The following is a 272,500-nucleotide window of genomic DNA, read 5'->3' on the forward strand; positions in this document are numbered from 1 at the left end:
ATACATATTAAGTAGTATTGGTGAATCTCTGCTTGGCCAGATATGTGGCTGCGTGGATGACCTGAAGTTTGATCCCTCATGATAGTAAAGATATGAGGAAATTCACAAATCTATTTGTGCTATGGCCTATAAGGTCATATAGGGGGGTAGATATTTCTCATGATGTTAAAGTTCAGATATGGTATGTATGATCAGTACGACTGAAATGCACTTCCAGGGAAACTGAACTGACTTAATGACATCTTTGATAGTGCCATATTTCATAGCGCTATACCGCTCCCTTGCATCACATTCAAACATGTATTTGCTCATTCAGGAAACGCCATAACAATTTTTAAAATAATCTTTGGTGAGACAAGTCGCCTATAAAGCATTCAGCTAATTTTCCGAGCTGATGGACAATGCCCATCACTCCCTGATACCATCAATAGCGCATAGAATGCCAGAATTCCTCATTCATTCTCAATCTCCCACTCTGTCAAGGCATGTCTCGCCCTAGGATTTCCACGCTAGGATCCCCGGCCTTATAGAAGCTGATTGGGATGCAGGTCTTGGATGTCCCTGTCTGTATGGTTCAAGTAGAGATGGAGGAGAGGAGAGTTCTCTCAGCTTACACGGACAAGATTAGACGCTCTCATTGCTGATGAGATGAGGCAATTCACAACACCATAGTACATGTTACCACCTGAACACTTGTGTATCGGTTTGACTCTCTGTCAGTTTCGCCATCTTGTGTTCCACTTAAACACATCAGCCCTGCTCGGAAAAAGCCGGGCTGGCATAAGTCTCTTCCCTCCTTCATTCAATTTTACTTATTAGGACCTCTTATTCAGAGCATAGTGGTATTTTGAAGCTTGCGAGCTGAAGAAGCAACGCACAGAAGTTCTTCTTTCACAGAGATTTTCACGTTTTCAGTAAGCCTCCATGCTCGAACTTCTGGAGCTGGAAAGCCAACTGTGAAACTAATTGTTGCTCTGACGTAAATTGCATGACTAAGACCAACTGATTTCAGATGTACGATGAAGGTGCAACGCTATCATGCCACCACAGAAGGAATCTCTGTGGCTGTACAGACGTGTAATCAATACAGCTATGTTACGTACCTACCAATTAAACATACAAAAAAAGGAGTTGGCAGTGGCGCACTCTTGTAGGGGGATTTCTCAGAGAATCAAAGAGGACTGGGTAATCGTGCATTCTGTGTCCAGTGGCGGGGAAGACAATGAGAGAGAAAAGCTGTTATTTGTTCACGCCTGAGTTCCCTCTGTATAAATCAGCATTGCTAACGTATTTTTTTACCCAGTGTTCTGTAGAAATGTCCTGCCATGCAGAGCCTAATGTACCATATCTGACAGTCGCAGTCGCACCCCCATATTGCTGCTCGGGAATGGCAAATTGCATTGCATTACAGCGTGTTTTTGAAGAGGAGCTTTTGAAAGAAATGCAGTTCTGTGTCTGCTGTAGGTACTTCCTGCTTAAAATCTGATTGGATGGAAACATAAGGGAATCGAAATTGTACTAATTGGACACATCCAACTCAATATTGTTTATACAGTATATACTACCTGATCTGAAATCCCTTGTCAAGTGAAATCAATTTGGTGGAAGTCTACATGTATAGGCTGGGTGGTGTTGCCCCCATATTGCCTGTCCTTCAACATTTTGTTTTTGAGTTGGAGGAAACCAGTAATTTGATTTTACCCCAGTTCACTCTATCAGTCTGCTCTTGGTGACACTTAACTCAGTTGTTGCACCTCAGGCATTATCAACCAAACACTGCTTTAGCTCAATGGGTAGGATTTGAAAAGCCATCTGCAGAAGTAATTAATATGTTTAATTATTCCTTCTTATGCTTTGTTTACATAATCTCCCCCTAGCACTATTGGTTCTGGGAACAAACTTTGGCACAGCCCAAAGTCTCACAATATGTGTGGGGCCTTCGCCATTTCTTGTCAAGCACGTTGTTGAGGACTTCCAATGAGATTGAGAAATAATAATCATTTTCTTCGGGGCTTTAGATAAACGGCAGTTATTTTAGGCTGAAAGTAAATTAACATAAATTTGACTAGAGGAACTGGGTTGAAATGTCAACACAAAGTGGTTTGTTTGTAAAATTGGAATACGAGCGAACGGCGGCTCCTCAATATCTGCTCTCAGAACTGAGGCCATTGTTCCACTAGAGTTATCAAAGCCAAAAGATAGGGACATTAGCATAGTCGCTAATAAAAGGCACAGAATTTCAGTGAGTCATGCTGATGGACTATTGATTTAGATTAATGCTCAGGCATTTGGGAATGAGCCATAAAACAATAACCTATTACATGGGGTAATTGATCATTTAAAAAATCTATTACATTTCTTTCCCTAGGCCAGAATTAATTACTCTGTAATATTTATCAGGACTCTCTGGACAATTATTTATTCACTGGTAAAGTAGTTGAAGTTCTTCCAGGGCGAAAAGGAAAGTTAGGAGGATGTGGAGAAAAATTGCGATTGGAAGAAGTTTGGAACCACCAAGACTCATCCTAGAGCTGGCCGCTCTGCCAAACTGAGCAATCGGGGAGAAGGGCCTTAGTCAGGGAGGTGACCAAGAACCCAATGGACAATGCCCCTAAGCACACAGCCAAGACAATGCAGGAGTGGCTTCAGGACAAGTCTCTGAATGTCCTTGAGTGGCCCAGCCAGAGCCCGGACTTGAACCTGATCGAACATCTCTGGAGAGACCTGAAAATAGTTTTGCAGCGATGCTCCCCATCCAACCTGACAGAGCTTGAGAGGGACTGCAGAGAAGAATGAGAGAAACTCCCCAAATACAGGTGTGCCAAGCTTGTAGCGTCATACTCAAGAAGACTCTGGGCTGTAATTGCTGCCAAAGGTGCTTCAACAAAGTGCTGAGTAAAGGGTCTGAATACTTATGCAAATGTGATGTTGTTTTTTGCTAATTTATTAAAAATAAACTAAACCTGTTTTTGCTTTGTGATTATGGGGTATTGTGTGTAGATTGATGAGGGAAAAAACTATTTAATCCATTTTAGAATAAGGCTGTAACGTAACAAAATGTGGAAAAGTGAAGGGGTCTGAATACTTTCCCAAATGCACTGTACATGCATATTAAACCATCTGCAGTCCTCTCCCAGCGAAGAAACTCACAGAATCCTTACATTCTAACCTGGCATCATTTAGTGCACAAGATCTGCCCGCTCGTGCCTGTCATGTAGTGAATATGCTCTGAAGCAAGAGGAATTCCCTGGCTGCATGCGTAGCCAAAATATATGGAATACATCGATCAAATCCATGCATCTTGTGTTAGCAAGCATCCAAAATTAATAGTTAGATCTATTAGACTTCGGTAGTAGTTTCATTTCTCTCAAGCAGAAAATGACGTGCACTAAAGATGGCATTGTAGCCAGACATATACAGGTAACTGCCAAAATAAAGGAAACACCTACATAAAGTGTCTTAATAGGGCGTTAGGCCACCACGAGCCAGAACAGCTTCAATGCACCTTGGCACAGATTCTACATGTACGTATCTGGAACTCTATTGGAGCGATACGACACCATTCTTCCGTGAGAAATTCCATAATTTGGTGTTTTGTTGATGGTGGTATAAAACACTGTCTCAGGCACCGCTCCAGAATCTCCCATAAGTGTTCAATTGGGTTGAGATCTGGTGACTGAGACTGCCATGGCATATGGTTTACATAGTTTTCATGCTCATCAAACCATTCAGTTACCACTCGTGCCCTGTGGATGGGACATTGTCATCATATGGGGGCAGAGCAATGGTAGCCAAAATAAAGGCCTGCCCTGCATTTTTATACATGACCCTAAGCATGATGGGACGTTCATTCATTAATTAACTCAAGAACCACACCTGTGTGGAAGCACCTGTTTTCAATATACTTTGTATCCCTCATTTACTCAAGTTTTTGCATTATTTTGGCAGTTACCTGTATATTAGAAGATAATTGTCAACTTGATGAGAAACTCTAGGCTCACAACCTGTATCTCCTAAATGGTGTTACTGGTGTATTTTGTTTGAATTTCAGATTAATTTGCGCAATAGGTTGAAAGGTTTTTACCAGGTGCGGATCCATCTTTTTATCCCATTCGTGAATCGTGATACAATAAACATTACCTTGATGCGCTTGAGAAATTTATACTGCAAACTATCACCCATATTTTGGATAAGAACATATCGGCCTATCTTTCTGTTGTGTCATCCATCCGTCCAAATCAAATAATTCCATGTGTCCTACTTTTGTCTTTATAAACTTTCACACACATATTCCATGATTGGGGTAATCCACTGGGCAACACTGCAGCTGTTGCTTGCCAGCGATCATCATTCATAACATAGGCATATGCTATTATATAATCAATACACTACTTTCAATGAGTAGAACATTTGATGCAAACATGTAAGTATAGCTTTTCAATTGTATAAAATAACATCACATTTGCTTGCTCGTTTGCCATATCACATGCATACCACAGAGGTTTTTTTTCTTTCTTTGTGCACACGCTAAATGGGCTCGAGAACAATGACATAATGACGTTGTTCACAATGGTACGCACAAAGCTCATCACTAAGCTAAGGACCCTGGGACTAAACACCTCCCTCTGCAACTGGATCCTGGACTTCCTGACGGACCGCCCCCAGGTGGTAAGGGTAGGCAACAACACATCTGCCACGCTGATCCTCAACACAGGGGCCCTTCAGGGGTGTGTGCTTAGTCCCCTCCTGCACTCCCTGTTCACCCACGACTGCGTGGCTAAGCACGACTCCAACACCATCATTAAGTTTGCTGACGACACAACAGTGGTAGGCCTGATCACCGACAACGATGAGAAAGCCTACAGTGAGGGAAAAAAGTATTTGATCCCCTGCTGATTTTGTACGTTTGCCCACTGACAAAGAAATGATCAGTCTATGATTTTAATGGTTTATTTGAACAGTGAGAGACAGAATAACAACAAAATAATCCAGAAAAACGCATGTCAAACATTTTATAAATTGATTTGCATTTTAATGAGGGAAATAAGTATTTGACCCCTCTGCAAAACATGACTTAGTACTTGGTGGCAAAACCCTTGTTGGCAATCACAGAGGTCAGACGTTTCTTGTAGTTGGCCACCAGGTTTGCACACATCTCAGGAGGGATTTTGTCCCACTCCTCTTTGCAGATCTTCTCCAAGTCATTAAGGTTTCGAGGCTGACGTTTGGCAACTCGAACCTTCATCTCCCTCCACAGATTTTCTATGGGATTAAGGTCTGGAGACTGGCTAGGCCACTTCAGGACCGTAATGTGCTTCTTCTTGAGCCACTCCTTTGCTGCCTTGGCCGTGTGTTTTGGGTCATTGTCATGCTGGAATACCCATCCACGACCCATTTTCAATGCCCTGGCTGAGGGAAGGAGGTTCTCACCCAAGATTTGACGGTACTTGGCCCCGTCCATCGTCCCTTTGATGCGGTGAAGTTGTCCTGTCCCCTTAGCAGAAAAACACCCCCAAAGCATAATGTTTCCACCTCCATGTTTGATGGTGGGGATGGTGTTCTTGGGGTCATAGGCAGCATTCCTCCTCCTCCAAACACGGCGTGTTGAGTTGATGCCAAAGAGCTCCATTTTGGTCTCATCTGACCACAACACTTTCAACCAGTTCTCCTCTAAATCATTCAGATGTTCATTGGCAAACTTCAGATGGGCATGTATATGTGCTTTCTTGAGCAGCAGGACCTTGCGGGCGCTGCAGGATTTCAGTCCTTCACGGCGTAGTGTGTTACCAATTGTTTTCTTGGTGACTATGGTCCCAGCTGCCTTGAGATCATTGACAAGATCCTCCCGTGTAGTTCTGGGCTGATTCCTCACCGTTCTCATGATCATTGCAACTCCACGAGGTGAGATCTTGCATGGAGCCCCAGGCCGAGGGAGATTGACAGTTATTTTGTGTTTCTTCCATTTGCGAATAATCACACCAACTGTTGTCACCTTCTCACCAAGCTGCTTGGCGATGGTCTTGTAGCCCATTACAGCCTTGTGTAGGTCTACAATCTTGTCCCTGACATCCTTGGAGAGCTCTTTGGTCTTGGCCATGGTGGAGAGTTTGGAATCTGATTGATTGATTGCTTCTGTGGACAGGTGTCTTTTATACAGGTAACAAGCTGAGATTAGGAGCACTCCCTTTAAGAGTGTGCTCCTAATCTCAGTTTGTTACCTGTATAAAAGACACCTGGGAGTCAGAAATCTTTCTGATTGAGAGGGGGTCAAATACTCATTTCCCTCATTAAAATGCAAATCAATTTATAACATTTTGGACATGCGTTTTTCTGGATTTTGTTGATGTTATTCTGTCTCTCACTGTTCAAATAAACCTACCATTAAAATTATAGACTGATCATTTCTTTGTCAGTGGGCAAACGTACAAAACCAGCAGGGGATCAAATACTTTTTTCCCTCACTGTATAGGGAGGAGGTCAGAGACCTGGAAGTGTGGTGCCAGGACAACAACCTCTTCCTCAACGTGAGCAAGACAAAGGAGCTGATCGTGGACTACAGGAAAAGGAGGGCTGAATACGCCCCCATTCACATCGACAGGGCTGTAGTGGAGTGGGTCGAGAGTTTCAAGTTCCTTGATGTCCACATCACCAACAAACTATCATGGTCCAAACACACCAAGACAGTCGTGAAGAGGGCACGACAACACCTTTTCCCCCTCAGGTGACTGAAAGATTTGGCATGGGTCCCCAGATCCTCAAAAAGTTATACAGCTGCACCATCGAGAGCATCCTGACTGGTTGCATCACTGCCTGGTATGGCAACTGCTCGGCATCTGACCGTAAGGCGCTACAGATGGTAATGCGTACGGCCCAGTACATCACTGGGGACAAGCTTCTTGCCATCCAGGACTTATATACTAGGCAGTGTCAGAGGAAGGCCCAAGAAATTGTCAAAGACTCCAGTCACCCAAGTCATAGACTGTTCTCTCTGCTACCGCACGGTAAGCGGTAGCAGAGCTCCAAGTCTAGGTCCAAAAGACTCCTTAACAGCTTCTACCCCCAAGCCATAAGACTGCTGAACAGTCTTCTTCTTCTTCTTTGTTTTTATACTGCTGCTACTCGCTGTTTATTATCTATGCATAGTCACTTTACCCCTACCTACATGTACATATTACCTCAACTAACCTGTACCCCCGCACATTGACTCGGTACCGGTACCCCCTGTATACAGCCTCGTTATTGTTATTTTATTGTGTTACTTTTTATAAAAAAATTGACTTTAGTTTATTTAGTAAATATTTTCTTTACTCTATTTCTTGAACTGCATTGTTGGTTAAAGGCTTGTAAGTAAGCATTTCACGGTAAGGTCTACACCTGTTTTATTTGGCGCATGTGACAAATAAAATGTTATTTCATTTGATTGTCAGGGACCCATTTAGGCTCTTGAGCGCTACTTTCAGAACTACTGGCTTAAAAGTATACAAAACTTATGTTCAATCTCTTTGAGGTTAGGGTACATTTTAGAAAACAAAAACATGCCCCCCCCCCAAAAAAAGATCTATAATGCAGCCGGGCTTTAAGTTCTGCATGATTTCCCACCTCTCACATTTAAAATCCCCACGACTATTTCATAGACATGAAGGACTGTTTACATTTACGCATCCTACAGATTACACTTTTAAGTTTCCTTTTTGGCCCATTTCCCTATTCGTTCAACTGTGTGCAGGTTTTCTATCATTTACCTTTAAGTGGCCCACACAGGTGCAACAATTCATGTGTCAGTTTAACAAATTACGTGACCTGGCAAGGTCAGGCCTCTGATGCAACATGAACATAATCTTGGGTCACTGTGGGCATGATTTACATGATGCACTGCCCTTAGCTGAACATAATTTCCTCACAATAATATTACAAATAATAGATTGGATAGTGCTTTCCCAGGTGCTCAAAGCACTTTATATTTTCACATATGGGGAAAAACTCACTTCATCCACTACGAATGTGAATCCTCCATCTCCGATCTTTCATACAGGTTATGTTGATGCTGGCGATATTATGACATGTCTGTTTGAAGGCCTGCACGTAGGGAGTTCAATATTCATTATGCATAAGTGGAGGGGAGAAATTCCATTCATTTGCATTGCATTTACAGCTTAGTCAGTAATTCATTTAGTTGGGCAGATAAACAGTATAATTGGACTGGGGAGTCTTAACCAGGGTAATATGTAGACTATCCAGGGGTGAATATTACTTAATTAGGGGTAAACAGAGCTAACGCTTAATTATTCCATGTGAATAGATTAATGGAATGTTGTGTGACCGATCAGGGATTGAGCCCAGGTCAATAGCACAACTCAAGACCACGTTAGCTATCTGAGCTAAAGCCTAAGATTTGGCTCTGGAAGCGAATGTATCTTTAGGTCGAAGGCAAGGTGACTTATGTAAGGCTGGCTCTGTGAACTACCTCTGCTACACTGGCCTTGGTTCAGTTATGTTCTACATGATCTTTGTTTATTGAACAAAGTGTAAAAGGAGCCTTAATTTACTGTTAAATAAATCACAGCTTTAAAATCCTCTCTGCCGATCATAATGCACTGCTGGAATTATCAGTTGAAAGTGACATTGATGATGAATAATGCATGGTTGAGATGTTGAGATGTATTATACTGAATAAAGTCCTAAATCCCTCTTAAAGGCCCAGTGCAGTCAAAAACGTGAATTTCCTGTGTTTTAGATCACCTACTACCATACCTCGTTCAAAGGCACTTAAATATTTTGTCTTGCCCATTCACCCTCTGAACGGTACACATACACAATCTATGTCTCAATTGTCTCAAGGATAAAAAATCCTTCTTTAATCTATCTCCTCCCCTTCAACTACACTGATTGAAGTGGATTTAACAAGTGACATCAATAAGGGATCATAGCTTTCACCTGGATTCACCTGGTCAGTCCATGACATGGAAAGAGCAGCTGTTCATAATGTTTGCACACTGAGTGTATATTTCCACACTATGAGGTTGAAATAATACTGTGAAATTGTGAAAATTATGATAATCAAATTTTAGTGTAAGAGCTGTTTGAAAAGACCACCTGCAATTTCAGCCTGTTTTGGAGGGAGGGAGTTTTGGCCTTCCATGGTGGCCATACCATGAGGTAAATTAGTTAATGGACCAATAACAAAGAGAGTTCCAAACGTTTCTGCCAATAACAGCTAGTTTTCCCCTCCCCACTGAAACCGCTCCCAGACAGTCCTAGCAAAATTCTTGCTTGAGAAAATACTCTTTGCTAAGTGATATAATGTATTTTTATACAATATTTGTTAATGTCTTTGATCTCATATAGAGAGGATAAGGACACGCCATGTGTTATTTATGTCACTGGTGGGTGACAGAAGGTCTGCGTGCCAAGATAGATTGGGGGCAACTTGTGCTAATTTTAGGAGGACGTGATGGAATAGCCTGGCTAGGGTGCCACACGATACCATGTAGGGGGATCCTATTGTAGGAGATGAGTGACACTCAATAATGGTTGGCAACTGTTGGATGTAATTAGCTCGGAAAGCATTATATAAACGGAGGTTTTTCTATGTAAGTCATTCGGAAAACAATAGGCTACGCCCGTACCGCTTGTCATACGAATCCAGTACTGTAACTATTAAATAACTATGAATCAACTCTCCATCTAAGTGATTAACTATTCTCTTACATCCTGAAGTACGAGATACCTGAGAAACCCGTCATAACAGATTGGCATCTAAACGAACAGGATGCAGTTTACAGCCGAACTAACAGGTAAGCAGACTTTCATTTTTTGATTAGGTAAAATTCTGCTTATCTGTGGTAAAGCTGAGCTGTAACGAACATTTACAATTCAATATTTTTTTGAGGGGAACAGATGAGTGGTATTCAAGTACGTAAATAGATGTAAGGAGAAATATCAAATTAGACAATGACATGGTGCTATGATTCTAAACGGGGTTTGTTCAGAGTAATGACTAAAAACAACAGAGGAGAAGGAGAGTGGGTTTAACAAGATCGATGGAGGGTCTTTTAATGGATACGACATTATAAAGATAGGTTTGAGTCCTCAATATGACGAGATTGATAAAATAGGTTTGAGTCCTAAAACGGTGGAGGTACTGTCTGGACTTTCCACCGTTGTTGCACCAACGGAAACACAGAGACACCTACCCTGACAATCTTGCGACATCCCCGTGAGAACCCTCTGTGGCCATGAGAATGTGGGGTTGTGGAGGGCTAACCAAGAGATACCTAGTACCACAGGGAAAACAGGAGACTCAATAATAAAAAACGTGACTTGCTCGCAATGAGTCTCGTGGGTAACCATGGTGATTGGTGCGGTAACTTCCCTAACAAACCCGGACCCTAATGGTCGACTGTCAAGTGCTCTGATGGGGAGTGGAATGGATAGGGGAACCAATGAAATGCCTAGACTGTGTGAGAATGCCCTGCCCATAAAGTTCCCAGCTGCGCCTGAATCAACTAGCGCCTTACACTGGGGAACTACAATGTGATCAGGAAAGTGGATGGGTAGGGTACAGTGCTCAGCAGAGGGCTCTGAACAAGTGTGGGTGTTCGATACCTGGGGTGATGCGAGAGTGCCCTGCCTGCCGCCTCCAGACCCAAAAGAACGCTGACAACATTGTGCAGTGTAATGTCGCTTCGTGCCACCAGAGTGACACTGGCGCTGTCATCCTCCGCTCTCTCGGATCGCGGCTCCACCCAGCTCCATCAGCTCGTGATCCGAGTCGGCCGGGTTTGGAACGGGCAGACGCCCTCCAGGACGTCCTCTGGCTGCCAGCAGGTTGTCCAAACAGATGGCCATGTCCACCAGTTGCATGAAGGACAACATGGTGTCCCGGCAGGCTAGCTCCCTTCGGACGTCCTCCCGCAGATGGCACCGGAAGTGGTCGATAAGGGCCCGCTCGTTCCACCCGGACCCAGCTGCTAGAGTCCGAAACTCTAAGGCGAAGTCCTGCACAGTCCTCGTCCCCTGCCTCAGGTGGACCAGCCACTCGCCTGCCTCTCGACCTTCGGGTGGGTGATCGAAGACAGCCCGAAAGAGGCGAGCGAAATCCCCGTAGTTATCCAACGTGGCTCCTCCTTCGTTCCAGACCGCGTTGGCCCACTCCAGGGCTTTCCCCGAGAGGCAGGAGACAAGGGCGGACACCTTCTCCCGCTCCGATGGGGCCGTGCTGATGCTGGAGAAGTAGAGCTCCAGTTGGAGGAGGAATCCCTGGCAGAGAGCAGCTGTCCCGTCAAATTCCCGTGGTCGGGATATACGGATCCCTCTGGGTGCTGGGATGTGGGTGGCTGGATCCGGTTGCCCAGCTGGTCTCGACAGATCGGGTCCTCTCCTCTCCAGGCATTGGACGACTTGGAGAACCCGATCCATCGCTTCTCCCAAGCTGGCTAGCATTGTTGAATGCTCCTGGACCCGTGCCACGACTCCAGGCATGCGCTCCTCTCCCGCTGACTCCATAGCAGGTGGGTGATTCTGTGATGCGTGATTTGAAGGAGTCAGGCGCAGGAGGGTAAATCACAGTATACAGAGTTTATTCCGTAATCCAGCGTAACCAGTCCAGTGCGCAAAACAGGCGCACTGGAACAAACATGAACACGGGGAAAATACCCCGGCAACACAAAATACTGAGCTCAACCGAACTACTAATCCTCACAATGAACAATCACCCACAAGTGCCAGAAGGACAAACTCCACAGAGCGATGTTGATAAATGGAGAAGGACTTTGCATGATCCTAGACCCTAGTGATGGAAGAAGGTTTAGAGCTAAAAGGACCATACATTGTCACCCAGTCTACACCAACGGATGTTCGGATAGAGGGGAGATCGACCTGGTATCATCTAAACCACTGCAACAGAGTACTACGAGGAAACCGACGACTTAGAGATGAGGGAGCTGAGGATGCTGGAGCTGACAAGGATCAGGTGATGGGAGACGATGGCAAGGGGTATGCTACTAATGAGCTACGTGTTCTGGCTGATTCCCTCTGCGGAGGGACAGACATCCAAGAACTTCAAGATCTTCTAGAATTTCAAGAATCACCTGACTGTCACACCATTAATTTCTCTGTCGTTGGAGGGTTTCCCTAACAGAAATTAGGGAGTATATAAGAAATTGGTATTAAGAATAATTGGTAAAACATTATAATTTGTCATATAGTCTATGCTTATATGGATTTATTGGATTACAAATGAACTCAACTAAACTGTTATGTTCTGTCTTCTATTGAGGTAAATACTGATGGTGTCTTGATGCATAGCAGGGATAATTTGGCCTAGAATGGTATGAACCTAAAAAAGAAACAACCTCTGAACTGGCTGAAGATGAACATCAGAGGCTTTGAAGACTTCCACTTCTACCTGCAATCGGTGTACAGCAGCCAATCTAAGCTATCAACTGTCTTTTATCTCATGCTTTTCTCGCAGGAGTGTGAGAGGAGTCCACGAGGAGTGAGGATGGAGAAAGATCTGTTCAAATACAACATTTCTCATGTTGTTGGTATACTGGTTGGCAAATGGACAAGACACAATGGGGTGTAGAGATGGTGGTGACTCGGATGAGACATTGAAGTTGGGACATTGTCATGGGCAAGTCATTTTGAACTATGAAGCTGTCTGAAGAAGATAATGAAGAGACGCCAGAAGATTTAAGTGCCGGGGAAGGAAGGGGTTGGTCAGCTCTGTCCATAATTAATTTGGATTTATCTACATTTGTAGTAATGGGGATTAAGAATGCATTGAGATAATGATCTGTAGATATTCTCAGAATGAGGAAGGTCATAATAGAATTATGGATATTTATACTGTATGTTAATATATGTGTACACTGACAGTTGTAAGGGGTGCTAAAGTTGAGGGTTTTAATTTTGAGTGATAGGACCAATTTGAATCACTAAGAATTGTCATTCTAAATTTGGTTGAGATAAGTAATTTGGTTTTGGTTATGATTTATAAGACGAAGGAGTGATTTAAGTAAATCATTAGTATATATTAGTAACTAAAGATGTTGAAACTATTTTCAGCATGAAGGGTATTGCTTGTACAATTGCGAGATAACTGTCTTAAATAGATATTATGGTTAAAACAGCGATACCTTATGGTAATGTCTTAGGATACACTTATATTATTTATTTCGAGCAGAAACTTTTGAATCTTACTGTTTGAAACATGGAAGTTAATGTAAGGATTATGACTGATATCATGAACATCTTGATTATTAGGTTACCGTATTCACATATTAGTCACTATATACATTTGAAGTATTTGGAGGTATTGATATGGGACTATATATTCCCAAAGTGGGGGGATTGATGTGGATTTTTAGAGTTGTACATATCTCTGTTGCTAGGCAAGAACTTAATTGGTTCCTATCATGGGGTTTGGTATTTGTGACATAGGAATGTTTATGCTATTTTCATTTGATCTGACCTTTGGTTGAATTCCTCAATCCTAACTAGTCCAAGGCTGTACTGATTTTACAGGGACTGAAACCAGAGTGTTATCCTTTATATCTCTCCTCAGGCATATTATGGGAACAGAGTCAGGGTTGAACAGAGTTGAACATGGTACCTATTAACAGTCTTGGATTATCAAGCAATTGGGTCTGAAGGGTCACTCATTGGACACTATGCAATTGATAATCGCATAGCATTGGATGCTATTACAGTAGAGGGGGAATGTATGCGATTATAGGGGGAGATGCATGTTGTACATACTGTACTTGCCATCAGAATAGAAAGGTTTTGGGAAATTAACTAAAGCTATGGGAAATATATTAGAGAAAGACAGGATTGAAAATGTGGAAACAAGACTACCTCAGTCGATATTGTAGTCTACATGTAACTTACAAATTGTCATGAATCAATGTATTTTCTGGGATGATGTCAGGAGGTTAGGAATTCATGTGTATGTTTGGTTTGTTTGGTTCAAGTAATGTGATATCTGTGGAATTTCACTTATAATAGCAAAATAATGAAAACGGGGGATTGATATAACGTCTTTTTATACAGTATTTGTTCATGTCTTTGATCTCATATAGAGAGGATAAGGACACGCCATGTGTTATTTATGTCACTGGTGGGTGACAGAAGGTTTGCGTGCCAAGATCGATTGGGGGCCACTTGTGCTAATCTTAGAAGGAGTACGTGATGGAATAGCCTGGCTAGGGTGCCACGCGATACCATGTAGGGAGATCCTATTGTAGGAGATGAGTGACACTCAATAATGGTTGGCAACTGTTAATAACAATAATAATAATAATAATATGCCATTTGGATGGAATTAGCTCAGAAAGCATTATATAAACTGAGAGGTTTTTCTATGTAAGTCATTCGGATGACAATAGGCTACGCCCGTACCGCTTGTCATACGAATCCAGTACTGTAACTATTAAATAACTATGAATCAACTATCCATCTAAGTGTTTAACTATTCTCTTACATCCTGAAGTACGAGATTCGTCATAACACTAAGAAAGTATTTGTGTTTCTCTTTAACCATTTTCTATGAAAAAAATCACAGTAAGGTACTTAATTGTTACCCAGAAATTATTTGATATTGAGATAAAAAAAATGGCTGCATTGGACCTTTAAAAGCAAATGAATTAGCATACACAGTATGACAAGCTGCAGATATGATACTTAGTTATCTGACAGCTTACAAAGAGATCTGACATTTATGATACTACTTTGACCAACCACTAGCATCTTGTTGCCAAGGTGACCACCTTTAGACACCTACACACGATTCTATTTATGAAGACAATTACTTAGGTAAACACCATTATTGCTCCGTAAACATCAAATCATACTAATCAGTTAGTATGAAGAATTCAAATGTGCACCAGTGTTATATTACAACAATCACCTATAGTTTATTGCATCCAGTCCACTTCTCCTCCCTCTCTCTCTCTCTCTGTACCTCCCTACATCCCCTTCTCTTTCATTATCTGAGTTTCTTGACTTTTTCACATTATTTCTGTCCAGACAAGGACAAGGTCATAAATACATGCATAATAGGACCTGACTGAAGATGACAAGACGAACATGTGAACATCCATCAGGTCCGGATGGCGTCAGCAGACAAATCTCTTTTGACAGATGTGCATCGGTAGCACCAGCCTGGCATGTCCTTAGTCAACAGTGGTGTGGTGGCATGGCAGCATGTGCAAAAGTTATATTTTTCCATGTGAAACACCACTCTCTGGTGGTCAGGAGGAGTAATTAATGTATTATCAAGAGCTGAGCCATACAGTATTTACCACAGTTGATGTACGGAAAGTGTGTGTGAGTGAGTCAATATTATAACAAGGAAGTAAAAGTTACTATAAGTCATTAATTGAAAGGAAATATGCTGTAAGGTGGTCTGTATCCTAACTTGAGATTGACACCCCTAACTCAAGTTTCCACCCAAATCTTCCATCAATGCATGATTTACACAAACAACAAGGTTCAGCATGCACATATCAAGTTTGAATTCCAAATCAAATCACATTTTATGTCACATGCGCCGAATACAACCTTACAGTGAAATGCTTACTTACAAGCCATTATCCAACAATGCAGTTTTAAGAAAAATAAGTGTTAAGTAAAAAATAGATAAGTAAAACATTTAAATAACAAATAATTGAAGAACAGCAGTAAAATAACAGTAGCGAGGCTATATACAGGGGGTACCGGTACAGAGTCAATGTGCGGGGGCACAAGTTAGTCGAGGTAATTGAGATAATATGTACATGTAGGTAGAGTTAAAGTGTTAAATGTGCAACCAGAGGAAAAAAAAAACTCTAGACCACCTTTACTCCACACACAGAGACGCATACAAAGCTCTCCCTCACACTCCATTTGGCAAATCTGACCATAACTCTATCCTCCTAATTCCTGCTTATAAGCAAAAACTAAAGCAGGAATCACCAGTGACTTGGTTAATAAAAAAGTGGTCAGATGACGCAGATGCTAAGATACAGGACTGTTTTGCTAGCACAGACTGGAACATGTTCCGGGATTCTTCAGATAGCATTGAGGAGTACACCACATCAGTCACTGGCTTCATCAATAAGTGCATCGATGATGTCGTCCCCACAGTGACCGTATGTACATACCCCAACCAGAAGCCATGGATTACAGGAAACATCCGCACTGAGCTAAAGGGTAGAGCTGCCGCTTTCAAGGAGCGGGACTCTAACCCGGACGCTTATAAGAAATCCCGCTATGCCCTCCGACGAACCATCAAACAGGCAAAGAGTCAATACAGGACTAAGATTGAATCGTATTAAACCGGCTCTGACACTCGTCGGATGTGGCAGGGCTTGAAAACTATTACAGACTACAAAGGGAAGCACAGCCACGAGCTGCCCAGTGACACAAGACTTCCAGACGAGCTAAACCACTTCTATGCTCGCTTCGTGGCAAGCAACACTGAAGCATGCATGAGAGCACCAGCTGTTCCGGATGACTATGTGATCACGCTCTCCGTTGCCGATGTGAGTAAGACTTTTAAGCAGGTCAACATTCACAAGGCCGCAGGGCCAGACGGATTACCAGGACATGTACTCCGAGCATGTGCTGACCAACTGGCAAGTGTCTTCACTGACATTTTCAACATGTCCCCTGACTGAGTCTGTAATACCAACATGTTTCAAGCAGACCACCATAGTTCCCGTGCCTAAGGACACTAAGATAACCTGCCTAAATGACTACCGACCCGTAGCACTGACGTCTGTAGCCATGAAGGGCAATGCAAATAGTCCGGGTAGCCATTTGATTAGCTGTTCTGGAGTCGTATGGCTTGGGGGTAGAAGCTGTTAAGAAGCCTTTTGGACCTAGACTTGGCGCTCAGGTACCGCTTGCCATATGGTAGCAGAGAGAACAGTCTATGACTAGGGTGGCTGGAGCCTTTGACCATTTTAGGGCCTTCCTCTGACACCGCCTGGTATAGAGGTCCTGGATGGCAGGAAGCTTGGCCCCAGTGATGTACTGGGCCGTACACACTACCCTCTGTAGTGCCTTCCGGTCGGAGGCCGAGCAGTTGCCATACCAGGCAGTGATGCAACCAGTCAGGATGCTCTCGATGGTGCAGCTGTATAACTTTTTGAGGATCTGAGGACCCATGTTAAATCTTTTCAGTCTCCTGAGGGGGAATAGGCTTTGTCGTGCCCTCTTCACGACTGTCTTGATGTGTTTTGACCATGATAGTTTGTTGGTGATGTGGACACCAAGGAACTTGAAGCTCTCAACCTGAATTCAGTCCCATAATGAGTGCATGCAATTCCCATCGCTCAAAACAAAAAGAGAAAGAGTTCATAATTAAATTGGATACTCAATTATTTGGCCTTATGCTGTGACTTTAGTAAACCATTATTGTACATTGGACATACTCGACTTTGACCTTAACACACATCAAAAGGACCTGCAGCAACAGTGAGAGAGGTGTAGTGTAGCCAATGTGTCGGTCTCCTTTTATCAGCTTGAAAATGTCACCCATTTGACCCTCTAAACTGTGCTATACCGAGAGCTTGCTTTAAACAGGGATTAAGTCCTGTCCCAAAACTCACATTTATATGTATGAATGTCTGGCAGATAGCAATCCCAACAATGACAACCTTTAAAATTCATTATTTCAGGCTAGAATGACTGAATATGAGCATTCCTCTCAGAGGACAGTATCAAAACTATTACAGGCACACTTTCCCAAGCCCCTATCAATGTAGAACATATTGCAAGAAAGCATTACCATTTGACTTATATATTTTTTGTTGAACCAATGTAATTTAGCTTGAAGAGGACATAGAGTATTTTGGTAGGCATAGTTCCAATTCCTGTACTAATGCACTACGCAATTGCCTTTGCTTCAGCATGAGCTATAATCACTTAAAGGGATAGTTTTCAAAAATGTTAACCCAATCTTAATAGTTTTCTTACCTTGAGAGGAGTTAATTAATTTGAATTTTATTACAAGCTCCACAGCCCTCAAACTCAACTCTGGACCTCGAAGCCAGTTCCACTGCATTTTTTCTAATCAGGAACTGATTTAGACCAGGGACACCAGGTGGGTGCAATGAATTATCAGGAACAGAAAAGCAGCAGGCTCTGGACCTGGTATGGTAAGAGCTGAATACCCCTGCTCTACAGAAAGCCCTGTGAAGTAAACAATGAATGGAGTGTTTGCAAAAACCTTTGGAATTCATCCATTTGTTTTTAGCCTGGATTTTATCTTCAGCCACTAATCCAATTCAGACCATCCCAACTCACTACTACTACTACTACTACTACTACTACTACTAATAATAATAATAATAATAATAATACATGTCATTTGTATAGCGATTTTCATTACAGAGTTATCTCAAAGCTCTATTAAGAAAAACAACATACATTTAGAATCAAGGCAGGTAAAATAGCAATAGTGGGCTAGGTGCTAAAAATTCATTTGTGAGAAATATAGTCTGAAGAAGTGGGTTTTAAGGCCTGTTTGAAAAGTTCTGAGTGAGCAGCTCTCAGATGGTCAGGGAGATATTTCCATGCGCGAGGGGCAAGTGAGCAGAAATCTTGGTGTCACGATCGTTATAAGAAGCAGACCAAGGCGCAGCGTGATATGCGTACATCTTTTAATGAGTACTTTATACAAATAACAAAACAACAAATGATACGTGAAGTCTACAGGTTCACCAACACAAACCGATACAGAACAAGATCCCACAATAAACTAGTGCCAACCGGCTGCCTAAGTATGGTTCCCAATCAGAGACAACGAGAATCAGCTGCCTCTGATTGGGAACCACCCTGGCCAACATAGAAAACAAGAACTAGAACGAAACATAGAAAATACAACATAGACACTACACACCCTGGCTCAACATTAAAGAGTCCCCAGAGCCAGGGCGTGACAGTACCCCCCCCCCCAAAGGCGCGGACTGCGACCCGCGCCAACCAAACTCAAGAGGGTAGGGGCCGGGTGGGCATTCCGCCTCGGAGGCGGATCCGGCTCCGGGCGTGACCACCACTCTCTCGCTACCCCCCCGTAGCGCCCCTGGTCTGGTCTGGCCCCGCTGGCCGGAGCTGGACTGGACATCGGTGGAGCGGATTGCTTTGGCTCCAGTGTGGAGCAGCTGACCGGTGCCGGACCAGGCACCGGTGGAACAGGCACGGACCGTGCCGGGCTGACGATGCGCACCACTGGCTTGGTGCGGAGAGCAGGAACGGGCCGGACCGGGCTGACGACGCGCACCACTGGCTTGGTGCGGGGAGCAGGAACGGGCCGGACCGGGCTGACGACGCGCACCACTGGCTTGGTGCGGGGAGCAGGAACAGGCCGGACCGGGCTGGCGACGCGCACCACTGGCTTGGTGCGGGGAGCAAGAACAGGCTGGACCGGGCTGGTGACGCGCACCACTGGCTTGGTGCGGGGAGCAGGAACAGGCCGGACCGGGCTGGCGACGCGCACCACTGGCTTGGTGCGGGGAGCAGGAACGGGTTGGGCCGTACTGGGAACACGCACCACTAACTTAGTGCTGGGAGCAGGAACGGGTTGGGCCGTACTGGGAACACGCACCACTAACTTAGTGTGGGGAGCAGGAACGGGCCGGACCGTACTGGGAACACACACCACTGGCCTTGTGCGGGAAGCAGGAATGGGTCGGGCCGTACTGGGAACACGCACCACCGGCTTAGTGCAGGGATCAGGAACGGGCCGGACCGGACTGGTGACACACACCACTTGCTTGGTGCGAGGAGCGGGACTGGGTTTCCTCATAAACCTCCGCTCCCTCTGCTGCCTACTCAGTTCCTCTCGCCGTGCCTCTACACTCTCCTTCTCCCTTATCGCCTCCAGTAGCTCCTCCCTCTGACCAATTAACTCCTGCTCCCTCATGACCAATAGCCCCCGTAACCTGGTGGCCTCCTCTCCTATTCTGCAGATACGCCCTGTCGCTGCCTCCTGCTGCCTAGCCTGAGTACGGGGAGTTGGCTCTGCTCTCCCTCTAGGCTCCGCCAACCTCCCTTCCAGCCCCCCAAACCTGGTGGCCTCCTCTCCTAATCCGCCGATACGTCCTGTAGCTGCCTCCAGCATCCCCGTCGTTCATGCCGTGTGCCCCCCCCAAAAAAATTATTGGGGTTGCCTCTCGCCTGTCCGACGACGGCACTGTTGGTGCCGTACCTCCTCTCTCGCCAGGGCCTTAACTTTTGCCCATGGCCCTCTGCCCGTGAACATGTCCTCCCAAGACCACCATTCGCCCACCTGGGACATCGCCAACTTCTCCAGTTCCTTACCCGGCGTTTGCTCCTGAACACGCTGCTTGGTCCTGTTTTGGTGGGATCTTCTGTCACGATCGTCGTAAGAAGCAGACCAAGGCGCAGCGTGATATGCGTACATCTTTTAATGAGTACTTTATACAAATAACAAAACAACAAACGATACGTGAAGTCTACAGGTTCACCAACACAAACCTATACAGAACAAGATTCCACAATAAACTAGTGCCAACCGGCTGCCTAAGTATGGTTCCCAATCAGAGACAACGAGAATCAGCTGCCTCTGATTGGGAACCACCCTGGCCAACATAGAAAACAAGAACTAGAACGAAACATAGAAAATACAACATAGACACTACACACCCTGGCTCAACATTAAAGAGTCCCCAGAGCCAGGGTGTGACACTTGGGCCTCCATAGTTCGGAGACATGTCTTGGGGACTTGAAACAGTAGAGAGTGGCTGAAGTGGAGAGTGCGAGGTGGCTCACTGATTAAAATGAGGTCGCTGATGTAGGTGGGACTTAATCCATTTAAGGCTTTAAACATGAGCAGAAGGATTTTGAAGTTGATCCTGTAGTTGACCATTAACCAGTGGAGTTGGGGTGATGTGGTCTGACTTCTTGGTCCTAGTCAGGACCCTGGCAGCACTGTTCTGGATTGGCTGGAGCCTCTGTAGTGATTTGGCTGGGAGGCCCCCAAACAGCGTTACCATAGTCGATCCGAGAGAAGATGAAGGCTTGGATCAGTTTCTCTGCATCTGGCTGGAAGAGTGCCCTGGGCAAAGTGTTTTAGATGGAAAAATAATGGGGGAAAGAATTATGTTTTACATATGTGTTTTTATGCTTCACTAGCCTATCCACAAACTGCTTCAATCTTTACCTTAGTGTTACATCTACTATAAGTCACCAGTGCCTGTTCACAGCCATTTGCCTCATTGTCATACTAAGTGTGTGCTTCAGGTGCCTGGTATGCAGGCTCGGTGGCAGCTGCCTGTTTCACACACACGCGCACACACACACAGTGCAGGGGAGTGATGTGTAAGACAAGCTCCTGTCTGTCAGTTTCCGCACTGACAGATGAAAGCGAGACAGACAAGCACACTCTAGCATTTATATCCTCCCATCACGGCTCTAACGCCTCGCTCCTAAATCAAGACATCAATCTGGTCAGGAGTCTTCAGTCTTCAGCTGCGGCACACAGGTAGGTGCTGTAATATCTGAATATCTGGCACTTTGGAGGGCTCTGTGACTTTAATAAAGTAGTAGACCCTGCCTGCTCTCTGTTTTGCTCCAGGCGAGGGATTCATTTTAGTTTATTACCTGGTGCTCTTTTTATATGCCCATTCAGATAACGTCACTGACGTGTATTAAAAAAGGATGGAGTATGAGGGGTTTGGGGGTAGGCAAAAGAGGATGCTACAGTCCAGGAGATCATGAGAAGTCTTCAAGACTTGACGGCTACAGTGTCTATGCTATTGATCAAACTATATCACTATTTGTCCATGAGTCAGTGAACTTGAATACAGCTGTTGCCTAACAAACCAACTCAGAGCATTACATGTGTAAGTGTGTTACTTTAGCCAGCCCTAATTTGACATTGTTTGTAGAGGCAGTAAGGGGCCGGATGAATGCAGGGGCTTATTGGGGCTGAAGCCCCTGGGCCCAGGCCCGTGGGGGACACAAGAGGCAGCAAAAAAAATTAAAAGAAAGTTGTTTTTATTTTTAATTAAGGAAATATATACTGTATATATATTATATATATATATATATATATATATATATATATATATATATATATATATATATATATATATATATATGTAGTATATATTTAAAATTTTTCACTGCAACCGCCAACCACAGGAAGATTCTGGAGCCCGCTCTCAATGAGTGTAGACAGCCTGCTGCTGCCTGCTGCCGCTCTGCTAATCATTAGATGGGGGGAGGACCAACTGGCAAGTGTCTTCACTGACATTTTCAACCTCTCCCTGACTGAGTCTGTAATACCTACATGTTTCAAGCAGACCACCATAGTCCCTGTGCCCAAGGAAGCGAAGGTAACCTGCCTAAATGATTACTGCCCCGTAGCACTCACATCGGTAGCCATTACATTTACATTTACATTTACATCATTTAGCAGACGCTCTTATCCAGAGCGACTTACAAATTGGTGCATTCACCTTATAGCCAGTGGGATAACCACTTTACAATATGTTTTTTTTTTTTTTTTTTTGGGGGTAAGGGGGGTAGAAGGATTACTTTATCCTATCCCAGGTATTCCTTAAAGAGGTGGGGTTTCAAGTGTCTCTGGAAGGTGGTGAGTGACTCCGCTGTCCTGGCGTCGTGAGGGAGCTTGTTCCACCATTGGGGTGCCAGAGCAGCGAACAGTTTTGACTGGGCTGAGCGGGAACTGTGCTTCCGCAGATGTAGGGGGGCCAGCAGGCCAGAGGTGGATGAACGCAATGCCCTCGTTTCGGTGTAGGGACTGATCAGAGCCTGAAGGTACGGAGGTGCCGTTCCCCTCACAGCTCCGTAGGCAAGCACCATGGTCTTGTAGCAGATGCGAGCTTCAACTGGAAGCCAGTGGAGTGTGCGGAGGAGCGGGGTGACGTGAGAGAACTTGGGAAGGTTGAACACTGCTGCGGCATTCTGGATGAGTTGTAGGGGTTTAGGGGCACCATGAAGTGCTTTGAAAGGCTGGTCATGGCTCACATCAACAGGATCATCCCGGATACCCTAGACCCACTCCAATTCGCATACCGCCCCAAAACATCCACAGATGACGCAATCTCAATCACACTCCACACTGCCCTTTCCCACCTGGACAAAAGGAACACCTATGTGATACGGGACGATTGAGCTAACGTGCGCTAATGTGATTAGCATGACTGTTATAAGTAACGGCAAACTTTCCAGGACATAGACATGTCTTATATGGGCGGAAAACTTAAATTCTTGTTAATCTAACTGCACTGTCCAATTTACAATAGCTATTACAGTGAAAAAATACCATGCTATTGTTTGAGGAGAGTGCACAACAACAAAAAACGTATCACGGCAACTGGTTTGATACATTCACCGCTGAAGGTAAATAATGTACTTACATTCAGTAATCTTGCTCTGATTTGTCATCCTTAGAGTCCCAGAGATAAAATGTAGCATAGTTTTGTTTGATAAAATCCATTTTTATATTCAAATGTAGGAACTGGGTTCTACAGTTTGAACCCCTGCTGTCTTAGTGTATAAGCTAATGATCCATCATGTATGACATTCCTGGGAGTGTGTAAACTTACATTTTGTATTACCATATAATTTTTGTATGTTCTCTATAGTTATGTACTTGAAAATGTATCAATTGACCAATTCGGCACATTTGGACAAAATAGTCCAGTTTTGCAATGCTTCACTGGATCAATCTGAAACTTTGCACACACACTGCTGCCATCTAGTGGCCAAAATCTTAATTGCGCCTAAACTGCAATATAATATTTTAACCTTTCTCTTGCATTTCAAAGATGATGGAACCAAAAATAAAATAGAAACGCATGTTTTTTTGTTTGTATTATCTTTTACAAGATCTAATGTGTTATATTCTCCTACATTAATTTCACAATTCCACAAACTTCAAAGTGTTTCCTTTCAAATGTTATCAAGAATATGCATATCCTTGCTTCAGGTCCTGAGCTACAGGCAGTTAGATTTGGGTATGTCATTTTAGGCGAAAAAAAAAAAAAAAAGGGTTCGATCCTTAAGAGGTTCAGCTTCTACCCCCAAGCCATAAGACTGCTAAACAATTAATGAAATGGCCACCCGGACTATTTACATTGACCCCCTCCATTTGTTTTTACACTGCTACTACCTGCTGTCTATTATCTATGTATAGTCACTTTACCCCTACCTACATGTACAAATTACCTCGACTAACCTGTACCCCCGCACATTGACTCGGTATCGATACCCCCTGTATATAGCCTCGTTATTGTTATTTCATTGTGTTACTTTTTATTATTTTTTACTGTAGTTTATTTGGTAAATATTTTCTTAACTCTTTCTTGAACTGCATTGTTGGTTAAGGGCTTGTAAGTAAGCATTTCACGGTGAGGTCTACACCTGTTGTATTTGGCACATGTGACAAATAAAGTTTTATTTGATTTGAGTTTGACAGGTGGTAGGGGGTCCATGTAGGTAACTGGGGGGCCCTGCCTTGATTGGGTAACTGATAAATAAAAAATCATCATAAATAAATGTGACTGGTCAATTGTGTGAGTCGGGGGCTGGGCCCAAGCCCCTAACTCACAAGAGGCAAAATAATTTATACAAAATTAAAATATATATTTTTTATTATAATTATTTAATCCAACCACAGGAGCCCGCTCTCAATATTCAAAATGTACAGAGCATAATTTAGACACAGAAGATCAATAGTTGATCAAAAATAACTGAAATTAAGTTTTATCACAAGCACATACAGGTATCTGCGAAAATTAAGGAAACACCAACATAAAGTGTCTTAAAACGGTGTTGCGCCCATGAACTGCCAGAACAGCTTCAATGCGCTTTGGCATAGATTCTACAAGTGGACCTAAAGCATGCCAAGAAAATGCACCCCACACAATAACATATACTTTGTATCCCTAGTTTACTCAAGTTTTTCCTGAATTTTGGCAGTTACCAGTATGCCTACAGTCGGGATGGCCGCAGTATGGGCAGCATGCAAGCCAAATATAGGCTAGAGCTTGTTGCATTGTGTCCATAGACATATAACCTCTTACCCTGGCAATTTAACTGTTAAACTCATGGGAACACTAGCAATAGATACCAGTCCTGACTTGAATGAGAACTGCCATCTATGGATTATATTTCTATGGTTGGTTGCGGATGTCAGTTTGCCATTTGCAGATTTCAAAATATAATCGTGGGGAAAATGTACAGTTTGGAAAGCAAATGCCTACTGCTGAAAAGCGAAGACTAATCTGTATGTAGAACCAATAGAAAAATGCTTCTGAACAACTCCCAATTTGTAGATAACAACTGCACTATCTTTCAAAGTAGCTCATCTTGAGATAGGCTATTGCTACGACGAGCGCATCAGCAATCAGCCCATGGCTTCATCTTCATCATTAGGTGAGTCAGTGTGCCGCTGTAAAAATAAATAAATGGGAGCCTGCATTAGCCTATGATATATAGTGTGTATATATACAGCACCAGTCAAACGTTTGGACACACCTACAGTGCCTTGCAAAAGTATTCATCCCCCTTGGCGTTTTTCCTATTTTGTTGCATTACAACCTGTAATTTAAATTGATTTTTATTTGGATTTCATGTAATGGACATACACAAAATAGTCCAAATTGGTGAAGTGAATTTTTTGTTTGTTTGTTTCAAAAAATTCAAAAAAATTAATAACGGAAAGGTGGTGCTTGCATATGTATCCACCCCCTTTGTTATGAAGCCCCTAAATAAGATCTGGTGCAACCAATTACCTTCAGAAGTCACATAATTAGTTAAATAAAGTCCACCTGTGTGCAATCTAAGTGTCACTCACATGATGTGTCACATGATCTCAGTATATATACACCTGATCTGAAAGGCCCCAGAGTCTGCAATACCAATAAGCAAGGAGCACCACCAAGCAAGCGGCACCATGAAGACCAAGGAGCTCTCCAAACAGGTCAGGGACAACGTTGTGGAGAAGTAAGATCAGGGTTGGGTTCTAAAAAAATATCAGAAACTTTGAACATCCCACGGAGCACCATTAAATCCATTATAAAAAAATTGAAAGAATATGGCACCACAACAAACCTGCAAAGAGAGGGCCACCCACCAAAACTCACGGACCAGGGAAGGAGGGCTTTAATCAGAGAGGCAACAAAGAGACCAAAGATAACCCTGAAGGAGATGCAAAGCTCTACAGCGGAGATTGGAGTATCTGTCCATAGGACCACTTTAAGCCGCACACTCCACAAAGCTGGGCTTTACGGAAGAGTGGCCAGAAAAAAGCCATTGCTTAAAGAAAAAAATAAGCAAACACGTTTGGTGTTCGCTAAAAGGCATGCGGGAGACTCCCCAAACATATGGAAGAAGGTACTCTGGTCAGATGAGACTAAAATTGAACTTTTTGCCCATCATTACTCCGAGAACACCATCCCCACAGTGAAGCATGGTGGTGGCAGCATCATGCTGTGGGGATGTTTTTCATTGGCAGGGACTGGGAAACTGGTCAGAATTGAAGGAATGATGGATGGCGCTAAATGCAGGGAAATTCTTGAGGGAAACCTGTTTCAGTCTGCCAGATATTTGAGACTGGGACGGAGGTTCACCTTCCAGCAGGACAATGACCCTAAGCATACTGCTAAAGCAACACTTGAGTGGTTTAAGGGGAATCATTTAAATGTCTTGGAATGGCCTAGTCAAAGCCCAGACCTCAATCCAATTGAGAATCTGTGGTATGACTTAAAGATTGCTGTACACCAGAGGAACCCATCCAACTTGAAGGAACTGGAGCAGTTTTGCCTTGAAGAATGGGCATAAATCCCAGTGGCTAGATGTGCCAAGCTTATAGAGACATACCCCAAGAGACTTGCAGCTGTAATTGCTGCAAAAGGTGGCTCTACATGATTCCATATGTATAATTTCATAGTTTCGATGTCTTTACAATTTTTCTACAATGTAGTACATATGAAAAATTAAGAAAAACCCTTGAATGAGTACAGTGGCTTGCGAAAGTATTCACCCCCCTTGGCATTTTTCCTATTTTGTTGCCTTACAACATGGAATTTCCATATGTTTTTGTTAGCTGCATGTGCGACATAACTCCACCAGTCCTACGATGATATCATTTACGAAGATTATACCTTTTTTAAACATTCTGTCAAAAAATAAAGGTTTTTTGTCAATTAGTATATTTGAATTTAACCACAATATTTGTTGCATTATTTGTTCTGTCGTTTCTGGAGGATTAAATTGAAATTGCAACCAACTTTCTATGGCTTGTTTTAGAAATAGTGATATTTGGGAGATGATTTCCTTTTGAAATAACTGCAAATGAGTTGTTGTAATCTGAATAAAGGGAAAAAGGCCTTTCTAGAACATTGGGTGAGACAATCTTACTAATTTGCTTGAGAACCAGTTCGGATTTAAGTATAACTTTTGTATGACTGAAGCTTTTAGTGATATGTCTAATGCTTTAATATTTAATCATTGCTGTCCTCCGAATTCATATTCATTATATAAATATGCCCTTTTAATTTTGTCTGGCTTGCCGTTCCAAATAAAATTGAATATTTTTTTCTCATATAATTTAAAAAACTGTTCGCTAGGCGTAGGCAAGACCATAAGCAAATAGGTAAACTGGGATAATACTAAAGAGTTAATCAGGGTGATTTTTCCACAAATTGACAGGTATTTTCCTTTCCATGGTAGTAAGATCTTATCTATTTTTGCTAACTTTCTATACAATTTTATTGAAGTGAGATCATGTATTTCCTTTGGGATATGTATTCAGAGTATATCCACATCACCATCAGACCATTTTATTGGTAAACTACATGGTCATGTAAAATTTTTATTTTTTAGTGATCCAATACGTAATATAGTACATTTGTCATAATTTGGTTGTAATCCAGAGAGGTTAGAAAATGTATCTAGATCCTCTATGAGGCTGTGGAGGGATTCTAGTTGTGGATTTAAAAGAAAACATGAATCATCAGCGTACAATGACACCTTTGTTTTTAAGCCCTGGATTTCTAATCCTCTGATATTATTATTGGATCTGATTTTAATAGCTAACATCTCGATGGCCACAATAAATAGATATGCCGATAGTGGACAACCTTGTTTCACTCCTCTTGACAGTTTAAAACCTTCTGAGAAATAGCATTATTTACTATTTTACACCTAGGGTTACTATACATGATTTTGACCCATTTTATAAGAGATTCTCCTAAATTGAAATGCTCCAGGCATTTATATATAAACCCCAGTCAAACTTTATCAAATGCCTTTTCGAAGTCTGCTATGAATAGCAGGCCTGGTTTCCCATATTTTCCATAGTGTTCTATTGTTATTGTTATTATGGGTGACTCCGTCAATTGTAACCAGTTTCATTAAGTTCTTTTTGGTAGCATTCCTATGTTGAAGATTAAAAAAGAATTTTGTGCATTTTCCCCATATTCCATCCAGTTTGCTTTATTTTATAATATATTACACTTGATCTTTCTTTAATAAGTTTCTCCATTTCTTTTAGTTTTTCCTCTAATTTATTCTGAGCCTCTATGTTAGAGTTTTTATTGCCATCTATCTGTTCTGTTAGACTTTCTATTTCCTTTCTTAGTATAAACTCTTTTGACCTAAATTGCTTTTGTTTTCGAGATGAGTACTGAATTGCATGGCCTCTAAAGGCACATTTAAAGGTGTCCCATACAATAAGTGGATTCGCTGTACCTATGTTATGTTGGAAAAAGTCAGTTATAAATTGCTTTGTTCTAATTATATATAAATTATCATCCAATAGGCTTTGATTAAATTTCCAATATCCTCGCCCACGTGGAAATTCAGTAAGAGTAATGTATATGCATATTATATGATGGTCTGACCGCATTCTGTCCCCTATCAACACTTTTTTGAGATAAAAAAGTCAAGACGGCTAGCTTGATTCAGTCTCCGCCATGTATATCTCACTAGATCAGTATATTTAAGCCTCCATATATATACTAGTTCTAATGTATCCATGACATTCACAATTTCCTTAAGAGCATGTGGGTGATTGTTTGTGGTGTGATTTCCTTTACGGTCCATTGAGCTATTTAAAACAGTATTATAATCCCCCACCATAATATTATTGTCTTGAATTGCTTGCAGGGTTGATAATTTATTATATATGTTGTCAAAGAATTGTGGATCATCATTATTTGGTCCGTAAAGGTTAATGAGCCATATCTGTTTATGGTCCAATAACATATTTAAAAGAATCCATCTACCTTACGTATCTATTTGGACAATTTGCACATTCGGATCGAAATTACTATTAATTAATATCATCACCCCTTTTTAATTTCTTTGCCCATGGGAGTAGTATATTCCCCCCATTCTTTTTTCCACGCTACTTCATCTCGAATTGTTGAATGAGTTTCCTGTATACAATAGATATTATATTCCTTCTCTTTGAGACATGTAAATATTGTTCTTCTTTTGTTATTATCAGCTAAGACATTACAATTATAACTGGCTATACTTATTTCACCATACACCATAATGAGATACAAGTTTCAAGTCTATTTATCATTATATATGTTTGTAAATTTACCAATAACAAATACCGTAATGATTGAGTGTCCATATAGCTGTACCTTGATATTTGCATTGCTACGGAGTAACCCTTCAATTGTTCTCCACTAATTCCCCCGCTAAAGCCCCTCCCCATCCCAAGTTGAGCCGTCATCCCAGTGATCAGCATCCCACCCACGTCCCTCCGGATCCCTAAGGCCCCGAGAGGCCAGTATCCATCCATCGAAAACAGCACACAGTGCCACCCACAAAACAGAAGCAGATTAACCGCCAAAAGCATTTTCAATGCTTTCACCTCTATATATATATATATATATACAGTGGGGAAAAAAAGTATTTAGTCAGCCACCAATTGTGCAAGTTCTCCCACTTCAAAAGATGAGAGAGGCCTGTAATTTTCATCATAGGTACACGTCAACTATGACAGACATAATGAGAGAAAACAATCCAGAAAATCACATTGTAGGATTTTTTATGAATTTATTTGCAAATTATGGTGGAAAATAAGTATTTGGTCACCTACAAACAAGCACGATTTCTGGCTCTCACAGACCTGTAACTTCTCCTTTAAGAGGCTCCTCTTAAAGGAGAAGAGTACGACCCTGCCTTACACAGGAAGCGGCACAGGTCCTAATCCAGGCACTTGTCATCTCCCGTCTGGACTACTGCAACTCGCTGTTGGCTGGCCTCCCTGCCTGTGCCATTAAACCCCTACAACTCATCCAGAATGCCGCAGCCCGTCTGGTGTTCAACCTTCCCAAGTTCTCTCACGTCACCCCCCTCCTCCGCACACTCCACTGGCTTCCAGTTGAAGCTCGCATCCGCTACAAGACCATGGTGCTTGCCTATGGAGCAGTGAGGGGAACGGCACCTCTGTACCTTCGGGCTCTGATCAGTCCCTACACCCAAACGAGGGCATTGCGTTCATCCACCTCTGGCCTGCTGGCTCCCTTCCTCTGCGGGAAGCATAGTTCCCGCTCAGCCCAGTCAAAACTGTTCGCTGCTCTGGCACCCCAATGGTGGAACAAGCTCCCTCACGACGCCAGGACAGCGGAGTCACTCACCACCTTCCGGAGGCATTTGAAACCCCACCTCTTTAAGGAATACCTGGGATAGGATAAAGTAATCCTTCTACCCCCCCAAAATTGTAAAGTGGTTATCCCACTGGCTATAGGGTGAACGCACCAATTGGTGAGTCGCTCTGGATAAGAGCGTCTGCTAAATGACGTAAATGTGCCCTTGAGCAAGGCACCTAACCCTAATTGCTCCTGTAAGTCGCTCTGGATAAGAGCGTCTGCTAAATGACTAAAATGTAATGTAAATGTCCTCTGTCCTCCACTCGTTACCTGTATTAATGGCACCTGTTTGAACTTGTTAGTATAAAATACACCTGTCCAAAACCTCAAACAGTCACACTCCAAACTCCACTATGGCCAAGACCAAAGAGCTGTCAAAGGACACCAGAAACAAAATTGTAGACCTGCACCAGGCTGGGAAGACTGAATCTGCAATAGGTGAGCAACTTGGTTTGAAGAAATCAACTGTGGGAGCAATTTTTTGGAAATGGAAGACATACAAGACCACTGATAATCTCCCTCGATCTGGGGCTCCACGAAAGATCTCACCCCGTGGGGTCAAAATGATTACAAGAACGGTGAGCAAAAATCCCAGAACCACACAGGGGGACCTAGTGAATGACCTGCAGAGAGCTGGAACCAAAGTAACAAAGCCTACCATCATTAACACACTACGCCGCCAGGGACTCAAATCCTGCAGTGCGAGACGTGTCCCCCTGCTTAAGCCAGTACATGTCCAGGCCCGTCTGAAGTTTGCTAGAGTGCATTTGGATGATCCAGAAGAGGATTGGGAGAATGTCATATGGTCAGATGAAACCAAAATATAACTTTCTGGTAAAAACTCAACTCGTCGTGTTTGGAGGACAAAGAATGCTGAGTTGCATCCAAAGAACACCATACCTACTGTGAAGCATGGGGGTGGAAACATCATGCTTTGGGGCTGTTTTTCTGCAAAGGGACCAGGGACGACTGATCCGTGTAAAGGAAAGAATGAATGAGGCCATGTATCGTGAGATTTTGAGTGAAAACCTCCTTCCATCAGCAAGGGCATTGAAGATGAAACATGGCTGGGTCTTTCAGCATGACAATGATCCCAAACACACCGCCCGGGCAACGAAGGAGTGGCTTCGTAAGAAGCATTTCAAGGTCCTGGAGTGGCCTAGCCAGTCTCCAGATCTCAACCCCATAGAAAATCTTTGGAGGGAGTTGAAAGTCCGTGTTGCCCAGCGACAGCCCCAAAACATCACTGCTCTAGAGGAGATCTGCATGGAGGAATGGGCCAAAATACCAGCAACAGTGTGTGAAAACCTTGTGAAGACTTACAGAAAACGTTTGACCTGTGTCATTGCCAACAAAGGGTATATAACAAAGTATTGAGAAACTTTTGTTATTGACCAAATACTTATTTTCCACCATAATTTGCAAATAGATTCATTAAAAATCCTACAATGTGATTTTCTGGATTTTTTTTTCTCATTATGTCTGTCATAGTTGACGTGTACCTATGATGAAAATTACAGGCCTCTCTCATCTTTTTAAGTGGGAGAACTTGCACAATTGGTGGCTGACTAAATACTTTTTTCCCCCACTGTATATATCTATATACAGTGGGGAAATAGTATTTAGTCAGCCACCAATTGTGAAGTTCTCCACTAAAAAGATGAGAGAGGCCTGTAATTTTCATCATAGGGACTCGTCAACTATGACAGACAAAATGAGGAAAAGAATTCAAAAATCACATTGTAGGATTTTAATGAATTTATTTGCAAATATGGTGGAAAATAAGTATTTGGTCAATAACAAAAGTTTCTCAATACTTTGTTATATACCCTTTGTTGGCAATGACACAGGTCATCTTGTTTTCTGTAAGTCTTCAGGTTTTCACACACTGTTGCTGTATTTTGGCCCATTCCTCCATGCAGATCTCCTCTAGAGCAGTGATGTTTTGGGGCTGTCGCGGGCAACACGGACTTTCAACTCCCTCAAAGATTTTCTATGGGGTTGAGATCTGGGACTGGAGGCCACTCCGGGACCTTGAAATCTTCTTTACGAAGCCACTCCTTGTTGCCGGGCGTGTGTGTTTGGGATCATTGTCATGCTGAAAGACCCAGCCACGTTTCATCTTCAATGCCCTTGCTGATGGAAGGAGGTTTTCACTCAAAATTCGCGATACATGGCCCCATTCATCTTTCCTTTACGCGGATCGGTCGTCTGGTCCCTTTGCAGAAAAACAGCCCCAAAGCATGATGTTTCCCCCCCATGCTTCACAGTAGGTATGGTGTTCTTTGGATGCAACTCAGCATTCTTTGTCCTCCAAACCGATGAGTTGAGTTTTTACCAAAAGTTATATTTTGGTTTCATCTGACCATATGACATTCTCCCCAATCCTCTTCTGGATCATCCAAATGCACTCTAGCAAACTTCAGGCGGGCCTGGACATGTACTGGCTAAGCGGGGGACACGTCTGGCACTGCAGGATTTTAGTCCCTGGCGGCGTAGTGTGTTACTGATGGTAGGCTTTGTTACTGTCCCAGCTTCTCTGCGGGTCATTCACTAGGTCCCCCGTGTGGTTCTGGGATTTTTGCTCCCGTTCTTGTGATCATTTTGACCACGGGTGAGATCTTTGCGTGGAGCCCCAGATCGAGGGAGATTATCAGTGGTCTTGTATGTCTTCCATTTCTAATAATTGCTCCACAGTTGATTTCTTCAAACCAAGCTGCTTACCTATTGCAGATTCAGTCTTCCAGCCTGGTGCAGGTCTACAATTTTGTTTCTGGTGTCGCTGCAGCTCTTTGGTCTTGGCCATAGTGGAGTTTGGAGTGTGACTGTTTGAGGTTGTGGACAGGTGTCTTTTATACTGATAACAAGTTCAAACAGGTGCCATTAATACAGGTAACTAGTGGAGACAGAAGGAGCCTCTTAAAGAAGTTACAGGTCTGTGAGAGCCAGAAATCTTGCTTGTTTGTAGGTGACCAAATACTTATTTTCCACCATAATTTGCAAATAAATTCATTAAAAATCCTACAATGTGATTTTCTGGAGAAAAAAATTCTCAATTTGTCTGTCATAGTTGACGTGTACCTATGATGAAAATTACAGGCCTCTCTCATCTTTTTAAGTGGGAGAACTTGCACAATTGGTGGCTGACTAAATATTTTTTTTCCCCACTGTAACTATTTAAAAAAAATTATGCATATCCTATTTTCCATCATTATCAATTAATATGCGTAATAATGTCGGCAGTTCATGCGTAGGATTCTAACATATAACCCGGATTGCCATTGTATTACATTTAATTCATTGACAAGCAATTATTATCCTAGGAAATAATTCCCGTGGTCCATCCCATACCCCCCCCCCTCCCTCCCAACATCCCCACCCCCCCACAACAGATGCCAGACAAGCACACACGCACATACTCACATACTCCAACACACTCAACCCCCCTCCTCCACAATCCACCATAAAATCAGATACTCAACGGCTGTTATATCCCAGAGCCCAACTCGAGTAATAACCTGATTTACGAGTGCACATACAGTTAAAGCTGATTGAGAAAGCATGCAGATTGAGCAGAAATTGATAACAATGTGAGATTTGATTAATCTACTTAATCTATGTCAAGTCCTATGTGATGGAGATCATATCCACCCTCTTCACCTGAGACACAAACACTCTGATCCCCTGTTGTATCCATTTTCCCAAGCATCTCCGTGCGGTCAGACCTTTGATTATTTTGTGACACCTGGGCCCTGAATACTTATGTAAATGTGATATATCCGTTTTTTATTTTTTATAAATTCGCTAAAAATTCTAAAAGCCTGTTTTTGCTTTGTCAGTATGGGGTATTGTGTTCAGATCGATTTAATCAATTTTAGAATAATGCTGTAACGTAACAAAATGTGGAAAAAGTCAAGGGGTCTGAACATTCCTAATGCACTGTGTATATATATATACAGTATATATATATATATATATATATATATATATATATACAGTGGGGAGAACAAGTATTTGATACACTGCCGATTTTGCAGGTTTTCCTACTTACAGAGCATGTAGAGGTCTGCAATTTTTATCATAGGTACACTTCAACTGTGAGAGACGGAATCTAAAACAAAAATCCAGAAAATCACATTGTATGATTTTTAAGTCATTAATTGGCATTTTATTGCATGACATAAGTGTTTGATACATCAGAAAAGGACAACTTAATATTTGGTACAGAAACCTTTGTTTGCAATTAAAGAGATCATATGTTTCCTGTAGGTCTTGACCAGGTTTGCACACACTGCAGTAGGGATTTTGGCCCACTCCTCCATACAGACCTTCTCCAGATTTCGGGGCTATCGCTGGGCAATACGGACTTTCAGCTCCCTCCAAAGATTTTCTATTGAGTTCAGGTCTGGAGACTGGCTAGGCCACTCCAGGACCTTGAGATGCTTCTTACGGAGCCACTCCTTAGTTGCCCTGGCTGTGTGTTTCGGGTCGTTGTCATGCTGGAAGACCCAGCCACGACCCATCTTCAATGCTCTTACTGAGGGAAGGAGATTGTTGGCCAAGATCTCGCGATACATGGCCCCATCCATCCTCCCCTCAATACGGTGCAGTCGTCCTGTCCCCTTTGCAGAAAAGCATCCCCAAAGAATGATGTTTCCACCTCCATGCTTCACGGTTGGGATGGTGTTCTTCGGGTTGTACTCATCCTTCTTCTTCCTCCAAACACGGCGAGTGGAGTTTAGACCAAAAATCTATATTTTTGTCTCATCAGACCACATGACCTTCTCCCATTCATCCTCTGGATCATCCAGATGGTCATTGGCAAACTTCAGACGGGCCTGGACATGCGCTGGCTTGAGCAGGGGGACCTTGCGTGCGCTGCAGGATTTTAATCCATGATGGCGTAGTGTGTTACTAATAGTTTTCTTTGAGACTGTGGTCCCAGCTCTCTTCAGGTCATTGACCAGGTCCTGCAGTGTAGTTCTGGGCTGATCCCTCACCTTCCTCATGATCATTGATAACCCACGAGGTGAGATCTTGCATGGAGCCCCAGACCGAGGGTGTTTGACCGTCATCTTGAATTTCTTCCATTTTCTAATAATTGCGTCAACAGTTGTTGCCTTCTCACCAAGCTGCTTGCCTATTGTCTTGTAGCCCATCCCAGCCTTGTGCAGGTCTACAATTTTATCCCTGATGTCCTTACACAGCTCTCTGGTCTTGGCCATTGTGGAGAGGTTGGAGTCTGTTTGATTGAGCGTGTGGACAGGTGTCTTTTATACAGGTAATGAGTTCAAACAGGTGCAGTTAATACAGGTAATGAGTGGAGAACAGGAGGGCTTCTTAAAGAAAAACTAACAGGCCTGTGAGAGCCGGAATTCTTACTGGTTGGTAGGTGATCAAATACTTATGTCATGCAATAAAATGCAAATTAATTACTTAAAAATCATACAATGTGATTTTCTGGATTTTTGTTTTAGATTCCGTCTCTCACAGTTGAAGTGTACCTATGATAAAAATTACAGACCTCTACATGCTTTGTAAGTAGGAAAACCTGCAAAATCGGCAGAGTATCAAATACTTGTTCTCCCCACTGTATATATATATATATAATGTGTCACTTCATTGGCCTGGGCTATTCTTTGTTTGAATTCAAGACCAGATTGAGTTTGTCAGTGTCAGAGTAGCCACTCATTTCGGTCATTTGTGTGGTATTAAAAAATATTCTGCTAATGTCTTCTGTCATGTACATTATGTAGAATTGCATGAAATGCATTTTTAAAAGGCAAATTGCTTTCGGACATAAAAAAAACAAACAAAAAACGCTTGTGCTCAACTGTAGCCTATGCCACAGGCATACGTTATTATGGTTTCATTATAAAGGGGCTTTTTCTTCAACAGTAAATTCATCACGCATCGAATTGCATCTTGGTGCACGGACAAAGCCCCAAGGCCTATGATTTCTTAATACGGCCCTGGAGGCAGCCATGTCAAGATCATCTGTCAGGTTTGTTGACATGACCTTATCCAAGTCCTTGTGCTTACATGGCAGCAGCTACATTTCCTTTGGAGCTCCCGTGTTGTTATCAATCAATGGGGGTCAGGCGAACGCCAAAACAGAGGGAAGAGGGGATAGGGAAACATTCTCACCTTTCAGAACATGCTAAACAGCTTGTGTTATCTGTGTCACGCCTGTCAATTGTTGATTGACTTCAAGGTCAGAGTATTTTCTTACACGCTAACCGCTAACTGACGTCAGCCATCTTAGCAGCTTAGGCGGTGACAGTTGTGCTTTGCCTTGACACTTGAAGGTACTTCAGCCGCCGCAAGCTAATGCTAGAGTCACAAAGCGTCTGGTGTTCTGGCAGTTGACATCAGATTGAGAGTAGCAGACGGTAACCAAATCTCACCTCAGGCTGAGTTGTAAGATTCAACATTTTGAGGGGAGTTTTTACTTTGCCACTGAACCACTGTGAGTTGTTGGCAGATGTACAGCTCTTAAAAAATCCTCCCTGATACGTTGATGGGTTAACAAACGACAGTTTTCTGTACTCACTAAGTACTGAGTTAATATTAAAAGTATTGTGTGTCGTCGGGTGTGTTTTGTGAGTACCCTGACTACTCCTTTAATTTGGGGATCTGTCTTCATTTAGCAGTTTCCTGGAAACAAGGTGAGTTGTATTGATTTGGTCAGAAGCTGGAGCTGGAGGTCCCTGCGGCTGTGGCTCCAGACTGCAGTACTTAACGTTTCACTACATCACCGACTGTTTTCACCTCTCCATGCAGGCATTTAGCAGCAGTAATAAACATTTTAGGATCTGAAGTGGACCTTGACTGTGGTTCCCCCATCCTCTTTCCCTTTCTCTCCCTCACCCCAACTGTAATAATAGTGGATTAAGGGACCATTACAGCAATCTAGCCGTAGCAACAGAAAACAGTGACAGAGTGCATTTGTCGTTGGAATCCTCACTCAACCTGAAGGCAGCATCCATCATTCCCATAGGCTCGTTATTATCCCTCTCTCACCGCCCAACCTAAAACATCAATCTTAATTGGACATTAGCGTGGCCACTTGCGACGCTCGCCCCCAGAAACCATAGATCATTGCCACACACAAAAGCAACAAACAGACGATGAGAGAAAATATATGGCCAGTGTTATCCCCTCTCAGCGTTTGTGACACGATGGATCGCTTGCTCTGCGTTGAGGGAGGAAGGGTAGGCCAGCGAGATTTGGCCTAACATTGATTGTCTAATGGCACACATTCAATCAAATGCTTTTCGAGCAAGTGTTTGGTTCAATGTGATTGTGCTGGTATACTGCAAGCTGTATTAGAGCTGGTATGGAATGATCATTTATCTTTGTGCTCAGTGGGATCTAGCTCCATGTCAAAACAATCTTATTTGTGATGCAAGTTGCAATCCTGGAGCTTTAGAAACCAACTTGCAATCATCCTCCCTATTCAACTCAACTGTGCCCCCCAGTGGTATGGTGTCAATCAAACAGCTGATGCAATAAGACATAAGTCATAGAAACAGAAATACCCACAACAACCGTACAAGCATATGTTTGTGTGAATACAAAAAGCCATATTATTATCCCAGGAAACATCAGGTAGTCTTTATCTCCTCCTCTCCTGTAGCACTCTAAGACTCCCCACCTGGTGTTTCGAAGAAGAAACTCCTAATGATCCATCTTTACATAGAAACACTTCAGCAGAATGGAGGCCATCATTTATAATTGGACTTCCACAGGTGCACTTGTCCACAGTTGATGTTGCATTAGTTATTCACCTGCTTACCTCCAAAAGAGACCCATTATGCCAAAAAGCCTCCAAGCAACCTGTCTCGCCTTTTGTCTTCCATCAAATTAATAGTGTTATTTGCTGTGCCGCCCTGATATGTGCTCGTTCATAGCTGTGTAACTGGCATCCAATGGTGTGAAAAGGCCAACACATGGCATCTGAATGAGCACTGTGGATTGTGATCCAAGGGCTTCAGAACCAGTTGGAATGTTAGATTAATTTTACGCATTTCTGTCTTTGTTCTCTCTCTTGCTCTCTCTACCTCAGCAGTGCACAACGTCAGTCCTCCAGGGTTGTAATTCTGCATGGTTTGTTTTCCTTCCTGACACTTAATTGATTAATTAGAACACTGTTTGACCAGAGAATGCCCACACCTGGTTTCCAAAGTCTATACTGTATTAGTCGCTGATTTTAAATGTCTAGAGCAAAAACCAGCGAACCCTGCGACCTTCAAGAATGTTTTTTTATCCCATAAGAGTCTATGCCCTGTCTAAGCTGGGGGTTGGGTTCTACTAAGCTATATGGAATTGTTTCAAGAAGGTCATACCAAGGATAATTTAAAAAAAACATTATTTGTAGCCTTACTGCTATTAGCCCATACAAATGCATTGAATAACAGATTCACTACATGGAATGACAGATAGTCCCAAAAAATATCTAAAGGATGTTTGTTCTGAAGTTTCTGTCCTATATCTGAGAGATATAAGAAAGATCAGGAAAAAATATATATATCATTTTTTACATGTATTTAACCCCTTATTTTTGCACTAAACAGTCTCCATATAAACTCCCTTAAACATTTTTCAACTGGTACCAGGGGACCTTCAGACGAATCTTGTGAGGCCTGTGGGCATCCTAGAGCAAACCGTTTGGACGCTAAAGACGATTTTGTGAGAAGACCGATTTTCGGGATGTCTCATGGTCTGACAAATACCACTCTAGCTCTGTCACCTTTCACCGCAGATGCGGAAGTGCGACATAGGCGGATGAAGTGGATTGAGACGCATCCAATGCAAAAAATATATCTAGCTTAAACTGACATATTTTTATGGGGATTGTTTTGTTATGCTAATTAGATTCCGTCGGGGACGCGGACATCGACCTCTTAAATTATCTTTCATTGTTTAGTTTTTTTTTTTTTATTGACACTAATTGGCATACCATATTATTTTTCTCCAGAAAACATCAGATACATGGGCTACACATACAGAGACAGAGGGGCACTGTTTCGCTTGCTCAGATGCTTTATCTGAAATTGATGCATCTTTCTGTCAGTGTGCGTCTCGGTCAAATAAATTATCAATAATTAAATATTTTATTTGGACGGGCAAGGAGGTACGGTAAAGCAGGCCAGGCCCCCTAAGGCCAGCCCATAACGCAGGCCCTGTCCAATCCATGTGTACAATCACGCAGCACAGTGTACAGCAAGATGTTTAGCAGCTACACCGGCGGGCCCCGAAAGCTTACCTTGACATGGAATAGTTGCAGTTTAGATAGCCTTAGCCAGCTAGCTAATATAAATAGCATTCCTCTCTGTTTGAATCAGGTTGTTGAGTAGGCTAAATTAGCTGCATTAGATAAGTAAGTGAAAGGTGAACTAAGAAAAAAAGTAATCAAATATATCTAGATTTTTGAAGAAATTAATTTGTTCAAAACTGTTCAATTGTCTTTCTCTCTCTTTGAGTCAACTACTCACCACACTGTATGCACTACTAGCTAGCTGTAGCTTATGCTTTCAGTACTAGATTCATTCTCTGATCCTTTGACTTACTGTGTAAGTCTATGGAAGGGGTGAGAACCATGAGCCTCCTAGGTTTTGTATTGAAGTCAATGTATCCAGAGGAGAATGGAAAATAGCTGTCCTCTGGCTACACCATAGTGCTACCCTAGAGGATGCTGTTCAGGCTACTGGAGACCTTCAGTTATTAATCAGTTATTTGGTGACGTGAATATATTTTGTATAGTTCTAAAAAGGATAACTTTTTTATGTTTCACTATTTGAATTTTGCTGAAATTCACTGAGTAGGAAGGTCCTCCCCTTCCTCCTCTGAGGAGCCTCCACTAGCAACCTTTGAATTTATTGTTAGACTGATAATGAATAATTACTACATTATTTGCTTTTCACATGTTGTCCACATTAGCTCTGTACTCAAGCCATTTATTGTAGCCAGATCAAGTAAAAGGTTAATTGTCACATGCTTTGTAAATAACAGGTGTGGACTAACAGTGAAATGCTTACTTACTGCCCGTAAGCATTTCACTTCTCAACAATGCAGACAGAAGAAAATAGAGAAATAATAGAAAAGTAAAACACGTAAAAGTAATAATATATAGATATACAATGAGTAACGATAGCTTGGTTATATACAAGGGGTACCGGTACCGAGTCGTAGTGCAGGGCTATGAGGTAATTGAGGTACAGTTGAAGTCGGAAGTTTGCAAACACCTTAGCCAAATACATTTAAACTCAGTTTTTCACAATTCCTGACATTTAATCCTAGTAAGAATTATATGTCTTAGTTCAGTTAGGATCACCACTTTATTTTAAGAATGTGAAATGTCAGAATAATAGTAGAGAGAATGATTGATTTCAGATCTATTTATTTCATCACATTCCCAGTGGGTCAGAAGTTTACATACACTCAATTAGTATTTGTAGCATTGCCTTTAAATTGTTTAACTTGGGTCAAACGTTTCGGGTAACCTTCCACATGCTTCCCACAATAAGTTGGGTGAATTTTGGCCCATTCCTCCTGACAGAGCTTGTGTAACTGAGTCAGGTTTGTAGGCCTCCTTGCTCGCACATGCTTTTTCAGTTCTGCCCACACATTTTCTATAGAATTGAGGTCAGGGCTTTGTGATGGCCACTCCAATACCTTGACTTTGTTGTCCTTAAGCCATTTTGCCACAACTTTGGAAGTATGCTTGGGGTCATTGTCCATTTGGAAGACCCATTTGCGAACAAGCTTTAACTTCCTGACTGATGTCTTGAGATGTTGCTTCAATATATCCACATAATTTTCCATCCTCATGATGCCATCTATTTTGTGAAGTGCACCAGTCCCTCCTGCAGCAAAGCACCCCCACCGCATGATGCTGCCACCCCCGTGCTTCACGGTTGGGATGGTGTTCTTCGGCTTGCAAGCTACCCCCTTTTTCCTCCAAACATAACGATGGTCATTATGGCCAAACAGTTCTATTTTTGTTTCATCAGACCAGAGGACATTGCTCCAAAAAGTACAATATTTGTCCCCATGTGCAGTTGCAAACTGTAGTCTGGCTTTTTTATGGCAGTTTTGGAGCAGTGGCTTCTTCCTTGCTGAGCGGCCTTTCAGGTTATGCCGATATAGGACTCATTTTACTGTGGATATAGATACTTTTGTACCTGTTACCTCCAGCATCTTCACAAGGTCCTTTGCTGTTGTTCTGGGATTGATTTGCACTTTTCGCACCAAAGTACGTTCATCTCTAGGAGACAGAACGTGTCTCCTTCCTGAGCGGTATGACGGCTGAGTGGTCCCATGGTGTTTATACTTGCGTACTATTGTTTGTACTGATGAACAAGGATGAACCAGACTTGTGGAGGTCAACATTTTTTTTTCTGAGGTCTTGGCTTATTTCTTTTGATTTTCCCATGATGTCAAGCAAAGAGGCACTGAGTTTGAAGGTAGGCCTTGAAATACATCCACAGGTACACCTCCAATTGACTCAAATGATGTCAATTAGCCTATCAGAAACTTCTAAAGCCATGATATCATTTTCTGGAATTTCCCAAGCTGTTTAAAAGCACAGTCAATTTAGTGTATGTAAATATCTGACCCACTGGAGTTGTGATACAGTGAATTATAAGTGAAATAATCTGTCTGTAAACAATTGTTGGAAAAATTACTTGTGTCATGCACAAAGTAGATGTCCCAACCGACTTGCCAAAACTATAGTTTATGAACAAGAAATGTGTGGAGTGGTTGAAAAACTGTGTATGTAAACTTCCGACTTCAACTGTAGATATGTACATACAGTATAATTAGAAATAAAGTGACAGATAGTAAACAGTAGCAGCAGCGTATGTGATGAGTAAAAAAAGTTAGTGCAAAAAAGGGTCAGTGCTGATAGTCCAGTAGCTATTTGATTAATTATTTAACTAACTATTTAGCAGTCTTATGGCTTGGGGGTAGAAGCTGTTCAGGGTCCTGTTTGTTCCAGACCCTGCCTATTTGTAAAGGTTTCAGAGCATAATCCATTAAAAAGGTCAGATATGTCTTGTGCTGACAGTTCATGAACTTGGGCATCAAACCCAGTGGAACCCTGGGTGGTGATGGATAGTACTGAACAGGTCTCTAACTGGCTGTGAGTGATTACTCTCAATATTTCAGAGGCAAATAAGGACAAACTGATTGTATAAGCTACAGTGACAGATATGCTTCAAGTTGAGAAGTAAACAAGTTTTAATCATGGCAAACTTTTTATGAATCCATTGAAGGTTGGTTGTTATCTTGATTTATTGATTTATTGGCTGATTGATTGATTTGTTTAATTCATTCATTTGTTTGTTCATTTGGAAATATGTAGTCATAACATTCCAAAGATCATGTCTCTTGTTTAGTTCTGTTTATATTTACAAAAAGGATTTAGGGATTTATGGACAGATAAGTTATGGAGAGTTTGTGAGGATTTTCATCAAGATGTGTGATATGAAACAATGTACTCCTGAGTGGCGCAGTGGTCTAATCGCAGTGCTAACTGTGCCACTAGAGATCCTGGTTTGAATCCAGGCTTTGTCGCAGCCGGCCGCGACCGGGAGACTCATGGGCGGCGCACAATTGGCCCAGCGTCGTCCAGGGTAGGGGAGGGAATGGCCGGCAGGGATGTAGCTCAGTTGATAGAGCATGGTGTTTGCAATGCCAGGGTTGTGGGTTCGATTCCCACGGAGGGCCAGTATAAAATGTATTCACTAACTGTAAGTCGCTCTGGATAAGAGTGTCTGCTAAATGACACAAATAAAAAAAATACAAATCTAATCCCAGCCCGAGTAGAAATAGACTAAAGTGAGCAGCTCTATTTACAGTGTCAATTCATGAGATATAATGAAGGGCTGTGTTATGGCACCTGATGTCTTTGCCAGGGCTAATATGAGGAATTATATTCAAACGCAAAAAACAGAGTGGGGTGCTTCAGGGAGAGGATTCAGAAACTGTATAACTACACAGTAGACATACTAGGTAACTATTTTGAAACAGTCTACGAATGGGCAGTTTATTTTCATTGCCTATTTCAATAATCATTACCAACAGTTGCAATATACAGTTGAGGAATTATGGTTACCAAAGTATTGCAGAGTCTCGCTCACCAGCATGTGTCTATAGCCTATACGTCTGGCATAGAAGGCTATATCTGCATGAGGGCAACATATTGTAGTGTGTTTCCACACTTTGAACTTAGATGTGGTTTTATGTGTGAGTACCAAAGGTCAGAAAGGATCTTTAAGGATGTGGCTATAGCTGCACAACTAACATTATGGCTGAGTCCCAACACCATATTCCCTACATACAGTGGGGAAAAAAAGTATTTAGTCAGCCACCAATTGTGCAAGTTCTCCCACTTAAAAAGATGAGAGAGGCCTGTAATTTTCATCATAGGTACACGTCAACTATGACAGACAAAATTAGATTTTTTTTCTCCATAAAATCACATTGTAGGATTTTTTATGAATTTATTTGCAAATTATGGTGGAAAATAAGTATTTGGTCAATAACAAAAGTTTCTCAATACTTTATATACCCTTTGTTGGCAATGACACAGGTCAAACGTTTTCTGTAAGTCTTCACAAGGTTTTCACACACTGTTGCTGGTATTTTGGCCCATTCCTCCATTCAGATCTCCTCTAGAGCAGTGAAGTTATGGGGCTGTCGCTGGGCAACACGGACTTTCAACTCCCTCCAAAGATTTTCTATGGGGTTGAGATCTGGAGACTGGCTAGGCCACTCCAGGACCTTGAAATGCTTCTTACGAAGCCACTCCTTCGTTGCCCGGGCGGTGTGTTTGGGATCATTGTCATGCTGAAAGACCCAGCCACGTTTCATCTTCAATGCCCTTGCTGATGGAAGGTTTTCACTCAAAATCTCACGATACATGGCCCCATTCATTCCTTCCTTTACACGGATCAGTCGTCCTGGTCCCTTTGCAGAAAAACAGCCCCAAAGCATGATGTTTCCACCCCCATGCTTCACAGTAGGTATGCTGTTCTTTGGATGCAACTCAGCATTCTTTGTCCTCCAAACACGACGAGTTGAGTTTTTACCAGAAAGTTCTATTTTGGTTTCATCTGACCATATGACATTCTCCCAATCCTCTTCTGGATCATCCAAATGCACTCTAGCAAACTTCAGACGGGCCTGGAAATGTACTGGCTTAAGCAGGGGGACACGTCTGGCACTGCAGGATTTGAGTCCCTGGCGGCGTAGTGTGTTACTGATGGTAGGCTTTGTTACTTTGGTCCCAGCTCTCTGCAGGTCATTCACTAGGTCCCCCCGTGTGGTTCTGGGATTTTTGCTCACCGTTCTTGTGATCATTTTGACCCCACGGGGTGAGATTTTGCGTGGAGCCCCCAGATCGAGGGAGATTATCAGTGGTCTTGTATGTCTTCCATTTCCTAATAATTGCTCCCACAGTTGATTTCTTCAAACCAAGCTGCTTACCTATTGCAGATTCAGTCTTCCCAGCCTGGTGCAGGTCTACAATTTTGTTTCTGGTGTCCTTTGACAGCTCTTTGGTCTTGGCCATAGTGGAGTTTGGAGTGTGACTGTTTGAGGTTGTGGACAGGTGTCTTTTATACTGATAACAAGTTCAAACAGGTGCCATTAATACAGGTAACGAGTGGAGGACAGAGGAGCCTCTTAAAGAAGAAGTTACAGGTCTGTGAGAGCCAGAAATCCTGCTTGTTTGTAGGTGACCAAATACTTATTTTCCACCATAATTTGCAAATAAATTCATTAAAAATCCTACAATGTGATTTTCTGGATTTCTTTTTCTCATTTTGTCTGTCATAGTTGACGTGTACCTATGATGAAAATTACAGGCCTCTCTCATCTTTTTAAGTGGGAGAACTTGCACAATTGGTGGCTGACTAAATACTTTTTAAAAGGGTTCTTCGGCTGTCCCCATAGGAGAACCCTTTGAAGAACCCTTTTTGGTTCCAAGTAGAACCCTTTTGGGTTACATTTAAGGACCCTTTCCACAGAGGGTTCTACACAGAACCCAAAAGGGTTCTACATGGAACCAAAAAGGGTTCTCCCATGGGGACAGCTGAATAACCCTTTTTTCTATGAGTGTATATAGGGAGTAGGGTGCCATTTGGGACAAGACCTATGACAGTCTTTGCAGGACATCTGACATTGCAGTCCAAAATGCCATCTAAGCACTGCTCCATCCAAACCACGTTGGGCAGCAAATATGTGAAACTTTCTTCAACCCCTACATTATCAACCCTGTTTTCCCAACCCTGGTACTTGTCATTGCTTAACCCCACTACCTATAAATGAGTGAATGTTGAAGGTGCAATTTTGGTGGCCCTTTCAGTCAGGACTGGGTGTAGGATAAGAACATTAATTTAATATAATTTTATTACAATTTACTACAAGAGCGGTACCGGTAACCTCTGCATATAGCCTCGTTATTGTTATTTGATTGTGCTACTTTTTATTTTATTTTTTACTTTAGTTTATTTTCTTAACTCTATTTCTTGAACTGCATTGTTGGTTAAGGGCTCGTAAGTAAGCATTTCACTGTCTACACCTGTTGTATTCGGCGCATGTGACAAATACAATTTGATTTGATTTGAAGAGCAGAATAAGACTATGTGTCCGAGGCAATTAATTTACAAAGTGATTCACAAGTGGTGAGGGAAATGTTGCACTTGAGCCGTTCAACACAACAGTCATAAAAATAACTTTATTCATTACATTGGTATCTGTTGACGTAGAACAAATACAAGTTTACCTGTTGACAAATTACAAAATCAAGTACAGTAAATAGCATAACCATAAAGAAAAGTAGGAAATCTGAGGTTGAAATTAAGTTGAGTCACAACGACCAAAAACCTCAGTCATACATGAAGAAACGACATCGCTCAAGTTAACCACCAAGCTTTTAATTCTAATGGAGGCTTTTTTGAACAATTTCTCTGGATACAGAACCCCTTCCCTCGCTTCTCTCCCAGGTTGAGTCTTTTTGACTACCCCACCCCCCACCCCCCACCCCCAATTGGTGTCACATTGATGGTTCAGTCAATTGGTGGTTTAGTAATGATTACATGATGCAGTCTCCTTCAACTCATGGTACCCCTGGTGGTTTGGCTCTGTAAGGAGACAGAGAGGGGAGTTAGGAGTGGGAAGGACCACAAATTGTATCTGCTCTCTTGCTGTAGTTCCTAATAAAAGCCTCTTTTAGAATGATAGGCTTTCCAGTCCTGGGAAAAACTCTTTAACACGTAATACTTATTTATATTAGGCCTACTGGTATAGTAGTACATGTATAAGAAAACAATTTGTGGACAGTTAATATTTGTGCAAAGCATTTTTGTATCACAGTTACTGAGAACATATACAGTATATTATGGTATATTCTTATGTTCGCAATTTGTTTTCTAACAGTGTGGATGGAACATTTTGAGTCAAAACTGCTATCTCAAGTGAAGTCCATTACTACTATTGTCTCCTCATCCAATATTCAGTAAGAGTATAGTTGCTATTCAAACTGCTTACACTACCATCCGGTATTCAGTACAGTCGCTCTGTATTTAATTTGAACATCATCTGCAGTCTCACAGAGAGAGCTCCTTCACTTTATAATTTTCTGAACATCCCAAACGATATAGACGAACAATCCCACTAGCAGAATACGTTTGAGAGTGTAGATAAAAGTTACGGTACCCAGACTCATTTTCTCCTCCACCAGAGGTCTGGACTCGGTGCAGTTGACCGCGTTTCCCCGGGCCGCTCCTAAAATGGTCATGATATCCACCAGGTTGAGCTTCCCTTCCTCCTGCAGCTCCTCCACCTCTTCCTCCAGCTCCTGCACCGCCTCGGCCCTCTCCTCGATCTCCTCTGCCGTCAGCATCCCCGCGCCCTTCACGCCGTTCCCCTTCCCGATCTGCGGGGGCGCCAGCGAGCATACAGCCCTCAGCCTGCCATAAGACTGCAGATGCGCCACGTTAGCTCGCAAAAACAGCAGAAGAACGTTGAGGTCGTTGAGCGGGCAGCCCAGCTTGCGACCGCTGTTAAGTCCCAATGCAGGGAGAACTTCGTAGACCGACAATAGAGTCGTATCCCAGCAGAAGAGGCGGACCAAGCTGAACAGCACGATAGGCACCAGCAGGACATAGATAGCGCCGTTAGCCACGCTAATAATCTGGAAGACCAGTTGGCCGGTCATTTTACACTGGACCAGCTCAGGGACCCAGTTCTGGTCGCGTAGCAAGCCGGTGCGGACAAAGCAGCTGAACTCATCCTGGAGAAAGGCGGATAGGTGGAAGTAGACGAGGTAGAGGCAGGCGGCAGACATGAAGGTGAGCAACAGGAAGCCGCGCAGAAAGAGCATGCTGACCAGGAAGTAGGAGCCGTGCTTGCTCTGCATGTACCTCTCCAACAGGGGATACTCGAAGTAACGCTTCCGCTTGGCCCTGAAAGAGACCATGGAAGAGATGGGGTTAAAGGACAGTTGGCTCAAACACACTTTCATGTTATTGGCTCCGTTGTTTGGTAATGGAGGTTGTATGAGGATCTAAGGCATTTATCATAGTATTCAAGATTTAAATAGTCAGTCACATAACTGTAGTTAAAGCCTAAATAGTGTCTTGTTTTCAGATACTTTTGGCTGTTATTAGCTTGCTTTTGTACTTTTGTAAGCTAATAAGTGCATGTTTTGGTTTTTGCTCTAGCACCACACAGCGGATTCAAATAATCAAAGCTTGATGAGTTGGTTATTTGAATCAGCTGTGTAGTGCTAGGGCAAAATCCAAAACATGCACCCAGGGGGGGCCCCAGGACCGAGTTTGGGGAACCCTGGTGTAAGGCACCTCCCCCTTTCAAATGTTTATAGAACAAAAACAATCAAAAAGTAGGATCCTGATTTTTAAGACTTAGAAACAAATAGGTGGAGATTTACAAAGAAAAAAATCAGGGGGTAAGAAAAAACTTTTTTAAATAGAAAAGATTCATAATCAGCATGAGTGACATATAGGCATCAGATTATTTGGATGAGTCAATGTATGGAATGTCCAGTAGATCTTTTTTCATTTTGCATTTGAAGGAGTTGAAGCTGTTGCAGTGCTTGAGGTAGTCCGGGAGACAGTAAAAATAAAAGAAAACTGCCCTACAGTATGTAAGTAATGGAGAATTTACTAATCTTGTACGGAAAAAAGGGGTGTGGAGATCTGTGGCCATTCTTGTAGAATAATGACGAACCTGAGTATTGAATTTGAAAAGAGTTTGAAAAGAAACAGGGAGTAGATTTATTTTGAACTGGAGTACAAATAAACAGACTTGAAGTTGATTGATGTCATAAATATTGAGGATTTGAAGGTGATGAAAGAGTGGAGAGGAACTGGCACGACTTGTCGGAGTGAGTTGCCATTCTCACAAAACGCTTTTGAAAAAGGAAAATGTTATTGAGGTTGCTTTTATAAGTACTAGCCCAGACTATATTGCAATATGACATGAATGGATAGGTTAAGCTGTAGTATACATTCAAAATTATTTTTCTTGGGATAAGATGTTGAATTCATCTGATGACACCAATACTTTCACAATTGTATTGGAGACATATTAAATGTGATTTTTCCAATTTACTTTTTCGTCAATGAGGACTCCTACACTCAGAAAAAAATAGTTCCTAAAGGGTTCTTCGGCTGTCCCCATAGGAGAACACTTTTTGGTCCAGGTAAAACCGTTTTGGGTTTCATGTAGGACCATTTCCACAGAGGGTTCTACATGGAACCCAAAACGGATCTTCCTGGAATCAAAACGGGTTCTTCAAAGGGTTCTCCTATGGGGGCAGCTGAATAACCCTATTAGGTTCTAGATAGCACCTTTTTTCTATGAGTGTAGAAATTTGGTGGATTGAACACGATCATTGTAAATGATTGGATATACGGAAGATTGTTTATTTTTTCTTTTTTAAAATCATTTACATTTAGGGACAACGTATTTGCTTTGAACCAGTTGTCTCATGTTTTTTTTTTTTTACCTCTCCTGAACATGCTCTCTTCATTTGCATTTTAAAGTCATCATATTTTTTGTATTTTCTTGTGTGCAAATAAATAAAAGTAGACATCAATTCTAAGCCTGCTGACTTCCCCTCTTCCCCAGTCCAAAATTCCTGCCTCAACCAATCTGTTTGGATCTATCTCTGCCACAATCTTTGCCACACCCACTCTCACCTCTCAAGCTCGGCCTGGAAGGTGAGGGGGTTCTGGGTGTTCTGGCGCATCTCCAGGATGCTCTGAGCCAAGCGCACGGAGCGATTGTAGGACTTGTCCAGCTCGTCAATGATGAAGAGCAGGTCGGAGCCCAATGACGGCATGACCAGGAAACGCCAGATGAGGGCAGGCAGGTACATCATCATGGCCATAGCCAACAGAGAGTATGGGAACATCTGAGAAGGAGGGAGGGAGGGAAGCAATAAAGAAGGAGGGAAGGTGAGGAAGAAAGGAAGAAAAGGGGAGGGGGCCGGACAGGTAGAGAGAAAGAGAAGAGAACAGAACAGAAAAAAGAAGAGTGAGAGAAAGAGTGAAAGTATAAGAGAGAAGAAGGGAAGGATAGGGAGGTAGAGAACGAGAGAGTGATTTACAGTCTACATTTTACATTTAATGAGAAAGATTAATTACTTTTAATGGATGCTCTTTATTGTAACATTAAGGAAGCAAGAGGCACTTTTCATTCGAAAGTAATGATGATTACTGTACAAACAAATTATAAAAATCCAGCGCTCCATATCTCTCTCCATATCTACACACAATATCACCTAATTTCCCACGTTGAACACCAAAAACTCAAAAAATGTGTACTGTACTACATAAGAAACACACACACACGCACACACACACAGACACACACACTTACATGCATACACACACAGACACTCCTCACAAGCTTGTGACACAGCTCCTCTGCCTCATCTGAACAGACTATCCACCAAATACATCAAAATACACAAATGGACACAGCACACGGTTAACTCCATCATTACACCCATGAGCATGAGGTTCATGTCTTACTTAGACAGCCCAGTATTTATAGAACTACTTATTACATATTTATAGAACCCATCTAAAATGACATGTCTGAGCTTTGAAATGAATTGCTGATGCCCTCAGTAACATAAATATCAAGTTGTTCATGTCTTGTCAAAGTTTAACAATGTTATGTCTGGAGAAATCTTTAAATAATATGCCATTTAGCAGATTAAATGTCCCTTTTAATAAGATATTGGGTTTCTATCTTAAGAATGTATTTTCAATTGGGAATATTCCACCAACTCTGGCAAATACCAGTATAGCCCACAAAATGCCTCCAGTATACCATTGACTCTTTATCCACTTCAGTGGCGGTCAGTGCCGTTTAAGATGAGGGAGGACGATTTTGTTTTTTCATGAGCATGGCCAAATTTCTATTACAGCATATTGGATGACTGTTATTCCTATTCCATTCACCCAGTTCAATGTAACAGCGAAAGGTTTAGGCTAGTACATTTTCCCTGTACCCATCATGCGGTTGCTACAACCTAGCCTATGAATGAATGTTTATAACGTAGGTGACACATTCAATACCCCCTTGCACACTCTTGCCTACATCTAGCTGATATACGGTGTAATCATTAGTCCAACAGTTGCAAACAAGAGTTTCTATTGGACAAATTCAGGTATGTTTATCCCCGTTTCGTTCTGTTTGCTTCCGTTTAAGAAACATTTTTCAACAGAATCGGCGGAATGAATACACCCCTGATCACATGTAAACACAGTCCACAAGTGAAACTTAAAGTGAAAAAAAATTGATAATAAGAAGATTGTGGGAGCTGTACTGTTAGTTTTCAGTGCAGTCTTTGATATTATTGACCATAACCTGTTGTTGAGAAAACATACAGTACCAGTCAAAAGTTTGGACACACCTACTCATTCAAGGGTTGTTCTTGATTTTTACTATTTTCTACATTGTAGAATAATAGTGAAGACATCAAAACATTGAAATAACACATATTGAATCATGTAGTAGCAAAAAGTGTTAAACAAATTCTAAATAAATCACAGACAGTGTCACCAGCAAAGCACCCCCACACCAAAACACCTCCTCCATGCTTTACGGTGGGAACTACACATGCGGAGATCATCCGTTCACCCACACCGCGTCTCACAAAGACACGGCGGTTGGAACCAAAAATCACCAATTTGGACTCCAGACCAAAGGACAAATTTCCACCGGTCTAATGTCCATTGCTCGTGTCTCTTCTTCTTATTGGTGTCCTTTAGTAGTGGTTTCTTTGCAGGAATTTGACCATGAAGGCCTGATTCACACAGTCCCCTCTGAACAGTTGATGTTGAGATGTGTCTGTGATTGCCCTCTGTGAAGCATATATTTGGGCTGCAATTTCTGAGGCTGGTAACTCTAATGAACTTATCCTCTGCAGCAGAGGTAACTCTGGGTCTTCCATTCCTGTGGTGGTCCTCATGAGATCCAGTTTCATCATAGCGCTTGATGGTTTTTGCGACTGCACTTGAAGAAACTTGAAATGTTCCGTATTGACTGACCTTCATGTCTTAAAGTAATGATGGACTGTCGTTTCTCTTTGCTTATTTGAGCTGTTCTTTTACCAAATAGGGCTATCTTCTGTATACCCCCCCCCCCCCACCCCCACCCCCCACCCCACCCCACCCCTACCTTGTCCCAACACAACTGATCGGCTCAAACACATTAAGAAGGAAAGAAATTCAGCAAATTAACTTTTAAGAAGGCACACCTGTTAATTGAAATGCATTGAGAGAATGCCAAGAGTGTGCAAAGCTGTCATCAAGGCAAAGGGTGGCTATTTGAAAAATCTCAAATATATTTTGATTTGTATAACACTTTTTTGGTAACTACATGACTACATTACATTCCATATGTGTTATTTCATAGTTTTGACGTCTTCACTATTATTCTACAATGAGTAGGTGTGTCCAAACGTTTGACTGGTACTGTATATATATTGCTTCTCCTTCATTTTGGAAGAAATTAATTTGTTCAAAACTGTTCAACTATTGTCTTTCTCTCTCTTTTAGTCAACTACTCACCACATGTTATGCACTGCATTGCTAGCTAGCTGTAGCTTATGCTTTCAGTATTATATTCATTCTCTGATCCTTTGATTGGGTGGGCAACATGCAGTTCATGGTGCAAGAGCTCTGATAGGTTGGAGGACGTCCTCCAGAAGTTGTCATAATTACTGTGTAAGTCTATGGAAGGGGGTGAGAACCATGAGCCTCCTAGGTTTTTTATTGAAGTCAAAGTACCCAGAGGAGTACGGAAGCTAGCTGTCCTCCGGCTACACCATGGTGTTACCCTACAGAGTGCTGTTGAGGCTACTGTAGACCTTCATTGCAAAACAGTGTCTTTTAATCAATTATTTGGTGACGTGAATATATTTAGTATAGTTTTATCTAAATTGATAACTTTTTTAATGTTTTACCATTAAATTTTTTTATGAAATTCACTTAGGAGGATGGTCCTCTCCTTCCTCCTCTGTGGAGCCTCCACTGATCAACTTACATTACACTGTTGTCATGGCAAAGACAGAAACAATCTTTCCATGGTCTTTATCACCTGACAAAGAGCAACCGTTTACAGTACTTGCGTTACCTTCTTTGTTCAGTTCCTGTGCCACAGTGGAACTGACAGCGTTTTAGCAACATGAAATCTTTAAAAAATCTGTTCATATACACCCCCAGGAAGAATATGATGCCTCTTTTTTTACCACTTAGATATGGTCATTTTCATACTTTCATAGAATGTTTGGGAATTATGTATACTAAGCCATTTGTAAAATTCCTATAGCAATATAGAGTGGGAAAGCGGCCGTGCATTTGGACAATTAATAGACACTGTAGTAAATAAAACCTAATAAAAACATGTCAGTCTTGTTCGGGAATGGACTCTACACAGACTGGTGCGCCATAGCCAATCAGAGCTACAGTAGGCCAATATGCAAATAAGCCATTTGTCAAATGGGCCTGCCATCATTCACTTTGAACTGGACTGTGTGTTTACAGGCAGTAGCAACAGCGTGACTTTAGATCATTAGAAAGCATTAGCCAAAAGCCACAAAATACACCTGAATGGATTTCTGCAAATATGTAAATACCACGGGAGTCCTCTTACATTTGGGAACTTTACAGTGCTATTGATCAAACAACTATGAACAGGTATGCTCTCTCTCCCTCAGTTGCCTTTACACATCAACAACAATAAGATCAACAACTAATGTTAGCCAGCACGAGATTAGCTTAAATCTAACAAGGGAACAGTAGATAAATCCTCTCAAACTTTTTCAGTTTGTAGTTGGCCGTCAAAATTGCACTGATAAACGATGGGGAATAGTTCGCCCTTCTGCAGGTTGCCTGCCAATGCATGGTTGTCCCAACCCACGTTTTAATAACTGAATGGGAACTTGCCTGCCTCCCCACCCATTTGATCGATGCCAAATACATTTGATTGACAACTAAGAGATATGCTAACAGTCGTTCAAGTTCAGTATAGCTAGGTAGCAAAGTGATTCACATTTCTCGCTAACTAACCAAATGTCACCTGCATGTCTAGCTGTAGAGACAGAAATACGATATGAGGGGAAAAAGTCGGCCGCTCACCCACTCGCCCAATAATATCATCCCAGAAGCTAGCTAGCTAGCTAACGTTAGGTTCTGTGTTTAAGCTAGCCTATTAGCCACATTATGACTGACTTGTGATCATTGTCCTTGCTAGGTTGATTGTGTTGTCATTCCCAGCCTTAGTTACATTCGTCCGTTTTTGTCCTAAATATTGACTCATTGAAACTGAATCCCGAATTGCTGGAGGCAGCTGTGATTTACAACCTGATAGTAATATTTGTTAGACTACCAAGAAATGTATTGGTGAATTATATTGATAATGCATTGAACTGCATACTGTACATCTATTCTGCCAACAATGCCTTACTCTCTGTCATGAAATGTTGAGTCAAATATAACCTGATTTTAAAACCTCTTATGAAGTTGGTTTTGTAGCATAAACTGGGAATTAGATTTTTCTGACTGATATTATGATTGTCTGTTTGTTTCATATCTTCAAAGTATTTAAAACGCTGTCAACTCCACTTTAAGGTGTGTGCAATTGTCTCTCGTTCTATCATGACAGAACAGAGCAGGCCTTACCTTGTGCACCCAGAGGGATCGCTCCTCAAAGTTTCCGTCTGTGTCAAACTCATGGTGCATCAGGGAGTCCCAGCAGTACGTGTCCACGTAGGCTGCCTGCTTGGCTGTGAAATTATTGGGGGGGAAACAGCTGATCTGTGGGCCTAGAGGAAAAACGTTAATATTTTGTAAAGGTATTACACTGACATAAAGATGCATGCATGTGCACACACATAACAAACATATTTGCATGCATAGGCATAAACACACACACACGAGAGAGAGAGAGAGAGAGAGAGAGAGAGAGAGAGAGAGAGAGATTCCTTAATGTGAAAGTTTCCCTTTTCCAGAAGCAGAAAAGTAAAAAAATCTAAATCATATGTTTCTAAATGGAAAACTGGGTTTTAAAACAGGGTGGTATTACTCTCCTAATGTGTGGGTGTTTTTCAGGACCGAGCCCGGCCCGCTCCACCATACAGATGGTTGAACCACAGAGCCAGGGGTCCACACCCTTCCCTTCAGCCTATCTCCCCTACAGCAGTGCTGGGAGGGCAGGGCGACGGGCGTGCCCCTTGCACTTCAGAGAAAACCCTGAGTTAAACACAGGATACACTATTTTTATAGACAGCCTCCACATCAGTGAGAGTCTCCTAAAAGAAGCTCACGCAACCATCAATTTACTGACAGGACATGCAGAATGCTTATGCTGCACTCCTACTGTTAGTATGTTATTACAGATAACTGTACATGGACAGATTACATGTAACACAATGTAGATGTGAAACTATGTGTGTGTGTGTGTCTTTGTATAAATTGAGATAGCTGGGGACATACTGTATCTGAAATTGACTATTTAAGGCCGTCAGGTTACAAGGGAACACAGACAGCAACAAAGCATGTTCTTTCAACCACAGACAGTTTGACAAAGAACCCCTATTGCCATCGCTATGTTGCTTGGTACACATTGTACAACAAGGGCTCCTTCTCACCCAGCTATTTGTAGCTGTGGTAGAAATCTTGTCTGCAGCCACAGGTGCACACAACACAGACACCAACCAGACAATAAACGAAAGATAAAGCAGAAAACAAACTAGAGAAGGAGGGCTAAGATCCATCAACTGTTTCTAGACTGTTTTCCATTTTGCAACATCTTCCAGTTAATTAACATATCCTATCGTTTGACTTCGATAGAGAGCTGCAAAAAGACCAGGTTGCCTGTAATTACCGAGCAATGCAGTGTCGGCGAACGCTGCTCTCAATCATCCCCCTGCCTATTAATATCTGTAGCGGCTGATTAAAGGCCAGCTCCGTGGGAAGACGATCGTTAGCTCAATGTCAATGAAACAAGGAAATAAGCTTGCCTGTCTGTAGCCTGTTATGGGTGCCGCTACCACACACATTGTTGTGTTAGTGTTATTGCTGCAGTTGACCAAGGTTGGGGGGGGAGAGAGAGAGAGAGAGAGAGAGAGAGAGAGAGAGAGAGAGAGAGAGAGAGAGAGAGAGAGAGAGAGAGAGAGAGAGAGAGACTGACTGACCGATGGAGATTTCGCGAGCAAAGGCCATGGACACCAGCAGCAAGGGCAGCCCCACGGAGACAAACTTGATGACCCTGTCGAGCGGCAGCTCCAGCTCCAGGTGACCGATGCGGTTGCCCCCAGCGCCGTCGCGGAGCAGGGCGTCCGACAGCATGGCCTGGGCGGCCACATTAGCGATGGACATCTTGGGGCCTAGAAAGGGACAGGTAAATGTTGGATTTACTCCAACCTGAGTCCACTGAGACTTGATAGCACTAAGCTCTATAGTGCATGAAGGGTTTTTAGCATGGGCAGGATCCAATCCCAACTGGCAACCAAGAGTTTTGGGGTTAGCTAGGGAAAATACCCTGTAGCGTGTTAGAATGTACTTTGTATTCAGTTATGTTTATAGTTTTGATATCCAATCTGAGAAATAAAAATGGTATTCTTTGTGTGAAGTAATCATAACTGTATGCAAAACTATGGCCAAGGATGAGAAGAGAAAAATGGTATCAGATATTTCTCTTCAGTTGACAATATTGTATCACCATAAAGTATATACCAAACATACATCAGTCATTTAAACCATTGATATAAATAGCACTAATTATACACACCTCTAGCTCCCTAAATGTCAACAGCCTTTAAATCATCTCCATTCCACTTCTTCTACAATGATAAAAACAGTTTCCACGTTACCTTCAATCCGCTTGCGCTTTCCAGTGACACAGTGACTGCAGGGTGGAAATCCAGAAATGAACCAAACGGACCTCTGAAGACCAGAGCTGTGTTGGCGAGGCCCTTAAGTAGTCCAGGAGGGCCCTGCTAAATGAGAGGCTGGGACTGGGCTGGGTCTGGCCCATGGGTCTATGGGTCTAATTACAAGGGACCGCTGTTGCTGTATGCTGGAGCCCAGATGGCAGTGGGGGGGGGGGGTGACTGTGTGTGTGTGTGTGTGTGTGTTTGTACTTATGTGTGCATGTGTGTGCCTATGAGACACTGCCCTGCCTATCCACTGATGTCCCAACCATGCTCTTGACTGCCATGGCAGAAGCCCACTTCAAACAAGGCCCCAGCACCAGTGGCTTTTCCTGCCTCTGTCATTTCCCCTCCTATTTATACCTCAGGTTGGCTTCAGATGCTGCTTCTAGCACACAGTATGGAGGATGGCAGTTACAGTTAGGCTCTGCCTGCTACAGCTATTTCAGTGCTGCTGCTAGGACTGGTATAGTTATGCTCCTTTCCGACTGTAACACCAGTGTTACACTAGTGTATACACCCTTATGTTATACTAGGGTAATTGTTTTTCCTTAGCTAGTGCTGACAGTGAAGAGCAGAATCAACAACCTCTGCAGTTCACAGTTAGTCATTGTTATGTAAATGCAAGCTAAAAAGTACCAGTGACAGCAGGTCCGCCGGAGCCATGGCCCAGTGAGACACGGGTGCCAGCCTGCGTAGGTAAAAACAGAAAAGTCTGAGCCTTTTGGGTAAGACACTGGGGTAAAAGTGTCTGTGTGTGTGTGTATGTGTGTGTGTGCATGTGTGTGTGTCCATACCAGTGATCAACTGCAGAATGTCTGAAATCAATGTATAATGGTGATCTACAGAAGATCTTAGTTGTTTTATATTCAGCAGATGTGAAGTGATAATCTGTACTTATATGGGTCACCCAAATGAAAAGGTGGGAAGACGTCTGTGTGGTACTCCAGCAAGGCCAAATCATAGGCTTGATTAACAACCCAGTGAGTGGGATATAAGAGACATGACAAGAACATGTAGGAGGTTGCTCTACATTGAGGTCATTTGGTCTGAGAGTCATCTATAATATGTGAACTTCGTTTATGGGAGGGTTGAGTTAAAAACACGGAGAACAGTGGTTATTCTCTAATACTTGGAAGTTTAACTAGTGGTCTTTCTTGTTTGCAAAGCAGAGGCCCAGCGTTGGGTTACTGTCAGCCTGCAACAGGTAGTGTGGCTGGGGTTAACTTTTCTGACAGGAGCAATGGAGCAAGATTTAACAATGAGCAACAGACACACATTAATGACAACATGTGGGGTTATCTTTAGTGCTTTCACAGTGTGCTGCCTCTGAGTGATGTAGATAAAACAACCACCACAACATCATAAAGGTGAAATAAAAAATAAATAAAAATAACAGTTAAGGGTAAACTGAAATATGACATCATCATTCATAGCTATTTGGATTGTAATTCCCAAACTGGTGACAGGGAGGAGGGGTGGGGCTTTTACACTGTCATGACGCTGTTATCATGTATAATGACACAAAACTTCACACATTCACTGTATCATACTCATACAGTTTCCATAATAGGCTGAGACCAAGGCTGTCCTAATATGTACACTGTATGTTCAAGATGTGCGATCAATGTCATATGCACAAAAATGGAGCTGTACACATTTTTCTGCCTCAAAAAGGATACTCAAACGAGTAGCTTTATCTCTTTAATTATAAAAAATTGTCTATTGAAACAGAATAGATTATGACAACAATGTGTACAGAAAAAAACAAAATCCCTATCGTCACTTGCACTGGAAGAACCATTTTTAAAAAAGCAATCAAGAAAATGAATAATGAAGAACATACTTCACAAAGACCAATGAAAATTCAAGAACAGGTTTTTCTTTTCTTTTCTAGACATCACATCAGAAAATGGGTGACTCCATTTTGTGGATTTAGCACAAAAAGAGAGCTGAAATTAGTTTTCACAGTTTCTTCAAATCCTTCACGTAAGAGATAGAGAATCATTGCAGGAATGTAACTATTCTCTTTAAATCTCCAGGCTTCCCCTTTAAATTGTATTTTTCTTGCAAAGGTTGTCAGTTAATATGAATTGAGGACTCCATCACCTCTCTCCATGTTGGTGTGTTTTTTATTAACTCATTGAGACACTGTTACCAGGGCAGTGTTTTGTTTGTCATGTGAATTCTGTATGTGAAATGTTTTACAGTCTGGAGATTTTGTCACCTTGACTGGCCATCAGTAACTTCACGCAATTGGAAGACCTCCAGAATGTCACAACAGTAACTTTGTGCCTTCTACAAAGAAGGTTCTGCTTGAACCACTTCCGAGAGCTCTGAGAAAAAAAGGAATAAATATGCAAGCCTTCAACAACGTAACACAAATGTCAAAAATCGAATATACATACTTTGTGCTGTTAGGTTACTGAAAACGTTTTTTGCTCATGGACGCAAATAATTATATGTTTTTTTTAACGGAGTGGCTGCGGATCCCACTTTTACTGGATCTTTCTTCCCCGGGGTTTAAGGTCCCAAAACTTATCTGCATGTGCGGGATTCTCTATTTACACACAATCTCTGCAGGCTGCTTTACTTATAGAGAACATGCTAATCTGGCGAATGGTGCTTGTTTAATAAAGTTAGATCAAAGCTGAATCAATGTCCGCAAGATCACATAATGATAGCATTGTACCGTATTGGTCCGAATATAAGACGACCCTGATTATAAGACGACCCCCCGTTTTTCAACACAAACATTTAGAAAAACAGATTTGCAGACTAGATTTGCCGAACAAAGAACTTCATTTTATTTTAAAATAACAATATTAAAAACACAGTGAATTAAACACAAAGGCAAACTATGTACAGTATGATTCAAAATTAATATCAAGCAATAATAAAGCAACATTTTTAAATAACAGAGAAAATACAGGCCACACATTTAACTAAACTTAACAAAAATTCGCCAAACTTCTCCTCCGATGTCTCTCTATCCCTCACACACGTCCTCTGCCCCGCTGTGTTCGCTCTCGCTGTCATCGCTCCCCAGCTGCTCCGCTTCCACCGGCTCCTCCCAAAGCACGTCGTCCTCGCTGCCGTCCAATGCATTTGAGATGCAACATTTTTTAAAGCCATCGATGATGCTCTGTGAGGGAATAGCATCCCATGCATGCAGGATCCATTCACACAGTAGACTTCTCTCCGAAGTCTGACGGCGGGCGTTGGGCCAAACTCGTTCTCCGTCTAAGTGACAGTCCATTACGCCGCATCATCCTACGACACCAGCCGAGGCTGGCTTTAAATCCAGTGATGTTGAGCTCTCTGGCGATTTCCAGGGCCTTAACCTGGATGACAGCTCTGGTAATGGGCATTCCCTCACTTCTTTTTTCCCTGACATATTCAAAACCCTCCGGTCAACCTCAATGAAACGACCACTTTGAGGACCACGGAAGGATTTTCGCTGACTGTTAGCATCTTTTTAGACGTTGTTTTTCTGCTCGCCATCTTCTTACATTACACTCAGTGACCCCGAATGTCTTGGCAGCTTGGCAGTTGTTAGATGACTCTGCCTTATTGACAACCATTATTTTGAAATTGGCATCATAGCTCCTCCGCTGTTGTTTATTGACCTGGCCCACTTTTTGAGCCACTTGTCTCTAAATGGTCAGCCTGTCTTTCCATCTTTAAACACCGGTAACGGGCTGGTTGTTAAGGACGCCTCTTCCCTCCGTCCGGAACGAATTTTTGGCGCCATCTGTGCCCGCGAATGTGTATTGACATTTAAAGGGAGCGCCGAAGAAGAGAAACTGCGCTCTGAATACTAGACCCCGAATATAAGACGACCCGACTTTTTTGGACCTATTTCGAGGGGAAAAAAGGCCGTCTTATATTCGGACCAATACGGTATATAACAGAATGGTTGCATTTCTCTCCCATGAACAGCGCGCGCCACTAGGCAAAATATGTGCTTTATTTGAAACAAAACACAGATATGCTACAGTTTGTTAACTCCATCTGTTCTAAAATTCGCTCATTGTACATAATCGAAACAACACTTTACATAACTAAGAAGATCTAAATGCATATTCCCATGAAACTGATTGAGATCAAATGATTGGCATGCAGATGCTGCATGGACGTTTCACCAGTAAAACTTGAAGAATTATCATTCACGACTGACGGTGAGAAATGTCAAGGGAGGATGACCACAAAAATGTGTGCGTAAAGTAGAGGTAAAGAAAAACATGCACAGAACATGATACAGATCTTTCCTGGGGATCCAGTGGGGCAGGGCGGGGGCGGTGGTGGGGCGGGGGCGGGGGTGGGGTGGGGGCGGGCGGGGGCGAGACGGAGGCGAGACGGGGGCGGTTACCTACGGATCCGCAGCCTCAGCCTTTTTTTAATCATACCTGAAAACATCCATTTTGTTGCAGCAAGGAATCGCTCATCATCAACGTTATGAAAACTTGTGTGGAAAACATTATGACAACGTCGTGCTTATGGAGTCAATGCAGTCAACCTGAGAACCAAAGAGCCATTTAAACGGACTAAGGCATGGATGATACTAAAGCATGGAACCCAACATGATGACCAGGTATAGACCTACAGTACAGTTCATGATCAACTCACATACAGCAACTCATGGTTTTCTTAATTGGAGGATTGGGGTGACCCACTAGTCCACATAGGATGGTGTCCATTTTAGGACACCTTCAGCCTCATGTAGGCTCTTCAGTCTTAAGAGTTCTGATTGGACAGATCTGTAGTTTCTAGACAGACAACCATGGTAGAAAAAACAAAAGGCCCATTCGAGGTGTGTCTATGGCCTGAATCTAGGGGCTGGTCAAGGGGTGAGTTTGAATGTAGGCATGGGTTGTGGAGGGAGTGTACACTCAAAAAAATGTGGGTTATTTGGTAACCCAGCGCTGGGTAAATATTTAACATATTTATTTTGACTCAGCCAGTTGGGTTGCGTGAATAACCCAACATGTTTGGTTGTTGGTTTTTATTTACTTTCATGCTGCGTTGACCCAGAACCTGGGTATTTTTTCAGGAGTCTGGGCTTATTAGGGGCGTGGCTTTCAGATAGTTATTTTTGGCCACCCATGAGAGTTAATGTAATTCCTGTTCATGTGATGTTTGTACATTACAAATGTCTATTTTACTTGACTATTTTTGCAAATTACATATTCTAAAAAGAAAAATAATAACATTATTATTTACATATTGTAACAAAGTGGTAACTATCTCACCATTGGAATTTGCATAGGCTCTTAAGGAACTCATACACTTGTGTAAGCCTCATTAAAGCTACAAAACTGTCTGTGTTCAACATGTGATAACAGAACAGATTAACCAGAATGACATTTACTCTCACGGGTGGCCAAAAATAACTATCTGAAAGCCATGCCCCTACTAAGTGACGCCTCCAGTCATATCTCAATAACCCAGCATCAACAACCCAATCTTGTTCTTTTCAAAGAAAACAACCAAACTATGTGACCCAATGCCTGCAACCCAGAAGTTGGGTCATCCAAACAACCCAGCATTTTATTTTGTGTATGGGCTGGGTTGTGTGCATTAGGGCAACAGAAATTGAAAATGACTGTTTCTTATTGGAGAAATCTGTCTACATTTTCTTCCATTTGGTGACTAATGAACACAACCCAGGTGTCAAAAGGTCAAAAGGTCACGTAGTCCTCTAACATCTCTCATTACTCTAGTCCCTCTCTATGCTCCATGCCCAGATCTCTCCTTCCTCCCTCGCTCTCTTCCTCCTCCTCGTCCTCCTCTTCCTCCTCCTCTTCCATCCCTTCCTCTTCTTCCTCCTCTTCCTCTTCCTCTGTGCCATCCATGGAGTCATCGGTTCCCCCCAGCATGGCTTGCTGCATGGACAGGGTGGCTGAGACAGAGGACAGGGGCTGGAGGCTGTCAAAGCCTAGGGGGTCTGTATGAGAAGGAGGAGAAGCAGGCAACGCAGGGTTAACACACTATAACTGCCTCCGATTCTCTACCCTTCTCATTGAAGTGTGCACTCATTCACTCCCCCTCATGGGTTAAAAAGAATGGACTGGTCTAATGTAGTGGAATCCATATAGCCCATGACAATATTCACTGTATTTCACTTTCTTTTTTTATTTATTTTTTATTTAACCTTTATTTAACCAGGTAAGCCAGTTGAGAACAAGTTCTCATTTACAACTGCGACCTGGCCAAGATAAAGCAAAGCAATAAAAACAACAACACAGAGTTACATATGGGGTAAAACAAAACATAAAGTCAAAAATACAACAGAAAATATATATACAGTGTGTGCAAATGTAGCAAGTTATGGAGGTCAGGCAATAAATAGGCTATAGTGCAAAATAATTACAATTAGTATTAACACTGGAATGATAGATGTGCAAGAGATGATGTGCAAATAGAGATACTGGGGTGCAAATGAGCAAAATATATAACAATATAGGGATGAGGTAGTTGGGTGGGCTAATTTCAGAATGGCTGTGTACAGGTGCAGTGATCGGTAAGGTGCTCTGACAACTGATGCTTAAAGTTAGTGAGGGAGAAAAGAGGTTCCAGCTTCAGAGATTTTTGCAATTCGTTCCAGTCATTGGCAGCAGAGAACTGGAAGGAATGGCGGCCAAAGGAGGTGTTGGCTTTGGGGGTGACCAGTGAGATATACCTGCTGGAGCGCATACTACGGGTGGGTGTTGCTATGGTGACCAATGAGCTAAGATAAGGCGGGGATTTGCCTAGCGGTGATTTATAGACGGCCTGGAGCCAGTGGGTTTGGCGATGAATATGTAGTGAGGACCAGCCAACAAGAGCGTACAGGTCACAGTGGTGGGTAGTATATGGGGCTTTGGTGACAAAACTGATGGCACTGTGATAGACTACATCCAATTTGCTGAGTAGAGTGTTGGAGGCTATTTTGTAAATGACATCGCCGAAGTCAAGGATCGGTAGGATAGTGAGTTTTACGAGGGCATGTTTGGCAGCATGAGTGAAGGAGGCTTTGTTGCGAAATAGGAAGCCGATTCTAGATTTAACTTTGGATTGGAGATTCTTAATGTGAGTCTGGAAGGAGAGTTTACTGTCTAACCAGACACCTCGGTATTTGTGGTTGTCCACATACTCTAGGTCAGACCCGTCGAGAGTAGTGATTCTAGTCGGGTGGGCGGGTGCCAGCAGCGTTCGATTGAAGAGCATGCATTTAGTTTTACTAGTGTTTAAGAGCAGTTGGAGGCTACTGAAGGAGTGTTGTATGGCATTGAAGCTCGTTTTGAGGTTTGTTAACACAGTGTCCAATGAAGGGCCAGATGTATACAAAATGGTGTCGTCTGCGTAGAGGTGGATCTGAGAGTCACCAGCAGCAAGAGCGACATCATTGATATACACGGAGAAAAGAGTCGGCCCAAGAATTGAACCCTGTGGCACCCCCATAGAGACTGCCATAGGTCCAGACAACCAGGCCCTGATCCATTGCTTAAAAAATCCATGACTATTGAGTGTGTATGTGCACACTAACTATGCACATTGATGCAAAATAATTATTTTGAAATAACGAGGGAACAATGTTGACTCAATCTAGAGTGTTGAAACAGACAAACAGACATGGACAGAACGTTTGAATGGTTTAGTGACGTACTGTCAGCATTGTTAGAGTGAGGTCCATGTGTCTGCAAGACTCCAGCCACGATGGAGTCTGGCCAGAAGCGCTGGGTTGGACGGTGTTGGGACTTCATCTTCTTAGCCTTGGGAGCTGGATCTGGGTTACTGGCATCCAACATGGGCTGGAGGATGCGCCTGCGAGCGTTGATAAACCTAGAGATTGTATGAGAGAGAGAGAGAGAGAGAGAGAGAGAGAGAGAGAGAGAGAGAGAGAGAGAGAGAGAGAGAGAGAGAGAGAGAGAGAGAGAGAGAGAGAGAGAGAGAGAGAGAGAGAGAGAAGGAAAATAGACAAATTAAAAGACAAAGAGACCAGTGTAAGACAAACATAGACAGACATTTTTTCTCTGTAAGCGGTACTCTATGATACTGAGAGCATTTTTAGACCAGTAGATGGCGCCAATATGTTGTGAATCACCATTTGGTGGTAGAGCAAATCACTGAAGTTTGAACTCATCTACATTCACTTAGAACATTCAACATTTATATTAATTTCATCCATACTTTTAGCCATTTGATTTTCATGTCATATTGCATTTGCAGTAGTAGTATTACAATCTTACCAGTTGTTGACCTGTAATAAGGTGAGATTTGTTTGTCCTGCAATCTGTCTTTTCTCGTCCTCTGTTGGGTAGGGATGCTACAAAAGGGAAATATATAAGATATTTAGTATGCCATCAGTAAAGTTTAATCAATTTCAATTAGAAGTTTTGTGAATTAATAGTTCAAACCCTCCACTCGCACCTCTCATCCCTAACCCTTGCCATCGTCACTCTGACTTCTCAGTCTTACCTGTTTACCCCTTCTCACCCCTCAACTCTCTTGTATAGATAAAAAAAAATCCTCATAGCCTATTAGAGGGGGTGGAACTACCATATTGCTTATACCTACTCAATTCATTCAGATCCCTAGTGCCATTCGGGATAGAAGCTATAGGGGCTGTTTATGGATGGGCCCTCATTCATACACAGCTATAACCCTAACATTTTCAGCTCTAAACCTTTCACCCCGCTTTTCCTCCATAGCTTGACTTTTCTCAATAGCTTCCTCCATAGCTTAACCCATGGACTACAGATTAATATTGGCTCTGTTACCAACTCCAGCACATCAGCAAAACATTTGATGGTTCTGCACTCAAAAAGATGTCACATAAAACTTACTTTACTTTTACATTTACATTTTTTAAAATAATACATCGAAAAATTAAGTAAGCTTCATGGGACATATTTTTGAGTGCGGAACCAACAAATGTTTTGCTTATCTGGATTCAATGGTTTTACGCACCAAATAAACTTTTGTGAGAGCGCGATGGCCCTCTTTTGATTAACTCCTACACATTAACATTGATGTGAACACTGAAATGTTGCTAGCTCACCATGAGGTGTTGGAAGAGCCAGGAGCGCATGATGTTGGTGGCGTGCTTGGGCAGGACCCCTCTCTTGTTTTTGTGCTTCTTGTCGTCACTGTCCAAGAGTGAAGCCAAGTCCAGGTTTACCTTGGATGGAAGAGATGGATGGAGAGAGGGATGGTGTGTTATTGTTGCCATGGTAACAACGGGAGAGTGCCAATTACTTGTCTCTTTGGCAAGTGCAGAACCGCCCTCTTCACCATTGCCATAGCAACCCAATTTTAGTAATGATACTTAAAATAAAAGGCGAGGAAGGAACGTCGATTTGCAACACCCTTGACTCAGAGAAATCTGGGAGGCCGATCTAAAAAAGAGAGCTAAGATGAGAAAACTGCCTCAGAAACCTGGCAACGTGTGGGAAAACGAGAGTACAAGTAAAACGCTTGTAATTAAAACTTTGGCTTTGGTAAGAGTTTTGTGCCAACTCAGTGGGTGGTTGAGAAAATCATGAAAAAGCACTTCTTCAATAAATCGCTGATTTCTGTTTTACAGTATAAATGGGTGGGGAGAACTCAATGGCAATTAATTGTTCCAGTGTCCTAGTTTAAACAGCAATGTGTTAGAAGCTTTCATTTGTAAGTCCCCACTGATAAAAAATTAAGCATTGTGTGTGTGTGCAAGAAAACACATCTATGCACACACACAAACACACACACACACACGCACACACACACCAAGACATCTACAGTGGCATGAGATCACTATACATGAAATCTCAAAATGTCCATCTCTGGTCCACACACAAAACGAATCATTTCTGTGTCATTGGCGCAAACAGTATCAAAGTGGAGATCCTTCATTCATATTCAACAACCCATTTGAAACAGCTAAAACACACAAAAATATGAACATTTTATCTGGACCATGAATAAATTGGCAGGACAAAACGCATAAATAAATAAACACATAAATAAATATACTCAGCTAAAAATGTATGTAATTAATTTCATGCAGACACTGGCATTGTAAAGTCATTAAAAAGAAACGGCTCCCGACTGATTCTGATATAAATATATAAAACACACAGACAACCACACAAAACAAGCCTCATTACAGTTGCAGCTGGGATGTGGAAATCCCTCCCCCATCCCCCTCGGCCCAGGGAATGCGTGTTCCGGGAAAGCGGGGTTGAATTAATTGGCGGCACCAAGCCGGGGTATCATAACCGGGAGCTTGCCGGTGGTGTAGCTACAGGGATGCACTTTATTCCCAGCCCACGTGTAGAGCGCTGCCTCGGCTGGGTCCTGGGTATTCACAGAGGCCGCCGCTGTCTGTCAAACACAGAATTACCTGCCTGGCTGATACAGCCGCAGAGCACCGCACTATACAGTCTACTCCATAGGCGAGCATACGGGTGGTCTGACAGTCTGACTCAGATATGGACCTCCTGTGTGAGGTTCTTCAGGGCATGGGGAATGCATGGGTTTAAAGGGACATCTAGAGCTTTCTTTGCAGGTGGGTTAGACTTCAAATGAAAAGAAACAAGTGCACATTTCGTCAAGGAGAGCATTTTAGCACATAGGCTAAAGGATGAAACGTTAGCATAATAAACAAGTGATACTTGCAAACACAGTGTGCTGGAATTTCTTAGGTTTCCCAATGACATGTTAGCTATTATGCTATTGCTCTAATATTCATATTTCATGCTAGTACTGTCGTAACATGTTCATAACAGATAGGCCTTCCATCTGATGACAGCTAATGGCAAGAAAAAACTAATATATTGCATGACATTGAGAGTATTTGGAGTTTGTCAGTCATTATCTGTCTCTACATCTTAAGCAGGATATATTTGATTCTTATGACAGTTTTACGATATGACAAAGACTATATCTCAAATAAAGTGTTACCAATTAACTAAATATATTTAACTGCTGTTCCTCTAACTGGGTCGAGAGCTTCAAGTTCCTCGGTGTCCACATTACTAAGGAATTAACATGGTCCACACACACACCAACACAGTCATGAAGAAGGCACCACAACGCCGCTTCCCCCCTCAGGAGGCTGAAAAGATTTGGCTTGGGCCCTCAAATCCTCAAAAAGTTCCACAGCTGCACCATTGAGAGCATCTTGACTGGCTGCATCACCGCTTGGTATGCAACTGCTTGGCATCCGACTGCAAGGTGCTACAGAGGGTAGTACGTGTGGCCCAGTACATCACTGGGGCTGAGCTCCCTGCCATCCAGGACCTCTATACCAGGCGGTGTCAGAGGAAGGCCCTAAAAATTGTCAAAGACTCCAGCCACCCAAGTCATAGACTTTTCTCTCTGCTACCGCATGGCAAGTGGTATCGATGTCTGGAACCAACAGGACCCGGAACAGCTTATTCCTCCAAACCCTTAACCCTGCTAAATACCGTGCACTCGGAAAGTATTCAGACCCCTTGACTTTTTCCACATTTTCTTACGTTACAGCCTTATTTTAAAATGGATTAAATTGTTTTCCCCCCTCATCACTCTACACACAATACCCCATAATTACAAAGCAAAATCAGAATTTAATAAAAATACAAGTATTCAGACCCTTTACTTAGTACTTTGTTGAAGGACCTTTGGCAGCGATTACAGACTCGAGTCTTCTTGGGTATGACGCTACAAGCTTGGCACACCTGTATTTGGGGAGTTTCTCCCATTCTTCTCTGTAGATCCTCTCAAGGTCTGTCAGGTTGGAAGGGGAGTGTTGCTGCACAGCTATTTTCAGGTCTCTCCAGAGATGTTCGATCGGGTTCAAGTCCGGACCCTGGCTGGGCCACTCAAGGACATTCAGAGACTTGTCCCGAAGCCACTCCTGCGTTGTCTTGGCTGTGTGCTTAGGGTTGTTGTCTTGTGAACCTTTGCCAAAGTCTGAGGTCCTGAGCACTCTGGAGCAGGTTTTCATCAAGGATTTATCTGTACTTTGCTTTGTTCATCTTTCCCTCGATCCTGACTAGTCTCCCAGTCCCTGCAGCTGAAAAACATCCCCACAGAATGATGCTGCCACCACCATGCTTCACCGTATGGATGGTGCCAGGTTTCCTCCAGATGTGATGCTTGGCATTCAGGCCAAAGCGTTAAATCTTGGTTTCATCAGACCAGAGAATCTTGTTTCTCATGGTCTGAGAGTCTTTAGGTGCCTTTTGGTAAACTCCATGTGGGCTGTCATGTGCCTTTTACTGAGGAGTGGCTTCCGTCTGGCCTCTCTACTATAAAGGCCTGTTTGGTGGAGTGCTGCAGAGATGGTTGTCCTTCTGTAAGGTTCTCCCATCTCCACAGAGGAACTCTGGAGCTCTGTCAGAGTGACCATTGGGTTCTTGGTCACCTCCCTGACCAAGGCCCTTTTCCCCCGATTGCTCAGTTTGGCCGGGCGGTCTGAGAGTCTTTAGGTGCCTTATGGCAAACTCCAAGCGGGCTGTCATGTGCCTTTTACTGAGGAGTGGCTTCTGTCAGGCCACAACCCTGGCATTGCAAGCGCCATGCTCTACCAACTGAGCTACAGGGGACTACATTGGTGGAGTGTTGCAGAGATGGTTGTCCCATCTCCACAGAGGAACTCTAGAGCTCTATCAGAGTGACTATCGGGTTCTTGGTCACCTCCCTGACCAAGGCCCTTCTCCCCCGATTGCTCAGTTTGGCCGGGCGGCCAGCTCTAGGAAGAGTCTTGGTGGTTCCAAACATCTTCCATTTAAGAATGATGGAGGCCACTATGTTCTTGGGGACCTTCAATGCTGCAGAAATTTTTTGGTACCCTTCCACAGATCTGTGACTCGACACAATCCTGTCCCGGAGCTCTACGGACATTTCCTTCGACCTTATGGCTTAATTTTTGCTCTGACATGCACTGTCAACTCTGGGACCTTATATAGACATGTGTGTGCCTTTCCAAATCATGTCCAATCAATTTAATTTACCACAGGTGGACTCCATTCAAGTTGTAGAAACATCTCAAGGATGATCAATGGAAACAGGATGCACCTGAGCTCAATTTCGAGTCTCATAGAAAAGGGTCGGAATACTTATGTAAATTAGTTATTTCTGTTTGTTTTATGTTTTAGGAATTTGCAAAATATTCTAATAACCTGTTTTTGCTTTGTCATTATGGGGTATTGTGTGTAGATTGATGAGGGAAATAAACAATTTAATCAATTTTAGAATAAGGCTGTAACTTAACAAAATGTGGAAAAAGTCAAGGGGTCTGAATACTTTCCGAATGCACTGTATGTACATATCTACCTCAATTACCTCGTACCCCTGTACATCGACTCGGTACTGGTACTCTGTGTATATAGCCAAGTTATCGTTGCTCATTGTGTATTTATTGCTCGTGTTACTATCCTTCTATTATTTATATATTTTTCTCTCTGCATAAAAGTTGATTTGACCTGATTTTAATTGGTTTCTCACAAAAATTGAAATAAGGGACGCCCTGACGTAACTATAACAACAATACGTTTTGGTGAGAAGAATGGTTTTGAATCTTGAATAGAGGGAACAGCAGGGATTCCAGGGACAAGATGGATTGTGGGGACAAGATGGATTGTGGGGACAGCAGGGATTGTGGGGACAAGATGGATTGTGGGGACAGCAGGGAGGGATATGCTAGGAGAGCAGCTGGTGGCCTCACCTGTGAATTCTGGATCTGGATGGTCCCCTGGGAGAGTCCCTGGGTTAACACCTGCCCTTGCGATGTCACCATGGCAACCGGCTGATACAAGGTTCCACCTGAGGGGATAATTTGCGGTCATAAAAGTCGAGTGGCTTCTTCTTCTGTGAAAAACAGTCGGCCTCGCGCAGTTTAGACTCGAGAGCTCTATTATCTCACCCTAACACAACAATAACAACAACAACAACAACACGTAAACAAGGACGACGCAAATAAATCCAGAAACAAAAGGTGTATTCTTTCACCTCGGGGTCCTTGAGGAAGGAGTTGTTGTTTTGCTACTAATTACCACTCATTTAGATTATCTAATTATGGGTGTTAATTTTGAGTTAATTTGAGTGTTGTGATCAAAGAGAAAGCTGGAATGAGATTGATTATTCTGGGTTGAAAGGGATTTCTGGAGGGTAGGGGTAACATAATAACAAGAAACCCATAGTCACACTCTTGAGTGATATAGAACACCTTCATTAACACAAAATGTTTATTCTTAATTATATGTCAACAGCCTCTGTTTTACATAGGATATGCTGTGACCTACCAGCATGCAGTTGCTGAAAGAAGCATTGATAAATACTTAGTGCATAACATGTTTTGTGGCTAAACCTTCTCTTACCCTGTTGTTGTTTTAGATAATTCCGTTGCAAATAAATGTTGTGCAGGCAAGGTAGAACACTTAGTACAATTTGTAAATAAACTGCAACTGTTCCTGCCTATGTAACTACAATGTATAGGTAAAAGGGACAGTTGTTATAAAGTACAACGTAAAGATGTAATATTAGCAGGTTAGCGTTTTACGTCATGAATCTTGTTCTTGAGGCAGCTCTGAGAGCGGTCACGAGCTGGCACAGCCACAAAGTAATAAAATCAGATTTTAAACCTAACTTTAGCCTTAACCTTAACCTTAACCACACTGTTAACCCTAATGCCTAACTCTAACCTTAAATTATGACCAAAAAAATGCAAAATTTTGTTTTCATACGTTTTTACAAAATAGACAATTTTGACTTTCCCGTCTAGCCGAAATCGCTCAGTTCTGCTTCCAGGACAAGACTCATCCCAATAAATGATAACATGCATACTATTAGGGAAGTTGAGGTACCCATACAACTGGGTTGTGGAAGGTGGAAAGGCTTCTCACCTGACACCACCTGGGAGTTGATGGTAGTCATGGCAATGTTGCCCTGTTGCAGGGTCCCGGTGGGCACCATGATGCCCGAGGAGTTGACAGAGCTGGAGACTGATGTCATGGACGGAGAGGACGTCTGGAGGAGGTCCTGGTGAGGTCAGAGGTCATAAGAAGAGAGGGAACAAGTGAGGGGTCTGAGAAGGGTGGTTGAGGACGTACTGAATGTTGCAGATAGAAATGCAATGAATAGAGCTGACATGACTCATTATTGCAACATGTAGGAGACACATGTCTGTTCTTCAAAATGTATTTGTATCAAAACATTCCACGTTGTACACTACTGAATACGGCTCAGACGTTTGAACACAAATATAATGGCCTTTCAGAAAAACAAAACAGGCAGTCAAGTCAGCAGATAAAATCATGTTTGAATGTAATTGTTCAAACTAATTGGAAAGTTTTATAAAGGATGTCCATTCCAAAAACCACCAGGCATCCAGGGTGTATAAATTCTTAAATGAAAAAACAAGGGGACTACACCTTCCGTTAAGGAAAAAATGCGGTAAAGATTTGAAGATGAATATACAAGAAAAATGTAGTCTTAAACACAAATGGTTTAGTATAATATAATTAATATAACTTATTGAACTCCCTCTAAAATTTACAAGGCAAAAATGACAACCACCAGCAAATGTTGGAGATGTAAATCAGATGATCCTGGGCTTGTGTCCTAAGTTGGTCAAGTTTCCTAATAATTAAAGAAAAGCATTGTAAATTTGAATTTTGTAAAGTTAGTCTTCTGGCAATTACAACTTAGATAGAAAGCTACTGAGGATGGTAGCTGACTCTATAGCCACTCTTATCTGTCATACGTTTAATCTGAGCCTAGAGGAAAGTGTTTGTCTTCATGCCTGGAGGGAAGCCAAAGTCATTCCGCTACCCAAGAGTGGTAAAGCAGACCTATCAGCTTGCTGCCAGCTCTTAGCAAACTGTTGGAAGAAATTGTGTTTGAGACAATGCTATTTCTCTGTAAACAAATTAACAACAGACTTTCAGAATGGTGATATAGAAGGGCACTCAACATGTACGCCACTGACACAAATTACTGATGATTGGTTGAAAGAAATTGATAATAAGAAGATTGTGGGAGCTGTACTGTTAGTTTTCAGTGCAGTCTTTGATATTATTGACCATAACCTGTTGTTGAGAAAACATACAGTACCAGTCAAAAGTTTGGACTCATCTACTCATTCAAGGGTTTTTCTTTGTTTTTACCATTTTCTACATTGTAGAATAATAGTGAAGACATCAAAACTATGAAATAACACATATGGAATCATGTTGTTAAACAAATCAAAATATATTTCATATTTGAGATTCTTCAAATAGCCACCCTTTGCCTTGATAACAGCTTTGCACACTCTTGGCATTCTCTCAACCAGCTTCACCTGGAATGCTTTTCCAACAGTCTTGAAGGAGTTCCCACATATTCTGAGCACTTGTTGGCTGCTTTTCCTTCACTCTGCCGTCCGACTCATCCCAAACCATCTCAATTGGGTTGAGGTCGGGGGATTGTGGAGGCCAGGTCATCTGATGCAGCACTCCATCACTCTCCTTCTTGGTAAAATAGCCCTTACACAGCCTGGAGGTGTGTTGGGTCATTGCCCTGTTGAAAAACAAATGATAGTCCCACTAAGCCCAAACCAGATGGGATGGCGTACCGCTGCAGAATGCTGTGGTAGCCATGCTGGTTAAGTGTGCCTTGAATTCTAAATAAATCACAGACAGCATCACCAGCAAATTACCCCCACACCATAACACCTCCTCCTCCATGCTTTACGGTGGGAACTACACATGTGGAGATCATCCGTTCACCCACACTGCGTCTCACAAAGACACGGCAGTTGGAACCAAAAATCTCAAATTTGGACTCCAGATCATAGGACAAATTTCCACCAGTCTAATGTCCATTCCTCATGTTTCTTGGCCCAAACAGGTCTCTTCTTCTTATTGGTGTCCTTTAGTACTGGTTTCTTTGCAGCAATTCGACCATGAAGGACTGATTCACACAGTCCCCTCTGAACAGTTGATGTTTAGATGTGTCTGTGACTTGAACTCTGTGAAGCATTTATTTGGGCTGCAATTTCTGAGGCTGGTAACTCTAATGAACTTAACCTCTGCAGCAGAGGTAACTCTGGGTCTTCCATTCCTGTGGCGGTCCTCATGAGAGCCAGTTTCAACATAGCGCTTGATGGTTTTTGCAACTGCACTTGAAGAAACTTTCAAAGTTCTTGAAATGTTTCGTATTGACTAACCTTCATGTCTTAAAGTAATGATGGACTGTCGTTTCTCTTTGCTTATTTGAGCTGTTCTTGCCATAATATGGACTTGGTCTTTTACCAAATAGGGCTATCTTCTGTATACCCCCCCTACCTTGTAACAACACAACTGATCGGCTCAAACGCATTAAGAAGGAAAGAAATTCCACAAATTAACTTTTAAGAAGGCACACCTGTTAATTGAAATGCATTCCAAGTGACTACCTCATGAAGCTGGTTGAGAGAATGCCAAGAATGTGCAAAGCTGTCATCAAGGCGAAGGGTGGCTATTTGAAGAATCTCAAATATAGCATATATTTTGATATTGTCACGGTTCCCTCAGACAGAACCCAGAAGCAGACCAGGACAAGGAGAGTTGAACGAAGGTGAGGGTTTATTACAGATTCAAAAAAGGTGCAGGATAATCCAGGGAACAGAGCGGGCGGCGTGGATGAGTTGTTGAGGGTGCAGTTGTTGGTCCAATGATGGCTCGGCAGCCGCCGACCATCAGGCAGAGGTAGGGTGAGGGTTCCCGGACGAGTGACTGGAGATGGAACAAAAACGGAGGTAAGTCAACAATAAACCAACAAGGTACAAAACAACAAAACTAACGCTAGAAGCTCTAGGACTGATACTCTGATAAACCTACTGTTCATGGCTAACGATCCGGCAGGAACTGGATGTTTGGCCAGAGCCTAAGAAGGGTGATGATCAGGACCAGGTGTGCAGATTGCTGATGGGATGCAGGTGCGGAAAACAAGAGAGCTCCCCGGAGCGTTCCCGAACCCTCGGGAAACTGGAGATCACGAACAGGAAAAACTAGTCACCAGACAGGACCCGACTCAGACTGCCGGGATCGTTACAGTACCCCCCCTCCGGCAAACGCCACCGGGCGGACCTCCCGGAGCGCCAGGATGGAGGCGGTAGAAATCACTGATGAGGTCAGCATCTAGGACCTGTCGCCGCGGAATCCAACTCCTCTCTTCAGGACCATACCCTCCCAGTCCACGAGATACTGGAAACCCCGGCCCCGCCGTCTGGAATCCATGATGCGACGCACCGTGTAGGCAGGACCACCTCCGATCATCCGAGGAGGAGGAGGAGGAGGCGGAGGAGGCAACAGAGGACTGAGGAAGACAGGCTTGAGGCAGGAGACATGAAAGGTGGGATGGACTCTGAGCGTCCTCGGTAGTTTGAGTCGAACTGCCACTGGATTGATCACCTTCTCCACCACAAACGGACCAATGAACTTCGGTAACAACTTCCTAGACTCAGTCCGTAAGGAAGATCCCGTGTGGCCAACCAGACCCTATCTCCGATGGTGTAGGTGGGAGCGGGGATCCGGCGACGTTCGCCTGGAGCTGATACCGGTCCGAAACTCTAAGGAGTGCCTTTCTGGCCCGATGCCAGGTCCGGTGGCAACGACGAATATGGGCCTGAACAGAAGGCACTGAGAGCTCCTTCTCCTGAGAAGGGAACAAGGGAGGTTGGTAGCCATACAGGCACTGGAAGGGAGACATCCCAGTGGCAGATGTAGGGAGAGTATTGTGGGCATACTCAACCCAAGGCAACTGAGAGACCCAGGAGGTGGGGTTGGAAGAGACCAGACAGCGTAGCGTGGATTCCATCTTCTGGTTGGCTCTCTCCGCCTGACCATTGGATTGGGGGTGAAAACCAGATGTGAGACTGACTGTAGCTCCAATGGCCAAACAGAAGGACTTCCAGACAGCAGAGGTAAACTGAGGGCCACGGTCGGAAACGATATCACTGGGCAAACCGTGGACCCTGAAAACCTCCCCTAACCAGGATCTCGGACGTCTCTCGAGGCAGAGGGAAGCTTGGCAATAGGCACAAAGTGGGCGAACTTGCTGAATCTGTCCACGATAGTCAGAACGACCGTGTTCCCCTCAGAAGCGGGCAACCCAGTGACGAAGTCCAGGGCCAGATGCGACCATGGTCGCGGGGAATAGGAAGGGGTGAAGTAGTCCAGAGCTGGGCCGATTGGTACTCTTATTCTGCGCACACACTGGACAGGCAGCAACAAAACCCCGAGTATCCTCGGCCATGGCAAGCCACCAAAAAGCGTCTGCGAAGAAACGCCATTGTCCGAGCCACGCCAGGGTGACAAGCCATCTTACTGGCGTGGGACCATTTGAGGACAGCAGGACGAACCGACTCAGGCACAAACAACCGACCCGGGTGGACCGTTACCGGGACCGGGCTGAGTCCGAAGGGCCGCCAGCACCTCCTCCTCAATCTTCCACATAACTGCTCCCACGACGCAGTTCCGGGGGAGAATTGTCTCGGTCTTGGACCCACTCTCCTCCGTCTTGGAGAACATCCGGGACAAGGCGTCCGCCTTGCCGTTCTTAGATCCAGGTCGGAACGTCAGGACAAACTTGAATCGTCCGAAAAACAACGCCCACCTGGCCTGACGGGAGTTGAGACGTTTAGCCGATTGCACGTAAGCAAGATTCTTGTGGTCAGTCCAGACAATAAACGGTTGCTCCGCCCCTCCAACCAGTGGCGCCACTCCTCCAAGGCAAGTTTCACCGCGAGAAGCTCCCGGTTACCCACATCGTAATTCCTCTCCGCAGGCGAAAGGCGGCGAGTAGTAGGCGCAGGGATGGAGTTTACTGTCCGTGGAGCATCGCTGCGACAGGATGGCGCCAACTCCCACATCAGACGCGTCCACTTCAACGGCGAACTGACGGGCCGTGTCCGGTTGAGAGAGAATCGGTGCGTTGGTGAATCGCCTCTTCAAATCCAGAAACGCTCGATCCGCCTCCGGATTCCACTTGAAGGTCCTGATACTGGAAGTCAAGGCAGTTAATGGAGCGGCCACACGGCTGTAATCCCGGATGAATCTGCGGTAGAAATTCGCAAACCCCAAAAATCTCTGGAGCTGCAATCTCGTGCCGGGCTGGGCCCATTCCAGAACCGCTCTAACCTTCTCCTGGTCCATCCTAATCTCTCCCCTGGAGATGATGTACCCGAGAAAGGATGTCGTGTGGGCGTGAAACTCGCACTTCTCGGCCTTCACGAACAGGCGATTCTCCAACAATCGCTGCAGAACCTGCCGGACATGCTGGACGTGGTCGGAAGGTTCCTTCGAGAAGATCAGGAATGTCATCCAGGTAAACAAACACAAAGAGACCGATCATATCTCTCAGGACGTCGTTCACCATACTCTGGAATACCGCTGGAGCATTGGTCAGTCCAAACGGCATCACCTGATACTCGAAGTGACCCATCGGTGTATTGAAACCCGTCAACCACTCGTCCCCTCTCTGATCCGGACCAGGTGATACGCATTGCGTAGGTCTAGCTTGGTGAACACCGTAGCACCCTGTAAGGAGTCGAAGGCAGAACTCATCAAGGGCAGGGGATACTTGTTCTTGACCGTGATGTCATTCAACCCCCCGATAATCAATACACGGTCGAAGAGAGCCATCCTTCTTACCCACAAAGAAGAATCCTGCCCCCAGGGGTGATGACGAGGGACGAACGAGACCAGCAGCTAGGGACTCCTTGATGTAGGTCTCCAACGCCTCACGTTCAGGTCGGGAGATACTGTATAACCTTCCCTTGGGGTAGACAGCTCCAGGAACCAGGTTGATGGCACAATCATATGGTCGGTGGGGAGGGAGTGACAGAGCCTTCTGCTTACTGAAAACTTCCCCAAATCGTGATATGTCTCGGGAACCAGGGACAAATCTGGGGGTTTAGCCTCAATCACCTGACTGGGAACCGAATGGGGCAGGCAGTCTTGAGACAGTTAGCATGACAATCAAGGCTCCAACTCGTTACCTTGCCCGTCACCCAATCGAACGTGGGATTGTGTTCCTTCAGCCAGGGGTATCCAAGGACCAGAGGAACATGGGAAGACGGCAGAATGAAGAATGAAATCATCTCAGAATGATTCCCCGACAACCGCATCTTAACTCGGTTCAGTCCTCATCGTGATACGTGCCAGACTACTGCCGTTCAGAGTGGTCGCTTCAATGGCTTCCGGCAATTGCTCCTTGGAAAGCCCCAGCTGTTCCACCAACTCGGCATCAAGAAAGCTTCCATCGGCACCTGAATCGATAAAAGCGTTAAGCGCTAAGCTCTGATTCCTGTTCACAAGGGTAGCCGGGAAACGGGGTCTGACAGAGGTACTGAGAGGTTGAAACTGGCTCGCTAAAAGTCCTCCCAACTTTAGCGAGCCGGGCAGTTTGACGACCGCCGGGAACAAGTGGAGATGTAATGTCCCGAGCTACCACAGTAGAGGCAGCAGTTGGTCTTACGTCTATGTTGACGCTCCTCCTTGGTTAACCCGTGCCGCCCCACTTGCATGGGTTCAGAATCGGGAGAGAGGACCTCTCCACTAATCCATTGTGGTGGAGAATGATCGACGTGTTCTGGTCCACCACCCGACCCGACTGGGAACTGAGAAGCTGATCGATTGGACGGACCCCATTGCTTCTCCCTCCTTCGCTCTCGGACTCGATTATCCACCCCGAATAGACAAGGCTACCAAGCTGTCCAGGTCACTAGGCTCCGGATAGGAGATCAACTCATCCTTGAGCTGCTCCGACAGACCCTGGTAAAGGCCGCTTGCAGAGACTCCTCGTTCCACCCACTCTCCACCGCCAACGTCTTGAACTCGATCACGAAGTCGGCCACGCTGCGAGTTCCTTGGTGAAGCGAAAACAGGCGCCTAGCTGCGTCCCTTCCTCGGACGGAATGGTCGAAGAGCTTCCTCATCTCGGCCGTGAACCCCTGGTATGAAGCCATGCAGGGGTCTTGTCGTTCCCAAACGGCTGAAGCCCACTCCAGCGCTCGACCACGCAGCAACGCAATCACAAAGGCTATCCTAGCCTTGTCTGTGGCATAAGAGTAGGGCTGTAGATCGAACACTAATCCACACTGCATAAGGAAGGAACGGCATCTTCCCAGCTCCCCCTCATATCTATCCGGCGTCGGAACCTCGGGCTCACGGAAGGACACAGCTCCAGAAGCGGCAGGCGAGATGGGTGAAACCGGTAGTGGATCCTCCACCGGAAACTTGCGTTGGTTCTGGACCTCCGTCAGACCGGTAGAAAGGTTCCGAACTGACAACGCGATCTCCTGTAGTACCGTGCTATGATGGCCCAACATCTTCTCCTGATGGGTAATGGCATGGCGAACAGAGTCCAGGTCCGCTGGGTTCATTACTGGCCGGATCGTTCTGTCACGGTTCCCTCAGACAGAACCCAGAAGCAGACCAGGACAAGGAGAGTTGAACGAAGGGTGAGGGTTTATTACAGATTCAACAAAGGTGCAGGATAATCCAGGGAACAGAGCGAGGCGGCGTGGATGAGTTGTTGAGGGTGCAGTTGTTGGTCCAATGATGGCTCGGCAGCCGCCGACCATCAGGCAGAGGTAGGGTGAGGGTTCCGGACGAGTGACTGGAGATGGAACAAAAACGGAGGTAAGTCAACAATAAACCAACAAGGTACAAAACAACAAAACTAACGCTAGAAGCTCTAGGACTGATACTCTGATAAACCTACTGTTCATGGCTAACGATCCGGCAGGAACTGGATGTTTGGCCAGAGCCTAAGAAGGGTGATGATCAGGACCAGGTGTGCAGATTGCTGATGGGATGCAGGTGCGGAAAACAAGAGAGCTCCCCGGAGCGTTCCCGAACCCTCGGGAAACTGGAGATCACGAACAGGAAAAACTAGTCACCAGACAGGACCCGACTCAGACTGCCGGGATCGTTACAGATATGTTTAACACTTCTTTGTTTACTACATGATTCCATATGTGTTATTCGATAGTTTTGATGTCTTCACTATTATTTTACATAAAAATAGTAAAAATAAAGAAAAACACTTGATTGAGTAGGTGTGTCCAAACTTTTGACTGGTAGTGTATGTGTTATGTCTTTTCAACCTCTGCCATATTGTGGATTCAAAGCTATCTATCTAATGGAATCTTCTCTAATGTCAAACATGTAAAGTGTGGTGTACCGCAGGGCAGCTCTCTAGGCCCTCTACACTTTTCTATTTTTTACCAATGACATGCCACTGGCATTAAACAAAGCCTGTGTGTCCATGTATGCTGATGATTCAACCATATCAGCATCCACAGCTAATGAAGTCACTGAAACCCTTAACAAACGGTTGCAGTCAGTTTTGGAATGGGTGGCCAGTAATAAACTGCTTCTGAACATAGTATTTCATTTAGGGAATGATTTGGTACAAATCATTCCCTAAATGTTAGACCTCAGCTGAATCTGGTAATGAATGGTGTGACTGTTGAACAAGTTGAGGAGACTAAATTACTTGGTTTTACCTTAGATTGTAAACTGTCATGGTCAAAACATATAGATTCAATGGTTGTAAAGATGGGGAGTGATCTGTCTGTAATAAAGAAATGCTCTGCTTTTTTGAAACCACACTCCACAAAGCAAGTCCTGCAGTCTCTAGTTTTGTCTTATCTTGATATTGTCCAGTCATATGGTCAAGTGATGTAAAGAAAGACCTAGTTAAGTTGCAGCTTGCCCAGAACAGAGTGGTACGTCTTGCTCTTAAATGTAATCAGAAGGCTAATATCAATAATATGCTTGTGTCACGATCGTTCAAGGAAGTGACGGACCAAGGCGCAGCGTGGTAAGCGTACATTTTATTTAATTAACGTACTTAACACACACGAACAAAAACAACAAACCAAACGATACGTGAAGTCCTAGGTTAACACCAAAACAAACCATATGGAACAAGATCCCACAATGACTAGTGCCAAACATGCTGCCTAAGTATTGTCCCCAATCAGAGACAACGAGAAACAGCTGCCTCTGATTGGGAACCACCCTGGCCAACATAGATCTACACGATCTAGATCAACAACATAGAAAATACAACATAGACACTACACACCCTGGCTCAACATTTATGAGTCCCCAGAGCCAGGGCGTGACAGTACCCCCAAAGGCGCGGACTGTGACCGCGCCACACAAACACAAGAGGGTAGGGGCTGGGTGGGCATTCCGCCTCGGAGGCGGATCCGGCTCCGGGCGTGACCACCACCTTTTCTCCACCTCCCCGTTGCGCCCCTGGTCTGGTCTGGCCCCGCTGACTGGAGCTGGACTGGACACCGGTGGAGCGGATTGCTCAGGCTCCGGAGTGGAGCAGCTGACCGGTGCCGGACCAGGCACCGGTGAAACAGGCATGGGCCATGCCGGACTGGACACACGCACCACTGGCTTGGTGCGGGGAGCAGGAACGGGCAGGACCGGGCTGACGACGCGCACCACTGGCTTGGTGCGGGGAGCAGGAACGGGCCGGACCGGGATGACGACGCGCACCACTGGCTTAGTGCGAAGGGACAGGAACAGGCCGGACCGGGCTGGCGACGCGCACCACTGGCTTGGTGCGGGGAGCAGGAACGGGCCGGACCGGGCTGGCGATGCACACCACTGGCTTGGTGCGAGGGACAGGAACAGGCCGGACCGGGCCGACGACGCGCACCCCTGGCTTGGTGTGGGGAGTAGGAACAGGCCGGACCGGGCTGACGACGCGCACCACTAGTTTGGTGCGGGGAGCAGGAACAGGCCGGACCGGGCTGACGACGCGCACCACTGGCTTGGTGCGGGGAGCAGGAACAGGCCGGACCGGGCTGGCGACGCGCACCACTGGCTTGGTGCGGGGAGCAGGAACAGGACGGGCTGGACTGGGAACACGCACCATTGGCTTGGTGCGGGGAGCAGGAACAGGCCGGGCTGGACTGGGAACACGCACCATTGGCTTGGTGCGGGGAGCAGGAACAGGCCGGGCTGGACTGGGAACACGCACCATTGGCTTGGTGCGGGGAGCCGGAACGGGCCGGGCCGGACTGTGGATACGCACCACTGGCTTGGTGCGGGGAGCAGGAACGGGCCAGGCCGGACTGGGAACACGCACCACTTGCTTAGTGCGAGGAGCAGGAACGGGTCGGGCCGTACTGGGAACACGCACCACTAACTAGTGCGGGGAGCAGGAACGGGCCGGACCGTACTGGGAACACACACCACTGGCCTTGTGCGGGAAGCAGGAATGGGTCGAGCCGTACTGGGAACACGCACCACTAACTTAGTGCGGGGAGCAGGAACGGGCCGGACCGTACTGGGAACACACACCACTGGCCTTGTGCGGGAAGCAGGAATGGGTCGAGCCGTACTGGGAACACGCACCACTGGCTTAGTGCGGGGATCAGGAACGGGCCGGACCGGACTGGTGACACACACCACTTGCTTGGTGTGAGGAGCGGGACTGGGTTTCCTTATAAACCTCCGCTCCCTCTGCTGCCTAACCAGCTCCTCTCGCCGTGCCTCTACATTCTCCTTCTCCCTTAACGCCTCCTGTAGCTCCTCCCTCTGACCAATTAACTCCTGCTCCCTCTGGACCAATAGCCCCCGTAACCTGGTGGCCTCCTCTCCTAGTCTGCAGATACGCCCTGTCGCTGCCTGCTGCTGCCCCGTCGTCCACGCCGTGTGCCCCCCCAAAAAAATTTATTGGGGTTGCCTCTTGGGTGTCCGTCGTCGGCACGGTTGGCGCCGTTTCTCCTCTCCTGCCTGGGCATTTTCATTCATCGCCCTCCGGTAACAGACGGCCTCCTCCTCCGTGATTCTCCCCCAACCGAGGAGGACATCTACTAACGTAACCTCCGGCGTTTGCTCCTGGACACGCTGCTTGGTCCTCTTTTGGTGGGATCTTCTGTCACGATCGTTCAAGGAAGTGACAGACCAAGCGCGAGCGTGGTAGCGTACATTTTATTTAATTAACGTTTAACACACACGAACAAACACAACAAACCAAACGATACGTGAAGTCATAGGTTAACACCAAAACAAACCATACGGAACAAGATCCCACAATGACTAGTGCCAAACATGCTGCCTAAGTATTGTCCCCAATCAGAGACAATGAGAAACAGCTGCCTCTGATTGGGAACCACCCTGGCCAACATAGATCTACACGATCTAGATCAACAACATAGAAAATACAACATAGACACTACACACCCTGGCTCAACATTTAAGAGTCCCCAGAGCCAGGGCGTGACAGCATGCCAGTCTCTCTTGGCTAAGAGTTGAGGAAAGACTGACTGCATCACTTCTTGCTTCATAAGAAACATTGTGTTGGAAATTAAAAACACATTTTATAGTCAACTTAAATGTTTTACAAACCCTCCCATACCTTGGACGACGCTGGACCAATTGTGCGCCGCCCATGGGTGTCCCAGTCGCGGCAGGCTGCGACAGAGCCTGGACTCGAACCAGGATCTCTAGTAGACCACTGCGCCACTCGGGAGTGCCTACACACAGCACTGATACACTTACCCCACCAGACATGCCACCAGGGGTCTTTTCACAGTCCCCAGGTCCAGAACAAATTCAAGGAAACGTACAGTATTATACAGAGCCATGAGTGCATGGAACTCCCTTCAATCTCATATAGTGCAAGTGAACAGCAAACCTGGTTTCAATAAATAAATAAAGCAACACCTCACGGCACAACGCCTCTCCTCCATCTGACCTACTTATTTTGTGTATGTACTGACATGTAACTGATAGATGCACACACACGCACACTACATGTTCATGTTTTTAAATGTATCTATACTGAACAAAACTAAAAATGCAACATGTAAAGAGTTGGTCCCATGTTTCATGAGCTGAAATAAAAGATCCCACAAATTTGACATATGCACAAAAAGCTTATTTCTCAAAAGTTCTGTGCACAAATTTGTTTACATCCCTGTTAGTGAGCATTTCTCCTTTGCCAAGATAATCCATCCACATGACAGGTGTGGCATATCAAGAAGCTGATTAAACAGAATGATCATTACACAGGTGCACCTTGTGCTGGGGACAATAAAAGGCCACTCCAAAATGTGCAGTTTTGGCACACAACACAATGCCACAGATGTCTCAAGGGAGTGTACAATTGGCATGCTGACTGCAGGAATGTCCACCAGAGCTGTTGCCAGAGAATGTAATTTTCATTTCCCTACCACAATCTGCCTCCAACGTTGTTTTAGAATATTTGGCAGTACGTCCAACTGGCCTCACAACCGCAGACCACGTGTAACCACGCTGGCCCAGGACCTCCATATCTGGTTTCTACACCTGCGGGATCGTCTGAGACCAGCCACCCAGACAGCTGATGAAACTGAGGAGTATTTTGTCTGTAATAAAGCCCTTTTGTAGGGAAAACCTCATTCTGATTGGCTGGGCCTGGCTCCCCAGTGGGTGGGCCTGACTCCCAAGTGGGTGGGCCTATGCCCTCCCAGGCCCACCCATGGCTGCGCCCCTGCCCAGTCAAATGAAATCCATAGATTAGGACCTTTATTTATTTTAATTGACTGATTTCCTTATATGAACTGTAACTCAGTAAAATCGTTGAAACGGTTGCATGTTGTGTTTATATTTTTGTTCAGTATAAAATGTAAAGCATTTTGTCTGTATTATCTTTTTCGTTATGTGTCGGAATGCAGTAAGACTACCTGTCGGCATTGGCGTCGGCTAATGGGGCTCCTAATAAATCAAATCAAACCCTATTGGAAAATAATATTCTCTCTATTTCAAGGAGCAATAGAAAATAGACTACACACAAATGCAGCCTTTATCTTGCTGGGAATTAAACTCCCGGAAAATTCACCAAATGCTTCCATGCTCAGGACACTAACTCTCATTGCTAAAATGGTCATTTTAAGGCATTGGAAAGAGGAGCAGCCACCCTCATTTGCAGAATGGCTCCAACTGTCAATGAACTCTGTCAAATTTGAGATAACTATTGCAAATGTACAGAATACGAAAAAAATATGTTTCAAGTTACTTTCTTAGAGTGAACGAAAACTGGGGGAAATGTATGTAATTTTTATTAAAATAAAAAAATAAAAGTCGAAACATGACAAATGCAGTTGGCTCTTTCTAAGTGCATACCAGATACATTCTGTTTAGAGTGCATATGTGCACCAGTGCACATATCCCATGTCATTTCAACGTCTAGTTTTGATTTAATTTTGTTTGAGTTGTCAACTAACGTCAATTAGACGTGAAATCAACAACCAAAATTCACGATGTCATTGGATTTAGGTTAAAAATATGAAATTCCCTTACGTTGATGACTTTTGCAAATCCAATCAGTTTTCCACGCTAATTCAATGTCATCACATTATATATATATTTTTAAATGACATGGAAACAACGTTGATTCAATCCGTTTTTTTGTGTGTGTCCATCTCTTACCTGCTGCAGGCTAATCGAGGTGTGCGAGGGCGAGTAGGGCCCGCCCAGGTCGTTGCGGAGCAGGTTGTCGCTGTGCATCTTGGTCTTGAGGCAAGTGATGTAGCGGTTGCAGAAGTCCTTGCAAAGCTCGTTAACCTTCTCCAGTTCCAGCAGGTGGATCCTCAGCACCTGGATGGCCTTCACCATCTGAGGAGAGAGAGAGCAAAATAAGCAGGCTTATTGACTGAGGAAAGGAGGAGGCTATATGCTAGCCTTCATGCTAGTCTGAGCTAGCTCAACTTTAGCTAGCTCCATTGTTGCTTTCTACAGCTTTAAAAAGGTGTAACCATAGCACCTGGATGGCCTTCACCATCTGAGGAGAGAGAGACAAAGCCAGCAGGCTAAATGACTGAGGGAGTAGGCTACCTGCTACATGCTAGCCTGAATGCTAGGCTGGCTCAACATTGACTAGCTCAATGGTTGCCTTCTCCAGTTTGAACCAAAGGTATATAAATAATCAATAATTGGCAATGGATGCCACGAGAAATCCCCAGGGGCTAGGGTTTGTTTCTGGACAGACCCCTTGTGTGCCTTGTAGATGATGTGCTGGCCCTAGTCAGTCAGTCCCTGAACGTTCTCAGATAGCCCTTGACATAACACTTGCTAATCCATGACCCTCTCAAAATTTTCCCAACCAGGATTCCCCTTCCAGTGCTCACTCTCTCAAAGTCAGCACAGAATCGGGGCCTTGTGCCATCTCGGCCAGTCAGCTTCAGCTTACTGTCCTGTGGAAGAGTTAGTGTGTGCTGGGGCCAGCCCCCGACCGGCGCCTCGTAAAGCAAACAGATGCGGGGTTAATTAACTGCCTCACCACTTGTCGCCGAGCACCCCCATAATGATGAGAGCCAACCTTCTCTCTCTCTCTCCCCCTCTCTCTCTCTCTCTCTGTCTCTCTCTCACTCACTCACTCACTCACTCACTCACTCACTCACTCACTCACTCTCTCTCTAGCCACCCTCCCTATTTCTCCTAATTTCTAATTACTGCTAGCTGTCATAGAAGGGTGGGAGGGAGAGCATGAGGGGAAAAGAGAGAAAGGGTGAATAGAAATAGATATTGAGAGAGACAAAGGAGGAAAGAAAGAGGAGGTACAAGAGGGAGGGGGTAGAGGTAGTCTGTGAGAGAGAGAGAGAGAGAGAGAGAGAGAGAGAGAGAGAGAGAGAGAGAGAGAGAGAGAGAGAGAGATAATTGAAGAGAGAACCGTGTACATGAGAAAGGGTGAGAGAGAAAATAAGACAACTTTATAGTGAGTGGGACCTGAAAGGGATAACTAACAGAGCTTCCTAACGTTGAGGAGGCATCTCAGTAGTCTAGCGTGGCTTCCTAACGTTGAGGAGGCATCTCAGTAGTCTAGCGTGGCTTCCTAACGTTGAGGAGGCATCTCAGTAGTCTAGTGTGGCTTCCTAATGTTGAGGAGGCATCTCAGTAGTCTAGCATGGCTTCCTGAAATTGTGGAGGCATCTCAGTAGTCTAGCGTGGCTTACTAATGTTGAGGAGGCATCTCAGTAGTCCAGCGTGGCTTACTAATGTTGAGGAGGCATCTCAGTAGTCCAACGTGGTGTACTAATGTTGAGGATGAATTGCTCCCTCTACTGGTGGAGGAAGTCATTACAGTATGACTATTGCGATAACTGCTCAATATTAGGAAGCCATATTAGACTTTTGAGATGCTTCAAATCCAAGTTGGACTACTTAGATGGCCCCCAGGCAGGGTACTAACCAGGTTGTCCAGCTCGGGGTCCTCGCTGAAGAACGGCTTGTGGTCCTGCTCCTGCTGGTGGACAAAGTTCTCGATGTCCACATCGAAGCTGGCAGAGGTGATGCACTCAGAGCCCTGGGTGGCCTGCTCACACTTCTCAAACAGCAGGGCCAGCAGTGGGAACAGAGGGTGTCTGGAAGGATAGGAGAAGAAAGGAAGTAGTTAAACTTCATAACTGCTCTAGCTGTATCTTGATAGCCGTATAAGTAGTAGTTCCAGGTACAAAGAGGAAAAACATCTCTGTTTGAGAAGAAGTTGCATCGGTATTGGCGTATTTGAGGTGTGTGTATCATGTTAACAGACTGAGGCCGTTATTCAATCCGATCGCACTTTTTCGACAATGGTCTTTTAAAGGCAATGTTCCCGTGTTCGCTGAGACCACATTCACAGTAAACACTGCATATGTCGGTTCAATCGGAAATTACCTTTAAATGGCGCATTGTCCCAATGTGCGATCGGATTCAATCCCGGCCTGAGTGGGAAGTTTAGTTGTGCATTGCGTGCTAACTACAGCATGTTGTACTGCAACAATGCTCTGTTTTACCACCAGGAACTGCATTAGCAAGTTAACTTGATTGTTAACTCAACAGACAAATGCAACAGACAAAGAAAACGGTAGACAATGAGATAACAAGGTACATAATTAGATCCCACTGGGCACAAACTAGTTGAATCACTGTTGTTTCAATGTAATTTGTCAACATATTGTGATGTTGAATCTATGTTTGAAACACATTTGGATTTGCAAAAAGTAATCAACCAGTACAGTTTTCATTTGATTTCAACCACCGTTGCAAACATTGAAATTAGGGTAAAACTTCAACTTAAATACAATTACTTAACGTGACTAACAGGTTGTTACATCAATCTAATTTCAACGTAATCATCAAAACGATGTACTGTATACGTTGAAATTACATTGAAAATTCCACGTAGAATGGTTAAAAATCTCACGTAGAATCTACGTGGAAATTGCAGCACAATTTATGTCATGCAACATCAGATCAATTCTTTTTATGACCATGTTGTTCTTTCTGCTTGCATTTTGTATTCATATTGATGTGTGTATTTTCTGTAATTTATGTCATTCAGGGCTCATCTGTAAAAGGTCTTGGTCTTAGTATGACTCCCAGATAAAAAAATAAGTTGAAAAAATAATATATATTCTGTATATTGGGTGGATGAAATGATGTTGAATTTCATATTTGATTAGACATATTTTATTTGACATGCCATCAACCTAAATAAAGAGATGCCCATATTGAAATAGAATCTGAAGCCTCAGTCCAACGATTCCTGCCTGAACAGTGACTCCTTATTGGTATATGAGGGGACATGTACCATCCAGATGACTACCTCTATGTACCCTGCTTAGCTTTGGAAACAAGTTGTGTTAGTTTCTGCTGAGCTATCATGTCAACACATATGGACACACATTGACTCGGTACCGGTACCCCCTGTATATAGCCTCGCTATTGCTATTTTACTGCTGCTCTTTAAATATTTAATTATATTATTTCTTAAAACTGCATTGTTGGTTAAGGGCTTGTAAGTAAGGATTTCACTGTTGTATTCGGCGCATGTGACAAATACAATTTTATTAAATTGTATTTGATCAGCTTCCATACTCATTTGCATAACTATGCTCTGAACTCCTCTAACTTGTTTTACACAAGCTACAGTGAGGGAAAAAATATTTGATCCCCTGCTGATACGTTTGCCCACTGACAAAGAAATTATCAGTCTATAATTTTAATGGTATGTTTATTTGAACAGTGAGAGACAGAATAACAACAACAAAATCCAGAAAAACGCATGTCAAAAGTGTTCTAAATTGATTTGCATTGACCCCCTCTCAATCAGAAAGATTTCTGGCTCCCAGGTGTCTTTTATACAGGTAATGAGCTGAGATTAGGAGCACACTCTTAAAGGGAGTGCTCCTAATCTCAGTTTGTTACCTGTATAAAAGACACCTGTCCACAGAAGCAATCAATCAATCACATTCCAAACTCTCCACCATGGCCAAGACCAAAGAGCTCTCCAACGATGTCAGGGACAAGATTGTAGACCTACACAAGGCTGGAATGGGCTACAAGACCATCGCCAAGCAGCTTGGTGAGAAGGTGACAACAGTTGGTGCGATTATTCGCAAATGGAAGAAACACAAAATAACTGCCAATCTCCCTCGGCCTGGGGCTCCATGCAATATCTCACCTCGTGGAGTTGCAATGATCATGAGAACGGTGAGGAATCAGCCCAGAACTACACGGGAGGATCTTGTCAATGATCTCAAGGCAGCTGGGACCATAGTCACCAAGAAAACAATTGGTAACACACTACGCCGTGAAGGACTGAAATCCTGCAGCGCCCGCAAGGTCCCCCTGCTCAAGAAAGCACATATACATGCCCGTCTGAAGTTTGCCAATGAACATCTGAATGATTCAGAGGAGAACTGTGTGAAAGTGTTGTGGTCAGATGAGACCAAAATGGAGCTCTTTGGCATCAACTCAACTCGCCGTGTTCGGAGGAGGAGGAATGCTGCCTATGACCCCAAGAACACCATCCCCACCGTCAAACATGGAGGTGGAAACATTATGCTTTGGGGGTGTTTTTCTGCTAAGCGGACAGGACAACTTCACCGCATCAAAGGGATGATGGACGGGGCAAAGTACCGTCAAATCTAGGGTGAGAACCTCATTCCCTCAGCCAGGGCATTGAAAATGGGTTGTGGATGGGTATTCCAGCATGACAATGACCCAAAACACACAGTCAAGGCAACAAAGGAGTGGCTCAAGAAGAAGCACATTAAGGTCCTGGAGTGGCCTAGCCAGTCTCCAGACCTTAATCCCATAGAACATCTGTGGAGGGAGCTGAAGGTTCGAGTTGCCAAACGTCAGCCTCGAAACCTTAATGACTTGGAGAAGATCTGCAAAGAGGAGTGGGACAAAATCCCTCCTGAGATGTGTGCAAACCTGGTGGCCAACTACAAGAAACGTCTGACCTCTGTGATTGCCACCAAGTACTAAGTCATGTTTTGCAGAGGGGTCAAATACTTATTTCCCTCATTAAAATGCAAATCAATTTATAACAAGTAAATTCAGAATAAGATTGGGTTTATGTACAGTCGTGGTCAAAAGTTTTGAGAATGACACAAATATTAATTTTCACAAAGTCTGCTGCCTCAGTTTTTATGATTGCAATTTGCATATACTCCAGAATGTTATGAAGAGTGATCAGATGAATTGCAATAAATTGCAAAGTCCATCTTTGCCATGAAAATGAACTTAATCCCCAAAAAACATTTCCACTGCATTTCAGCCCTGCCACAAAAGGACCAGCTGACATCATGTCAGTGATTCTCTTGTTAACACAGGTGAGAGTGTTGACGAGGACAAGGCTGGAGATCACTTTGACATGTTGATTGAGTTAGAATAACAGACTGGAAGCTTTAAAAGGAGGGTGGTGCTTGAAATCATTGTTCTTCCTCTGTTAACCATGGTTCCCTGCAAGGAAACACGTGCCGTCATCATTGCTTTGCACAAAAAGGGCTTCACAGGCAAGGATATTGCTGCTAGTAAATCAACCATTTATCGGATCATCAAGAACTTCAAGGAGAGAGGTTCAATTGTTGTGAAGAAGGCTTCAGGGCACCCAAGAAAGTCCAGCAAGCGCCAGGACTGTCTCCTAAAGTTGATTCAGCTGCGGGATCGGGGCACCACCAGTGCAGAGCTTGCTCAGGAATGGCAGCAGACAGGTGTGAGTGCATCTGCACGCACAGTGAGGCGAAGACTTTTGGAAGATGGCCTGGTGTCAAGAAGGGCAGCAAGGAAGCCACTTCTCTCCAGGGAAAACATCAGGGACAGACTGATATTGTGCAAAAGGTAGAGGGATTGGTCTGCTGAGGACTGGGGTAAAGTCATTTTCTCTGATGAATCCCCTTTCCGATTGTTTGGGGCATCCGGAAAAAAGCTTGTCCGGAGAAGACAAGGTGAGCGCTACCATCAGTCCTGTGTCATGCCAACAGTAAAGCATCCTGAGACCATTCATGTGTGGGGTTGCTTCTCAGCCAAGGTAGTGGGCTCACTCACAATTTTGCCTAAGAACACAGCCATGAATAAAGAATGGTAACAACACATCCTCCGAGAACAACTTCTCCCAACCATCCAAGAACAGTTTGGTGACGAACAATACCTTTTCCAGCATGATGGAGCACCTTGCCATGAGGCAAAAGTGATAACTAAGTGGCTTGGGGAACAAAACATCGACATTTTGGGTCCATAGCCAGGAAACTCCCCAGACCTTAATCCCATTGAGAACTTGTGGTCAATCCTCAAGAGGCGGGTGGACAAACAAAACCCACAAATTCTGACAAACTCCAAGCATTGATTATGCAAGAATGGGCTGCCATCAGTTAGGATGTGGCCCAGAAGTTAATTGACAGCATGCCAGGGCGGATTGCAGAGGTCTTGAAAAATAAAGGTCAACACTTCAAATATTGACTCTTTGCATAAACTTCATGTAATTGTCAATAAAAGCCTTTGACACTTATGAAAAGCTTGTAATTATACTTCAGTATACCATAGTAACATCTGACAAAAATATCTAAAAACACTGAAGCAGCAAACTTTGTGAAGACCAATACTTGTGTCATTCTCAAAACTTTTGACCACGACTGTAGGCTACATTCAATGTAGTACATTGACATCTGATTTGCCCAAAGGACACCATCATTTCAACGTGTAGCTAGATATACTATCATTCATTTATGATTGATCTAGAGAAGTTTAGAAGTATTTACTATTAGTCCTATAAATAGGGTGCCAAATTAATGATATTAATAATACACGTTTACCTTTGGATATTGTATTTTATAAATATGAACAAAAATATAAATGCAATATGCAACAATTTCAATGATTTTACTGAGTTACCGTTCATATAAGGAAATCAGTCAATTGAAATAAATTCATTAGGCCATAATCTATAGATTTTACATGTCTGGACATGGGCACAGCCATGGGTAAGCCTGTGAGGGTATAAGCCCACACACTTGGGAGACTGGCCCACCCACTGGGGAGCAAGGCCCAGCCAATCAGAATTAGTTTTTCCGCACAAAAAGGGCTTTATTACAGACAAAAATACTCCTCAGTTACTTCTCAGATGATCCCGCAGGTGTAGAAGCCGGATGTGGAGGTCCTGGGCTGGTGTGATTACACGTGGTCTGCGGTTGTGAGGCTGGTTGGACATGCTGCCAAATTCTCTAAAACAACATTGGTAGAGAAATTAACATTCAATTCTCTGTCAACAGCTCTGGTGGACATTCTTGCAGTCAGCATGCCAATTGCACGCTCCCTCAAAACATGAAACATCTGTGGTATTGTGTTGTGTGACAAACTGAGTTAATTTTTTTGTTCAGTATATACAGTACCAGTCAAATTTTTGGACACACCTACACATTCAAGGGTTTTTCTTTATTTTTACTATTTTCTGCATTTTAGAATAACAGTGAAGACATTAAATCAATGAAATAACACATATGGAATCATGTAGTAACCAAAAAAGTGTTGAACAAATCAAAATATATTTGAGATTTGAGATTCTTCCATGTGTAAAATATCCGCAAATGCAAAATAAATGATTCCTCCCGAGAACCTCATCAGCATGGCTGCATCTGCCCTATCATAGGCAATACATAGGGATCCCTCGGTTGCACAGTTCTGCCAAGTAATTATGGCTTAAACAGTGGGTTGCAAGAGTATTTACCCCCCTTGGCATTTTTCCTATTTTGTTGCCTTACAACCTGGAATTAAAACTGATTTTGGGGGGGGTTGTATCATTTGATTTACACAACATGCCTACCACTTTGAAGATGCAAAATATATTTTATTGTAAAACAAACAAGAAATAAGACAAAAAAACAGAAAACTTGAGCGTGCATAACTATTCACCCCTGCTGGAAGGTGAACCTCCGTCCCAGTCTCAAATCTCTGGAAGACTGAAACAGGTTTCCCTCAAGAATTTCCCTGTATTTAGCGCCATCCATCATTCCTTCAATTCTGACCAGTTTCCCAGTCCCTGCCGATGAAAAACATCCCCACAGCATGATGCTGCCACCACCATGCTTCACTGTGGGGATGGTGCTCTCGGGGTGATGAGAGGTGTTGGGTTTGCTCCAGACATATCATTTTCCTTGATGGCCAAAAAGCTCAATTTTAGTCTCATCTGACCAGAGTACTTTCTTCCATATGTTTGGGGAGTCTCCCACATGCCTTTTGGCGAACACCAAACGTGTTTGCTTATTTCTTTAAGCAATGGCTTTTCTCTGGCCACTCTTCCGTAAAGCCCAGCTCTGTGGAGTGTACGGTTTAAAGTGGTCCTATGGACAGATACTCCAATCTCCGCTGTGGAGCTTTGCAGCTCCTTCAGGGTTATCTTTGGTCTCTTTGTTGCCTCTCTGATTAATGCCCTCCTTGCCTGGTCCGTGAGTTTTGGTGGGCGGCCCTCTCTTGGCAGGTTTGTTGTTTCCATTTTTTTATAATAGATTTAATGATGCTCCGTGGGATGTTCAAAGTTTCAGATATTTTTTTATAACCCAACCCTGATCTGTACTTCTCCACAACTTTGTCCCTGACCTGTTTGGAGAGCTCCTTGGTCTTCATGGTGCCGCTTGCTTGGTGGTGTCCCTTGCTTAGTGGTGTTGCAGACTCTGGGGCCTCTCAGAACAGGTGTATATATACTCAGATCATGTGACAGATCATGTGATTAGATTGCACACAGGTGGACTTTATTTAACTAATTATGTGACTTCTGAAGGTAATTGGTTGCACCATATCTTATTTAGGGGCTTCATAGCAAAGGGGGTGAATACATATGCACGCACCACTTTTCCGTTATTTATTTTTTAGAATTTTGTGAAACAAGTTATTTTTTTCATTTCACTTCACCAATTTGGACTCTTTTGTGTATGTCCATAAAAATGTATATAGTATGTATAAGCTGGAAGTAGAAGCCTAAGTATGAAAATGTATGCACTCACTAACTGTAAGTCGCTCTGGATAAGAGCATCTGCTAAATGACTAAAAATGTAAAAAATGTAAGTGTTGTTGTCCATTAGTTTACTCCAATTAGGGGAGAGGTGGTAGGGTTAGGGGAAAATAATAAAGGAAAATATATTTAATAAATATATATACTTTATATTAACAAAAATACATAACGGGGATTAGAAAAGATGCAAACAGTCATGGAAGCTACAATCTATCTGCAATATTAAAGCTGATCTACCCCCAAAAAACAAAATCAAGGATTGGGTCCACACCCTCACTGAAGTGGAAGTCATTTCAGCTTCTGAGGATAAAACTGACATCAGGTACATTAAAATGGAAAATGCAATAAGTAAAAATTGCTGGTTGTTACAATTTATTGTTAAATTGTTTGAACCTTCTCCCCACCATTCAGAATCAAAACAGCAATTTGAAGATGTCGAAATCATCAAAGCCAGTGAAGTGGAGGAGCTCTCCAAGAGAAACCGAAAGAAAACTACATTCAAAGAATGTATAACTGGTATGTTTAAACACACATTGACAGTTTGTGTACATTCAATGTAATTGGCATGGTTTGTATTCTTTATATTGTTGCGTGTTTAGAATCGCATGCGGAATGTCATCTCCCACCTCCAGCCACTACTGCCTCCAAGTTATGTAAGTATGGTAGTCTGTCATGCTGATTACTAATCGACCCCTTTTCCCTAAATCCTAGACACTAAACAACCACCTTGCCTGTTAATAGAGTGGGAGGACCTTTTACCGTATTACTTTAACTTATCCTTTCAAATCTCCAAGCGTGGGGCTAGAGGGACGGTAGCCTCAACCCAGACGGAATCATTCCATGTTTCACCATTATTAGTGTAGTGAAACTGAGCTGAAATCCATCTGGATTTCCAGGCTAGGGGGTAGGGGCTTGGGATGTTAACTTTTGCATGTTGTAGAATTTTGGTTTAAAGTTGGTTATGTGTTTACGTTGACTATTTAAAAGTCTTCTTCCACTTCTTCCACTTCAATAAAACTTAAAAGGATGTTATTTTACACTTGCATGTTTATTTTCAGGCAAAGGTCTACCCAAGACCCCACCAGAATTTGCCCTGATACACCAGAAAACCTATGCCACTGCTACCAAGAACGCTCAAATGCAGCACAAGCCACCAAGTAAAGACAATGTGGACGACCCCTTTTTCTCCCCAATTTCGTGATATCCAATTACAGTCTTGTCCCATCGCTGCAACTGCTGTACGGACTCGGGAGAGGCGAAGGTCGAGAGCCATGCGTCCTCCGAAACACGACCCTGCCAAGCTCGCTTAACTCGGAAGCCAGCCGCACCAATGTGTCGGAGGAAACACTGTACAACTGGTGACCAAAGTCAGCGTGCAGGCGTCCAGCCCGCCACAAGGAGTCGCTAGAGTGCGATGGGACAAGGAAATCCCGGCCGGCCAAACCCTCCCCTAACCCGGACGATGCTGGACCAATTGTGCGCCGCCTCATGGGTCTCCCGGTCACCGCCGGCTGTGATGCCTCAAGCACTGCGATGCAGTGCCTTAGACCGCTGCACCACTTGGGAGGCCCCAACATCTTATTCTTCATAAATTGTATTTGATAAAGGTATTCTATTTGTAAAAATAATTGGCATGATGTTGTCTAATCTGTTATTTCAGAGAATCATCTTGGTCTCTCACATGGCTTAACCCTGGAGCATGAGGGCTTGAGGTATCTTTCTGCCTTCTTAATTGAGGGTTCCCCCTCACCAAATCGCTGCAAAGGATCAGACCCTTAATCTGTGACAGACACAAGGATGAAACTCTCCATTTAGAATGTTGGTTTAAAGTTTGATATCAATGAGAATGTGTTTTAGGTTGCCTTACAAAGGTGTGTCGAAAAATGCTGGAAGTTCTTTTACACTTGCATGTGTTTATTTAAAAAAAAATTGGGGGGGGGGGCCTACTCAAGCGCCAGAACCTGTGCCACTGCCACTAAGAACCTTAAGGCTAAAATGCCTTGCAAGCCACCAAGTATTGGTGGTGAGGGAAAATGGCAAACTAAAACACCATGCAAGCCACCAAGTGTGTGGATTATAGTGAGGAGGACCCTTCACAACATAAGCAAACCCCTTATTCTCATTCTTGATCGATGTATTTGGGAAAGGTATTCTAATTCTACCAAGAATTGCCATATTGTCCAATATTTTACAGCAAAGAATCTTGAGCATTCATGCTCCAAGGATAGGTCATGTGGGAGACAGAGTTCTCCTTCTGCCTCTTCAGATGAGAGATCCCCCTCACCAAAGCACTGCAAAGGCTCAGACCCTTTTCCTATAACGGAAGCAAGTATGATACATTTCTTATTAAACAATTTTTTATTATATTAAAATATTTACATTTTGCAGACGCTCTTATCCAGAGCAACTTACATGAGCAATTAGAGTTAAGTGCCTTGCTCAAGGGCACATCGGCAGATTTTTCACCTAGTCGGCTCAGGGATTAGAACCAGCGACCTTTCGTTTATGTGCACAACACTATTAACCACTAAGCTACCTGCTGTTATATTTGGAAGTGAACAAATGTAAAACTACAGTCCTACTGTATACTGTATCTACTTTGTGAGATCTGTGACCTTTTAAAGGACCGTAGTCCGGTTGAGGAATTCGACTTCAACTTGAACGAGACGGCAGAAGATTTACTAAAGATGGAAGAGCAGCTAATGGAGAATGATTTTCTAAAATACATGGTGAGAAATTAAATGTTTCATTGGTATGAGTTGAATGACATTATATTGCCATGTAGTACTGGATGAAAAAATCCTGTACATGTGTAATGCAGTAGTGTCCTTTTGTAAAATTACAGATATCTAAAGCTGGGGGGAAGACATCCCGGACTTGGTAAAGAGAGAGATGCACCGGTAAACTATTATCATGTTTGTTTCACTTTAAAAATAGGTCATGGTGTGTTGCTTGTAAAGTACTTTTTTATATATATACAGAACCCTGACAAATGGCCTCATGTCAACGATGAATATGAAAGGAAACAAAGGGAAGAGAACTCCAACCTTTGCAGCCTCATTATAGGTACAGTGGAGTCCAAATCATGACATTTGAATACCTTCTCTAGCTAATATTTGTTTTCCCCATTTACAGCAGGTGTGTCTTGACGAATCAAAGGCTACAGAGGCAGAAATACTACAGGTGATGTCAATCTGCCTGAAATATGCACCTGACCGCAAGGGGGGCAGTGGGAGGGCCAATGAGTAAGGTGATGAAAGAGTTCTTAAGAAGTTAAAAGCATCAAAGCCTGTTCCGACAGTGCTTTTTTTGTTTGTTTATTGTATATCTAATCTGTGTTTCCAGAAGCCTGTGCCAGAAATTATGTTTTATTTGGCTTGTACATCTATTTTGTGGTGCAATACATTTATTTCAACTGTTATTTTTTATTTTGACTCGTTAATTATTTTTTTTAAAGCAGATGAATATAAACAAATATTAATACAGATTGGTATAGTTCATGCTACATGATAAAATAAGTTAAAATATGTAAGGTGGCACATTTCCAGCCAGAGATAATCATTACTATAAACAAAAAGAGCAATAGAAAAAGACACCCAGTTACTAGTCTCATTACTGGGCTCCATCTTTTAATAAATGTAGGTATTTTTAATCTAAGTGAATGTGTTATTTCTTCCATCTCATACAGCTCCCAACCTTTTACATATGTTGGGGGGTTGGGTTTTAACCAATTAATTGGAATGCTGTGAGCAAAATCTACAAAATATAATTCTGACCCCTTCCCTCTATGCCCTCTGGAATCACCCCCAGGATAGCCACCAAGGAGTGCTGTGGTATTTCTACATGTTACACCTAATTTAAAGCTGTATAAAGATAATCCCAATACACTTTCAACTTTGGACATGACCAGAATGTATGTACATAGTTGATCACTTGTTCCCCATTTCAACCATTCTTGACTGACAAAAAAAAGTTTTTACATGGACAAAGGTTTACACAATGCTGTTCGAGGTCACTGCTCTAATTGTGTTACACAGAATGACAATAGCTAACAGTAGTATAGACCCTCAGTGGAAGATACATTTTGCACCATGAGTAGAATTGTATTGTGCTTTTCAAGAATGTGCCACATCAAAGGTCCTGGTTGATAGTCTGTTTTCATATTCTTATCTCAGGCTCTTATCCGTATTTAATGTAAAGAAGACTACATCACAAAATGGCAACTACTTCTAAACGTCTAATCAACACACTTCATGGATTGGTTGCAATCCTTGTTGAATTCATGGTGTGCTTTGGTCAAATCAGATCGCAATGTGTTCCCAACTTCACTGCAATACTTAAATGTAGTTAATTATTAATCAAGTATAGTTTTCAAACTATAGTACCGAAATAAAATAAATAACTGTTGCCTGTCTTTTGAATGGTGAATAAAGTTTGAAATCTTATTGATCATCGTCTCAACCAAATATTACCCAAATTTCCACGTTGAAATTACGTGTGCCCAGTGAAATTATCTGCCACTGTGTTATCAATAGCTTGGACTAGGGTTGTAAAAATCTGGTAATTTTCCCAAAATTCCCAGGTTTTCCAGAACTTGTGGTTGAAGGATATCTGACACCCTGCTTATTCCCTTCTGATTCTGGGAATCTTCAATCCAGGAATTCTGAAAACCTGGGGATTTTGGGGAAGTTTTGTAACCCTAATTTGGATAGTTTTCTCATGTTGCCTAGGACATTTAGTTATGGTGTGAATCAATAGTCCCCTGTAGCTCAGTTGGTAGAGCATGGCGCTTGCAACGCCAGGGTTGTGGGTTTGTTTCCCACGGGGGGCCAGTATGAAAATGTATGCACTCACTAACTGTTCGTCGCTCTGGATAAGAGCGTCTGCTAAATGACGTAAATGTAAATATGAAGACGTTAAGTGGGAATGATATGGAAATGATCCATCTGCAAAGCCCCCTCTGTTTAATATAATGGTTCCAACTTCTACAACTCAGGCAATAATGTCTGTTCACTGCAGTATCTTTATTATTGGTATCAATGTAAAGGAGAAAATTAATATCAATGTTTTGGCAGAATTTACAGAGATTGGCAAAGTTTATTGATACTTGCATAGAATTGACTGGACAAGACTAAAACAAATCACATAGAACAGAAGATTTAAAAAACATCTTAATCACTTCTTATGGTTAGGAAACCCAACTAGCCTACAGATATTTTTGCACTCACTTTGTCTAGGGGTCCTAGGCCTAGTTACATGGTCTATAATCTGAATGAATGTGTGTATTTACGTGAGAAATCAGTGTTTGAGGACCGTGTTGGATGCACATGTGCCCAGGGAGACGGCAATCTTTCCTTGGTCCAGGGCCAGCTCTGTCTCTCTTGGTCGGCCAGTCCAAGCGGATTGGTATTTGTTCAGAGGGTGACAAAACATAAATATGTACAAAAAGGAAACAAATACAAAAAGCCTTCCCAAACTAAAGACTCAAAAACAAACGGAAGGCCTTATGTCCAGCAAACAAAACCAGCAGGCTCTCCAAGCTGGGACAATGACTGATGATCACCTTAACCCAGTTGCTGCCATCTGGGGGATGGAGTGTGGAAGTGTATCTGGGATAGTGTGTTTGTCTGTCCTAACACTAATCTTCCCACCATATAACAATCACTTCTTAATCACTTCTTAATCACTGTGTGTGTGTACGTGTGTGTGCATGTGTGTGTGTGTGTGTGTGTGTGTGTGTGTGTGTGTGTGTGTGTGTGTGTGTGTGTGTGTGTGTGTGTGTGTGTGTGTGTGTGTGTGTGTGTGTGTACATGCGTGTGTCGGTCTGTGCCTGCGTGTATGCATGCATGAATCCATCTACGTATGTACATGCATGCTTGAGTGTGTGTGTGTGTGAGTAGGTGGCGTGAGGGAGTAGGTAGGTAGGAGGGAAGCAGGCATGCAGCACACAGGGATACTCTAGGATGCTGGGAGAGTGGGCCTCTGTTCTGGCTCTAACCCATGGCTCTCATTTGCAGCCTTTAATAGCCCGCTATATTAGACTGTAATCTACCTGATCCCAATTTAACGCGTCTCCCTCGGCCAGACGTGAGACGAATACTAAACAGGTGGCCATGCGCAGACCACCGAGCTGCAGTCCCCACGGCCTCGTCCATGGGGTGTGTGTGTGTGTGCATGTGTGTGTATGTGTGTGTGATGGCGGAGGGGGGGTTCAGTATAAGTGCCAACCACTTCCTCCCTCTGTCTGCAAAGGTGTATTATGTTAATTAGGGCCTGTTTTTCAGGTCCTATTCTATGGCAGGTGTTCAACTGGACTAGTAATTATTTCACTTGCTGCTGATCTAATAAATCTAAGTGTTGTAGACAGTTATTTTCTTATGAGATAAATATAGCAATTTCTCATGTTGTTGATTCCAACAGCTGCCTTTCTCACTAGTGATGATTTTCAACCCTGGAGTGGAATGTTTGTTAGCCCTTCCTCAGTGGTGTTCTCTGTAAACGCACAGACACACACCAAAAACTGGTGTAATGGAGATATGACACCATGTGGCAGGGGTGGATTGGCCATCTGGCAATTCTGGCACATGCCAGAAGGGCTGGACCATTTTTTTGTTGGGTGGGCTGGTCAATATTGGCACACACACAAATAAAAAAATTGACATTGCCTATGGCAATGGCTGGCCCCTCTACCAAGATGGGCCAGACCGGTTTTTTGATAGGCTAAGCTGAGGTCATGTAAACTCACATTCAAAGTCAAAGGCGAGGTAGCTTAGTGTTGTGAACCATTGCTGGTTCTAATCCTGAGCTGACTAGGGAAAAACGGAGAACTTACCTAATTAAGGTGCAAAAAATAAAATAAACGTAGCATCAGCAAAGAGACCTGCTCCGACTCTGTCATCAGTTAGACAGCCAGGATCATGGATCGTAAAAAAATGAAAGTTGGTGGCGATAAACTGAAAGAGCACACAACTTCCTATTTTTGGGCGGCTAAAACCATGATTTGGTCAAAGTGCATTATCCTCATGATTCCTGTAATGAAAGTGTCTGCCCAGTCCCTGTGCCTGTTTCACTGGGGCCTGCTGCTGTGATGAGCGAGGCACTCTCCTCTCGAGAGAAAAAATGAAATTGCGGGAAAAACACAGCTTTGGAAGCTTCGTCCCCTTGTCCCTGTCGAAGAGAGGAGGATATAAACTTTCTGTAGGTATCATTTTTATTTCTCAACTCTCAATATTCATCTCAATAGCAACTATTTTACAACCAAGATATTTGATCAAGTTAATGTGTTTTGAGTTTATACCTCAGGTGTTGAACCCCAAATAAATGTGCCTCTTTTATTAGTTAGCGCACATAAAGATGTGGGCGGGTGTGGATAAAATGCCAGGGCCAAATTCTTGTCCCAGTCCGCCCCTGCCATGGGGCTTCTTCTAATAACCCTAGATATTATGGGTATGCACAGCAAGTTTTATTGGCTGACTGCCCACACCTCCAACACCACAGTATGAGGACAAACAATGGAGGAAATAATAAACAATAGCAGTAATTACCAGTGGCGTAAAGTACTTAAGTACAAATACTTTAGAGTACTACTTAAGTAGTTTTTTGGGGTATCTGTACTTTACTTTACTATTTATATTTTTGAAAACTTTAACTTTTACTTCATTACATTCCTAAAGAAAATAATGTACTTTTTACTACACACATTTTTCTTGACACACAAATGTACTCGTGACATGTTGAATGCTTAGCAGGACAGGACAATTGTCAAATTCACCTATCAAGAGAACATCCCTGGTCATCCCTACTGCCTCTGATCTGGCGGACTCACTAAACACATATACTTCATTTGTAAAGATGTCTGAGTGTTGGAGTGTGCCCCTGGCTATCCATAAATAAATAAATGGTGCCGTCTGGTTTACTTAATATAAGGAATTTTAAATGATTTATACTTTTACTTTTGATACTTAAGTATATTTTAGCAATTACATTTACTTTTGATACTAAAGTATATTTAAAACCAAATACTTCTATACTTTTACTTACTGTAAGTAGTATTTTACTGGGTGATTTTCACTTTTACTTGAGTTATTTTCTATTAAGGTATCTATACTTTTACTCAAGTATGACAATTGGGTACTTTTTCCACCACTGGTGAATACATGATTTAATCCATATTTTAGAGGGATTTATTAAACAGTACTGTAAGGCTCCAGGCATATAACAGTCATTGATTCACCTTTTTCCAGATGTTTACATTTTTTCCTGGTTTTGGACATTTTTCCTGGTTTTGAACCTTTTACGTAGTTTTGGACCTTTTACCTGGTTTTACTTTCATTGAGCTGCTCAGCTCGGAGCATGTAAATGTACCATGTTTATTAACATGAAAATGTTTCTCAGTTCTATAATGTGTCACATTTTGTTTCACTCGATTTAATGTTCACTATTTCAGTACTTCTGTATGCATATATCGCCTTAGCCCCAGCTGTGTGAATTGATAGCATTTCATTTTTTATACTCATAGCTTGAATGGAGGCTGTACGGTTTCATGCTTATGTAACAGACCAGAGATGTGCATGGTTAATCAAATATTCGGATATCCGAACGGACATTAGTATTCAAATAGTTGTATGAGTATTCATTTTGGGGCCCCCAAAATAAATTATAGGCCTATTTTAACACACTGAAAAGGCTTTTTCTAAATTAAAATATCCATGTGACATTTTTACATTCAAGGATATACAGTGGGGGAAAAAAGTATTTAGTCAGCCACCAATTGTGCAAGTTCTCCCACTTAAAAAGATGAGAGAGGCCTGTAATTTTCATCATAGGTACACGTCAACTATGACAGACAAAATTAGAAAAAAATATCCAGAAAATCACATTGTAGGATTTTTTATGAATTTATTTGCAAATTATGGTGGAAAATAAGTATTTGGTCAATAACAAAAGTTTCTCAATACTTTGTTATATACCCTTTGTTGGCAATGACACAGGTCAAACGTTTTCTGTAAGTCTTCACAAGGTTTTCACACACTGTTGCTGGTATTTTGGCCCATTCCTCCATGCAGATCTCCTCTAGAGCAGTGATGTTTTGGGGCTGTCGCTGGGCAACACGGACTTTCAACTCCCTCCAAAGATTTTCTATGGGGATGAGATCTGGAGACTGGCTAGGCCACTCCAGGACCTTGAAATGCTTCTTACGAAGCCACTCCTTCGTTGCCCGGGCGGTGTGTTTGGGATCATTGTCATGCTGAAAGACCCAGCCACGTTTCATCTTCAATGCCCTTGCTGATGGAAGGATGTTTTCACTCAAAATCTCACGATACATGGCCCCATTCATTCTTTCCTTTACACAGATCAGTCGTCCTGGTCCCTTTGCAGAAAAACTGCCCCAAAGCATGATGTTTCCACCCCCATGTTTCACAGTAGGTATGGTGTTCTTTGGATGCAACTCAGCATTCTTTGTCCTCCAAACACAAAAAGTAATATTTTGGTTTCATCTGACCATATGACATTCTCCCAATCCTCTTCTGGATCATCCAAATGCACTCTAGCAAACATCAGACGGGCCTGGACATGTACTGGCTTAAGCAGGGGGGCAGGTCTGGCACTGCAGGATTTGAGTCCCTGGCGGCGTAGTGTGTTACTGATGGTAGGCTTTGTTACTTTGGTCCCAGCTCTCTGCAGGTCATTCACTAGGTCCCCCCGTGTGGTTCTGGGATTTTTGCTCACCGTTCTTGTGATCATTTTGACCCCACGGGGTGAGATCTTGCGTGGAGCCCCAGATCGAGGGAGATTATCAGTGGTCTTGTATGTCTTCCATTTCCTAATAATTGCTCCCACAGTTGATTTCTTCAAACCAAGCTGCTTACCTATTGCAGATTCAGTCTTCCCAGCCTGGTGCAGGTCTACAATTTTGTTTCTGGTGTCCTTTGACAGCTCTTTGGTCTTGGCCATAGTGGAGTTTGGAGTGTGACTGTTTGAGGTTGTGGACAGGTGTCTTTTATACTGATAACAAGTTCAAACAGGTGCCATTAATACAGGTAATGAGTGGAGGACAGAGGAGCATCTTAAAGAAGAAGTTACAGGTCTGTGAGAGCCAGAAATCTTGCTTGTTTGTTGGTGACCAAATACTTATTTTCCACCATAATTTGCAAATAAATTCATTAAAAATCCTACAATGTGATTTTCTGGAGAAAAAAAATCTCAATTTGTCTGTCATAGTTGACGTGTACCTATGATGAAAATTACAGGCCTCTCTCATCTTTTTAAGTGGGAGAACTTGCACAATTGGTGGCTGACTAAATACTTTTTTTCCCCACTGTACCATGACATTTTAAATTATTAATTTAATAAAAAGACTGGTAGCCTTCATGTGTGTAGCTTGTTGTTTATGTTGGCAAATCAATACGGCAAAGAGGCTCAGTGTGTAACAAGTGGGGTGAGAGTTCCCTAATGTAATGTAAATTGGAATTAAAAGTTAGCGAAATGAGAAGGAGTAAGCAACCAACAGGTAGGCTGTTGATTTATCTGAATGGGGTTGGGGAGAAAGCACAGCATGTGGCCTCAATTAGCCTAGCTAGAGAGGCACTGATATTACATTTACATTTTAGTCATTTAGTGAGTGCATACATTTTCATACTGACCCCCCTGGCCACCGAACCCACAACCCTGGCGTTGCAAGCGCCATGCTCTACTAACTGAGCTACACGGGGCCATATATATGGGATTATAAATAACATTGTGGCTGCTACAAGTTAGCTAGTCTTGGCTGTAGCTGAGTTGCCTTGGCGTCTCTCTCTCCCTCTGTCTGCTCAGCTCACTCATCTCACACACACCACCCCCTCCACAGCTGCAGCAATAGAGCGCCAGCCTCTCCCTCGCGCAGCAGTGCTCAGGTTAGAAATGTACGTTTTTAAAAAGCACATGTTTTTCGAATATCTGGATATCTGACAAAAATGTATGATACTATTCAAATAGTGAAATTACTTAAAACCCCCATCCATAGAACAGACAGTGGTAAATCAGTGAGTGGATCTGACTGAGGTGAATACACACTTTACCTGTACAAGTCCTGCTGAGACTAAGGCTGTCTTAATATGGACACTGTTTACCTGGACAGCCTAAGGTGTGTGGAGGAAGTCAGATATGTGCATGTGCGCATGTGTCCATGCCTGCCTGCATTAGAGTGGGACCTCCCAACCCACCACCATCACATTGGGCACCCAAAAACCAGCCAGGCTCTATCTGCAGTGCGACGGAGTGGAGATGGCCGACGGGGGGATCGTTACTCAGGCCATAAAAGAGCCATTTACAGGATGGGGGAGCGAGTAGGGAGTCAGTAAGCACAAAGTCTCTCCTCCTGCACCGTCCGGGCCACCACAAAACACCACAACGAAACGTTCCTCCATGAATCACACGTGCAGGATACATGATGACTTAAACATGAAGGATGGGGAATGATTATAAAAAACAGACAATTTTTCTGCTGTATCATAGGTAAATCAAAGGCATTGGGTGTGTCGAAAATGGCACCCTATTTACCTACTTTATATAATGGTCAAAAGTAGTGTGACTTTGGAGATGAAATGTCTTGGCTTATTGATCTGTACTTATAACTGGGATTTATTTATTCCTTAGATATAGAAAAATAATCTGCTCAGAAAAACATCAAATCATATTATTTCCGGAATTGGACAAAACAGTGCTTCCCCTCAAAAGAGCAAACATGTTTTGCTATTCCACATATTTTTTCTCTGCCACTGAGCTTTTGGCAGCCCAGCCAGGGGACAAGGGAGGGGGGATGGGTATAGGGAGGCGGTGAGAGAGGTGGCTCTTTCTGTATGTTCACCATGTTTGCCTTCCTAATCAGTCCTGCCGTATGCCCGGGCGTTTTATTAGAACACAGTCTGTGGCAGGAACCATGCTGTGTCTCCTCTTGACAAGGCCCTCTCCCCCAGGCTACATGTCTGAAGCACACCCTGTGCAGGGGGCACACACACACCCTTTCCCCCAACCCACCCCCTTTCTCTGTCTCTCCTACTCTCTCTTTCTCTTTCTTCCCTCATCCATCCTCCCTTCATCACCTGCAATGCAGGGTAGATGGGCAAAGCTGGCACAGGGTGCAGTGTCTGCTGTATGGAACATCTGAAGTGTGTGTGTGTGTGTGTGTGTGTGTGTGTGTGTGTGTATGTCTGCCTATGTCCTTGTCAGTCTCTGTCACAGTCAGATTGTAGAGAGCAAGTGGGCCCATGGGAGATGGAGGCAGATGGGCTGGTATCACCTTCCTATCATCAGAGCGTGACACCGTCATCAATCCAGTTTTTAGCCAGTGTACTCTTTCCATGTTACTCCTTTCAAGCTGTACTCTGTATTCACCATTCAAACTGTCCAGTCAGTTTGAACCTATTCAGTCATATCAGCTGTTATTGAAGATTCTTACTTTCAAAAGTACCTATATCAAAGTTCTTGTCATTCTTATCATTGGATTACCTAGATTATCTGACGTTAACAAAGATTTCCACAAGTTCTCTGTATCCATAACAATTTTGAAGTTAACATCGCTGGTTAACCTCCCTCACAAATATCCTACAGCCCTTCCTCTCTCCACCTCAGTCAAGTAAAATGGCAAAAACCTCATAAAAAACAACCAGATATTGGACTGACCGAGCCAATAAACCACATGGCTCCGACACAAACTCCTCTAACTCCTCCGTCTTGTGGCAATTTAGCGCCAGGCAGCTAACCTCTCGAAGGGAAGCCTTTTAAAAGAACACAAGAGTCTAGCTTTGTGCCATCAAACAGTGCTGGTCGTTAGGATGTCGGGAGCCGATGGGAGCCGAAATGGCAGCGAGAGCTTCACAGCGGCGATGGTAAACAGACTTTATGGTGCATTACAGAGGCCCAAGAGCAGACAGCCTGCATGGCGTACCCCATCCCAGTGCCCTGTCAAATTTAAAGCATTCCCGCCGTGTATGATATGGGATGCCGTTGCCTCGCTGCCGCGCCTCAAAGTCTTTGCTCTATGGAAACACATGCGTGTGCGTGCTAACACACACACACTCACACACACACACACACAAGTGGTGCGTGCTAACACACATACAGTGGGGGAAAAAAGTATTTAGTCAGCCACCAATTGTGCAAGTTCTCCCACTTAAAAAGATGAGAGAGGCCTGTAATTTTCATCATAGGTACACGTCAACTATGACAGACAAATTGAGAATTTTTTTTCCAGAAAATCACATTGTAGGATTTTTTATGAATTTATTTGCAAATTATGGTGGAAAATAAGTATTTGGTCACCTACAAACAAGCAAGATTTCTGGCTCTCACAGACCTGTAACTTCTTCTTTAAGAGGCTCCTCTGTCCTCCACTCATTACCTGTATTAATGGCACCTGTTTGAACTTGTTATCAGTATAAAAGACACCTGTCCACAACCTCAAACAGTCACACTCCAAACTCCACTATGGCCAAGACCAAAGAGCTGTCAAAGGACACCAGAAACAAAATTGTAGACCTGCACCAGGCTGGGAAGACTGAATCTGCAATAGGTAAGCAGCTTGGTTTGAAGAAATCAACTGTGGGAGCAATTATTAGGAAATGGAAGACATACAAGACCACTGATAATCTCCCTCGATCTGGGGCTCCACGCAAGATCTCACCCCGTGGGGTCAAAATGATCACAAGAACGGTGAGCAAAAATCCCAGAACCACACGGGGGGACCTAGTGAATGACCTGCAGAGAGCTGGGACCAAAGTAACAAAGCCTACCATCAGTAACACACTACGCCGCCAGGGACTCAAATCCTGCAGTGCCAGACCTGTCCCCCTGCTTAAGCCAGTACATGTCCAGGCCCGTCTGAAGTTTGCTAGAATGCATTTGGATGATCCAGAAGAGGATTGGGAGAATGTCATATGGTCAGATGAAACCAAAATATAACATTTTGGTAAAAACTCAACTCGTCGTGTTTGGAGGACAAAGAATGCTGAGTTGCATCCAAAGAACACCATACCTACTATGAAGCATGGGGGTGGAAACATCATGCTTTGGGGCTGTTTTTCTGCAAAGGGACCAGGACGGTGGAAAATAAGTCCTCTGTAGCTCAGCTGGTTGAGCACGGCGCTTGTAACGCCAAGGTAGTGGGTTCGATCCCCGGGACCACCCATACACAAAAAATGTATGCACGCATGACTGTAAGTCGCTTTGGATAAAAGCGTCTGCTAAATGGTATATTATTATTATTAATATTATTATTATTAGGACGACTGATCCGTGTAAAGGAAAGAATGAATGGGGCCATGTATCGTGAGATTTTGAGTGAAAACCTCCTTCCATCAGCAAGGGCATTGAAGATGAAACGTGGCTGGGTCTTTCAGCATGACAATGATCCCAAACACACCGCCCGGGCAACGAAGGAGTGGCTTCGTAAGAAGCATTTCAAGGTCCTGGAGTGGCCTAGCCAGTCTCCAGATCTCAACCCCATAGAAAATCTTTGGAGGGAGTTGAAAGTCTGTGTTGCCCAGCGACAGCCCCAAAACATCACTGCTCTAGAGGAGATCTGCATGGAGGAATGGGCCAAAATACCAGCAACAGTGTGTGAAAACCTTGTGAAGACTTACAGAAAACGTTTGACTTGTGTCATTGCCAACAAAGTGTATATAACAAAGTATTGAGAAACTTTTGTTATTGACCAAATACTTATTTTACACCATAATTTGCAAATAAATTCATAGAAAATCCTACAATGTGATTTTCTGGATTTTTTTTTCTCATTTTGTCTGTCATAGTTGACGTGTACTTATGATGAAAATGACAGGCCTCTCTCATCTTTTTAAGTGGGAGAACTTGCACAATTGGTGGCTGACTAAATACTTTTTTCCCCACTGTATTCTCTCATTCCTCTCTTCCCTGTGAATCCGTACATCTACTGGACTTCAATAAGTGCCAGCGTGACTGTGTGTTGTTATCCCCCCATCCACACATGCACACATGCACACCAAACACACACACACAATCCCACATACACAGTGTTCTAAATCCGGTCTCAATGCAAAACACTCGGGTGGACCAGCAGAAGAGAAGCTTTCAGCACAGACCCACTACGGAGGAGAATAAATGATAATACACCACATACTGCAATTTGGGCCAGTTTAAAAAAGGATGGCATTGGCACCAATGTCAAGGGAAAGGAAAACATATATTTATTTACTGTTGAAAATAAGCATGTTATAGCATGTAAGGCTGTTTGCTCTCCATTTTGAGATGTAAGATGTATGACAAATATGGGACTTTTGTGTGAAACAGAGTGGTCCATTTTGTCAACCATTACGTAGGTTTCAACTTTATGGCACGTACATTAGTTTCTTAATGTACAGAACAGAGCCCTATACATACTGTACCTCAATATCTCAATAACCCAAGAACGCAAAAATAGTTGGCACATTGATTCTGTGAGACACAATTGAAGTCGGAAGTTTATATACACTTAGGTTGGAGTCATTACAACTAGTTTTTCAACCACTCCACAAATTTCTTGTTAACAAACTATAGTTTTGGCAAGTCGGTTAGGACATCTACTTTGTGCATGACACAAGTAATTTTTCCAACAATTGTTTACAGACAGATTATTTCACTTATAATTCACTGTATCACAATTCCAGTGGGTCAGAAGTTTACATACACTAAGTTGACTGTGCCTTTAAACAGCTTGGAAAATTCCAGAAATGATGTCATGGCTTTAGAAGCTTCTGATAGGCTAATTGATATAATTTGAGTCAATTGGAGGTGTACCTGTGGATGTATTTCAAGGCCTACCTTCAAATGCAGTGCCTCTTTGCTTGACATCATGGGAAAATCAAAAGAAATCAGCCAAGACCTCAGAAAAAAAATTGTAGACCTCCACAAGTCTGGTTCATCCTTGGGAGGAATTTCCAAATGCCTGAAGGTACCACGTTCATCTGTACAAACAATAGTACGCAAGCGTAAACACCATGGGACCACGCAGCCGTCATACCGCTCAGGAAGGAGACGCGTTCTGTCTCCTAGAGATTAACGTACTTTGGTGCGAAAAATGCAAATCAATCCCAGAACAACAGCAAAGGACCTTGTGAAGATGCAGGAGGAAACAGGAACAAAAGTATCTATATCCACAGTAAAATGAGTCCTATATCGACATAACCTGAAAGGCTGCTCAGCAAGGGAGAAGCCACTGCTCCAAAACCGCCATAAAAAAAGCCAGACTACGGTTTGCAACTGCACATGGGGACAAAGATTGCACTTTTTGGACTTTTTGTTCTCTGGTCTGATGAAACAAAAATAGAACTGTTTGGCCATAATGACCATCGTTATGTTTGGAGGAAAAAGGGGGCCCTTGCAAGCCGAAGAACACCATCCCAACCGTGAAGGACGGGGGTGGCAGCATCATGCTGTGGGGATGCTTTGCTGCAGGAGGGACTGGTGCACTTCACAAAATAGATGGCATCATGAGGAAGGAAAATGATGTGGATATATTGAAGCAACATCTTAAGACATCAGTCAGGAAGTTAAAGCTTGGTCGCAAATGGGTCTTCCAAATGGACAACGACCCCAAGCGTACTTCCAAAGTTGTGGCAAAATGGCTTAAGGACAACAAAGTCAAGGTACTGGAGTGGCCATCACAAAGCCCTGACCTCAATCCTATAGAAAATCTGTGGGTAGAACTGAAAAAGCGTGTGCGAGCAAGGAGGCCTACAAACCTGACTCAGTTACACCAGCTCTGTCAGGAGGAATGGGCCAAAATTCACCCAACTTATTGTGGGAAGCTTGTGGAAGGCTACCCAAGTTAAACGTTTGACCCAAGTTAAACAATTTAAAGGCAATGCTACCAAATACTAATTGAGTGTATGTAAACTTCTGACCCACTGGGAATGTGATGAAAGAAATAAAAGCTGATTATTATTATTCTGACATTTCACATTCTTAAAATAAAGTGGTGATCCTAACTGACCTAAGACAGGGAATTTTTACTAGGATTAAATGTCAGGAATTGTGAAAAACAGAGTTTAAATGTATTTGGCTAAGGTGTATGTAAACTTCTGACTTCAACTGTACGTTCCTGTTTTCCTTGAAAACAAGCAAACAAATAGTTAATATTTTTTTCTTTTTTTACAAATCAAAACAATATAGCTAAATTCTCCCAAACCCACATTTCACTTATAAAATCACAAAGACATTTACAAACACAACAAATTAAAAAACACCTCTCGTTCAACCGCCGACGTGTTTCCATCTAAAAGTGGGAGGAACCTCCATCAGTTCGGCATAGTGGAGAGACAGCTGGAAAACAGACCCCCTGCTAGCCCGTTAATAAGACAAGCCCAATCCAGCGCTTCTTCATCAGAAGGTTCGTAACTCGTTAGGCTAATTATAACTATCACAAGTTGATTCCACTGGTAGTAATTAAGAGACGACTCGTCAAAGAGAATAGAAGATCTAGACAGCTCTTCCACACGCAACAAACTCACTATCCAGGCAATTAGCTAAAGGCTTCAGTCATACAAAAGTTATACTTAAATCCAAACTGGTTCTCTTGCAGATTATTAAGAATGTCTCACCCCATGTTCTAGCATGGCCTTTTTCCCTTTACTCAGATTACAACCTATCACTTTCGGTTATTTGAAAATGAAATAATCTCCAAAATATCGCCATAGCAGGTTGGTTGCAATGTCAGTTTAATCCACCAGAAAAGAGAACAAATATTACAATAAATAATATGGTTAAACTCAAATATACTAATTGATAAAAAATACAATATTCTTGGAAAGAATGTTTACAAACGGTATAATCTTTGTAAAGGATATCATAAATAGGACCGGTGGAGTTATGTCACACATGCAGCTAACAAAAACATATGGAAATGTCTGTTCTTCTCAAAATTACAACCAACTAATTGCAGAATTACCAAAAAAATGGAAGAGGCAAGTGGAAGGGGGAGAAAGTAAGGAACTTGTCTGTCGGCCCTGCATTAAAGACCAAAATTTGTTAAAGAAAATGTTGATAAATAAAAAAGTATACCAGTTTAATTTTTGACAAAAAATGGACAGCTGTGCCATATACAGTGGGGAAAAAAGTATTTAGTCAGCCACCAATTGTGCAAGTTCTCCCACTTAAAAAGATGAGAGAGGCCTGTAATTTTCATCATAGGTACACGTCAACTATGAAAGACAAAATGAGAAAAAAAATCCAGAAAATCACATTGTAGGATTTTTAATGAATTTATTTGCAAATTATGGTGGAAAATAAGTATTTGGTCAATAACAAAAGTTTCTCAATACTTTGTTATATACCCTTTGATGGCAATGACACAGGTCAAACGTTTTCTGTAAGTCTTCACAAGGTTTTCACACACTGTTGCTGGTATTTTGGCCCATTCCTCCATGCAGATCTCCTCTAGAGCAGTGATGTTTTGGGGCTGTCGCTGGGCAACACGGACTTTCAACTCCCTCCAAAGATTTTCTATGGGGTTGAGATCTGGAGACTGGCTAGGCCACTCCAGGACCTTGAAATGCTTCTTACGATGCCACTCCTTCGTTGCCCGGGCGGTGTGTTTGGGATCATTGTCATGCTGAAAGACCCAGCCACGTTTCATCTTCAATGCCCTTGCTGATGGAAGGAGGTTTTCACTCAAAATCTCACGATACATGGCCCCATTCATTCTTTCCTTTACACGGATCAGTCGTCCTGGTCCCTTTGCAGAAAAAACAGCCCAAAGCATGATGTTTCCACCCCCATGCTTCACAGTAAGTATGGTGTTCTTTGGATGCAACTCAGCATTATTTGTCCTCCAAACACGACGAGTTGAGTTTTTACCAAAAAGTTATATTTTGGTTTAATCTGACCATATGACATTCTCCCAATCCTCTTCTGGATCATCCAAATGCACTGTAGCAAACTTCAGACGGGGCCTGGACATGTACTGGCTTAAGCAGGGGGACACGTCTGGCACTGCAGGATTTGAGTCCCTGGCGGCGTAGTGTGTTACTGATGGTAGGCTTTGTGACTTTGGTCCCAGCTCTCTGCAGGTCATTCACTAGGTCCCCCCGTGTGGTTCTGGGATTTTTGCTCACCGTTCTTGTGATCATTTTGACCCCACGGGGTGAGATCTTGCGTGGAGCCCCAGATCGAGGGAGATTATCAGTGGTCTTGTATGTCTTCCATTTCCTAATAATTGCTCCCACAGTTGATTTCTTCAAACCAAGCTGCTTACCAATTGCAGATTCAGTCTTCCCAGCCTGGTGCAGGTCTACAATTTTGTTTCTGGTGTCCTTTGACAGCTCTTTGGTCTTGGCCATAGTGGAGTTTGGAGTGTGATTGTTTGAGGTTGTGGACAGGTGTCTTTTATACTGATAACAAGTTCAAACAGGTGCCATTAATACAGGTAACGAGTGGAGGACAGAGGAGCTTCTTAAAGAAGAAGTTACAGGTCTGTGAGAGCCAGAAATCTTGCTTGTTTGTAGGTGACCAAATACTTATTTTCCACCATAATTTGCAAATAAATTCATTAAAAATCCTACAATGTGATTTTCTGGATTTTTTTTCCTCAATTTGTCTGTCATAGTTGACGTGTACCTATGATGAACATTTTAGGCCTCTCTCATCTTTTTAAGTGGGAGAACTTGCACAATTGGTGGCTGACTAAATACTATTTTTCCCCACTGTAGATTGCAAAATAGTTGGGAAGAGATTTAAATGTACCGATTCCATGGCACATGGTTTATGAACTGATACACAAAACGACGCTGGATTCAAAACATATAATTTTTCTGTTTAAATTATTATACAAAATTCTTGCAACCAATAGAATGTTATATACAGTATATGAGGGATACAACCATCCCAGCTCTGCAGATTTTGCTGCGAAGAGACAGAATCATTAGATCATTTATTTTGGTACTGTCCATATGTAGCTTGTTTTTGGTCGCATGTTCAGGAGTGGCTGAAGAATTGTAACATTTACCTGGAGCTAACTCTGCAAACAGCACTGCTGGGTGATTTAAAAAGTCATAGTCAATTTATCAATAATATAATAATACTCCTAGCAAAAACGTTTATCTTACATTGACAATCTATGAGAGTAGAAAGGTTCAGAATTTTTGTGACACATCACAGCACAGTTGAAAAATATATGGCAATTATAAATCCAAACTGGATGGTGTTCAGAGCTAGATGGGAGGGGTTGAGTGGAGCTGAAGGGTTAATAACAAGATAACTAATGTAAATTATACTGTGTCCGTAAATTTTTTATATAGGTTCAGAACTTTTGTGAAACAGCACAGTTGAAAAATACATGGCAAATAGAAATCAAAACTGGATGGTCTTCAGAGATTACAACTATCACACGTTGATTCCGCCGGTAATAATTAAGAGACATGCTTTAAAGTTGTGTATAACAGTCTTTTATTAATGATAGCACAGTATGTTGTCATCAAGGCCATCCAAATCAGAAAACAAAAACAAAGATGGGAGCATTCTGTCTTTAATCCAAGAAGGTTTCCAACAATTTGTTCATCAATTGGCACAGAGTCTGTTCATCTCTGATTTGATTTAACCAAAAATGACTAGTTATACTGTATTCAATGTCTGTCGAATTAGCTTTTGACATTGCAGTAGCATGTGTTGAGTGTTGTGCTGCTGCATGGTGTGAGCGCCCTACAGGAGATGATCAATATAGAGGAAGACAGGAAGCTGTCTGCTTTGTCTGTGGATGTTTAGAACGTTGTAAGAATATTTAGAAGTGTCGGAGAGGATGAAAAGGCAACGTTTTGAAGCCCCTTTGCTTTCAGTTTCATACCCCTCAAGTGGTAGGGTTAGCTGTGTGTGTGTGTGTGTGTGTGTGTATGTGTGTCTTCATGTACGTGTGTGTGTGCGTATGTATATGTGCATGCATATACAGTACATCCATTTGTGTGCGTGCGTGCATGCATGTGTGTGTGAGCACGATGGCGAGCCCACCTGTGAGTGTGTGTTTTCAGGAGGGAACTGTAGTGAGTGATCAGGCAGCAAAGGGCTGGGGCTGAGTCTGTCTTTTTCAGCGCCAACAGCCCCCTTCAGGCTGGCTGCTCACATCAAAGAGAAGCCTTGTATCTCAGAGGAGCTTAGAAATTCAGCCCCAGGCTTGGCGAGGCCTTCACAGCACTCGCCTAAGGGGCCTGAGCAGCCAACCAAGGGCCAAGAGCACACTCAGACAAGAGCAGTAGATAACCACACTAGGGGAGCGCCAAGGAGCCAGGACAGCGAGCCGTGCAAAGAGTATGTAGTGTCATCCTAGAGTTTGCTAAAGACGGTATAGGGGAGAATATAAATGTTTCTTGGTAGCACATAACTAGTGGTTTGTTGCTGGAGCATGATTTCTCACTCTGAGATTGCTGAACATATAAAAAAAATGATGTGTTCTGTGAATAATTTAGTTCATAAATAGATAATATTAGCCCATTATGAAAGTACATTCATATTCAAGTGATGAGTTGGGAGAGGAGGGTGCTTTTCAGAATCTATGTTTAGTTTTCAGTTGGCAGCAAATGTCTATTCCCTTCATTACTCTTACAAGCAAAACATTTTTTGTTTTAATTTAAAATACATTCTGTCATAAAGAACAGTGGCGTCATATGCCCATAGGGGGCACAAAGGCACCTGCCCCCTCAGATTTGTCCTGTTTTGAAATTTGTCAGATGTTAAATTAATGTTAATGTTAAATTAATTACTAATACATTTTTAAGCCCATATTTTATCATAATTATTTATAAAAATATCTGTCAATGGTATTTTGGGGAGGGGGCACACTGACTGGAACAGGCAATGAGTACCCTATTCTCAGTAGTAAGTGGTTCCTTCCGAGGTGCACCACGGAGCGAGAGAGAGAGTGCAGAGTGACACACAGCATTTTATTTTATTTTAGGTGCCAGTGATAGCTGCAGGACTTGCAGGAGGTATGTTTGTAAATTCATTTGATCAAGCTATGTAGCCTATTGATTTCTTCTTGATGAATACATTTAATGTTTTGTTGTTCCTCTGTAATACTAGCCACCTAGCAATTTCATGAAGTTGGCTTTAGCTAGCCAGCTAGATATGTTCCCAATCTCCCAACCTCATAACTAGAAACCAAGCCATTTCAGACTATCAATCCAGAGACGAGCTTGTCTAACTATCTTAGCTGGCATGCCTGCTGGCAAGGCTGGTAGACTTTAGAAAAGCAAAGCAATAACTAAATGTACTGAATAAGACTCACATTCCTTTCAACCTTTTACCCAGATTTTTGCAGAGATGCAAAGAAGCATATTACGTTTTTTTTTCAAAGAACCACCAGTCAGGAGGATACAGACAGCTCAAGAGGTAAACTTAGATATACAGAAAAATACTTGGTTTAAATGTAATCTGGCACCTTATGATAATATCATGATATTTTGTGTATTAATTATGATATGATATGTTCCTGTATTGATGATGTGTGTTATGATCCCATGTACTGTGTTGTAATGTGAATGTAATATCATAGGCATGGTAGTGCAGTATACAGTATTAAGATATGTGATTTACAACAGTCAGAATGGCACCCTCATTAAAATGACAATTAAACAGGTAAAGAGATATGCTTGGATAACATATGCAGACAAATAGACATATTTTTTACATAGAATTAGGCATAATGATTATGGCTGTAGATTGCAGGAGAAAAGCTGTTTCAGGTGTTTGAAAATGCCAAATTCTCCAACCACCCCAACTCCATCCTTACGTACTTCTTGCCCCCTATAAAATAATGGGTGCCTGACACCCTTGCTTACAAGGAATTCTTAATTGCAACAATGCACTTTAAAAAAGCATTCCTAACATGGAACTGTATGTACCATTCAGAAGCTCCACAAATAAAGTGCTTGAAAATTGAGAAAACCAACCGTCGTTGTGCTCAGTCTTACCATAGCATTGGGAGTGTGTGTGTGTGTGCGTGCTTGCGTGTGTGTTAAACCAACCAAACAGAAGAGGACAGGTGTTCCCTTCAATGCCTGATCCTTCTCAAGGTTTGTTCAAAGGAGTTTTGCCTTACCACTTTTTGGAAAGGTTTGCTGAATTAACAGAGAGAATTTACAGTATAGCACAAAGAGCTTTACATTGTAAATGTATGTTTTGAGACCACGTCTTACCTGTAGACGGCCCGCTTGTCTGACTCCAGCTGGGCCTGGGGGTCAAGGGTCACACTGACAGGAATGTTCCCAGCTGCTGAGGATGCTGGGATGTGGACCTGCTGGACCTTGGAGTTCTGTTGGGTGATGCCTGTCATCTGAGGGCACAGCAAACAGAACCACAGTGAACTACGATACATAGAATGGTAGCCTGGTCCCAGATCTGTTTGTGCATCAGCTAACCCAGAACCACAGTGAACTACATAGACTGGTAGCCCTGGTCCCAGATCTGTATGTGCATTAGCCCTCTTTTGACTAGGCTTTTGACTTAGAAGACTGGGTTTGTGTTCCACTATCTTATCTCTAGCGTGCAGACACACAGCTTATCAGATTCTGTGAACTACATGAGAGTGGATAGACAACTGGCTTGATCTTTCTACAAGGCCTATGACAGATGAGCGTGTTACTGTGATGTGATGGTCTGGATGTGTACAATGCCTCTCTTCAATTGTGTTGGTCCCCTACCCCCACCTCTCTCTCTTTCTTCCCCTTCCTCCTCTCTCTCCCCTACAGCCTTTGGAGAGAAGGAAATGAGGCCCCTCCTCCCCCCTCCACTCCCCCCTTACCCCACCCCCATCTGTGTTGGGAGGAAGCTTCAAGTCTTAATCCCAGCTCCAAATGGGAAATAAATTAGCTTCTTCACACTTAACTAGCTCTCATTTGCATTTTGTTGCCAGCGCTGACTGCGGCTCGGGAGATCTCCCCTGGCACTAATCCTCTGGGTGCAAGAAGAGAGTAGTAGAGAGGAGACAAGGAGGGGAGTGGTGAGGTGCTCTGGCAAACCTGCTCTACTTCCTTCTCTAGGATGCTGCATAGCTAGGATGAGGTTGAGGTTGAACTGTTGGTCTAAGGTCATATTGTCTCCTAATGACGATGGTTGAGATTGAGGTAAGGTAAGTCCTAGTTCACAGGAGGCTGCTGATGGGAGTACGGCTTATAATAATGGATGGAATGGTATCAAACACGTGTTTGATGTGTTCGATACCATTCCATTTATTCTGTTCCAGCCATTACTGTACTTTGAGCCCGTCCTCCACAATTAAGGTGCCACCGGCCGCATGTGTCCTAGATCTGCAGTTTGGGGTAGCCTCTACTTCAAACTCTTATAACAATGTTTGTTTGGAAGTTCATTTGACTAAAGACAAATAAGAGACTGAAATGTTTTGTGTCAGGATTTTTCAATTGATTAACTGAATTTCAATCGATTTCTTGAATGAACAAATTGGACCCCAACTCTGAGCTGACCACTAGTGGTGTACTGACCTGTTGGCTCTCCTGGTACGATGGTGGAGGAGCACTCTGAGTGGCCATCATTGTCAGTGCTGGTGCTGGGGACACATGTTGCATCATGGGACAGCTTCACATGGAGACCTGCAGGGGGACACAAACACACAATGTGTTAGGAGTACATTATATGCAGTTTTGTAGAGTAGTGAACTACATGTAAACTCAGCAAAAAAAGAAATGTCCTCTCACTGTCAACTGCGTTTATTTTCAGCAAACTTAACATGTGTAAATATTTGTATCAACAACTGAGACATAAACTAAACAAGTTCCACAGACATGTGACTAACAGAAATGGAATAATGTGTCCCTGAACAAAGGGGGGGGGGGGGGTCAAAATCAAAAGTAACACAGTATCTGGTGTGGCCACCAGCTACATTAAGTACTGCAGTGCATCTCCTCCTCATGGACTGCACCAGATGTGCCAGTTCTTGCTGTGAGATGTTACCCCACTCTTCCAACAAGGCACCTGCAAGTTCCTGGACATTTCTGGGGGGAATGGCCCTAGCCCTCACCCTTCGATCCAACAGGTCCCAGACGTGCTCAATGGGATTGAGATCCGGGCTCTTCGCTGGCCAATGCAGAACACTGACATTCCTGTCTTGCAGGAAATCACGCACAGAACGACCAATATGGCTGGTGGCATTGTCATGCTGGAGGGTCATGTCAGGATGAGCCTGCAGGAAGGGTACCACATGAGGGAGGAGGATGTCTTCCCTGTAATGCACAGCGTTGAGATTGCCTGCAATGACAACAAGCTCAGACCGATGATGCTGTGACACACTGCCCCAGACCATGACGGACCCTCCACCTCCAAATCGATCCCGCTCCAGAGTACAGTCCTCAGTGTAACGCTCATTCCTTCGACGATAAACGTGAATCCAACCATCACCCCTGGTGAGACAAAACCATGACTCGTCAGTGAAGAGCACTTTTTGCCAGTCCTGTCTGCTCCAACGACGGTGGGTTTGTGCCCATAGGCGACGTTGTTGCCGGTGATGTCTGGTGAGGACCTGCCTTACAACAGGCCTACAAGCCCTCAGTCCAGCCTCTCTCAGCCTATTGCGGACAGTCTGAGCACTGATGGAGGGATTGTGCATTCCTGGTGTAACTCGGGCAGTTGTTGTTGCCATCCTGTACCTGTCCCGCAGGTGTGCTGTTCGGATGTACCGATCCTGTGCAGCTGTTGTTACACGTGGTCTGCCACTGCAAGGACGATCAGCTGTCCGTCCTGTCTCCCTGTAGCGCTGTCTTAGGCGTCTCAAAGTACGGACATTGCAATTTATTGCCCTTGCCACATATGCAGTCCTCATGCCTCCTTGCAGCATGCCTAAGGCACGTTCACGCAGATGAGCAGGGACCCTGGGCATCTTTCTTTTGGTGTTTTTCAGAGTCAGTAGAAAGGCCTCTTTGGTGTCCTAAGATTTCATAACTGTGACCTTAATTGCCTACCGTCTGTAAGCTGTTAGTGTCTTAACGACCGTTCCACAGGTGCGTGTTCATTAATTGTTTATGGTTCATTGAACAAGCATGGGAAACAGTGTTTAAACCCTTTACAATGAAGATCTGTGAAGTTATTTGGATTTTTACGAATTATCTTTGAAAGACAGGGTCTTGAATAAGAGACGTTTCTTTTTTGCTGAGTTTAGTTCAACTAGTAAGTTAACTACATTTTGCAGTAGATTGGTGGTAGTGTAGTTAACTACACACTACTTTTTTTGCAAAAACAAAAGAAGATATGGGTGAAGTAGGCAATCATTTACTTTATTTTTCGGCATCAGACCTGCCTAATTTTCACTTGAAATATACTGTAGTTTTTTTGTTTAATAGGTTAAATTACACGTTCTGTTAACATATGGCCCCATAGTGATCTGTTCTTACAATTTGTAGTCATTGACATTTCAGATTTACATATGATAATTTTTCACAAAGTAGTTTGGATGTGAACTACTTTTTGAAAGTAACTTTAGTTAAGTAAACTATATTTTTTCTTAAGGGTAGCTTTAGTGTAGCTTATCTTCTTTCAGAGTAAAGTCATTGGTAGCTTGATAAACTATCTTTTCAGATTAGCTTCCCCAACACTGATTATACTGTATGTAAACGTCAGGTGTTGTGTTGTGGTAGAAGTGGCCTCTAACTGCTGGTACAGGGTCAGAGCCCGTATTCATAAAGTGTCTCAGAGTAGGAGAGCTGATCTCTAGTAATGCTTTTTACAATAGATCATAATGGATAAGGCCTCGATTCAATCCATATCGCAGAAGTTCAGAGCTATAGCACGTTTTAAATTTAAAGGCAATGAATCCAGTCTCCGCGTTCATGGAGACTTTCTCTGTAAATGCGGCATACAGTGGGGAAAAAAATTATTTAGTCAGCCACCAATTGTGCAAGTTCTCCCACTTAAAAAGATGAGAGGCCTGTAATTTTCATCATAGGTACACGTCAACTATGACAGACAAATTGAGGGGAAAAAATCCAGAAAATCACATTGTAGGATTTTTAATGAATTTATTTGCAAATTATGGTGGAAAATAAGTATTTGGTCACCTACAAACAAGCAAGATTTCTGGCTCTCACAGACCTGTAACTTCTTCTTTAAGAGGCTCCTCTGTCCTCCACTCGTTACCTGTATTAATGGCACCTGTTTGAACTTGTTATCAGCATAAAAGACACCTGTCCACAACCTCAAACAGTCACACTCCAAACTCCACTATGGCCAAGACCAAAGAGCTGTCAAAGGACACCAGAAACAAAATTGTAGACCTGCACCAGGCTGGGAAGACTGAATCTGCAATAGGTAAGCAGCTTGGTTTGAAGAAATCAACTGTGGGAGCAATTATTAGGAAATGGAAGACATACAAGACCACTGATAATCTCCCTCGATCTGGGGCTCCACGCAAGATCTCACCCCGTGGGGTCAAAATGATCACAAGAACGGTGAGCAAAAATCCCAGAACCACACGGGGGGACCTAGTGAATGACCTGCAGAGAGCTGGGACCAAAGTAACAAAGCCTACCATCAGTAACACACTATGCCACCAGGGACTCAAATCCTGCAGTGCCAGACGTGTCCCCCTGCTTAAGCCAGTACATGTCCAGGCCCGTCTGAAGTTTGCTAGAGTGCATTTGGATGATCCAGAAGAGGATTGGAAGAATGTCATATGGTCAGATGAAACCAAAATATAACTTTTTGGTAAAAACTCAACTCGTCGTGTTTGGCTGTTTTTCTGCAAAAGGACCAGGACGACTGATCCGTGTAAAGGAAAGAATGAATGGGGCCATGTATTGTGAGATTTTGAGTGAAAACCTCCTTCCATCAGCAAGGGCATTGAAGATTAAACGTGGCTGGGTCTTTCAGCATGACAATGATCCCAAACACACCGCCCGGGCAACGAAGGAGTGTCTTCGTAAGAAGCATTTCAAGGTCCTGGAGTGGCCTAGCCAGTCTCCAGATCTCAACCCCATAGAAAATCTTTGGAGGGAGTTGAAAGTCCGTGTTGCCCAGCGACAGCCCCAAAACATCACTGCTCTAGAGGAGATCTGCATGGAGGAATGGGCCAAAATACCAGCAACAGTGTGTGAAAACCTTGTGAAGACTTAAAGAAAACGTTTGACCTGTGTCATTGCCAACAAAGGGTATACAACAAAGTATTGAGAAACTTTTGTTATTGACCAAATACTTATTTTCCACCATAATTTGCAAATAAATTCATAGAAAATCCTACAATGTGATTTTCTGGATTTTTTTTCTCATTTTGTCTGTCATAGTTGACGTGTACCTATGATGAAAATTACAGGCCTCTCTCATCTTTTTAAGTGGGAGAACTTGCACAATTGGTGGCTGACTAAATACTTTTTCCCCCACTGTATGTGAAATTACCTTTAATTTTCAATTGCGCTAAAGCGCTGAACTTCCATTATATGGACTGCATCGAGCCCTAAGATTACATTGACAGGGGGGACCAGTCCTAGATCAACACTCCTCTGAGAAGCTTTATGAAATATGCCCAGGTATTTACTTATCCTGCTAATCAGCTTTAGTTGGTGTTTTTTCTTGCTACTCTCACTACCTTGCTTGGTGCGTTTCAATGAGCATTAATAAAATACTTGATTGTTTTGATTTAACAGGGTGATAACACATTTTATTAAAAACATTTAAAAGCATTTAATGACTTGAATAAATATGCTTATGCAGTAATTGCCACATTTTGACAAAGGTAAGCAGAAAACTAATTTTCGCAAAAATGATTAACTTGCTGTACAGTATGTAAAATGTATCTTGTGTTGAGAATGACTGAGCAGCAGTTGTCTGGTTTATTAATGAACAAGGCAGCCAAAATTGGATTAGTTTTTGAATTATTTGTGGGCCTGTGTAATCTGATGGAAATATGTGTTTCTGATATGGTCATACCTTTGGCAGGAGGTTAGGAAGTGCAGCTCAGTTTCCACCTCATTTTGTGGGCAGTGTGCACATAGCCTGTCTTCTCTTGAGAGCCAGGTCTGCCTACGGCGGCCTCTCTCAATAGCAGGTCTATGCTCACTGAGTCTGTACATAGTCAAAGATTTCCTTAATTTTGGGTCAGTCACAGTGGTCAGGTATTCTGCCACTGTGTACTCTCTGTTTAGGGCCAAATACCATTCTAGTTTGCTCCGTTTTTTTGATAATTCTTTCCATTGTGTCAAGTAATTATCTTTTTTTAATTATTTTTTTTGGTTGGGTCTAATTGTGTTGCTGTCCTGGGGCTCTGTGTGGTCTGTTTGTGTTTGTGACCAGAGCCCCAGGACCAGCTTGCTTAGGGGACTCTTCTCCAGGTTAATCTCTCTGTAGGTGATGGCTTTGTTATGGAAGGTTTGTGAATCGTTTCCTTTTAGGTGGTTGTAGAATTTAACTGCTCTTTTCTGGATTTTGATCATTAGCGGGTATTGGCCTAATTCTACTCTGCATACATTATTTGGTGTTTTACGTTGTACACTGAGGATATTTTTGCAGAATTCTGCATGCAGAGTTTCAATTTGGTGTTTGTCCCATTTTGTGAATTCTTGGTTGGTGAGCGGACCCCAGACCTCACAACCATAAAGGGCAATGGGTTCTATAACTGATTCAAGTGTTTTTGGTTTATCTAATTTATGTTGCTTTTGATGGTATAGAAGGCCCTTCTTGCCTTGTCTCTCAGATCGTTTACAGCTTTGTGGAAGTTACCTGTGGCGCTGATGTTTAGGCCAAGGTATCCTTTTTTGTGTGTTCTAGAGCAACAGTGTCCAGATTTGTATTTGTGGTCCTGGCAACTGGACCTTTTTTGGAACACCATTAATTTTGTCTTACTCAGTTTTACTGTCTGGGCCCGGGTCTGACAGAATGTGTGCAGCAGATCTAGGTGCTGCTGTAGGCCCTCCTCGGTTGGGGACAGAAACACCAGATCATCAGCAAACAGTAGACATTTTACTTCAGATTCTAGTAGGGTAAGCCGCAGACTTCTTTCTCTCTCTCTCTCTCTCTCTCTCTCTCTCTCTCTCTCTCTCTCTCTCTCTCTCTCTCTCTCTCTCTCTCTCTCTCTCTCTCTCTCTCTCTCTCTCTCTCTCTCTCTCTCTCTCTCTCTCTCTCTCTCTCTCTCTCTCTCTCTCTCTCTCTCTCTCTCTCTCTCTCTCTCTCTCTCTCTCTCTCTCTCTCTCTCTCTCTCTCTCTCTCTCTCTCTCTCTCTCTCTCTCTCTCTCTCTCTCTCTCTCTCTCTCTCTCTCTCTCTCTCTCTCTCTCTCTCTCTCTCTCTCTCTCTCTCTCTCTCTCATATGATACATTGTAGACATGCACAATAGAGTGTCTAAATAAGTCCACAAACAATGTAGCATCACAGAACAGGTGACATTGTAATAAGTCAACAACATAACACAATAGGAGATCAGTGCCCTTGTTTCCCCATGTAGTGGATGGTAGGTTATAGTTATGACACCAATCTAATCAGTGTCCAATTAAAGCTCCAGTCAGTGGACTAATTGCTATTGTCCAGAGCTGGAGGAGTCCTGCAGGGTTGTCTACTGGACCAGGTGGAGTTCCCTGGGGAGCTAATTGGCTTATAGAGTCTCTGGAGTTGACACACACACACACACACAGGGACCCCTTACCTGCATCACAACCTGTTAGGTGAACACAGCAGTCTCACCTCAGTGTGTGTCTAATGGTCTATATATGTGACTGTGGGCTATATGTATACACTGACTACACATTACCTACTTTTTTGATACAATCATATTAACCTAATATTAAGTCAAATAATATATCCTAGTATTATAAAACAAAATTCCAGCTACCTAATCTTATTGGCCGAGGAGCATTCCTTAATATAACCCTGGAACCCTGATATTGTGATAAATGTCAAGCGTATTGCATTGTTTAAATGCACTTTGAATACAGTTTCATTTGAGCTTGATCTCTAGTATTGTCGAGTATGGTACTCTCAGACCCCAACAAGTGGTTTGTCTGTGTATATACACCAATACACATGTTGACCTGTGTGTCTGTGCATGTACACCAATACGCATGTTGACCTGTCTGTCTGTGCATGTACACCAATACGCATGTTGACCTGTCTGTCTGTGCATGTACACCAATACACATGTTGACCTGTCTGTCTGTGTATATACACCAATACACATATTGACCTGTCTGTCTTTGTATATACACCAATACACATGTTGACCTGTCTGTCTGTGCATGTACAGTGCCTTCAGAAAGTATTCATACCCCTTGATTATTCCACATTTTGTTATGTTACAGCCTGAATTCAAAATGGATTAAATATATTTTTTTCTCTCAGCTAACACTCACAAACATGCACACACATGCCCATGCAACAGTACTGCTTCCGTCCCTCTCCTCGCCCCAACCTGGGCTTGAACCAGGGACCCTCTGCACACATCGATAACAGTCACCTAGAAGCATCGTTACCTATCACGCCACAAAAGCTGCAGCCTTTGCAGAGCAAGGGAAACAACTACTTCAAGGTCTCAGAGCAAGTGACGTCACCGGTTGAAACACTACTAGCGCGCATAGCTAACTAGTTACATTTACATTTTAGATTTTAGCCTAAATAGTACCCTCAAAACACCAGTCTCAACGTCAACAGTGAAGAGGCGACTCCGGGATGCTGACCTTCTAGGCAGAGTTGCAAAGAAAAAGCCATATCTCAGACTGCCCATCTTAATCTTTTCTTTTTATTGGCCAGTCTGTGATATGGCTTTTTCTTTGCAACTCTGCCTAGAAGGTCAGCATCCCGGAGTCGCCTCTGCACTGTTGACGTTGAGACTGGTGTTTTGCGGGTACTATTTAATGAAGCTGCCAGTTGAGAACCTGTGCCTGTTTCTCAAACTAGACACTCTAATGTATTTGTCCTCTTGCTCAGTTGTGCACAGGGGCCTCCCACTCCTCTTTCTAAACTGGTTAGAGACAGTTTGCGCTGTTCTGTGAAGGGAGTAGTACACAGCGTTGTACGAGATCTTCAGTTTCTTGGCAATTTCTTGCATGGAATAGCCTTAATTTCTCAGAACAAGAATAGACTGACGAGTTTCAGAAAAACGTCTTTGTTTCTGGCCATTTTGAGCCTGTAATCGAACCCACAATTGCTGATGCTCCAGATACTCAACTAGTCTCAAGAAGGCCAGTTTTATTGCTTCTTTAATCAGCACAACAGTTTTCAGCTGTGCTAACATAATTGCAAAAGGGTTTTCTAATGATCAATTAGCCTTTTAAAATTATCAACTTGGATTAGCAAACACAACGTGCCTAAGTGACCCCAAACTTTCGAACGGTAGTGTACACACACAAACACACACATATCAAATCAAATTGTATTGGCCACATGCGCCGAATACAACAGGTGCAGACATTACAGTGAAATGCTTACTTACAGCCCTTAACCAACAGTGCATTTATTTTTAATAAAAAAGTAAAATAAAACAACAACAAAAAAGTGTTGAGAAAAAAAGAGCAGAAGTAAAATAAAATAACAGTAGGGAGGCTATATACACATTGGGGTACCAGTGCAGAGTCAATGTGCGGGGGCACCGGCTAGTTGAGGTAGTAGAAGTAATATGTACATGTGGGTAGAGTTAAAGTGACTATGCATAAATAATTAACAGAGTAGCAGCAGCGTAAAAAAGATGGGGGGGCAGTGCAAATAGTCCGGGTAGCCATGATTAGCTGTTCAGGAGTCTTATGGCTTGGGGGTAGAAGCTGTTGAGAAGTCTTTTGGACCTAGACTTGGCACTCCGGTACCGCTTGCCGTGCGGTAGCAGAGAGAACAGTCTATGACTAGGGTGGCTGTGTTAGGCCTACTGCTGCTAGGTAGCTCTCTCTCTGCTCTCTCCCTCCCCTCTGTCTGTCCTTGATTGCAGGAGTGAAGTCTGGTGTGCGGGAGTCAGGGTTCCAGCTGCAGCTCATTCACCATAATCACCTCAGCCTTTAAGACCCGGTCAAACTTACCACTCATCGTCAGATCATAGTCAAGACGACCATATATTTGGAACCTGACTCCTGCCTCCGCTTCACTCCTGCCACCACCATCCTGCTCTCCACTACCGGACCTCTCTTTTGGACTCACCACGGACACTAGGACATTACGGTACCACACCTGCCCTGACCTGGATCTGTTACCCTCCCTGTACCTGGACTTGCTCTTCCCCTATTATTGGAAACCTGGACTATTGAACATTTTAAATAAACCTGTTAAACCTTCTCTGGCTTGGTGTACTTGTCTGCATTTGGGTTCTAATACTGGTAAATCATAACAGTATGATCTGACCATCATGAACCCAGCAGACAGTAGCTCGGATACCACCCCAGAGTGCACTCAAATTTGGACTGCCATAGCCAATCAGGGCATTTTACTTGGCCAACATGATACCCTGTTTAAGACGATTGCTGAGGACAGTCAGGTGCTGCTTAATCAGGTTCAATTACTCACCAATCAAGTGTCTGCCCTTACTACCCCTTCAGCCCAGATCAGAGAGCCTTTTGTTCCTGCTCCAGAGCGCTATGACGGAACATGGGAACCTGTGGCGATTTTTTGACTCAATGCTCGTTAGTGTTTGAACAACAGCCCCTCACCTACGCCTCAGAAAGAGCCCGTGTTGCCTACCTTATCAACTCTACTAGCGGTTCCGCTCGTGCCTGGGGATCCGCGGTCTGGGAGAGTCAGTCGGACATTTGCAACGCTTACGTTGCCTTCACCACTGAGATGAGGAAGGTTTTTGACCACCCCGTACAAGGCAAGGAGGCTGCGAAACGGTTGTTTTCTCTTCGGCAGGGGGCTCGCAGTGTGGCGGAGATGGCAGTGGAGTTTCGGACTTTAGCAGCAGTGAGTGGTTGGAATGACGAGGCATTACAAGGAGTGTTCATCAATGCTTTGTCTGAGACTTTAAAAGATGAATTGGTGTCATATGATGAATCGCCTACGCTGGATAATCTTATTTCACTCACCATCAGGTTGGATAATCGGATTCGGGAGCGCCGCCGGAGAGGAGTGTTAGTTCCAAGCAACCTGTCTGTCATCAACAAACTCCTCCCCGCATCTTCCCTACGGAGAAAGCCGTGTCTTCCCGAGTCGATACGAGGAGCACTGAACCCGACGCCATGGAGGTGGGTGCGTGCACGGTTGTCCTCAGAGGAGCGTGCACGTCGCATTCAGGCTCGGGTCTGCCTGTATTGTGGAGAAGCTGGTCATTTCGTTCCTTCCTGCCCAGTTCGTCCGGGAAAAGGGGCGGCTCATCATTAATGGGAGAAGTTTTGGTGAGCCGAGCAGCGGATTCTTCCTCTTCTCCCCGCATTCTGCTCCAGGCATCCCTCCAGTGGCAGTTCCAGAATCTCTCTGTTAGTGCGCTGATTGACTCTGGTGCCGGCAAAGCTTTTTGGATAGAGAGTGGGCTCAACAAATGGATTTGGAGACTGTTCCTATGGACTGTCCGCTGCAGGCTAAGGGTCTGAATGGACAATTGTTGACCCATATTACCCATCAGACTGTTCCTGTTTGTCTTAGAGTGTCGGGAAATCATCAGGAGAACATTCAATTCCATATTATCGACTGCCCACAGACCCCTCTGGTCCTTGGTATCCCCTGGCTCATAAGACACAATCCACACATTGATTGGGTGACAGGTAGAATTGTTTCATGGAGCACATTTTGTCATGTGAATTGTTTGTGTTCTGCTCTGACTCCTGCCAGTACTGTGCCTCGACCTCCACTGGAGTCCATGGATCTTTCTGCTGTTCCTGACGTGTATCATGACCTGGCATCCGTTTTCTGCAAACACAGAGCTACTTCTCTTCCTCCTCACCGGCCTTACGACTGCGCCATTGACCTCCAGCCAGGAGCCCCGCTCCCCAGCAGTCGCCTGTACAATCTCTCCCGGCCGGAGACTGAGGCTATGGAGAACTACATTCGGGACTCCTTGGCGGCAGGTATTATGCGTCCTTCCTCGTCACCTGTAGGAGCGGGATTCTTTTTTGTTGCTAAGAAGGATAAGACCCTCAGACCCTGTATTGATTACCGTGGACTTAACAACATCACCATTAAGAACAAGTATTCTCTGCCTTTGATTAATTCTGCTTTTCCCCTCCATGGTGCTACCATCTTTACGAAACTGGATCTACGAAATGCGTATCACCTGGTGCGCATTCGTAAGGGTGATGAATGGAAGACTGCCTTCAACACACCCTTGGGACATTTTGAGTATCTGGTTATGCCTTTTGGGTTGTCTAATGCCCCTGCTGTTTTTCAGGCACTAGTCAATGATGTCCTTCGGGACATGTTGAATCGGTTTGTTTTTGTCTATCTGGATGATATCTTGATTTTCTCAGAGTCCTCCCAGGAACATGAACTGCATGTGCGCCAGGTGTTGCAAAGGTTGTTGGAGAACAAACTGTTTGTGAAGATGGAGAAATGTGAATTTCATGTGTCTGAGACCTCTTTTTGGGTTACATCATAGCTCAGGGGGAGTTGCGGATGGACCCAGCTAAGATCTCTGCTGTCACGGACTGGCCAGCCCCCTCTACCCGCAAACAACTTCAACGATTTCTGGGGTTTGCGAACTTCTATAGGAGGTTCATCAAGGACTACAGCCGCATTGCGGCGCCACTCACCGCTCTCACCTCCATCTCACGACCGTTCGCTTGGAATGAAGGGGCCGAATCAGCGTTCGAAGAACTGAAACATCGCTTCGCCTCGGCTCCCATTCTGATGCAGCCGGACCCCGACCGCCAGTTTGTCGTGGAGGTGGATGCATCCGACACTGGGGTAGGTGCGGTGTTGTCACAGCGTTCTCCTGAAGATAACAAACTGCATCCCTGTGCTTTTCTCTCAAGGAAACTTTCTCAGGCAGAGAGGAATTATGATGTTGGCAATCGTGAACTGCTCGCCGTTAAGCTGGCTCTCGAGGAGTGGCGACATTGGTTGGAGGGGGGCGGAACAACCCCTTCATCGTTTGGACGGATCATAAGAATCTGGCTTACCTCCAGTCAGCGAAGCAGCTCAACCCCCGTCAAGCCAGGTGGGCACTATTTTTTGGGAGATTCAATTTTTCTCTGTCTTACCGTCCTGGGTCACGCAACGTCAAGCCTGACGCCCTGTCTCGTGTTCATTCGGCTGTTGATACTGGTAGTAACCCTGAACCCATTTTGCCTCCTACCTGCAGTATTGCGGTCATCACATGTGACATCGAGGGGATTGTTAGACAGGCTCAACATCATCAAGCTGACCCTGGGAGGGGTCCTTCTAACCGGATGTTTGTCCCTGAGTCTGCTCGCTCCCAGGTACTTCAGTGGGCTCACTCGTCTCCCCTTACCTGTCACCCTGGAGTTTCGCGGACCCTTGACTTTGTGCGACGGAAGTTCTGGTGGGCCACGATGGAGGCGGACACTCGAGCCTTCATTGCTGCTTGTACGGTATGTGCACGAGTAAGAACTCCACCCAGGCCAGCGCTGGTCATCTACGACCTCTACCTATACCCAGCCGGCCCTGGTCGCATATCGCTATGGATTTTGTCACTGGACTTCCCCTCGTCTGGAAAGACTGTAATTCTTACGGTGATTGATCGTTTTCTAAGTTCGCTCATTTTTGGCCCTACCTAAACTGCCCACTGCCAGAGAGACGGCTGATATTTTGGTTGAACATGTGTTCCGCTCTCATGGTCTACCCACGGATATTGTCTCTGACAGGGGTCCCCAGTTTGTCTCCCAGGTGTGGAAAGCTTTCTGTAAAGCTTTGGGCATTACATCCAGCCTGTCCTCTGGATATCACCCCCAGACCAACGGGCAAGCCGAGAGAGCGAACCAGGAGATGGAGACCGCTCTTCGCTGTGTCACAGGGTCTAACCCTGGGTCATGGAGCTCCATGCTCCCCTGGGTGGAATATGCTCATAACACCTTGACTAACGCTTCCTCTGGTTTGTCTCCTTTTCTGTGTGCTTTGGGTTATCAACCTCCTCTGTTCCCTTCTCAAGAGAGGGAACTGGCGGTACCCTCGGTGCAGTCCCACATGCGCCGCTGCTTCAAGGTCTGGAGGAAGGCCAGGGTAGCTCTGTCCCGAGCTTCGGCGTACATGCAGAGGCAAGCCAACCGTCACCGGTCCCAGGCTCCCGGTTACTCTCCTGGTCAAGAGGTATGGCTGAAGTCACGGGACCTTCCATTGAAGGTGGAGTCTAAGAAGATGGCGCCTCGTTTTATAGGACCGTTCAAGATACTGTCTATTGTTAACCCCCTGCGCGGTTAAGCTACAGCTTCCTGCCTCCCCTACGGGTTCATTCCACCTTTCATGTTTCCCAGATCAAGCCTGTGTCGGTTAGCCCTCTGTGCCCGCCCTCTCGTCCCCCTCCTCCGCCCAGGATCGTGGGTGGGGGGTCCGGTCTACACTGTCCGGCGACTTCTGGATGTTCGCCGCCGGGGTCGTGGTTTCCAGTACCTGGTGGATTGGGAGGGTTATGGTCCTGAGGAACGTTCCTGGGTGCCCAGGAGCTTCATTGTGGATCCTGCTCTGGTCCGAGAGTTTCATAGGTTACATCCCGATAAACCCCGTCGGCCGCCAGGTGGCGTCCGTAGAGGGGGGTACTGTTAGGCCTACTGCTGCTAGGTAGCTCTCTCTCTGCTCTCTCCCTCCCCTTTGTCTGTCCTTGATTGCAGGAGTGAAGTCTGGTGTGCGGGAGTCAGGGTTCCAGCTGCAGCTCATTCACCATAATCACCTCAGCCTTTAAGACCCGGTCAAACTTACCACTCATCATCAGATCATAGTCAAGACGACCATATATTTGGAACCTGACTCCTGCCTCCGCTTCACTCCTGCCACCACCATCCTGCTCTCCACTACCGGACCTCTCTTTTGGACTCACCACGGACACTAGGACATTACGGTACCACACCTGCCCTGACCTGGATCTGTTACCCTCCCTGTACCTGGACTTGCTCTTCCCCTATTATTGGAAACCTGGACTATTGAACATTTTAAATAAACCTGTTAAACCTTCTCTGGCTTGGTGTACTTGTCTGCATTTGGGTTCTAATACTGGTAAATCATAACAGGCTGGAGTCTTTGACAATTTTGAGGGCCTTCCTCTGACACCGCCTGGTATAGAGGTCCTGGATGGCAGGAAGCTTGGCCCCAGTGATGTACTGGGCCGTACGCACTATCCTCTGTAGTGCCTTGCGGTCGGAGGCCAAGCAGTTGCCATACCAGGCAGTGATGCAACCAGTCAGGATGCTCTCGATGGTGCAGCTGTAGAATTTTTTGAGGATCATAGGACCCATGCTGAATTTTTTCAGTCTCCTGAGGGGGAATAGGCTTTGTCGTGCCCTCTTCACGACTGTCTTGGTGTGTTTGGACCATGATAGTTCGTTGGTGATGTGGACACCAAGGAACTTGAAGCTCTCAACCTGTTCCACTACAGCCCCGTCGATGAGAATGGGGGCGTGCTCAGTCCTCTTTTTTTTCCTGTAGTCCACAATCATCTCCTTTGTCTTGGTCACGTTGAGGGAGAGGTTGTTATCCTGGCACCACACGACCAGGTCTCTGACCTCCTCCCTAAAGGCTGTCTCATCATTGTCGGTAATCAGGCCTACCACAGTTGTGTCGTCTGCAAACTTAATGATGGTGTTGGAGTCGTGCCTGGCCATGCAGTCATGGGTGAACAGGGAGTACAGGAGGGGACTGAGCACGCACCCCTGAGGGGCCCCCGTGTTGAGGATCAGTGTGGCAGATGTCTTGTTACCTACCCTTACCACCTGGGGGCGGCCCGTCAGGAAGTCCAGGATCCAGTTGCAGAGGGAGGTGTTTAGTCCCAGGATCCTTAGCTTAGTGATGAGCTTTGAGGGCACTATGGTGTTGAATGCCGAGCTGTAGTCAATGAATAGCATTCTCACGTAGGTGTTCCTCTTGTCCAGGTGGGAAAGGGCAGTGTGGAGTGCAATAGAGATTGCATCATCTGTGGATCTGTTGGTGCGGTATGCAAATTGGAGTGGGTCTAGGGTTTCTGGGATAATGGTCTTGATGTGAGCCATGACCAGCCTTTCAAAGCACTTCATGGCTACAGACGTCAGTGCTACGGGTCGGTAGTCATTTAGGCAGGTTATCTTAGTGTCCTTGGGCACGGGGACTATGGTGGTCTGCTTGAAACATGTTGTTAATACAGACTCAGTCAGGGACATGTTGAAAATGTCAGTGAAGACACTTGCCAGTTGGTCAGCACATGCTCGGAGTACACGTCCTGGTAATCCGTCTGGCCCTGCGGCCTTGTGAATGTTGACCTGCTTAAAAGTCTTACTCACATCGGCTACGGAGAGCGTGATCACATAGTCATCCGGAACAGCTGGTGCTCTCATGCATACTTCAGTGTTGCTTGCCTCGAAGCGAGCATAGAAGTGGTTTAGCTCGTCTGGTAGGCTTGTGTCACTGGGAAGCTCGCGGCTGTGCTTCCCTTTGCAGTCTGTAATAGTTTTCAAGCCCTGCCACATCCGACGAGCGTCAGAGCCGGTGTAGTACGATTCAATCTTAGTCCTGTATTGACTCTTTGCCTGTTTGATGGTTCGTCGGAGGGCATAGCGGAATTTCTTATAAGCGTCCGGGTTAGAGTCCCGCTCCTTGAAAGCGGCAGCTCTACCCTTTAGCTCAGTGCGGATGTTTCCTGTAATCCATGGCTTCTGGTTGGGGTATGTACGTACGGTCACTGTGGGGACGACATCATCGATGCACTTATTGATGAAGCCAGTGACTGATGTGGTGTACTCCTCAATGCTATTTGAAGATTCCCGGAACATGTTCCAGTCTGTGCTAGCAAAACAGTCCTGTAGCTTAGCATCTGCATCATCTGACCACTTTTTTATTAACCGAGTCACTGATGCTTCCTGCTTTAGTTTTTGCTTATAAGCAGGAATCAGGAGGATAGAGTTATGGTCAGATTTGCCAAATGGAGGGCGAGGGAGAGCTTTGTATGCATCTCTGTGTGTGGAGTAAAGGTGGTCTAGAGTTTTTTTTCCTCTGGTTGCACATTTAACATGCTGGTAGAAATTAGGTAGAACGGATTTAAGTTTCCCTGCATTAAAGTCCCCGGCCACTAGGAGCGCTGCCTCTGGATAAGCGTTTTCCTGTTGACTTATGGCCTTATACAGCTCATTCAGTGCAATCTTAATGCCAGCATTGGTTTGTGGTGGTAAATAGACAGCTATGAAAAATATAGATGAAAACTCTCTTGGTAAATAGTGTGGTCTACAGCTTATCATAAGATACTCTACCTCAGGCGAGCATGCATATGCATCCACACATGTACACACACACACACACAGTGTCTATCCCCTCTTGCTGACCATGCTGTACCCTCCTCAACCCCCACACACCGCTGTTCAGCACGCTCAGACCTGACCCACTCCTCACCCCCCATACACCCCTGTTCAGCACACGCAGACCTGACCCACTTGACTTGACCTCTTGAAAGCTACCCTTCTCTACAACACTCCATCTTTTGAACACACACAGACACACACATGCACAGACACACACACATGCATGCACGACACACACATACACACACATAAAAAACATGCTCACACATACACACTATTCACATGCAAAGCACAACATCAGTGAATCAGCATGTCTAGTCATGAGCATGAAGGTCCCTCAGGACGCTATGGTGTGAATCACTGTAATTGCTTGTGTGTTTACAGAAAGATCGGCAGCGGTACTGTGGAATAGATTATATTTGTCATCCTTACTAAGAAGGCTGAACTTGCATGGTAATTGTTAACAGTCAGAGGTGCTCAGGAGTTAAGTCAGATTGACATTGTGAGTCATACCAAAGCAAGGCACAGGGAGTTGCTTTGGACTGAACCATTTCAACTGTATTTTGCAGGCAGAAAAGACAAAAACAGGGCACAAATACCCATGCTTCCATGCAAATAAAAATAAAAACAGTCCTATAGCATACCCAGTCACCATTTAGCATAAATAATTTCCCTGCTCTACTCTGAATAGAAACAGTGTCTTTGAGTTTGAGGGGTCACAACTGCACAAGACAGCACAAGGACCCAGACAGCCAGAAGGGACAGGAAGTGATGCGAACGGCTGCTCATCTCTGCCCCAGACACAGACATGACGACACAGAGGACAGGCATGCTCCACCAGTGAGCTCATCCCATCCTATCCTAGGACCCGGGCCTGACACCAACGTGAGTGGAAAGGTGCCAGGGAGGCCAAAAATATAACACCCCCTCAACTCAGCCCTCCACTCAACACAGCTTTGGATTGGATCCTGGCTCACATATTTTATTACATCTGACAAGCGCCGGTCCAAATCATACAAATTGAGGATGTTGTGTGTGTTAGTGTGAGTGTGATTTGTATACTGATTGCTATTCCTGGCTTGTGTTCTCATTCCAAGTGGTATCAGCTAAAAGGCATCTCTGTTATCAGCGCTCATTTTAATTGCAAATGCAGTGTGCGAGTTGGTAATTAAATGGAAAATTGCAAATTAACCGATGAGTCTAAAAGATAAAGCAATTCCAATTATTGCACAGTATTTTAGTCGGCCTCTCAAGTCTCCCATCCCTCGAAGGAATGCAGTAGGCTACCTAACTGTGTTTCTAACACAACCAAATTGATGTACAGGCAAATACACACACACCTACAGTGCCTTCAGAAAGTATTCACACCCCTTAACTTTTTCCACATTTTGATGTGTTACAGACTGAATTTAAAATTGATTAAATTGAGATTTGTTTATCACTGGACTACACTCAATAACCCATAATTACATTTACATTTACGTCATTTAGCAGACGCTCTTATCCAGAGCGACTTACAGTTAGTGAATACATTATTTATTTTTTTATACTGGCCCCCCGTGGGAATTGAACCCACAACCCTGGCATTGCAAACGCCATGCTCTATCAACTGAGCTACATCCCTGCCGGCCATTCCCTCCCCTACCCTGGACGACGCTGGGCCAATTGTGCGCCGCCCATGAGTCTCCCGGTCGCGGCCGGCTGCGACAGAGCCTGCATTCGAACCAGGATCTCTAGTGGCACAGTTAGCACTGTGATGCGATGCGATGTTTTTAGAAATTTTTACAAATTCATAACAAATGAAGAAATGAAATGTCTTCAGTCAATAAGTATTTACTGTAATACCTTTGTTATGGCAAGCCTAAATAAGTTCAGGAGTAAACATTTGCTGAATAAGTCACAACAATAAGTTGCATGGACTCACTTTTTGTGCAATAATATTGTTTAACATGATTTTTTAATGACTGCCTTATCGCTGTACCCAACACATACAATTAAGGTCCCTCAGTCAAGCAGTGAATTTCATACACAGATTCAACCACAAAGACCAGGGAGGTTTTCCAATTCCTCGCAAAGAAGGGCACCTATTGGTAGATGGGTAAAAATAAAAAAAGCAGACATTGAATATCTCTTTGAGCATGGTGAAGTTATTAATTACACTTTGGATGGTGTATCAATACACGCAGTCACTACAAAGGTACATGCGTCCTTCCTAACTCAGTTGCCGGAGAGGAAGGAAATCGCTCAGGGATTTCACCATGATGCTAATGGTGACTAAAACAGTTACAGAGTTCAATGGCTGTGATAGGAGAAAACTGAGGATGGATCAACAACATTGTAGTTACTCCACAATACTAACCTAATTGACAGAGTGAAAAGAAGGATCCATGTACAGAATACAAATATTCCAAAACATGCATTCTGTTTGCAACAAGGAACTAAAGTAATACTGCACAAATTGTGGCAAAGCAATTAACTTTTGGTCCTGAATACAAAGTGATATGTTTGGGGCAAATCCAATACAACACATTACTGAGTACCACTCTCCATATTTTCAAGCATAGTGGTGGCTACATCATGCTATGGGTATGTTTGTAATTGTTTAGGACTGGGGACTTTTTCAGGATAAAAAATAAACAGAATGGAGCTAAGCACAGGCAAGAGCTAAACCTGGTTCAGTCTGCTTTCCACCAGTCACTGGGAGATGAATTCACCTTTCAGCAGGACAATAACCTAAAACACAAGGCCAAATCTACACTGAAGTTGCTTACCAAGAAGACAGTGTATGTTCCTATGTGGCCGAGTTACAGTTTTTACTTAAATCTGCTTGAAAATCTATGGCAAGACTTGAAATTGTGGTCTAGCAATGATCAACAACCAATCTGACAGAGCTTGAAGAATTTTGAAAAGACTAATGGGCAAATGTTGCACAATGCAGATGTGCAAAGCTCTTAGAGACTTACCAGAAACACTCACAGCTGTAATCAATGCCAAAAGTGCTTCTACAAAGTATTGACTCAGGGGTGTAAATACTTATGTAAATTAGATAGACTACATGAAGAGAAGTATTTGGACACCTGCTCGTCGAACACCTCATTCCAAAATCATGGGCATTAATATGGAGTTGGTCCCCCCCTTTGCTGCTATAACAGCCTCCACTCTTCTGGGAAGGCTTTCCACTAGATGTTGGAACATTGCTGCAGGGACTTGCTTCCATTCAGCCACAAGAGCATTAGTGAGGTTGGGCACTGATGTTGGGCGATTAGGCCTGACTCGCAGTCTGCATTCCAATTAATCCCAAAGGTGTTCGATGGTGTTGAGGCCAGGGCTATGTGCAGGCCAGTCAAGTTCTTCCACATCAATCTCGACAAACCATTTCTGTATGGACCTCGCTTTGTGCACGGGGGCATTGTCATGCTGAAACAGGAAAGTGCCTTCCCCAAACTGTTGCCACAAAGTTGGAAGCACAGAATCGTCTAGAATGTCATTGTATGCTGTAGCGTTAACATTCCTCTTCACTGGAACTAAGGGGCCTAGCCCGAACCATGAAAAACAGCACCAGACCATTATTCCTCTTCCACCAAACTTTACAGTTGGCTCTATGCATTGAGGCAGGTAGTGATCTCCTGGTAACCGCCAAACGCAGATTCAGCCGTCGGACAGGCCAGATGGTGAAGCGTGATTCATCACTCCAGAGAACGAGCTTCCACTGCAGCGTCCAATGGCGGCGAGCTTTACACCACTCCAGCCGACGCTTGGCATTGCACATGGTGATCTTAGGCTTGTGTGGGCGGCTGCTCGGCTCATGAAGCTCCCAATGAACAGTTATTGTGCTGACGTTGCTTCCAGAGGCAGTTTGGAACTCGCTAGTGTGTTGCAACCGAGGACAGATGATTTTTACACGCTACGCCCTTCAGCACTCGGTGGTCCTGTTCTGTGAGATTGTGTGGCTTACCACTTTGCGGCTGAGCCGTTGTTGCTGCTAGTCGTTTCCACTTCATAATAACAGCACTTACAGTTGACTGGGGCAGCTCTAACAGGCAGAAATTTGATGAACTGACTTGATGGAAAGGTGGCATCCTATGACAGTGCCACGTTGAAAGGCATTGAGCTCTTCAGTAAGGCCCTTCTACTGCCAATGTTTGTCAATGGAGATTGCAACGGGTGTGGCTGAAATAGCCAAATCCACTCATTTGAAGGGTGTCCACATACTTTTGTATATATAGTGTATTTCTGTATTTCATTTTCAATAAATTTCACTTTTTCATTATGGGGTATTGTGGGTAGATGGGTGAGACAGACAGACACAGGGGGACAACAAAGGGGCCAATGAATAACAGGACCTGTATTTTTATGGAGTCAAAATGTAACACCTAAATGGACAACAAAACTAGCCTTGTAGAATGGTATGGACAAAATGCCCCTTTCCCAAAGCAGCACTGATCAGCACCAACTAAGAGGAATATGGCTACACCATGAACCACAAAGTATGTGCCAGTTGGTTGAGGATCCAATGTATGAAAGGTTATGTATTTAACAAAGAGCACACCTCAAATATTCTAGAATGCACAATGCATATCAATGGAGAATTGCCTGTAGTCAATGCCAAAATTCAAAGGCAAGAATGAAAAGAAACATAAAAAGAAGGCATAAAATTATTCAATAAACATCAAAGGCTTTTCTAAATTTGGAGGAGTGTTGCGGCAAAGACAATTGTACTATTTAATCAGATTCAGGGTAGTGTATAATGTTACTGTAAAGACCACTCCTTTTTCTAATTCAATTTTCCAACCAGGTTATTTTCCATTCTGAGCCGTAAAATCGGCCTACATCATATTGACTCAAAGCCAGTTAGTGGCTGAATCACAATTTGACACCATTTACCCCTAGTATAGATATAAAATCCATATCCGGTCACATTTGATGTGATTGAGTCCTGATAGTACAATGTGTGCCATAACCATCCCATGTCTGCATTGTGATCAGATGATTGCATTGGAATGTGTTTAAATGTCACACAGTCAGCTCACTGTCAAATCTAACAAATGCTCTGCTATGCGACCTACTACAGTATGTCCATATTTGACTGCGTAATAGCCATGATACGCCCTAGACCACCACATCATCAAATCAAATGTTAATCAAATCAAATAGCTGAATCCACTCATTTGAAGGGGTGTCCATATACTATTGTAAGTGTGAAAGTGTGTGTGTGGTGAGTGAGTGAGTGAGTGAGTGAGTGAGTGAGTGAGTGAGTGAGTGAGTGAGTGAGTGAGTGAGTGAGTGAGTGAGTGAGTGAGTGAGTGAGTGAGTGAGTGAGTGAGTGAGTTAGCAGTCTTATGGCTTGGGGGTAGAAGCTGTTCAGGGTCCTGTTGGTTCCAGACTTAGCCTCATGGTCAAGTCATGATGTGGTCAGGAAAAACTGGGCTCCGGTCATAACCTGTATTTTTTTTCAAGTAATCAGGGAATTTGGGGAATTTTGTAAAAGTGTAAACTGTATAAGCATATGACTCAGTTCCTTGAGGTAAGCACATATCTACAGGTGATTAGATCGGTGAAAGCAAGGTTATCACCCTATCACTTTCACCAATCCAACCATTTCAGGTCAGTGATTACTTCAAGGAAGGAAGGATGCATTTCGGAGGCATTCGAACAGGGCCCATGTCTAGCTATTTGGCCAACCAGGTATCACAGTTTGACTTTGAGATTTGATGTTTGTCCACCTTCTTCCAAATGTCTATGGGTGAAGTCAAGGTATACATCAGTTTCTGATGTTTAAGTTGAGACACTGTTACCAAAAACACTTGAGTCGGGCTGGGGTTTTCACATTTCGTTATGTTAAGGGTTACGTTTTGGGATAGGGTTAAGTTTAGGAATACATTCAGAGAAGTTAAGTTAAGGGTTGGTTTGTGAAAGGCTTAAAACAGAAAAACTAAAAATGATTGCTTAGCACTGGGATTGAACACACAACCGTCAGCGCCGGAGCGCTCCACTATCCACGTCCACAGCGTCCTAGCAAGCCGGCAGACTACTTCAAGGTAATAGGGCTCACAGTTGCCCCTAGTTGCCGGTTTTGAAGGTAATTCTAGAGGTTCTAGGGACCTGGATGGATGTCTAACTTTGACTTCAAACTAGAGCGATCTCCCTGATGTGGCAGGAACTTTGGGTTCGATCGCTGAGCCTTCCCACAAGGGGCCTCCTGCTCCTTGAGAGCCCTGGCTGAGGAAAGGCTAAAGATGTCATCGATAATTCTCGACATGACCCCGGACAACAATCGTTAGCTCGTCTGATAACAGTGGCTAATTTATACAAGCATCTAGGGAGTACAGGCTATTGATGAGGCTGGCTGGGGAGGGTGAAAGCACTGTGGTGTCTAGCTGCTCATGTAGCTGGCTGGCTCCCAATGTCTCGGTTTCTGTGTCTTACTCACTGTGACTGAAAACAGATACACATAGCCATGTATATCACACTCTCTGTCACACTCTCTCTTTCTCTCTCTCTCTTTCTCTAACACATGCACCCAAACACGTACACACACACACACACACACACACACACAAACACACACATACACATTCCTATTCCTCTTTTGCTAATACCAAGCCAGCATCAGATTTCTACCAAATGTGAGCTGCAGTATTTAAACAATTAACTCCCCCACCAAACACAAACAGTGAGAAGAAGTGTTAGTAAGAAATTAGCCTGAAAGTTTGAAGTGCCAAGACGTCTCCATTGACGTGTCTGACACACAGTGATTTTCAGTGGTGTAAAGTACTCAAGTAAAAATACTTTAAAGTACTACTTAAGTAGTTTTGGGGGTATCTGTACTTAACTTTACTATTTCAATTTTTGACAACTTTTACTTTTACTTCACTAAATTCCTAAACAAAATAATGTACTTTTTACTCCATAAATTTTTCCTGACACCCAAATGTACTCGTTATATTTTGAATGCTTAGCAGGACAGAAAATGGTTCAATTTACATACTTATCAAGAGAACATCCCTGGTCATCCCTACTGCCTCTGATCTGGCGGACTCACTAAACACAAATGCTTTGTTTGTAAATGATGTCTAAGTGTTGGAGTGTGCCCCTGGCTATCCGTAAATTAAAAAAACAAGAAAATTGTGCCGTTTGGTTTGCTTAATATAAGGAATTTTAGTATATTTTAGCAATTACATTTAATTTTGATACTTAAGTATATTCAAAACCAAATACTTTTAGACTTTTACTCAAGTAGCATTTTACTGGGTGACTTTCACATTTACTTGAGTCATTTTCTATTAAGGTATCTTTACTTTTACTGAAGTATGAAAATTGGGTACTTTTTCGTCCACTGGTGATTCGGCACTCTTGAACAGAGCTCAGCTAGGTTTCCCAGCAAACAGAAAACAGGTGATGCCTGCAGTCCAGGGGATGTGGTCAGATGAGTGTTTACAGCACACACTTCATCCAAATACTCTTTGGCTCTACAAAAAAGGCTGGGAAGGAATTAAGGAAACCATCTGTTCGAGGATGTTGCGTGATTCTTTCCAACACACACATACTGACAAACTATCAACAGCACAACACAGACTTTCTTCGAGATCGATCCCACATATGATTGTTTCATGCTGCAAAATGGCAGACTCTGATGTTAAGAAGAACATGTTGGAATGTGGCAGTTTAAAAGTGATTTTGAAGTTGGTGCGCAATGCTCCGATTTCAACTGCACATTCAGGATCATAAAGGAAAAAACCGCTCTAGAGAGGCAACAACCACAACATTTGCTTAAGCCAAAGGGCTGCCAATTCAGAAACTGAAATCCCCCCCCCCTTTTCCCATTGTGTCCATCCTGTTACAGAGTTTCCTGGTGACGGAGATGACCTGGAAATGCAATGAATAACATTTGCATTGGAGGTCACAACTAGCCCAAATATCATGCATCTTAATGTCCTGAGTCATAGCGATAGCACAGATGAAGAAATAAATTAGGTATTCTGAATATGGGTATCCAATCACTGCTCATTCGTAGGGGTAGATTTGCAATGCAAAGGGTAGAAGGGTAGGCCTTGGTGGGTATTCAAGGTGTGAGAGGGAAGGGCTTGGCAGGCGGTAATGAGGTTGGGGGAAGGGGGAAACCACACTCACTTTTGCGTGTACACACACATGCTCACATACTTACAGGCACACACACCCTCACACACTTACAGATGCATACACACACGCACACAAACACCCATCCCTTTGGCATAACCAGCGTCATGACATATAAATGGGCACCACACACACACAAACACACATACACCACACCGTAGAGCCCGAGGCGGGTGGGATCAACAGTTGTCCTCCAGCCACATGGCCCCAGGCTAGGAAGAGGCTCACACATCACAGGTCCTAGCCTTCTTCTCCCAATCCACCTCATTAACATGGCCAAATAGCAGGTAGAGCCTCCTCTCCAACGCCTCTACCTGCCTCTCACCCGCCTCCCTATCCATAACTATACTCCTCAACCTCTCCTAGTCTCCTTACTTAGCATTCATCCTATTATCATTCACACAGACATAATGAACATAATCCCTGGCTGTGTATTGCCACTTCCCATGTTATCTGTTGTCTGTAGCTTGTGAGGTGTGGAAACACTTTGTTGCTTTTTGTGCTATTGCTCTGTCTGCGTGCTAGGTGTTGCTTGTCCTATGTTGTTCTGCATGTGCTCACTGCTCATTGTTTTTCAAATTTGTTATTGTAATTGTTTTTAATAACTTTCCCAGGGACAATTTGCAGGCTGGCTAAAACCGGCACTTTTACTGAAACGTTGATTCGTGCACTGTCCCTGAAAAAAAGTATATATTCAGTATACACAAACTCAAACACAGAGACAGACACATACACACACACACAAACACACACACCTCAATGGGGATGGTTTCAATGCTGTGGCTTGGTGAAGGCCACTCCTAGACATTGTTATTGACATAAGGTCAGCAGAGGTCACTGCACAGATACTGCTGAGGGAGAGACTCTGTTGCAGATTGATTTATAATGTGAATACCATCGTTTTGCTTGGTCTTCGCTCTAAATGGTGATATTGTACCAATCAATTAACTCAAGTCTGAAAAGTTTGCATAGTGCCATAGTGTCCATTGAATGTTGGAAATGTTGGGCAGATGAGATGTAGTCGCTGTTTGAGTGTGTCTGTAAGTTGTTGTTCGTATAAGTTTGAATTTGGAGTAAAAAATAAATAAAATATATGAAGATTTGTTTTAATTATAAAACAAAAATTGTGAATGATGGGTGACACTATCTTTGAACAACCTGTTTATAATGCCACATAATGCAATATAAATCTTCTCATAAGGATTCATAATAGCTCACATCTCCTTTAACAGCTTTTATGAATGCATTAAGGCTATAGATTAATTCATGCATCAAACACAAGTACTATAATACATCATAAAGATGAATAGTTCCTTATAAGACCCTATACGAATGCATTAGTGAGTATAATGCATTTATACGTCAAGTGACTCACAGAAAGTGTTTCTGAATGTTCACTCCCCACCCTTTTATACAAACCAGTCAAAATGACCTCAAATGATAAATGCAACGTCCTAAAGACATAGTTATTTAGCAGATTTTGTGATAATATCCTTCATACATTTAAATGTGCCACATAACCATACAGGACACACTACCATTTCCCAGGAGTGTGGAACACACACACAGCTTTTTCAGTCCACATTCAACAGCATCAGTTGCCCAATCTGACTCCAATTCTTGATTTATTTGTTTTTATGCAAATTATTGTTTGGATATTACAGATTCAGATGTGATTGCGTTCTCTCTTGCTTTTTAAAATTAGATTAAAGTCTCGACTAAAATGGATGTTGTTGAGACTACACTGTGGTGAAATTTTTGTAATTCCCCAAAGGCGGATGGTTCGCATACAAATAACCTTATTAGCATAGCTAAAAGCTCTTATTATAATTAGGTGTTTTTTCTAAATAGAGTACACTGTAGTATGAAAAGGAGAGGAATATACATGTTTCACACAAAATTGCAAAACCTAAAAACTGGATAAACTGGATAAAATCTGGATAAAGTGCAGACGCGCATTCAACAAGATAAATAGTTTGTGAATGCTAGATAACAATAATAATAATAATAATTGATTGGATTTATATGGTGCCTGTCCACCTTCAGTAGGTGCTCAAAGCACTTTACATAGTAAGTGGGGGAACTCACTTCTTCCATCACCAATATGGAACACCCACTTGGGTGATGCACGGCAACCAATGTTTGTGCCAGAACGCTCCCCACACATCAGCTATCATGGTGGAGAGGTGAGGCATGATATATGCCAATTGGGAATCAGGGGAATGATTAGGTGGCCATGTTTGAATGGAGCCAGGTTGGGAATTTGACCGGGACATCTCTTACGATAAGTGCCATGGGATTTTTTATTACCACAGAGAGTCAGGACACCCTTTTAACATCTCATCTGAAAGACGGCACCCTACGCAGGGAAATGTCCCCTTCACTGCCCTGGTGCATTGGGATCTCCTTAGACCAAAGGGAAGAGGGCCCCATACTGGCCCTCCAACACCACTTCCAGAAGCATCTGCAGGGGGGAATGCTGCTGGGTTGCCTCGTTAGCTAACACATTCCATTTGTTTTGACTTACCCGCTGCATTTACTAACGTTAGCTAACAGTCTGAGAAGGTACAGATCTGCTATCTTAAGTTGACCAGTTTCTCACAGCAGGAAAATAATCCTGCAGTAACAGGAAATGTTAATGACTAATAATTTGATACATTTTTCGTGAGGGCAATCAAGTCTGACATTTTAAAGTGGAAATTACAAACTTTAGAAGTATTTTTAAACCTTGCAGCGAACTGACGTGTCTGTTTCAGGTCTAAACTGTAAAAAAGCCACAGTAATCCTTACAAAATGGAGCTATTTGCAGCTTCACCGTAACATTTTGGAATGTTAATTCAAAATCGTTGGAGGAGACGTTGGGCTGGAGGGAATGGGGAGTTGGGGGTGTAGGCTGTACAATTTTATTATGCCAAAATAAACAAATAATTGTAAAAAATAAACCAATAAAAGAGTTCCAAATCTCTCTGCCAATAACTGCACATTTTCAGTTTTCCCCTCCCCACTCAGACCACGCCCAGACAGTCCTAGCAAAATTATTGCTTGAAAAATTACCATTTGCTAAGAAGCTATTTTTGTTTCTTTTTGACCATTTCATTTTTTTATTGAAACAATCACAGTAAGGTATTTAATTGTTACACAGAAATGATTTGATAGAGATAAAAATGGCTGCAGTGGACCTTTAACCAAAAAAGGTTTGCCACAGTTTTTTGTCAGATTGGTCAAATATGTATTTGTTTCTTCAGTGGCAAAGCTTATGGGGAGAACATAATATAATATTGATATACTGTATCTAGCAGGTGAACTACGGTATGAGAATAATGTAATTCCAGCGCTCTGTTGATGACACCAATCAAAATAGCCTGATAATTTCAGAGTAAATTGCCATTTTCAATCAGACTTCCTGTGCTCTGTCTGTCAGACCGAAAGAAATTCATGCATTAGCCAGCCTAATAAAGACTGATCTAATTGGTGTTCATTGTGCATTGACATTATTTTCCAGGTGAACTGGAAAACATTCATTATAGCCTATTTGCCTTTCTGTTTTGAAACTCTTAGGCAATTGCTTTTTCCTCCCTCCCTTGCTCCCTCAAAGACTTTCAGATCCAGTTAAACTTTGATGGACTTCCATTTGGAGACCTTCAGTGCATCCTCCTACAGTGGGGAAAAAAGTATTTAGTCAGCCACCAATTGTGCGAGTTCTCCCACTTAAAAAGATGAGAGAGGCCTGTAATTTTCATCATAGGTACACGTCAACTACGACAGACAAAATGAGATTTTTTTTCTCCAGAAAATCACATTGTAGGATTTTTCATGAATTTATTTGCAAATTATGGTGGAAAATAAGTATTTGGTCACCTACAAACAAGCAAGATTTCTGGCTCTCACAGACCTGTAACTTCTTCTTTAAGAGGCTCCTCTGTCCTCCACTCGTTACCTGTATTAATGGCACCTGTTTGAACTCGTTATCAGTATAAAAGACACCTGTCCACAACCTCAAACAGTCACACTCCAAACTCCACTATGGCCAAGACCAAAGAGCTGTCAAAGGACACCAGAAACAAAATTGTAGACCTGCACCAGGCTGGGAAGACTGAATCTGCAATAGGTAAGCAGCTTGGTTTGAAGAAATCAACTGTGGGAGCAATTATTAGGAAATGGAAGACATACAAGACCACTGATAATCTCCCTCGATCTGGGGCTCCACGCAAGATTTCACCCCGTGGGGTCAAAATGATCACAAGAACGGTGAGCAAAAATCCCAGAACCACACGGGGGGACCTAGTGAATGACCTGCAGAGAGCTGGGACCAAAGTAACAAAGCCTACCATCAGTAACACACTACGCCGCCAGGGACTCAAATCCTGCAGTGCCAGACGTGTCCCCCTGCTTAAGCCAGTATATGTCCAGGCCCGTCTGAAGTTTGCTAGAGTGCATTTGGATTATCCAGAAGAGGATTGGGAGAATGTCATATGGTCAGATGAAACCAAAATATAACTTTTTGGTAAAAACTCAACTCGTCGTGTTTGGAGGACAAAGAATGCTGAGTTGCATCCAAAGAACAGCATACCTACTGTGAAGCATGGGGGTGGAAACATCATGCTTTGGGGCTGTTAATCTGCAAAGGGACCAGGACGACTGATCCGTGTAAAGGAAAGAATGAATGGGGCCATGTATCGTGAGATTTTGAGTGAAAACCTCCTTCCATCAGCAAGGGCATTGAAGATGAAACGTGGCTGGGTCTTTCAGCATGACAATGATCCCAAACACACCGCCCGGGCAACGAAGGAGTGGTTTCGTAAGAAGCATTTCAAGGTCCTGGAGTGGCCTAGCCAGTCTCCAGATCTCAACCCCATAGAAAATCTTTGGAGGGAGTTGAAAGTCCGTGTTGCCCAGCGACAGCCCCAAAACATCACTGCTCTAGAGGAGATCTGCATGGAGGAATGGGCCAAAATACCAGCAACAGTGTGTGAAAACCTTGTGAAGACTTACAGAAAACGTTTGACCTGTGTCATTGCCAACAAAGGGTATATAACAAAGTATTGAGAAACTTTTGTTATTGACCAAATACTTATTTTCCACCATAATTTGCAAATAAATTCATAAAAAATCCTACAATGTGATTTTCTGGATTTTTTTACTCATTTTGTCTGTCATAGTTAACGTGTACCTATGATGAAAATTACAGGCCTCTCTCATCTTTTTAAGTGGGAGAACTTGCACAATTGGTGGCTGACTAAATACTTTTTTCCCCACTGTACATGCCACATAACTTCCATTCTGTGTGTTGCGCTAAGCCGGCTCTGAATGTACCAGCATTTTGATGTTATTAGCCCGACGCAGGGCAGAGCAGAGCAGAGCAGGCAGCGTATCGCACGGTTGACACATAGTAGTTGTATTTCCTCTTTAAGCTGATACAAATCTGAATATTGAAGGCTGAAAATTGTGCCTGAAATTGGAACTCCTGAGCTTGGCGAGAGGAGAGTAATCTTCAAGAGTTTGCTGTCGTGTAATCGTTTCAGCAGCCCCTCTCTCTTCTTCTTCTTCCGTTCTCATGTTCACTGGCGATACGCCGGTGGGAACATTGTGTGGCTTATCTGCTATTGCATCTGCGAGGCCTTTTTAAGATGGATACCTCCTTATCTCCGGACGTCTTAGTGAGCGAGGTCTATGTCACTCCTGTTAAAATTTAGGTAGTGGTTGTGGTACATGACAAATAACTGAGTGACAAGGATTGTGTTATACACATGCACTCAAGCTCAAGTGAATCATGTACAAGCCTGTCCTGCTGTTCAAGCTCAATAATTTATTAAATTTTTAACATTGACTATGATTAAAGGAAACAGACAATGCCAAGAGAGTACAAATAAACCAGATACCTCGTTTACGTAGGTGATCAATTGCCTCATGGACTAAATCACAATACCTGTGATATCACAGATTTTGTGTGAATTGCTATTTTAATTTGGAGGGGCCAAATTAAATCATTTCCACTAAGGATTTACCCAGGTGTTTTACCCAAAAGGCTCAGACTTTTCTGTTTCCATCTACGTGGGCCGGCACCCATGTCTCACTGGGCCATGGCTCTGGCAGACCTGCTCCAGAGAGGGAGAGGCGAAGCGAGAGGGTTTACTCCACCCAAAATCTGTCCACGTTAAGCAGATCATTAATTATTAAGAAAGTGAGGAGTTTTTGTATGGGGGTCAATGAGAGTGTCGAATTTAGTCAAGATAAAAATGTATTACTATATTGATACATGAGGCTTATTTGATCTAAAATAAGTTTTGTAATGTTTAGGTTGTTACGAGTGTAGAGGAGAACAAGGACGAAAGTAACAATTTTAGTTTTTTTCCTACTTCCTCAGAAATCGATAGAGCTAGAGTCACCATATTTTATGACAAACAACTTATATACTGTATGTCCTCTACCATTAGCAACTGTCATTTAATTTCTAGGGTAAATGAGTTGAAATTAAATAGACAGAGAACAGAACTACTGCAACTTTACTTTTGTACCTGCCGACGGGGTGGGAGTAGCACAGCCTTGGGACGGAAGTAACAGCTGGCAAGAAGTGCACAATATCTGTCTTATCTCCATGTTTCTGGTTTGTAATGCTCATTACTTTCAACAAATGTACTATCAGCCATAATTTCATGTTTGTGTCGATTTGAATAATTAATGCTATAGGTTCATAATTTATGAAAATGAACCATGTGTCAACATCACAATGTTCCACAACCACAATATTTTTGACTTACAATATTAATCAGACTAAAATGGATCACATAATCTCTATATGCTCATCTCACTTTAATGGGAATGTAGTAGGAGATGTTGTTCACCATTTTCAATGACTATTAATGCTTAGCCTTACCAATCAGGTGCGCTCCAGCTGTCCTTGTCATGCGCACTCCTCGTATCTTGATAGAATAAACCTCTTTATTTTCTTCACAAATGGCAAACACATCATGTTTATCACATTTCCATGGCTTGACATAATGTAATTGACCACCGGACTCATAAAGATATGTACAGTTGAAGTCGGAAGATTACATACTTTTAGGTTGGAGTCATTAAAACTTGTTTTTCAACCACTCCACAAAATATCTTGTTAATTAACTATAGTTTTGGCAAGTCGATTAGGACATTTACTTTGTGCATGACACAAGTAATATTTCCAACAATTGTTTACAGACAGATTATTTCACTTATAATTCACTGTATCACAATTCCAGTGGGTCAGAAGTTTACATACACTAAGTTGAATATGCCTTTAAACAGCTTGGAAAATTCCAGAAAATGATGTCATGGATTTAGAAGCTTCTGATAGGCTAATTGACATAATTTGAGTCAATTGGAGGTGTACCTGTGGATGTATTTCAAGGCCTACCTTCAAAGTCAGTGTCTCTTTGCTTGACATCATGGGAAAATCAAAAGAAATCAGCCAAGACCTCAGAACAAAATTGTAGACCTCAACAACAATAGTACGCAAGTATAAACACCATGGGACCACGCAGCCGTCATACCGCTCAGGAAGGAGACGCGTTCTGTCTCCTAGAGATGAACGTACTTTGGTGCGAAAAGTGCAAATCAATCCCAGAACAACAGCAAAGGACCTTGTGAAGATGCTGGAGGAAACAGGCACAAAAGTATCTATATCCACAGTAAAACTAGTCCTATATCGACATAACTTGAAAGGCTGCTCAGCAAGGAAGAAGCCACTGCTCCAAAAACCGCCATAAAAAAGCCAGACTACGGTTTGCAACTGCACATGGGAACAAAGATCGCACTTTTTGGGGAAATGTCCTCTGGTCTGATGAAACAAAAATAGAACTGTTTGGCCATAATAACCATTGTTATGTTTGGAGGAAAAAGGGGAATGCTTGCAAGCTGAAGAACACCATCCCAAACTGTGAATCACGGGGGTGGCAGCATCATGCTGTGGGTGTGCTTTGCTGCAGGAGGGACTGGTGCACTTCACAAAATAGATGGCATTATGAGGAAGGAAATTTATGTGGATATATTGAAGCAACATCTCAAGACATTAGTCAGGAAGTTAAAGCTTGGTCGCAAATGGGTCTTCCAAATGGACAATGACCCCAAGCATACTTCCAAAGTTGTGGTAAAATGGCTTAAGGACAGCAAAGTCAAGGTATTGGAGTGGCCATCACAAAGCCCTGACCTCAATCCTATAGAAAATGTGTGGGCAGAACTGAAAAAGCGTGTGCGAGCAAGGAGGCCTACAAACCTGACTCAGTTACACCAGCTCTGTCAGGAGGAATGGGCCAAAATTCACCCAACTTATTGTGGGAAGCTTGTGGAAGGCTACCCGAAACGTTTGACCCAAGTTACACAATTGAAAGGCAATGCTACCAAATACTAATTGAGTGTATGTAAACTTCTGACCCACTGGAAATGTGATGAAAGAAATAAAAGCTGAAATAAATAATTCTCTCTACTATTATTCTGACATTTCACATTCTTAAAATAAAGTGGTGATCCTAACTGACCTAAAACAGGGAATTTTTACTAGGATTAAATATCAGGAATTGTGAAAAACTGAGTTTAAATGTATTTGGCTAAGGTGTATGTAAACCTCCGACTTCAACTGTATATGTACTGGCCCAGATAATATTACAGTAAATGAGATATGGGTAAATTAAGACATAGTATAGAGTTAGGAAGCAAGCCTGATGAACAAAACCACTAATCTTTCTGATGATACCAACAGATTTCATCACTTTGCTACAGACAAATTGAATATGATCTTTCCAGGATAATTTTTCATCAATTAGAACTCTGAGGAATCTAGTGGATGTGACTTGTTCCATTTCATTCCCACCAATTGAGATTCTGGCTCTTTAAAAAATATATATTTATTATTCTTACCAGTGAATACAATAAAGTTGGATTTTTTAACATTTAAAGATTATTTGATTATCTGGAACCAAAAATTGGTCATACCTGAGTTGGCTTCATTAATTAGTGAATCAAAATTCTTGTGTGATAAAATCAAATTGGTATCATCAGCAAAGAGAATGGGAAGTATGGCAGAAGACACAGCAGCAAGGTCATTGATATAGATTAAGAATAACAAAGGTCCAATATAAGTGTGATGAACGTGACCTCCCGGCAACTTGGAGAAAAAAATCAGACACCTCATTTGCATAGGGAGCGATACGTCACATTTTCTGGCCTACCCATACAAATGATCAAACTCCCTTGGCTGTGAACCACGCAGCTCCGCTTATGAAACGGGAGACTATCTCGCTGTAATGTTCTCCCATGGATTCAGAGCTCTCAACAATAAACAATAGAAAATAATTTTGTAGAACTGAAACAAGACCACTTTCTCTTGGTCACAGAGGGACGAAATCACCTCGTGCTTAAAGCTGAAGTTGTAACAAGTCAGCATGCATGCGTCGCTCAAAAGATGCTGGGCAAAAAATGCTCTGTCATCAGTTATATGAAATGGTGCCAATTTTGTACTGTCACTAAAAATGATCATATTTATTTTACTGTTATAAGAAAGGTGAAATAGTCCTTTATAATTTGATAATTACTATAATTAGAAAGCATTTCAATCATTTCAAGCCCTATTCCCCCACTTTGTTGAATAGGAAAAACATCTATATACAGTGCCTTGCAAAAGTATTCATCCCCCTTGGCGTTTTTCCTATTTTGTTGCATTACAACCTGTAATTTAACTAGATTTTTATTTGAAATGAAAAAAGTAACTTGTTTCAAAAAATTCTAAAAAATAAATAACGGAAAAGTGGTGCGTGCATACGTATTCACCCCCTTTGCTATAAAGCCCCTAAATAAGATCTGGTGCAATCAATTACCTTCAGAAGTCACATAATTAGTTAAATAAAGTCCACCTGTGTGCAATCTAAGTATCACATGATCTGTCACATGATCTCAGCCCCCCATGTCGCTCAGTTGGTAGAACATGGCGTTTGCAAGCCAGGGTTGTGGGTTCGATTCCTATGGGGGGCCAGTATGAAAATGTATGCACTCACTAACTGTAAGTCGCTCTGGATAAGAGCGTCTGCTAAATGACTAAAATGTAAATGTAAATATACACCTGTTCTGAAAGGCCCCAGACTAAGCAAGGGGCACCACCAAGCAAGTGGCACCATGAAGACCAAGGAGCTCTCCAAACAGGTCAGAGACAAAGTTGTGGAGAAGTACAGATCAGGGTTGGGTTATAAAAAAATATCTGAAACTTTGAACATCCCACGGAGCACCATTAAATCCATTATTAAAAAATGGAAAGAATATGGCACCACAACAAACCTGCCAAGAGAGGGCCGCCCACCAAAACTCACGGACCAGGCAAGGAGGGCATTAATCAGAGAGAAAACAAAGAGACCAAAGATAACCCTGAAGGAGCTGCAAAGCTTCACAGCGGAGATTGGAGTATCTGTCCATATGACCACTTTAAGCTGTACACTCCACAGAGCAGGGCTTTACCGAAGAGTGGCCAGAAAAAAGCCATTGCTTAAAGAAAAAAATAAGCAAACACTTTTGGTGTTCGCCAAAAGGCATGTGGGAGACTCCCCAAACATATGGAAGAAGGTACTCTGGTCAGATGAAACTAAAATTGAGCTTTTTGGCCATCAAGGAAAACACTATGTCTGGCGCAAACCAAACACCTCTCATCACCCCGAGAACACCATCCCCACAGTGAAGCATGGTGGTGGCAGCATCATGCTGTGGGATTGTTTTTCATCGGCAGGGACTGGGAAACTGGTCAGAATTGAAGGAATGATGGATGCCGCTAAATACAGGGAAATTCTTGAGGGAAACCTGTTTCAGTCTTCCAGAGATTTGAGACTGGGACGGAGGTTCACCTTCCAGCAGGACAATGACCCTAAGCATACTGCTAAAGCAACACTAGTGGTTTAAGGGGAAACATTTAAATGTCTTGGAATGGCCCAGTCAAAGCCCAGACCTCAATCCAATTGAGAATCTGTGGTATGACTTAAAGATTGCTGTACACCAGCAGAACCCATCCAACTTGAATGAGCTGGAGCAGTTTTGCCTTGAAGAATGGGAAAAAATCCCAGTGGCTAGATGTGCCAAGCTTATAGAGACATACCCCAAGAGACTTGCAGCTGTAATTTCTGCAAAAGGTGGCTCTACAAAGTATTGACTTTGGGGAGGGGGGGTGAATAGTTATGCACACTCAAGTGTTACGTTTTTTTGTCTTATTTCTTGTTTGTTTCACAATAAAAAATATTTTGCATCTTCATGTTAATTCCAGATTGTAAGGCAACAAAATACGAAAAATGCCAAGGGGGGTGAATACTTTCGCAAGCCACTGAATGATTGTTCATACTGTCATATTTTTTACAATATTTGTACTTGAGCTTGTGTCCTCAAAGGTGACTACACCTAGAGCCTCCTGAGTGGTGCAGCGGTCTAAGGCACTGCAGTGCTTGAGGTGTCACCACAGATCCAGGTTCGATCCCGGGCTGTGTCGTAGCTGGCCACGACCGTGAGACCGATGAGACGATGCACAATTGGCCCAGCATCGTCCGGGTTAGGGGAGGGTTTGGCCGGCCGGGCACATGCGCTCTGACACGGTCGCCAGTTGGTTGTGTTTCCTTCAACACATTGGGGCGGCTAGCTTCCAGGTTAAGCAGGCAGTGTGTCAAGAAGCAGTGCGGCTTGGCAGGGTCGTATTTCGGAGGACGCATGGCTCTCGACCTTCGCCTCTCCCGAGTCCGTACGGGAGTTGCAGCGATGGGACAAGACTGTAACTACCAATTGGATATCACGAAAAAGGGTTAAAAAATATATATATAAGTGACTACACCTCACCAATTTATAAAAAAATGTATAACAGAAAGGTGCGATTTTCATCTTTCTGGCAGTATAAGCATGACTAGGTTTTGTTTATGGCCCATGAAAAATATTATTTTGGGTATGTCTATTTAGGTGGAAATTACATTTTGACATTACATTTCACAGGTTTTAACACCTCACAAAGCAACTTTCTTGATGATGCAGAGGTTGTTGATTCTGCTCGTCACTGTCAGCCCTAGCTATGGAAACATAATTTCCCTAGTATAACATAAGGGTGTATACACTAGTGTAACACTGGTGTTACAGTCGAAAAGCAGCACAATGAGGGTGTGCCGCAAATGGACCCCGGGCCCAATGTTTAAGACCCCTGGCTTAAGGGGAGCATGACTGCCATTAGTTCAAACACCTTAAGACAACAGGTTTTAAAGTGAATATTTGGTAAACAACACCTAACATTGACACCAAGGGTAAATCAAGAGTTTACAAGGTCGGCATGAGTCTGGCTGTGGAGGGGGAGAGTCTCATATATAGCTTTTAATAGTTTGTAGCTCAAACCATTCTGCCTCTACAGACTTAATCACCCAGACTGGTACCAACGGATGCAGAAGAAATAGACGGATCCAATGGTACAACCCAGAAATCTGTAGCTCAAAAACACAATGTTTAAAAGGGTTAAGAAATCCTAAATCTCCTTCCAGAGAGACAACAGGGACTGTAACATACTCTGTTTCACGGGATCTTGGTGGTGTATGTGTCATGATTAACTACTCATGGTGTGATTGTGATAACGTACAGAAACTCAAATCCTTTTGTGTTAACCCTCGCAAGGCTGCAGGACCAGACGGCATCCCTAGCCGCGTCCTCAGAGCATGCGCAGACCAGCTGGCTGGAGTGTTTACGGACATATTCAATCTCTCCCTATCTCAGTCTGCTGTCCCCACTTGCTTCAAGATATCCACCATTGTTCCTGTACCCAAGAAAGCAAAGGTAACTTAACTAAATGACTATCGCCCTGTAGCACTCACTTCTGTCATCATGAAGTGCTTTGAGAGGCTAGTTAAAGATCATATCACCTCTACCTTACCTGACACCCTAGACCCACTTCAATTTGCAAACCGCCCCAATAGATCCACAGACGATGCAATCGCCATCGCACTGCACACTGGTCTATCCCATCTGGACAACAGGAATACCTATGTAAGAATGCTGTTCATTGACTATAGCTCAGCATTCAACACCATAGTACCCTCCAAGCTCATCATTAAGCTCGGGGCCCTGGGTCTGAACCCCGCCCTGTGCAACTGGGTCCTGGACTTCCTGACGGGCCGCCCCCCAGGTGGTGAAGGTAGAAAACAACACCTCCACTTCGCTGATCCTCAACACAGGGACCCCACAAGGGTGCGTGCTCAGCCCCCTCCTGTACTCCCTGTTCACCCATGACTGCGTGGCCACGCACACCTCCAACTCAATCATCAAGTTTGCAGACGACACAACAGTAGTAGGCCTGATTACCAACAATGACGAGTCAGCCTACAGGTAGGAGGTGAGGGCCCTGGCGGAGTGGTGCCAGGAAAATAACCTCTCCCTCAACGTCAACAAAACGAAGGAGCTGATCGTGGAGAAGGTGTAAACAGTGGAGAAGGTGTAAAGCTTCAAGTTCCTCGGCGTACACATCACTGACAATCTGAAATGGTCCACCCACACAGACAGTGTGGTGAAGAAGGCGCAACAGGGCCTCTTCAACCTCAGCAGGCTGAAGAAATTTGGCTTGGCCCCTAAGACCCTCACAAACTTTTACAGCAGCATCCTGTCAGGCTGTATCACTGCCTGGTACAGCAACTGCACCACCCGCAACCGCAGGGCTCTTCAGAGGGTGGTGCGGTCTGCCCAACGCATCACCGGGGGCACACTGCTTGCCCTCCAGGACACCTACAGCACCCGATGTCACAGGAAGGCCAAAAAGATCATCAAGGACATCAACCCCCCGAGCCACGGCCTGTTCACCCCGCTACCATCCATCTCCATGGGGAGAACAGCGCCGGAGAAGATGGCTGCCGTTTTACAGCCCTCTAACCAATTGTACTATTATGTGTGTTTTTCTGCGTTATTTGTAATTTATTTTGTACATAATGTTTCTGCCATCGTCTCTTATAACCAAAAAGAGCTTCTGGATATCAGGACAGCGATTACTCACCTCGTATTGGACGAAGATTTTTTCTTCAACGAGGCGGCCGCGAAGGATATCATACAGACACCCGACAAGGCCCAAATCCCCGTCATTCACGTGAGGAAGAGACGGAGATATCATGGACGAGATCGGGGTGCCTTGTAAGGATCCGGCGGCAGCGAGTAAACTGCCTCTTCCATCAATCCTATTAGCCAACGTTCAATCATTTGAAAATAAATTGGATGACTTAAGATTACGGTTATCCTACCAACGGGACATTAAAAACTGTAATATCTTATGTTTCACCGAGTCGTGGCTGAACGACGACATGGATATCATACAGCTAGCGGGCTATACGCTACATCGGCAGGATAGAACAGCTGACTCCGGTAAGACAAGGGGTGGCGGTCTGTGTATATTTGTAAACAACAGCTGGTGCACAAAATCAAATACTAAGGAAGTCTCGAGGTTTTGCTCGCCTGAGGTAGAGTATCTTATGATAAGCTGTAGACCCTATTTACCAAGAGAGTTTTCATCTATATTTTTCATAGCTGTCTATTTACCACCACAAACCAATGCTGGCATTAAGATTGCACTGAATGAGTCGTACAAGGCCATAAATCAACAGGAAAACGCTCATCCAGATGCAGCGCTCCTAGTGGCCGGGGACTTTAATGCAGGGAAACTTAAATCCGTTCTACCTCATTTCTACCAGCATGTTAAATGTGCAACCAGAGGAAAAAAAACTCTAGACCACCTTTACTCCACACACAGAGACGCATACAAAGCTCTCCCTCGCCCTCCATTTGGCAAATCTGACCATAACTCTATCCTCCTGATTCCTGCTTATAAGCAAAAACTAAAGCAGGAAGCACCAGTGACTCGGTTAATAAAAAAGTGGTCAGATGACGCAGATGCTAAGCTACATGACTGTTTTGCTAGCACAGACTGGAACATGTTCCGGGATTCTTCAGACAGCATTGAGGAGTACACCACATCAGTCACTGGCTTCATCAATAAGTGCATCGATGATGTCGTCCCCACAGTGACCGTACGTACATACCCCCAACCAGAAGCCATGGATTACAGGAAACATCCGCACTGAGCTAAAGGGTAGAGCTGCCGCTTTCAAGGAACGGGACTCTAACCCGGATGCTTATAAGAAATCCCGCTATGACCTCCGACGAACCATCAAACAGGCAAAGAGTCAATACAGGACTAAGATTGAATCGTACTACACTGGCTCTGACGCTCGTCGGATGTGGCAGGGCTTGAAAACTATTACAGACTACAAAGGGAAGCACAGCCGCGAGCTGCCCAGTGACACAAGCCTACCAGACGAGCTAAACCACTTCTATGCTCGCTCGAGGCAAGCAACACTGAAGCATGTATGAGAGCACCAGCTGTTCCGGATGACTATGTGATCACGCTCTCCGTAGCCGATGTGAGTAAGACTTTTAAGCAGGTCAACATTCACAAGGCCGCAGGGCCAGACGGATTACCAGGGCGTGTACTCCGAGCATGTGCTGACCAACTGGCAAGTGTCTTCACTGACATTTTCAACATGTCCCTGACTGAGTCTGTAATACCAACATGTTTCAAGCAGACCACCATAGTCCCCATGCCCAAGGACTCTAAGATAACCTGCCTAAATGACTACCGACCCGTAGCACTGACGTCTGTAGCCATGAAGTGCTTTGAAAGGCTGGTCATGCCTCACATCAACAGCATTATCCCAGAAACCCTAGACCCACTCCAATTTGCATCCCGCCCCAACAGATCCACAGAGGATGCAATCTCTATTGCACTCCACACTGCCCTTTCCCACCTGGACAAGAGGAATACCTACGTGAGAATGCTATTCATTGACTACAGCTCAGCATTCAACACCATAGTGCCCTCAAAGCTCATCACTAAGCTAAGGATCCTAGGACTAAACACCTCCCTCTGCAACTGGATCCTGGACTTCCTGACGGGCCGCCCCCAGGTGGTAAGGGTAGGTAACAACACATCTGCCACACTGATCCTCAACACGGGGGCCCCTCAGGGGTGCGTGCTCAGTCTCCTCCTGTACTCTCTGTTCACCCATGACTGCATGGCCAGGCACGACTCCAACACCATCATTAAGTTTGCCGACGACACAACAGTGGTAGGCCTGATCACCGACAACGATGAGACAGCCTATAGGGAGGAGGTCAGAGACCTGGCCGTGTGGTGCCAGGACAACAACCTCTCCCTCAACGTGACCAAGACAAAGGAGATGATTGTGGACTACAGGAAAAAAAAGAGGACTGAGCACACCCCCATTCTCATCGACGGGGCTGTAGTGGAACAGGTTGAGAGCTTCAAGTTCCTTGGTGTCCACATCACCAACGAGAGCATCCTGACTGGTTGCATCACCGCCTGGTATGGCAACTGCTTTGCCTCCGACCGCAAGGCACTACAGAGGGTAGTGCGTACGGCCCAGTACATCACTGGGGCCAAGCTTCCTGCCATCCAGGACCTCTATACCAGGTGGTGTCAGAGGAAGGCCCTCAAAATTGTCAAAGACTCCAGCCACCCTAGTCATAGACTGTTCTCTCTGCTACCGCACGGCAAGCGGTACCGGAGTGCCAAGTCTAGGTCCAAAAGACTTCTCAACAGCTTCTACCCCCAAGCCATAAGACTCCTGAACAGCTAATCATGGCTACCCAGACTATTTGCACTGCCCCCACCCCATCCTTTTTACGCTGCTGCTACTCTGTTAATTATTTATGCATAGTCACTTTAACTCTACCCACATGTACATATTACCTCAACTACCTCAACTAGCCGGTGCCCCCGCACATTGACTCTGCAACGGTACCCCCCTGTATATATAGCCTCCCTACTGTTACTTTATTTTACTTCTGCTCTTTTTTTTCTCAACACTTTTTCTGTTGTTGTTTTATTTTTACTTTTTTTGTTAAAAATAAATGCACTGTTGGTTAAGGGCTGTAAGTAAGCATTTCACTGTAATGTCTGCACCTGTTGTATTCGGCGCATGTGACCAATACAATTGATTTGATTTGATTTGAAGGCGAGGTCAGTACAGGTGCATCAAAGCTGGGACCGAGAGACTGAAAAATAGCTTCTATCTCAAGGCCATCAGACTGTTAAATAGCCATCACTATCCGGCTACCACCTGGTTACTCAACCCTGCACCTTAGAGGCTGCTGCCCCATATACATAGACATGGAATACTAGTCACTTTAATAATGTTTACATACTGCTTTACTCATCCCATATGTATATACTGTATTCTATTCTACTGTATTTTAGTCAATGCCACTCCGACATTGCTCGTCCTAATATTGACATATTTCTTAATTCCATTCTTTTACTTTTAGATTTGTGTGTATTGTTGTGAATTGTTAGATACTACTGCACTGTTGGAGCTAGGAACACAAGCGTTTCGCTACACCCGCAATAACATATGCTAAATATGGGTATGTGACCAATAACATTTGATTTGATTTGAATTAAATCATGCCTGTGCGATGGTGGGACTCATTGGGTTAAGAGCGCCTAGATTCCATCTCTCTATCCCTCTATCCCTCCCTCTACCCCCCCTCCCCACAAAGGACAGGCGAGGGGGAATATTTGAGGAGAGCGGCGGGGGGCTAATGAGCAGGTGGGGGTGGGTGGGGGTGTGTAGAGGGGGTAGAAGGGTTGGGACAGGCAGCCGTGATTGTCAGTAGATTCCTGGCAGAGAGGGTTAGGGGAGGTGGGGAGAGGTTTGGGGGGTTCCATTTCAAAAGGACGCTTGAGAGTAGAGCGGGGCGGGATGGAGGGAGGGAGGGGATGTTGGGGTAGGCACGTAGCCTGGAATGAGGACCCTTCATCAGAGTCTGGATGTACTGCAGAGGGCGTCATACTATTATAGCATGTGGAGGAACCAGGGCAAGGTGGATGACATGTGGAGAGGTGGTCAGGAGAAAGACCTTCACCTCATGAGGGTGTTCCTTTACAATGTGGGTTTGGACCCGTGAGGAAACCGAAGGGTAACCAATTCTGGGTTGAGTTAAATGAGAGACTGGTGCACAGTCTAAAAATTGTCTGAAAGATAGCTAGGCTACGGAATATGCTAGCTAATTGAAATCCAGTTCATGCATGCTCCCTTCAGAATGATTGGAAAGTGAACGACTATTATCCCTATCTCCAGTTTCATCCCCTGCAACAACGCACCGCTTCCCTAATTTTATCTCTTAACCCAGATGTATTTTTCCCATAAAATGGAAATCTGATAACTGTCCAAACCGTTCCCAATGGCCTTGTAATTACAATATTACTTGCTGATACCCTAAAAAAAAAAAAACGTCAAACTGTGTGACCATTATTAGAAACGATTGTAGTGGGTATACAGTAATGTCAAAAAAAACTGTAGTGTCGGGCATATGGAGAGCCAGGAGAGCCGTCTCGAACACAAACCAAGCAGTGGAGCTCCGAAATGAGAGGGGCAACTAATGAGGGAGATGCTGGTGTTTGCTACTCTTGGCACCGACAGCTGATGTTTGTCTTTGTGTCGGGGCAGGAGTCCAGCCGAATGGAATACTTGGAAACACCAAACAATCCAATATTACATTTCCTCTCTCAAATGCCACAGGGATTGGAGGGGAACATGTGTGGGAGCTAGAGGGAGAGAGGGGGAGCGAGATAGAGAGAAAACTAGAGAAAGAGAAAGAGAAAGAATGGGAGTGGGAGAGTGGAAAAAAATAGTAGATAAAGAAAGAGAGCGAGGGTAAGAGATGTAGAGAAAGGAGTTAGAAGGAGATAAAAAAAGAGAGGAGAGCACCCAACACCAGAGAGAACAGAGAGGATAGGGACTCAGTATTACCAATGTTGTTTTAAAATAGGAAAAAAACGGAAAAACTCCCACGGAGCTCCATGCACTGCTATCATGAGCCAACGATCAGAACTGAATTGGCGAGCTGCTGCAGGTGCATCAACAAGTCCCTCCATCTGCCTCAGCCTCCGCCGAGGATAATACGTATGTGAGCCAATCCACAGGAGAGTCCCAAATTAAATGTTGCCACCATTCCCTTCAAGTCTGCAAAGTCAAAACTCACTCCTTTCCCTGCAACACATTACTATTTACTTTGCCGAAATGATCATCAAGGCTAGTATGTCTGCGTCGAAACCAGAGGCGTGTGATCCCTTTTACATGTGTAGGCTAGCCTCCACAGCTGGGGATGCAGGTGGGAACGGCATAAGCACACACAGTCGGAAATTACAGTCTAAATACCCTGTGTGATGGAGACTTGGGGGTTGTATGTTTCAACCATACATGGGCTTAGTCCAGGGTTTAAACCTAGGGATCCTATCTCTCCACTGGGCTTTTGGAAGCATTTGGAAGGTGGCAAAACAGGGCCTTTCCCAGGCCGTCATCAGGGTCCTATTTATTTGTGCACAACGTAGTAAAAATGTTTTACAACGGAAAGCGAAAAACAAGCGTTCAGGTAGTTTCTCCACGTTTTGGTCAGTTTTCTTCAGTTTGTTGCCTAATGAACTCTACCCACTGCTGCCCATAGCTCCATAGTTTTCCCTCTCTCCCTGTAGCCCAGGCCCAGCCCCAGCCAACAGGACATCTGGAATGCATTAGAGCTCTGAGGACATTGGATCTCCCCCGAGTGGCAAGGCTGGATGGGTGGCCCACTGCAGCCCCCTTTCAGCAACAGGCCCGGCCCTTTGTGATTGATAGGCGGCCCGCCCGGAGGAGTCCTTGCACACTTAACACTTACACACACCGCGCATGCCACAAACTGCACACTCACGTACAATATACTGCATACACCACATTATACATCGAGGGTACATACATGTCGTGTAAATGTAGTATTATATTTATCACTCAAGTAAGTGAACACTGCAAATGGCAGAATGTGTGCAGTTAACACCCATGGGCACATTGCACACAGTTAACACTTTTACAGTGTTGCACATATCACTCAATGCTCCATTCCTGCTCTCTCATGTGACGAGGTGTGAAAGAAGGAGTCAGGCGCAGGAGGTAAAATACCGAAGTCCAGAGTTTAATCCGTTTGCATAAATCAAACGCCCCAAGCGTCAAACAAAACTATACAAGGGAAAACATCCACCTTGGCAATAACACAGTGAAATGTAGCTCAACCGAGCTACACGCCCTCACAACAAACAATCACTCACAAAGACAAGGGGAACAGAGGGAACACTTATACACATACTAATTAGGGGAATTAGCACCAGGTGTGTGTGACTGACAAGACATGACAAGTGGAGTGATGAGAATGGGATCGGCAGTAGCTAGTACTCCGGTGACGACGAATGCCGAAGCCTGCCCGAACCAGGAGGGGGCAGTCTCGGCGGAAGTCGTGACAGTATCCCCCCCGAAACGCGGCTCCAGCAGTGCGTCGACCCCGGCCTCTGGGATGGCCAGGAGGACGCGGAGCAGGGCGAGTCGGATGGTGACGGTGGAAATCCCTCAACAGGGAGGGATCGAGGATGTCCCGCCTTGGGACCCAGCACCGTTCCACCGGACCGTACCCCTCCCACTCCACGAGATACTGAAGGCCCCCCACCCGACGCCTCGAATCCAGGATGGAACGGACCGAGTATACCGGGGACCCCTCAATGTCCAGAGGAGGTGGAGGAACCTCCAGTACCCCAGACTCCTGGAGCGGACCAGCTACCACCGGCCTGAGGAGAGACACATGAAACGAGGGGTTAATACGGTAATCAGGGGGGAGTAACAACCTGTATGTCACCTCGTTTATTCTCCTCAGGACTTTAAACGGCCCCACAAACCGCGGGCTCAGCTTCCGGCAGGGCAGGCGGAGGGGCAGATTCCGGGTCGAGAGCCAGACCCGATCCCCCGGTACGAACACCGGGGACTCCCTGCGGTGGCGGTCAGCGTAGGACTTCTGACGACGCACGGCGTGCTGGAGGCGAACGTGAGCAGCGTCCCAAGTCTCCTCCGCACGCCGAAACCAGTCATCCACCGCAGGAGCCTCGGTCTGGCTCTGGTGCCACGGTGCCAGGACCGGTTGGTAACCCAAAACACATTGGAAGGGTGTTAGGTTAGTGGAGGAGTGGCGGAGAGAGTTCTGAGCATATTCTGCCCATGGCAGGAACACCGACCACTCCCCTGGCCGGTCCTGACAGTAGGTCCGTAGGCACCTACCCACATCTTGATTCACCCTTTCCACCTGCCCATTGCTCTCGGGGTGAAAACCAGAGGTCAGGCTGACCAAGACCCCCAGACATTCCATGAAAGCCTTCCAGACTCTAGACGTGAACTGGGGACCTCGGTCGGACACTATATCCTCTGGTACCCCGTAGTGCTGGAAGACGTGAGTAAACAGAGCCTCCTCAGTTTGTAGGGCTGTGGGGAGACCGGGCAGAGGAAGGAGGCGGCAGGACATTGAAAAGCGGTCCACAACAACCAGGATAGTGGTGTTACCTTGGGAGGGGGGAAGATCAGTGAGAAAATCAATACTCAGGTGAGACCATGGTCATGTGGAACTGGTAAAGGTTGTAGCTTACCTGCTGGGAGGTGCCTAGGTGCCTTACTCTGGGCGCACACTGAGCATGAGGAAACATACACCCTCACGTCCTTAGCCAAGGTAGGCCACCAGTACTTCTCGGTCAGGCAGCGCATTGTACGACCGATACCTGGATGACCAGAGGAGGGTGACGTGTTTGCCCAGTAGATCAGACGATCACGGATAAGCACAGGCAGGTACTGCAGCCCAGCTCGACACTGCGGTGGAGATGGATCTGTGCGTAATGCCTGCGATATATCTGTGTCCATCGCCCCTACTACCGGAGCCACAATGCATGAGGCCGGGAGTATGGGGGTGTTGTCTCTGGGCCTCTCCTCTGTGTCATACAGCTGAGACAGTGCGTCTGCCTTCACGTTCTTCGTACCCGGAATGTATGAGAGTGTGAAATCAAACCGGGTGAAGAAGAGGGCCCACCTGGCCTGGCGAGGATTCTGCCTCCTCGCTGCCCGAATGTACTCCAGGTTACGGTAGTCTGTCCAGACGAGGAAAGGGTGTTTTGCCCCTTCGAGCCAATGTCTCCACACCGTCAAAGCTCGGACAACAGCTAGCAGCTCCCGATCACCAGCGCCGTAGTTCTGCTCCGCCGAGCTGAGCTTCTTAGAAAAGAAGGCACAGGGGCGGAGCTTGGGTGGCGTGCCCGAGCGTTGGGATAAGACAGCTCCTATCCCTATCTCGGACGCATCAACCTCCACTACGAACGGTAGTGATGGATCGGGGTGAGCCAGTACCGGGGCTGAGGTGAACAGACCCCGCAATCTACTGAATGCCAAATCAGGGACGGCCCACCCTTCAACAAGGAGATAATGGGAGCTGCGACCTTGCCACAGCCCCAAATAAACCTTCGATAGTAGTTGGAAAAGCCAAGGAAGCGCTGCACCTCCTTTACCATGGTTGGAGTCGGCCAATTACGCACGGATGCAATGCGGTCTCCCTCCATCTCCACACCTGTGGTGGTAATGCGATATCTGAGGAAGGAGATTGACTGTTGGAAAAACTCACACTTCGCTGCCTTGGCATAAAGATCATTTTCCAACAGTCGGACCAGTACTTTGCAAACCAGGGACACATGCTCGGCGCGCGTAGCGGAATACACCAGGATGTCATCGATGTAGACCACCACACCGCGATCAAGCATGTCCCGAAACACCTCATTCACAAAGGACTGGAAAACGGATGGAGCATTCATCAAACCGTAGGGCATCACCAGGTATTCATAATGCCCCGAGATTGTGCTGAATGCTGTTTTCCACTCATCCCCTTCCTGAATACGTACCAGGTTGTAGGCACTCCTGAGTTCTAATTTGGTGAAAAAACGTGCCCCATGCATTGACTCAATCACTGAAGGAATGAGGGGAAGAGGATAACTAAATCGTACCGTCACATTATTCAGTGGTCGATAATCAATGCACGGGCATAAACCGCCATCTTTCTTCTTCACAAAGAAAAAACTTGAGGAGGCAGGTGAAGTGGAGGGACGTATATACCCCTGGCGCAGGGGCTCGGTGACGTATATTTCCATAGCCTCAGTTTCAGCCTGCGACTGGGATACACATGACTCCTGGGAGGTACAGCGTCTACCCGAAGGTTTATCGCGCAATCCCCCTCCCGATGAGGTGGTAATTTAGTTGCTTGCGTCTTGGAAAACGCGAGCGCCAGATCATGGTATTCGGGGGGAATGCGCACGTGGGGGTACCGTCTGGACGTTCCACCGTGGTCGCACCAACGGAAACACCTAGACACCTACCCGGACATTCACGCGACCACTCCATAAGAACCCTCTGCGGCCATGAGAAACTGGGGTTGTGAAGGGCTAACCACGGGATACCCAAGACTACAGGGTAGGCAGGAGACTCAATAATCATAAAGGTGATCTGCTCAACATGCGTCTCCTGCGTAATCATGGTGACTGGTACCGTAACTTCCGTAACCAACCTGGACCCTAATGGTCGACTATCAAGTGCTCTGATGGGGAGTGGAATGGTTAGGGGAACCAATGAAATGCCTTGACGGTGTGTAAATGTCCTGTCCATAAAATTCCCAGCTGCGCCTGAATCGACTAGCGCCTTACACTGGGAACCTACCAAGTGATCGGGAAAGGAGATAGATAAAGTACAGTGCGCCGCAAAGGGCTCTGAACAGGTTTGGGCGTAGTCCTGAGCGGTCCTCGTCCCCTGACTCAGATGAACCAGTCGTTCGCCCGCCTCTCGACCCTCAGGCGGGTGATCAAAAACGGCCCGAAAGAGGCGAGCAAACTCCCCGTAGTTCTCCAACCGCGTTGCCCCACTCCAGGGCTCTCCCACAAAGGCAGGAAACGAGGACGGATACCTTCTCCCGCTCCCGGGGCTCCGGCCTGATGCTGGAGAAATACAACTCCAGTTGGAGTAGAAATCCCTTGCATCGCGCTGCCGTCCCATCAAACGCCGGTGGCCGGGATATCTGGATCCCTCCAGGGGCTGGGGTGTAGGTGGCTGGATCCGGTTGACCAGCTGGTCTTGATAGATCGGATCCCCTCCTCTCCAGGTGTTCTACCACCTGAAGAACCCGATCCATCGCTTCCCAGAAGCTGGCCAACATCGAGGAATGCTCCTGGACCCTTGCCACAACTCCAGGCATGCGGTCTTCTCCTGCGGACTCCATATCAGATCAGGTGAGTGATTCTGTGACAAGGTGTGAAAGAAGGAGTCAGGCGCAGGAGGTAAAATACCGAAGTCCAGAGTTTAATCCATTTGCATAAATCAAACGCCCCAAGCGTCAAACAAAACTATACAAGGGAAAACATCCACCTTGGCAATAACACAGTGAAATGTAGCTCAACCGAGCTACACGCTCTCACAACAAACAATCACTCACAAAGACAAGGGGAACAGAGGGAACACTTATACACATACTAATTAGGGGAATGAGCACCAGGTGTGTGTGATTGACAAGACATGACAAGTGGAGTGATGAGAATGGGATCGGCAGTAGCTAGTACTCCGGTGACGACGAACGCCGAAGCCTGCCCAAACCAGGAGGTGGGGCAGCCTCGGCGGAAGTCGTGACATCTCAACACTCATGCACACACTCCAACACAAAGAACTTGAAATAACTTATTATTATTAAGACATTCTTCACAAGTTGCAAAACCATATTTTGGAGTCTTGATCTGAGTTAAACTGCACCTACTCTTGACTAGAACTTCTTAGGGGTCATCATTCGTCACATACAGTATATATAAATAATCCATCTCTACATATGGAAGCAATGTGAAATGATGTTGAGAAACAACATACAATTGCTTCACTTCCAGATCATCAAAGCATTGCCTACATCATTGACACTATCATAAAGCATCATTAGTGATTCTTAAGCTATTGTAAAATGTCTTCCCTATAAGTTTTCAGTATTCTTGACAGTGAGAACATTTTACTTTTTTCAAAGAGGAATAAATTGCCATCGCCTGATTTGCCATTTCAAATAAATTGCAGCGTCGGCCCAAATTTGCAATTCACAGGAACTTATTTGCGGCGTACCACGCACCACACAGACAAGGTTAATCCATATTTCACATTTGAATATAAGATGGAAGCGAAGGAGAGATAGAAGAGAGGAGGGGAGGTAGGTAGCTCCATCAGCCTCCATGCCAGAAGATGAGGGGGGAAAGGCAGACCGAGACAGACCAAGGCAGACCGAAAAGAAAGGAAAGAAACAGGCGACATTTAGAGTAAATGGCATCCAAAACCCACTCCAATTATCTTTGCCAGCCACGTCAGCGAGACTGACTTAATTAAATGACTTGAGAGGGACGGGAACGGAAGGAGCTGCCAGTGATTGAGGGGGCAAGGCAGGTACGTATCAGCTGCGAGCACAAAGCTTGGGTGGCAGGCGACTGTCGACCACACTCCCTTTTCAATTCTGACATCAAAAGAAAATAAAGAAATCATAATAAAAAAGAGAGGCCCTTGTCGTTTGGAGCCATGTAATTGCACTATTCAAATCCAATGTTTTTATAATCGTTCACATATTCTAAAGAAGAAATATATTTATAATTTTAAAAAACTGATTTTATTCCCCCTCCAAATCCCCCATAATTCTCTTGTGCCTTTCTGAGGCTGCCTCTGACAGTGACCTTTTTGCAGGGAGCCTGTTACCATAGAAACCGACAGTGCAACCCCCCCATTCTTTCTGTATTTCTGTCACTGTTTGGGCAAAAAGTGTTGACCTGAGGTAAATAACAAGCATTCTGTTCCCTTCCCTCTAAGTCAAGTGTTGTGTGTCGTACATGTCGAACTACAGGTGAAGCTTGGGGGCATCTACGTGTAGAACAGAACAATAATGTCCTGAAAATGTTTCATGTACCATAACAATAGATGGTCGGATTCTCAATTTCCTTTTGTCTTAAACTGATTTACATTTATTATCATCAGAAGGTCCACAAAGCAGGCCAAGCATTTCTCCTTCCACTTAAAGCGAAGCCCTGATCAGATACGATGGCTCAAGTGGCACTGCATCTTCGCTCACACCTGTTACTCTTTCTGTTACTGTTACTATTGTCTCCTATGCTGATTTGAATCTTGGAGACGTTGTTTGTACATAAGGATGGTGGGTGGAAGCTTTATTCTTACGTTTTTGTGACCACAGAAATATACAAAAATTAACAAGATGATGGCCATTGCCTACCACAGTGTAAATAGCTTTGATGTGGTCTGCAGTATGAGACAACAGTGTAGGCATAACCTCATAACTGAAGTTAGAGCAACAAACTTATCTGAACCAGCTGAAGTCAAACGAAATAACCTTACATTTACATTACATTTTAGTCATTTAGCAGACGCTCTTATCCAGAGCGACTTACAGTTAGTGAATACATATATATATATATATTTTTTTTTTTTCTTTTTATACTGGCCCCCCGTGGGAATTGAACCCACAACCCTGGCGTTGCAAACGCCATGCTCTATCAACTGAGCTACATCCCTGCCGGCCATTCCCTCCCCTACCCTGGACGACGCTGGGCCAATTGTGCGCCGCCCATGAGTCTCCCGGTCGCGGCCGGCTGCGACAGAGCCTGGATTCAAACCAGGGTCTCTAGTGGCACAGTTAGCACTGCGATGCAGTGCCTTAGACCACTGCGCCACTCAGGAGTCCAGAGTTTATTGAATTACAACGTATCATAAAATAGCATTTATTTTCATGGAATATAGCTTGCTCAGTGCTGTGTGTAATATAACAAAAATATTCAACATTTTGGCAAAAGGATAGGGATTTTTTGTTCTAATCACCACTGGTTGGACTGTTGAATACAGGACGGCACCCAGGGACATTTTTTAAGTCTTGCATATAGTGTTTCAGTCATTCGAACGCTGCCTCTGAGTTCTGGAGGCGGAAGATCAGGCTCCCACCATAGCCTCACTCCCTGTGGGGAATAACTGAGCTAGGTGAAGGGTTGAAGAGAGAGAGAAAGAGAGAAGGAAGTGGAGAAGGAGGAGGGGGTTGGGTTAACATGACAACCACTGTTTTGTCAGGGCTAAAACCAAGCTTCTCTCTCACCCACTCCCACCCGCCTCTCCTTATCCTCCCTCCCTCGTCTCCCCATCCCTCACTCCCTCCTATCCACTTCTCTCTCACTCCCTCTCCCTCTCTCTGTCTCCCGGCTCGGGGAGCGCCCGCATTCCCCTGTGTTGAGCTCAGAGGCGAGCTGGAGCGCAGCTCTCCTCTCAGTGGCAGGATTGTTCTCAGGGCTCAAGATCCTCCACCAGTTGCCGTGGAGACCGCCATACCACAACTCTGACCCTGGAGGTTTGTGCCTGTTTTACTCCCAGCAGGAGCTACTGGCAGCTGGAGAACAGCTGTTACTACTAGGACCAGGCCTAAATCGGCTGCAGGACCCGGCCCAGGCCTACAACCACCCAGAACAAACACTGGGTACACACACTGAGTACACTGTCTTGTGTGGATGAAGACAAGGAATATGTGGAAGAAAAGCAAGAGAGTAAAGTTGGACTGGAAGTTTTTCAGGAGGCCAGGAAACTTTGAGTTATTCGATTGTCTTTTGAGGGATTTGCTTAGGACAAGTCAGTCAGTTCGAAATGTGTAGTTATTGATCCCAAACAGTTGCGTATTGTAATTTGGTTGTCCTTCATGTATTTTCTGCAAATCACGATTTCTCATTTCCTGTGAATGGACTGAATAGCCTAGATATTCAATGGCGACAGAATGGAGTAAAGTCAGATTAGTAGCTAATGTTCACTTTACAGTATCCATTACACACTGGGTCTAAATGCTCCTGCAGGTGAACACTTAGCTTTATTCACCATGTAATAGATTTTGGCAGGACCCTCTTACAGAGGAGCCAAAAGGCCCATTGAGCTGAATCCCATAGCAGGCCAACCACGGCAGCATTAAGATGGCGCAGAGGATTAAAGTATGAGCAACTGATCCGCAACCGCAAGCCTCACAATGTAGCAATTCCTATAGGGGCTCCCCAAAATGGTGGACCAACTTCACATGCATACCAAGGGCAGACTGATGACAGACGAGAGAATGTTCATATCCATTTCATGGGCATAACTACCAAATACATTCAGTGCATTCTGAAATTATTCAGACCCCTTCCCTTTTTCCACATTTTGTTACGTTACAGCCTAATTCTAAAATGGATTAAATTATGTTTTTTCCTCATCAATCTACACACAATACCCCATAATGACAAAGCGAAAACAGGTTTTTAGATTTCTGGGCAAATTTACTTAATTACATAAGTATTCAGACACTTTTCTGTGAGACTCAAAATTGAGCTCAGGTGCATCCTGTTTCCATTGATCATCCTTGAGATGTTTCTACAACTTGATTGGAGTCCACCTGTGGTAAATTAAATTAATTGGACATGATTTGGAAAGGCACACAACTGTCTATATAAGGTCCCACAGTTGACAGTGCATGTCAGAGCAAAAACCAAACCATGAGGTCAAAGGAATTGTCTGTAGAGCTCTGAGACAGGATTGTGTCGAGGCACAGATCTGGGGAAGGGTACCAAAACATTTCTGCAGCATTGAAGGTCCCCAAGAACACAGTGGCCTCTATAATTCTTAAATTGAAAAATATTGGAACCACCAAGACTCTTCCTAGAGCTGGCCGCCAGGCCAAACTGAGCAATCGGAGGAGAAGGGCCTTGGTTTAGGGAGGTGACCAAGAACCTGATGGTCACTCTAAAAGAGCTCCAGAGTTTCTCTGTGGAGATGGGAGAACCTTCCAGAAGGACAACCATCTCTGCAGCACTCCACCAATCAGGCCTTTATGGTATGGCCAGACGGAAGCCACTCCTCAGTTAAAGGCACATGACAACCCGCTTGGAGTAGAAGGATTACTTTAATACTATCCCAGGTATTCCTTAAAGAGGTAGGGTTTCAAGTGTCTCCGGAAGGTGGTCAGTGACTCCGCTGTCCTGGCGTCGTGAGGAAGCTTGTTCCACCATTGGGGTGCCAGAGCAGCGAACAGTTTTGACTGAGTTGAGCGGGAACTGTGCTTTCGCAGAGGTAGGGCGACCAGCAGGCCAGAGGTGGAAGAATGCAATGCCCTCGTTTGGGTGTAGGGACTGATCAGAGCCTGAAGGTAAGGAGGTGCCGTTCCCCTCACAGCTCCGTAGTCAAGCACCATGGTCTTGTAGCAGATGCAAGCTTCAACTGGAAACCAGTGGAGTGTGCGGAGGAGCGGGGTGACGTGACAGAACTTGGGAAGGTTGAACACCAGATGGGCTGCAGCGTTCTGGATGAGTTGTAGGGGTTTAATGGCACAGTCAGGGAGCCCAGCCAACAGCGAGTTGCAGTAATCCAGACGGGAGATGACAAGTGCCTGGATTAGGACCTGTGCCGCTTCCTGTGTAAGGTAGGGTCGTACTCTGCGAATGTTGTAGAGCATGAACCTACAGGATTGGGTCAACGCTTTGATGTTAGCAGAGAACGACAGGTTGTTGTCCAGGGTCACGCCAAGGTTCTTTGCACTCTGGGAGGAGGACACAACGAAGTTGTCAACCGTGATGGCGAGATCATGGAGCGGGCAGTCCTTCCCCGGGAGGAAGAGCAGCTCCGTCTTGCCGAGGTTCAGCTTGAGGTGGTGATCCGACATCCACACTGATATGTCTGCCAGACATGCAGAGATGCGATTCGCCACCTGGTTATCAGAAGGGGGAAAGGAGAAGATTCATTGTGTGTCGTCTGCGTAGCAATGATAGGAGAGACCATGTGAGGATATGACAGAGCCAAGTGACTTGGTGTATAGAGAGAATAGGTGAGGGCCTAGAACTGAGCCCTGGATTCTCACCACGCCACCTGGTAGGAGCGACCTGTCAGGTAGGACGCAATCCAAGAGTGAGCCGCGCCGGAGATGCCCAACTCGGAGAGGGTGGAGAGGAGGATCTGATGGTTCACAGTATCAAAGGCAGCAGATAGGTCTAGAAGGATAGAGCAGAGGAAAGAGAGTTAGCTTTAGCAGTGCGGAGAGCCTCCGTGATACAGAGAAGAGCAGTCTCAGTTGAATGACCAGTCTTGAAACCTGACTGGTTTGGATCAAGAAGGTCATTCTGAGAGAGATAGCAGGAGAGTTGGCTATAGATGGCACACTCAAGAGTTTTGGAGAGAAAAGAAAGAAGGGATACTGGTCTGTAGTTGTTGACATCGGAGGGATCGAGTGTAGGTTTTTTGAGGAGGGGTGCAACTCTCACTTTCTTGAAGATGGAAGGGACATAGCCAGCGGACAAGGATGAGTTGATGAGCGAGGTGAGGTAAGGGAGAAGGTCTCCGGAAATGGACTGGAGAAGAGAGGAGGGGATAGGGTCAAGCGGGCAGGTTGTTGGGCGGCCGGCCGTCACAAGTCGCAAGATTTCATCTGGAGAGAGAGGGGAGAAAGAAGTCAAAGCATAGGGTAGGGCAGTGTGAGCAGGACCAGCGGTGTCATTTGACTTAATAAATGAGGATCAGATGTCGTCAACCTTCTTTTCAAAATGGTTGACGAAGTCATCCACAGAGAGGGAGGAGGGAGGGGGAGGAGGAGGAGGATTCAGCAGGGAGGAGAAGGTGGCAAAGAGCTTCCTAGGGTTAGAGGCAGAGGCTTGAAATTTAGAGTGGTAGAAAGTGGCTTTAGCAGCAGAAACGGAGGAAGAGAATGTAGAGAGGAGGGAGTGGAAAGATGACAGGTCCGCAGGGAGTCTAGTTTTCCTCCATTTCCGCTCGGCTGCCCGGAGCCCTGTTCTGTGAGCTCGCAATGAATCGTCAAGCCACGGAGCAGGAGTGGAGGACCGAGCCAGCCGGGAGGATAGGGGACATAGAGAGTCAAAAGATTCAGAGAGGAAGGAGAGGAGGGTTGAGGAGGCAGAATCAGGAGATTGGAGGGAGAAGGATTTAGCAGAGGGAAGAGATGATAGGATGGAAGAGGAGAGAGAGAGCGAAGGTTGCGACGGCACATTACCATCTGAGTAGGGGCAGAGTGAGTAGTGTTGGAGGAGAGCGAGAGAGAAAAGGATACGAAGTAGTTGTCAGAGACTTGGAGGGGAGTTGCAGTGAGATTAGTAGAAGAACAGCATCTAGTAAAGATGAGGTCAATCGTATTGCCTGCCTTGTGAGTAGGGGGCGGTGTGAGGGTGAGGTAAAAAGAGGAAAGGAGTGGAAAGAAGGAGGCAGAGAGAAATGATTCTCTGGTCTGATGAAACCAAGATTGAACTCTTTGGCCTGATTGCCAAGCATCACGTCTGGCGGAAACCTGGCACCATGCCTACGGTGAAGCATGGTGGTGGCAGCATCATGCTGTGGGGATGTTTTTCAGCAGTACGGACTGGGAGACTAGTCAGGATCGAGGGAAAGATGAATGGAGCAAAGTACAGAGAGATCCTTGATGAAAACCTGCTCCAGAGCGCTAAGGACCTAAGACTGGGGCGAAGGTTAACCTTACAACAGGACAACGACCCTAAGCACACAGCCAAGACAACGCAGGAGTGGCTTTGGGCCAAGTCTCTGAATGTCCTTGAGTGACCCAGCCAGAGACCGGACATGAACCTGATTGAACATCACTGGAGAGACCTGGAAATAGCTGTGCAGCGACACTCCCCATCCACCCTGACAGAGCTTGAGAGGATCCGCAGAGAAGAATGGGAGAAACGCCCCAAATACAGGTGTGCCAAGCTTGTAGCATCATACCCAAGAAGACTCGAGGCTGTAATCGCTGTAAAGTTGCTTCAACAAAGTATTGAGTTAAGGGTCTGAATACTTATGTAAATATGATATTTCAGTTTTTTATTTTTTATAAATTTGCAAACATTTCTTAAAACCTGTTTTGCTTTGTCATTATGGGGTATTTTGTGTAGATTGATGAGGGTAAAAAATAATGTAATACATTTTAGAATTATGCTGTAACATATCAAAATGTATAAAAATCTAGGGGTCTGAATACTTTCGGAATTCACTGTACTGTACAGTCGTGGTCAAAAGTTGAGAATGACACAAATATTGATTTTCACAAAGTCTGCTGCCTCAGTTTTTATGATGTCAATTTGCATATACTCCAGAATGTTATGAAGAGTGATCAGATGAATTTTCTTTGCCAGGAAAATGAACGTAATCCCCAAAAAACATTTCCACTGCATTTCAGCCCTGCCACAAAAGGACCAGCTGACATCATGTCAGTGATTCTCTCGTTAACACAGGTGAGAGTGTTGACGATTGTTTGGGGCATCCGGAAAAAAACTTGTCCAGAGAAGAAAAGGTGAGCGCTACCATCAGTCCTGTGTCATGCCAACAGTAAAGCATCCTGAGACCATTCATGTGTGGGGTTGCTTCTCAGCCAAGGGAGTGGGCTCACTCACAATGTTGCCTAAGAACACAGCCATGAATAAAGAATGGTACCAACACATCCGCCGAGAGCAACTTCTCCCAACCATCCAAGAACAGTTTGGTGACGACCAATGCCTTTTCCAGCATAATGGAGCACCTTGCCATAAGGCAAAAGTGATAACTAAGTGACTCGGGAACAAAACATCGACATTTTGGTTCCATGGCCAGGAAACTCCCCAGACCTTAATCCTATTGAGAACTTGTGGTCAATCCTCAAGAGGCGGGTGGACAAACAAAAACCCACAAATTCTGACAAACTCCAAGCATTGATTATGCAAGAATGGGCTGCCATCAGTCAGGATGTGGCCCAGAAGTTAATTGACATCATGCCAGGGCAGATTACAGAGGTCTTGAAAAAGAAGGGTCAACACTGCAAATATTGACTCTTTGCATAAACGTAATGTAATTGTCAATAAAAGCCTTTGACACTTATGGAATGCTGGTAATTATACTTCAGTATACCATAGTAACATCTGACAAAAATATCTAAAAACATTGAAGCAGCAAACTTTGTGAAGACCAATACTTGTGTCATTCTCAAAACTTTTGACCACGACTGTACATGTCTGGGTTGGAAAACATCTTAACACAAGATACATCACATTGCTGCCTATCAGCAGTGATTGGCTATCTCACTCATCTCCATTCCATAGATATCATCTGCACAGTGAAGGAGTTACCATTATCTCTTTCCCCTATAAAATATATCAATCGAACACTTGCAAAAGTATTTTAACAATATGTACAAAACCGAACGTTGCTGCTGTTAAAGCTATTCTTGTAGCATTTTGCGTGCCATCTTCTTGAGTTGAGTACTTTCCTTGTTTCTGAGTGCATCAAACACTGCCATATCCCCCACTGCACAGATGCATGAATACTACCTCAATCTCAGTGTAGCACGTTGGATGCCTCAACTTGGTTAAAACCAGGTATTACATCTCTGTCTGGTAGTATCTGTATCTATTGTACACATAGGTGATGAAAACATAAACTGTGATATTACCAACTAGACTTTGTATTGATCTGCTTAAAATCCAAGAGAGAAGATTGCAAGTGAAATAATATTTTTGTTGTGGTAAGTGCTACATAATTACAGTCTAGAATACTGTAACGACCCGGTATTGTGTTCTGTGTTCGTGGGTGTGTTATCGTTCTCATGGGTGCTAGCAGGGGTTAAATATGCCAGGACAGATGGAAAGGTATGATGGGTAATCCCGCTGGGTTTTGGAATGCTTAAATAGGGGTTACGGTCTCATCTCTCTCTCTTCTGTTCGGGACCCTTAACTTGACATGTTATATTTGTGTACGTTCGAGGTTTAGCGGCGTGGACTGTGGCCTGAACAATAGCCCATTCAGGAATAAACCTGTGTTCTGCCTGTACACCTGGTGCCCGTCTCTCTTTTACTTTATGACCAGCTGGGTCATTACATTGGTGTCAGAAGTGCTTTCGAACGACGGATAGATCGAGATTAGGCGAGTTAGCTGTTTCAGTATAGGCCGTGGTTGTCTTTAGCGTGTCTCGCATCTACGGTCATGATGATCGGGGCGAGGCGGAAAATTAAGGAAGAGTCGGACAAAGTGTCCGTTGTGGGCTCGGGTGTACCCGGTCGGGAGGGTCAGGCGACGACAGCTGTAGAAGAGCTGGAGAGCCACATGGCGGAAGTTAAAAGATGTTGTCAGATGACGTCAGTCAGCAAGATGGCAGAACGGGCGGGTTTTCCTTCACACCGCTCGACCAGAACAGACGTCACGGCGACGGCGATATCGACGTCACCGCGTGCGGAAATGGCTGGGCCTCCTTATGTAAACAGAGATGGCAGTGCCCTATTGCCATTAGCCACGGTAGCGGCTAAACTTCCAAAGTTCAATGGACAAGGTAAATGGGAAGTTTTTTTCACTCAATTCGAGTTGTTGGCTAGAGCCGGGAGGTGGTCTGACGAGACGAAAGGGTTACAGCTTGCCCTGAGCCTGGCAGAGGAGGCGTCGGAATGCCTGCTAATGCTAGCCCCGGACGAGAGGGGCGACTACGGTGCGCTAGTGGAGGCATTGGGGGGCCGTTTCGGCAGCGATGCACAGCCCAACATGCTGCGGATTGAACTGAGTAACAAAAAGAGACTTCAGGGGGAATCATTAAAGGCGTTGGCAAGTGGTATTCTGAGCCTGACCAGGCGGGCTTATGCAACTATGCCGATTGGGGTGCAAGACGAGCTGGCACGGGACAGTTTTATTAGAGCGCTCTCCCCCACCGAACTGGGTAAGCATGTTCAGATGGCGGACCCAGCATCTTTGCGGGCTGCAGTGGAGATAGCCAGGAAGAGGGAGCTGATCTGGGGTGAGGGAGTGAGAGTGGAGGTTGCCAGTCAACCAGAGGTGAGAGCAGCGGCGGCCGGGGTGCCGGGGGTCACCAAACCAGAGTGGGTCGACGAGTTGGGCGGGTTAGTCAAGACCGCTACGCTTGTCATTGAGAGGGGCTCCAGACAACATCACAGTGTCAGCTCAACTCCCATTGTCTGCTGGGGTTGTGGCCAGCCTGGCCACATTCAGCGGGAGTGTGGCAGATTCTCCCATCACCAGGGAAACGACAGCGGGTTCTCGCGCAGGGGGCAGCGCGGGCCCACCCCCCCGCCCCCCCGCCCCCGAACCCACAGTAAGCAGAAGAGGTACCCAGCAGCGCAGGCAAGAGGGTGGGGACCTGCTTCCCCAGGGTGTAGCTGCCACCGTGTTTCCTAGTCCGGTAGTTGTGGTGGGACGTACCACCATTGGGGACTTCTGCAATGTCATCGTCAAGGTAGAGGGGGTGGAATGTTTGGCCCTGGTCGACACTGGCTCTACAGTAACCCTGGTGAGACCAGACATACTACCTGTTGGGGTGCAGGTGGAGCCGACCCTTGTCCAGCTACGGACTGTCACGGGGGAGCTAGCCCCCATGTTAGGGAAGTGTCGGTTGTCTGTGGGGGGAGAACTGTGGGGTGTCCGGTGTGGGTAGCAGCGGTACAGGACCCCTGTATACTGGGAATGGACTTTTTGAAAAACTGTGGGGCTCAGTTGGACTTAGCTTCGGGCACTTTGAGGCTGTCGGGGGCTCCCACAGTGGGAATGTCACCTTCGGGAGGGCCAACAGGGGGCAGGGCTGTCCCTCCATCTTCCTCCAAGCTTGCCGAAACTCCACTGGTCGTCCCTGCTGCTCCCTTGGTCGTTGTGCCATCCCAGCAGCTGTCTCCGGCGGCAACGACCTTCACTCCCCATAATGGTGCAAGCACAGGCAGCCCAGTAGCCCAAAACACACTGGCTCCTTCACCCCATCAGCCCGACTGGGGGAAGGGGGAAGTTATCGACGCCGTTGAGGCTGTGTGGCTGAAAAACTGTCTGGATGAGAGACAAGAGAGACAGTTAAAGCAGCTGCTGTTTGACTTTAAAGATAGCTTCGCTTGGGGGGAAGATGAGGTAAGGCAAACGCACCTGGTTCAGCACGACATCGACACTGGGGACAACCAACCCATTAAAATTCGGCCCTGTCTCATTCCCCTTGCCAAGAGGGAAGCAGCAGCCACAGCTATTGCTGACATGTTGCGGGCTGATTTCATTGAGCCATCAGATAGCCCATGGTCCGCGCCAGTCGTCATGGTGCCTAAGAAAGGGGGTAAACTTAGGTTTTGTGCGGACTACAGGGGCCTAAATTCCATCGCCACTAAAGACTCTTACCCCATACCGAGGATCGATGAGTCGCTAGACCACGTCAGAGGGTCCTCGTGGTTCTCTTCCCTTGATCTGTGCAGTGGCTACTGGCAGGTGCCCCTCTCGCCTGGGGCACGTGAAAAAACTGCCTTCTCCATGGATAGGGGCCATTGGCAGTTCAAGGTGCTGTGCTTCGGGCTTTGCAATGCTCCTGCCACCTTTGAGAGGCTCATGGACAGAGTGCTGGCGGGGGTTCCGAGAGACGAGTGTGTCGTGTACCTAGACGACATATTGGTGCACGGCACATCGTTTGAGGGGGCACTGGGTGCACTTAGGCGAGTGTTGGAGAGGATCTCGGGGGCGGGGCTAAAATTACACCCGGAAAAGTGCCATTTCATGCAAAGGGAGGTGGCGTTCCTGGGTCATCAGCTGGGTGGTGAGGGCATCAGCACGATGCCAGACAAAGTGGAGGCTGTGAGGGGGTGGCCAGTTCCAAGGGGAAAAAAAGAGGTTAAGAGCTTCCTGGGTCTGGCATCCTACTATCGTAGGTTTGTGAAAGGGTTTGCGGGGATAGCAGCTCCTTTGAACCACCTTCTCAAGAAGGACACTGTTTTTCAGTGGACCGAAGAGCACCAGCGTGCGTTTGAGGCCCTCAAACGTGCCCTGGTGGAGGCCCCTGTCCTGTCCCCACCAGACCCGAACCGTCCGTTTATCCTGGACACCGACGCAAGCAATGAGGGCTTGGGGACTGTGCTGGCTCAGCGTGGTTCTGACGGGGAGCACGTAGTAGCTTATTACAGCAGAACTTTTGATAAGGCTGAAAAACGCTACTGCGTGACAAGGAGAGAGCTTTTGGCTGTCGTGGCAGCAGTACGCCATTTCAAGTACTACCTGGGGGGCCTGCCGTTTGTGGTGTGGACGGATCACTCCGCCCTGCAGTGGCTTCTCTCCTTCAAGGAGCCAGAGGGTCAGATCGCCCGCTGGTTGGAGGAGCTGCAACCCTACGACTTCCAGGTGGAGCACAGGGCCGGCCTTCGCCACAGCAATGCAGACGCCTTGTCCCGCCGCCCGTGTGCTGAGGACGGCTGTGGGTACTGCGCCAAACGGGTGGAGCGAGAGAGGGAACTGTGCATGGAGGAGGGAGTCACCGCCACGGTGAGTCAGCTGAGGGTGACAGAATGCCGGGAGCTTGAGGCTGTGGATGTCGGGGAGTGGAGGCGTCGCCAGGAGGAGGACGCAGAGCTGCGTCCTGTGCTGGGGTGGGTGGAAGAGAGAAGACGACCGCCGTGGGGGGAAGTAGCCCCTCTATCACCTGTCACCAAAGGACTGTGGGCTAAATTCTCAGTCCTTAGAGTGGCTGAGGGAGTGCTCCAGAGGGGGTGGAAAAAGCCAGCTACTGGAGAAATTACGTGGCAGGTAGTGGTTCCCAAAAGCCTGCAAGGGAGCGTGTTACAGCAGCTTCACGGGGGAGTAGGCGCAGGGCATTTTGGGGTCTCCAAAACATTAAAGCGCGTACGTAAAGGCTTCTATTGGGCCAGGCACAGGAGGGATGTGGAGGACTTTTGCAGGCAGTGCGACGAGTGTGCTGCTAAGAAAGGACCTCCAGGTCAGTCACACGCCCTCCTACAACAATTCCCAGTAGGGGGAGCCCATGGAGAGACTGGGGGGTAGACATAGTTGGACCGTTTCCAACCACAGACAGCGGTAACAGGTGGATTCTAACTGCTATGGACTACTTCACCAAGTGGCCAGAGGCTTACGCTCTCCCAGACCAGGAGGCAGAAACAGTAGCTGATGCGTTGGTAGGGGGAATAATCAGTCGGTTTGGGGTGCCACAGTCTATACACAGCGACCAGGGGAGAAACTTTGAGTCACGGGTGTTCTCAGAGTTGTGTAGACGGTTAGGCGCGGAGAAGACGCGCACTACTCCACTTCACCTCCAGAGTGATGGGCTGGTGGAAAGATTTAACAGAACATTAGCACAACAGCTGGCTATCGTTATCTCAAAACACCAGAGAGATTGGGACACCCACATACCGTTTATTCTTATGGCATGTAGGTTGGCTGTTCAAGAATCGACTGCGTGCTCCCCAGCGCTACTAATGTTAGGTTGTGAGTTGCGCACCCCAGCCGAACTGACGTTTGGCCACCCTCCTGATAACGACAACAGGGTTTTGCCTGGCCCGAACTATGTTCGTCGTCTGCAGAACCGGTTAGAAGCGGCTCACACCTTCGCAAGAGAGCAACTCGAGAACGCAGGAATGCGCCAAAAGCGCCACTATGACTCACGCGCTAAGGGGAGGCACTTTGGAGCGGGAGAACACGTGTGGCTTCACAACCCCACGCGCAAGAAGGGGCGGTGCCCAAAGCTGGACAGTGCCTGGGTGGGGCCGTTCCTGGTGATAGAGAGAGTGGGGGAGGTGACGTACCGGGTGGAGGTTCCCCCACGGAGCAGGGAGGTGGTGGTCCACCGGGACTGATTGGCGCCCTACAGAGGGAGGAAAACGGTAGGGAATGGAAGTGAGGACTCTGATGTGAGCACACGGGGACAGTCTAGCGAGGAGACTCTAGCGCAACCTGAGCCTGGGACGGGGGCTGCCTCTTCGGAGGGCGCTGGAAATGACATTGGGGCAGATGAGTGTTCTGGGGGTCCACCAGTGAGAGTCAAGGGGAGGCACAAGAGACTGATGCGACCTCCGGGTCGTTTTAAGGATTTTGTTTTGTAACCCTAGGGGCTAGGGTTTAGAAAGGGGGGGGGCTATGTAACGACCCGGTATTGTGTTCTGTGTTCGTGGGTGTGTTATTGTTCGCATGGGTGGTAGCAGGGGTTAAACATGCCAGGACAGATGGAAAGGTTGGGGGGGTGTGATGGGTAATCCCGCAGGGTTTTGGAATGCTTAAATAGGGGTTACGGTCTCATCTCTCTCTCTTCTGTTCGGGACCCTTAACTTGACATGTTATATTTGTGTACGTTCGAGGTTTAGCGGCGTGGGCTGTGGCCTGAACAATAGCCCATTCAGGAATAAACCTGTGTTCTGCCTGTACACCTGGTGCCCGTCTCTCTTTTACTTTATGACCAGCTGGGTCATTACAATACTTTTCAACAAACAAAGACAAAAAAACATTCTGAAGAAAACAAACATTTTACTATAATTGAAAAACAACGACACAAGTGGAAGTCCACAGACTTCCTATAATTCCTTCCACCCTCCAGGCCTGCCTTATCTTTCAATAACGCTATAATGTTTTATAGGGATGGGGTGGGGGGTTGGTGGCATGGCGTGGCGAGGTTATAGTTGTAGTGTTTTGCTGCCTATGCAGGGAGTCTCTACGTCACAGTCTTTTGGCTCTTCCTCTCCATCTGTTTTGTTTTCCTTCCATCGTCTCTTTATGATGAGCTGGGTCTTCAGTCCCCCCAATAAAATCCCATTAGCTCTTAATGAAGTCGGTTTCGCAGCCTCTCGGCCTCACCTCATTTAGCACGATTGTCTGGCGGCCATTAGCATGTAGGCAATTACAGCCGTGCGGTGAGAGTAATTGGAAATGCCGACAGGGACCCCAAAAAAATGGGGAATAATAAAAAATCTAACTAATAAGCTTCCATTCAGATGGAGGGATGGAGGGAGGAGGGGGCTGTGGCTAAGTTAAATCAACATAATTAGAATTAGGTTTGCTGGGTAGGTGGGGTAACGAGAGCAGGGTTGGGTAGCTAGCAGGGTAAGGAGATGGAAGTGTTTCACAGGGGGATGATGGTTGAGGTTGAAATGGCAAGAAAGATGGGTTGGGAGATGGTGGGGTAGCTAGTGTGCTAACGGTTATGATAAAAGGCATACAGGTTAACTTGAGATTGCCCGACAAAAAAGTTGCAGGACTATATTGTTATCTTTTTCTGTTTTTTGTTCCATTATCGAAATGACAGCTAAATCGTTTAATTGCTTAGGAAAATGCCCTTACCCTAGGCGGCACCCTAGGCTCACAGTTTCACAGATTATCCACTAATACGGCTTGATATTTATGGAGGCAGTGCAGGCTAAATTACTTTCTCTAGGGTTTACATTGGATTTCCTTGTGGGATTGGAAATGCCAACGTACACTATTTAATTGTCTGTAAAGACAGTGGGAGGTGTCAGGTGCTTCAATCTAAAATAAGCTTAGTTGACTCACCTGAGAGTGAGCATTTCATATGTAATCTGCTTAATGGCTTCCATCTCTAAATTGCTATGCTAACCTTGCTATGCATGTGCTAGATACTTCATATGCTAGATACAATTTGGTGAACAGGAAACTGTACACAAGGTACTCATCCCAGTCCTAATGGGATTCCTTAAACACTTGTATGGACATATCAAAACATTCAACACAAAGCTTTGATTCCAACAATGCAAAATTAGCTGTAACTAACATCTAGCTTTGAGATGCTAGTCATTAGCCACATGCTAACACTAATGCTAACAATACAATTCCCTACCACCATTTATTCTGTCCTCCTTGATAAAGAAGGGGGAAAATGAGAAAGCAGACTTCACAGTGGAGAAATTAAATGAAATCAGATGAAATGAAAGGTCCAGAACATTGGATCCAGTACTCTTGGCACATGGCGAGCCCTGCTTGGTGCCAGATGCCTGGGCATCTCCCCTGGCTTCCTCCCCTCCCTCCCTAAACTGAGCGACAGGTGGAAGAAACCTGATCACCAAGCACAGGCCTTCACCAGTGGGCACCTCTGCCAGGACCGGGCAGTCTGCCCACACCGCCCACAATGGGAGCAGAGGTGGCAGAGGTCTGGATAGAACCGAACCCGAGAGGGAGTTAATGGGATGCAGGCATGGAGGGGAAGGGGGGACTGGAGGCAGGAGGTGGAAGGGGGTTACAATGGAGCCTTTGGCTAGACAGACTGCAAGGCCTGGCACTTTGTGTGCAGGGCCTAGGTGGGAAACAGGAGGTCTGCTCCCACAATAGTCGGGAAGAGTCTCCTGAGGGGGCATCCACAATAGCAGGGCAAATGGCTGCTGTCGACAATGCTTTCAAGGCCCCTCCCAGGCATCGCCTATGTTTAGACCTGGCCCCACCCGGTGACACTTCCCCTAGAACACCACAACACAGTGCTATACAATGCAGAGAGACTTCTTGAGATATACAGTAGGACTGATAGGGACATTTTGGTTACTGAAACCCCTTTTTATTACATGTAGTTTTACAGGCTGTTTCCTTGTTAGGAATGACAACAAAGGGGACTACAGGAGAGAAAGACAATATTTGTATTCTTATGCATCTATCCATCTTAGAATTGGTCTATCATTGGTCATACTATATGTGCAATATGAAAGCATATAGCAATGTCTAAAGGTTTTGTATTAATCCATCCAGACCGTTGTGGATTGGGTGAACAGCTGTGTTTATCAGGATCGTAAAGCTGCATTCATCGATAAAAGAACACGATGATGTGAAGGAAGGGAAAGAACTAGAAAGCCATTGACAGGGTTCATAAGAGACTATCATCAAAGATTTTTATAACTAACCCAAGATAGACCACAGACTGTCGATGCCAATGGGAGCAAATTGTTCATGGTGGGCAGAACAAGCAAGGAGGTGGGCAGAGCCAAGCACGAGCTAACGAGATCCTACTGGCGCGTTCTAGCATGTATTTACATATTTCCGTTAGGGAACGCCTTCTCTGTGAAGTGCACGTGTGCAATAACTCATTTCGCCCTTACACTCCTTCTAAACAATGCCATTTTTTACAACTTTGGCAAAGTGTAAAGTCTACAAAACTTAGTCCATTCTGTTCGTAGCAGATTTTACACTGAACAACAATATAAACGCAACATGAGAAGTGTTGGTCCCATTTCCTGAGCAGAAAATAAAAGATCCCAGAATGTTCCATATGCACAAAAAGCTTATTTCTCTCAAATGTTGTGCACAGTTTTGAGGGAGCGTGCAACTGGAATGCTGACTGCAGGAATGTCCACCAGAGCTATTGCCAGATAATTGAATGTTCATTTTTTCTACCATAAGCAGCCTCCAATGTCGTTCGTTTTATAGAATTTGGCAGTACATCCAACTGGCCTCCCAACCACAGGCCATGTGTATGGCGTCGTGTGGGCAAGCAGTTTGCTGGTGTCAATGTTGTGAACAGAGTACCCCATGGTGGCGGTGGGGTTATAGTATGGGCAGTTGTGGTCCTCTGTAGCTCAGCTGGTAGAGCACGGCGCTTGTAACGCCAAGATAGTGGGTTCGATCCCCGGGACCACCCATACACAAAAATGTATGCACGCATGACTGTAAGTCGCTTTGGATAAAAGCGTCTGCTAAATGGCATATTATTATTATTATTATAAGCTATGGACAATGAACACAATTGCATTTTATCGATGGCAATTTGAATGCACAAAAATACCATGACGAGATCCTGAAGCCCATTGTGAGGCCCATTTATTTTAAGGTATCTGTGACCAACAGATGCATATCTGTATTCCCAGTCATGTGAAATCCATAGATTAGGGCCTAATACCTGTATTTCAATTGACTGATTTCCTCATGTGAACTGTAACTCAGTAAAATCTTTGAAATTATTGCATGATGCATTTATATTTTAGTTCAGTATAGTTTTGGGAACAGAGAAATTGTGCAGAATGTCGCCCAAAATCCATCTTCTCCCACTGCCGTCCACTGGGCTTCTTCTCATTGCCATTTGGTGGTGAGTAGAAATGTCAACTGGATGCTTCAGATTTATACATCCGGTGAAACATCTGGCTCATTGTGCTATCATCTCATGGCTGCCATTCCATTGAGGAGAGACAATGGTACCTGGTGTGGATGGCTGCCTCTTCCCTCACACAGAATCCTAGATAAAAACCTATAAGGACTATCAGAAGTGCAGTCAAGCAGCTAGGCGCAAAATAGGAGGAGCGGGAAGAGCAACACAGGCCTCATCCCCTCAACACCCCCCTCCTCTCCTCTCCCCCTGCCTTCGTAATGAAAATGTTTATTTGTCTAAAAAGATCTATACAAACAATCGCTCTGTACGACAGGCGAGATGGTGGCTCCAGCTAGGAGGAGATTTAATTAGCAAAATCTTGTTAGGTCTAACAAAATCAAGCGTAAGACAATCCTCGGCAGGGCTCCGAAGGATCCATGTGGGAGAGGAGAGGCGGGAGAGAGGAGGCAGGGGCTGGGAGCGATTAGGGCCGGGAGGATATGGAAACGGGCAGCGCCAATGCACCACTGCTGTGGCGGGAAATGGCTCGGAATACCCAGCTGCTTTCACACTCAATTAAAGAGACTTCCCTCTCTTTCTGCCATACACCCTCCCCTTCTCATCCTACCCCCCGATAAAAAATGAGTTCACCTCTCTGCTGCCTGTCATTATAGTGTCACGGTAAAGCCCTCGTCTCTAACTCCCCCCACAGCTTCACTTAGAACTCGTCAATTCCATCCTGGCCCGCTCAGCCATTAAAGACACAAATAGTGTTTTTAGAGTGAATCTAACTGCTATTAAAAACAGGATGGGAAAAGGCAGCATCCAAACTTTGGGAAATGAACTCCCTGTGAGAAGTAAAGACAACTTAAAAAGTCAAATTTGGAAATACAATTTAGTCTGCGTAATTAGGAAGAGGCCTTAAATGATTGATGTTGCGCTAGCTCAACCGAAGGAGTTGAGTAATTCAAAGAGATTGAACTACTCTTGCATGGCAGTTTGTTTAAGGTAGGCGTTACACTTAATCGTGTGCTCTTAGTCTTAGCCTTCATCATGGAACGATAAACACACTTGCAGTTGGATCGGAAGAGGCAGTTTGACAGTATTAGATGTACCAGATGTTAGTCATGCATACACAACACATGCCTAAAGACTACACTTAGGCCCTGCTAAATAAACCTCTTCTCTAATGGTGCTGGAAACAAACATACAGTATGTAAACAGTAACTTTAGCAAAGAAGGCTTCAAGAGTTAAGGGTCACACACATAGGCATCTTTTTTTTTTATTTCACCTTTATTTAACCAGGTAAACCAGTTGAGAACAGGTTCTCATTTACAACTGCGACCTGGCCAAGATAAAGCAAAGCAGTGCAATAAAAACAACACAGAGTTACATATGGGGTAAAAAACATAAAGTCAAAAATACAACAGAAAATATATATACAGTGTGTGCAAATGTAGCAAGTTATGGAGGTAGGCAATAAATAGGCTATAGTGCAGAATAAATACAATAGTATTAACACTGGAATGCTAGATGTGCAAGAGATTATGTGCAAATAGAGATACTGGGGTGCAAAAGAGCAAAATAAATAACAATATAGGGATGAGGTAGTTGGGTGGGCTAATTTCAGATGGGCTGTGTACAGGTGCAGTGATCGGTAAGGTGCTCTGACAACTGATGCTTAAAGTTATTGAGGGAGATAAGAGTCTCCAGCTTCAGAGATTTTTGCAATTCGTTCCAGTCATTGGCAGCAGAGAACTGGAAGGAATGGCGGCCAAAGGAGGTGTTGGCTTTGGGAATGACCAGTGAGATATACCTGCTGGAGCGCAGACTACGGGTGGGTGCTGCTATGGTGACCAATGAGCTAAGATAAGGCCTAGCAGTGCCTAGCAGTGATTTATAGATGGCCTGGAGCCAGTGGGTTTGACGACGAACATGTAGTGAGGACCAGCCAACAAGAGCGTACAGGTCACAGTGGTGGGTAGTGTATGGGGCTTTGGAGACAAAACGGATGGCACTGTGATAGACTACATCCAATTTGCTGAGTAGAGTGTTGGAGGCTATTTTGTAAATGACATCGCCGAAGTCAAGGATCGGTAGGATAGTCAGTTTTACGAGGGCATGTTTGGCAGCATGAGTGAAGGAGGCTTTGTTGCGAAATAGGAAGCCGATTCTAGATTTATCTTTGGATTGGAGATTCTTTATGTGAGTCTGGAAGTTGAGTTTACAGTCTAACCAGACACCTAGGTATTTGTAGTTGTCCACATACTCTAGGTCAGACCCGTCGAGAGTGGTGATTCTAGTCGGGTGGGCGGGTGCCAGCAGCGTTCGATTGAAAAGCATGCATTTAGTTTTACTAGTGTTTAAGAGCAGTTGGAGGCTACTGAAGGATTGTTGTATGGCATTGAAGCTCGTTTGGAGGTTTGTTAACACAGTGTTGACATCTGACTACCAAAATCTAATGTGGAACTCCCGTTTTTCTACCGATCGTTCAGCGCGCAGTTGACATCTGACTACCAAAATTTTCATGAGATTCTATAATGAACAGAAATTAACGCATCATGAAACAATTTCTAAGATTTTACTGAGTTACGGTTCATATAAAATCAGTCAATTTAAATGAATTCAATAGGCCCTAATCTATGGATTTCACATGACTGGGAATACAGATATGCATCTGTTGGTCACAGATACCTTAAAAAAGGTAGGAGCGTGGATCAGAAAACCAGTCAGTATCTGGTGTGACTACCATTTGCCTCATGCAGCGTGACACATCTCCTTTGCTTAGAGTTGATCAGGCTGTTGATTGTGGCCTGTGGAATGTTGTCCCACTCCTCTTCAGAGGCTGTGCGAAGTTGCTGGATATTGGCACGAACTGTAACACGCTGTCGTACACGTCGATCCAGAGCATCCCAAACATACTCAATGGGTGACATGTCTGGTGAGTATGCAGGCCGTGGAAGAATTGGGACATTTTCATCTTCCAGGAATTGTGTACAGATCCTTGCGACATGGGGCCGTGCATTATCATGCTGAAACATGAGGTGATGGCGGCAGATGAATGGCACGACAATGGGCCTCAGGATCTCGTCACGGTATCTCTGTGCATTCAAATTGCCATCGATAAAATGCAGTTGTGTTCATTGTCCGTAGCTTATGCATGCCCATGCCATAACACCACCGCCACCATTGTGCACTCTGTTCACAACGTTGACATCAGTATACCGCTTGCCCACACAACGCCATACACGTGGTCTGCGGTTGTGAGGCCGGTTGGACGCACTGCAAAATTCTCTAAAACAACGTTGGAGGTGGCTTATGGTAGAGAAATTAACATGCAATTATCTGGCAACAGCTCTGGTGGACATTCCTGCAGTCTGCATGCCAATTGCACGCTCCCTCAAAACTTGAGACATCTGTGGCAAAACTGCACATTTTTGAGTGGCCTTTTATTGTCCCAGCACAAGGTGCTCCTGTGTAATGATCATGCTGTTTAATCAACTTCTTGATATGCCACACCTGTCAGGTGGATGGATTATCTTGGCAAAGGAGAAATGATCACTAACAGGGATGTAAACACATTTGTGCACACAATTTGAGAGAAATGAGCTATTTGTGCATATGGAAAATTTCTGGGATCTTTTATTTCAGCTCATGAAACATGGGACCAACACTTTACATGTTGCGCTTATATTTTTGTTCAGTGTACATGTCAAATTGGTTTGCACTCGGTTCGCAAATTACGTCTGGCACTCTGTTCAGAGGTCCTAAGTACTCTCGGCAGGCAAACGCTATTGGTGTGTCCGAGCCATTACTTCCCTATTTCAGGACTGTGAAAAAGGTGATGGAAAAACTTACAGTTAGTTTGCCCTCTACAACAAAGCAGTAGTCAATGTTGTCGTTGTCTGCTCTTCCACGCCTTAGTGTCCGGTCCTCCACACAAAGTCTGCAAAACACAAGGAAATATTGTTGTGTGAGTACACATGTATAAAGTCACTTTTTAACATACAGTATATCCTACATACTGTACACACGAGAAAGCAAAGCATTTGACTGTAATTTCGCAATGATAGTGGTCCGGGGATATTTCTTATCTTTACAGTATTATTGGCATGAAAATACCCCCATATTATGTGTTTAAATACATGTATGTTGAATATAGCTGCAAGGACCCTTTGTTTCTTTGAGATAAACTGCTTTGTGCCTAGTACTTCCATAGGCTCTTGGACTCCCCAAGTTTCAAGGAGTTATGGTGCAGTGCAGTCAGTCAGTGTGCACATGTAACAGATTTAAGTTCAATCATCCATTTAGGGTTGGACACCTGATCTTTCGCTTGACCGGCTAGTCGTGTCTCCTGTCAGTGGGAGTGTGGTGGGCCTCCCAGCAGGCTAGCAACTCCAGCAGCTACCTGTTAACACTGGAGCTCTGAATGGCCTACGTTTACCAAGACCTGCATGGCTCAATGGGGACTGTGTGTGAGGTACATGGCGCTAGGGAGCTTGAAGACTGGAGATATAACAGACAGGGGGGAGGATGGATGTACAGACTGTAGCAGTTACATGGCTTCTTCGTTTCCTTTACTTCAAGACCACTAACAAGTAATAGAACTGGATAGAACTAGATTCCACCATACACCATTTATCTTCAATGTATAAACTCATTTCAGACCAGTGCTCATGAAAGGAGACGAGGAGAGGAGGCTTTTTAAAAATAAAATTGGGATGTAGCCTCTAGCCTGGGTTGTTCATTTCACCAACACAACAGTCACCCAAGGAAGATGAGGGGGGGTGGAAGGGGAGGCATTTCTCAGGTTTCCTCCAGCTACAAAGAAAACATTTTAGCCTGGTCTGTAATCCCTCTAGAAGCCTCCCCTAAGCTCCAGGGCCAGCAGTGGCCTTCCTCTCTGGCCGCTCAGCCGCCTGACCTGCCCGGGCCCCCGATTCCCCCCAGTCTTCCTCCAGGACGACCCCCCTGGGACCCTGGACCGGCCTTCCTGTTGACGTCAAAGTGAATTAGAGCGGGGCCGAAGCAGCAGAGGCTCCCCCTGGGGGGCTGGAGGGATAATCACCATGTTTCTCACAAACCACAGAGGAAGCAAGAAGCATTAGCATTCCTGCAGCAGTAGACCACATTTTTTACATTTACATTTTAGTCATTTAGCAGACACTCTTATCCAGAGCGACTTACAGTTAGTGAGTGCATACATTTTTTTTTTTTCATACACCACAGCAGACCACCACACCGGCCCCACAAAGGCCTGTCAGCCTGGCTGGCTGGGCCCCCAAACAGACATGGAGGGGAGAGAGTGGGCCTGCCTGACTTGGGAGAGGGGGAGGTGGGGTGTTAGATTTTTCTCACATTCAGTCACTGTCTCGGTCTCAGAGTCTCAAGAAGTCTGGCACGTCACCTCATGCGAGCAGGCCTAGCACACACACTCACACACATAGTCCCCCAGTCAAGGAATTCTTCATTAAAGCGAACAGTGTGAGGATGGGGCGCTGCTCTCGGGTTACGCTTTGACTTGATTAATGCTGAAGGAATTGGACAAGTTGTTGTATTTCCTGCGAGTGAGTTTTTATCGCGGCCGGTGTACAACATTTGTTCTCGAATAATGGGATGCACTCGACTGCTTCAAACTCGTTTGCGGCCCCACGTTACGAGACAATACAGCTCATTTGCTCCATTTTTATTTATCATTCACATTGTGGAGTACGTAGTTTGTTTTAGTTTCAGGCAAACATGTTCAGAGAAGATAGCATTATTATGCGTACTGAATGTTCACTAAATTTCCTATAACCATGCACAGACTCAGTACACAGTGGAATATTCCAGATGGACCTCTTTAAGATCCCTAAACTCTCCTCTTCGGAGGAGGAGGAAGGTCAAGGTGAGCAGGGAAGACCAAAGGACTCATTTCCCACAATCCCTTGCCAGCAATAGCCCCCCAGCTGTTCAAAGCCTGCCATAACAACAGCTGCTCCGAGGTTTAGTGCTTCATGTTACTATGACAACAGTGGACTGATTCATATGCACAGTCTCTCTGTTCTAATAATGAAAGTGACATTATGCCATAATTTAATTTCCATAAAACACAAGAAAAGTGAGCTAGGTTTTTCTGCACTAAGACACAATGCATGAAGAAGCTAATTCATTTTGGATAATGCCGAGTTCTGTAGCACATGCACCCAAACTCAAAAACCCAATGCATAAACTTGACCCCCCATGCTTGCAACAAACACCAAACAGAATGTATCTGTATCTATAGAATGAACTCAATATAAAATCCTTACAGTGGTATCTGCACATACACAATGGGACCTACATCTTCTGTCATGCCTTACAGCTGTACACCAGAAGATCACACAGATCACTGACAAACAGGATGTACAATTATAAAAGTTTCTTTCCTCTGGCCAAACAGGAAGTGAGGTCATTTGGCCATCTTTACTGAAGGGATTTCTATAGGGTGCTGACGCTACAAGAAATGCAGAATGGTACTTCCACATTTACAGTATAAAGCCTATGACTAACAATTCATCTCTATCCATTGTTTAAAAAATATATATATAATAATATGCCTCTACCACTCTTCGAAATGTAATATCACATTAACTATTTAGGTAATGATTATTTCAGGGAGGGAACATATTTTGCCCACAATCAATAGCAGTAATCAAGCATTTTGACATAAGAAGAACCCTTACAGTGCAAACTATTTCCTCTTTCACCATCACACAGTTTTCAGGTTCTTTTGAAATACAGACTATGTACTTAACATTTGGAACAGCATAGAATGCATTTGCATGTTTAGGAGTTATTCTAAGCTCAACATTTGGGACTAGGCCTACTATCAGGTCAGTATGGCTAAGACTGTTGTTTAAGGATAACGACAGTAGAATTCCAGGGAGTTAAGGAAGCTTTGGATGACAATGGTAGGTATTCCCATAGGGGTAACAGGACACTGCATGGTGTCACGAGGGGTTTACACCCAACGTTTAACGAGCAAGCAGCTGATATAGGCAGCTGTAGCAGACAAAGCACGGGACACACACAGACATAAACACACATAATACACACACACCGCACGACACCCTATCCACCCTTACATGCACACACAAATCAATACACACATGCATATACAAACACACACACACTGATCCATATACTATACATCCATACTTTACATCCAAAATTTCACTCACAAATGCAAGTGAACACCACACAACACATACTACATCATCAATTTAGTTCAACCTGAACAATACATAAAGATAAAGCAAGTTGAGTAAAAAAAAATCAAAGTCATCATAGCCATTGTCGTGTCAGTTCATTATTTCAAACATAGATTTTCCTCTCTGCTCCAGTTAGATCTGACAGAAGAAGAACGTTCCACTCCTCTTCTCATGAGCAAACAGGGGGAAAGCCAAACAGGAAAAGGAATTAACTGGCTATAAATATCCCTGAGCAAAGTGATGAGTCAGGTTGGATAAAAGAAAAGAAGGAAATAAAACAAAAAACTAAAATAATTCACCTCTTTCTCTCTATACCTCTTCTCCTCTTCATAAAGCCCTGAAAACACATCCAATCCATTTAAAACTGACATGCTGCTTCTGTACCGGCAATTGATTATTTGCATCATGGTTATGGTAGCAACGTTTGTAAATTATTCAGTGATTACAAATAGCTACTTCTATCTCTGTGATAGGCAGATATTTGTTTTTATTTAACCTTACTGTCAATTGTGAATACAGTAACGAAATAAATTGAATCAAACAAATCTTTAAACCTAACACTTTGGTAAGGATCACATAGTCACTAATTTGCAGTTTATACATAGGTATGTTTGCTAATTAGGCATTTACAGTGCTTTGCATAAGTATTCATCCCCCTTGGCGTTTTTCTTATTTTGTTGCATTACAACATGTAATTTAAATTGATTTTTATTTGGATTTCATGTAATGGACATACACAAAATAGTCAAAATTGGTGAAGTGAAATAAAAAACAATTACTTGTTTAAAGAAATTCTAAAAATTTAATAACGGAAAGGTGGTGCCTGCATATGTTTTCACCACCTTTGCTATGAAGCCCCTAAATAAGATCTGGCGCAACCAATTACCTTCAGAAGTCACATAATTAGTTAAATAAATTGAAAGAATATGGCACCACAACAAACCTGCCAAGAGAGGGCCGCCCACCAAACTCACAGACCAGGCAAGGAGGGCTGTCACGATCGTCGACAGATGAAGCGGACCAAGGCGCAGCGTGATAAGCGTACATGCTTTATTGTACTTAACACACGATCAAAACAATAAACAAACGATACATGAAATCCTAGGTTACAACACAAAACCTTACGGAACAAGATCCCACAATAAACTAGTGAAAACATGTTGCCTAAGTATGGACCCCAATCAGAGACAACGAGCTACAGCTGCCTCTGATTGGGAACCACCCTGGCCAACATAGATCTAAACGATCTAGAACAAAACATAGAAAACTATAACATAGAAAATCCACACCCTGGCTCAACATTTAATAGTCCCCAGAGCCAGGGCGTGACAGTACCCCCCAAAAGGCGCGGACTGGGCATTCCGCCTCGGAGGCGGATCCGGCTCCGGGCGTGACCACCACTCTCTCTCTACCCCCCCGTTGCGCCCCTGGTCTGGTCTGGCCCCGCTGGCCGGAGCTGGACTGGACACCGGTGGAGCGGATTGCTCTGGCTCCGGTGTGGAGCAGCTGGACTGGACACCGGTGGAACAGGCACGGACCGTGCCGGACTGACGACGCTCACCACTGGCTTGGTGCGGGGAGCAGGAACGGGCCGGACCGGGCTGACGACGCGCACCACTGGCTTGGTGCGGGGAGCAGGAACGGGCCGGACCGGGCTGACGACGCGCACCACTGGCTTGGTGCGGGGAGAAGGAACGGGCCGGACCGGGCTGACGACGCGCACAATTGGCTTGGTGCGGGGAGCAGGAACAGGCCGGACCGGGCTGGCGACGCGTGCGGGGAGCAGGAACAGGCCGGACCGGGCTGGCGACGCGCACCACTGGCTTGGTGCGAGGGGCGGGAACAGGCCGGACCGGGCTGACGACGCGCACCACTGGCTTGGTGCGAGGGGCGGGAACAGGCCGGACCGGGCTGACGACGCGCACCACAGGCTTGGTGCGAGGGACAGGAACAGGCCGGACCGGGCTGACGACGTGCACCATTGGCTTGGTGCGGGGAGCAGGAACAGGCCGGACCGGGCTGGCGAAGCGCACCACTGGCTTGGTGCGAGGGGCGGGAACAGGCCGGACCGGGCTGACGACGCGCACCACAGGCTTGGTGCGGGGAGCAGGAACAGGCCGGACCGGGCTGGCGACGCGCACCACATGCTTGGTGCGGGGAGCAGGAACAGGCCGGACCGGGCTGGCGACGCGCACCACAGGCTTGGTGCGGGGAGCAGGAACAGGCCGGACCGGGCTGGCGACGCACACCACAGGCTTGGTGCGGGAAGCAGGAACAGGCCGGACCGGGCTGGCGACGCGCACCACAGGCTTGGTGCGGGGAGCAGGAACAGGCCGGACCGGGCTGGCGACGTGCACCACAGGCTTGGTGCGAGGGACAGGAACAGGCCGGACCGGGCTGGCGACGCGCAACACAGTCTTGGTGCGGGGAGCAGGAACAGGCCGGACCGGGCTGGCGACGCGCACCACAGGCTTGGTGCGGGGAGCAGGAACAGGCCGGACCGGGCTGGCGACGCGCACCACTGGCTTGGTGCGGGGAGCAGGAACGGGCCGGACCGGGCTGACGACGCGCACCACTGGCTTGGTGTGGGGAGCAGGAACGGGCCGGACCGGGCTGATACGCGCACCACTGGCTTGGTGCGGGGAGCAGGAACGGGCCGGACCGGGCTGACGACGCGCACCACTGGCTTGGTGCGGGGAGCAGGAACGGGCCGGACCGGGCTGACGACGCGCACAATTGGCCTGGTGCGGGGAGCAGGAACAGGCCGGACCGGGCTGGCGACGCGTGCGGGGAGCAGGAACAGGCCGGACCGGGCTGGCGACGCGCACCACTGGCTTGGTGCGAGGGCGGAACAGGCCGGACCGGGCTGACGACGCACACCACTGGCTTGGTGCGAGGGGCGGGAACAGGCCGGACCGGGCTGACGACGCGCACCACAGGCTTGGTGCGAGGGACAGGAACAGGCCGGACCGGGCTGACGACACGCACCATTGGCTTGGTGCGGGGAGCAGGAACAGGCCGGACCGGGCTGGCGACGTGCACCACAGGCTTGGTGCGAGGGACAGGAACAGGCCGGACCGGGCTGGCGACGCGCAACACAGTCTTGGTGCGGGGAGCAGGAACAGGCCGGACCGGGCTGGGGACGCGCACCACAGGCTTGGTGCGGGGAGCAGGAACAGGCCGGACCGGCTGGCGACGCGCAACACAGTCTTGGTGCGGGGAGCAGGAACAGGCCGGGCTGGACTCTGGAGACGGACTGGAGGTCTGGAGCGGAGAGCTGACACAACCCGTCCTGGCTGAATGCCTATTTCCACACAATCTGTGTGAGGCATCAGCACAGGACGTACAGGGCTGTGCACTCGTACTGGCACTACAGCACGTGGCACTGGCGCAGGATATCCGGGACTGAGGAGGGGTACTGGAGGCCACAAGCGTTGAGCCGGCACACTCCGTCCTGGCTGCATGCCCACCTTAGCACGACACGTGCGTGGTGCTAGCACAGGACGTACAGGACTGTGCCGGAACACTCGCGGCACAGTACGTGGCTCCGCATAACACGGAACCTGCCCAGTCTCACGCTGCCTAGCCTGAGTACGGGGAATTGGCTCTGCTCTACCTCTAGGCTCCGCCAACCACCCTTCCAGCCCCCCAAACCTGGTGGCCTCCTCTCCTAGTCCGCTGATTCGCCCTGTAGCTGCCTCCAGCAGCCCCGTCGTCCACGCCGTGTGCCCCCCAAAAAAAATTACTTGGGGTTGCCTCTCGCGTGTCCGTCGTCGGCACGGTTGGCGCCGTTTCTCCTCTCCTGCCTGGGCATTTATTTTTGCCCATGGCCCTCTGCCCGCGAATATGTCCTCCCATGACCACCATTCGCCCACCTGGGACATCGCCAACTTCTCCTCCTGGGCACGCTGCTTGGTCCTCTGGTGGTGGGATCTTCTGTCACGATCGTCGACAGATGAAGCGGACCAAGGCGCAGCGTGATAAGCGTACATGCTTTATTGTACTTAACACACGATCAAAACAATAAACAAACGATACGTGAAGTCCTAGGTTACAACACAAAACCTTACGGAACAAGATCCCACAATAAACTAATGAAAACAGACTGCCTAAGTATGGTCCCCAATCAGAGACAACGAGCTACAAATCAGAGACAACGAGCTACAGCTGCCTCTGATTGGTAACCACCCTGGCCAACATAGATCTAAACGATCTAGAACAAAACATAGAAAACTATAACATAGAAAATCCACACCCTGGCTCAACATTTAATAGTCCCCAGAGCCAGGGCGTGACAAGGGCATTAATCAGAGAGGCAACAAAGCGACCAAAGATAACCCTGAAGGAGCTAAAAAGCTCCAAAGCGGAGATTGGAGTATCTGTCCATAGGACCACTTTAAGCTGTACACTCCACAGAGCTGGGCTTTACCGAAGAGTGGCCAGAAAAAAAGCCATTGCTTAAATGTGGGAGACTCCCCAAACATATGTAAGAAGGTACTCTGGTCAGATGAGACTAAAATTGAGCTTTTTGGCCATCAAGGAAAATGTCTGGCGCAAACCCAACACCTCTCATCACCCCGAGAACACCATCCCCACAGTGAAGCATGGTGGTGGCAGCATCATGCTGTGGGGATGTTTTTCATCGGCAGAGACTGGGAAACTGGTCAGAATGTAAGGAATGATGGATGGCGCTAACTACAGGGAAATTCAGTCTTTCAGAGATTTGAGACTGGGACGAGGTTCACCTTCCAGCAGGACAATGACCCTAAGCATACTGCTAAAGCAACACTTGAGTGGTTTAAGGGGAAACATTTAAATGTCTTGGAATGGACTAGTCAAAGCCATTTGAGAATCTGTGTGACTTAAAGATTGCTGTACACCTACACCAACGGAACCCATCCAACTTGAAGGAGCTGGAGCAGTTTTGCCTTGAAGAATGGGCCAAAATCCCAGTGGCTAGATGTGCCAAGCTTATAGAGACATACCCCAAGAGACTTGCAGCTGTAATTGCTGCAAAAGGTGGCTCTGCAAAGTATTGACTTTGGGAGGGGGGTGAGGTGAATAGTTATGCACGTTCAAGTGTTCTGTTTTTTTGTCTTATTTCTTGTCTGTTTCACACAAACAAATATTTTTTTCTATCTTCAAAGCATGTTATGTAAATCAAATGATACAAACCCCCAAAAAATCTATTTTAATTCCAGGTTGTAAGGCAACAAAATAGGAAAAATGCTAATGAATTGCTAATAATACCTAATAAATGATGTATTAATATAAAATTAGCATCCATAATGTGATCCCTACTAAAGCGTTAGCAAATTGCTATCCTTATTTTCAATGGTGGGAGATGTAGAGGGTAAAGCAAAAGGAAGTACAGGGATGGAACATTTGAAAGTAACATTGAAGAGATACGAATTTTGGGGTGTGGTCACTGGTTAGTGAGTATGTCCTAATGCACTGCAACTCTAAATGACTTCCATCTTACATTCTATATTTTCCAAATGCATTGATTCTAGAAAATTATCTGTGTTATATTACATATGATTAGCACTACAACATTACTTACAGCATCCTGACTGGTTGCATCACCGCCTGGTATGGCAACTGCTTGGCCTCCGACCGCAAGGCACTACAGAGGGTAGTGCGTACGGCCCAGTACATCACTGGGGCCAAGCTTCCTGCCATCCAGGACCTCTATACCAGGCGGTGTCAGAGGAAGGCCCTCAAAATTGTCAAAGACTCCAGCCACCCTAGTCATAGACTGTTCTCTCTGCTACCGCACGGCAAGCGGTACCGGAGTGCCAAGTCTAGGTCCAAAAGACTTCTCAACAGCTTCTACCCCCAAGCCATAAGACTCCTGAACAGCTAATCATGGCTACCCGGACTATTTGCACTGCCCCCCACCCCATCCTTTTTACGCTGCTGCTACTCTGTTAATTATTTATGCATAGTCACTTTAACTCTACCCACATGTACATATTACCTCAACTACCTCAACTAGCCGGTGCCCCCGCACATTGACTCTGCAACGGTACCCCCCTGTATATATAGCCTCCCTACTGTCACTTTATTTTACTTCTGCTCTTTTTTCTCTCAACACTTTTTTTGTTGTTGTTTTATTTTTACTTTTTTTGTAAAAAATAAATGCACTGTTGGTTAAGGGCTGTAAGTAAGCATTTCACTGTAATGTCTGCACCTGTTGTATTCGGCGCATGTGACCAATACAATTTGATTTGATTTGATTTGATTACTCAAACTAGTGTTTAGCAATGTTGTCTGCACCAGCGATAACTAAGGCCCTTTGGCCAGTAAGACCAAACTCAACCCAGCAGTCCCCAATGATACATTTTACAATCTGCGTTTAAAATGCTACACGATATGACATGTCGTAACACATCCATGCAGTTTATGCTATTCCATCACTCCCTCCCCAATCTAATAAAACTGAAGGAGCTCTCTAGCTACCGCACATAACTTGTATGACCTGAACCATGCTCCGCAGGCCCCCATGGGTCTAGTGGGGCCGACCAATTATGAATTATATGCTCTTTTGCTTACACCAGGCCCCAGTCCTCCAGCCTCAGCTCTATAGAAGTAGCTCCAGCCTCAGCTCTATAGACGTAGCTCCAGCCTCAGCTCTATAGACGTAGCGCCAGCCTCAGCTCTATAGAAGTAGCTCCAGCCTCAGATCTATAGAAGTAGCTCCAGCCTCAGCTCTATAGACGTAGCTCCAGCCTCAGCTCTATAGACGTAGCTCCAGCCTCAGCTCTATAGACGTAGCTCCAGCCTCAGCTCTATAGACATAGCTCCAGCCTCAGCTCTATAGCGCTACAGTCCCATGTAGCTCAGTTGGTAGAGCATGGCGTTTGCAACGCCAGGGTTGTGGGTTCGTTTCCCACGGGAGGCCAGTATAAAAAAATAAATTAAAAAAAGACATGTATGCACTCACTAACTGTAAGTCGCTCTGGATAAGAGCGTCTGCTAAATGACTAAAATGTCAAATGTATAGACGTAGCTCCAGCCTCAGCTCTATAGAAGTAGCTCCAGCCTCAGCTCTATAGACGTAGCTCCAGCCTCAGCTCTATAGACGTAGCTCCAGCCTCAGCTCTATAGACGTAGCTCCAGCCTCAGCTCTATAGACGTAGCTCCAACCTCAGCTCTATAGATGTAGCTCCAGTCTCAGCTCTATAGACGTAGCTCCAACCTCAGCTCTATAGAAGTAGCTCAATAGACGTAGCTCCAGCCTCAGCTCTATAGATGTAGCTCCAGCCTCAGCTCTATAGACGTAGCTCCAGCCTCAGCTCCATAGACGTAGCTCCATAGATGTAGCTCCAGCCTCATCTCCATATACGTAGCTCCAACCTCAGCTCTATAGACGTAGCTCCAACCTCCGCTCTATAGACGTAGCTCCAACCTCAGCTCTATAGATGTAGCTCCAGCCTCAGCTCTATAGACGTAGCTCCAATCTCAGCTCTATAGACGTAGCTCCAACATCAGCTCTATAGACGTAGCTCCAGCCTCAGCTCTATAGACGTAGCTCCAGCCTCAGCTCTATAGACGTAGCTCCAACCTCAGCTCTATAGACGTAGCTCCAGCCTCAGCTCTATAGACGTAGCTCCAGGCTCAGCTCTATAGACGTAGCGCCAGCCTCAGCTCTATAGACGTAGCTCCAGCCTCAGCTCTATAGACGTAGCTCCAGCCTCAGCTCCATAGACGTAGCTCCATAGACGTAGCTCCAGCCTCATCTCCATATACGTAGCTCCAACCTCAGCTCTATAGACGTAGCTCCAACCTCAGCTCTATAGACGTAGCTCCAAGCTCAGCTCTATAGATGTAGCTCCAACCTCAGCTCTATAGACGTAACTCCAGCCTCAGCTATATAGACGTAGCTCCAGCCTCAGCTCTATAGACGTAGCTCCAGCCTCAGCTCTATAGACGTAGCTCCAGCCTCAGCTCTATAGACGTAGCTCCAACCTCAGCTCTATAGATGTAGCTCCAACCTCAGCTCTATAGATGTAGCTCCAGCCTCAGCTCTATAGACGTAGCTCCAGCCTCAGCTCTATAGACGTAGCTCCAGCCTCAGCTCTATAGACATAGCTCCAGCCTCAGCTCTATAGACGTCTCTCCAGCCTCAGCTCTATAGACGTAGCTCCAGCCTCAGCTCTATAGACGTAGCTCCAGCCTCAGCTCCATAGACGTAGCTCCATAGACGTAGCTCCAGCCTCATCTCCATATACGTAGCTCCAACCTCAGCTCTATAGACATAGCTCCAACCTCAGCTCTATAGACGTAGCTCCAACCTCAGCTCTATAGATGTAGCTCCAACCTCAGCTCTATAGACGTAGCTCCAGCCTCAGCTCTATAGACGTAGCTCCAGCCTCAGCTCTATAGACGTAGCTCCAGCCTCAGCTCTATAGACGTAGCTCCAACCTCAGCTCTATAGATGTAGCTCCAACCTCAGCTCTATAGATGTAGCTCCAACCTCAGCTCTATAGACTTAGCTCCAGCCTCAGCTCTATAGACGTAACTCCAGCCTCAGCTCTATAGACGTAGCTCCAGCCTCAGCTTTATAGACATAGCTCCAGCCTCAGCTCTATAGACGTCTCTCCAGCCTCAGCTCTATAGACGTAGCTCCAGCCTCAGCTCTATAGACGTAGCTCCAGCCTCAGCTCCATAGACGTAGCTCCACAGACGTAGCTCAGCCTCATCTCCATATACGTAGCTCCAACCTCAGCTCTATAGACGTAGCTCCAACCTCAGCTCTATAGACGTAGCTCCAACCTCAGCTCTATAGATGTAGCTCCAACCTCAGCTCTATAGACGTAGCTCCAGCCTCAGCTCTATAGACGTAGCTCCAGCCTCAGCTCTATAGACGTAGCTCCAACCTTAGCTTTATAGACGTAGCTCCAACCTCAGCTCTATAGACGTAGCTCCAACCTCAGCTCTATAGATGTAGCTCCAACCTCAGCTCTATAGACGTAGCTCCATAGACGTAACTCCGGCCTCATCTCCATATACGTAGCTCCAACCTCAGCTCTATAGACGTAGCTCCAACCTCAGCTCTATAGACGTAGCTCCAACCTCAGCTCTATAGATGTAGCTCCAACCTCAGCTCTATAGACGTAGCTCCAGCCTCAGCTCTATAGACGTAGCTCCAGCCTCAGCTCTATAGACGTAGCTCCAGCCTCAGCTCTATAGACGTAGCTCCAACCTCAGCTCTATAGACGTAGCTCCAACCTCAGCTCTATAGATGTAGCTCCAACCTCATCTCTATAGACGTAGCTCCAGCCTCAGCTCTATAGACGTAGCTCCAGCCTCAGCTCTATAGACATAGCTCCAGCCTCAGCTCTATAGACGTCTCTCCAGCCTCAGCTCTATAGACGTAGCTCCAGCCTCAGCTCTATAGACGTAGCTCCAGCCTCAGCTCCATAGACGTAGCTCCATAGACGTAGCTCCAGCCTCATCTCCATATACGTAGCTCCAACCTCAGCTCTATAGACGTAGCTCCAACCTCAGCTCTATAGATGTAGCTCCAACCTCAGCTCTATAGATGTAGCTCCAACCTCAGCTCTATAGACGTAGCTCCAGCCTCAGCTCTATAGACGTAGCTCCAGCCTCAGCTCTATAGACGTAGCTCCAGCCTCAGCTCTATAGACGTAGCTCCAACCTCAGCTCTATAGATGTAGCTCCAACCTCAGCTCTATAGATGTAGCTCCAACCTCAGCTCTATAGACTTAGCTCCAGCCTCAGCTCTATAGACGTAGCTCCAGCCTCAGCTCTATAGACGTAGCTCCAGCCTCAGCTTTATAGACGTAGCTCCAACCTCAGCTCTATAGACGTAGCTCCAACCTCAGCTCTATAGATGTAGCTCCAACCTCAGCTCTATAGACGTAGCTCCAGCCTCAGCTCCATAGACGTAGCTCCATAGACGTAGCTCCAGCCTCATCTCCATATACGTAGCTCCAACCTCAGCTCTATAGACGTAGCTCCAACCTCAGCTCTATAGACGTAGCTCCAACCTCAGCTCTATAGATGTAGCTCCAACCTCAGCTCTATAGACGTAGCTCCAGCCTCAGCTCTATAGACGTAGCTCCAGCCTCAGCTCTATAGACGTAGCTCCAGCCTCAGCTCTATAGACGTAGCTCCAACCTCAGCTCTATAGACGTAGCTCCAACCTCAGCTCTATAGATGTAGCTCCAACCTCATCTCTATAGACGTAGCTCCAGCCTCAGCTCTATAGACGTAGCTCCAGCCTCAGCTCTATAGACATAGCTCCAGCCTCAGCTCTATAGACGTCTCTCCAGCCTCAGCTCTATAGACGTAGCTCCAGCCTCAGCTCTATAGACGTAGCTCCAGCCTCAGCTCCATAGACGTAGCTCCACAGACGTAGCTCCAGCCTCATCTCCATATACGTAGCTCCAACCTCAGCTCTATAGACGTAGCTCCAACCTCAGCTCTATAGATGTAGCTCCAACCTCAGCTCTATAGATGTAGCTCCAACCTCAGCTCTATAGACGTAGCTCCAGCCTCAGCTCTATAGACGTAGCTCCAGCCTCAGCTCTATAGACGTAGCTCCAGCCTCAGCTCTATAGACGTAGCTCCAACCTCAGCTCTATAGATGTAGCTCCAACCTCAGCTCTATAGATGTAGCTCCAACCTCAGCTCTATAGACTTAGCTCCAGCCTCAGCTCTATAGACGTAGCTCCAGCCTCAGCTCTATAGACGTAGCTCCAGCCTCAGCTTTATAGACGTAGCTCCAACCTCAGCTCTATAGACGTAGCTCCAACCTCAGCTCTATAGATGTAGCTCCAACCTCAGCTCTATAGACGTAGCTCCAGCCTCAGCTCCATAGACGTAGCTCCATAGACGTAGCTCCAGCCTCATCTCCATATACGTAGCTCCAGCCTCAGCTCTATAGAAGTAGCTTCAGTCTTAGCTCTATAGACGTAGCTCAAGCCTCAGCCCTAGAACATAGCTCCCAGCCCCATCCTTATCCCAATAGCCTCAACCCCATGAGCCTTATCCCTATCCGCTGTCACCATAGTCCCACCCCAATAGTCTCAAACCTAGTCCTAGCCCCAACCCCAGCTCCAACCTGTGTCATCCCAGCACAACCCAGGCGAACCAACACTCTCCCCTTCCCAGACATCTAGGGACTAGCTTCCTGTCCACGGACTGTAGGAATGAGATCTGGGGAGCAGAGGGGGAGGGGGAGGAGTGAGGATGGAGCTGAGGGGGAGGAAGGAGGGGACAGGGGTAATGGAGGGGAAAAGACTGAGACACTGAGCTTTCAGCAGATTCCTCAGGCTTGGGGATGAATTCAGTGGAGGGTGGATGGAACCTACACTAGCGCACGCTAGGCTGGCTGATCTAACACACACTGGGGGACACTAACACTATCTTCCCCTGGTGGTGTCTTCCCTATTTTTGGAGGGTCAGATACAGACATGCCTCTTTTATATTACTCCATTGGGCCTCCAATGGGCCCACAACGTCTCCCAGAAGTTAATTTGTTGTCTCTCTGTCTAGCAGAAGGGAGAGCGGGCGGAGGGAAGAGGGAACACAATGAACTTGGCAGAAGAAGGGCAAGGGTCTGAAAAGTCAAGACAGTGTGGAATTCCCCGTCTGTGTCTGAAGTCAGACTGGCTGGCTGACCTTTAGCCTGTTTTTTTCCAGACTCCTCTCTCTCTCTCTCTCTCTCTCTCTCTCTCTTTCTCTCTAAGTGGGAATGAAAAGGTTAACCCTTTCTGAAGCACATAGTTCTACTGTTTTAGAAGCAATAATCTATAAGATGTGCTGGTACTCAAGCATTAGAACATTTGAGGTGCCGGTACTCAGCACCAGTGTGCACCAGCTCAATTCAAACTCTGGGTAGATGTATCATGTATGTGCTTGTCTGTATGTTTCTGAGTACACGATGTCTTTAAGAGAACAGGGAAAGCTGAGAGGTGTGCTGCGATCTGTATTAAATGTCTTCAACCGTTTATAAATACCACCACAGCAGGGAACCAGGGACAAAGCCAGCATGTTAAATGGCTGCTACACACACACACACACACACACACACACACACACACACACACACACACACACACACACACACACACACACACACACACACACTGGAATCATGACGAAGGTGCAAGTCATCCTACACCATCCTGCTCTTTACTGGGGACATCTCACCTCCAGTAACGCAGCACTGAGAGACAGTTCCACAGCTCCATCTAAGCACGGGTCTCGGATCAGCTTTCCCTTCCCGATCCCTAACCTTACCCATTAAGATTAAACAAACACACCTGACCCCAGATCAGCACTCAGGGGCTACAATGTCCATTTACACATAACTGACCCTGGCCCGAGCCAACCTGTGGAGTGGGCCATGTATTCGCCACAGGGTAGCGAGACCTTGACCGGGCAGACACCGAACAGAACCGCCAGAACTTCTGGCGGTGTGGAAAGGCTTCTCACCTCTCCTTAGGCCTCCTTAGGCCGACATGGCAGCGAGCCACAGACACACTGGCTTCCGTGTTCAGCCCCACACCAGTCGCTCTACGCTACACAGCAGCTGTTTACATTTCACTTTTAGCACAGAGCTGTCATCAACCTTTTGAGGGACACCATTATAAAGTTAGATATTTAAAGTAAGTGGTGGGGGGTGGGGGGGGCTCGGGGCTGCGCCTTTTGTGAACCCGCCGTGGCTCTTTATAGGTGTCCTGTTTCAACGCTGACCTTATAATGGTTGGGGAAGCAGGTTGGTTGGTTGGTCAATAGTCACTGTCTTTAGAATGGTATGGTGGCGGAGACTGGCGGTTATGTGGTTATGACTCTGGTAAGCTCGCTGGATCAGCCACAGGCATTAAACATGTTAACGTTCTGACATGACTAGCCTCTTGTTACAGATTTGGTTCTAGGTGTCCAGATGATGCCATGACAGGCCCGTCCAAACCATCCAATCAAAGATGATGAAACTAGACAAGTCTATTGTTACAATGAGTTAGTGGTGGAGCAGGTTGCAGTGGGGTTATAAACAGATATAAACAGGTTGCAGTGGGGTTATAAACAGATATAAACAGGTTGCAGTGGGGTTATAAACAGTAAATGTGAAAAGGCATGTAGTTGCTCAACAAAGCATCTAGCGAAAACCTTTGTGTGTTATGCATTGGGGAAAATCAGGGTTGGGGTCAATTCGAATAGAAGGCAGTCAGTTCTGGAAGTGATTTGAATTTAGCATTTTGAAATTGAAAAGCTTAAAAGCTTTTACTCTTCAGTTATAAATGCCCTTTTTTCAATTGAAGAAGAGTTTATATCCAAACCGCTATATCCACCAATTTTTCACATTTCTGTTTTTTAATCATAAATTATTTCTTATGGATCCTTTCATACAGTATGTGTGTAAAATATTACTGTTCTCAGATTTTTAATTAATAGTTTTTAGATGTGTATTAAAATGTGTTTTTCTGATAAATGCTATATATCCATTGTTTAGCTGGAATGGAATGTTCATATCCTGTATATTTGACTGTGATATGTGGTTGTCTCACCTAGCTATCTTAAGATGAATGCACTCACTGTAAGTCGTTCTGGATAAGAGCATCGGCTAAATTACAAAAATGTCAAATGTAAATGTTTTACATACAGATCTCATATAACTGTATTGGAAAAAAAATGTTTTAACTGTTTTTAATAATTGATGTTATTTATAAAAAATGTAGTTATTTGTTACATTTGACTGCGTAAAACCTAGCAGTACTACTAATTTCTCTGAGAGTGAGGCGGATATAACATTTAGTAAAAAAAAGAAAGAAAAACATGATTATTTGTCTCTCTCAAATTAAACCAAGAGATAGACTTTAAACAAATACATGTCTGTCATTGAACAACCCCATGCCATGATTAGACAGTGAAAAATCACATCAATCGCTTTATTAATTTCTTTAAACAATAAAAGCTAATTTAGCAAAATTTCTGAAAATAGATATATAGCGTTTTGGAATTAAACTAATTTCAGTTTACTTCCTGAATTGACTGCCTTTAATTTGAATTACCCCAACCATGGGGAAAAGAGAAGATTTACTACAAGAGAGGGTGAAAAGAGGATTCATCCAGTCATTCATGAGAAGATGAGTAGAGTGCAGTGTGCAGAAAATAGAAAACATTAGCTTAAATTCTGTTGACAAAAGCTGTTATCAGCAGGCAATATGTCCCCACGTCTTTGTCTGTTTGACCTCTACAGAGAACTGTACTCTTCTCTTCCTAAAAACCTTAACATATCTGCCAACAAACAGCCAAAAGTGATACTTGTAAAAGTCAGTTTAGTGTTAAGCCACTTGGCCTTAACTTGCCAAGAAGTTCCAAACCTGTATCAAAACCATGCATTTCAATGCATCGCAACTTCCATGGGCCAGAGTGGAGCTATCAACACATAAAATATCAAAGGACTCTTTCTTTGTGAATTGACATCTGTGATTTAAATCGACTAACATCTATCTACCGGAAATCAGAATCAAATCATGTCTATCTCTACTTATGCTCTCTGTAATATTTATTTAGTATCTTTTTCTATTTGCTAGATATTCCAAGAAGAGCAAAGTATAGAGAAAGAAAATGGAATACATTGCTTATTCAACCGTGCCAAATTTGTATCAGTAACTCACATATTTCAGGGACAGAAGGAACAATAGGATCATTAGAAAAGCAAAGCTCATATCACGGCACATATCCTAACATACTAATTACCCGGCACACAGTTTGAATCTGTTTATTATGCATGAAATAATCTAATGTGATGACTGCAATAATGATGCGCACACAGATAATAAGATAAAAGAGTGTTAACCAATTATGGACAGAAGTTACAAAATGGGATTAGTCTTTGTAGTGGAGAATGCTCAGTGATAGACTAGGTTGAAAATGAGTACTGTCTCTACATACTACATAGTGTCCTACCGAGCCTGAATTAATATCTAGAAAATGTCTGTAAAACAATACAATAAGACATTTTCTTACAATTCATATTTTCTTTATTTACTGCTATAAAGCAACCCTGATAATATGAGGTTATACACGTAATTTAAAAAACATGTATTTATTTAAAGATAATGGTAAATGGAAATCGTTTTACTATATATAAAGAGTTAATTATACTGTATGTTGATAGTTACTGAATAACTGGAAAATAGGAATTAGGGCCATTGTTTTAAGACACATAAAGGCTGAGTAGAATAAATAGCTGGGGAACTCTAACATGGACAATAAAACTACTACCATTATTTTGTCGCTAACTGCTCTGTGTGCAGATTCCTTTAGAGATTGTGTCTGTTATGATAATATTTCCCAGAGCTTCTGCATCCACTTGATACATCTGCCATCTTCTTGTTTACATTCTGACTTGAAAGGCAACAACTTGATGCCTTGGGTCCAATAAAACGTAACAAATGTGAAAGAACATGAAACAAGGATTGGCGTGTTTGGTTTGGAAGTGTTGAGTCATAAAAATGTAACCACTTCTTAAATCAGAACTGACATTAGCCTAAAACGTCTTACAAACACACAGCTTTCATTCACATGTGTGTGTGTGTGTGTGTCACTGAGAATCAAAGCATAAGAGTCCCCACATTCATACACAGTCGTTTCATTTACCTTTCACTCCCTTTTTTCAAGGCTGAATGAAATTCCTGGACACAAAGTTCAATGGGATCTCCATAAACATGTCACTAAGCATTTCCTGTTGAGGAGTGAAAACATGCACCATTTAAAAGTCGTCCTTAGATTGCACAGATCTCAGATCAGCTTACCCTAACCAAAACCTTAATCATTAGAGGTTAGGGATGCAAAACTGACCTTAGATCAGTGTCTCAGGCCTACTCTATACTATTTCTAAAAAACCTTGTCCTTGCTCACAAACCACCCTGGCCCCTTTGGGCTCTAGCCCTCCAGCATTACAGGAGCATGCTCTCTTGTAGGGAGGATAAAGTAACACAGGCTAGGGCTAAATATGATCTGCTTGCAAAGGAACTGAAAGAGCAGCGAGATTCAGACATTTCTAACCTATCCTGCAGAGCAACTGGCCACAACATGACATTCTCACATTAACTGTGAGGGATGTCACAACAAGTCTACTTTTCTTCTCTATACACGAACCAGAATGTGCAGAGGAATTGTGCAAGCATACTCTGTGACTGAGCAAGGGAAGCAGCTGTTGAATTCCAAACAAAATCTAAAAACTTTAATGAGGAAAACAGCAACAGAATCCAGCCTGACTGACTAAAAGTGAAGTGCGAAGGAGTTGATTCTCAATGCAATCGTGTAGCTTTAACATTTAGGTATAACGTCTGTGTTTTTCTTACTCACATATTGTTTTCTCACACACCCTCACTGAGTGCCAGAGTGCCTGAATCTCATAATTTTCTGAAACTAATGGGGTGAGAACAAGAGAGGGTAAAGCAATGATTGAATTATCTGAATATGGCAGATACGGCCGTTTTGGTGTACTGTGCACTTTGCAAGTTGACAGTTTCTCAATTTTGGTTTCAATAAAAGTTGTCAAAGACCATTAAAGTGACTTGAGGAAGCCTGTGTATGAATCAGCAGCAGTTATCTGGTGTTCTTGTGTTTTTCCCACCTGTAAATCAGTGTTAATTATCACAAAAAGAGGCTCATCAATTTGGAAGGAGATTATTTTCTTAATTAACTTCTCTATTTTAGGATTAGGGAACAGAATGTGAAAATGTCCACAAACTAAAGTATATTTCAGATACTTAAAGGTTGGACAAAGTGAAATAAGGACAGTATCAACTATCAAGTATATCTTAACATGTTGACAAGCTGAATGTAAAAAATTGCTCACTTCCATCCCCAAATTAGACTGAATATCAACGAGTTAAACATGCACAATGCACAAAACCATGGAATCATTGGCTCAAGCGCTAGAAAAGTTAGCTTTAGAGGGGCCTATATTTTTCAAAGAGCTACATTGCCTAGAACCCCTAAATCATCTAATATGTCAAAGCCGAGAGAAGCTGGGAGCTTTACAGTCTCCCTGCGGCACAAAATGCGTTAATGCATTATATTGCAGGGATAAAACGGTCCTCCTAAAAGTATTTTGGAGAGTCAAAGTCTAGTAAAACATAAAACATAACATTACCAGGGAGAAATGCACTCCCACTAGTCGACATCAGCATAAAACCATGGTGCTTTTTACAAGGGATTGGACCACATTGAGGAAGTAATTTGTAGTTAATAAGTGAAATTACCACTAAAACGCAATACAATCAATTATTCTGTCGTCGCCCCCTAAGAGATGCTTTCAGTCATTTGATGCACTGCTTCTGCTATAACAAAGCCCATCAGAAAAAAATCCTTGATTTCCTATGTCAGACGTTGCATCTGGCTTTTGAAAATAAACCTATATGGACATCATAGGGAGAACAAAACAAGGTGCACAGATGGATTTGCAGGGAAGGAAACTCGCATATAGACTAATGTTAAAAAGCCAGGAGGTGAGAGTACAGAGGGAAAATATTGTCCTCCAAACCAGTGATGTCCTGTAATACAATACACTGAGAAATACACAGGAAGTATACAGTAAGGCAGAAAGGGCTGAGTGATGTCATCATTGTGATAGATGTCACTTCTTAGGACAAAATGGCACTTAGGAGATTTCAACCATTCAATGGAGCTGTGGACTGTTTTTCCAAGTACAGTCTACTACTGTCCAGTGCCAATCATCAACATAAGGAAATGCACAACCAGATTCCATCAAGACAACTGTAGAAGATGGAAAATCCCTATTTTGGCTCATGGTTACCACCAAGGAGTAACACTCTCCACGCCCTCTGTTTCTCGGCCAATGCTTTGTAACACTGCCAGTCAAAATGTCTAGGAAACTCGAGAATGACACTTCACACCCCAAAACTAATTGTGGGAATATTAACGGTAGCGCTAGCTGTAGCTTTAACCTACTTTCTAAGAGTCGCCCACCAAGGGTGTACGTTTTTTAAGCAACTGTAGGGTTACCATATTGCTGCCCGTACATTTATGTATTTTTGGAGAAGGGAGCTCACAAATATGCGGCATCCATAGCGGTTGGTGTGATTTTCTCTGCTTTGATCTGCTGTTGAATCCAAATCAAATATTTCTAACCTCACCCTGCTCAGCTGTTACTAGGGCTCTTGAATATAATACATTCAGGATTTACTGGCAGGCTTCATATTTCTCTCTGTGAGGCTGTATTCATTTATTAGGATTATCTGCATTCCACCAGAGATAAAAAGCAAAGGCACAAAGAGGTTTGCAGTCTTGTTAAAGGTCTTTAAATGCAGAATTAATAATAAGCTGCTGCTAATTTGATTTAGCTTTTGATCCTTGAATAATAATTTTTACAGTAGAAAAAAGAAACTTGATTTTGGTGTGAATAATAATAATCATCATCATCATCATCATCATCATCATCATCATCATCATCACCATCACCATCATCATATTGTAAAGAAGTTTAAATGTACTTTCAATAAGTGTTATTGTCATTATTGCCAATAAATAGCTGTATGCACAGTTTGACTATGATCTATCACACTATAATTACATCCACTTCAACTAAACACAATTAAAAACACCAGAATTCTGTTTTGTGAGTTTTGCTTAGTTTCAGGAATGTCTCCCTGCTGTTACTTCATTTCCTCATTCTAAAAAAGGGCAATACGATCAAAGTGCTGATGCTAAAATCATTAGCAAATGACTCAATCTTTTATTCAATGCTATGACATGCTGTGCTGTTTTATAGTTATAGACTCATATCCAGATCTCCAACCATGAGGGTTGTATGGACAACCTCTACAGAACCATAAAGATCTGGCCTAGTATACTTGGTGATCTGATGATTTTGGACAGCATATTGTTAAAGTAATAGGAACTAAATCCATTCACATCTGCTGGTTACTATTCAGCAGTAGTGGCTTTGGAAACATCCTCGAAAACATATCGTAGAGTTCTAATGCATTTTCATGACCCTATCTATTTTCTGTCCTTCTGCAGACTGAGCAAGCAGCAGCGAAGGATCAGCCAATTGCACATGACACAAACAATATGGCGGATCGTTAAATACGTCCACCGCTCCTCCAGAGTATAAATCAAGCAAATGTGTTTCCTCTCCATGTCGCTCCCCGGTGACAGACTTAGAGTTAGAGCGATGCCAACGCAGCAGTAGTGGGATAATGGGGCGAGGGGTAAGGTATAAAAGCATCCAGGGTCATCCTTACACTGAGCCCTCTGACGGTTAAAGCAGGCCTCGTCCCTCCTCAGGAGAGCAATAGGGATCAAGCAAGCTTAGTGGTCCTGGCCGGTGAGGGCCTCTGATGTAGGGGCCACAACATGCATCCCAATCGTCTCGAGGTCTGCTGGTGTGCTGCACTATGGAGGCCTGTACTGCAGAGAAAAAGGCCCAACTTGTTCCTGGGGATAGAACAAGACCTTGGTGCACTCCAAAGCGATACACCCAGCAGACTAAGGCCTCATGAATGATTCCAAACAAAACAACTCTCTCTCTCTCAACCTTGATGATTTTCTCAGAGAAAATGATGTATTTGTTACTTTGGCACAGTGAAGGAGGTGGTATTGGCATATAGCAGGCATTTGCACATCGCTTACATTTTCTCAATCGCTTTATGGCCATACATAACTGCACAAATTGGTTTATAACATATGCTTTTCTCGCTCTGTTTATTTCCTTCATTTGTGCGACTGAATCACTTTATTAGTGGGAATATGCAAATAATGTCTGGGTGTTTTGTATCTGCAGCTTTGCCCCTGGGCTGCTTGTCCCATGACACATCAGCAAGTAGGATCCCAGCAGGGTTTTGGAGCATCTAAATTGGCAATACCCTGATCTACCAACATTTTAAACCGTGTGGGGTACACGACAACATGGCACAAGCACTAAGGATGAGTGGTTTGTGACAAAATTGAGATTATAGTGTGTGTGTGTGGGTGTGTGTGCATGTGCGCGGGTGTGTGTGGGTGTGTGTGCATGTGCATGTGTGTGTGTGTGTGTTACTCTCTTATTTTCCACACAACTAACTTTTGAATTATTTGCTTGGGTCATGAGTCTGACATTTATTTTACAGACACAAAAGTTACATTCATTATTTGATTCATATTCTTCTGTCAACACAAATAAAGACAAAGTAAGAGAATGCATTGTTTATGTTCATAGTAAAAGTTAAAACAAATCTGGTCCATTTAAGTGTTTACGGCTGTCCCATATGTGGTAGATACCTAGGGGACTAAATGCTTGAGTCACTAGCTTGTTATGTGACTTGTGAATACATTGCCGCAGCAATGTTATTATCATTTATTGCTTGGTAATGTGAGTACAACATGCAAAGACATCAGATTTTGTATTTATAAAGGGATAAGGGTCACTGTGCACAATACTGACCCTGCATCATGTTCAACAGTATACCACAAGGACTTTCAGCCTTCTTGAAAGTTGATTGAACAGGGCCCTTTAGTTGAGTGAGGCCTAAAGATTAGCTTTCAATATTACACAGATATATATGTTTCATTACAGCAGTTTTATATGTTTAATGTCTACAATTACTTGGCATGTACATGACTTAATCTCCAATTTCCAATTTCCAAATAAGATGCAGATTCTGATTTTGCTCTAAATATAAACTGCTTTGAATTATGCTCTCTGAATTTGACTATCATCAGAATTTGAGAGGTTGTATGGAATACGTTCCTTCAAAGGGAGTTTACATAATAATTTTTGTGGTAATACATTGAATGTATATATCAGTTTAGTATAAATATAAATAAACAAAAGTGAGATTATATCAGATACAGGGTAATACCAAATAATGCCTCAACTACTTTGACTACAATAACACCCTAATAGTAGACCAAACATTGCAAATGGGCACATATGAAATTAATGAATATGTGGCACGCAATTTAATTGTGAATCAGAACTCACTATAATGTTCAACAACTTTGAAGATTAGAGGGAGAAAGACAAAATAGCTTAATTCTTTATAATCTATACATGGCAACAAATTGCAAATACATGACTGGAGTCAACTCCAAATAATGTGAACTTTTGAGTGTGTTCATGTCAAATGCCCAGCCCACTAAAAGCCCAGTCCTGGAATAAACAAGTAATCCAAAATAGAAAGTATATATAGCGACTGGGCATTGAGTTGTGCCACACAAAGAGCGCCAATGTTCAGTCTGGAGAGGTCTTGCAGGGTATGCCTCAGCAATGAAAAGCAAACATTGGAGTCACTGAGTTGATGACAGCCACAAGCCATTCACTTATGAAGATAGAAAGATAGAAATACAGTAGCTAATAAAGTGCCAAACTGAATTTATTTTGATACATGGATTAAAGTCATCGGACTTGTTGACAAGCGCAATTAAATAACTATAACAATATTTTATAAGATGCTATTTCAGATTAATTCAAACCAAACACTGATTATTATGCACACACATAGGGCAGTGGGTTGGATTGCTTTGTTGGAGCGCCAAGTGCCAAGACTTCAACTAATCTAATCCAAACCACATAGTTCTACAATAAAATCTTTAAAACTCTTTGCCATGCTCAGGCTATTGGAAGATGTGACTGATGTGACTGACAAGCCATAACCAGCCTACCATTTGTAGTTTAGACAAATTGTGAATGATTCGGCTACAATGACTAGCATAACGCATAACCTACATGCCATAAACGCAAAATAATGCGCCTCAATTGCCTATACTTGAATAGATTATGAATGTAGCCCATTTGTCACGCATAAACCATTTTGTTGACTTTCATCTTCTTATATTTCTATTACATACATTAACAGTTATTTACAGTGAATTTGGGATAGCTTATTGGTGCCAAACAGGACTATTTGTAGCCTAAAGTTAGTCGTATACTATTAGTTATTTTACCAGCCAAGTCTGACAGTAAAACGTGTTTTTTTCCTTAGAGAAGAGGAGACATTACTTCCACCTATAGCCCATCTATAACAAAAAGCTTATGAAAATTATCAGATCGAATACAATGAAGTTTAAAGACAATTACAATGATGGACAACTCGATGTAAATATGAATAAAATCCATATCCATTAAATAGGTCTACCATATAGGCTATGCCAGTCAAAACATATTTGAAAATACAATTAATAAAACAACTAAATATAAAGATGCATATTAATTCATAATTAATTCATTATTCAATGAGCATGAATCCATTGTCGGAAAGCACGTTCAGGTGCAGTGTCTAAAAATGTCTGGTACAGTCTTCGATAATTCTCTCTTCTCCATATCCCTTGAAAACTAAAGTGTCCTCGCAAAACGAAATCGCCTAATGCCATTATCTGAAACATATACATACATAGGCTATTTTATTAATCCAAACGCTGCATCAAGCAAAAATCCTCCAGTCTTTCCATCCAGTACAAAAATGTATTTCCCTTCTCTCCTCTCTCTTTTCCTCTCCTCTTCCCTCCCTTTCACACATGCACTTTCTCCCTCCTCCTCTCTCTCCCTGTCTATCTTGCTCTCTCCCCCGCTCGCTCGCTCTCTCTCTCTCTCTCTCTCTCTCTCTCTCTCTCTCTCTCTCTCTCTCGCTCTCTCTCGCTCTCTCTCGCTCTCTCTCGCTCTCTCTCGCTCTCTTTCCCTAGCATGAATAATGTGCTGCCTTTTGTAATGACGCTGGAGTGTTACCCTGCTCCATGCTCTGACATTGAAAATGAATGACAGCTTACCTGAATGCCAATCTTCATCAGACTGACACTAGGCTGACAACACAGCCTATACTCCCCTGCACAAGCAGTGACGTATACCATGTAAGACCCCTCCCACCCCCCACCCCCCCACCCCCCACCGCCTCCTCGTAGCCCCCCTCCCAACACCTCCACTGGTCTCCCACCACACAAACCCCGGCCCTGCGCATCTACATCTATTGGATCCGTGGAGTCTGCCGTCCCCCTGTCGGCGCATATTAAAAATGACATCTTGACGGTGAGACAAGCAAGTGATGGGCTACATTCATTAGAGACATTGTAGCAGACATCCTAGTATGAGGATGGATACATTGTGTAACTTCACAATGATGACACACCAGTGAAAAGAAGAAAAAAAAGAGCTAGGCTATAGGCCTAGGTCTGGGCTATTCATGATTCATAATGATATATTATTCCAATGTTACACTGGCAATAGGCTACAAATATTATTATGACCATCATTTCTAAGATGTATCCATGTTCAGTAGGCCAACTTAAGTTTTTGTCATAGCCTAGCCTTGGTGTCAAAGCTCATAAAATTGTAGGCTGGATATCGTCTGAAAAGCATTCTGTGGCAGCCTGTGATTTATGTTCAACTAATGAAGTTGAAATTACCCATGTTGAATCACCAACATAATCATCACCACATTAGTTGGATTTATCGTGGTTATGCAGTTGTAAAAAAATATATATATTCAAAGTTAAAGCCTAGGTAGTTACTGGCAAACAAACACAAGCGAGCCTACCTAATTTCAGATGCAACTTCAGCTAGGACTAAAATACAATACACTTCCCAGCATTCTATTCGGTATTTAGTAACAACCACTCTGTATGGCTCTTTGCCCGAGTGGTCTATCCTATGAAATTGAAGGTTATTTGTAACCAAGAGAGATGCATTGTCGCAAATGCCGTTTGCGGTTGGGACTCCATTTATGCAGTATTTTGTGTTGTTTCCAAGCGGGGTCCGATGACTTATCCTAGTGCGGAGCTGCTTGTCGACGAACAGACAGGGATTTTTGAAATCGTTGAAAAACAAACAAACTTTACTCGGTGTGGCGGAGGTTCGGCACGGCCGTGCTGTGAATGGGTCAGAGATAGTGATGGAGATGAAAGTGAAGCAAGTATGGAACATAGTGGTACAAATAAAGGAGGGAGTAAGAAAGAGAAAAAGAAAGCAGGAGAGAAAGGGAGTAGGGGAATGAAGTAGAGCGAGAGGTCTACGGAGGTAGAGAGGAGGCAGTTTGAGGAGAACAACCTAGCTTCCAACGCTAGCAGGAGTTCGGAGGTAGAAAGTGCAGAGGAAGGGCAAGATAAGACACGAGAGGAACATGGAGGTGAGGAGGAGCATAAAGTGATTATGAAGTTTAGGGAGGAAGGGGGAGTTGGGGTGATGAGTCCGATAAGTTTTACGGCTGTGATAAAAGAGTTGATTGGGGAAGTTGTTAATGCTAAAGTGTTAAGAGATGGGAGATTGTTGGTGTGCTGTAAGGACATGGCGCAGAGGGAAAAAGCTATCGGAGTGAAGCAAATAGGGAAGTGTAAGGTGGAGTCGAGCAGCTGGACGCAAGCAGGGAAGCAGTGGCGTAAAGGGGTGATAACAGGAGTGCCTGTGAGTGTTAGCACTAAAGAGGTAAGGGAAAATTTTAGAGGAGGCGTTCTAGTGAATGTACACAGATTGCAAGCAACAAGGGGTGGAGATAGGGTAGATAGCACGTCTATTCTGTTACATTTTAAGGACCGGGTACTGCCAAATAAGGTAACAATAGGATATATGAGTTATTATGTGAAGGCTTATGTACCGAAGCCTTTAAGATGTTATAAATGCCAGAGGTTTGGGCATGTGGCAACAGTCTGTAAAGAGAAAAAGAGGTGTGCCAGGTGTGGAGGAGAGCATGAGTATGGGAAGTGTGGAGATGGTGTACAACCAAAGTGCTGCAACTGTGGGGGTGCTCATAGTGTGGCATATAGTGGGTGTGAGGCTATGAAGAAGGCAGTGGAGGTGCAACAAGTGAGAGCTGAGAGAAAGGTGTCATGCTGAGGCAGTGAGGATGGTCCAGGGAGATACAGGTTCAAGGGAGAGATGGGTAGGAGCATCTAGACCGGGGATTACGGGGCAGGTGGGCAGCGATATGGTATACATAGAAAAGAGAAAGCTGGTGACGTTCATAGCAGGAGCTATCAATAGCACTGATAAAGTAGAGTCTAAAACGGAGAGGATTAAACTAATAGTGAAAGCTGCTTGGAGACATTTGAGTATGACAGGGTTGACATGGGAAGAGGTTCGAGATGACCTCAATCAGCCGATGGTGGAGTACTACATTTTTTCAATCAGCCGATCTTAGTTATGGTGGTAGTACTACATTTTACATTTACATTTTAGTCATTTAGCAGACGCTCTTATCCAGAGCGACTTACAGTTAGTAAGTCTACAATGGAATGCTCGAAGCCTGTTGGCTAATGGGCAGGAATTCAAGCAGTTCATTGTTGATTTGATAGCTAAGCCTGATGTGATTTGTGTGCAGGAAACATGGCTCAAACCGAATGTGGAGTTTATCATACATCATTCGTAGGGACCGAGATATAGGGGGAGGGGGGGGATGTGCCACCTTCATAAAGCAAGGAATTCCCTACAAGATGATAGGCAAAGGTATTTAACAGGAGTATGTGGTGGTGGAGGTGTGGATGAGAGGAGGGGTGCTAGTGGTAGTGAATTACTATAATCCGTGTCAGGTTATTGGAAATGGAAGTGCTGGAGAGGGTGGAGGGCCAGGAAAGAAGTAAGGTAATGTGGTGTGGGAATTTTAACGCCCACAATACACTTTGGGGGGGTGGATGGAAATGGCCAAGTGATGGAAAATTTGATAGAAAAGAAAGATCTGGTGTGCCTGAATGATGGCCGAGGGACCAGGTTTGATGTAGCCACAGGGAAAGAGTCTGCCTTGGACCTCACTCTGGTATCTAGTGCGATGGCAGGAATATGTGAGTGGGAGGTATGGGAGGAGTCGACAGTAGGGAGTGATCATTACCCCATTGTATGCTCTGTTGTAGCCGGCCGTGACCGGGAGACCCATGGGGCGGCGCATAATTGGTCCTGCGTCGTCCAGGGTAGGGGAGGGAATGTCCGGCAGGGATGTAGCTCAGTTGGTAGAGCATGGCGTTTGCAACGCCAGGGTTGTGGGTTCAATTCCCACGGGGGGCCAGTATGAAAAATAAAAGAATGTATGCACTCACTAACTGTAAGTCGCTCTGGATAAGAGCGTCTGCTAAATGACTAAAATGTAAATGTAATGTATGCACAGTAGGCCGGAGGGAGGAGGAGGTGTTAGTGGATGGAGTAGGCAGGTGGGTGTTTGGAAGGGCAAAGTGGGATCAGTTTCATGAGCTGAGTGAGCAGGTGATGGCTCGGGTGGATATGAGAGGGGATGTAGATAGTTTGAATAACTGGGTGAGAACAGCGTTAGTGGGGGCAGCTACTGAGGCTATACCTAAGAGTTCAGGGAGGAGGAGGAGGAGGAAAGCAGTCCCATGGTGGACGGAGGAATGTGGGACAATGGTGAGGATTAGGAACAGGGCATTTAGAGTACTGAAAAGGACGCATAACTTCCAACATCTGATTCCGTATAAGCAGGCCCAGGCCACGGTGAGGAGAACTATCCCTCAGGCAAAGAGGTCATGTTGGCATCGGTTCTGTGACACTATTGGAAGGGCGACACCTGTGGGAGAAGTGTGGGGGATGATTAAGAGGATGAGTGGGATTATCCAGTGTTGACGAGTGGGGAGGATGTGGCAGTAACGGATGAGGAGAAAGCAGAGATGATGGCCAAATCATTTGTCCAAATGCATAGCTCCGCAAATCTGTCAGAGGAGGGGCAGAGGGGGAGAGAGAACACGAGAGAGTAGCATCCTGGAGTGCTGGAAAGGAGGGAGTGTGTAAATGATGCGTTGAGTGCACCATTTACCAGGGCAGAGGTGAAAAGAGCAATAGGTAAGGGTGGGTTAACTTCACCTGGGAAAGATGAGGTGTGCTATGTTATGTTGGCCCATCTTAGTGATGAGGCACTGGATAAGGTATTGGTGTTGTACAACAGAGTGTGGGAGGAGGGGAAACTACCAGGCAGTTGGAAAGAGGCAGTAGTGGTACCAATCTGGAAGCCCGGGAAGGATCCGACGAAGCCAACAAGCTATCGGCCAATAGCTGTAAGATTATGGAACGTATGATTACGGAGAGGCTAACTTACTTCCTGGAGAGCAGAGGGCTAGTAACGCCATATCAGAGTGGTTCAGGAAGGGTAGGGGAACTATGGATCCAGTGCTCTGCTTAGAAGCAGAGGTCAGGAAGGCTCAGGTGAACAAGGAAACTGTTGTAGATGTCTTTTTTGATGTGGAGAAGGCGTATGATGTGGAAGGAGGGGTTGTTAATCAAACTTGATATTATGGGGGTAGGAGGAAGAATGTACAACTGGATAAAGGACTTCCTGTTTGGAAGGTGTATCCAGGTGAGGGTTGGGAAGTCTTTATCAGGCAGCTAGCTACTTGGTGGATAATGGTACACCGCAGGGGAGCGTGATTAGTCCTCTGTTGTTCTCAATCATGATCAATGATGTTTACTCTCAGGTACAGCCGGATATAGGGAGGTCGTTATTTGCAGATGATGGTGTCTTATGGAAGAGGGGAAGAAATGTGCCATACATAGTCAGGAAGGTACAGGATGCAATGGATGAGGTAGAGCGGTGGGCATTAATGTGGGGATTCAGGTTCTCTGTAGAGAAAACTCAAACAGTGTTCTTTACCAGGAGGAAGGTGGGAGATGAGGTATGCTTGAGGTTATATGGGAGAAACTTGGAGAGGGTGGGGGCCTTCAGGTTCCTTGGGGTATACTTTGATACTAGACTGACCTGGGCAGAACACATTGAGAGAGTGGTGGGAAAGTGTAAGAAGGTGCTAAATGTGATGCGCTGTCTGACGGGGAAGGAGTGGGGGGCTGGGCGTTCCTCATTGAAGACCATGTATGTTGCATTGATCCGATCTGTAATAGACTATGGAAGTATAGCATATGGTTCGGCATCCCGGACCTCACTGGAAAGGCTAGATGTCATACAGTGGCAAGGACTCAGAATATGTAGTGGGGCGTTTCGGACGTCCCCAGTGGCTGCATTACAGGTGGAGATGGGGGATATGCCTTTGCAGATTAGGAGACAGCAGCAGGCAATTAATTATTGGGTCAACCTACAAGGACATGGGTGTCTCATCCTGCGAAAGGGATTTTACAGGCATTCTGGGAACATGAGCGAAGACCGAACACGAGCTTTGGGTGGGTGGGTAATACCCAGGCGAAGGAGATGGGACTGTATGGAAGGGGGTTTAGTCCAACGGTAGTTATTCCTGTAAATCCACCATTGCTACTCCCGCCTCCAGTAGTTGATCTAGAAGTGTTGGAAAGACTACAGAAAGATAGGGAGGGGGTTGATCCAGCTGATTTCTTTAAGAGACGTCTGGAAACTGTGTATCAGGATTTTGTGGCTATTTACACAGATGGTTAAAAAGATCAAAGGACAGGACGTACTGGGTCGGCATTTGTAGTGCAGGAGTGTGGGGTGGAAGTCAGGAAACGTATTACAGATAATCTGGCTGTATATACGGCGGCGCTGATGGCCATACTGTTGGCCTTGCAGTGGGTGGAGGAAGTTAAGCCAGACAGAATAGTTATTTGCTCTGACTCAAGTGCAGTGTTAATGAGTCTCCAGTCCTTTAGCTCACGTAGCAGACAAGACCTGCTTTATGAGGTGCTACAAACCCATGGCAGGATTAAACAGATGGGTATTCAGATAAGATTTACTTGGGTTCCAGCCCATGTGGGGGTGGAGGGGAACGAGGCAGTAGATGAACAGGCTAAACAAGCACTTAGTAGTGGGGATGTTGATGTTGAAGTGTCAATGAGCAAGGCAGAGGCAAAAAGACTGATATATACAGTGATGGTGGAGAGATGGCAGGAGCAGTGGAATAGAAATAATAATGGAAGGCATTTATTTCAGGTACAGAGGAAAGTCGGGGAGGGGAGGGGAGGACGGCAGGAAGGGACAGAAGAGAGGAGGCTATTTTACAAGATTAAGGGTGGGACACAACCAGTTGAATAAGACATTAAACGTGATAGGAGAGTATCCATCGGGAAAGTGTGATTATTGTCAGGAAATAGAGACTGTGGAGCATGTATTGCTACAGTGTTGGCAGTATCAGAGGGAAAGAGAGAGGATGAGATTTAGTATGAGGGAGAAGGGGATACAGGATATGGTACACTACATGACCAAAAGTATGTAGACACCTGCTCGTCGAACATCTCATTCCAAAATCATAGGCATTAATGGAGGGCCCCCCTTTGCTGTTATAACAGCCTCCACTCTTCTGGGAAGGCTTTCCACTAGATGTTGGAACATTGCTGTGGGGACTTGCTTCCATTCAGCCACAAGAGCATTAGTGAGGTCGGGCACTGATGTTGGGCGATTAGGCCTGGCTCGCAGTCGGCGTTCCAATTCATCCCAAAGGTGTTCGATGGGTTTGAGGTCAGGGCTGTGTGCAGGCCAGTCAAGTTTTTCTCAATTTGTCTGTCATAGTTGACGTGTACCTATGACAAATTACAGGCCTCTCTCATCTTTTTAAGTGGGAGAACTTGCACAATTGGTGGCTGACTAAATACTTTTTTCCCCACTGTATCTGTATATATATATTTTTAGGGGTCATTCCTGTCTTCCTGCTGGCCCTCATTTCCACTCTTATCCTGGTGTTCTTCCCCTGCAGCTCAGAGACCCTGTCACCATTCAAAGACATGGAGGTAAGCAATAATACTGTAATCACACACACACACACTTGCAAGTGTACTGCAGCTGGCTTTCTCAATAGTTGCCTTGTGAGAGCAGAAGGTTGTTGTTGGCACCCTTGGGCTTCAAAGGCTCTCCAGAAGTGGGAGCCACTGGTGTCATGTGTTTTCTAATATTGATACTCAAGTTGAGCAGGATACTAACAGTAGTACCAAGGTTGCAGATTATATTTTTGTACTGGCCACACAGCACTTTACTGACTGAACGTTACTCAGGATTACACATACACTGTTATGTTGAAATTGTGGTGTTGAGGTTGTGCCTTGTGCTTATTTGTATTCTTCTTGTTTTATTTGTAATGTTAATTTTTTCTTCCTGTTTGTGAGGGGAAAACATTATACTCAGGGCACCATTGGGAATGAGACTCTGGTCTCAATCGGGCTACCCTGAATAAATAAAAGTTAATAAAAAATACAATAATTAATGTCTGCTAAATCACTGCAGTGCAATGTAGTGTAGGCTGATTTTAATGGAGTATGAAGATCTATTGAATATGAATATAGCATTTGATGTCATCAAATGATTCCCTGAACAACACAGAGGGTTTTGTCCCAAACAAGTAAACTGCAACACATTTTTTAAATCATCGTGGCTTTTGTTTTGTGGTCCATGTATGTAGACCTAGCAGAGTGGCCTGCTGGCCCTGGCTGCAGAGCTGCAGTCAGAACATGTAGCGGTGTGTTTGTCGTAAAGACCTGGTCTGATTTATCTCTCCCCAACAGCAGCACAAACAGACTGCAGCGCTTTCCTCCTGCACCGCCTGCCAAATAATCCAGCCAGATCCGCCAAGCTGCCACCCCACAGACAGCACTGCCAGCCTGGCCAGTTTGTGTTAGGTTTGTGCATGGGAAAACCAGAACTACAAGGAGACATGAACTGCATTTCAAAAGACACCCTATTAAGGTGCCATTTGGGACACATTCATAGTGCTGTAGGCCTAGTGTCTGTTTTCCTGTTAGTTTAGGCCAATGGGCAAGATCACCTCACACATAGACCCGAGGAATCAGATTCAGGCAATCTATTTTTGACTGCATGCGTTCATAATAATTATGTATTCTGTTTTTTATGTGAATAAATTCATGATTTGCTGTTCTGCCATGATACTTTTTAAAGATTTATATTTTCCCACAGCAAAGTTAATGTTAATGTTAATGTAGTTAGGTTTATGTAGTGAAAGATTCATTGACTTGTAGATGAGTTTCAAGTCTTCGGAATGTGTAAAAAACACTCATAATTGTATTGATTTAAAACATTACCGGTGGGGTACATAATTTCTAGGCCATATTCAAATAAAAAATAAACAAGCATAGCTAAGATGGTTTTAAATCTGCTGTTGATTGCACATTGTAAATAGTTGTCTCAGTAGTCTACAACTGGACTACTAACTATCATTACATCAAAAACAATGCCAGTAGGATGTAGGTCTATTGAAACACGGGGGTATAACATGCAATTATTTTGTAGAAGGCTGTCTTAGAAGAGGCTCAACCAGATATTCCTTACCACAGAGATCCTATTAAATTACATTCTATGTGACTTACCTCCTAATAACTAGCTAGTGTGTGTGATGATAAAATAATAATATACGCCATTTAAATAGCTAACAGAATGGCTACACGGACTATCTGCATTGACCCTCTATACACACTCACTCTATGCACATTCTACACACTCACACTCCAACACACACACACACTCCATTCACTCACACACATTCATACTGTACACCAGTGGAGGCTGCTGAGGGGAAGACGGCTCATAATAATGGCTGGAATGGAGCAAATGGAATGGCATCAAACACATGGAAACCATGTGTTTGATGTATTTGATACCATACCTCGAGCCCGTCCTCCCCAGTTAAGGTGCCATCAACCTCCTGTGCTGTACACACACACACACTAACTCTATCACTACAGTACCCCTGCACATTGTAAATATGATATTGGCACTGACACTGTATATAGCTTACTTATTTTCTTGTGTTCTTATTTCTATATCTCGTTTTTGTTCTGTTTGACTTTTACTTATTTTTTTATAGTACTACTGCATTGTTGGGAAAGAGCAAGAAAGGCATTTCACTGTACTAGTGCACGTGACAATAAAAATTAGAAACTTTAGCAGGCGTATTTATCCAAAGCAACTTAGTAATGCGTGCATACATTTTACATATGGGTGGTCACAGGAACTGAACCCACAATCCTGCCGTTGCAAGTGCAATGCTCTACCGACTGAGCCATACAGGACCGTGTTTGTGTGTGCGCATGTACACGTGTGACTGAGAGAGTGTGTGCAAAACTGCTTGTGCACATGCGTGTGTGTGTGAATGTGTAAGAAACCGCTAACCTCTCGCTGTTAAACAAAAGCAAAATATCACAGTGCCAATTAGGGCCTGCCCCAGACAGAGGCCCAGTACCGAGCAGCCCGATGCCACATTAATAAAACATGGGCCCCAGCTCTGGGCTCTGCTTGCTGGCTAATTGGCAAATAATAAAGTGAGATGCGTTAAATGAGAGAACACTGCATTTGCCAGAGACAATGTCCTCCTCCCCCCTTGCCTCACACCAAGGCCCTAGTATGTATCCTATCTTTAGTTTGTGTGTCTTTTGAGGAAGATTGGTCCTAATGTATTCAATAGATTTTTTGTGGCATGAATCAATTGTGTTTTTGCCATCGTCAAGTTTCAACGTACCAAAATGATTTTAATTGAAAAGCCCTTTCAAGTGGATGATGCAACAAGTGATCATATTGCAGACATTGAGAGTGATCATTATCTTTAAAGGAAAGCCTTGAATGATTCACATCGCTATTATCAAGTCTCTTGCACTATCATGTCCATTTCTTGAATGAGGCCATGTTTGCTTGAGTACAATATAATAACTACTAAGTCAAGTCAGACACTGTAATACTTTTACCAAAGTCAATGTTAAAGGCCCAATGCAGCTGTTTTCATATCAATATCAAATTAGTTCTGGGTAACAATTAAGTACCTTACTGTGATTTTGTATTTTATTTATCAAAATGGTAAAAAAAAAAAAAAGCTTCTTAGCAAGAGCAATTTCTCGAGCAAGAATTTTGCTAGGACTGTCTGGGAGTGTTCTGAGTGGGGAGGGGAAAGTTGAAAACTAGCTGATTAATGGCAGAGAGGTTTGGAACACTCTTTGTTATTGGTCTATTAACTAATTCACCTCCTGGTGATGTCAAGGCAGGCCAAAACTATCCCACCAAAACAGGCTGAAATTTCAGCCGGTCTTTTCAAACAGCTCTTACGCTAAAAAGGCATTATCAGTTTCACAATTTTACAGTATTATTCCAACCTCATAGTGTGGAAATATATATAAAACATAGGAAAATCTCGTTTTTGATTGCACTGGGCCTTTAACATTTGGCTTATAGTGAAGTGTAAGGGGGAGCCTGCCTTGCCTTCCCAATCCGGCCCCCCAGCACTGAATGCAGTGGCTCACTTGTGACATCTGTTGGAAGAAAGAGGAATTACACTGACCATTAAAACACAAGTTACCCACTTATCAAACATACACAAACCATCATCTATCATCAGTTTGGACTTATTTGATAAACCAATGAACTTATAACTGTCTGAACATCAAAACCCTATCTCTCTCCTCCTGCAGACCGTAGACACTTGCTTCATCAGCCGATACGTCCTGCTGTCGGTGGCCAGCTTAGGCTTCCTGGTAGCTCTGTTCGGCCTGCTGCCCCTCCATTTCCTGGAAGCCGTCTATGCCAAGCCCTTGAACACACTAGAGCGGAGCGGCCAGGCCAAGTTGGCCTGCTAGACTGGTGGCCAGGGCCCAATGTGCAGCCTGGAGATGAGAAGAGGACAACTAAGAGGGGCCCTAGTGAAATGCAGTGCAGGACAGGTTGGCACCCGAGCCAAAAAACAGACAGGGACAATGTTTTCTCTGTGGTCGACTGTTGTGTTTGTTGTTGGGGGGAATTTTGGGCCAACCGAAATTAAAGAGGCTACTATGTTGTTTGGTATAGGCCACCGTAAACATAGACGATATGTGTTGATGCTTTGTATTTATGGATAGCAATTAGGCTAGTTTGAATTGTGGTGGTGGGGTAGCACTTGCATTAATAGAATGCATTTATCTCTATTGCCTGATTCAGAAGTTCAGAGGATAAGACTGATAGCTGTATTTTAACTGTATGTATATTTTTGACATTCACTTTTTTACTCCACTTGTATTGATACAATATTTTTATTGCGATTTTTAGGATAACTTTATTAAACATTTCAATGTTGTTAATCTCACCTACTGAAAGCTTTCTTGCTGCTAGAAGTGATTGAAATATTGAACTTCGTCATCATACTAATTCTTTCTCACAAAATCATCCAGCATCAAAATGCCATTAAAGAACTGAGGCCTAGTCCTATATTAGGCCCTGTTATGAATATACATAGTGCTTGTTTTCTACCTGGTTCAGATGCAGCCGGGTGGCTTTTTGATTGAATCTGGTTAACTAACTAAGATCTCTTCTTTGATTACACTCCTCATAGCTGTCTGATTCCTGAAGTCTCTCAAGTCAGTCAAGCTAATTGAATGAAGAGAGAACTGTCAGTAGCGACGCCGTGATATACTGTGATGTGAAGTAGTAGACCTCTCACATAGTTTAAATGGAGTGAGCGTGTTCATTAACAACGGATGCATTCTGTTTTCTGTCACATTTGCCGGCATTTAAACCAGATTGCATCTGCACTCGACTACATTGAAATGTAAATTTTTAGACGGACTGATGCCTTCCTTCTTTTAAAGACTGTTTCATACTTCCAAAGAATACAACAAAGCAGGAAAGCGCCAATTCTGGGGGGTTTTCCTCAAAAAATGGGTGCTACTGTTTTGAAGTTATTTTATATAATTTCGGTCTCAGATAAAACTGCATTAATGCATTGTACAACTTGCACACTCCTTATCTTCACTAATCCTAAAAGTAGATGTCATACTGTATGTCTGGAGGCTGGCAAACTAATCATACAGTATACCAACTATCCCGTAACATTCAGACACTAACAAAACAAAGTAATGTGTGATACTTGGAGGCCAGTTCTGTAGAAGTTCCTTGAAAAACATAAGAAAAACTACACTACATGGCAAAAGTATGTGGACACCCTTTCAAATTAGTGGATTCGGCTATTTCAGCCATACCCGTTGCTAACAGGTGTATAAAATCGAGCACACAGCCATGCAATCTCTATAGACGAACATTGTCAGTAGAATGGCCTTACTGAAGAGCTCAGTGACTTTAAACGTGGCACCTTCATAGGATGCCACCTTTCCAACAAGTCAGTTCGTAAAATTTCTGACTTGCTAGAGCTGTCCGGCTCAACTGTAAGTGCTGTTATTGTGAAGTGGAAACGTCTACGAGCAACAATGGCTCAGCCGCGAAGTGGTAGGCCACACAAGCTCACAGAACGGGACCGCCGAGTTCTGAAGCGCGTAAAAATTGCCTGTCCTTGGTTGCAACACTCACCACCGAGTTCCAAACTGCCTCTGGAAGATACGTCAGCACAATAATTGTTAGTCGGGAGCTTCATGAAATGGGTTTCTATGGCCGAGCAGCCGCACAAGTCTAAGATCACCATGCTCAACTCTAAGCGTCGGCTGGAGGGGTGTAAAGCTCGCCGCCATTGGACTCTGGAGCAGTGGAAACGCGTTCTCTGGAGTGATGAATCACGCTTCACCATCTGGCAGTCCGACGGATGAATCTGGGTTTGGCGGATGCCAGGAGAACGCTACCTGGTGGAGGAGGAATAATGGTCTGGGGCTGTTTTTCATGGTTCAGGCTAAGCCCCTTAGTTCCAGTGAAGGGAAATCTTAACGCTACAGCATACAATGACATTCTAGACGATTCTGTGCTTCCAACTTTGTGGCAACAGTTTGGGGAAGGCCCTTTCCTCTTTCAGCATGACAATGCCCCCGTGCACAAAGCGAGGTCCATACAGAAGTTATTTGGCGTTCGGTGTGGAAGAACTTGACTGGCCTGCACAGAGCCCTGACCTCAACCCCATCGAACACCTTTGGGATGAATTGGAACGCCGACTGTGAGCCAGGCCTAATCGCCAAACATCAGTGCCCGACCTCACTAATGCTCTTGTGGGTGAATAGAAACAAGTCCCCGCAGCAATGTTCCAACATCTTCCCAGAAGAGTGGAGGCTGTTATAGCAGCAAAGAGGGGACCAAAACTTGATGATTAGTTGATTATTTGAATCAGCTAGGGCAAAACCAAAACGTGCACCCCTTGGGGTCCAGAGGACCGAGTTTGGGAAACCATGCAGTAGGGTTACACCAGGGGTCTATTATTGCTAACATAACACAATGAAACAAACATGGTTCCTTTGCCCTTAAGGGTATATTAAGTAACCTAAAGATGTAAGAAGGATGCCATCTCTCCTGTTATCATCAATCATTTGTTTATCATACCATACTGTTGCACATTGGCATTATGATAGCACCACTAATGACTCCACAGAGTATGAAGCTTTTTGCAATGTAGGGGCTCAATTACAAGTGCTCAGCCCCCCTCTTGGCACCTTACAGCCCCCCCCCCATTTAAAGTGTGAAGCCCGACGGGACGTGCAGTGAAATTCCAACCAGGATGATGAAAGCGAATCTAATGAATCAAAACCAATCCTATTAGTTCCGGCCCACATCTCCACACAGAGGACTTTTTTACACGGTCAGGCCCATCCACCTCGACAGGTCCCTCTCACACAGGCTGGGAAATGGGTACTGGTTTGGGATGGATCTGAGACCAACCCAAGGAGGAGGGGGGGCTCCTTGCCTGTACTTGAGCGTGTGATTAACACAAAACATGATCTTAGCCATAGAGGGGTAGAAGAATGGGTAACACTTTACTTGACACCCAGCATCATAACACGTTATGACACGGTCATAACCATGTCATAATATGTCATAACAGCTGACATAACTTGTCATAACCTGTCATAATATGGTCATGACATATATTTAGATCTGTGACATATTGCATTATTTTATGGCTGGTTATGACACCTACATAAGTGTCAAAACCCACAAAACCTACCACACAAGGCAAAACATTCCATTCCACCATAGCTTACTTGTCAACAGTATTTGTGTTATCTGAAATTGACCGTATTAAATTATCATTGTAATTGCGCACACATTGATGTCAGACATGCACCTACCCCAATGATCTGTTTCTGATGACTGGGTTGAATGCAGGAGCAGATTTCAGAAGGGCATGTATGTGATAGGCCTATCTGGCTTATATGATTATGATGGTCATAATGCTTCTTGACAGTGTCGAAGTGTATTTTTTATAAGTTATTTAAAATACAATGAAAAACAAAAATGACTGTAAACTATTCCTTCCAACATCAACAAAGGACTTTTAATTTTTACTTAAGAAACAAACGTTCAAACGAAAGGAAACTTCTTGGCAGGGAAAAAACACATTTGAATAAATGTAGGTTTTGACACTCTTACTGTATGTAGGTGTCATAACCTGCCCTAAAATAATGCAATATAGTGACACCTGTTGGATAGGATTTACCTCTTAGTGTAGTCAACAAATGTGGCCTACGCGTTGAAATGTTATCGGAGACTAATTTATTTGCAAATGTGTGGGGGTTGTCGTTGAAATGGTCCATTTGAAAGGTTTTTCCTGCAACAGCAGTTGGTATTTCAAGGTCACCATGCAGCAGATGCCACCGATTACCGCCACCGCATCTTTCAGATGCCTCAGGCTCCAAATCTGACAGTTCCAAGGCCTGTGCAAGACCCAAGCCCAACGTTCTTTGCTCCAGCCGATCCAAGTGCATTTACGACTCTTACTCACTCTTTCTTTTTGCTTTATCCCTTCTTCATTTTCAATTTTGTTACCAAACTCCCTCTAGGGAGTGGGAAAATGGGCAGAACAAAGCATCTGGGGGTTTGAGATTCATTTGGAACCTAGATCCAGAGCCTTTGTGTAGCAGCCAGCTGGACATACAAAGAGATGGGGGAGACTGGAGAGAGAGAAAAAATCGAGAGAGATGTGGGGGCGAAGAGGTGTGTGCAAAGCCCAGGATGTGGGAGTGGGTGCTTGGTTTTGAAGCAGGGGAGGGTTAAAAGGAGGGGAAGGGGAGGGTGCTCCTCCTCACTAGATCCTGTATTGAGATCCACTCAAGCAGAACTCCTGCCTTTCACACCCCCACCCTCTCCCTTCCTTGTGCAATATGGCCAGTTTCACCAAGCCTTTCTGCTCTCACTCAAGCTAACCCTGAAGACCCTCTATCAGTACTCCAACATCCTGACCCAATGTTAGAGCATCCCATCCATGCTGTTCGACAGGAGACAAGAGCCCATGGTTTAGCAGTTGCGGTATTGACGATGGATCTTGGATCCACTCGGCTGGCAAGTTTTCAGCAGGCCTCCATTGCCAATTTGTTATAGGTTTCAAAAAGTAAGACATTTTTTGATGAGGGCTTATACAGGGGAATGGAAAAAAATGGGTGAGCTGCTTCTAAATCCCTCTGAGCCTGAATTTGAATTAGGATTCCCTGCCCAACAAGTGGAACTCTGGGAACATTCAAACCTCCAGCGAGTCCCATCACTACCCTGGCTTGACTGGCTGCTTCACCAGAGCTGGGAAAAGTTTTTTTTGGGGGGGGTAGAAATTAGCTTGGTGCTGAGTTGCCCCGGTAACAGCCGATTTATTTTTGGGGCCGAGGAGTGTGGATTTTCTCACTGCCGCCCTGGTCTCGCTCCATTACCCCCTTTGTACAAGGCCAGAGGGTGCTGTCAGTGCCCCACACACCCAGGGACAGATCTCGAGTCCCAGGACCAGGCATCGCCTCTGCCTCTTACCCCTTTCTCAGGAGGGGATTACCCCAAATCCGCTCCTCCTGGGGGGAAGATGAAGGCCCAATTTAGAGGTCAGAGTGCTCTCCAATGGCCCCCCGGCAGCTCGGACCCGACGCTCCATCGCAAGGTGAAGGGTGGCCCCCTGTGGGGGAGAGATGTCCGAACATGGGCCACCTCCTGGGGAAGAGGCTACGGTGTCAGGCTTTAGAAAGATTGTGGTCAAAATGATGAAGATAGAGATGGGTTGTCTGTGGTGGGTGGTCACTGCGGTCCAAAGAAAATATATTTTGATACATAGGATCAAATGGGTGTGTGGTGGACCGTTTAATTCATACACAGGGAGGACAGTCACAGGACATATCTGTTGGTCTTGCTCTTTGTATCAATCAGAATCAAAGAGTGATTTTCATTGAAATAGTATCACATGCTCAATTAATATGTTGTAGAAATGGCTAATGATGCAAGAGGTGTTTGTACTATTGACTTAGCACCGAAATGCTCATGAAATAGAATAGTGATAGCTCATTCAACTCAAAAATTTGACTTTGGAGCTGAAATCGCACTGTGGAGATGTTGTAGCCGACCAGATATTAAAATCGGATTTGTATTTTACCCAGTAAGTTGACTGAGAACACATTCTCATTTACAGAAATGACCTGGGGATAGTTACAGAGGGGAGGAGAGGGGATGAATGAGCCAATTGGAAGCTGGGGATGATTAGGTGGCCATGATGGTATGAGGGCCAGATTGGGAATTTAGCCAGGACACCAGGGTTAACACCCCTACTCCTATGATGTGCCATGGGATCTTTAGTGACCACAGAGAGTCAGGACATCCATTTTAACATCCCATCCGAAAGACGACAATACAGTCGTGGTCAAAAGTTTTGAGAATGACACAAGTATTGGTCTTCACAAAGTTTGCTGCTTCAGTGTTATGAGATATTTTTGTCAGATGTTACTATGGTATACTGAAGTATAATTACAAGCATTCCATAAGTGTCAAAGGCTTTTATTGACAATTACATTAAGTTTATGCAAAGATTCAATATTTGCAGTGTTGACCCTTCTTTTTCAAGATCTCTGCAATCCGCCCTGGCATGCTGTCAATTAACTTCTGGGCCACATCCTGAATGATGGCAGCCCATTCTTGCATAAGCAATGCTTGGAGTTTGTCAGAATTTGTGGGTTTTTGCTTGTCCACCCGCCTCTTGAGGATCGACCACAAGTTCTCAATGGGATTAAGGTCTGGGGAGTTTCCTGGCTATGGACCCAAAATGTTGATGTTTTCCCTCACGACGCCAGGACAGCGGAGTCACTCACCACCTTCCGGAGACACTTGAAACCCCACCTCTTTAAGGAATACCTGGGATAGGATAAAGTAATCCTTCTACCCCCCCCTTACCCCACCCCAACATTGTAAAGTGGTTATCCCACTGGCTATAAGGTGAATGCACCAATTTGTAAGTCGCTCTGGATAAGAGCGTCTGCTAAATGACGTAAATGTAAATGTTGTTCCCCGAGCCACTTAGTTATCACTTTTGCCTGTTGGCAAGGTGCTCCATCATGCTGGAAAAGGCATTGGTCGTCACCAAACTGTTCTTGGATGGTTGGGAGAAGTTGCTCTCGGAGGATGTGTTGGTACCATTCTTTATTCATGGCTGTGTTCTTAGGCAAAATTGTGAGTGAGCCCACTCCCTTGGCTGAGAAGCAACCCCACACATGAATGGTCTCAGGATGCTTTACTGTTGGCATGACACAGGACTGATGGTAGCGCTCACCTTGTCTTCTCCGGACAAGGTGTTTTCCGGATGCCCCAAACAATCGGAAAGGGGATTCATCAGAGATAATGACTTTACCCCAGTCCTCAGCAGTCCAATCCCAGTACCTTTTGCAGAATATCTATCTGTCCCTGGTGTTTTTCCTGGAGAGAAGTGGCTTCTTTGCTGCCCTTCTTGACACCAGGCCATCCTCCAAAAGTCTTCGCCTCACTGTGTGTGCAGATGCACTAACACCTGCCTGCTGCCATTCCTGAGCAAGCTCTGCACTGGTGGTGCCCCGATCCAGCAGCTGAATCAACTTTAGGAGACGGTCCTAGCGCCTGGAAATGTTTTTTTTTGGGATTAAGTTCATTAAGTTCATTCTGGAGTATATGCAAATTGCCATCATCAAAACTGAGACAGCAGACTTTGTGAAAATTAGTATTTGTGCCATTCTCAAAACCTTTAACCACGACTGTACACAGGGCAATGTCACTGCCCTGGGGCATTGGGATCTTTTTTTTTAGACCAGAGGAAAGAGTGCCTCCTACTGGCCCTCCAACACCACTTCCAGTAGCATCTGGTCTCCTATCCAGGGACCGACCAGGACCAACCGTGCTTAGCTTCAGAGGCAAGCCAGCAGTGGGATGCAGGGTGGTTTTATGAGGTTTGCATTTTGGCTAGCTATGTGCTATAATGTGTAATGCTCACTGCTGGAAGAGATGCATACAGTAAAAGAGACCAGTCATAGTGACTTTTAGTTCATCAAAGTCAAGTCTGTCATTGTCCATTAGCGGTTACAGGGCACAAAGTCAAAATCAGTCGAGGTTGTTGGGATAAAACCCAAGATCAGGTCTGATGTGTTAGCCCAGCACGGTACCTCTGTTACCTATTTTCCCCCAAGGCCTCTCTAGTCTCCAACCAGCTGGACTGAATAGTAAAACATCGGACTAGAACGTTTCGACAAGGTCGTTGTAAAAAACTTTTGTCTGATTGTAATCGCTGAGCCAAGATGATGTATGAGGGCTCATACTGTGCGAGCAGGCAGCTACAAATTTGCCTGGCTAGTTGCACTAGTGGGGGGTAGGCAATGGGGGTTGGAGTTGCCTTGTTAAAGGAAGACAGAGAGGGGGGAAAAAAAACCTTTGTGGCCCATTTTCCCTTTTACGTATTCCTCATCAAAGGGAACTGGCTGTCTTGCGGCCAGATAATTGATACATGAGCTCCGAAAATTGAAATTGTCACCGGTGAAAATGAATTATCTCCACCTCAACAAATGAGAATGCTCCAGCCTTGATGTCTAGTTTTGTTCCATCTTTCATTTGGCTTTTTGTGGCATATTGTAATATTCCTTGTCGGAAAAGCTTGAATATCCTCCAACAAAGGCTTACCCTTTCTTGGCATTGATGCATTTAGAGTTATCAGAGAGGGTCAGACTTGTTTGGAAACACTCCCTCTCTAGTATTCGGTCTAAAGCACTATGGGCAAGAAAGGGGGGCACACAGTAACAGATACTGCCTGCCTACTTTAGTGAGGCACCCTTGAAGAAATAATCTCAGAACACAAACCAATAGGTGTGGAGGAGCAATGCATATCAAATTCCTTTGATGGAGTGGAGAAAGTGGTATTGTGCTGGACTTGATCAGTCAGCTGGTAGACACTTGATTAATGGAACAGATCTACACTGAACAAAAATATAAACACAACATGTAAAGTGTTGGTGCCATGTTTCATGAGCTGAAATAAAAGATCCCAGAAATCTTCCATATGCACAAAAAGCTTATTTCTCTAAAATGTTGTGCACACATTTGTTTATATCCCTGTTAGTGAGCATTTCTCCTTTGCCAAGATAATCCATCCACCTGGCAGGTGTGGCATATGAAGAAGCTGGTTAAACAGCATGATCATTACACAGGTGCACCTTGTGCTGGGTACAATAAAAGGCTACTTTAAATGTGCAGTTTTATCACACACCACAATGCCACAGGTGTCTCAAGTTTTGAGAGAGTGTGCAATTGGCATGCTGACTGCAGGAATGTCCACCAGAGCTGTTGCCAGATAATTGAATATTAATTTCTCTACCATAAGCCGCCTCTAACGTTGTTTTAGAGAATTTGGCAGTACGTCCAACCAGCCTCACAACTGCAGACCACGTGTATGGCATTGTGTGGGTGAGCAGTTTGCTGATGTCAGCGTTGTGAACAGAGTGCCCCATGGTGGCGGTGGGGTTATGGTATGGGCAGGCATACGCTATGGACAACGAACACAATTGTATTTTATCGATGGCAATTTGAATGCACAGAAATACCGTGACGAGAACCTGAGGCCCATTGTGGTGCCATTCATCTGCCGCCATCACCTCATGCTTCAGCATGATAATGCACGGCCCCATGTCGTAAGGATCTGTACACAATTCCTGGAAGCTGAACATTTCTCAATTCTTCCATGGCCTGCATACTCACCAGACATGGCACCCATTGAGCAAGTTTGGGTTGCTCTGGATTGACGTGTACAACGGCGTGTTCCAGTTCCCGCCAATATCCAGCAACTTTCCACAGGCCACAATCAACAGCCTGATCAACTCAATGCAAATGAGATGTGTCACGCTGCATGAGGCAAATGGTGGTCACACCAGATACTGACTGGTTTTCTGATCCACGACCCCACCTTTTCTTTAAGGTATCTGTGACCAACAGATGCATATCTGTATTCCCAGTCATGTGAAATCCATAGAATAGGGCCTAATTTATTTATTTCAATTGACTGATTTCTTTATAACTCAGTAAAATCTTTGAAATTGTTACATGTTGCGCTTCTTTGTATCCCCCCCCACCCCCCCACCCCGCCCCAAACTCACTTCCCTTCCTCCTCCCCCTCCAGGCCTTGTTTTCTGTCCCTCCGCTCCGTGCAGAACGAATGACACAGATGTTGTTGGAGAAGACAGGACCCCTTTGGTCCCCTTCTCTGCGCTCCTCTCCCAGCATGGGGCCTGAAACTTGTTTTTCAATCATTGTTTCCCCCCCAACTTCTTTTACCCCCTAAAGAAAAAAGAAGCACAGAGAAAGAGGAGGGTGAGAGTGAGAGGGAAAGGAGAGAGAGGCAAAAAAGAAAGAGGGAGGAAGGGCATCACAAAAGCTGGGGTGCAAGGAATATAAAGAAAAAACATTCTTTATAACAATCTCCAAATAATTTAACGCAGGGAGGTCCAAGAGTTGTCAGGAGGAGAGACTAGTTGAGTTGTGCCTGTTTGGGCTCAAAGTCTACCAGGGTAAGGGATGGTGCCTTAGGCTAGGAGCTTCAGTGTAGAGCTGTGTCATCCAGATAGGGAAGACCCGGAGGTTAGACAATGCAGGTTGGCAGGTGGCTGCTCTGGGCGACCTGGCTCTATACCTGGGCGGAAGGGTCACGCCAGTGTCAGTGCCAATGCACCTGTATACCTGAACCGGGATTGGCTGAGGGGTCAAAGACACCGGTCAAGGAGCATGACTGTCATCGATTGGAGCACCGGCAGCATCGGCCTCACAGGGACAGGCCACACCGGAGAAAAGGTAAGCACCCCCCTTCTTTCCCCCTGACCGCCCTCAAACATATTTTGAGGGAAACCTGTACCATAGCAAATAAGGCTTGATGAGTTCAATAGAGATGTGGAGTGCTGATGCTATTATCCCAGACAGTTCTCCATTTTCCGCTATATCAATCTTTGGAGCAGTTCATTGCAGGATAGAAGTTGTGGAGTTATGCTACATAATTAATGAATAATGCATTACTGCAATTAGGTGTCTTAATTTATAATGCGTTACTGATTAGGTCATGTATTTGATATTTTATAATCTATTGATGTATTAAATAATAGTACTGAAAGACATCAAGTTTGCAAACAAAGGTCTAATTAATTTAGGTCATTTGCATACATATTTTGTATCCAATTACTAATGAAAAGTTAAATACATATGAAAAATTATCAGTTATATATCAATTATTTAAGGATGTAATTTGCATGTTAAGTGTATTATTTCATCGTAGCGTGAGACCGCTATGCCTGCCCCAAGCTGTTATGAGAAACTTTGCGCTCCGCATGTGTCCCAGTGTGAGGACCAATGCGTGACATCTTTAAGATGGAAAACACTGAAAAATGTATTGGACGATTGATGGAAAACCAGTATGAGATGACTTGGGTCAGATTCACCGGAGTTGACTCATGTTGCTGTATTTGCATCAATATTGTTGAAAACCTCAAACTGCAGCCAAAAAGTTTGGAATGTCGTTCTTCTTTCAACTTGTTTTAAGGAACAATTGTGGCCACTAATACGTTTTGCATTTAATTAACAATGAGCTTAAAGATCAATGTACTTCAAACCTTTCTTGACTTACTCAAAATGTTTAAGCTGATATAACTCAAATCTGGACCCCCTACAAAACCACTTCAAGTAACTGTACTCTAATATGGTAGCGCAATGGGTTTCCACAAAGGTTTTGAGTAATGACAGCACATTGGGATTTTCAGTGTACCTTTGATTAAACAATAATCTACCCTCAATGGAATTTATTTTTGTGATCTTTGACCTGGTTTTCAGTGTGTAACTATAAAAATGATGTAGCACTGGATTGCTTCTGTTTTAAGATACATTTGTGTAGTGGTGCTTCAAACGAGATTGCAAGTCAGTGGAGGCTCCTCAGAGGAGGGAGGGGAGGACCATCCTCCTCAGTGAATTTCAGAAAAATAGTGAAACATTAAAGAATATATGTCACCAAATAAATGATTAAACCACACTATTTTGCAATGAATGTCTACTGCAGCCTCAACAGCACTCTGTAGGGTAGCACCATGGTGTAGCAGGAGGACAACTATTTTCCGTCATCCTCTGGGTACATTGACTTCAATACAAAACCTAGGAGGCTCATGGTTCTCCCCCCCCTTTCCATAGACTTACACAGTAATAATGACAACTTAAGGAGGAAGTCCTCCAACCTATCAGAGCTCTTGCAGCATGAACTGACATGTTGTCCACCCAATCAAAGGATCAGAGAATGAATATAGTACTGAAAGCATCAGCTACAGCTAGCCAGCACTACAGTGCATAAAATGAAGTGAGTAGTTGACTCAAAGAGAGAGAAAGACAATAGTTTAACCGTTTTGAACACGTTTATTTATTTAAAAATGAAGGAGAAGCAAGATAGAGAGAGAGCGAGAGCTAGCTATATTTCGTTGTATTTTTTTCACTTTTCACTAGCTGGCTGTGTCTATCCAACACTGGAACTCTTCCAAGTCAAGGTAAGCTTTTGGTTTGATTAATTTATTGCCACCAGGGTCCGCCGGTGTAACTGCTAACCTGCTTGCTGACTGTACACTGTACTGCATGATTGTAGTGGGTTTACTAACGTGTTAGTTCTAGTAGCTCTGTTGACAATGATTTTACTAACGTTGTTAGCTAATATTGTAACAACGATGTAGCGATTAGCGGTTATGATATGAAGGTTTAGCTTGGAAAGGTTTTTTCGTCTGGTCACAGACAGCTGATGTGTTGTGCACTGAAGTCCACAAGCGAAGGGTAAACGTGAGAAGAGAAGAGTGCGTAGATGTGAGAAGGAATTATACAACGAGCCAAATATTCATGCTGTTTGTATGTGGCTACCATGAAAGTGAACTGTGTTTGCGTGTTATCAGGGGTGTATTCATTCCGCAGATTCTGTTGAAAAACTTTTCTTAAACGGAAGCAAACGGAACGAAACGGGGATAAACATATCTGAATTTGTCCAATAGAAACTCTCATTTGCAGCTGTTTGACTAATGATTACACCCTAGATCAGCTAGATGCAGGCAGGAGTGTGCAAGGCGGTATTGAATGTGTCGCTGTCTGTCAAATTTTTCACTCGATCTGTGCATCTACATTGTAAACTTTAATTCATAGGCTAGGTTGTAGCAACCTCATGAGTATCATGTAGTAGCCTAAACCTATTTATGTAACATTGAGCTCTGTGAATGGAATATGAATGACAGTCATCCAATATGCTGTAATAGAAATAAGGCCATGCTCATAACAAAAATAATCGTCCTCATCTTAATTAGCACAGACCGCCACTGTTGCAAGTATATATCTTTCTAGCTTATTTAAAATTAAAATAAACACTTCAAAAGCTTTTAGCATTAAGTCCCTGTTTTATAACACATTCCTTTTCTCATTCCATTCATCCCTCTTACCCATTCCAACACCTCCTTGACCTTTTGAGACTTTATATAATGAAAAGAGGTCCATTTTAAAGTCATCCCTCAGCACATCTTTAACCACCATCATTTCCATGCACTATGTTTAGGGCAAGTCATCTTCCTTCAGCCTCTCTAAACCGTTTGTTACTGGCTGAAATCTGGCCAATGCCAAGGCCATCGAGGCCGAGTTGTTGGATCAATATAAGCGTCCGTCACCTCGACTGGGCCTTTTTAGACCAACACAATGGCAGGTTCACTAAACAACACTTTATTTATATGTTTTTTGGGAGGGAATTAACTACCAGTGGTAGTTCTCCCCCTTTCTCCCTCTCTCTTATCTCCCTCTGGGAGCCCTGTTTGCACAGGGGATCTTGGGTAATTGGGATAAGTAACTATTAGCTCCTGAAGTTGTTTTTCTTTTCTCCTCACAGCTATACTCTAGCCGGACCTCCTTGTTGTTTCTGCTGTAATGTATCACTAGGTGATGACATCCGAGTGGATTTGTTGCAGGATGGAAAAGAGAGATGTATCCATTTTGTCTCAATTAAAATGTGTCTCAATTAAAACTCTAAACACTAAAAGAAAACATCAGAATGTATATGTTACTCGTTAGGGCTACTCTGCATGAATCTGTAGGCTAGAGCAAGTCAAACCTCTCCATAAGTAATTTTAATCAGTTGAAAAAGAAGGCTGTTGATATTAGCAGATTATTATATTATTGAGATTGCTTCTCTCTACAAAACAATTCCTTGCATTTCCAATTCCTTGTTGTGCAACATCTTTTCAGTTTAGATGAAATAATGCAATGTTAAACCATGACATATGACATGACTGCAAGAACTGTAAAATCTCATCAGTTCATGAGAGATGAGATCATATAATTTACATCTATTGTTTAGAAACATGGGAGCCTCCACATTTCCTGCCTCTCCATGTAGTGTTGACAGAACTGCTGCTACAAATTGTTTTAACGAAAAACATGGAAATTGAAGACCAGTCCACATGGCTGGTTGTATTAAAAAACACTCAAACTGGACAGTTTTATGTCCATCTCTTCATTCGAAGACTCAATCATGGACACTTACTGACAGTTGTGGCTGCTTCAAATAATCTAGTGTTGTCTACCTTCTTGCCCTTTGTGCTGTTGTCTGTGCACAATAATGTTTGTACCATGTTTTGTGCTGCTACCATGTTGTGCTGCTGCCATGTTGTGTTGCTACCATGTTGTTGTCATGTTGTGTTGCTGCCATGCTATGTTGTTGTCTTAGGTCTCTCTTTATGTAGTGTTGTGGTGTCTCTTGTCGTGATGTGTGTTTTGTCCTATATTAGTATTTTATTTTTTATTTTTAATCCCAGCCCCCGTCCCTGGAGGAGGCATTTTGCTGTTTGGTAGGTAAATAAGAATTTGTTCTTAACTGACTTGCCTAGTTAAATATATATATATATATATATATATATATATATATATATATATATATATATATATATATATATATATATAAACATTCCAAGAATGCAGGAAACCAAACAAATAGGCAACCAGTATAGCTTATGAGGATCAATATTGGTGTAGGCTACCAGAATTGATAACCTCAAATTGGCACTTCAAATAAGGGAAAATGTAAATGAATGTAAACGAATAAGGTAGGCTTTAAAGTGCCCCAGGTGCAAATGATCTTATTATTGCGTTTCAGGAAACAATTTATGTTCAAAGTAGACCACAATATATCCTGTGTAGCCTATGTATGCAGTGGCAGTTCTTTTTATTCCTTGGCATCTATCTCAATGTTTGTAATGCTTAGCAGGTGTTGGTGATAAAACGGTGGCATAAACCCCTCATGCGATTAAAGTAATTTCCAGCCAGGGAGTTAAAACGTGGGAGTGTCGCTTTTTTTAGGCGGTGTCTTGTTGCCACTTCGCCTACCTCAATTCTGTTCGCATCATAGTCACTAGGGACTGTTCCTAATTGCGTTGGCGCTCTGTTGGATCTAGATAAAGCAGTAATCATTGTGTGACGGAATGGCAAACGAAACAAACATTGAAATATCTGAAAAATCTTATTAAATCTTGAGAAGAAATCCCTGAAATTCAAATTTGGTTCGTGCGTAAAAGTTGAAAGGAAACGAACGTCCTCAAGTGAAATAATATGCACCAGATAGGTGAACGATGCAATAAGAATTTGTTTACATGGTGTGTTTTGGTGACCTAACATTTAAAATGACGGAACAGGTGTTTACAAGACTGTTAGTATTTTTCGCAACTCTTGGCAACCTTGCAGGTAAGGCTTTTATTTTTATATTATACATGTAATGTAGGCCTATCTATGGTAAACATCGATAGTGTGCAATATCTGATAATGCATTTAGTGTTAATTTAATTATCACTATTGCTATCAATTGGAATAAATAAAGTTAGTAATACCGTAGTTGTAGCCAATATTGGCTGAGTTATTGTTGCCTGGTTTGTGCGGTATTGAATGCATTGAACTCATTCTCAACAGAAGTTTCTCTCTCAACAAAATAACTTTATCTCAACAACAGTTTACAAATAGAGATTCCAGTGGAATCAGAGCCACCATTTGTTTATTGATCGGCTTAGCTTTTTAAAGCCAGGCTTTAGGAGTATCTGTGTGATCCATAGCGAATATAGTTCTCTCCTGTTACTGATTTTGTTTGTTTCCCCTGCTTTTTGTAAAAAAAGAGGAACAAATGTATTCCTACTTTTCAATGGCACTTTGTTGTTTAGTAAATAATAAACACGTGATCTAGCCTACAGTACCTGCCAAGTCAGCCCATCTGTGAGACACTGTTATTCCAATCAATTTGGAAGTGACAATTTAGGAAAGATGATTAGAGTATTCTAGAGGTTTTGAAAATAATATACATATTATGCAAATATAATATTACATTTTCAAAATAATTTTAGGATTTTGAGATGTTTCTTCCTCAGGAAATAGCTATGTCCGAAAGAATGTAGTCTTTTCATAGCAAGCCACTGCCAAGAATGTCTTATCCTGTGATCAGGAGTAGGCCTATAGCTAGCCTAGTGTTGCAAATTACATCTGAAAACCTATGAAAAAGATCTTGACAGTCTTTGAAAGCATGTCCTCTCATGCATGATGAAAGCATCCATCAGATAGCTGTTCTAGTTTCAATATTTAATATAAAAATCCTACACAGGCACATATAGCCCATCGCAGCTCAATGGCCAAAGTTTGTGATTTTTATCCAATAGTACATATCCCCAGTTAAGCCTTAGCATCAATAGGGTATCATCCTCCTAAGTCCCTCCCATTGGCCCATGTGATTGACATGTTTTGACATTGCCACTCAATAAGGGCATTGTCGACAGGCCAGTAATAGCAGGAGTACGCTGCCACTGCCCAACGCTCAGTGCACAGGTGACGGATTTCCTTTTGAGCCCTCTTGATTTTGTTTGTGTGAAGGCGCTTTTGTTCCATCGTTTAGTGGGGGGAGGGGGGAATGGCCTTGCGACTGGTTTAGCTTCCTGTCCCATACAGGAAGTACAGCAGAATCCCCCCACTTCCTGCAACTTGGAGTCATCCAATACCATAGGGCAATTAAACAATGGGAATTCCAATGCTGCTGGCTTAAGAATAGACATTGTTTGTTGGTAGCCGGAGTCTCTGCTTGTTTGTGTTGGGTGTTCTTACTTAAGCGTGTGAGCTGACCCTGGACTAGGGGCACTCTCTGGGTGTGGTGTCTCTGTACTGTAAAAGCCCACTATTACTGACTCTTAAGTATACCCTTGCTCCACTTTGAAAAGGGGACCACACACTTCAGACTACTTCAGTCAGAGTTTGTTTGAGGCGACTTTGTCCCTCATGTTATCCTCACTCCGTCTCTTCATTAGCCATTAGCCTCTGAGTCATACTGTACTACAGTGTCGTCTCCTTCACAGCAAAACTCGTTTTTGAAGGTGGGAGTTGCTTATGGTATGAAAAGCATTGGGTAGCCTCCCAAAGGAGATGCTTGTTGTTGTATGTAGCCTTCAAAACGGATCAGATTGTACAGGGCCTCCCGCTACATGAGTTGTGTTACAAGGAAGTGAAGGTCATCCATGACTCGTGTTTGTTTCAGGGCCGGCGTTATGGTCGGGCCTTAGGAGGCCCGTCCAACCGTACCTTCTTGCCCGTCCAAATAAAATATTGAAATATTGATAATTTATTTGACAGAGAAAAAAGCATTAATCTCAGATAAAGCATCCGAACGAGCAAACAGCGCCCATCTGTCTCAGTATGTGTAGACCATGTATCTGATGCTGTCTTGGCAAGAATAGTATGGCATGTCATACTCTTTTTAGCCAGATAACATAAGATACATGGGTTACATTTAGGAAGACAGAGGGGCGCTGTTTCTCTCGCTCGGATGCTTTCTCCGGTGTGATAGTTTCAGCAGAGAGGAAGAGGTGAAGCGAGAGGGCACTAGGGGGCACCGCTTCTTATTCATTTTCAATGGAAGGAAAGCGGTGAGAAGCGGAGTGGGCGGGGGACCGTTGGGCGGTGCAAACCTGACGTGGGAAGCGGTGAAAAAGTTTAGCTTTCCCCAACTTTATGCAAATCACCAGCGGCGAACGCTGGACGATGACCAATCATATCGAGTGGTTCCCAAAACACCCATGATGAATTTGACACTGCAACCCAATGCTGATGCTTCAGTAAAGATTGCTGACAAAAATACTGGGATGGAACCAAATGTAAGTAATTATAACATCATAACGAATAATGCAAAACATTTACAGTTAAGAGGATATGTTAGTTAATGTAGAGAAACGATTCTGCTTATTTCTGGGTCATAAAGTTAATTTTCAAAAATCGCTATTTAGCAAGCTAGCTGACTAGCTAGGGAACTTTAGCCCAAAAACTATATTTAGCTAGCTTTATGGGCGTTTTGGCATGCGTATGAAATTGTCATTTGTGTTGTTTAATGTTTTAGGGACTCATGAGAACCAGCAAACCAGGTTGTCGTCTTGTGAAACAGTGGATGTAAAGAATCTAGCTAACTGCATTTACTGCAAATTGAATGTACAATTTTGTAAGCTTGCCTTGCTAATATTTGCCATGCAATGCAGCTGAAGTAACGTAGCTAGCTACTGTAACTCCTTTCTTGCTTGTTGTGTAATGGAGGATAAAAATACATGTATGCCTATGGATGTGTAGCTATGTAGCCGATCTAAAACGTTTGGTATAAATATTAGTTCAGAACAGTGGTTTTAATTGCTTCCACTGGTTAATCATTCATCCCCAATAAATTGCAGATAATGACTGAGTGAAGGAAATGTGGCTGTTACACACATCATGCTTATTTGTCAATATTAAATATAATGTCAATATTAGCTAGCTGGCTAGCTAGCTATGAACCTAGCTATGAACCTCAGCTATCATATTGACTTCAAGACACTGCATGGCATCACTGAAGCCTATGGATTGAGTAGAATATAATATAACTTTAATGTGCCAAGGATGCAAGTTGTATATACACGTGTAGTTATTACCAAGCATGAGTTTCCCACATTGTAGCCTATGCATTGAATATATTAACTGATCATGTACCCTATCTTGGCAAATAAAGGTGCTGTTTAGGAATGAATGTCTGTGAGCCATTCGTTTTCAGTCATATCTAATACCAGGAGTATCAAACTCCAGTCTGAATGATGCTGTGTCTGCACGTATGTATTACAATTATACACTTCAACAGTGTTTACCAATCCTGTTCTGGGGCATCAATGGTTACACATTGTAACTCTGCAGTAGACTAGAAAACTGTCACGTACGTTAAGGAACGGGACGGACCAAGGTGCAGCGTGAAAGGCGTACATGTTTATTAAAGAATAAACACAGTAACCAAAATAACAAAACTTAACCGTGACGGTCCAAAGGCTAACACACAAGCCTAAAACAGGAACACAACAAAAACCCACAACACAGGCAGGAAAACTGGCTGCCTAAGTATGATCCCCAATCAGAGACAACGAGCGACCGCTGCCTCTGATTGGGAACCACACCCGGCCAAACATAGAAATACAAACCTAGAAATTCACCTCCTGACCAAACTAGCTAGAGTTCTATAGACCAGGGCGTGACAAAAACATGATTTAACTAGTTAAAGCTGATTTGTAATTCATATATACAGGACCAGAATTAAAAAACAGTACACTTCCTATGCATCATGTAAATACTCTAAAACAGGTTCATCTCACCATCTAATTTCCTTCATCTGCACTGATCTGAGGACACAGGATAAGTGTAGTATTTCATCAAATGAGAGACTTAATTTCAACCAGTAGAGAATGTGAACTAATTCCAGTAGAGAATGTGAAAAGCTTTATTGAAAGAAGTTAATTATCCAAGTGTTATAAATACATAATACATGTATTTTAAATATTATAGTTGTAACATTTATTATATTATAAATACAAGTTCAATCTGTACTTCAATGCACATCTGGTGTGCATTATAACAACAGAGAGAGGAAGAAAGAGCAGATGGGAGAGAGGTGTGAGAAAGAGTGTCAAAGACAGACAAATGGAAAGGGATAAGAACAGAAGAGCAAGGAAGACCGCATATGATTAATGAATTACAGTGCTACTAAACTTCATATTCTCTCAGGTCACCACAATTACATAATAGTGTCTCTAGCGGAGTCTCCTAACCAGCCTTGGGCCCCCAGTTGGCCTGAGGGTTGTCTTAGAGAGGGTGAGGTGTCGATGACGGGACTGGGGGTTGGCATCCTCTCTCACGTCAAAACATACCTGCATATGAAAGACAGATGGAGAGAGCGATTGCATGATTAAGCCTTGAGTCTTTTTAATTCGGTCACTATGTCAGTCATCTTAAACATCAGGAGGTGAAATGCCAAACTGACCTTTTGGATCATTAACTCTGGGACTACTACATTTCTATCTGTATTTAAATGTAAAGCATCTCTTTAATACTTCCTGTTGATCCGACCAAGTGACCTTTCACCTCTGTGATCATGCTGTGCCCTCTGTGTCAAATCAAATCAAATTTTATTGGTCACATGCGCCGAATACAACAGGTGTAGACTTTACAGTGAAGTGCTTACTTACGAGCCCATTTCCAACAATGCAGAGTTAAAAAGTAAGACAAATATTTGCTAAATAAAAAATGAAATAGTAACATAATAAAAACAATAACGAGGCTATTTACAAGGAATACCGAGTCAATGTGCAGGGGTACGAGGTAGTTGAGGTAATTGACGTAATACAGTATGTACAGTGAAAAAATATATAAACGCAATATGCAACAACTTCAAAGATTTTACTGAGTTACAGTTCATATAAGGAAATCAGTCAATTGAAATAAATTCATTAGGCCCTATTCTATGGATTTCACATGACTGGGAATTCATATATGCATCTGTTGGTCACATATACCTTTAAAACAAAGGAAGGGGCGTGGATCAGAAAACCAGTCAATATCTGGTGTGACCATTTGCTTCATGCAGCGCGACACATCTCCTTCGCATTGAGTTAATCAGGCTGTTGATTGTGGCCTGTGGAATGTTGTCCCACTCCTTTTCAATGGCTGTGCGAAGTTGCTGGATATTGGCGGGAACTGGAACACTCTGTCGTACACGTCGATCCAGAGCATCCCAAACATGCTCAATGGGTAACATGTCTGGTGAGTATGCAGGCCGTGGAAGAACTGGGACATTTTCAGCTTCCAGGAGATGTGTACAGATCCTTGCGATATTGGGCCGTGCATTATCATGCTGAAACATGAGGTGATGGTGGCTGGTGAATGTCATGACAATGGGCCTCAGGATCTCATCACAGTATCTCTGTGCATTCAAATTGCTATCGATAAAATGCAATTGTGTTCATTGTCCGTAATGCCTGCCCATACCATTACCCCACCGCCACCATGGGGCACTCTGTTCACAACAGGTCTGGTGGACATTCCTGTAGTCAGCATGCCAATGACACACTCCCTCAAAACTTGAGACCTCTGTGGCATTTTGTTTTGTGACAAAACTGCACATTTTAGAGTGGCCTTTTATTGTCCCCAGCACAAGGTGCACCTGTGTAATGATCATGCTGTTTAATCAGCTTCTTGATATGCCACACCTATCAGGTGGATGGATTATCTTGGCAAAGGAGAAATGCTCACTAATGCTCACTGCATTTATATTTTTGTTCAGTGTACATGTGGGTAGGGGTAAAAGTAAGGCAGGCAGTTCGGAAGCGGGAGGGGTTCACCGACACAGCTGATATAACCTAGAGGATTTAGGGAGAAGGGGGGAGAAGGATGAAGTGAGGGACGGAGACTGTTATTGAAAAAATAAGGTTGTTAAAGAGAAAGTGTTCAACAGGAATCTGTGTGTGTCGGTGTCCTCACCTGGTGTCCACAGTGTCCACACTGAGTGGCTGCAGAGTACTTTATACTGAAAAACATGCACAGACACACACACATCAGTGGCGGTAGGTGCCGTTTAAGATGAGGGAGGACGATTATTATTGTTATGAGCATGGCCTTATTTCTGTTACAGCATATTGGATGACTGTCATTCATATTCCATTCACCCAGCTCAGTGTAACATAGATAGGTTTAGGCTACAACATGCTACTCAAATTTTCCCTATACCTATCATGAGGTTGCTACAACCTAGCCTATGAATTAAAGTTTACAACGTAGGTGCACAGGTCGAGAGAAATTTAAGTAATCAAGGTGACAGACATTAACACATTCAATACCGCCTTGCACAATCTTGCCTGCATCTAGCTGATCTAGGGTGTAATCATTAGTCCAACAGTTGCAAACAAGAGTTTCGATTGGACAAATTCAGGTATATTTATCCCCGCATTGTTCCATTTGCTTCCGTTTAAGAAATATTTTGCAACAGAATTGGATGTAATGAATACACCCATGACCACACGCAAACACAGTTCACTTTCATAGCAGCCACATAAAAACAGCATGATCCCTTTGATCGTTGGATAATTCCTTCTCGCATCTACGCGCTCTCCTCCTCTCACCTTTTCCCTTCAATTGTGGACTTCAGTGCACAACACATCAGCTGTCTGTGACCATATCATAACCACTAACCACTACACACAGCCTACATCATCACCATATTAGCAAACGTCAAGTCAACATAGCTACTAGAACTAACGTGTTAGTAAACCCACTACAATCATGCAGTACAGTGTACAGTTAGCAAACAGTTTAGCAGTTACACCGGCGGGCCCCAGTGGCAATAAATTAATAAAACCAAAAGCTTACCTTGACTTAGAAGAGTTCCAATGTTGGATAGCCATAGCCAGCTAGGTACCATAGCATCCCTCTCTGTTTGAGATGGGTGTTTGAGTAGGCTAAACCAGCTAGCTGCATTCGCTAGCTAAGTAAGTGAAAGTGGAAAAAATATGAAATATTGCTATCTCCCTCTGGCTTCTCCTTTATTTTTGGAGAAATTAATTTGTTCAAAACTGTTAAACTATTGTCTTGCTCTCTCTTTGATGCAAACATTTTATGCACTGCAGTGCTAGCTAGCTGTAGCTTATGCTTTCAGTACTAGATTAATTCTCTGATCTTTTGATTGGGTGTCCCGTGTGGCTCAGTTGGTAGAGCATGGCACTTGCAACGCCAGGGTTGTGGGTTTGATTCCCATAGGGGACCAGTAAGAAAATGTATGCACTCACTACTGTAAGTTGCTCTGGATAAGAGCATAAAAATGTGGACAACGTCAGTTCCTGCTGAAAGAGCTCTGATAGGTTGGAGGGCGTCCGTCTATGGAAGGGGGTGAGAACCACAAGCCTCTTAGGTTTTCTATTGAAGTCAATGTACCCAGAGGATGACGGAAACTAGATGTCCTCCGGCTACACCATGCGTTACCTTACAGAGTGCTGTTGAGGCTACTGTAGACCTTCATTGCACAACAGTGTGTTTTAATAAATTATTTGGTGATGTGAATATAAACTCAGCAAAAAAAGAAACGTCCTCTCACTGTCAACTGCGTTTATTTTCAGCAAACTTAACATGTGTAAATATTTGTATGAACATAACAAGATTCAACAACTGAGACATAAACTGAACAAGTTCCACAGACATGTGACTAACAGAAATTTAATAATGTGTCCCTGAACAAAGGGGGGGTCAAAATCAAAAGTAACAGTCAGTATCTTATGTGGCCACTAGCTGCATTAAGTACTGAAGTGCATCTCCTCCTCATGGACTGCACCAGATTTGCCAGTTCTTGCTGTGAGATGTTACCCCACTCTTCCACCAAGGCACCTGCAAGTTCCCGGACATTTCTGGGGGGAATGGCCCTAGCCCTCACCCTCCGATCCAACAGGGCCGAGACATGCTCAAGGGGATTGAGATCCAGGCTCTTCGCTGGCTATAGCAGAACACTGACATTCCTGTCTTGCAGGAAATCACGCACAGAACGAGCAGTATGGCTGGTGGCATTGTCATGCTGGAGGGTCATGTCAGGATGAGCCTGCAGGAAGGGTACCACATGAGGGAGGAGGATGTCTTCCTGTAACGCACAGCGCACAGGCCTCGGTGTAACGCTCATTCCTTCGACGATAAACGCGAATCCGACCATCACCCCTGGTGAGAGAAAACCGTGACTTGTCAGTGAAGAGCACATTTTGCCAGTCCTGTCTGGTCCAGCGATGGTTGGTTTGTGCCCATAGGCCACGTTGTTGCCGGTGATGTCTGGTGAGGACCTGCCTTACAACAGGCCTACAAGCCCTCAGTCCAGCCTCTCTCAGCCTATTGCGGACAGTCTGAGCACTGATGGAGGGATTGTGCGTTCCTGGTGTAACTCGGGCAGTTGTTGTTGCCATCCTGTACCTGTCCCGCAGGTGTGATGTTCGGATGTACCGATCCTGTGCAGGTGTTGTTACACGTGGTCTGCCACTGCGAGGATGATCAGCTGTCCGTCCTGTCTCCCTGTAGCGCTGTCTTAGGCGTCTCACAGTACGGACATTGCAATTTATTGCCCTGGCCACATCTGCAGTCCTCATGCCTCCTTGCAGCATGCCAAAGGAACGTTCACACAGATGAGCAGGGACCCTGGGCATCTTTCTTTTGGTGTTTTTCAGAGTCAGTAGAAAGGTCTCTTTAGTGTCCTAAGTTTTCATAACTGTGAACTTTATTGCCTACCGTCTGTAAGCTGTTAGTGTCTTAACGACTGTTCCACAGGTGCATGTTCATTCATTGTTTATGGTTCATTGAACAAGCATGGGAAACAGTGTTTTAACCCTTTACAATGAAGATATGTGAAGTTATTTGGATTTTACAAATTATCTTTGAAAGACAGGATCCTGAAAAAGGGACGTTTCTTTTTTTGCTGAGTTTATTTAGTATAGTTTTATCTAAATAGGACAACTTTTTTTTAAATGTTTCAATATTTTAATTTTTATGAAATTCACTGACGGGGGTGACACACATATAGCATATTTACGTAAACAGAAATAATGGAATGTCTTACTATTCTCCATGGTTGGTCCCCTTGCCTATTCTTTGAAGGTGGAAGGAGCCACAGCCCACACAGTTATACACCTGAGCCTTCCCACTGCAGAACACAATCAATCCATCAATCAGATTGATGTACAAGTGTGTAGGTGTGGGTTGTAGGGTGTCTTAGTGTTCAATTTTTTTTAAATATGGGTGACTCTTAAAATAGCCTGTTTTGAACAGCACCCTAACCTGAGAAGTAGAAATCAAAGGGAGAGAAACTGGGAATCGAATAACTGAAGTAAATGGAAGAATACTCTTATTGCAATGTGCGTGGCTCTTAAAAGAGCCTTTGGTTGTGCATAGTGTAGTCTATGGCACAAGATGTTGCCAGGAAACAGCACCCTCCTGGTAGAAGTAGGAGGTGAAGGTTTGCCTCCCGTGCTGCGTTGTTGGCCCCCACCCTGGCAACATCCTACAGCAGACCTCTCCTCTGGCACACGGCGGTGAGCTGCAGGTCCCCTCCTGGTCCTCCTGTCCATTCTCATGAAGTTACAGTATGCAGGACACAGGTAGCCTTCACACGCCTCTGCGTTAGCAGGGTGGACTCCGATGACTCGCTGGTACATCCGCCACTGGGACGCAAGAATGTCTAAGGTGTACTCGACGGTCAGCCTGGCTCGGGAGAGGCGGTAGTTGAAGACCCTGTTCCTCCTGAAGATGTTCGCTTCAAGGAAGTGCCGCATGAGGTTTGTCCAGAGCGAAAATGCCTCGTTTCCCACGAAGACATGGGGCTGGGGTCCCCGGTGCTCTGCTCCAGGAATCAGGCTGTCTTCGGGGAGGTCCAGGGTGCCATCTCTGAGGGCCTGACCATGTGGGAATTCATGCCTGTCCCTTGATTGGGAAAGGCATGAATTCCACCACTAGGCAGTCCCAGATGGCCCTGGTCACACTCGCGACGATGCACCCAACCATGCATTGCCCTACACAGTAACTGTAGGCAATCGTTTCGAAGGAATATGGAAGATCATGTAATTATTAGACTTTTACATCACCAGGTCATTGTGGATTACTAAATTATAATATCTCTCATTACAAATGATAACATTGGATAGAGAGATGCATTCAACCACTTGAAGCTTGATGGTGAGTTGATCATTTGAATCAGCTGTGTAGTGCTATGGCAAAAACAAAAATGTGCACCCCTTTGGGTCCCCAGTACCAGGTTTGAGAACCACTGCTCTTGGGACATTCATTGGGACCTCTTCATCTGCAGACAGGCTTTCACAGCTCTCTGTATCTGAGGACAAAAAACATCACAAAGAAACAGGCTTCATTATACTAAAATTAGACAGCACTGAATAATATGTTGCTATTATCTCTGTCCTCAGTTTTTCTCTCTAGGGACTGAAACTACACAAAAGTACCTGCCCTATCCAGAGTAGCCCACATTTTTCCTTATTTGACAGCTGGAGCTGCTAATCCTTTCACCCTCTTCCATTGCTGTTAGCTAGCTAGCTACCTACAAATGCATTTGGAGTTTGTGTTTTACATTTATTTACAATGATAAATTGATCAAGATAGCTAGCTAATATCAAGTTAGGTAGCTAGCTGGTGATATTTATTTCACATAGCTAGCTAGCTATACAGTATGTAAAGGTGGCTAGATAGCTAGCTAGCTACGTTAGCAGTTCATTTGAGCTAGCCTGCACAATACTGTATCTAGCTAGCTAATAATACATAGTTTTTTTAAATGTTCAAAATGTATTTAGTTACTTGAATAGGTTCTCCCACTGCCTCTGTTTTTTGGGTCCTTAGAAAAACGGAACAATGGACAATCTTCCCGACGTTTAAACAATTTAATAACCAGACCTTCATACAAACTTGCTATGCTCAATTCTTGATGCACAATGGCACAATTTAAAATGTTGAGACAAGAAGAATGGGAGGGGTGTGTGGCTAAGATATGGCATGTCTCTTTTCAAAATGCATGCACTCTGTTCTCCAGAATGCGCTCAGATGTCTCTTGCCAATTCTTCCCCATTCATTGTGTGAATTGTTTGCCCTTTGATTGTTTATTTTGATCAATTCCGCATTACATATGTCAGCAGTAGGCCAAGTAATTGTACCGTTAATACTCGTCATTTGGTTACATTAATTGCTGTTAATGCATGTATTAATTAATAATTTACCGTTCTCATTCTCAGAGTGGAAACGTTGTTTGCAGAGTTCAAAACTTGCTACACTACGAGTTTTGTAAATGTTGCTATTGTCTTTTGTTTGGAGTGCTCCATGTTGGCAATGAGCATGACTCTGTCTGGTTTCTCTGTCCTGATAATGTTGAGGGAGCGTGCGTGCCTGAGCACGCATAGAAGCAGTGGCGGCTCCTGAAAAAATTCTCAGGGGGGGCAATTTTTCTGATGATTTAGGTGACCTACACACATTTTTAAAAAGATATGTCCAGCAACAACATGAAGACAGGGGCAGCATATAAGTCAATACCAGAAGCATTTATTGACTGATCTCAAAAGTGTTGGCTTACAAAATCAAAATAAGTTATCACAGTAAAAATAATCAAGGGTGTTCTTTCACATTCCTCAACACTGCATAAACAATATGCATTTCCATAAACAAATAAAATTTCAGCTGAAAATACAGCATCTTGGTATTTGTTCAGATTGCAGGATCAACAAGAGCTTTTACCACATTTTTTGCCTCATGGTTGAATTGGAAATATGTGCACCTGAGCATAATTCACAACAAGCAAGCAGGAGCTTTTGATAGAGGCTACTGAAAACATTGATGCAAGTTATTGGTAATAAGACATTTTTATAGACTTCCATATTCTGCCCTCTTGTATAGATTTGTGAAAATGAACAGTGATAGACATTTTGCCTGAAAACAGAATTTGAAAGTAATTTCTAGAAAAGGTAAACACAGCTATCTGTATGGCTTTGTAAAAATGAACAACCATATTCTGGCCAATTGTATAGATTTGTAAATATGAACAACCATATTCTGGCCAATTGTATAGATTTGTAAAAATGAACATGAACAGATTATTTTTTTTAAAACTTTTTTTTAAATGAAAAATAACTATTTTAAACAACATCAACTGTGAACTGATTTGGGCGTGTGTGTGTTAAAGAGACAGACAGGGAGGGACAAAGAGAGAGAGAGGCTACATTACTTGTACTGAAACTGTTCTCTTCTCTGTTTCAATACAGCAAAGCGTTCAATGACTTTCTCATTGAAATCAGGCATGCTGAGGACTAGTTCCCTCTCCATGGAAAGCATGGCCAGTGCATTCAGACGTTCCTGGCCCATTGAATTTCGCAGGAATGTCTTAACTCGTGTCAAAGTTGAGAAACATCTCTCAGCTTCAGCTGTTGTCATGGGAGTAGTTATGAGGATGTTCAACAGAGTCACAGTCTCAGAGAACGTCTCCTGGAGGTTGTAGCTCATGAGAACCTGGTACAGTGCCAGTGCACCACAGCATCCCTTGAATTCAGGATTCTCATAGATCAGAGATAGTTCTGTCTTGAGCTTTGCCTTGCTCAGCATGGGGTATGCATTCACAGTGGCATTCAGAGCCTCATCAGGAAATGAATGGCAGTACCTTTCAAACATGTCTGCTTGCAGTAAGGTAGCACTCACAAGGTGGCCAGAGAAAGAGAACCTTTCTTTGGTGTGATCCAGGATGGTGTTGCAGACCTCTTCAGACAGCAATCAATCAATCAATTTTATTTTATATAGCCCTTCTTACATCAGCTAATATCTCGAAGTGCTGTACAGAAACCCAGCCTAAAACCCCAAACAGCTAGTAATGCAGGTGTAGAAGCCTCTGCTTCTCCTCTTCTCTCAAAGCTGTTCTGGGTCTTTTGGCTCCTGTTGCTTCTTGCAGCTGCTGTTGAGAGGAGTCCCTGAAGGCAAACAGACCAATGTGTTTGTTGGCTTTGTACAGTACTGTTGTCTATGTGATGCACAGGTATATGCAATGTATCCATGTATAGTACAAATACTTCAGTTCCACTTAAAATGGGCAGGGATGCATAAAGTCTTTAGTGTTTAAGTTAGCCTTTGTGTCTCACATAGCCTGGATGTTCAGCACAGTATACAGTGGTGCTCATAAGCTTATGATCCCATGCTAAAGTTGACTAAAAAGAGGAATAAAAAAGAAAAGAAAATTGGTGTCCTTAAAGGTTGGATTTTCCAACTTTTTAATTAAGTCATTAAGATCAATTTCCAAAAGATGATTTTTTTTATTTTTGTATTCCTCTTTTTAGTCAACTTTAGAATGTGTTCATACACTTATGAGCACCACTGTACAGTACACATAGTATATAAAATAAGCTAGATTACACCACTGGCCATATATAATGAGAATAATGTAATTTCAAACACAAATGCAGTCTCCTTTCATGCATACATTTTCAAATAAAGCTCTGCTTTGAGAAAGATCGAATGATATTGTTTAATCTTACCTTATGGCCTGCACACTGCTTGTGAAGCTGTCGAGGGCACGTTTGATAAAGACAGCATCGATGTCCTTCTTCTGTAGCTTCTGGTACAGAATGTCGACGTGGGGCATGATTTTGTGAAAAAGCCGCAGGAAAAAAAATAAAATCTTCATCATGTAGTATCCTCACGTAGCCAGATGCCTCTCTCACGGTGGGCTGGTCAAATGAACCCAATGAACCCGTCCGAATGGCTTCAAAACATTCTATGAGGTCGTCTCGATTCTCGTAGACAGTGTTCACGACTCTGCTTAGTAGAAACCTGTTGAATTATTAAATTTGGTCTGGGAGGTCCTAATTGTTTCGTTGCCAATTTATCTTGATTTGTTCGCCGACAAAAAGGAACTTCTTTCAAAGAGACAATCGAGTTGCACTGAAGGCTAGCCATTTTGACAGTAGTAGTGAATTGATTGATGAGGCTACCCGCTCTTTTCTTAGTTACGTTCATGGTTATGTTACGTATGACGAAAGCGCGTAAGTGCAAGCCCTCAGAAACCCATAGAGATTGTATTGAAAGCTCTGATATTTGAAAAAAATTGATTTTACATTAGAGGCTATGAGAGACTTCTGGGCGATTTTCAACCTGACTGAAATCGCCCCAAAACGAGCGGGACATTTGAAGCACGACTTTAGCCTGATTGGACATTTAGTGGCAGATCATACGTCTAGATTAGAACACTGATAACTACTGTTGCCGTGATATAATTGATTAGAAAAAAAAACCTTCCTTTTCCCGTTTGGCAGTGCGTCGCCCATATCGCCCTAATGAACACAACGCCCCTGCATAGAAGTACCTGGCCTGCTGCACGCAAATTTAGGAAAGTGCCCATTTGGGAATGTCTGAGTTCTGATGATCCCATATATCCAGTGGAAATGTCATAAAATACCTGAAAATGTTTCCCTTGCGCAAAAACAGCTGTCTGTCTCGAGCTCACTGGCGTGGGAAACTCTGAGGGCCCGGAATAGACTGTTGACATAATGTTGTTGATACAAGTTCGCTAGCAACAGTTGATTGATTTGATAAAATGTTGCACTTCACTAGCAATAGCTCAAGTCAAGACCGATAGAAAGGGAGGCAGACAGGTGGAGTAGAGCGATGAATGTGATGTATACCATGCGTATCCCATACATACGACTAATAAAACTTGAACTTGAAAGAACCTGAATTCTCATCAGGATATTTTCTACTGTTTTTATTTGTCAGCTTTAGGTCTATGTATTTTACTTAGTTGACGATGGAAGTTATAGGCCTACTGCTGCATTGGCCTATAGGCTATCTCTGAGTTCCATGCACTAATTTCTTTACGTGTCGCCTATGGTCTTTACTATAACACCCATTTTAAAAAATTGTGCAGCGCGTGCCCCCCAATGGAAATCAAATCCCTGTCCAACTGATTCGTTCTGGCGCCGACTCTGGTTTGTTTGTGATCTGGAAAAAGTTATCAACAAAAAAATCTGGAATATGAATAGAATGGGTGTATGAATCTATATACAGTACATGCCTTTCCTATAATCAGGTCCCAAGGGATATTAATGCAAAGTTAACTCATGAGAGATACTTATGACACTGTTATTACAACATGCACAAAAGTACTACACTTATGGGAAACCACTATGACTTAATCGTCTTGACGCCATTCGATGCTAAATGCATAGTAATAGTAATAAACTATTGTCAGAGCTTCTGTGAATAAACAGATGCAATAGCCTACTTTGACAGAATCTGAGTTTCTCCATCTTTCCTCCATCCACTGTTCTTGTACCCTCCAGGATCCAGACTGAGGGCGGATGTGGCGGAGGTGCCCCCGCGGATTGTCCACCACCCCTCAGATGTGGTGGTCAAGGTAGGCAGCCCCGCCACCCTCTCCTGCCGCGCCGACGGCACACCCGAGCCCTCCATTGAGTGGCTCCGCAATGGCCAGCCCCTGGAGATGGACAAGATGGACAGCCAATCGCGGCCCATTGTTCTGTCGGAGGGCAGCCTTTTTTTCCTCAGCGTGGTGCCAGGGAGGCGGAGTCAGTCACATGAGGGCGTGTACACGTGCATGGCAAGGAACAACGCAGGCAAGGCCACCAGCCGCAACGCCTCTCTCTATATCGCAGGTAAGACTGTGGGGATGTCTTTCAAATTAGATGGACATGCGTATCTTGTTATAAATTCCAAGATGCCATGCAAAAATAATTGCACAGTAGGATACCATGTTATAGAGAGGTCCCACTGTTATAGATAATGTGAGTGAAGAGACTATGTAACAGTCTCAGCAGTGTGCTAATAAACCACTCAAGAGCTTGATTGGCTGAATCAGGTGTGCTTATACTGAGATGGAACCAAAGCCACACACAGCTGCCTTCCAGGACAAGGACTGAAAAACACTATGCCAGATGGATGTGGAAATCTGGCCTTAGAATACATTCTGTTGTCTTGGTTGGATGGCTCTCTGTGGCTCCTACATCCTGTCCCATTCACTTTCTCTCTCCCTCCATGCTGGTCTTAAATGTGATATCAAGCTGATATATGATCCTTCAGGTCCATGGGAAGCCCCCAGTAACCACAGACCCACAGACCACTGCTCCAGAGAGAAAGCGAGAGATCGAGAGAGAGGCGTTGAGATTGTCTGTGGGATTACTGAGTAAAATTAAAGGGGGTCCAATATCAATGTTTACCCCACTCCCCAGGACAAACACTCTGCTAATTTACCCCTGATCCCCAGCCTCTGTTTGCACCCAAAATAGGGTCACCCACAGACCACTGGATTCCAGAGCTGGATGGTATAATTAGTGGCTGATTGACTTGTTGGGGGAACTTCCCTGGAGCAGTACGTGGTGGAGACATGGAGCCATTGGGACAATAAGCAGTGGCACTTTACTTTCGATTGAGTTATAGTAGCAGATCGATTGTGGTATAGTTTGCGTTTAACCCTTATTTATCCAGGTTAGTCTCATTAAGATAATTGTGCAATCGTGACCTTGAGTTCAAGAATACCCTTAATACATTTTTAAGAAGTCCAGCCTTGGATCATTCCTTGATAAAGAGTGCTGATATTCTACTAGTAGTTTATGGTACTAGACCATTGTAACCATACGTGTGACCAAGCAGACACCAAATACTTTTTGTCTCATGATTCCATGTGGTGTCCCAATGTAATACCTATGTTATGACATCAGTGAAGATTTAAACAGGCATCCTAAACGTGTGGTAATATATATATGCAAGGTGAAAAGGCCATTGTCTCTGTCCTTTTGGATATAATGGAAGGGACCTCCTTAGACCTTCAACTGAAATGGTTCACAGTGACTCTAAACGATTGAGTAAACATGACTTGTTCCTGTAAAGAGGTCAGGCTTGTCTATGTACTTGTGCTTATGTCACTGTAGACAGGTCAAGTTTGCTCTATGAATTGTTAGGGACCTGGACAAAAGCACTGTGTATTCCGTGTGTAGAATATCTTTATATTTAGAGCTGTGCGATGTGGTCCAAAATGTATAGTATGGTGTGGTAATGGTACTGTGAAATAAGCCTTCATTATAAGCCTTGCTAGTTTTTGGTGGTCAGAACTCAAATTTGTGGGAAGCCAAGTCAAGCAGGCAGTGATGCGTGTTGTGCTGGCCACATGTTTCTCAGGCAATGTTTATGAACTACAGGCTTGTAGACTGACTTTGACGTTGTCATGCAATGTAATGTTATGGCCTTGTGCACCAGCTAGTCTCAGACCCACTGTTTATGAATGGACGACCTCTGTGTGTTCTTTCAGCTCTGCGTGAGGACTTCCGAGTGAAGCCCAGTGACGTGGAGGTGGCTGTGGGGGAGGTGGCCGTGATGAACTGCAGCCCGCCGGTGGGCCACCCCGAGCCCAATGTCACCTGGAGAAAAAACGGGGTCCCCATCAACAACACCGACCCGCACTTCACTGTGAGACCTCCTTTATAACATAGCTACATGCCTTGTAGGGGTTTGTATGGTTTTTTAAATGGGAAATTGACAATGGGACAGTTGTCAGTCTGTGCATTTCAGTGCACTAAATGTATTTTCAAGACACTGGTTTTTCCATATCGTAATGAATTTGTTGAACTTCAAATAATTTTCAATGGTGGCAGGAGTTGAAATTCATACTGTTTTGAATACTTATTTCTCAAATCATGTCAGTGGTATCACGATATTACCAATAGAGGGCACTGTTGTACAACATTTTGATTAAAACCACAGGCTGCTTCATACATTTTCCTCCATTTTAATAAAAGAGGACCTTGGATGAAAAACAACCCCCCAAAAAATCATCACCATTTATGTTCTGCACTAAAACTTTTTTAACTCTATGTGGTTGCTCCCCATGTGACCTATAGGAACTGAATGGGAAGTTGATCATCGCCCCAGCCCATAAGAATGACTCTGGCGTGTACATCTGTGTGGCCTCTAACACTGTGGGAGTAAGAGAGAGCAGGGCCGCCCGCCTGTCTGTCCTAGGTAAGATGAACCCTGACCCCATGTACAGTACCATTTTAGCAATAACCTTTTTTACACTGCTGAGCCAAGCTGTACTTCGCTGGCCTGATTATGCATCCACCATAGTTGCTGGAACGATGCTGGAAATGAAAATGTGAAAAGAACAGAGTCCGCTCTGTACAGTTTGGGTCGGCACAACAGTATGAAAAAGGTATGTCAATGTTTGCTATTGATAAAAGGGATAGCATGGAATTGAATGCTTAGAAATATGATATGAATAACCATTATTTGTGTATTTGCCCATGCTTTCTCCATCCCCAGCCAAGCCAGTGTTGGTGCTGAAGCCTCAGGATGTGTCGGTGTTGACGGGGGAGTCTGCCCAGTTCTACTGCGAGGCTAAAGGAGACCCCATGCCTGCTGTGGAGTGGAGCCGCGAGCAGGGCCCTCTGCCCAACGGCAGGTCTGATTCTTGATGCAACAAAAAAAAGCTTTATTGTCCATTAAATCTACACTAACAACTGTCCTTGACATGAGGTGCATATCTTGACATGAGGTATACAGTATATATAACATTAAAAAACAATGACATAAGACATTGAACATGTATTACAACATGGGGTTTGTATGCATGACTGTAAGTAGCTTTGGATAAAAGCGTCTGCTAAATGGCTTATATTATTATATACAGGAGGTCCAAAAGTATTTGGACGGTGACAATATTTATATTTTTGCCTCTGTACTCCAGCACTTTGGATTTGCAATGATACAATGACTATGAGGTTAAAGTGCAGACTGTCAGCTTTAATTTGAGGGTGAACCGTTTAGAAATTACAGCACTTTTTGTACATAGTCCCCCTGTTTTAAGGAACCAAAAGTATTTTAACAAATTCACTTACATTATGTGTATTCAAGTAGTCAAAAGTATTGGGGTTATGATCTTTGTGCCTCTTTGAGCAACTCCTTAGCACAGTCAGTACATGTGTCATGAAATGCATTATTACTATACAATAATATTAATAATAATATGTAATTCTTTGATTTCTAATAATTTCATACAGTTGCTATAGTGAATGTTGTGTTGGTTGCTGTGTCATGTCTGTAGGTATCTAGTGAATCCTGACCAGAGCCTCCAGATCCACTACGTGACACCACAGGATTCTGGGAGGTACACCTGTACAGCTGTCAACGACATGGGGGTGGTCACTGCCAGCGCACAGCTCCTGGTGGAGGGTAAGAGCGCTTAGCTTGGGCCTTCACCACTACATCTATGTGTTGTGTATTTGTTGAATGTGTAATGTTCAGTGTTTATTTTGTATACAGCAGTACTGTGTGTCTAAAACAATTTCCCCCTGAGGGAAATTAAAGTTGATCCTGTCCTATCCTATTTACTTACAGCTAGAATAGTATGTATTTCTTTCTCCCAAGGGAACACCGCAAACTCTACTGGAATGCAAAACAAGGATCATATTATTCACGATACTTGCAGCAGGATGTATCACAAACAAAAACCTGACTTTTTATTTTTTATGATGTTCGTGAGATGGTGGCGGAAATTAGTGTGGTTCTAAAGTAAACTGTTTTTAGGATCACTATGGGACTTTATTTTGTTACATGGAGTTTAGTTTGTGTCAATTTCAGTGCCAGTAGGGAACTTCAATTTATGAACAGAAAAGTGTACAAAATTATTTTCTATGAAGATTTTTCTCCCTCCTTCACAGAAGCTGCAAGCACCAGACAGATGGACCTTCACAGAGAGTTGTCGGCCCTGCGCATAGCTCTGGAGAATGTGACGGTGCTGACTCCAAACGCCAACATGTCCCAAGTGCAGTGGAAGGTACGGACATCAGACACGTCACATGGAGGCGCATATATTACTATGAAAACTGTTTGCACATAACAGATGACTGCATCAAGATGTTGAGAGATCCCCCAGCTAACACTTCAATAAGGAACTCCTAATGTAAGGAATTGACATTTTGCTGAACTAATTCAGGACTGCCATTTTTTATGTTTGTTTAGAACATTATTTTCATGTCACAAACCACATTTCCATCCACAGTTGTTATGCGAATAAAGGCATACCGTATATAAAAAAAAGAATGACAGCTGTGATGGAAACAGGAAGCTTCGGTACAATTTTATAAATGCCGACAGATCATTTGTTAGTTCGACATGTTGGGATCTTTTTGTGTCTGTAAAATCAGTTATGCGAGAAATGGTGGTGGAAACGCCTTTATGCGCAAATATTTATATAATAACCGTCATATCGAAGTAAACTTGGAGTCACGTGATGATATGGTGTGTGGTCCTCCCACTCTGACTTGGGGAAACTATGCAGTTTATTAGGATACAGATTAAATAAATTATGATGAACTTCACTGGGTGGTGAAAGTGCACGGTGATCTCGATGCTCCTTTCCAATAAATATTGAGGGTCTTATTCTGGTGACATGATGATCGATGCTTGACTGCCGTTTGACGAATACAAATATTCTCGCTCTTATCCATAATAATCTCATCATGTAGGCTAGCCTACCCGCACTGTATCTGCGAACTTTATTAGGAACATGAAAACTTAGACTAAAAAGTTAATTTTGTGTGCACTATGTCATCACACACTGATTTTTATCCGCAACAAGTCCATTTGGTGGAAACACAACACTGGTGGGAAAATGCGCATATTTTCTTTATGCAGATTCTAGACTATTCGCATGAGAATCTGTCACCAATTGGATGGAAACCTACCTACAGATAACATTCAAAGAATGCAAAACTACTGGTCATTTAACAAAGTTACCAGAATGTTCAGTAATTTTTGTAATTATCAGGTAATCAATGGCAATACTATCTATGAATACATTTTGTAAGATGTATTCATAGATAGTATTCATTTTTTATATCTGCGTCCATATTGTCCATGAGTTTCTAGTGGATATACCATATGGTTAAAGAGGGATTATAAACTGGGTAGGTCAAGCCCTGAGTGCTGATTGGCTGACAGCAGTGGTATATCAGACCGTATACCAAGGGTATGACAAAACATATATTTTTACTGCTCTATTGCATTGGTAACCAGTTTATAATAGCAATAAGGCACCTCGGGTGTTTGTGGTATATGGCCAATATACCACGGCTAAGGGCTGTATCCAGGCACTCCACGTTACGTCGTGCATAAGAACAGCCCTTAGCTGTGGTATATTGGCCATATACCACACCCCCTCGGGCCTTATTGCTTAAATAGCCAAATTAATGAAAAAAGCATCTAATCAACAATGGCATTATTTTCAATGAACTTTGCAACTCTTCCAACTATTGACTTTTTTCATAACTGCCACCAGTTTGGCGGCAAAAGATTTTCAACAAAAGACATATTGACATAGTAAAGGAAATAAAAGTGTAAAAAAATATATAAATAACATTTCATGTCGCAACCCTCATATTAAACACCAATGGTATTCACTAAGTTGATGGTTTATATTTAGGATAATGTTTTACAGCTTTGTCATTGTATTTGTTATTTTAAAATAATCTTATTTGATTATTTTATATATTCTACATGAAATAAGGCCACGCAGAAGGCTATAGATAATTAGACACTTGTGATAATCTGAAGTTCCCAAAATGGCCACTCATGTGATACAATTCCCCCCAAACCTGAAAGTTACCAAAGTTCTGGTAGTGTACTGATAAAATTTGAAAGTTACCAGTAATATACCCTCCCATTGCAACTCTAGTTTCTACACTCCAAAAGGGCATATCTTATTATTGCTTGATAACTGTGTCTTTCCTTTTTGTTCTGTTTATTTCAGCTTCAGTCCTTCCCAACCCAGCCTCAATACCTGGATGGTTTCGAGGTCCTCTATCGCTCTCTCTTGCCCGCCAGTTCGGACTGGGCTGCTAAGAGGGTGCCACTACCCAACTTTCAAACACTGGTCGGCCCGCTCAAGAGGGGCTACAAGTATGAGTTCAAAGTGCGTCCCTACGGCAGCAGCTTGTACGGCCGTGAGAGCAACACCAGGCACCTGCGTGTACCTGAGACAGGTAAGGAAGGGTTCAAAACAGTTAGTTGGCTGTTATCAACTGTAAACCAAAAAGTATGTGAATACAGTGGCTTGCGAAAGTATTCACCCCCCTTGGCATTTTTCCTATTTTGTTGCCATACAACCTGGAATTAAAATTAATTTTTTTTGGGGGGGTAGGGTTGTATCATTTGATTTACACAACATGCCTACCACTTTGAAGATGCAAAATAATTTTTTTGTGAAACAAACAAGAAATAAGACCAAAAAACAGAACTTGAGCGTGCATAACTATTCACCCCCCGAAAGTCAATACTTTGTAGAGCCACCTTTTGCAGCAATTACAGCTGCCAGTATGAAAATGTATGCACTCACTAACTGTAAGTCGCTCTGGATAAGAGCGTCTGCTAAATGACTAAAATGTAAATGTAAATGTAAAAGTCTCTTGGGGTATGTCTCTATAAGCTTGGCACATCTAGCCACTGGGATTTTTGTCCATTCTTCATGGCAAAACTGCTCCAGCTCCTTCAAGTTGGATGGGTTCCGCTGGTGTACAGCAATCTTTAAGTCATACCACAGATTCTCAATTGGATTGAGGTCTGGGCTTTGACTAGGCCATTCCAAGACATTTAAATGCTTCCCCTTAAACCACTCGAGTGTTGCTTTAGCAGTATGCTTAGGGTCATTGTCCTGCTGGAAGGTGAACCTCCGTCCCAGTCTCAAATCTCTGGAAGACTGAAACAGGTTTCCCTCAAGAATTTCCCTGTATTTAGCGCCATCCATCATTCCTTCAATTCTGACCAGTTTCCCAGTCGCTGCCAATGAAAAACATCTCCACTGCATGATGCTGCCACCACCATGCTTCACTGTGGGTATGGTGTTCTCGGGGTGATGAGAGAAGTTGGGTTTGCGCCGGACATTGTGTTTTCCTTGATGGCCAAAAAGCTCAATTTTAGTCTCATCTGACCAGATTACCTTCTTCCATGTGTTTGGGGAGTCTCTAATATGCCTTTTGGTGAACACCAAACGTGTTTGCTTATTTTTTTCTTTAAGCAATGGCTTTTTTCTGGCCACTCTTCCATAAAGCCCAGCTCTGTGGAGTGTATGGCTTAAAGTGGTCCTATGGACAGATACTCCAATCTCCACTGTGGAGCTTTGCAGCTCCTTCAGGGTTATCTTTGGTGTCTTTGTTGCCTCTCTGATTAATGCCCTCCTTGCCTGGTCCGAGAGTTTTGGTGGGCGGCCCTCTCTTGGCAGGTTTGTGTCATATTCTTTCCATGTTTTAATAATGGATTTAATGGTGCTCCGTGGGATGTTCAAAGTTTCAGATATTTTTTTATAACCCAACCCTGATCTGTACTTCTCCACAACTTTGTCCCTGACCTGTTTGGAGAGCTCCTTGGTCTTCATGGTGCCGCTTGCTTGGTGGTGCCCCTTGCTTAGTGGTGTTGCAGACTCTGGGGCCCTTCAGAACAGGTGTATATATACTGAGATCATGTGACAGATCATGTGACACTTAGATTGCACACAGATGGACTTTATTTAACTAATTGTGTGACTTCTGAAGGTAATTGGTTGCACCAGATCTTATTTAGGGGCTTCATAGCAAAGGGGGTGAATAAATATATGCACGCACCACTTTTCCGTTATTTATTTTTTAGAATATTTTGAAATAAGTTATTTTTTTCATCACACTTCACCAATTTGGACTATTTTGTGTATGTCCATTACATGAAATCCAAATAAAAATCCATTTAAATTACAGGTTGTATTGCAACAAAATAGAAAAAACGGCAAGGGGGATGAATACTTTTGCAAGGCACTGTATACTGTAGGTGTGTCTTTGGATACTGTAGCTCAGGAGTAGTCCAACTTTATTGAATAAATAAAATCAATATGAAGATTAAAAAACAATGATTTGAATCAAGATGGGTCATGTTTTTACACATGTATTGTTACACTCCATCTTCCCGCAGTGCCTAACGCCCCACCTCAGGTTGTCTCCATAACGATGGCCCCTGACCACAATGACACGGTCCATGTGACCTGGGAGCCTCCACCCCACGAAGCTCACAACGGCATCATCCAGGGATACCAGGTAAGAACAAGATGGCTACCTACACCTTTACCTTGTATCTATGCCTGAAAAATCTAGCACCAAGCATTCTTGTATGCTCCACAATGTGTTTTATGACACGTTTGAGAGCATGCAAGAAATTCTAGGGTGAGTTTTTTTCTCTATATGCCTGACATTATGTAAAGTTTTGAAACAACCCTCTTTTTCAATGACCTTGTACTATTTTTAACATAATAAATTCACATTCACAATTTAATTAGACATTGTGTTGATAGGGGGTCCTCTGCAACCCTGGTGTGCAAGCTTTTGTTCAACTGCAAAATAACTGATTCAACTAAGCAGTCCTGATAGAAGAAGTATATGAATAATATGAATCAAAGGTGTGCTGGGCTGGAACAAAAGCCTGCTGTCCCTGACCAGAGTTTCATAGTACCTCTGCTGTGGAATCAATTACCTGAGTGCACACGCACGCGCGCACACACACACGCACACACACAGTTCTCTGTAATGCATCCCTGGTTCCCTCTTTGAGCTCTGTGTGTGCGTTTGTCCTGTCTAGTTGTGGTGTGTGCAGTCGGAGGAGCAGCAGTACCTGAACTGGACAGTGGACAGTGGGACCCACAGTCTGGAAATAAACCCTCTGTACCCGGGCAAAGAGTACTGGGTCCAGGTGGCAGCGGTCAACGGAGCTGGCGTCGGGGTGCAGAGTGACCCCCATAGACTGGTCATAGGTCAGTGACAACACGCCACAGATATCTGTATGGTCAACCAAAGACCACAGGGTTACGAAACCTTACATAAAACAAGACTGCAATAGTAGATTCGTGCAATTTGCAGTCCAGTTTATTGAAAGCGTCAATGTGGGTTGGAAGGTTTGAAGATTAATTAAACAGATGTGTGTAACATTGTATGTGTTAGTGTCAGTGGTGGAAAAACAACCCAATTTTCATACTTGAGTAAAAGTAACGATGCATTTATAGAAAATGACTCAAGTAAAAGTGAAAGTCAGCCAGCAAATACTACTTGAGTAAAAGTCTAAAAGTATTTGGTTTTAAATATACTTCAGTATCAAAAGTAAATGTAATTGCTAAAATATACTTAAGTATCAAAAGTGAAGGTACCTGGAATAGTATAACAGTAATCCTTCTACCCCTCACCCCCCCATACATTTTTTTTTTTAAAGGGTGGTTGTCCCACTGGCTATCCTAAGTTGAATGCACCAATTTGTATGTCGCTCTGGATAAGAGCGTCTGCTAAATGATTTAAATGTAAATAAATCATTTCACAATTAAGCAAACCAGACATTTTTTTAAATTTATGGATAACCAGGGCACTCAGACATAATTTACAAACAAAGCATTTGTGTTTAGTGAGTCCGCCAGATCAGAGGCAGTAGGGAGGACCAGGGAATTCTCTTGATAAGTGCATGAATTTGACAATTTTCCTGTCCTGCTAAGCATTCGAAATGTAAAGACTACTTTTGGGTGTCAGGGAAAATGTATGGAGTAAAAAGTACATTATTTTGTTTAGGAATGTAGTAAAGTAAAAGTTGTCAAAAATATAAATAGTAAAGTACAGATACCCCCAAAATATGTATTTTTACTTAAGTACTTTACACCACTGGTTAGTGTTTATGTAGACACATGGGCTGCGTTTACACAGGCAGCGCAATTCAGATATTTTGCCTAATTATTGACAAAAGATCTGATCTGATTGATTAAAGGACAAATAAATGTAAAAATATCAGAATTGGGCTGCCTGTGTGAATGCAGCCTTGTAGACCCATACTGTACAGTGCTTTGAAAAAGTATTTGCCCCCTTTCTGATTTTCTCTATTTTTGCATATTTATGATACTGAATGTTATCAGATCTTCAACCAATACCTAATATTTGATAAAAGGAACCTGAGTTTACAAATAACCAAAAAAATATATACTTATTTAGTTTATTTAATTAACAAAGTTCTGCAACACCCAATTCCCCTGTGTGAAAAAGTAATTGCCCCATTACATTCAATACCTGGTTGTGCCACCTTTAGCTGCAATGACTGCAACCAAATGCTTCCTGTAGTTGTTGATCTGTCTCTAACATCGCTGTGGAGGAATTTTGTCCCGCTCTTGCATGCAGAACTGCTTTAACTCAGCGACATTTGTGGGGCTTCAAGCATAAACTGCTCATTTCAAGTCCTGCCACAACATCTCAATTGGGATTAGTCTGGACTGACTAGGCCATTCCAAAACATTAAATGTAGCAATTTTCATGTAGACTTGATTGTGTGTTTTGGGTCATTGTCTTGCTGCATGACGCAGCTGCACTTCAGCTTCAGCTCACAGACGGATGGCCTGATATTCTCCTGTAGAATTCTCTGATACAGAGCAGAATTCATGGTTCCTTCTATTAAGGCAAGTCGTCCAGGTCCTGAGGCAGCAAAGCAAACCCCAAACCATTACACTACCACCAACATGCTTGACCCATGGGACAAATGTCGTCCAATAAGTTGACTCAAGTTTACCAAGAAGCACCTGGATGATCATCAAGACTCTTGGAAGAATGTTCTATGGACAGATAACTTTTTGGACGACATGGGTCCCATTATGCCTGGCGAAAACCAAACACTGCATTCCACAGTAAGAGCCTCATACCAACGGTCAAGCATGATGGTGGTAGTGTGATGGTTTGGGGAAACAGGAAAAGGCCTTCCGCAAACTGTTGCCACAGAGTTGGAAGCACAGAATCGTCTATAATGTAATTGTATGCTGTAGCAATTTCCCTTCAATGGAACTAAGGGGCCTAGCCCGAACTGTGAAAAACAACCCCAGACCATTATTCCTCCTCCACAAAACTTTACAGTTGGCCCTATGCATTGGGGCAGGTAGTGTTCTCCTGGCATCCACCAAACTCAGATTCGTCCATTGGACTGCCAGATGGTGAAGTGTGATTCATCACTCCAGATAATGCGTTTCCACTGCTCCAGAGTCCAATGGCAGCGAGCTTTACACCAATCCAGCCGATGCTTGGCATTGCACATGGTGATCTTAGGCTTGTGTGCGGCTGCTCGGCCATGGAAACCCATTTCATGAAGTTCCGGACAAACAGCTCATGTGCTGACATTGCTTCCAGAGGCAGTTTGGAACTCAGTAGTGAGTGTTTAAACCGAGGACAAACAATTTTTACATGCTACGTGCTTCAGCACTCGGTGGACCAGTTCTGTGAGCTTATGTGGCCTACCACTTCACGGCTTCACCTTAGTTGCTCCTAGACGTTTCCACTTCACAATAACAACACTGAAATAGTGTCACGATCGTCATAATAAGTGAACCAAGGCGCAGCGTGATATGCGTACATCTTTTAATTAGTACTTTACCAACACGATACAACAACAAAACAACAAAACGAAACGTGAAGTCCTCGGTCATAAAACACAAACCTACACGGAACAAGATCCCACAATTAACAAGTGCCAACAGGCTGCCTAAGTATGGTACCCAATCAGAGACAACAAGACACAGCTGCCTCCGATTGGGAACCACCCCGGCCAACACAGAAACACACGATCTAGAAAATAACACATAAAAAACAAAACATAGACACTACACATAGAAACTAACACCCTGGCTCAACATATAAGAGTCCCCAGAGCCAGGGCATGACAAATAGCCGAATCCACTAATTTGAAGGGGTGTCTATATACTTTTGTGTATATACAGTGGCTTGCGAAAGTATTCACCCCCCTTGGCATTTTTCCTATTTTGTTGCCTTACAACCTGGAATTAAAATGGATTTTTTGGGGGTTTGTATCATTTGATTTACACAACATGCCTACCACTTTGAAAATGCAAAATATTTTTTTATGTGAAACAAACAAGAAATAAGACCAAAAAAAACAATTACAGCTGCAAGTCTCTTGGGGTATGTCTCTATAAGCTTGGCACATCTAGCCACTGGGATTTTTTTCAAGGCAAAACTGCTCCAGCTCCTTCAAGTTGGATGGGTTCCGCTGATGTACAGTAATCTTTAAGTCATACCACAGATTCTCAATTGGATTGAGGTCTGGGCATTGACTAGGCCATTCCAAGACATTTAAATGTTTCCCCTTAAACCACTCGAGTGTTGCTTTAGCAGTATGCTTAGGGTCATTGTCCTGCTGGAAGGTGAACCTCCATCCCAGTCTCAAATCTCTGGAAGACTGAAACAGGTTTCCCTCAATAATTTCCCTGTATTTAGCGCCATCCATCATTCCTTCAATTCTGACCAGTTTCCCAGTCGCTGCCAATGGAAAACATCCCCACTGCATGATGCTGCCACCACCATTGTCACGCTCGTCGGGAACAGAGGAGGACCAAGGCGCAGCGTTGAATGCGAACATATTTATTTATATAATGATCACCCGATCAAAACAACAAAACGATGACGTGACAGTCAATGGTTAAACACAAACCAACACGAACAAGAAACCACAATGAATGAATGCCTAACGGCTACCTAAGTATGACTCCCAATCAGAGACAACGAGCTACAGCCGTCTCTGATTGGGAGCCACCCTGGCCAACATAGATATACAAACACTAGAACCAACACACATGAAAACTCACACCCTGGCTCAACATACTAGAGTCCCCAGAGCCAGGGCGTGACAGTACCCCCCCCGGACTCCGACCGCGCCAACCAAATACCACAGGGGAGGGACCGGGTGGGCACTCCGCCTTGGCGGCGGATCCGGCTCCGGGCATGATCCCCACTCGCTCTCTAACCCCCCAAAGTACCCCTGGTCCGGTCTGGCCCTGCTGACCGGAGCTGGACTGCACACTGGTGGAGCGGATTGCTCTAGCTCCGGCATGAAGCAGCTGACCCGTGCTGAACCAGGCACCAGTGGAACAGGCACGGGCTGTGCCGGACTGACGACGCACACCACTGGCTTGGTGTGGGGAGCAGGAACGGCCCGAGCCGGGCTGACGAAACGCACCCCTGACTTGGTGCGGGGAGCAGGAGCGGGCCGAACCGGGCTGACGAAACGCACCACTGACTTGGTGCGGGGAGCAGGAACGGGCCGAGCCGGGCTGACGAAGCGCACCACTGACTTGGTGCGGGGGAGCAGGAACGGGCCGAGCCGGGCTGACGAGGCGCACCACTGACTTGGTGCGGGGAGCAGGAACGGGCCGAGCCGGGCTGACGAAGCGCACCACTGACTTGGTGCGGGGAGCAGGAACGGGCCGAGCCGGGCTGACGAAGCGCACCACTGACTTGGTGCGGGGAGCAGGAACGGGCCTAGCCGGGCTGACGACGCGCACCATTGGCCTGGTGCGGGGAGCAGGAACAGGCCGGACCGTACTGGGGACACACACCACTGGTCCTACGCAGGGATCTGGAATGGGCCGGACCGGACTGGTAACACACCCCAGTACCTCTCGCCGTGCCTCTACACCTTCCATCCCCTCTTCGAGCAGTGGCCCCCGTAACCTGGCGGCCTCCTCTGCCAACCCGCTGGGCCGCTCTGCCGCGGTCTCCTGCTGGCCCGTCGTCCACGGCGTTAGCCCCCCCCTAAAAATTTTCTGGGCGTCTCTCCTACCCGTGGACCAGGTCTCCATGTCCCTCGCCAGCCTTTCGCCCTTCTGCTTCCATGTCAAGCCCTTCTCTTCCTCACCCGGCTTGACCCAGTCGAGGAGGCGAAGGAGATCTGCTAGAGATCTCCCTGGCGATGGCTCCTGGACACGCTGCTTGGTCCAATCTTGGTGGTTTCTTCTGTCACGCTCGTCGGGAACAGAGGAGGACCAAGGCGCAGCGTTGAATGCGAACATATTTATTTATATAATGATCACCCGATCAAAACAACAAAACGATGACGTGACAGTCAATGGTTAAACACAAACCAACACGAACAAGAAACCACAATGAATGAATGCCTAACGGCTACCTAAGTATGACTCCCAATCAGAGACAACGAGCTACAGCCGTCTCTGATTGGGAGCCACCCTGGCCAACATAGATATACAAACACTAGAACCAACACACATGAAAACTCACACCCTGACTCAACATACTAGAGTCCCCAGAGCCAGGGCGTGACAACCATGCTTCACTGTGGGGATGGTGTTCTCGGGGTGATGAGAGAAGTTGGGTTTGCGCCGGACATTGTGTTTTCCTTGATGGCCAAAAAGCTCAATTTTAGTCTCATCTGACCAGATTACCTTCTTCCATGTGATTGGGGAGTCTCTAATATGCCTTTTGGCGAAAATCAAACGTGTTTGCTTATTTTTTTCTTTAAGCAATGGCTTTTTTCTGGCCACTCTTCCATAAAGCCCAACTCTGTGGAGTGTACGGCTTAAAGTGGTCCTATGGACAGATACTTTGCAGCTCCATCAGGGTTATCTTTGGTGTCTTTGTTGCCTCTCTGATTAATGCCCTCCTTGCCTGGTCCGTGAGTTTTGGTGGGAGGCCCTCTCTTGGCAGGTTTGTTGTGGTGCCATATTCTTTCCATTTTTAAATAATGGATTTAATGGTGCTCCGTGGGATGTTCAAAGTTTCTGATATTTTTTTATAACCCAAGCCTGATCTGTACTTCTCCACAACTTTGTCCCTGACCTGGTGGAGAGCTCCTTTGTCTTCATGTTGCCGCTTGCTTGGTGGTGCCCCTTGCTTAGTGGTGTTGCAGAATCTGGGGCCTTTCAGAACAGGTGTATATATACTGAGATCATTACATTTACA

General features: G+C 44.2%; 2 protein-coding genes across 3 annotated transcripts in view; one reads left to right on the top strand and one right to left on the bottom strand.

Annotated features, from left to right (window-relative positions):
• Positions 1 to 46,708: 46,708 nt before the first annotated feature.
• LOC121580186 lies at positions 46,709 to 215,677 on the bottom strand. The gene is made up of 18 exons (XM_041895245.2): positions 215,596 to 215,677; positions 189,467 to 189,554; positions 118,875 to 118,982; positions 117,573 to 117,709; positions 87,316 to 87,487; positions 85,557 to 85,742; positions 71,991 to 72,126; positions 70,814 to 70,911; positions 66,182 to 66,301; positions 65,370 to 65,446; positions 64,787 to 64,962; positions 62,857 to 63,085; positions 57,079 to 57,164; positions 56,401 to 56,592; positions 54,887 to 55,029; positions 49,889 to 50,103; positions 47,382 to 48,130; positions 46,709 to 46,807 (listed from the first exon to the last, which is right to left on the bottom strand). Exons 3-18 carry the CDS (start codon positions 118,959 to 118,961, stop codon positions 46,749 to 46,751), a joined length of 2,862 nt encoding a protein of 953 aa, XP_041751179.1. The 5' UTR covers positions 118,962 to 118,982; positions 189,467 to 189,554; positions 215,596 to 215,677; the 3' UTR covers positions 46,709 to 46,748.
• Positions 215,678 to 236,218: 20,541 nt separating this feature from the next.
• LOC121579311 (roundabout homolog 1) overlaps positions 236,219 to 272,500 on the top strand; it is a 51,609-nt gene continuing 15,327 nt past the window's right edge. The window contains exons 1-10 of one of the 2 annotated variants that reach the window (XM_041893795.1): positions 236,219 to 236,642; positions 257,033 to 257,365; positions 259,015 to 259,172; positions 259,604 to 259,724; positions 260,025 to 260,163; positions 260,806 to 260,933; positions 261,422 to 261,537; positions 263,512 to 263,743; positions 265,698 to 265,819; positions 266,358 to 266,529. In XM_041893795.1, the coding sequence (XP_041749729.1) occupies positions 236,441 to 236,642; positions 257,033 to 257,365; positions 259,015 to 259,172; positions 259,604 to 259,724; positions 260,025 to 260,163; positions 260,806 to 260,933; positions 261,422 to 261,537; positions 263,512 to 263,743; positions 265,698 to 265,819; positions 266,358 to 266,529 (1,723 nt within the window). In that variant the 5' untranslated portion in view covers positions 236,219 to 236,440. Of the gene's footprint in view, positions 236,643 to 241,254; positions 241,578 to 257,032; positions 257,366 to 259,014; positions 259,173 to 259,603; positions 259,725 to 260,024; positions 260,164 to 260,805; positions 260,934 to 261,421; positions 261,538 to 263,511; positions 263,744 to 265,697; positions 265,820 to 266,357; positions 266,530 to 272,500 lie in introns of those variants that run through there. The other variant, XM_041893796.1, reaches the window with a different exon arrangement.

This window comes from Coregonus clupeaformis, chromosome 13 (assembly GCF_020615455.1).
Source record: "Coregonus clupeaformis isolate EN_2021a chromosome 13, ASM2061545v1, whole genome shotgun sequence".
Lineage (NCBI taxonomy): Eukaryota > Metazoa > Chordata > Actinopteri > Salmoniformes > Salmonidae > Coregonus > Coregonus clupeaformis.

Bases quoted from the DNA above. Each gene is read 5' to 3' on its own strand.
- LOC121580186 (XM_041895245.2), bottom strand. From the start codon at position 118,961: ATGATGCAACATGTGTCCCCAGCACCAGCACTGACAATGATGGCCACT. The intron at 72,127-85,556 runs GTAAGAGATGGA...TGACCTCACCAG, and splicing joins CCTCGATTAGCCTGCAGCAG to GACCTCCTCCAGACGTCCTC. The intron at 56,593-57,078 runs GTAACGTGGAAA...GTCCCTTTCTAG, and splicing joins AAAGCGCAAGCGGATTGAAG to GCCCCAAGATGTCCATCGCT.